The 288,358-nt window shown below is 35.6% G+C and overlaps 2 protein-coding genes across 2 annotated transcripts in view; both read right to left on the minus strand.

The window, feature by feature from the left end:
* Positions 1–80,672: 80,672 nt before the first annotated feature.
* LOC131050391 (MLO-like protein 13) lies at positions 80,673–232,607 on the minus strand. The gene is made up of 8 exons (XM_059211996.1): positions 232,373–232,607; positions 221,829–221,886; positions 184,494–184,666; positions 87,011–87,127; positions 86,800–86,860; positions 86,436–86,549; positions 80,827–80,936; positions 80,673–80,696 (listed from the first exon to the last, which is right to left on the minus strand). The coding sequence occupies exons 1-8, from the start codon at positions 232,493–232,495 to the stop codon at positions 80,673–80,675; spliced, it is 780 nt and encodes a 259-aa protein (XP_059067979.1). The 5' UTR covers positions 232,496–232,607.
* A 25,267-nt stretch (positions 232,608–257,874) lies between these two features.
* Positions 257,875–288,358, minus strand: part of LOC131050378 (MLO-like protein 1) — a 77,685-nt gene continuing 47,201 nt past the window's right edge. The window contains exons 4-15 of the mRNA XM_057984539.2: positions 279,639–279,755; positions 279,355–279,466; positions 279,017–279,105; positions 267,807–267,881; positions 267,506–267,594; positions 267,338–267,387; positions 261,746–261,786; positions 259,568–259,744; positions 259,433–259,468; positions 259,278–259,345; positions 258,463–258,523; positions 257,875–258,353 (exon numbers count right to left, since the gene is read on the minus strand). Coding sequence (XP_057840522.2) covers positions 258,147–258,353; positions 258,463–258,523; positions 259,278–259,345; positions 259,433–259,468; positions 259,568–259,744; positions 261,746–261,786; positions 267,338–267,387; positions 267,506–267,594; positions 267,807–267,881; positions 279,017–279,105; positions 279,355–279,466; positions 279,639–279,755 — 1,122 coding nt within the window. The 3' untranslated portion in view covers positions 257,875–258,146. The remainder of the gene's footprint in view (positions 258,354–258,462; positions 258,524–259,277; positions 259,346–259,432; positions 259,469–259,567; positions 259,745–261,745; positions 261,787–267,337; positions 267,388–267,505; positions 267,595–267,806; positions 267,882–279,016; positions 279,106–279,354; positions 279,467–279,638; positions 279,756–288,358) is intronic.

Here is a 288,358-nt window from a genome sequence, read left to right on the forward strand (position 1 = left end):
CATCATAACAACTATATTTGAACTAAAACGGGAGAACTCATTCAGTTGTTTATATCTTAATCATAGCAAATGTATTTCTTCATATTAACTTTATTTTAACTAAAATGAGTGAACTCATTAAGTTACCTATATCTTAACCCTAATGGATGATCTTCATTTGACTATTTACATTTTATCCTCTATAAACGAACTATGATTTATTAGTTGGTTATGTTTAAACCCAAATAAAGGAACCTCATTATATTGTTTACATCTTAATCCCTAATGAATGAATTTCATCTTATTAGCCATATTTTAACTATAAAGGGTGTTCTCATTTGGTTGTTTACTTTTAAACCTAAATGAACGAACTTCGATATATTAGTTTCATTGTATCTAAAATGGATGGACTCGCCAAGTTAACCATACTTAAATCTTAATGGGTGAATTCTTAAGTTAACTACATTTTAACTTCATTGGGTAAAATCCCTCTTGTTAGCTGCTTCTACGACCATAAGAGATGAACGCTTCATAATCTTTGTAATGTTAAATTCACTGAACAAATTATATCCATGTTCCAAGTAATAACATGTAATGAAGAGAACCCGCTTAACTGGATCTAATGTCACAAGTTGGGTTAGGTGTTAAGTTGCATAATCACGTTGGGAAACTCCTTAGGTTTCGCTTAGTCTTCCGCTGTGTTATCTAAGCGTTAGATAACTCCAATGTATCTTGATGTTGTGTCTTATTATTAACACTCTTATCATTATTATTAAAATATATATATATATTTACACTCCATTGAGTGTTTTAGCTTAAACCCTTCGGGGTTTCCTGGTGGGGCATTACACTTGGTATCAGAGCCCATGTTGCAACACTGGGATCTCTGGTTTTGCTTGTGCCCTTAGTTGGTGTGAGGTGTATCTACCTTATGTTGTAGGCTTGTCCTCCTTGCTGTGTGTGTGTGATTGAGCAAACCTTAACTTGGGTGTAACATGTGTGTTCACACCATGTTCTCACCTTCTTGATGTGGGTGCTTTGGAGTAATTGTATGTGTTTCATTACTTATTAATGTCTTGGTCTACGACTTCTCTTATTCTGAAAGAGAATTGTATGTACCTTCGTTCTTGATTTGTTTTACTCTTTTGACTAACCCATCTGGGTTGGTTGGTATTGTCTTGAATCTAAAAGTACGAAATGTGCTTGTTATGGTTATGATCTATTGTAGTGTTGTCCACTTGAAGGACGAGTATGGCAAATATTAAATGCTTACTATGTAGTAAAATGAATGATTATCACCCTTCTTCCTCTCTCTCTCTATAAATTTAAAATGTTTGTTATTTGTGTAACTATCCCTTACATGTGAGTTTTCTTATTGCAAGAGAAAGGATGATATTTCTTGATCCCTTGTGTGAGCCTTATAACACTTCTGTGTTTTTAGATTATAAAAGGGGTTTGGTTTGAAAGTTAAATATTGATTATTGAGAGAAAATTGTATGTTACGTTAAGGATTCTTCATGTGCTTTGTAGGAGTAATACAATTAAATTCCATCTTAAGTAAGGTGCATTAATAGGCGCATAGTTGATCTTGTGAAAATTGCCTTGTTGTGAAAGAAGTACCAAAAGAGAACATGTTATAGTAGCTTCAAGAGTGTATTAACCTGTTCCACAAAAGATTGTTTTATGTGCTTATTCAAACTAGTTGATTTAGGACCTATTTTAGCAACGCTCCATTTAACCTACCTTTGGATATAGATAATTGTCTTATTGTGTTTAGAAAGAGAAAATGAAAGACTTGTTAATTTGTATGCATTAATGTGTAGTATTTAGTAGATAGCTCCTCATTTACCTTTTTGTCGTAATTCGACTTTCAATGTTAGGTTGCAGATTTTGATGTATTGTTGTATTGAATTAAGAATAGTGAGTGTTCTCAAGAAGACTGGTATTACCAAAAAATTGTTTGTCTTGATTTCTTGTTCAGAAAAACTAGAATATTATATTGCAACAATAATAATTGGAAATGTCATGTTAGGTTGTTGTTGGCACCCTCCTAAAAGATAGCGAAATGAAAACTGTGCAACTAAAATGATAGACTTATATTTGAGCATATAGTGTGATCTTGTTGATCTTGTGTATTCATAGGAAATAGTTGATTTCCCAACTCTCTTCCTCCTCTTGCCTAAATTATAGGGTTTGTTATTTTTGAAATGCTATTAAGAATGCAGTGATTTAAGAAGAATTTTTATAACGCATATGAAATTGCATGTTTGCTTTGGCTTCTAATTGAATGAGGAAAGTTTTTCGCCTTGGAAAAGAAAATTGCATAGTTAGTAATGTGAATGAAAATGCTTAGTGGAATTTGAGAAAGATATCGGAATGACGTTATTTCCTTGTGTAAAATTAAATTGTTAAAGAATTTCAGTACGTGTATCTAGAGTAAACTTTATTTAGTGATTCATGTGAAAAGCATAATTAAAAATTCTCTTAAGTAGATGATAGCATATTGAGAAGTACTCCCTGTAAATGTGACTGAACCAGTAATGGTGTTGTTCTTTGTGTGTTGTAAGAAACCCGTACTTGCTATGTGTGCCATGGGATGGTGAAGTAATCAACCATGGGGGGATATGTTTGATTATGAGTATGGAAACCATACCTATTTATGCGATGTTGCATATTTGTTCCCTTATTGAGTGCCAACCCACGGGTTGTTGATAAGTCAGTATGTGAAGGGGTAGTATTAGAAGTCACCATTCCTTGAATAGTATGAACAACGTAGGAGTAATGTCGACGCAAAGCGACTTTAGCTTCCCTATCTCAAGGAAAAAAAATATAGTTATATAATGAAACTGTATTATAGGTGTACTCAATACTTTCCCTTGTGATGAACCGATTTATGAGGTTCATGTGTGCCAGCCTAATTCCTATCCCTTATTTTGAGCATATAGATGACAGTTCTTGAGCATATTGATGGATTTTATTGGAGCATCTTTTGCCTTGTCTTCATGAGAGGCATGTTATTTTTCACATGAGCTGCCAATTGACTAGTGTTGGTAGACTTGTGGGTAGACCTTAGCCATGTATATGTAATGCCCTGTAAGGAACCCTAACGATAAATAAAGCATAACCATAACTATTTCATAAGCAAGACAATAAACATGACATATAACAGAGATTGTAAATATTGATGATCGTAAACTAAGAAATTCTTGACCTATTGAAATGTTGATCAATGAGCAAGACCTTAACGCCCTTTCACCGATAAATGCGCCTTGCTTGCGATCCCTTTCACCAATACTTTTCAACTCTATAAAAAAAATAACTCTTTTGATACTATCAAAACGATATCCTCTCTAAAAAAAACAACTCTCTAACTCTCTTCTTCTTTCTACAATCCACCGTCCTTTCTTGGATACCAAAATGACTTCTCTCCCTTTCCTCTCTACTCCCACCCCCTATTTATACTAAAAATCATCCATCACTTCTCCTAAATCTGGGGCTTAGTAATAGTTATCAACTAAACATCTTTTACCTCCAACTCTTCTTGTTTCTCCACGTAAGGAGTCCATCTCTAGTTAACTACAGCTCTCTGCGCTCCTTGATAGAGGTTATAGAAATTATCGGCTGGGTGGAGAGATCGGTATGTTTGCATTCAGCGAAATGTATGTTTAATCTGCCAAGTCTTGAGTCAACTAAGGTTGATGTTTCAGTCTTCACCTTACGTGCCAGTCTAATCCCCTCCTAAATTGGTCAATCTCTAGTTAGATGCCAACGAACTGCAGCTTGTGGAAAAACTGGACGTGGAGAAGTGGTTGTTTATCGCTTTGTAATAGTGAGAGGGCGAGAGATGTCATTGCTGACTATAGTGTTAATGGAGGAAACCTCTAAATGCCCGCTGACTGCAGTGTTTAAGGGAGGAAGAGGGAGTGCGTAGTTAAAGAAGGAGGAGGGTAGTCGGTGGTAATACCGACCCCTCCCTATATTAAGGGGGGTGGTCGATATTACCATCGACCACTGTTTACCTACTACAGACTAAAACCCCCGCCACCTCCTATAAAATCGAATCTGTTTTATTTGTTTTTAATATAATTTCATTATTATATTTTAACAATTAATTAATAACTTTCTTTTTAATATTCAAACATTAGTCTTCCTAGCAATTTTACATTTAAATATATAAATATATACTTGTTTTCAAATGCTTATAACTAATAACCTCTTTTTTTATATAGATTTATATTCGAACAATAGAATTATATATATATATATTACCCGTTCGAAAAGCTTATTTAAATATAATATATTTATAATTTCTAACTTTATACGTGCATAATCCAAAAACACAGTAATCCGCTAGGCGATAACAACTACTGATAATACGATCACCTTATCTTAACTCCAATAACTTCTTATACGTGAATATTGCCCTCCGTGTATATTATGTCCTTACATATATTCAAATGATCGAATTGCAACTATCGAGCTAACAAGCTAATAAAATTCATATCAACTCATACCAAGATATTAACTCGTCCTTTATAAACAATATTAAATCACTAGATCACTTGATTCTTTCTCTTCCAATTATCAAAACTACTCTTTACTCTTATAGATGTAATAAACGTAACAATTACCAATGACATACAAAAATTGGTAACACTGGACACGCAAACTGAGCAAGCATCATGCGACTTTTATAAAGATCAGACATTAAAATATGAAGACCAAACCAATTGACAGAACGACTAACTGAAGGCACTCACCCAAGTGTAACTGACTAAAAATAGGGTTAACTACTATCTCCTTCACTTCCATCAAAAAATATAAGGCACGCTCAGACCTGTGTAGCCAGGTGGAGACGATACCCCATACCTACCCGGTACTTGTACCTGCAACATCCTGCATCACCGACCAAACATGCATACATATATATATAGAAATTTCAACATACACACTGATGAAGGAGAATCGTGACGTTCCCTGTCTCATTGAGATGAGTGAAGGAAAATCGTCCCCTTGCATCCCATACACTCACAGATACACAACATACAATGCATAGATGAAGTAAAGCGTCAATACGTAGCAATGAACCATATAATGCCATAAAACATAAGTACATAATTACTGCAAATAAAACATATATCTCATAATCAGATAAAACATGGAACAATGTTATATAATTCTGAATAACAAATGATAATGTATCCACTGAGAATAACAAGAACAAAATATCAGTTTAGATGAGTAGGGGTACTACATTCTCCCCCCCAAGACTAGGCTTACTCCTGGAAGCCCAAAACAAATATGAATATAACTCTCTCATCTTCACTGCACCCTCCCAAGTTGCCGAGGTCTCATCATTTGGGTCCCATAGGACCCTTACCTGGTCGATGGTGCGACCCCTGAGGATCAAATCTCGACGCTGAAGAATGCGCACGGGATCCATGGAAAGCTGCCCGTCCTCGACCTGTAAAGAGTTCCAATCAAGAACATGTGTCACATCAGGGTGATAAGGTCGAAGAACTGAAACATGAAAGACATCGTGGATGCGGGATAGACTCGGTGGCAAGGCAAGGTGGTAAGCAATAGGACCTATCCTCTCAAGAATCTCAAAAGGGCCAACAAACCGAGGTGCCAACTTAGAACCTTTTCCATAACGGATCGGACTCTTTCATGGACGCACTCTCAGAAACACACGGTCGCCAATAGAAAATTGACAATCTATCCTATGAGCATCTGCATACTTCTTCTGCCTATCCTGTGCAGCTACCAAATGCTCTCGAATTTTCTCAACTTGTTGCTCCATCTCCCGAAGAATATCCGGACCTATAAGCACCCTATCCTCTAACCGATCCCAACTCAAGGGAGTACGACAAGGATGACCATATAATGCCTGAAAGGGGGACATACCTATGGAGCTATGATATCCATTGTTATACACAAACTCTACAAGGTAGATATAATCCTCCCAACGTGACTGTTGGTCCATAACATACATACAAAGCATGTCCTCCAAAACCTGATTCACTCTCTCTGTCTGACCATCCGTTTCTGGGTGATAGGCTGAACTAAAGTTCAACTGAGTCCCCAAAGCATGCTGAAGTGAGGTCCACAAAGCTGAGGTAAAGACAGGATCTCTATCAGAGATGATCCACCTTGGAACCCCATGCAGTTTCACTACTTCCTCCAAGAAGACTCGTGCCACCACTGCTGTTGTATAGGAAGCTCGAATAGGAACAAAATGAGCAATCTTAGTCAACCTATCAACTATGACCATGATGGCATCATGTCGACGCGAAGAGATAGGCAACCCAACAATGAAATCCATGGAAATGATATCCCATTTCCAATCTGGTATCAAATTAGGTTGAAGAAGCCCTGCCGGGTGCTGATGCTCTGCCTTCACCCATTGACATTCTAAACACTTTGACACGAAATCAGCAATGTCACATTTCATGCCTTCTCAATGATAAATTTGTCTAAGATCTACGTGCATCTTCTTGACACCTGGATGTGCCGAATAAGGTGCACAATGGGCCTCAGTCATGATCAAGATGCAAAGACCCTCAAAAGAAGGTACATAGATCTGCCCATGGTGACGAAGAAGTCCATCTGCCTCAAGATTATATCTAGAATATCTTCCCTCTAAAGGCCTTCCAGACTCTATCATGGTTCTAACATCTTGATACCAAGTATGCTGAGGGAGAACTCTGAGAATCCTCTCTCTCAAGTCAACTCCAAGGGACAATACCAAAACTTCATGCCACCTACGGCTCAAAGCATCTGCCACCACGTTCTCTTTCCCTTGAATGTATCGAACATCAAAATCATACTCGCAGAGAAATTCCATCCATCTCCGTTGTCGAGCATTCAAATTTGGTTGTGTGAAAATATACTGTAGACTACAGTGATCACTATGCAGTTCAAAATGATGCCCTAATAGAAAATGACGCCATCTAACCAAAGCATGAGCTACAGCTGCCAAATCCAAATTGTGAACTGGATAGTTCAACTCGTGGTTCTTGAGTTTGCGAGACTCATAAGCAACCACTCGTCCATCTTGCATAAGCACTGCACCTATACCTTCCAAAGAGGCATCTATGCATACTATAAAATCTCTAGATGGATTAGGAACTGCCAAAATCGGAGCACTGACAAGGAGTTCCTTCAAGGTACGAAAAGCTGACTCACATTGTTCTGACCAAACAAACTTCTTCCCTTTCCGCTGTAGAGAAGTAATCGGGTGACCTATCTAGGAAAAGCCTTGAACAAATCGACGGTAGTATCCGGCCAAACCCATAAAACTCCAAACTTTAGAAATGTTGGTTGGCACTGGCCAATCAACAATGGCTTGGATCTTTGAAGGATCCACGGATACACCTTCCCCTGAAACTATATGACCAAGATAGTTTACCTCTGATTGAAAAAAATCACATTTTGCCAAATTAGCATAAAGTTGGTTTTCCCTCAAGCACTGCATTACCTATCGTAAGTGACCTTCATGTTCTTCCATAGTTCTAGAATAGATTAATATGTCATCTAAGAACACAAGGACAAAATGATCAAGGTAGGTGCAAAAAACCCCATTCATGAGGCTCATGAAAACTGAAGGTGCATTCGTCACCCCAAATGGTACTACTGTGAACTCATAGTGACCACAACGAGTGCGAAACGCTGTCTTATGAATATCTACATCCTGGATACGCAACTGGTGATATCCAGATTTCAGGTCAATCTTAGAGAATATCTTGGCTCCCTTTACCTGATCAAAAAGATCATCAATACGAGGCAAAGGATATCGATTCCGGATAGTTACCTTATTCAGTTGTCGGTAATCAATGCATAACCGAAGAGAACCATCCTTCTTCTTAACAAAGATAACAGGCGCACCCCAAGGAGAAACACTAGGACGAATAAATCCCTTGGCTAACAATTATTCTAGTTGTAACTTCAATTCACTCAACTCCTGAGTGGTCATCCGATATGGAGCTCTCGAAATAGGTTCTGTACCAGGAACCAAATCAATGTGAAAGTCTATGTCTCTCTTTGGAGGCATACCAAGAATATCCAATGGGAATACATCAACATACTCTTGAATAATAGGGTGACTATCAAGAGCGATTTCTCGACTCTTTAACTCATCCATGTCCTCAAGAGTAACTGCAAAAAGCTGACACCCTCTACACATGCACCACTTAAGTTGCATAGCAGAGATCATGCGTAAGGATATTGGTCTCTGAACTCCAACAATTTTCACTTCCTTGCCAAGGTCATCTAAACACTCCATTGTCTTCTTGCGACAATCTATGTGAGCATTATGAGAAGATAGCCAATCCATTCCCCAACACAACTCCATAAGAACCCAAAGGAATGACTCGAAGGTCAACTGAAGTAATTATGGTTCCTAGATTCAACTCACAACTGGGAATAAAGGCATCTACAGAAACACGGACACCTGTAGCCAACTCTACTTGCCACCTATTCATCTCCTTAGTAGATGTGAGTCCACACCGCTCCACAATAGATGAAGAAATGAAAGAATCTGAAGCACCAGAATCAAAAAGTACAAAGATAGGGATTCCACGCAACATACCTACTGCTTCTATAACTGTACCCTGATGATCAGCTTGGCGGTTATCCACTGCTGCGAACACTCTATGAGATCTGCCTACATCTCCCACTGTAGGCTCTGACACTACCAACCGTTGACTACCTGTGTTGTGGAAACGCTGAGGACACTGCACAGCTCTGTGACCATACTGCCCACAAGAGAAGCAAGCTCCTCTATTACTTGTCGGACCACTGGATTGCTGATAATTTCCTTGGCTAGGAGCATGAGATGCACTTTGTGAGGATTCCCCTGTAGGGCCCTGTCTGCCCCTCTACCAATTTCTATTTTTCTTAAATTGAGCATTGCCACCCTTCTAGCTCTGGAACTGTTTCAGTTTTGATGGTTGCTGCTGCTGTGGCCCACCTTTAGCAGGTGCCTACGGAGCCTTAAATGGTGCAGCTGACTGAAACTGATTACCACAAGCTCTATTCCCACTGGAAGGAGCACTCCCTATCTGCACACCTTTTTTCCCACCAAGAGCACGACTAAGGTTTAGCTCTACCAAACGGGCCTTTGCCACAGCTGTCTCTACTGAAGTTGGCTCAAACACCCTAACACCTCCACTAATGTGATCATTCAAGCCCCTCAAGAAATGTTGCACAAGCATAGCCTCATTATTACCAATTCCAGCACACTGCTTGAGCTCATAGAATCTATGCTCATATTGGTCTATAGTCATACCATACTATCTCAGTGCATGAAACTCATCTGCCCGAGTCTGTTTCCACTGGGGCGAGAGAAACCATGCCCTGAATCTCTCTAGAAACAGCTCCCATGTCACGGTGTTAATGCACACACCAATCATTTCCTCCTCCAGTCTCCACCAGATTGACACGAAGTTTTCGAGATGCATAATAGCACATCTTTCCTTGGTGTTGCTACTATATGGGAACATAGCAAAACACCTATCCAGACCGATAAGCCAAGTCTCTGCCTCTAGACCGATACCCATACCATTGATGATAGGAGGGTTGGACCTCATCAAGTCCTTTATGTGACCCAAAGAAACTGGATCTTCATTAATTGCAATCCCTCTCCTTCTAGGTGATCTTTCCCTCTCTCTCTCTTCTGGAACTGGCTGAACAACCTCAGGCCTAGGGCCTAACCTAGCAAGAACCTCCTGAAACATTTGTCTTAGCTCTTCCCTTTCGGGAACCTGTTCTTCTGCATGAGGTAAGTCCTGATGAACAAACTGTTCTGGCTTAGCACTAACATGAGTAGGTGGTGGTGAAGGACTATGATGATCAGAACCACGGCCTCATTCTCCACCTCTTCCTCTACCTCTGCCTCTATTGCGACCACCCATACGGCCACCTCCCCTAGCTCTCCTAGCCATGATCGAGTACTACAAAAGAGAAAAGATGCAGATTTATGACAAGGATAAACAAGGAAAACACAAATTTTAGGATCTAAAATAAAAAAAACAATCAAGTTGAATAGGCACACTACAAACCCAGAGTACCCAGTGTTGAAACTTTGCTCTGATACCAAATGTAATGCCCCGTCAGGAACCCTAACGATAAATAAAACATAACCATAACTATTTCATAAGCAAGACAATAAACATGACATATAACAGAGATTGTAAATATTGATGATCGTAAACTAAGAAATTCCTGACCTATTGAAATGTTGATCAATGAGCAAGACCTTAACGCCCTTTCGCTGATAAATGCGCCTTGCTTGCGATCCCTTTCACCAATACTTTTCAACTCTATAAAAAAAAAAACTCTTTTGATACTATCAAAATGATATCCTCTCTAAAAAAAACAACTCTCTAACTCTCTTCTTCTTTCTGCAATCCACCGTCCTTTCTTGGATACCAAAATGACTTCTCTCCCTTTCCTCTCTACTCCCACCCCCTATTTATACTAAAAATCATCCATCACTTCTCCTAAATCTGGGGCTTAGTAATAGTTATCAACTAAACATCTTTTACCTCCAACTCTTCTTGTTTCTCCACGTAAGGAGTCCATCTCTAGTTAACTACAACTCTCTGCACTCCTTGATAGAGGTTATAGCAATTATTGGCTGGGTGGAGAGATCGGTATGTTTGCATTCAGCGAAATGTATGTTTAATCTGCCAAGTCTTGAGTCAACTAAGGTTGATGTTTTAGTCTTCACCCCTCTGGCTTATGGTGGGTATCCTGAGAGGAACATCGCTATGCGGGGTGTGACCTGCGTGTGCCTTATCTACGAGGTAAACTGCCATGTAGGATATGTCCATTGCGTGCCCTTTCCGCTTGGAGTATTGCCATGTCGTGCTGAGACACAATGCGAGATGTAGTAGACTTTGTCATGCGACCTACCGAAAGGTTTAGGGTAGAGCCATGTCGCGTGACAACGTGATGCGGGGTGATGTCGAGGTGCACACTTCCATGCCATGCGGACGTGTGACTAGGCCACACCACATGATGAGCTACTGCGATAGCTAGATGATTGTTCCTTCCTTCCTCATTGGTGGCTAGCTGCTAGTCACATAGTGATGTAACGTGCACTTATGATTTTCTTTTATTATTTATTTCCTTGTGGGCCAACAATTTTTTTATTTTGACCTTGAAGGTTTAGCCACGATCTTGCAATCTTGTTCTTACTTGATTTGATGTTGCAATTCCGAAATTATTTTCTTGCCTTACTGTTGGAATTGACGATTATTATCTTTATACTTCTATACTTTTGTGGCTAAACTGGTTTATCCTTATTGTTTTCGTATGCTAGTCTTGTGTTGCAATGTGAATTCCTCTCCAAGAACGTAGGAGATGGTCTTGGATGAGTGTATATGAGGAAGTAGATGTAGGGAACCTTGAGGATGGAGGTATGTGAGGCTGTGAGATAGCTAGGATCCACTACCTACCTATGAGTGGTGACTATCTCTTGGAGGCTAAACACCTTACACAACAAGGGATGTTCACGAGGGTCTTGTATGGAAGGTAGCACCGCTATGGTGTACCCTAGCACCATCAAGCCCTTGAGTGAGATGTTGGATATTGATGATCATGTTATTTGTTCTGAGATCAGGCATAGAGATGCTAATCGTGCATGTTATCTTTGACCGAGCATTAGACATGCTCACTTGTGGCCTTTTGTGTTGTGCAATTCCAGTTATGTGGATGGTTATTATGTGTATCATGGATTAAATGGTGTTAACTTGTCACTATGTTATGGGACACAGTCATTGGAATAGTTCATATATGCCTGGAAAGTGTAAACAATTGAGTTATATACATTGCTCTTATTTATTGAAAGTTAACTTGGTTGTAGAAATTTATATTTGAAGCTAGTACTATGGGATAAAGTTTTGCTAAAAGGGGTATGGGTGAAAGAATTTGATCTTGATGGCATGTTTTCTTGTCATGTTTGATAGATGAGTATGGTAACTATTGTCTATATCTTTTAATTGCTTTAATTTGGTGTAATGAAAGGAAGGAAAAATTCTCGTTTCTCTACTATGATTGTGTGACGATTCTAGAATATTTTAAGAAGTGTATGATTTTAGATGCATTCTGTTAATGGATAATGACATTCGAAGAGGATTTATAAATAATGTTTTAAATTGTTGACAAAATATTTATTTGTGCAAATTGATAATTTTTAATTGAGTTTCAGGGCTAATACGTGTTGTATGATTTCCGCTTAGCCTTGCGACTTCCAGGAGTAAGTTAGAGCCTAGGGGGGAGAATGTAATGCCCCTACCCTAGTTAGCCTTGTAAAACCCATTTGACCTTGGTTGACTTCCTATGTGGCATTCTTCAATGATTGATTAACTGTGATGTAATGTTGTAGATTAGATAATATAAATAATTGTTCATACCTATTATTGTGCTTTTGCATCGATGCTTGTGTAAATGTAATTGTTCCCTAATTCTTGTTATAAATCTCGAGCTAATGCCTTCATTGAATATGTATATATATGTATGCTTGTGTGACTCATGGTTGCAGGAGATTGCAGGTAAGTTATACCACCTAGGTGCGAGGTTCATCCCCATCAGGATTCGTAGGGTTGAGTATACCTCCTTCATCCTTAGAATTCGGATTAGGTGGTCATAAAACTCTCGTCTTGCCTTAGCCAAGATCAGGTGAGCATCATGTGTGGTCTATAGGGTTCCTTTTTCATTTGGGTTGTGTGTCATGTGATTGGTGGACTTTCTTGGTTTGCATGCCTTGCGTGTGGTGAATGGAGTATTTTAACCTAAGTATTTAATTCAATTTAATGTGTTGATTTACACATTAGTAATTGAGAAATTAAAATAGATAGGTTTCTTTTAGGTGATTAATCATTAATTAAAAAGATCTCTTTATTTATGTTGTAGCGAATTTAATGGTTAATTTTAAATAATGAATTTAGTTAGTTATGCGTTTTTAAAAAAATAAAATAAAATAAAATATTTAAAGTTATTTGAAATATAATTAATTTAACCTCTTGCATTTTGGAAAAAGAAAGGTTAATTTTACTTATTTAAGAAAATCATATTTTATTAGAAAAGCAAGTTTAATTTATAAGTAAATTTGATATAGTGTGAAAGATTGATTTTGGGAATTAATTTAATTAAATATTTACCCTTGACAATATTGTGAAAATATAAATGTTGGCTTAATTAATATTGAGAAATTAAAATTTAATAAGAGAGAAGCATTTTATTTAGAAAATCAAGTTAAATTAATTAAATAGTTGGAAAGAAGTATTATTATTTCCTTTTTGTTTAAAAAAAAAATGCTTAAATTCGAAATTAGAAATTACATGAGGGAGAGAAAATCGTTTTTTGATTTAGTTAAAACAAAATAAAACAAAATGCTTTTTTATTAGATATTTAATTATTGGAAAATATTTTTGGGGGAAAACCTAAAAAAGTTTAGGTTTCATATATATCTTTAAAAAAAATATTTTTTTTGGGGGGGGGGGGGGGGGGGAGTTCACGAGAAGGAGGCGGCAGCCTGTGGAAGGAAGAATTTTTTTTATGCATGTTGAGGAAACAGAAATCTGGAGCTTGGAGATTTGGCTCTGCAACAAAGCTCTTCCAGGATTGCATATGGAGGTAGGGTTTTGATTATTTCCTTGCTTGCCAAAGAATCTTACTGTTTGGCTTTGAAAGAACAGTGCTGGTTAATGAAAAATCTTACAAATTAATTTTAGATTTATGTTGGATTTGGGGATTTTTAAAAACTATGCACTTTGCTTGGAAAAAGTATTGATTATTTGAATGGTTATTTACAATAGATTTGTTAATTTAGTAATCCATGGGGATTCAAGATTTAAAATGGGATTATTTTAGCCTCTGAGTGAGATTGTGGGAATTATACGGATTTAAGTTTTATTTTGTTTTTATATCAGCTTCTCGGTGAGACTCTGGGAAGTATTCAGATTGGCATTTATTTTTGTTTTTATTTTCATCTGGGTGAGACTGGAAAATATTCAGATGGGAGTTTTATGATATACTCCTTTACTAGTAATTAATTTTGTGGGGTTATAGCTTTTATTTGTTTTTAAAAAAAGAAAAAAAAAGAATAATGCGGTGATTTTATTTAACTCTGTTTACTCAGAGTGCTGGAGACGAGATTTTTAATAACCTCTATTTTCTGTTAAGGGATTTCATTCATTTTTATTTTGTTTTAAAAACATAAAATAAAATATAATTTGAAATTTTAAAAAAATAAAAATAAAAAATCATTAAACTGCTACCATGGTAGCGACTGCTACCAGTTGGTAGTAGCGCTACCAATGGTAGCAGACTGCTACCAAATGGTAGCGGCTTGCTACCATTTGGTAGCAGTGCTGCCAATGGTAGTGGACTGCTACCAAATGGTAGCAATGCTACCAAAGGTAGTGGCCTGCTACCAAAGGTAGCGGCCTGCTACCATTTGGTAGCAAAGCTACCAATGGTAGCATGGGCTACCAAGGGGGCCCACGTGGGAGTCCACGTGGGTACCCCCCCCACCTTTTTGGAAATTAATTAATTTTTTTTAATATTGTTCAAAAAAATAATAATTAAATATTAAATTATTAAGTGACTTTGCATGTAGTTTAATTATTTAAATTTAGTTTTTTTTTATATTATTTAATTCTAGTTATTAAATAATATTTGGATTTCAGGTAATTGATATTTAGGTAATCCATACTTTAATACATGTTATTAAATATATATTGATTGTGCCAAACTCTGGATAATATATATTATTAACATATAATAAGTATTAATTGTGGATTAATGTGAATTTTAAATAAAAGTTGATTTAGAAAATCCATAAACTTGATCGACCTTAATAGTTAAATCAATATGGTAAATGAATGCCTCTATCGGTCAAATGCCTATGCAAATTTAAATTTCTATATTCGCTTTTGGTTATGTAATGGTAAGACTTGATATGCTTGTTAGTACCCTGTCGTTTGGTGGGTCTTTGGTTGGCCATAGTGGGTCAAGTCCCTAGTTAGGGAACCGAAAGTCAAGAGACCTCTATATTGTTTTTTTGATGTGTTTGTAGGTCTTGGAGACAACTAAGGGGGGGGGGGGGGGGGGGGTGAATCAGTTGTCTAATAAATTCAAACCAAAAACTTATTAACCAACTTAATGCTTAATATCGGTAAATTAGTTAAGTATGCCGGTAGACAGAGTTAACAGTAAATTGCTATACCGGTAAGAATTAATGCATGAAACATAAGCACAAAGTCATCCACAACACATGACACCAATATTTGTATGTAGAAACCCTGTAAGGGAAAAACCACGGTGGGAAACCTTACCCACAATCAGATGATACTACTACAGACAGTAAGTGTACAAGAGGGGTCTGCACATGCAGAAAGACCAACAGCCTAGAGCTCACTACTCAATCACAAATGGGAGTCACACTGACTACAGTTGGATGGTTAAATCCAATAAGAATGTACTGCACAAAATTGCATCTTCATATGCTGAATTCAGTACCAGTGTAATGCTGATATGCTTCTACAAAAACCTAACTTCACCTTCAAATGATGTCTTCGTGTATGCCTCTTCTTTATCTCTCATATACTTCCACTTGAATCTTTTTCGCATTCCACACTTGATCTTACAAATAAGATCTTACATTTATACCATACCCTAAGACCAATTTTAGTAGGTCGGCTCTACAAGATATTACAATGAAAACATTTTACAAACAATACAATATCCGATGCAATAACCAATTGAACATGTCAGCTTAATGCATTTACAATAATAATAAATCATCTCCATAGCGTGCCATGCTGATCTGGAAAAGATCAACCTGCCGGTGTAACCCTAGATAACCTGGACCTATTTGTCGGTAAAAGCAAATATGCAAATAAGAATATATCAATGATTATTACTTCAAAATAAAGTGTCCATATGATGTCTTCGACATTTCCAAGTGTCTTCCATGTCATTCCAGGTACCGGTGAACATTATATCCTGCCGGTTAATCATATACCAGTAACTGTTGCATAGGTTACTGTTTGCCGGTGAATGTTGCTGGATCTCCAAAGTAGGTGTATTTAGTAGGTGTTGACATCAATGACAAAACCATACCAAAATACCAACAATCGCCCCCTTTGGCATTGATGGCAACACAAGATGGAAAAACCATCAAAGTGCCAAAATAGAAATGCCAAGTGTAAAACCAACAATCTCCTCAAGGTGACAATCTCTCCCCCTGGAAGCAACATGAGTTATTTTATGTTATTCTGTACTAATTTTCACCATAGATATCTCTCCTCAATTGATAATGTGTTTTTCTATATATCTCTCCCCCTTTGACATCAAATGCCAAAGCTACAAAATTTAAGTCCATACAAAAATACCAACTACTCCCCCTGAGAAGTAGCTTGCTCATCAAATATCAGAATAAAAGATTTGTCCATTTAATTCTACCGGTTGATGACAATCATCAACTGTCTAAGTCTCTACCGGTGGAGGTATGACTCCGAGCTGATCTCTGAGATACTCAAAAGTTTCCTTAGGCAAAGGTTTTGTGAAAATATTTGCAAGCTGTTCTTTAGTATTCACATAAACCAGTTTTATCTCCTTTTCTTCAACTTTTTCTCTTAGAAAATTTAGTTTGATAAAAACATGTTTTGTTTTAGAATGTAATACTGGATTCTTAGATATATCTATTGCTGCAGTGTTATCACAATATATAGTAATAGGTTCCTTGCATTTTACCTTTATGTCTTTCAACATTTACTTAAGCCAAAGTACCTGTGTATAGTTTGTTGTTGCTACAACATATTCTGATTCTGTTGTTGATAAAGATGTACAACTCTGTTTCTTACTTAACCAAGAAACTAATCTCTTTCCAAGAAAGAATGCTCCTCCAGTGGTGCTTTTTCTATCATCCACATCTCCTGCCCAATTTGCATCTGTGTATGCATATAGATCAAAATTTTCATCTTTAGGATACCATAATCCAAGATTTGTTGTGCCTTGTAAGTACCGAAAAATCCTTTTTACTACTGATTCATGATTTTCCCTCGGATTACTCTGAAATCTAGAAACTATACATACTACATTCATAATATCAGGTCTAGTTTGTGTCAAATATAGTAAACCTCCTATCATAGATTTGTATCTAGTTGGATTAATAGGTGTAGATTCATCCCTTTGAGATAATTTGTCATTTGTAGTCATAGGTGTGCTTACCGGTTTAGAGTTCTCCATCCCAAATTTCTTAAGTAGTTCTTTCAAGTACTTAGATTGACTCAAAAATATGCCTTTATCAGTCTATAAAATCTGCAATCCTAAAAAGAATTTTATTTCTCCGATCATAGACATTTCAAATTCTTGCTACATTTCAAGAGAAAATTCTTTTCATTATTCATCTTCTCCTCCAAAGATTATATCATCAACAAATACTTCAATAATCAAGATGTCATCATTAGTTACTTTGTAATATAAATTGCTATCTGCATTTCCTTTAGTAAAACCAATCTTTAAAAGATACTTATCCAATCTTGGAGCTTGTTTTAATCCATACAGAGCTTTTCTTAATCTGCAAACCATATCATTGTCATCTGTCAAGGAAAATCAATCAGGTTGTTCAATATAGACTTCCTCTTCAAGATCTACATTCAAAAATGCACATTTAATATCCATTTGATAAACTTTGTAATCCTTGTGAGCTGCAAAAGCCAAGAATAATCTAACTGCCTCAATTTTGGCTACCGGTACAAAGGTTTCATTATAATCAACTCCTTCTTTCTGAGAATATCTCTTACACACTAGTCTTGCTTTATTTCTGACAACCTTACCATCTTCATTGAGTTTGTTTCTAAATACCCATTTGGTTCCAATTACATTTTTATGTTTAGGCCGAGGAACTAATGTCCAAGTATTATTTTTCTCAATTTGTCCTAATTCTTCTTTCATAGCTTTAATCCAAAATTTATCTTCACATGCCTCATTGATAGATAATGGTTCAATTTGAGAAATAAGACATACCTCTTCATTTGCCAATCTTCCTCTTGTCATGACTCCTTTAAATTTGCTTCCAATTATCTAATCTTTAGAATGATTCAGTCTTACATACCAGGGTGTCTTAGTTTGTTGTTGTTCTTCAATTACTGTGGAATCCTCTGATGATACTGGAGTAACTGGATGATCATTCTGTACTGGTAGATTTATTGTAGGTCCATTTGTCATAATTTTTGTTTCCGGTTCAGAGTCTATATACCTTGAAGTTCCTCTGAATTGTTCATCAATCTTTACATTTGTACTCTCAACAATTTTTTGTAATCTTTTATTAAAACATCTATATGCTTTACTCTTAGATGAATAACCAAGAAATATTCCTTCATCACTTCTAGGATCAAACTTGCCAATACACTCATCTCTTCTAATATAACATTTACTTCCAAAAATTCTGAAATACTTAAGAGTAGGAGTATTACCAAACCATAGTTCATGAGGGGTCTTACTGGTTTCACCTTTGATGTGAACTTTGTTGAATGTATAGACAGCAGTGCTTACTGCCTCTCTCCAGTACACATGTGGTAGATTTGCTTCTAATAACATACTTCTTGCTGCATCCAAAATAGTTCTATTTTTTCTTTCAACAACTCCATTCTGTTGTGGTGTCTGAGGTGCTGATAACTATCTTTTGATTCCATTTGCTTCATAGAATGTGTATGGTGGAAAAGTGGGCGAATAAAACTTAATATGCGAAAATATGTTAAAATACTAGTCCACACACACACACAGGACTTCTTGATGCAAGCTATGGAGTAACATAGTGTTACTCAGCTTCCCAAGGAGGGTCCCATGGTTCTCTATCTCATAATGTCCCTCAAACCAACGTTTTTGTTCTCAGATCACTGAGCAAAATGGTTTAGGGATGGCAAATATGAGAACGAGAGATGCTTTTTTTAGATTTTAGTATGAGATGTGTTGTAAGCTATGTATGATGCTAAAATGCAATAAACTAAATGATAAGATGACAAGATTAGTATGAATACTATCCTAGCATACTATATTTAGTCTATGATTGAACTAAAATGATAAAGAAAGTAATCTAAGCATGCATATTTAGACTAATTTCTAATCTAAAAGAGGCTAAATGATCATATATGAAATGAAAGCTTGAATATATTTGAGCATAAGTGTGATGCTACAAATTTGAAGGATGATTGTTAAAAATGGAGGAATGAGAGCTCTATTTATAGCACAAACAGGGCAATGGATGGTCAGGATTGAAGGGTTTAATCAAGGGCCAAGTTTGAAAGTTGGGGATCCATGTGCACAATTGGCACCAATGAAATGATGACAAATGTCCACATAGGGTTGGGTTGAAAGAAGAGGTTGGAGGCATTAAAGGCCTGAGAAGACCTCATGGTTATCTAAAGGCTAAGGGTCAAGTCTAAATTAAGTTTACCCACTGGATTAAGATTTAATCCAAGAATAAACCTTTGTGCAAATGGTTAAGAGATAATCATGGTCAAAGCATTAATGGCCTGATGAGACCTTTGGGTTGGGTAGAGGTTGAGTCAAAACAAATGTTTTAACCATGTGGGAGAGTTTGAATTAACCATTAATGGTTATTGGAGACTTTGGGGATTAAGTGGTTGAAGGTTGGAAGCCTTCAATGGTTTTCAAAGACTTTAAGGGTTTTGGTGGTTGAAGGTTGAAAACCTTTAATGGTTATCCAAGACTTTGGGCCATTTGAGAAGTGACCTCCCTTTGCTTAGGGATGTGACAAAGTTTAGAGGAGGGTTAGGTTAATTAGAAGTGATTAGAAGATTCTAGAAGGGATTAGAAATGGGTTTGGGATTTTGCAAGTGGATGGGGGGATAATAGGATTTAATTGAATTAAATGATTTTCATTCAATTTGGTTGTAATTTGGAGAAATTAAATAAATTTGATTTATTCAATTTAGGATAACTATTTAATTAAATTTGAATTTATTTAAAAGTGGCTAGGGGGATTTAATTGAATAAAATGATTTATTCATTAAATGGTATGGTGAATTTTATTTAAATAAATTGAGTAATTTACTTAATAAAATAGAAGAAAGTGGATAATTTAATTAAATTGGATTTAATTAAATAGAGAAATGAACATAAAATATTCATTTAGGAATATGGTCATTTTTATACGTCTACAGAATGTATTAAAATCTTTAGATGTGAATTCTCCTCCTTGATCTGATCTTAAACATTTAATTTTCTTACCGGTTTCATTTTCAACCATTTCTTTGAATAGTTTGAACTTCCCAAGTGCTTCTGATTTTTCTCTGAGAAAAGTAACCCAACACATTCTAGAATAATCATCAATAATTAGCATGAAATATCTATCACCTTGTAAGCTTTTAGTTCTAGCTGGACCACATAAATCAGTGTGAATTAAATCAAGGGCATTATTGGATTTTTCTGGAATACTTTTGAAACTAGCTCTAACTTGTTTTCCAAATTGACATTCCTTGCAAATTGTATTCTAAGGTTTCACAATTTTAGGTAGATCTCTAACTGCCTTAGAAGTACTAATTTTTACCATTCAATCAAAATTTACATGACATGGTCTTTTATGCCATAGCCAATTTTCATCTATATGTGCAATTAAGCATGCCTTTTCACTATTATTCAAATGAAAGATATTACCTCTAATCTGATTACCAGTTGCAATTTCCAAACCAGTTCTATTCATGATTTTGAATTTTCCATTTTTAAATTGTAACTGAAAACCTTTTTCAACTAATTGACCAACACTTAAAAGATTATGTTTTAATCCTTCAACATAGTAGACATTGTTAGTGTTATGTTTACCATCAAGAGATATTGAACCCTTACCTTTGATTGAACAGGCTTTGTCATCTCTGAATCTTACTAAACCTCCATTGTATTCTTGAAAGTTCAAGAATTTACCTTTGTCTCCAGTCATGTGATGTGAGCATCCTGAGTTAATAATCCATTCATCCTTTGATTCAACTTTAGCTGCTAGGGCTTGTTCTACCGGTTGAGAAATAGGTACCGGTTGATCTTCTGTTATAGCAACAAAGACCCATCCATTGTTTGCTGGATCCTCATTAGAATCATCAGTCACACCTTCATCAGCAATGTAACAAGATTTATCTTTGTTTTTCTTAAATCTGTATCTCTGATATTCAGGATTAGGTTTGTATGTTCTTCTAGCTTCTTCTCTTAGTCTAACATGTCTATCAGGGCATCTTGAAGCCATATGACCAATCTTATTGTAGTTAAAACATTTAAAAGGTGCTTTACCTTCATACTTACTTCCAATTGGGCCTTTTGGCATTTTTCTTGTAAATAGTGCTTCAAGTTCTTCAAGCTCTTCATTCTCCTTCCTGGTTTCTTCAAGTTCCCTTGCATAAAAGGCTCTCCAGTCTGATTTATCAAAGGATGGAGCAGATGATGTTGATGCTTTGAAGGCCAAATCAGTTTTTATAGTAGTAACAAGACCAAATTCCTCAATTTCAAAAGATGAAAGTTTTCCAATCAATGTATCCCTAGTTACTGATGTATTAGGCATTGTTCTCAACTCGTTTATAGTAGTAACCTTCATTTTATATGCCGGTGGCAAACCTCTTAAGATTTTTGAAACAATCTCATCTTCACTCAAGGTTCCTCCACAACATTTGATACCCAAAACAATTTCATTTACTCTTTCCATAAAAGCAGAAATCCTTTCATCTTCTTCCATTTTTAGATCTTCATACCTGACTCGGAAGCTTTCAAGTTGTGCAATTTTGATTGTGGAATCCCCTTCATTCAATGTTTCCAAATGATCCCAAATAGCTTTTGTAGTGGACCTATATGATAATCCCATGATTTGTTGATCTGATAATGTGCTCAAGAGTGCTTCTCTTGGTTTGCAATCATTTTCTTCATCTTTAGCTAAAGTAGTGGGAGCAGTCTGACTAGCTACAACAGCAGTATAACCATTCTTAGTAACTTCCCAGATGTCTTTACCAATGCAATTCAGATGTGTCTCCATTCTAATTTTCCATATCCCATAGTTGGTTCCATCAAGTTTAGGACTATCCTTTTTGAAATAATTAGTAGACATTGGATCTCCTCAAGTTGTTAAACTTCTACAAAAAGAGGACTAGGCTCTAATATCAATTGTAGGTCTCGGAGACAACTGAGAGGGGGGGGGGGTGAATCAGTTGTCTAATAAATTCAAACCAAAAACTTATTAACCAACTTAATGCTTAATACCGGTAAATCAGTTAAGTATGCTGGTAGATAGAGTTAACAGTAAATTGCTATATCGGTAAGAATTAATGCATGAAACATAAGCACAAAGTCATCCACAACACATGACACCAATATTTGTATGTGGAAACCCTATAAGGGAAAAACCATGATGGGAAACCTTACCCACAATCAGATGATACTACTGCAGATAGTAAGTGTACAAGAGGGGTCTGCACATGCAGACAGGCCAACAACCTAGAGCTCACTGCTCAATCACAAATGGGAGTCACACTGACTATAGTTGGATGGTTAAATCCAATAAGAATGTACTGCACAAAATTGCATCTTCATATGCTGAATTCAGTACTGGTGTAATGCTGATATGCTTCTACAAAAACCTAACTTCACCTTCAAATGATGTCTTCGTGTATGCCTCTGCTTTATCTCGCATATACTTCCACTTGAATCTTTTTCACATTCCACACTTGATCTTACAATTAAGATCTTACATTTATACCATACCCTAAGACCAATTTTAGTAGGTCAGCTCTACAAGATATTACAATAAAAACATTTTACAAACAATACAATATCCGATGCAATAATCGATTGAACATGTCAGCTTAATGCATTTACAACAATAATAAGTCATCTCCATAGCGTGCCATGCTGATCTGGAAAAGATAAACCTACCGGTGTAACCCTAGATAACCTGGACCTATTTGCCGGTAAAAGAAAATATGCAAATAAGAATATATCAATCATTATTACTTCAAAATAAAGTGTCCATATGATGTCTTCGACATTGCCAAGTGTCTTCAATGTCATTCTAGGTACCGGTGAACATTATATCCTGTTGGTTAATCATATACCGGTAACTGTTGCACAGTTTACTATTTGCCGGTGAATGTTGTTGGATCTCCAAAGTAGGTGTATTTAGTAGGTGTTGACATCAATGAAAAAACCATACCAAAATACCAACAGTGTTCAATTGGATCCGCTTCTAAAAAGGGATCATTTATGTAATTATTGACCGAAGTGGTCGCTGTATAGTGGTTGTGTTCGCCTAAATGGCAGAGATGTAAATAACATGAACCTTATGTAATCTTAACTTAAATAATTGCCAAAGGGGTCTTGCAGTTAAGCAGACCCAGAGATGTAGCCCTCTAGGGGTGAACTCTGAGATCATACTTGTGTTATGTGATGTTTTGTCTCTCATGTTTCATACTTAGTGCTAGCATGTATGGATGCATTTTGTAAGTGTATAATGGGGATTTAATGAAGTTAATTTTTGAATGCATGAATATAGTCATCTTGTTAAATGTAGTAATTAGGGTCATAAAAGGATTGTAAAATATGATTATGGAAAGTAATTTGTTAATTTTAATGAAAAGAAGTAAGCATGGAAAGAAACTCGCTAGGTTACAATTAATGGATTAGCTTGTCATAAAGCTTGTAATTTGAATGTAATGAATGGATAACAAATATTGGATTAACTGTCATAATACCTAAATTGAAATCTAATGGAAGAACCTTATTTGGGTATTTACCTTTTTATCTTAGTAAATGAACATCGTCATGTTAGCTATTGTTAGATTTTGCCAAGATCAAGAGCTCAATGAAATGTACAAAATAGAGACACAATATAGGACAAGAATAAACTGTATTCTCATCGATAGAAAATGATCAATAATATGGATCAATAGTTCAATAGTTACATACAATGAATAGAGGCTTGCTTATATAGGCAAGGCCATATGGATGTATGAGCACACAAACATGACATGTGGCTCAATAAGAAACAAGGGTAGGTAGGAAATAGGTGTGGGTAGGTAGGAGAAATAATATAATATTCCACATGAGGTGGATCACCCACCGAAGGTGTAATTATCACTCCACAATAAGTGGATATGATAGTGTAATAACAAGATCAACACCATAAGACGTGGAATTTCTCCTACACACACTATCCCAATGTGGCACAAACACCCAAGTGTCTCATATCCAAACTTCTATGAAATGCATTATCCTAAGTAAACATAAGTAAGTGTAATAATATCCATGATGAATAATTATTTACACCAACACCCCCCCTTAAGTGCAACTCAGGGGAATGCACTTAAGTCTACAATGCAACTAAGCAATGCAAGATGGGTCCTGGCTACGAGGCCATGTTAGGTACCCATGAACAAATGCAAATGCATGCAAACCAATGCAATGAAATCTCTCACAAAGTGGGGAAAGAGAGAAAAACCCAATGGGAAAAAACCCTCCCCCAAAAGAGAGATTATAACATACAAGAGAACTCTCATAGAAGAATGTGAGAACAAAACCCCATGTGAGGAAAAAGTCCCCCCCATATGAGAGAAGAAGAGAAGTCAAATTGTGACCCCCCCTCAATGGAAAATTTGCACCAATGATAGAAGCTCGATGTATGAAGAAACTGCTCCACGAACGTCGAACAACATTCCTCCCCTTAGGAAGAAACAAAACCAAAGGTGTATCCATGAAGTCTCCCCAATCATGAAGGGAAGATGTATGAAGAAAACTCATGATGAAAGGAATCTCTGAAAACTGATCAAGTGTCCCCATGTCGATGCTGAAAGATACTGATGAGGAGGTAGATAGGACTTAGTCTTTTCAAGTTTTAGTGGGCTTTGTTCAATTATCTTTCCATTCAATCTCTAGGAGCAAATGGCATTCTCCTAAACCTTTCTCCTGTCTCCTCCTCTTTGTTCAACAAAGCTTGCACCCTATTATACTGCACATCACTCCCCCTTACCTTCCAAGCTAGAGCATTCAAGTCTGAAATGAGGTCCTCTTGTGTGTCACTAAAAACAAACAAGTTTGGCTGTCCAACTGGCTGGATCTCCTCTCTTCCAGGAATGGGCAACTATTGAAGAACCATGATTTATGAATCTTTGCTTGCATCTATCAATGTTTCAGGCATGTTGATGTGTTTGATGGTCTACTAAACAGGTTGGCAAGTCTGATTGACTGTCCTTCACTTGCAAGCGTGTTGAGTAACTCAAAGCATTACTAGGTTCTAAAAGTCAATTTTGATCAAATGTTGAAATGTATTGCTAATGAGCCCATAGAAGGTTGTCTCTGATCATCACTTGTCAACTTTGATGGTTTCAAACAAACTACAACTCTTCCCTCCTTACCGATTTCACCAATTTGCCAAATCAACCTTAAAAAGGCTACTAGAATTAGCCCTAGTTGCTAGTGAAATTTGCTCACCCTGTTAAATCTGCTCAATTTCATGACAAACCCTTTTAGGAATGGTCTAATTATAATGCAAGCTCAAAGATTTTTGCCATGGCAAGTACTGTACGGACTGTTTTAGTGCTGTCCCACAAAATGTGCAATTTTCAAGGGTTTTTGAGGTTTCTAGTGAGGGTTTGCAATTTACAAGTCTTCCTCATGATAATAGACCAATTTAAATGTTTCAAACCTTGCTTCCACATATACCAAACACTCCCAAGGACTTAAACCTCATCTTCTAATATTGACACTTTATCAAATAGTTATCATACTGCTGCATTTTCTCAGAAATAATAGTCCAAAAACAGGGACAGCGATGTTTTCAAGGTTTTATATGCTTTGTTTAACGTTAATAATGTAAGTACAATGAAAATATATCACATATGAATGCAATAATGCCTTGAAAACAGTTGGAGTAACCTGCAAGCAAGTATGAAAGGGTTTTTTTTATGACTGTTGGTCTCTTATCTGCCTTACTGCACTTTCACAGTCTTAGAAACTGTGACAACTTTAATCTCTCTGTTTGACCTGTTTATTCATGCTGTCCTTGGCCTGCAAGAAGGTATAAATGGCATGATAAAATAGTGCACATAACCTCTTCAAAGATCTTAATGAGTTGAGTACTTAAAGGATGACATAAATCATAAAAACATTATGTGACTGTGACAAAGAATACACTTTTTTTAGGATCCTTATTTAGGTCCATTACAACAATAACCATAGAACATTAGTTACTTGAGAATCAAATACTTTCAAAACACTTCTCAAGATTACAAAATAAATTTCCAATCATTCCATTTGTTCCAAATGAATGTTGGCAATGGAATTTCTACAAACAGTTAGCAGGAAAACAGTGACTCACTGTTTTGAATCAGATTTTCATATGGATCTTCACATCCACCCAGGTCATGAAAGGACAAGAATGGTAAGTTCACTTTGTCATTTTCAACTTAAACACTTTTCAATATATCAATGTACAATGCTATGAGAGCAAGGTACAATACAAAACTTTTAAAGAGAACCCAAGCCAAGTTGTTGCCTTCACACACTTGCCATGGGCTTACCAACTCTTATGCATTGCTAGAAAAAGAAAATAGAAGTATGGTACAGAATGTACAGGTGATCCAACAAGTTCCCTCGAAGCCATGGATGAATAAACTTCAAGGAAACTGATTGGACCATAGAGGAACCTCCATTGAGAACTCAAACCAATGCCTTAACACAACCACTCCAAGCAAAAAGTATTCAAATACCAATGAAACTCAAATACAACTACTTAAAGCATTAAATGATGTTCATACACAAAGAGAAACAGTACCAGTACAGCCTGTTTATGGCATGGTACGGACTGTACTTCACAAAGTGCAGAAAACTAATTGAAACTTCACAAAAACAAGAGCAAAAGAGTGTTTTTTTTCACTTTTTCCAATAAGACCAACCCATAAAATGATGGGAACATGGTTTTTATACATGTGCCATCTCATTAAAGCCCTTGTACGGATAGGTACAGGCTGGAACTACCAAAACCACCAAAAACCCCTTTTTTTACAACTTTTGACAAACTTTTTGACAACTTTTGTTGCTCAAAAATTGCATTTTGACTTCCGGTGACTTGGAACTCAATCTAATGACTCAAAATCATTTGGAAACACTAAATAAACATGCTCCAATTCCTTTCAAGGCTTTAAAACAACAAAAATGCAAAAATGCTCATTTTGACCCAAATTTGACAATTTTTGGCCTAGTGAGCAAAAATCAAAAATCTTGGAAACTCTTCAACAAAATGAGTTCCAAACCTTATTAAACCACTAGAAAAACCTATTAAACCTACTAGAAGCATAAAATAAACACACATTCTTAATATGCAACAAAATTTTATACCTGATGGGTTTTGAGCACTCAGGTGCTCAGGTGCTCCTGCACCATACTCCCCTAAGGACAAAAAAGTCATGTGACTCCTTTGGGCAGTAAAGAAAGAGGAATTCCTGCTTTGAGAAAGTCACTTTCAGGTATCCATGTGGCTTCAGAAACTGGTTTATCCTTCCACTTGATGAGATGCTCCATGTAGGTGTGGTTTCTTGTCTTTTTGAAGATTCTTGAATCAAGTACCTGCTGAGGAATGGGAGTAGAAGAAGAGGGGAGAGAAAGATCAGAAAGGGAATGAGAAAGATCTGAAACTCTTTGTGATTCTGTTGGTAGCTCCCCTTTGAATGGCACCAAATCTGCAACATTGAAAATAGGAGACATAGAAACTTCATTAGGCAAATCAACTTTGTAAGCATTATGGCCATACTTAGCCAAGATTTTGCATGGTCCGACTCTTCTCATTTGCAACTTGGTAGGCATGCCTTTCTGTAACCTTGACTTATTGAGATGGACCATCACATAATCACCCACTGAAAATTGAACATCTCTTTTTGAAGCATCAACTCTCTCCTTCACCTTTTGAGTAGTCTCCTGTAAAGTCTTCTGTACCTGTTCATGAATTTCTTTCATAGACTGTGCCATATCTTCTACTGTACCACTCACATGCTGCAAATTAGTCACATCATTTAACTCAAAAACACCTCTAGGATGCATGCCATAAACAATCTGAAATGGGCTCTTATCAGTGGATCTATTTACACTGTCATTGTATGCAAACTCTGCCTGATGGATGAGTTGATCCCAACTTTGCCCATATTCTTTTGTAAGACATCTGAGTAGATTATCCAATGTTCTGTTCACCACTTCTGTTTGGCCATCTGTCTGGGGATGATAAGCTGAGCCAAAAGACAAGTTAGTACCCAATTTCTTCCACAAAGTTTTCCAAAAATGACCCAAAAACTTAGCATCTCTATCTGATACAATACTGGATGGCAAGCCATGAATTCTTACAACTTCTTTAAAGAAAAGAAAAGCAATATGACTAGCATCATTAGTAGTTTTGCAAGGTATGAAATGTGCCATTTTACTGAATCTGTCAACAACCACAAAAATACTATCACACCCTGCTTTAGTTCTGGGCAATCCTACCACAAAATCCATACTGATGCAATCCCAAGGCCTAGAAGGTATGGGAAGAGGCTGATACAAACCAGCATTAGTGCTAGTTCCCTTGGCTTTCTGACATACTATGCATTGCTCAACATATTTCCTGACATCTGCCTGCATCTTAGGCCAAAAATAGTGCCTCTGAACCAATTCCAAAGTCTTATTAAGACCAAAGTGACCACTCAAGCAACCATTGTGCTTTTCCTGTATCAGGTTCTCCCTCATTGAACCTTTTGGCACACACAGCTGTCCACCCCTGAATAACAATCCATTCTGCAAAGTATAGTCAGCATATTCACTATGAAAAGTATTCTAAAAATCTTGACAAACTTTGTAAATATCAGCAAAATCAGAATCATGGGCATATAAATCCTTAAAACATTCTATACCAATACTCTTAATCTGAATTTCCTGAACAGTAAGCAACCTCCTACTCAATGCATCAGCTACTTTGTTACACTGTCCTTTCTTATGCTTCAAAGTAAAGGTATATGCTTGCAAAGACTCTACCCATTTAACATGTCTGTGACTAAGCTTATCCTGTGAATTGAGAAAACTAAGTGCCTGGTTGTCAGTGTAAACCACAAATTCTTTAGGAAGAAGGTAATGCCTCCATTTCCTAAGTGCCTGAACCAAAGCATACATTTCAAGATCATATGAAGAATATTTCTTCTTAGCATCATTAAGCTTTTCGCTGAAAAATGCAACAAGTCTATTATCCTGACTCAAAACAGCACCAATAGCAATATTACTTGCATCACACTCTAAGGTAAACAATTTATCAAAGCTAGGTAGAATCAACACTGGTTGAGTAGCAACTCTGACTTTCAGTAACTCAAATCCCTTATTGGTTGCTTCTGTCCACTGAAATTTCACTTTCACACCACCCTTAATGGTTTCCAACATAGGTGCACATATTTCACTGAAACCTCTAATAAATTTCCTATAAAATTGAGCAAGTCCATGAAAACTCCTGACATCACTAGCATTCTTAGGGGTTGGCCAATTAACTATGGCTTCTACCTTATCTGGATCCATCTTCAAATCACCCCCTGACACAACAAAACCCAAATAGACCAGCTCTTGCTTGAGGAAATCACATTTTTCTAGGTTGATAGTAAGTTGTTCATCATTCAATCTTTGTAAGACAATCTACAAATGTTGGAGGTGTTCTTCCTTAGTTTTACTGAAGATCAAGATGTCATCAAGGTACACAACTACAAATCTGCCTATAAAGTCATGTAACACCTCATTCATCAATCTCATAAATGTACTGGGTGCATTTGTTAACCCAAATGGCATGACTAGCCATTCATATAACCCCTCATTTGTCTTGAAAGCTGTTTTCCACTCATCTCCCTCTTTGATACGGATTTGATGATAACCACTTTTTAGGTCTATCTTACTGAAATATTTTGCTCCCCCTAAACAATCCATAAGATCTTCTATCCTAGGAATGGGGAATCTATACCTGATTGTGATCCTGTTTATTGCTCTTGAATCTGTACAAAGTCTCCAAGCCCCACCTTTCTTAGGTGCTAACACTGTGGGTACTGCACAAGGACTAATACTTTTTCTAATCAATCCTTGGTCTAAGAGCTCTTGAATTTGTCTTGCCACTTCCTGATTTTGTTCAGGTGTCATTTTGTAAGCAGCTTTGTTTGGCAAGGATGCACCTGGGATGAAATCTATCTGGTGGCTAATGGCTCTCTGAGGAGGTAGAGAGGTTGGTTGACCATCATTAACAATTGACTTAAACTGATCTAGAAGTTGCTGCACCTCATATGGGATTTCTACCTTCTTTTCTTTCTTTTCATCAACTGGTTTAGTTACTAATGCAAAACCTATGCCATCACCTTCTTTTAAGGTATGAATGAACTCCTTTTCACCAACTAACAAGGTTTTGGGAACTTGTGGTTTGCTGCCCTCACTGTCTTCATTAAGGGACTGAATTTTATAGTTGATACCATTCTTGAAAAATGAGTATGAGTTATTTTCTCCATCATATTGTGCTTTCCTGTCAAATTGCCAAGGTCTTCCTAAAAGCAAATGACAAGCATCCATAGGTAGTATATCACACAAAATCTTATCTTGGTACTCACCTATGTTAAACTCTACCCATGTTTGTTCACTCACTAATACATGCTGCCCTTTTTCCAACCATGTGACCTTGTAGGGCTCATTGTGCTGTATTCTAGGTAGTTTGAGTTTTGTAGCAGCTTCTTCTGATATAATGTTATCAGTTGATCCTGAGTCAATGATAACTTTACACACCTTTCCTTGGATCTTACATTTGATCCTAAAAAGAGCTTTCCTTTGAGACATATCTTTTTGAGGTGGTTCTTTCATGAGGATCCTCCTGATCATGAGGTTTTCCCCTTCTTCTGATGGTAGACACCTTTGATTTGGTGTGGTTTCCTCTTGCACAAAATGGACTCTCTTATCACCTCCTTGAGATGAGCTTGGCTTTTCTGGGCATCTATATGCTGGATGGCCTAGTTTCTGACAGTTGTAACACTTCATTGTGGAGAAGTATGAACCTCTTCCAGGTCCATTAGATCTACCCCTTCCTGGGTTGCCTGATCCCCTACCCCTATAGTTGGGTCTGCTCTGAGAATCCCCGCTTTTCTCAATAAGCTTAGACTCTCCTTGGGACCTATGATCTGTGTATCTTCCCCCAAAACTGCCTCTATGACTGCCTCTGTTTCCTCTGCCTCTGCCTCTACCATTATGTTCTTGTTTCTTCTTGTTTCTCTCTTCTACCTTCAATGCTAATTGATAACACTTTTGTAATGTGTTGGGACACCATAGGCTTAACTCTTCTTGAATATTCCATCTTAACCCATTGAGATACCTAGCTACTCTGACATTTTCATCTTCTTGTACCTTAGATCTAAGGCTTAGTTTTTGGAATTCTTCAGTGTAACTACTGACATCTAGGTCTTTCTGCCTCAAGTTTTGTCTCTTCCTATGCAACTGGATTTCATAATCTTCAGGCATGTAGGTGTCTTTGATCTTAGTCACCATTGTCTTCCAGGTGGTTATGGGTTTCTTTCCCTCTTTCACCCTTTCCTCTTGGATGAATTTCCACCAGGTCAAGGCTGCCCCTCTCATTCTAGATTTGGCTACCTTCACTTTCTGTGCTTCAGTAATGCCATCACATTCAAAGTGATTCTCTAGACCCTCTATCCACTCCATTAGTGCTTCTGGTTCCATCTTACCACTAAAAAGGGACACTCCATCTAGGGCCTTTCCAGTCAAAGCTTTCAAAGCTTGTAAAAAGGTTTCTTGTTCTTTATCCAAGATTGGATCTGGTTCTGGGATTTCTTCCTCTAAGGTTTCCTTCTTATCTTCAGCATTTTCTACTCTCTCACTGACTTCTTCGGTCTTGACTTCTACTTGGTTCAACTTTCTTTCAAGTTGTTGTAATCTTTCCCTAAGGAGTCTATTTTCTTCACCCTGATCCTCCATCCTTTTTGCTAACTCTGCATTGGTCACCATGTTGTCGGTGTTGTCTCCCACTGACTCACTACCAGACATATGCTAATCTCTCAACCCAAATCTGAATTGGCTCTGATACCACTATGATGAGGAGGTAGATAGGACTTAGTCTTTTCAAGTTTTAGTGGGCTTTGTTCAATTATCTTTCCATTCAATCTCTAGGAGCAAACGGCATTCTCCTAAACCTTTCTCCTGTCTCCTCCTCTTTGTTCAACACAGCTTGCACCCTATTATACTGCACATCACTCCCCCTTACCTTCCAAGCTAGAGCATTCAAGTCTGAAATGAGGTCCTCTTGTGTGTCACTAGAAACAAACAAGTTTGGCTGTCCAACTGGCTGGATCTCCTCTCTTCCAGGAATGGGCAACTGTTGAAGAACCATGATTTATGAATCTTTGCTTGCATCTATCAATTTTTCAGGCATGTTGATGTGTTTGATGGTCTACTAAACAGGTTGGCAAGTCTGATTGACTGTCCTTCACTTGCAAGAGTGAGACTACCCAATTTTGGATACAAGAGTGTTGAGTAACTCAAAGCATTACTAGGTTCTAAAAGTCAATTTTGATCAAATGTTGAAATGTATTGCTGATGAGCCCATAGAAGGTTGTCTCTGATCATCACTTGTCAACTTTGATGGTTTGAAACTGTAGTCACATAAATCTGTCCACTTAATTAAATGAATACTTAGTATTTATTTGATTATTTAACCATCAATTAATAATTAATTAAATTAATATTTAATTAATTCATCTTAACGCTCTTCTCCTATTAATTAAATAAATTATTCAATTTATTTGATTTAATTCACTTAACCAAATTCATACCATTAATTAAATAAATAAATCATATTTGTTTAATTAAATCTTCTCTCACATTTAAATAAATTAATATTTATTTAAATCCCCCAAAATCCCACCTCTCACATTTAAATAAATTAATATTTATTTAAATCCCCCAAAATCCCACCTCTCACATTTAAATAAATAAATCATTTATTTAAATCACCTTTATCCTCCACCCACTTGTATTTTCCTACAAAAGCAAGTTGCACAATTATTTTAAATAAATAATTTATTTAAATCCCCTTTATCCTCCACCCACTTGTATTTTCCTACAAAAGCAAGTTGCACAACTATTTTAAATAAATTATTTATTTAAAATCCTATTTATCCTCACCCACTTGAAACCTTTAATGGTTTCCCTTAAAGTATTCAAACTTGATGGCTTTAAAGTCTTCAAACTTGATGGCTTCCTTCTATAGTCTTCTTAAAGACTTTAATGGTTTTCCTTAAAGTCTTCAAGCCTTTAATGGTTTCCCTCAAAGTCTTCAAGCATTTTAAATGCTTTATCTTCTTTTTCTCATTTAAATAAATTAATATTTATTTAAATATTTATCCAAATTCAACTTACACCATTTAATTGAAATAAATGATTTTATTTTAATTGAAAATACCAAAATTTCTCCCACTTGCATTTTCCTACAAAATCCACTTGTATGCCTAAACCCCTTCTAGATTCTTCTAAACCCTTCCTAATTAGCCTAATCCATCCCCTAAATATTGTCACATTCCTAAGCAAATTGGAGTCACTTCTCAAAGACTCCAAAGTCTTTGAAAAGCAATTAATGCTTTGTGTGTTCAACAAATTAACCCTCAAAGTCTTGGATAACCTTTGAAAGCTTCCAACCTTCAACCACTTAATCCCCAAAGTCTCCAATAACCATTAATGGTTAATTCAACCCTCCCACATGGTTAAAACATTTGTTTTGACTCAACCTCTACCCAACCCAAAGGTCTCATCAGGCCATTAATGCTTTGACCATGATTATCTCTTAAACATTTGCACAAAGGTTTATCCTTGGATTACCTCTTAATCCAGTGGGTAATCTTAATTTAGACTTGACCCTTACCTTCTAGATAACCATGAGGTCTTCTCAGGCCTTTAATGCCTCCAACCTCTTCTCTCAACCCAATCCTATGTTGAAACTTGTCACCATTTTATTGGTGCCAATTGTGCACATGGATCCCCAACTTTCAATCCTAACCCTTGTTAAGATTGCTCAATCTTAACCCTTCATTTCCCTATTTCTTTTATAAATAGAACCCTTCTCCTCAAGCAAAAAAAGAAGCATTTTAGAGTATTGTTGTTATACTGGCATTAGCATAGATCTTTTTCATAGCATCACTATCTACTCTTGCATAGTATTTGCTTATCATATTCAACTATCTTGAATCTCCATATGGCATCCATGGCTAGTGCTAAAAGCTGAGAGCTACACTCATTTGGGACTTGGAGAGGAGAGAAACAAGGGAGGAGCAACTATGAGCATCTTGATTAGCTATTTCATTCTATGTTTATATGCTTTCTATTTCATGTTTAATATCTCTCTTGATATGCCTGTTTAGGATAATCTTTTGTTGCTAACACTAACGTTTGTTTCTTGTGCTCTTGTGTGTGTTGCCATCAAACAGATTTTCTAATCCTTTTTGCAGAGCATCATTTGGTGAACCCGACGTGAATCCAAACACCAAAAAGATCAACTTTTTTTTTTAACCAATAACATGTTTGAATGTTGAAAATGTCACACAGGTTGCGATTTTGACACTGTTTTGGTGCGTTTGGCATTATTTTGGCGCTATTCCCCCTGTTTCAGTGCTTTTCCCTTCTTTGTCTTTCCCTTTCTTTTAATACGTTTGTGTTAAATAGTGCCTCTGTTCAAATGCAGACTAGCGCTATTGTAACAAAACGTTGTACAAATCACCTTGTAACCAAAAAAAAAATAAAAAATTTAGGCTTGTAGAAGCCCACCAAATAGGCAGATTTTACTAACTATTTTTCTCTTTTGTGCAGATTTAAATTAGATTAAAGAGTAGATTTATATTTTTTTACTAACTTGTTTTTGAAGTTGGTTTTAAAAAATGAATTCACTTTTTATTTTGGTTTAAAATTAACTTCACATTTCAAATTTGGGCTTTTAAAAAAGAATCACACATTTGTTTGGGGCTCTTAAAAAGAATTTCATTGTTCAAAGGTAAAAAGAACCACAAACTTATACAAAAACAACTTTATTTTTTTTTTGCAAGTTAGGAAACAAACTTCGTTTTGGTGCTTAAAATCAACAAGGCAAATTTTATTTCTTGCATCAAGATAAAACTCACAATCCACACTTCCATTTTTGGTGCAAATAAAATTCACAATCAACTTGTCTCATTTTTAAAGCAATCTTACTTCATGCAAACGTGTTTTTCATTAAGTTGACCAGGATTTTCAAATTCTAGTTTACTCAAACAATTGCCTTTGAAAATTAAAAAGAACACCATGATTGTTGGAGCAACATCTCCAAATAGTTAGATCACATTGCAATGATAGATTAAAAAGAACAGGTGTTTTTCGTGCTTGGCACACTTGTGCAAAGAGTTGGTCGAGTGGTCCTACTTCTAACACACACTATCCTCTCCCTTGGCTTTCGTGGTCCTAGGTGCAAGAGAAAAGTGTTAGTAACACTCACATTTTATCTTTTTAAGAGAGGCCTGCCAAGGGATCGATACTCTTGGGAACGACCTCGAGCGGTAAATCCTTCGAGCCGCTATAGAAATCAGGTGAGAGCGAAAGCTGTAGCCTTGGGTATAGCTGTTCCTACAGTGTAACTGGCCGAAAGGACAAATGGGCCCCACCACCAGTTACAAGGCTCTTAAGTGAGTCACTGCAGAATGAACTTATGTCCAAAGCCATCGAACATGACTAAACACCTTTAAGTAGTAGCCCACCTGTTCTATTGATTGAGGATATTTGAGGTATAATTTAGTGCAAGAGCATAGATGGTTTTGCTCCCAAGATACTCACCATACATATTTCCTTGAGTAGAAACATAGCTTTTTGAAAAGTCACTTGTGGCTTGATAAAAGTGGTGACTCCCCCATCATAGGGATCATCTATTTGTTATGCTCGTGCAAGACTTAGTATATCACATCCTTACCTGCCATGGCGGGATTCATAAGGTATGTAGTACCAAAGTCGAAGAAATATCAAGATGTGGGCTAAATTTATCACAACTGGCCATTTGACCTTAGGGATAAAAAGTGTTTGAAGTGTGTTCATTTTACAGACCTAGTGCGAATTGAGCCGACTTCAGGCTTTGGAAATACACCTTAAAATAAATCTAAAGGAAGGGTCAAAAACAAGTCCAAGGATTGGGTTGATCTAGACCCATACTCATTTGTGCCTTTGAGGCTACAATCTTGTGTTTGTGTGCTTGCTTTGTTTTCTTGTCAAAGAAAAATCAGAAAATCAATCCCAAAAACAAAGTATTCATCCAACATCTGTCAACACAACCAAAAATACCAAAAACAAAGTGCAAACAAACAAAGAGTCAAAAATTTATGACCATTCTTCACATCTTGCGAAAGAAGAAGTGTCATCAGAATATTACCTTGAAAAGAAGACCATTAAGCTCAAAGGCTTTGATCAAAAGGAGGAAATTCTTCTATCTCAATAGACAAATCTTTGTCTCACATAGAGTCTTTCTACATCGCATGCGTCTCTATCTTCAAGGTAAAACAAACGAGTTTGATTCCGAATCATTGAACCGCAGAGCTTTTATGCAATATAGAGCTCTGAGTTATCACAAAAATCAAGGAGGAAAGATTAATCCCAACTTCTTCCCAAACATCTGTATCACCTACAACACAGCTCGAGAAATGCCACCAACGCCTGAAAGGGAAGAAGTAGAGTTTGTTCCATTTGTAACACAAAGTTTTTATTAAAGTTGAAAACAAAACATCCATCATCTCATTCATACATCATTTTTCCATCATCAATTCATCCCAAAACTCTCAAAACATTAAGAGGTTCTTGTCCCAAGATTCCTTTTTTAGATATTGCTTGAAATCAAACACATCACATCACTTTTAGATTGTTTCTACATCTAGGATAAGCTCATCCTAAGAGACACATCTACGCAGGTTAAAACTAGTTCATGAGTGAATCCTCTCATTGCTAGGTAGTCAAAATCTGTAACACATCTCAGATTTCTCTACACCTTATCACATCCAAACTCATCAAAACAAACAAGCAATTCAAAGAAAGAATTCTGGTTACATTTACCTTTAGAGTGCTAGAGATCTACAATCCACTAATCATCCATCTTTCATCGAACAACTCATCATCATCTTCAATCAACTTCAACACAAACTTGCAAACAAAATGGCTCAAACCCGATCGCGATCAAGGCAACGAGAAATAGAAATTGAGGAAGAAGAGGACAACCTCAATGAATTTCAAGAAGCACTTGGAGGAAATGTAAATGATGAAAACCCAAGTAGTCCCACTCCTTCAACAATCGAAAGGGTTCAGCATAACCCTCACTTTAACAGATTATTTGATGAAATTCTCAGGAGCAATGCGGATGCTCACTTCTTAAGACTTGCTCAAGAAGGAGCCAAACTCCCCTCAGACTTTGATCTTGCCCAATTAAGACAAGCATCAGAAAGACAAAGTCGCCATGAGGAGGAAAGACGTAGAGATCCCATCAGATATAACATCCCTCGAGGTAACCCACCACCTCCTCCTCCAAATGAAATGGAGATGTTGCGGCAACAAGTCGCGAATCTCGCCCAACAACTTCATAGTGGTGTTAAGACCAATCAATTTTCACTTAACGACATCTGTCCCTATCCGTTTGATAGGAATCTTTATATGCCACCCTTTCCACGCGGGTTTGAAACACCCAAATTTGAAAAATATAGAGGAAAGGGGGATCCCCGTGATCATGTCCGAGAATTTCATTCTGCTTGTCTTGAAGTAGCTTATGAGGACACATACCTAATGCGCCTTTTTCCCCAAAGCCTGGGAGGAACAACCACATCATGGTTTTCCCGACTTCCAGGTGGCATTAGAACATTTGAGGAACTCATCCAGAAGTTCCTATCTCATTACTCTTATAATATTGAACGCGACATCACCATGGCTGATCTATGCAACACCAAACAAAAACCAGGTGAATTATTCTCAGTATTCCTGCAACGATGGCGCCAAATGTCTAGCAGACGTTCTCTTCAGTTACCTGAACGAGAACTAGTGGAAATTTTCATTTCCAACTTAAACGAAGAAATGGAATTTCACCTGGATGTCAAAGATACAGATTCTTTTAACGATATGATCACCAAAGGTATAAAATGTGAAAGGGCACTCATCAAAAAAGGACTCATCAAAATCTTTAATGAACCAAAAGATGGTCCTCACCCGCGCTTCAATAGCGATAAACCGAACTTCTGGAACAAGAATAAGAATATCATCAACGATGGAGTTGTGGATGCTCGGACTATCCAAAATGCACAACCTGTGGTTCGATTTGCAGGACAAAATCCTCCACCTCAAAATAACACAAATGTTCCTCTTAATCAAGGTCGCATCACATCTCATGATGAACCAAGACCCCATCCACAAAAACAAAAACGCACATACACTCCCTTAGGGGAACCCATTGAAACAGTGATGCGACAACTCATTTCTCAGAATTTGATCACTCTACCTAAGTTATCAAATTATGAGCCTCAGGTCAAACCGGCATGGTGGAGAGATACTGAACATTGTGAATTCCATCAAGGAAGAGGACACAAGACAAGTAATTATCATCGATTGAAAGATCTCATTCAGGATCTTATTGACCGAGGAGAAATTGAAATTGAAGGACATGACCCAAAAACAACCAATAATGATCATCAGATGTTCAAGAATCCACTTCCATCGCAAGATCAAAGGGGTCCTTCCACTTCCAGACGAGGTCCTGATACCACTGATTATACGCAGGCTGCGTATAATTACACTGTCAATCACCTGTATGATGCCAGTGAACAAATTGCAACTATCACCTTCAAAAATCCCACCTCAAATTGCAATGTTGTTACGCGTCGCGGCAAAATCACCATCAAGGCAGCTCCACAGGGCACCACCTCCATCCCAAAGCAGTACAATCTTGTGGAACAATTAGACAAAACCCCTACGCTTATATCCATTTTGGATCTTTTGCGTCTGTCACCCTCTCATAAAACTATCTTGGATCAAGCACTCCAAGAGGCGTCAGTCCCTACAAACCTTAATACGGACCAGTTTCAAGCCATGGTTGGAAACCTAAAGTTATCACCTTGTCTCACTTTTTCCGAAAGTGACAACTCTTCTTTCCAACAACCTCATAATGCTTCGCTCCACATTGAAGGCTTTGTCAACCAACACAGAATCAAGCGAGTCTTGATAGATAATGGAGCAGGCCTAAACATTTGCACACTACAGTTGGTCACAGCATTGGGATATGCAATAGAATCAGTGGATCCTCGTAAGAAGATCACCATCAAGGCCTATGATGATGCAGAGCGTTCATCCAAAGGAGCCGTGGTACTACCAATCCGAGTAGGCCCTGTGGTAAAGCACATCATCTGTCAGGTTCTGGACCTTCCTCTGCCATATAATCTATTATTAGGGAGACCTTGGATACATGCCATGCAAGCCGTTCCATCTACCTACCATCAATGTATCAAGTTCCCACATAATGGTGCAGAGATCACAATCCTGGGCGATGCAAATCCCTTTGCATTTTGCCATAATATCAGCCATCAACCAGAAATTACTGTTCCTAATAATAGGGAAGCCATTTCCTCCACATCATATGTAAGTCCCGCCTCTCTTGCCAGTTCAAACACCCCTATACCCAAGCAAGAAAAGCTTAAGATGAAAGTAGCAGAGGAAGGTCCCGGGGAATATAACTTGAGTCAGCTCTTTTGTGTGGGACAAATGCCCACTTCTCCTAGAACACATGGTAAACCACAACAATTACTCCAGCAACCACTAATCACGCCAGCATGTGCCTTAACGCCTTTCATCCTTGGAAAGAGTCAAGAGGAAGAAACACAAGATGAGGACCTAGCGGACTGGATCTATAAGGATCCCATCACCACTGACACACCGCAAGTTACACTTCCTACGGCACAGTATGGCAAAGGCCTCCTCATTATGCAAAGAATGGGATATGATGGTCAGAGTGCTTTAGGATACTGCAAACAAGGATGACACGAACCACTATTGCCAGAGTTCAAGCCCAAAGGTAATACAGGCCTAGGTTTTGAAAAAGAAGTCCTTCCTAAACTCAGATTCAAAGGAAAACCTAGCAAACCATTTTGCCCACCTACTGCAAAGAGGACACCTTTCATAATCAAAGCACCATCAAACACTATCCCCATTGCCCCATCGAGGCTCACAACCCCACCGCAACCATCATCAGTACCAATCATCCCACCAAACGAACCAGTAATTACATCAATAACACCAATAACAGTAGCAACTATATCAGAACCCGCAGCAGCATCTATGGCACCAACCATTCCAACAGAAGCCACTGAGGCAACACTGCCGATACTTCCTGTACCAGATCCTTTAATCCCCATCACGGTTCCTGCAGCACCGATCACCACAAAGGTACATAAACCAATCACGCCTGCCGTGTTTAACTCCAAAGACATCCCAGTATGGTATAGCAATCGGATGCTGGAAAGTGATTCAGAGACCGACTCACGTGAGTGGGAATTTGATTCTGTACAGCTTAACACTTCAGATGAGGAAGACACATCACCACCTCCGCCACGCAAAGACATCCCTGTTTACGAAGAAGCACAGATAAAGACCACTTGGGTACCTGAGCTGGAAACATCTTCCACAGACCCTACGTCTCATCCTACGCCGGATTCTGATAGGGAGAGTACCATCAACGACCTTCACCACACTGTCTTAACCCTCACTGATACATCTCCCGCACTTAACTTAATCGATGAAGTAATGCCCATTATCCACCCTGAACTCATCGAATGGAACCAACCAAATCCCCCATGTCTTGACCTCTTCCAAAATGATGAGGCTATCATTGACTTTTTGGAATTAAGGGATAATCTACCAAGCGGGGATCACAAAGCTGGATTCGCCATTGAACTTAATAGCGCAGCATACTTCGGGGCGGATGCCAAACCCTTCAGCTGCAAAAATATAACATTAAAACATGGATCTTCCAGTGAAAACCACACTGTGGCACTGTTTGATCCAACAAAAGTAAAAAGAAAGAGCGTATCCAACGGTGAAAACCTCTCTGAGGCACTTGAGGATGAAGGGTTTGACATTCTCCCTTCTAGTACACAACAGGAACGATCGACGATTCTCATTGAGGAGACTAAAGAATACAATGTGGGGACTCCTGAAAACCCTCATATCATACATCTGGCATCTCTTCTCACTCCAGAGGAACAGCCTCAATTTATAGAGTTCTTCCAACAGCGTCAGATCAACTTTGCATGGTCATATGCAGACATGCCTGGGCTTGATCCTGATTTAGTCATGCATCATCTCACAGTAGCAAAAGGAGCCAAACCTGTCAAGCAGAAGCTTCGTAAGATGCATCCTCAAATTGCAGTGCTAGTCAAAACAGAACTCAAGAAACTCCTGGATGTTGGTTTCATTAGACCAATTGATTATGCAGAATGGATCTCCAACATTGTACCAGTCGGCAAACCAAAAGGGGGCATCCGAATTTGTACTGACTTCAGAGATCTGAATAAGGCATGTCCTAAGGATGACTTCCCTCTACCAAATATTGACATCATAGTGGATCTAACAGCAGGACATGCCATGCTTTCACTCATGGATGGCTTTTCAGGATACAATCAAATAAAGATCGCACCAGAGGACCAACATAAGACAGCCTTCACATGTCCATGGGGCACATACTGCTGGAATGTAATGCCTTTTGGTCTAAAGAATGCAGGAGCGACCTATCAAAGAGCAATGACCACCATCTTCCATGACATGATGCATACTATAATGGAAGATTATGTGGATGATTTACTAGCAAAATCACTTACTAGAGAAGGACATCTTCACATCTTAGATAAAATCTTTGATAGACTGGAACAATACCATGTTCGACTCAACCCAAAGAAATGTGTCTTCGGAGTGACCTCCGGGAAGCTTCTAGGATACATTGTCTCAAGCAAAGGCATTGAGGTCGATCCAGCAAAGGTTAAAGCAATCATGGACATGCCACCTCCAAAGAATATCAGTCAGCTAAGAACACTACAAGGACGGCTTCAATCTATCCGAAGATTCATTGCACAATTGGCTGATAAGTGTCACCCATTTACACATCTGCTACACAAGAACATACGCTTTCAGTGGGATGACAAATGCCAACAAGCATTTCAGACGCTTAAAGACTATCTCATGAATCCACCATTGCTGATGCCACCAGATCCAAGAAGACCATTATTACTCTATATCTCGGCAACAAGTACAGCATTGGGTGTACTACTGGCACAACATAATGCAGAAGGAAAAGAGTGTGCTGTATACTACATCTCTCGCACACTGGTTGGCTATGAACTCAATTACACACCTATTGAGCGAGCTTGCCTAGCAGTAATCTTGGCAGCCACTAAATTGCGGAACTATCTATTAACACACAAGGTGCAACTTATTGCAAAGATTGATCCACTCAAGTACTTACTTAGCAAAGAAGCATTGACGGGTCGCTTGGCCAAATGGGTAATGATTCTAAGTGAATTTGACATCGAGTATGTGGACCGTAAAGCTATCAAAGGGCAGGTCATTGCAGATCAGTTGGCCGATGCACCACTCATAGGCGATCATCCTCTCATTTCCAATTTTCCAGATGAAGAGATATTCATGATCACAACAGCACAACCATGGAAGCTATATTTTGATGGGTCATACACTAGGCACGGCTCGGGGGCAGGCATTCTGTTTATCACACCTCAAGGTGATAGCATCCCGAAGTCTTACAGGCTCACATTTCCATGCACAAACAACATAGCAGAGTATGAGGCCTTGATCACGGGACTCAGGTTAGCCGTACAATGGAAATTACAAGAACTACAAGTATATGGCGATTCCCAACTAGTCATTCGACAAGCAACAGATGAGTATCAGACCAAAGATGATAAACTCATGCCATACAAGCAAATGGTGGACAAACTAAAGACATCATTTACTACTATGACTTTTGAGCAGATACCAAGAGATCAGAATCGAGCTGCTGACGCTATGGCTACCATCGCATCTCTACTAGATCTTCCACAGAATTCAACACGCTACGAGTTCTTGGTAGAACAACTTTGGATCCCCGCTTATGATATCCCCGAATCTGAAATGATATGTTGCCTTGTTGGTTCTGAATCCCCATGGTACGGTGAGTTCTACACCTATCTCCGCGATCACACCCTTCCTCCCAACCAATCAAATAACCAACGTAAAACCTTCATTCGCCAAACTGCTCGATATACCATTATTGCCGAAACCCTATACCGACGTGGTCTTGATGGTACTCTCCTTCGATGTCTGGAACAAGATGAGATAACAAAGGCTTTGGAAGAGGTACATGAAGGAATTTGCGGGACTCACTCAAGTGGTCCGTCACTAGCCAAGAAACTCATGCGAGCTGGATACTATTGGCCATCTATGGAAAAGGATTCCTACTACTTTGTCAGGAAATGCAAGAAATGTCAAGTTCATGGCGACCTGATACATGCACCAGCACAGGAACTACAACCAATCACAACACCATGGCCTTTTTATCAATGGGGCCTTGACCTTGTGGGTAAAATCCATCCATCTTCATCCAATGGCCATAAATTCATTATTACCGCCACCGAATATTTCACCAAGTGGATCGAAGCTGTTCCACTTACCCAAGTCACCGGCAAGCAGATCGCCTCATTCATCCTCAACTACATCATCTACCGGTATGGTGTACCCAGGTCCATCGTCACAGATAACGGTCTTCCTTTTAAAAATCAGGATGTCCGTGAACTTTGTGAGAAATTTCATATCCAACACCGCTTTTCCACTCCCTATTACCCACAAGGCAATGGTCAGGCTGAAGCATCCAATAAAAACATATTGAGAATCCTAAAGAAGACAGTCAATGATGCCGGTCGTGATTGGCATGTTCAATTGAATCCAGCATTATGGGCATATCGAACTAGCATTCGAACCCCTACAGGTGCAACTCCTTATTCATTGGTCTATGGTGCTGAAGCTATCTTACCTATTGAGGTCGAGATACCATCCTTACGAGTTTCATTGCACAATCTCATCGATGATGAAGCATACAGAGTATCTCGTCTTCAGGACTTAGAGTTACTAGATGAGAAGCGACAAGCTGCATACAATCACCTCAAAGCCTATCAGCAGCGCATGAGTAGAAGCTACAATCACCGAGTTAGATCTCGTACATTTGAGGTAGGTGATCTTGTTCTTCGAGAAAATCCTCGCAACCAACCAAATAGAGAACATCAAGGCAAGTTTGAATCAAATTGGCTCGGCCCATATGTTGTCACTGCTGTATTCGGGTCCGGGGCATATCAGTTGGCTACATCAGAAGGAGAACCGCTTGCAGATCCAATCAATAGCATGCACCTCAAAAGGTTTTATACCTAAGGTGTACAAGGCATCAGGCTCCATTGCATATCAGAAAATACCAAAAACATTCAGAAAATGTCCTGAAGAAAATACAAAAACATTCAAAAAAGTAAAGAAAAATCATGCATCCAAACGGTGAACAACCACTCCGGTGGCACCTTGGGTAAGTGCGATGGTGAAAACCTGGCAAACAGGTGCCACTCGTAAGGGCAATGGCTCCAGTATCTTTCAGGCTCGTTGCGATCACATTCATGCACACATACATCCATCCATCCCAACCATGGCTTGTTATTTGATCTGCAATTAAGAAAGTACTCCATGCATCTAGCATCCCACCTTTTCATAGTCAGGTCTAAAAACTGAGGGCAATACCCTTACCCTAGTGATGGAAGTGGATTCTACATTGTCTTATATATCATTACGCTCTTCATTCAGGCGATCATCAGAAAATACAAAAACATTCAAAAATGTCTCAGAAAATATCAAAAACATTCACAAACAATACAAAATCCAAAAACATTCAAAAATGACTCTCAAAATACCAAAAACATTCACAATTGTTTCACAAAATCCAAAAAACATCGGAAAACCCATCAAAAATCACACAAAAACATGGCAACACCTTGTACATATTTTATCCGATCCGATACAAAATAAACATTGACAACTACTCACACACTGACCATTTATCAAATCAAACCAAAACAATCGACATTAACAATCCAAACCTGTCTTTACACAAGGATGCATCCTTCCTTATCAAAACAAAGACAAGATGACATTTTCTTTGACAAGAAAATTATGTTAAGCTATCAAATACTTGGTTGATTTATGAGTACAATCATTTGTTTATCTGTATCGGGATCTTTCAGCATTGTTTTGTATCGTTTGCGCATTACTTCCGATGAAGTTCTGGGGCATGTACTAATGGTGTCTATGTGGGAAGTTCACCAAGCTATGTGATCTTATGCCAAATGCATTCATAGATCATTATGGCTTGCTGACTATAGCGTATACCTCGACCATATGAGCATGAACCATTACCAAGGATCTATATTCTTTATTCTTTATGTATATACTGTTTGTTTGCAGGTACAATGCTTTTTCTTTGGTTCCTCCTACCTCATCCAAATTGGATAAAGGTTTTATCTCTTATTACGGTATGTACTTGTCTCAGGATATGATCAGCCTAAGATCAAGGAGGACGATCCAAGTCATGCATGAAAGGAGATAATCCTTGTCTGTTCTGCAAGCAATACTCAGGTCAACTTGATCCATTATATCAAGTTGCTTGTATTAACTTGCTATATCAAAATCCATGTAAGAAATACTTTGGTCATCTTGAATCTTTATGTCAAGATGATTGTATTCTCTTCCAACATTTTAAAGCTCAATGATGAAAATAGAGCACCATGGATCATCATTCCATCTCATCTGTATATATTGCATTTCGTTGCATTCCATCCATCCATACATTCATAATAGCTGCATATCATGCATACGTAGTCATAATAATGCATACTCTATTTTACTCATCTTCTTCCATAGGACTCGGTCCTAGTCCTCCATATCTTCTATCTAACATCAAATCCCCCCTCACCCTCCCTATCTTGATCATCAACATCATCCTAATCCCTTCATCGCTTTCCATCCTCACTCATCCAAAAAAATTAAGCCAGTTACTCTGTCTACACAGATACATCAACTCACGCACACCTAGACTATCAACAGATACTCTGATCAAGTATCTTCGGGTCTCAATAGGTAATCGATTATGGCAATCCTAGACTACATCAGGCATTTATCATAATGACCTAGTCTCAACGGGGCTGCCATGATTCCCCACAACCATCCATCACATGCACACACTATCAATTGATCCACCAATCAAACACAATCCAACAGACAATTACATCAATTGTCTACGTCTCAACGAGTATTTTGCTTTATATACCTTGACTTCATCGGATAATTACATCAATTGTCTAAGTCACCATCAGGTCACTTTGATTCACTTACTCAGACTTTATCATGTTCAAGCGACCAACTGACATCAACTGTCACGCTTTGACTTGACCGGGGCAATTCAACCGATTGCACCAGATTGTCCAACCAATTTTGATCAATTGTATAGCATCAATCAAAACCCCACACTACATCTGCTATGTATCTCTTGCATGACCTCAGGGTACTCGCTGGCTTGTTGTTTCTTCATATTCACTCCATTTTCTCCCATTCTTTCATCATTAGTTCTAATTTCTTCTATTCTACCTCCCCTCCGCTTTTCATTCTTTTTCGAGAGATCGCCCGATTTTTCAAAAAATTTCGGCCCATCTCTCGAGGGGGCATACCACCCATTAAATTTACATTTTATGGGGCATTTCTTCACACCTATTTTTCTTTCTTTGAAACGATGTGATAAACTGCACCGTCTCAAAGAGGGGCAAATGTAGTCACATAAATCTGTCCACTTAATTAAATGAATACTTAGTATTTATTTGATTATTTAACCATCAATTAATAATTAATTAAATTAATATTTAATTAATTCATCTTAACGCTCTTCTCCTATTAATTAAATAAATTATTCAATTTATTTGATTTAATTCACTTAACCAAATTCATACCATTAATTAAATAAATAAATCATATTTGTTTAATTAAATCTTCTCTCACATTTAAATAAATTAATATTTATTTAAATCCCCCAAAATCCCACCTCTCACATTTAAATAAATTAATATTTATTTAAATCCCCCAAAATCCCACCTCTCACATTTAAATAAATAAATCATTTATTTAAATCACCTTTATCCTCCACCCACTTGTATTTTCCTACAAAAGCAAGTTGCACAATTATTTTAAATAAATAATTTATTTAAATCCCCTTTATCCTCCACCCACTTGTATTTTCCTACAAAAGCAAGTTGCACAACTATTTTAAATAAATTATTTATTTAAAATCCTATTTATCCTCACCCACTTGAAACCTTTAATGGTTTCCCTTAAAGTATTCAAACTTGATGGCTTTAAAGTCTTCAAACTTGATGGCTTCCTTCTATAGTCTTCTTAAAGACTTTAATGGTTTTCCTTAAAGTCTTCAAGCCTTTAATGGTTTCCCTCAAAGTCTTCAAGCATTTTAAATGCTTTATCTTCTTTTTCTCATTTAAATAAATTAATATTTATTTAAATATTTATCCAAATTCAACTTACACCATTTAATTGAAATAAATGATTTTATTTTAATTGAAAATACCAAAATTTCTCCCACTTGCATTTTCCTACAAAATCCACTTGTATGCCTAAACCCCTTCTAGATTCTTCTAAACCCTTCCTAATTAGCCTAATCCATCCCCTAAATATTGTCACATTCCTAAGCAAATTGGAGTCACTTCTCAAAGACTCCAAAGTCTTTGAAAAGCAATTAATGCTTTGTGTGTTCAACAAATTAACCCTCAAAGTCTTGGATAACCTTTGAAAGCTTCCAACCTTCAACCACTTAATCCCCAAAGTCTCCAATAACCATTAATGGTTAATTCAACCCTCCCACATGGTTAAAACATTTGTTTTGACTCAACCTCTACCCAACCCAAAGGTCTCATCAGGCCATTAATGCTTTGACCATGATTATCTCTTAAACATTTGCACAAAGGTTTATCCTTGGATTACCTCTTAATCCAGTGGGTAATCTTAATTTAGACTTGACCCTTACCTTCTAGATAACCATGAGGTCTTCTCAGGCCTTTAATGCCTCCAACCTCTTCTCTCAACCCAATCCTATGTTGAAACTTGTCACCATTTTATTGGTGCCAATTGTGCACATGGATCCCCAACTTTCAATCCTAACCCTTGTTAAGATTGCTCAATCTTAACCCTTCATTTCCCTATTTCTTCTATAAATAGAACCCTTCTCCTCAAGCAAAAAAAGAAGCATTTTAGAGTATTGTTGTTATACTGGCATTAGCATAGATCTTTTTCATAGCATCACTATCTACTCTTGCATAGTATTTGCTTATCATATTCAACTATCTTGAATCTCCATATGGCATCCATGGCTAGTGCTAAAAGCTGAGAGCTACACTCATTTGGGACTTGGAGAGGAGAGAAACAAGGGAGGAGCAACTATGAGCATCTTGATTAGCTATTTCATTCTATGTTTATATGCTTTCTATTTCATGTTTAATATCTCTCTTGATATGCCTGTTTAGGATAATCTTTTGTTGCTAACACTAACGTTTGTTTCTTGTTCTCTTGTGTGTGTTGCCATCAAACAGATTTTCTAATCCTTTTTGCAGAGCATCAGAAACAAACTACAACTCTTCCCTCCTTACCGATTTCACCAATTTGCCAAATCAACCTTAAAAAGGCTACTAGAATTAGCCCTAGTTGCTAGTGAAATTTGCTCACCCTGTTAAATCTGCTCAATTTCATGACAAACCCTTTTAGGAATGGTCTAATTATAATGCAAGCTCAAAGATTTTTGCCATGGCAAGTACTGTACGGACTGTTTTAGTGCTGTCCCACAAAATGTGCAATTTTCAAGGTTTTTTGAGGTTTCTAGTGAGGGTTTGCAATTTACAAGTCTTCCTCATGATAATAGACCAATTTAAATGTTTCAAACCTTGCTTCCACATATACCAAACACTCCCAAGGACTTAAAACTCATCTTCTAATATTGACACTTTATCAAATAGTTATCATACTGCTGCATTTTCTCAGAAATAACAGTCCAAAAACAGGGACAGCGATGTTTTCAAGGTTTTATATGCTTTGTTTAACGTTAATAACGTAAGTACAATGAAAATATATCACATATGAATGCAATAATGCCTTGACAACAGTTGGAGTAACCTGCAAGCAAGTATGAAAGGGTTTTTTTTATGACTGTTGGTCTCTTATCTGCCTTACTGCACTTTCACAGTCTTAGAAACTGTGACAACTTTAATCTCTCTGTTTGACCTGTTTATTCATGCTGTCCTTGGCCTGCAAGAAGGTATAAATGGCATGATAAAATAGTGCACATAACCTCTTCAAAGATCTTAATGAGTTGAGTACTTAAAGGATGACATAAATCATAAAAACATTATGTGACTGTGACAAAGAATACACTTTTTTTAGGATCCTTATTTAGGTCCATTACAACAATAACCATAGAACATTAGTTACTTGAGAATCAAATACTTTCAAAACACTTCTCAAGATTACAAAATAAATTTCCAATCATTCCATTTGTTCCAAATGAATGTTGGCAATGGAATTTCTACAAACAGTTAGCAGGAAAACAGTGACTCACTGTTTTGAATCAGATTTTCATATGGATCTTCACATCCACCCAGGTCATGAAAGGACAAGAATGGTAAGTTCACTTTGTCATTTTCAACTTAAACACTTTTCAATATATCAATGTACAATGCTATGAGAGCAAGGTACAATACAAAACTTTTAAAGAGAACCCAAGCCAAGTTGTTGCCTTCACACACTTGCCATGGGCTTACCAACTCTTATGCATTGCTAGAAAAAGAAAATAGAAGTATGGTACAGAATGTACAGGTGATCCAACAAGTTCCCTCGAAGCCATGGATGAATAAACTTCAAGGAAACTGATTGGACCATAGAGGAACCTCCATTGAGAACTCAAACCAATGCCTTAACACAACCACTCCAAGCAAAAAGTATTCAAATACCAATGAAACTCAAATACAACTACTTAAAGCATTAAATGATGTTCATACACAAAGAGAAACAATACCAGTACAGCCTGTTTATGGCATGGTACGAACTGTACTTCACAAAGTGCAGAAAACTAATTGAAACTTCAAAAAAACAAGAGCAAAAGAGTGTTTTTTTTCACTTTTTCCAATAAGACCAACCCATAAAATGATGGGAACATGGTTTTTATACATGTGCCATCTCATTAAAGCCCTTGTATGGATAGGTACAGGCTGGAACTACCAAAACCACCAAAAACCCCTTTTTTTACAACTTTTGACAACTTTTTGACAACTTTTGTTGCTCAAAAATTGCATTTTGACTTCCGGTGACTTGGCACTCAATCTAATGACTCAAAATCATTTGGAAACACTAAATAAACATGCTCCAATGCCTTTCAAGGCTTTAAAACAACAAAAATGCAAAAATGCTCATTTTGACCCAAATTTGACAATTTTTGGCCTAGTGAGCAAAAATCAAAAATCTTGGAAACTCTTCAACAAAATGAGTTCCAAACCTTATTAAACCACTAGAAAAACCTATTAAACCTACTAGAAGCATAAAATAAACACACATGCTTAATATGCAACAAAATTTTATACCTGATGGGTTTTGAGCACTCAGGTGCTCAGGTGCTCCTGCACCAGATACCCCCTCCAAAGGTGGTAAACTGTGCCACACTGCTGAAAAAGGCACTCAAGGATCTAGTGGAGATGGATGTAGAACATGTCCCAAAGACTCACATGTCTCCTCAAAAAATAAAGAGACCTCCTCCAACTGCTATACATAAGTATCCACAATCATGTCAACCTCGAAAGGATGATCTTGTAGAGAATGAACAAGAGGGTCAGACTGTTCCCTCGCAACAATCGAAGAAGGATCACCTTCATCAAAGAGAAGATGAATGTCATCAATGATGTCTCCCAAATCTGCAATGTAGGATTCCACAAAAAAACCTACAATGTCTGTCAAGTAATCATCCCATGAATCTGAAGCTGGACGACAATGAATATCCTGCTGCACTGAATCACATGAAGGCAAAATTGTCGCACTATCTGCATCATCAGGTGCAATAGGTGATGTGATATCAATATGAGGAGATGAAATACAAGACTCAAGAATGGGTTGACATGTGAGAATCCCCATGTTCAAGTGTCCAAAGTTCTCCCCAAAAACTAAACCATCACAAGAAGTGTGAACATCATGTGTAGAATCATCAAATGTGAAATCATCATCATCAACAAAATCTAAAAAGGAGTATAACCGAGATGCATGATCAACCACCCCAGTTGCAATGATAGCTCTAGTCTCCAAGTCTCTAATGAAAACTGAGTCAGGTGTGAACTCCACAACTCTCTTAGTTGCGCCATGTGTGATTTGATAGATAGAAAGGAGATTGTTTGTCAAGTGGGGTACACACAACACATCATTGAAGGAGTTATCCCCAATGTCAATAGATCCTTTCCCAATCACATCCATGTATGTATGATTGCCCATCAAAATCTGAGGCATGGTGCAAGGCTCAAATGTAGAGAACATGGACTACGAAGATGCCATATGATGAGAAGCCCCTGAATCTAGAAGCCATCTCTCTGAATCATGACTGGTAGTAGCACATAGAGCTTTTCCTTTTCTTGTTCCAAAAGAGTGAGTCTTCCCACTTGTAGAAGCCATGAATGCTTTCCCTTTTCCTTTTGAATGTGAGGAAGTGGAAGTTGATGAATCATCCTTCTTGTAGACTTTAGGCAAATCAATGTTATGCTTTTTGATGATATGTGTAAGTTCATCAATCTTCTTAGAATGGCAACGATGTTCCTCATGACCAATCTTTTTACAATAAGCACAAGTAGGTCTCTCTCTCTTTGGTGAATTATCTCTCTTGGAAGAGGATGAATCTCCTTGTTGTGGAGAAGATGGTGCTTTTTCCTTAGGCTTTGATTGCCATTTCTTCTTGTTTGAGTTGTCCTTTCCTTGATTTCCTTTGTTCCCTTGATTTGCTACTAATGCTTGAGACTTAGAAGCCTTAAGAATGCCCATGCTTATCAACTTATTTTGTTCCATCATCAAAATTTCATTGAAGGCATCAAATGTAGGCATTTTTTAGCTTGAACCCATTGTCATCCTATGATTTTGGAAACTAGAAACAAATGCTGCATATTTTTGTGGAAGTTTGCCTATCAAGTTGAATATCAATTGAGTGTCCTTTTTATCAATGCCACAATCTTTGAGTTGTGCCCTCAACTCATTTGCCTTAGTGACATAATCTTGTATAGTATCAAAGTTTTTTGGATCCAACATGGTGAGATCACTATCAATTTGATATCCCCTAATCTCATCAACTTGACCATACAAGTCTTGAAACTTTTGCCAAGCATCCTTGATTAGAGTACATTTCTCAATATGAAAAATGAGATCCTTTGATACATACTTTCTTAAGGTACCAATTGCCATGATATTTTTAGTGAGCCAATCCAAGTGACCAACTAGATCAACCTTAGGATTAGCTGGAGCAACAATAGTTCCATCAATGTAATGAGTGAGTCCTTTTTCCATAAGTTTACTCCATGCATCAATTTTCCAAGTAGCATAATTATGTGGAGTTAAGAGAGGAAACTTAGAAGAACCCATAGCAGCAAAAAGGAAGGAACACAAGAGCACAAAAGAACAAGAGACACCCCACCAAATTCAATCAATCAAAGTACCCCCCCAAAAGTGATGATTTTGGCACTTTATACTTAGTGCGATTACAATGAGCCACTTGCAAAACAAGGCAAAGTGGACTTATGATATTTACACCAACAACTATATTTCACTAAATTGGAGGAATTCATGTAGTTATTTATGTTTTATCCTAAACAAATAATCCTCACCAAATTAGTTTTATAATTGGATGAACTCAATTGGTTATCCACATTTTAACCTTAATAAATGAACATCATCATAACAGCTATATTTGAACTAAAACGGGAGAACTCATTCAGTTGTTTATATCTTAATCATAGCAAATGTATTTCTTCATATTAACTTTATTTTAACTAAAATGAGTGAACTCATTAAGTTACCTATATCTTAACCCTAATGGATGATCTTCATTTGACTATTTACATTTTATCCTCTATAAACGAACTACAATTTATTAGTTGGTTATGTTTAAACCCAAATAAAGGAACCTCATTATATTGTTTACATCTTAATCCCTAATGAATTAATTTCATCTTATTAGCCATATTTTAACTATAAAGGGTGTTCTCATTTGGTTGTTTACTTTTAAACCTAAATGAACGAACTTCGATATATTAGTTTCATTGTATCTAAAATGGATGGACTCACCAAGTTAACCATACTTAAATCTTAATGGGTGAATTCTTAAGTTAACTACGTTTTAACTTCATTGGGTAGAATCCCTCTTGTTAGCCGCTTCTGCGACCATAATAGATGAACGCTTCATAATATTTGTAATGTTAAATTCACTAAACAAATTATATCCATGTTCCAAGTAATAACATGTAATGAAGAGAACCCTCTTAACTGGATCTAATGTTGCAAGTTGGGTTAGGTGTTAAGTTGCGTAATCACGTTGGGAAACTCCTTAGGTTTCGCTTAGTCTTCCACTGTGTTATCTAAGCATTAGATAACTCCAATGTATCTTGATGTTGTGTCTTATTATTAACACTCTTATCATTAATATTAAAAAATATATATATTTACACTCCATTGAGTGTTTTAGCTTAAACCCTTCAGGGTTTCCTGGCAGGGCATTACATAATTCATTCAATTATGCATTTCCTCCATTATATCCTTGTGTTTACTCTTGTTGACCAGCCTAGACAGATCTCTTTAAGGTCTCTTCTAACTGGTGACTGCACCAAGTGGTATAAGAGTGAGCTTTCATTCCAGAGATTGTATTGTCCTGAAAATTTTTGTTGTAGGGTGGCAGACTGTGGATCCAACCTGCAACTACAAAGGACTGGCGTGAAAATGGAGTGAAGAGGAAATAGGAATGGTGGAGCGCGTGGGAATGTAGACCCTGCTGTGATGGAAATGTTGAGAGGAATTGTAGGCCAGTTAGAAGCCGTCGAGACAGCCCAGAGAAGAGGTCGACATATTGAAGATGTAAGTGAAGATGAAGGAGAAGAAGCCCCGACAAAACAAGTAAACCCACCAATGACTGATCCTAATGAAGAAAGGTTTTTGAGGGTTTTGAGTAGGGCAAATACCAAACCTCATTTTACCCAACCTGAATATCATAGAAAGTTGCATTCAGATGAATTGATGGATTGGATCTCAGAGATGGAGAAATAATTTTATTTTGAAAACACTGCACAAGAAAGGAAGGTGAAATATGCCTGTACTCAGTTGAAAGGTCATGCATCTCTTTGGTGGGAGCATTTGAAGGTTGATAGAAAAAGAAGAGGTAAAGAGAAGATCAAAACATAGGATCAGATGGTTGCTAAGTTGAAATCAAAATTTATGCCAACTTATTATCAAGTGAACTTGTTCTGAAAGTTGTAGAATTTGAGACAAAAGGAATCTAGTGTGAAGGAGTACACCGAAGCATTTTACGAGTTGACTATTAGATCCAGACATGTTGATGATGAAGTTGAACAAGTTGCAAGATATTTTAATGGATTGTGAATGTCTATACAAGATGAACTCAATTTGATCAAATTGCAGAGTGTTGAAGAAGCTTACCAGTATGCCTTGAAAGCATAAGAGAAGCTGAACAACAAACATGAGTAGAGGCAAAGAGGCAGAGGCAGAGGTGGAAGGTTTTTCGGAGGAATATTTCAAGGAGAAATAGAAACCTATATAGATTAGAACAAAGACAAGGAAGTGAGAAAAGAAGGTAATTTATACCAGAAAGATGATAGAAATTTCTATCAGAGGAGAGAGCCAGATGGCTACCAGAATGAGAATTTTGGAAAAGATGACAAAAGACAAGACAAGAGAGTGTTTAGAGGAAATTTCTATAAGTGTGGACGAGAAGGACATCATGCTTTCAAGTGTAACAAGAAAAAGAATACTAGAAGAATAATAGTGGTGGAAGAAAACCCCACCAGATCAACTAATAAACCAGAAGATGGAGAACTCTTGATGATGAGGAAAGATTTATGTCATATCGAGAGAGATGAAGAGCCCTTGCAGAGGAAGAATTTGTTCATGACCAAATGTAAGGTATCTAGTAAGTGTTGTAAAGTTATCATTGATAGTGGTAGTTCATATAATCTTGTTTTAGAAGAGATGGTGAATAAATTGAATTTGGAAAGATGGAAACACCCTAAGCCTTATTAGATAGCATGGATTCATGATGATCTTAAGTTGTTAGTAAGTGAGCAATGTTTGGTGAAATTAAAAATTGGGAATTATCATGATGAACTCTTGTGTGATATTATGCCTATGGATATTTGTTACCTTTTGATGGGTAGACCTTGGCAGTTTGATAGACATGAAGCAATACATACACTATTGTGGCCAATGGGATGAAGAAAACCTTGTTTCCCTTGGAGGAACCTTTGAAGAGTGAAGTCTGTACAAATGTTAGAATCTGTTTGGTGGATGGAAAGAAATTATTGGAAGGAATGAGACACGAGAATGTGTGTTTTGCCTTAGTTCCTAAGAAGACTAAGAACCCAGAGAATGAAGAAGAACAACCGGACCTAGTTCTCAGAGCTAGTTTGCCTAACAAAGCTAGTGAGAAGTATCAGTCATTGCATGGACCTGGTTCCCAGAGCTAGTTTGCCTAACGAAGCTGCACACCGGATGACACTAGCAGAGAATGAAGAGTTGAATAGACAAGTGTAGGAGCTATTGAAGAAAGGTTTGATTAGAGAAGGTCTGAGTCCTTGTGTAGTACCAACAGGTATTAGAACCTAAGAAGAATGTGTAAGGAAAGCAAAAAGTTGAAAACACTCTCCTATCATCAATTCTAAGGGGATTAGCAAGCAAGGAAGTATTTCAATTTCAATTTGTAGTACATTAAAATAAACACAGACATAAGATTAAGATGAACCAAACAGAATAGCACCAGAGAATGATACCAGATATATGTGGGAAAACCCTTATGGGTAAAAAACCCACCACCAAAGAGAGATCACTTTATTCAGTAAACAACACGATTACAATAAAGTTATCAGATCCTCTTTTTTGGACTCTTATCTCACAACTCTATTCTTGCCCCATGAAGACACATCAACTTGGCTACTTATAAAACCATCACCTCCACACAACCTTAATGCACACCCTTCTTCACTCTACTCATCAGTTACATCTCTAGCAACCACCATCTATCCAACCAAACATTCCTCTGTCAGTTTGTATAACGACCTTGGAATGTAATTGTCGAGTAACAGCCTATCCATTCATGAACTCGTGGAAAACATGCTATCCCACATTCATCTAAAAGTCAAGTCAATTCATATTCAAATACACTGACACAAACATTCCAAGTGTCCACCTACTAGTCTTTTGGACTTCGGTCCAGGCGACCATCCGCAGTCGGATACTTCCCCATCAGCCATCAGAACTAGCACTGAAAAGTTACCCTAATATCCGATCAACAGTAAACAACTTCATCGGACTTCAGAGTAACTTTCATCTAGTCAACCCGATCGTCGAAGGCGACCTCATCAGGTATCGGTGTAGCAAAAAACCAATTCTCCCAATCTCTGATGATACCCTGATCACCGAAGGCAATTCCATCGAGTCATTGGGAAGACAACCAAACAGCTATCCTGATTGTCCGATCTTCCTTGATTTCTTTCTGTGCTCCGCCACGTGGTACCCCCTGATTGGCTCCGGGGTCCCTGCCCTTCCACCTTAGCATGACCTCACTAATCACATGGAATGAAGCTCTTCTTTGTCGTTGGGTCCCACCATGGTCGCTAAGTCACGAGGAATAAACTTCGTGTATCTCACCATAGCGGTATAGCGACAATCATTCGATCGTTCCGGACTTGCTCACCTGTTAATCAATCACAGGAAGAGGGTTCCATCGGCCATTGACATAACTATGAACAAGAAATCCTGATCCTCGATAAACTAGTAGATGACTTTAACAAAGCAGTTCCAGACAGATCAGGCCTGTTGACCATCGACAACAGTACTGCAAAGTTACCCTGATCACCTAAAGCAACTTCATCAGGTCATCGACACATACCCTGAACTGTTTCCCTGATGAGTGATGCACTCCAAGTCAGAAGAAGTTGAACAAATCAGACATCGGTGTAGCTTCCAGCTTGTTCCACTGATAGCTGATGACAACCCGATCGCCAAAGGTGACTTCATCGGGTCATCAACTAGACTCCAACAATGCTCCTCCGATAGATGAAGCACGTGAAGGTGACTTCATCGGGTGATCGGGATAACATCCAATAGGCTACATCGGGACATCGATAGGACTTCAATATGGCTAACCCGATAGGTGATGTTAACCTGATGACTACTAAAGCGAATCTGAACACTGCTTCTCGATAACCAAACAAGGAGGATACATCGGGTAGACCTAACTCGATACTTGTCTGCAACATGTTCATCGGCCAGAGTTACACCAATAGGAAAAGTCCACAACCCGATACCTTCCCACAAGCTATTCCATTGGGGTAAGTTACACTGATCGACCTGAACACTGGTCAGGAGAATTCGAGGTATATTTCCAATAGAATGGAGAATGGAGAATGGAGAATGTGTACTGATTCTAGAGCAATAAACAAGATCGCAGTGAAATACAGGTTTCCTTTGCCTAGGATGGATGACATAATGGGCTATTTGAGTGGAGCCAAATACTTTACAAAGATAGAATTGAAGAGTGGATATCATCATATCAGGATCAAAGAAGGAGATGAGTGGAAGACAACATTCAAGACAAATGAAGGATTGTATGAGTGGTTGGTGATGCCTTTTGGGTTAACTAATGCACTGAGTACTTTCATGAGGTTGATGAATGAGGTATTGAAGAAATTCTTGGGTAAGTTTGTTATTGTATATTTGGATGACATTATGATTTTCAGTAAGACAAAAGAGGAGCATTTGTTGCATTTGAGACAAGTTTTATAGAGGTTGAGAGAAGAAAAGTTGCTGATAAATCTTAAGAAGTGTACTTTCATGAAGGATGAGTTAGTCTATTTGGGATTTATGATATCTGAGGATGGTTTAAAGATGGATGCTGAGAAAGTAAAAGCAATTGTTGAATGACCTACACTGGAAAACATTAGAGAGGTAAGATCATTTCATGGATTGGCTAGTTTCTACCATAAGTTCATTAGAAATTTCAATTTAGTTTGTAACCCTATGACTGAGACAATGAGGGGAGATAGGAAGGAGTTCAAGTGGACCACCGGAGAAAACAAAAGTTTTGAACTGTTGAAGCAGAAAGTGACTGAGCAACTTGTGTTAGCTTTACCAGATTTCAATAAAGTATTTCAAGTGGATTGTGATGTAAGTGGAATAAAAATTGGAGCAGTCTTGAGTCAAGAAGGGAGAGCAGTATCTTATTTTAGTGAGAAATTGAATGATGCCTAGAGGAGATATTCAGTGTATGATCAATAATTTTTTGCCATAGTTCAAGTTTTGAAGAAGTGGAGACATTACCTGTTGCCTAAGGAGTTTATGTTGTACACAAATCATCAAGCTTTGCAGTATTTGAATGGTCAAAGTAAGTTGAATCAGAAACATATGAGATGGGTAGAATTTTTGCAGAGTTACACCTTTATGTTGAAGCATAGAAGTAGGAAATCTAACAAAGTTGTTGATGCATTAAGTAGAAGGAGGAATTTGCTGACAGAGATGAGAGTGACAGTATTAGGATTTGAGGAGTTGAAGAACCTTGGAGAGCATGTAGAGAACCGGTTACGGTAGATAGAAGCAAGTGGTTGGATTACTTCATTCAAGATGGGATGCTATTCAGAGGAGTTCAGTTGTGCATACCTAAGAGTTCTATGAGGGAGAATCTGATAAAGGAGAAACATAGTGGAGGATTAGTCGGATACTTTGGTGTTGATAAAATAGTAGCAGTGGTGAGTGAGCATTAATTTTGGCCCCAAATTCATAAGGATGTTAGGAAATATGTGCAAAGTTGTAGAGTTTGTCAAGTTGCAAAGGGTAGTAGTCAAAATGTGGGATTGTATAAACCCTTGAAAGTACCGGAGAGACCTTGGGAGGATATAAGCATGAATTTCATACTTGGATTGCCTAAAACATAGAAAGGGACTAATTTTATATTTGTGGTAGTAGATAGATTCTCAAAGATGGCTCATTTCATATCTTGTAAAAAGACATCATATGCAATACATATAAAGGACCTATTTTTCAAGGAAGTGGTGAGATTGCATAGATTACCTAAAAGTATAGTTTCAGACAAAGACACTAAGTTTGTTGGTTATTTTTGGAGAACACTTTGGAAGAAGATGAAGATAGATTTGAAGTTCAGTTCTACTTTTCACCCACAAACTAATGCATAGACAGAAGTAGTTAACTAGAGCTTGGGAAATTTGTTAAGATTCTTAGTTGAGACAAAACTAGAAGTTGGGATTTGATTCTTGTACAAGAAGAGTTTGTAGACCCTAAAATTGTCATGTCTAATTAAATAAATATTTTATTTATTTAATTATCTAAGCCTAATTCTTCTATTAATTAAATAAATCTTTATTTATTTAATTAATTCATTTATCCTCTTCTAGCCTTATTTCTTATTTAAATAAATACATTTATTTATTTAAATTACCCTTTCCTAAATTAAATAAATATTTTATTTATTTAATTGTCCTATTTCTTCTATTAATTAAATAAATCTTTATTTATTTAATTAATTCATTATCTTTTTCTACACATGACACATGTCATTCATCTCTTAATTTCTACACTACCTACCTCTTTCATTATTTTGGTATTTCTTTTACCTACCCTCTAATCCTAGCCGACCTCTCTTTTTACACCTCTCAATCTTAACCCTCCATTTCATATTGTGTCTTCTATTTAAGAAGATGCTTTCTTCATTGTCAAACGCTAATCACTCATGCTAATGATCTTTCATGCAACTTGATACATTTCGATCCTACTTGCAACCACATTCCGTTCTTTGTTGAGCTCTTGTGCATACAAAAAAATCTGAGAGCAAAAATACATCAAGCAAGATCAATGGAGATAGGAAAAATGGAGATCAAAAACCCTATTGGACATGTGATGGTATAATCTTTGTGATTTTGAGTTATTTACATTGTCTTAGGTAATCTTCATATGTTATGGTGGATCTTTGTTCATTGTTAGGCTAGGGTTTAGTGGTTGGATTCATTTAGCCTTTCAATATTGTTGTTATTGTTATCCATTTTCACCATATACATTTTGGCACGCCCGGTGGGACCCTTGTCCCTTTGCATTTAACATTTTTGTTGCAGATTTTGTGTTTTTGAAGTTGCAGATCGGACAATTTTTGACGGCATTTTAGGTATTTCCGCGTCTGCGAGCATTCGGATCGCGTCTTTGAGTTTTAGAAGCGTCTGCGGGATCGGGAATCGCGTCTGTGTTTTTGTCAAAATTTATTTTGCAGGTTTCTGGAACCGCGTTTGTGAATTAAAAACGCGTCTGTGTTGAATCTGATCGTGTCTGCGTCCCAGAAGAGCGTCTGTGTTCTCTGAGCGCGTCTGTGCATCACAGAACAACGTCTGTGTCATACAGACGCGTCTGTGTCTGGTATAACTGCGTCTGTGTTTTCTTTTTTGAAAATTTTCAATTTCTCTTTAATTCAATCTTTCAGATTTCGCGCTTAGGGTTTTAGATCTGGTTTATTTTCGGCTAACCCTTGCAGATCTAGCTAACTAAGTTTGTGCAGCTTGCTTTGGAGGCAAAAACATTTTTTGTTGAAGGCCCCTTTTTCACAAAGTCTTTTGGGTTTTTCTAAAATTTGCCTAACTTGTGTGCTTGCAGGAAGGGGTTATCATTTGAAACAACCCAAACTACTAACAATCTTGTTGCAGGGCCTTAGCTAGGGTTTTGTAATTTTGTTGTGTGCCTTGTTTTCATAGATTAGCAAACACTTCCATTGGTGCACTAAAATTGAATCATTGTCTTTTGTGTCTTGAGCAATAGGCTCTTTTTGTTTAATCTTTAGAGGGCTTGTCTTCCCGTGTGGTCATTAGGACTACTAGTGAGAAGAGAACAACCCAAGTGGTAGCAAAAGAAAAGCCATCTTCTTCCAAGCCACTATAATCAAATGTATTCATGGTGAAAACTATGAATAACGTGTGCTGATTAGTTCATACCGACACTATGTCTCCCCATAAACCCGTTTGATCAAATTTATTTGATCATTTGTAGGGTGTAACCCCTACCGGCTGGGAGCCTTCTGTATTTACAGAGCTGAAAGTGCCGCATGTATGGCCACATGAGCGGATGCCCTTACTAGCACCTTTTTGTTTTAGAAGCCCAAATCCTTCTAGTTGTTGAGGCAGGAGGTCGGACCTCTGGTAGCGGCCCACACACATACGGTTCTTAGTAGAGATACAAAGTTCGCCATGGGGAGTTTTTATGGGGATTGATGCTTGGCTGACCCGAGAAGTGAGTGCCGAGGGTGGAGCCAGTGAGGTCAAGCATCTAAGTATCCGCTCTGAATAGCGTAGCCTCGGGGGTAAAACCCTATGTGGGATCAACAACTATTGTCTTGGCCAACCATAAGATTTGTGCTTGTCTTATGCTAAACACTCAAACATTCAAGACCAAACAACAAAACATTGGGTCTTTTGTGTCTTCAAGTGTATGCAAAACATTTTACATCTAACAACACACTTTTGGAGTCTAAACACTTGTAAACATTGAGTCCTCATCAGCATTGTGTCCTCTTGTCACGAAAAACAGTCAAATAGTCGGATTTGGTCACAACAAAACAACTTCATAGATTGGAAATATTGCACTAAGTTTACAGAAACGCGTCTGTGTCAGTTTTTACCGCGTCTGGGTCATCTAAGCGCGTCTGTGAAGGGTATAATAGCGTCTGTGTTTTTATTCGCGTCTGTGTCAAACAGAGAAGCGTCTGTGTCGGGGAATCGCGTCTGTGAAGTATACAGAGGCGTCTGTGTCAGGAATTGAAAACTTTTACAGTCCAGCAAACAAAGGAAATCAGTTTCGGAATACTTGAGCTTCCTAGGTTGTCTCTTCAGGTTTCATCTAGCATTCAACCTGTTCAAAGGTCTCATACAGTCCATCATTGCTTTACATCTCATTTTACATTCATACTTGTCTAAACTTGGGTCAAAAAGGTCACTTGCTTGTCCTCCCTATACTTTTTCAACACACTACATACAACAACACTTTGCTAAGTGGTCCCTCATCAAGGTTTCTTACCTTTGGGTCTCATTTGGTCTTACTTAGAGTCAAGGTCAACTTTCCTCATCAAGAGAAACAATCATCTCTCTTTGGAAGTCACACCTACTCTACTACTTACCTACTTGGTCTTACACTTTGGACATTGCAAGTACACCTCAAGATTCATTTACACTCCATACAACTCTTGGTCTTCCATACCTTTTCCATTTTTCATCTAGTCTCTCACATCTTGGTCAAACACCTAGTTCATGGTTGAAACTCGCCTTCAAAAATCTAGGAGAATAGCTAAAGAAGCTCAAGAATCCGCAAACATGAGTTCTTATGAGTATGACAATGATTTATTCTTCAATCCTGAGCACACTACATTACCAGACATGGATGTTTATAGAAACAATCCAAATGTGGAAAACGCAAACACTATAAACAACAATACTACACACAATGACAATGTGGACAACTCTTCAATACTATCAGCAGACATAGAAGAATCCATAATGAATCCTCATTTCAATAGATTGGTTGAAGAGATAATGAGGAGAGATCGACAATACTTTTTACACATGATGGCACAAAGTGGAGTTAAAATACCTCATGACTTTGACATGTCTCAACTTATGGAAAGTCGACCCTCACAACAAACTCAATCCAACATGGATCAAAGGAGACCAAATAGTGGAGGAAATAGAGGACCGAATGTGATGCCTGAGTCACCATCAGTTTTGCTTCAAAAACCAGAAATCCCACATACACAAGCTCAAACATATGATACTCACACTCGAAGACCATTATGGAGGCCTTATGTAGACAGATATGCTCAATCACATGCTCTAGGATCACCCTGCCTGTCTGGTGGTGGTGGAGGACCCATGACCCCACCACTAGATGCCTGCCTCCTCCGACTCCATCCAATCTCTCGAGGGGGCATATCATTCCCATACTGGGGCAACTCTGTATCAGTTCATCTTATCTTCTTTGAAACAACGTGACAAGCCGCATTGTCTCAAAGAGGGGCAAAATGTAGACACCTAAAATTGTCATGTCTAATTAAATAAATATTTTATTTATTTAATTATCTAAGCCTAATTCTTCTATTAATTAAATAAATCTTTATTTATTTAATTAATTCATTTATCCTCTTCTAGCCTTATTTCTTATTTAAATAAATACATTTATTTATTTAAATTACCCTTTCCTAAATTAAATAAATAAAATATTTATTTAATTGTCCTATTTCTTCTATTAATTAAATAAATCTTTATTTATTTAATTAATTCATTATCTTTTTCTACACATGACACATGTCATTCATCTCTTAATTTCTACACTACCTACCTCTTTCATTATTTTGGTATTTCTTTTACCTACCCTCTAATCCTAGCCGACCTCTCTTTTTACACCTCTCAATCTTTACCCTCCATTTCATATTGTGTCTTCTATTTAAGAAGATGCTTTCTTCATTGTCAAACGCTAATCACTCATGCTAATGATCTTTCATGCAACTTGATACATTTCGATCCTACTTGCAACCACATTCCATTCTTTGTTGAGCTCTTGTGCATACAAAAAAATCTGAGAGCAAAAATACATCAAGCAAGATCAATGGAGATAGGAAGAATGGAGATCAAAAACCCTATTAGACATGTGATGGTATAATCTTTGTGATTTTGAGTTATTTACATTGTCTTAGGTAATCTTCATATGTTATGGTGGATCTTTGTTCATTGTTAGGCTAGGGTTTAGTGGTTGGATTCATTTAGCCTTTCAATATTGTTGTTATTGTTATCCATTTTCACCATATATAGAGTTTGCCTACAATAATTCAGTAAACAGGAGTACCGGAAGGACACCTTTTGAGATTATTACTGAAGCACACCCTAGAGGTATATCAAAATTAAGAGATATTAGCAATGAAGATCGAAGAAGTGTAGAAGCAAAAGAATTTTCATATAAAGGACTTACATATTCAAGTTAAGCAAAATTTGGAGGATATAAACAAAAAGTATAAGGAGAAAGTAGATGAGAAGAGGAGACATATGAAATTAGAATTTGGCAATGAAGTTATGGTGTATCTGAGAAAAGAAAGATTCCCGATTGGAACTTATAACAAGTTGCAGATGAGGAAGTTTGGACCTTGCAAGATTTTGAGAAAGTTTAGTTCTGCAAATGCATATGAAGTGGAGTTACTAGATAGTCTGAGTATTTCACCTATATTTAACATTGCAGACCTACATAAATATCATGAACCATAACTCAGTGAGGACAATACTGCAGACTTGGAGAAACAATTGCCCCAAAAGGAACCGGATTAGATTAAAGACATTTTGGATAGTAGGATTGGGCATAGTACCTGGAGTAGTCAATATAAGGAGTATCTTGTGAAGTGGAAGGACATACCAGTTGAAGATTTATCTTGGATTTCTCAGGAAGAGGTAGACCGCCTTGGTTTTCCTCTAACAACAAAGTGAGAGACTCACTTTTTCAACAAACCCGGATGTCTAATGCAGGAGCATCCCCGGTTCATGATAATATTGCATCAACCAAAAATATTTCCTTTCTATTTTGCATTTCATTTTGAATTTTATGGATTTGGCTCACCGGATCTCGAGGAGTTGGATTTTTCTTGAGGACTTGATTGTCTACCTTATTCCCAAACCGTGGATCATTTGGATCATTTTTCAGCAAGTTATCGTTACTGGTTTCCAAGATAGTTTTCTAGTATTGGTTGCCTGATCTACCAAAATCTACTGGATCCCTATTGTTACTTGTGTAGCCCTGAGTGTTAATTCCAATGTTCCTTGGCATGTGGCCAACCTTTCCTATCATCTACACTTCATCCTTTTGATTTTCCAGAGGAATTTATTTGGCAGAGGTTGACCTTGTTGTTTTTACATGTTAGGTCTTGTTCTTCGGCATTTGATCATTTTTGGGCCGACTGGATCCCTTTGGATGGTATAAATCATTGTAATTGAGCATTAAAATGTAAGAGAAGTAGAGATAAGCTAAGAGATAAGACATAGAAGATAGATCTAAAAATTTGAGGTCTTGGTTTTGACCTATTCTATAATTAAGCATGTTTTAGCAGGTCGGTGAACCAGTTTCAGTAACTCGATTGCTACTAGTTATTTGCAAATAGTTTTCATGATATAATTCATTTAATTTTGCATTGCCTCCATCATATCCTTATGTTTACATTGTGTTTACTCTTGTTGATTGGCCCAGATAGATCTCCTTGAGGTCTCTCCCAACCGACGATTGCACCAGAATCAGTCAGTGATTGATGGTATGCGATTTGGTCATTGAGTGGAGGCTTTTGTATGCAATCCCAACCAATAGTAATCCCAATGGGTAGTGCAAAACATAGAAAAATAGAGTATCAGTAAACCGGTTCAAAGGAGGTTGATAGAGCTAAACCGAAACTTATCCAGCATGGTCAAATGTACTTTATAAGTTCATTTCTACAAGAAATAATTGTCTAATGTTGTGTAAGTCAGTGATACTTCTGTTTGAGTAGTGAACTCTAGGCGGTGAGCCTAATTGCATGTGAAATCCCCTCTATGTAATATTTATATACGTTGATCAAGTATATAGATATTATGGGTATCAACCCCACTGTGGTTTTTCTCTTTACAAGGTTTTCCATGTATAAATACTAGTGTTATGGTATTGATGCTATATGTTCTATTTGATTTATGCACTTTTATTTTATTTTATGTTAACTGTTCATAAGCAATAAGTTTAGAAATTCATTTACTGGTAAAGCACTGATTCACCCCCCCTCTCAGTATTCTTGGATTCCAACAATTGGTATCATGGCCTAGTTCCTCGGAAGAAGTTTAACAACTTGAGGAAGATATAGAACTTGGAATCAATGGAAACTGGTTTGTAGCAATAGCTTCAACTTTCTCTTGAGGATCTTGATAATGAGCAGGTGGAAAATAATAAATTGAAGAATGAATTGAGGCAAGCCAGAGAACACATCATTTCATTACAAGTAAAACTATCAGTTGTTCAAGCTAAGAGGAAGGAAAGTTTTGTGATCAACTACAAAATCAGAGTAGTGATGAGGAAGATGCCTTAAGAGATCAATGTCAGAAACTCACTCAGGAGAATAATACCTTGTAGAATGAAATGCAAGCCCTAACTATGAGAATGTGAAAGGACATTGAAGACAAGAAGAAGAATGAAGAAAACATAGCTCAAGCATTGAAGGAAATATCAGATGAATGCAATAGACTGATAAATGAGAATGACATGTTGAAACTTGAGTTGATTCAGTCCCAAGATAATGAACAGGAACTTGAGAGATGGATCATAATCATGAGAGATGATTTGACCACTGCAAATGAGTACAAAGAGAAGTTCAAAGCCAACTCTACAAGACTTGATGAGCTGCTGAAGAGTCGGAGAGATGTTAATGACAAGAGAGGTCTTGGATATGAAGTAGGAAAAAGATCTAGTATTGCACAACAAGATCAATCATCCGGTCAGAAGTAGAATCATGGCAACAACCGGAACCAAAAATCATCGGTAAGATAGCCTAATGCTCACAAATTCAATGGTACATGCTTTGTTTGCAATAAATATGGCCATATAGCAAGTCAGTGCAAAAATAGGAATAATCATAACAATGCATCATCCACCGGTCTTGGAAATGTCAGATGTCATGCATGTAGTAGATTTGGACATATGGATAACCAATGCAAATCAAAAGGAAATCAATAAAATCAAGGGTACAACAAAGAAATTCAGAAGACAAATATTGTCTGTTATGCATGCAACAAGATTGGACATATTGCTAAGTATTGCAGAAGTAAGAATCCACTGGTAGCTAATGAAAATGCAGATGAGAAGGGAAAGACAAACATTGAAGATATCAGAAAGCAACATGAGAAAAGATGGGTTAGGAAGTCAGATACTCCAATGACAGATCAACTGATAGAGTCATCAAGTCCTGCATCGGAAGCAATAACTACAACCAGTGACTAAGGTACTCTTCCTTAGGGGTAGGCAAATCATTGAAGATAATGCAAACACCCAAGATTAGGTCTCTAGTCAGAGAATTATGATTGCGGATGGATACTTAGGCAATTTCAAGTGTTTACCAGAACCTACATGTAGACTATGTGATCTGGTTAGATTCTCCGGTAGCAATTATGATAGTGGAAAATTAGGGTTAATGATGATAAAAAGGTATAAAGTTAAACCATTTCTTCACACAATGATCAAGCATTCTGGAGAGTGATTTCTAAAGCATTTCAAGAGTCCAAAGGTGATTTGTGTGAGCATCTACATTCAAAGAGCATTTCATCATCTAAAATATCTTGAGGTATTTACCGTTTGCAGAAACTCTCGGTATTTATCATGGCTTCATCATTGAATGTTGATACTCCTTTGCTGGTGGAAATTAAGAACCACCCTCGTCCGAAATTTAAGAAGCATCCTTTTAAATCTCTTTTGGATGAATCGTTGGGAGCATTCTTGAGTGTTTGCAATGGTGTTCTTCACACTAAAGACATTAGGGCATATATCCATTATGAAATTGAGGAGATTGGGAGCTACAAGATGTCCTGTGTTTTCACTAAAAATCTAATCATCGACAATCAGTTGAAGCCGAAATATGCACATTTGTAGAGGAAGGGTTTTACCCAATTTATGAATTTTTTGACTTTCAACGAAGATGAATGGGGTAGGTATATTCTTAGTCGCATTCATGGTGAATTCATATGGTTGGACCGGCCATAAAAAAATACCGAAGAAGTCATCAAGAATATCACATACCTTCATAAGATCAGAGGTTTGCTAGAGCCTAGCTCAAAACTCTTTAACACTAAACTCTGCAAACTCACCAATGCCACCTTTGATGGCAGATCAATGAGAGTTGATGATATTAGAGATATTGATGTAAAATTTGCAGCAATGGTGATTGGTTATTAAGTTTATCAATCAAACTGGTTGAACTTTGTCTCTGGGAACAACATCCTCATTGCACATCAGATGGTGAAGGAGGATGCACATTATGACCTGTGCAGTGTAATGTTGAAGGAGTTAATGACCAATCTCCAGAAGATAAAGAAAGACAAGAAAAATACATTTTGGTATGGATATTTCATCATATGCTTGACATTTTATTTTCTCAATATGATACCGGGATATGGGAAGATTAAATGGGCTTTTGATTGACCGGTAGCCACCTAAACAACTCAAATATTAGATGATCAAGGTGATAAACAATAGAAGGCCAATCTATGGGCATTTTTCAAAACTTTCCAAGAAGAAATGAAAAATAGAGCTATAATTCCTAAGGAAATTGTTGAAAAATATAAAGATACTATATTTTATGGTTAATAAATATGAATGTATGATGGAGGAAGTCCAGCCTAGAATGGTCTAGATCATGTTGATGGGTTATGAAGTGGATGAAACCACACTGGATGCTTATGCACAACATTTATTGAAAGCTCTAGTTGATGAAAAAGAAGAAAAATTTGGCACAACTCAAGAAAAAGGTTTAAAAGTTCACCAGGAAAAAGTTGCACCCGCCATAAGAAAGAAGATGACAAGGGTTGCAATTGAGACACTAATTAGTGAAGGTCATGACAAGGCCAAAATTGAACAAAAAGTTAAAATCCTTGAAGCTCAGAGAAAGGAAGAGATGAAGAAGAAGAGGAAGGAGGAGAGAGAAGTGAAGAAGGCAACTCAGGCCACTCCTAATGTGATCTTAGTTACAATAGAGTCATCAAAATAACCAGAAGCAACATCCGGTGAGCTTGCCAACCCCAAACCGAAGGAATAAGTGAAGGGAAAATAGAAAGCGGCTAGGCAATACATGATAGTATCATCTAAGGAGACTGAATCTGATGAAGAAATCAAACAAGCTCCAAAGAAGAAAGGTGTTTTTGCAAGGGTTGTGAGAGAAAAGAAGAACAAAAGAAACAACCTGAGAAGGAGCCTCCCTGGAAGACTCCCAAAATCACAATTGTACATAAGAAAAAACCTAAGTTAGATGAGCAATCTAAACCGGAAACAAAGAGAAGAACCAATAAGAAGAAGTTAGATGCTTAAGACATTATTGATCAAATCATTAATAATGGTATTTTGGATAATATTTTTGCATTCTATGATGATTTTGATGATAAAGATAAGAAGCAGGTAGACGAGGCAATTGTTTTATATCTTGATTCTTTTAGTAGGACTTTGATTAAGTTGGAGAAAATTTTGCCCAAGGAATTGTATGATAAGTTAGAGGTCATAAAATTACATGCACAAAATTTGGACTGACAAATAAAGGAAACAAAATTAGTTAATCTTTGTCCATCAATAACTCCGCCAGAGATTGCAGATTTAATTGATAAGACAGGTTCAACTGAATTCAATCCTAAACACCAGATTAATAACTTGATGTTTGAAAAACTTGAAGAGATCTGGAAAGAGACCATTGACATATGGGTTAGAATTCTTTTGAATCTTGGATATGAGTTAAGTCCTAGTTTTGTTCAATAACAGAATATACAATTACTAGGGGACAAGGAACAAGTAAAAATAGATGAACAAAATGTAAATAAAGATCCATTGGTTAGCACTCCACCAGTTACTAGTCAACCGGCTGGTGAGTCCAATTTTGAAACTGAGGATACTTAGAATCCTCCGACAAATAATGTATAGGATGTAGAGGCAAATATTGCAAATAACATAGGTACCGAGGATAAGGTCTCAGATGATGAACCAAAAGTGTGTGAGACACCAAGTGGTGAAGTCACCGGTGCATAGAAGGTAGAGGCTATAAAGGATAAGTCACCGGCTGACACAGGCAAACAAACAGTGACAAACTTCCCTTCCAATTTGGCAATTGACACATCATCCTTAGCCAAAGGGAAAACACCACAATTTTCTATCAGTCTTGACAAGCCCTATCATGTGATGTCATTGACAAATAAATTTTTGGCTGCTGTAGCACTCCAGGCACAAGCAACACAGGAATTGGCTCAGGAAGAGTCTAAAGATAGAGAATTGATACATAACGCTTTTGAATTTTTGAACTAGTTAGTACTAGAATTCCAGGCTAAAGATAGCGCAAGCTCATCCAGTAAATTGTAGTAGATTACTGAATTCATTCCTAAGTATTATGATTCTTTGGTTAATATTTCTATAACCGAGGCTAAAGACAAATTTGTTGAGGCCCGAAAGAAAACATTTTTGGTGATGATTGCATCAGAGAAGGAAAAGCTTCAAAATTGTTTACAGTCCATTGATGCAGCATTTGTAGAATGTGGAAAGGTTTATAAGACTTGTTTAGATTTTTTAAAGATCACAGCTTCTATAGACAAGCAAATTTTGGTCTGTAAAGATAACTTGATTTAGATCTTTAATTCTTATAATTCGACAATAAATTTAACTAGTTCTTTAGGTGGTCCAGTTTTGGCGGTCATGGATCAAATTTTGAGGTTAGATAAGGAAAGGGACAACATAATAAAGAGAGCTACATTGCTCAAGAATTTTATTGGTCCCCAGCTTGATAACCTGCTATTTCACAAAATAGAGTGTATATCCAACATGCAATAGAATGATCCCACTGAATCCTAGACAATTGAGTATTATGCAAGTCTCTTGAATGGATTCATCTCCATTCTTGATTTTCTCAAGTAGGAATGGGATACATATTTTTCATTTTTGAAAACTTTATATGCTGACATTATGAAGCATGTATAGGAGCCGGTATGTATATATTTGTACAACATTCTTGGTTGACACCCACTTTGTCATTGGTGTCAAAGGGGGAGGAGTGTAGTGAAAAATGGATGTATATCACATGGGGAGTACACTAGATGTATATAACTGCATGGAAGTACAAGTAAGGGGGAGCAGATTTAGAGATGATATTATTTTTCACATGAGTGTTGCCATCAATGCCAAAGGGGGAGATTGTTGGCAATTGACACTCATTTGGTAAGGTGAATTACATTTAGGGTTGTCATTGATGGCAACTCATCTTCAAGTGTTGGTATTTCTCATCCAGATTCATTATCTTATCATTTTGCATAGATTGGGTCAATCGATATTCACACACTTTGCTTTATTCTTGGTATCTTGTTAGTCTTGGTATTGGTAACGTATATTTGGGACCTGGTTAAGTATAGAACCCGGTTAAGGTATTTTGGGACCTTGGTAAAACAACTTGTGGATTTTATGGTAATGTGTGGGTTGACATCAATTATGATCATTGAGATAATGCATATCAAGCTTCGTGATCCGATAGTCGATAGATTTATTTTCCTATAAAGGCCGACACGTTGAACAAGTTACAAGGCTATTTAATGGAGATCATTTAGTGATGGATTTCATGATAGTCGTTATGTGATTTGTGATGTGAATCAATCAGTGATTGATGGTATGTGATTTGGTCAACGAGTGGAAGCTTTCATGTGCAATCCCAGCTGACAACAATCCCAATCGGTAGTGTAGAACAAAGCATAATAGAGTATCAGTAAACCGGTTCAGAAGAGGTTGACAGAGCTAAACCAAAACTTATCTAGCATGGTCAGATGCACTTTATAAGTTCATTTCTATAAGAAATCATTGTGTAATGTTGTGTAAGTCAGTGAGACTTATATTTGAGCAGTGAGCTCTAGGCGGTGAGCTTGATTGCATGTGCAATCCCCTCTATGTAATATTTGTATACCTTGATCAAGTATATAGATATTGTGGGTATTAGCCCCACCGTGGTTTTTCCCTTTACAGGGTTTTCCACGTATAAATACTGGTGTTATGGCATTGCTGCTATATGTGTTATTTGGTTTATGCACTTTAATTTAATTTTTTGTTAACCAGTTCATAAGCAATAAGTTTAGAAATTCATTTATCGGTAGAACACTAATTCACACCCCCCCCATCTCAGTGTTCTTGGATTCCAATGGTTTGGTGGGTAGATATCATGCTATTCTTAAGAAATCACATGATCAAGAAATGAAGAGGATATTAAAATATTTTAAAGGGACTCCAGATTATGGGTTATGGTGTAAGAAAGGTGCCGATTTCACATTTAAAGGCATATATAGATGTTGATTGGACTAGATGTACAGATGAAAAGAGAAGTACAAGTGGTGGATCATTTCTCTTGGGAGACAGATTGGTCTCTTGGTTGAGTAAGAAATAGGATTCAATATCATTATCTACTATAGAGGTTGCATACATTGTAGTAACATATTGTTGAAATCAAGTCATGTGGAAGAAACAAACTCTTAAAGATATCAAGGTAGTGTATGATGAATTGATTCTTATTTTGTGTGATAAAACAAGTGTCATTAACATTTCAAAGAATCTGGTAATTTATTTAAGGACTAAATATATTGCAATCTAGTATCATTTCTTAAGAGAGAAGTTTGTAGAGAAGGAAGTCATATTGGAGTATGCACCTACTAAAGAACAAATTGCAAATATCTTTACTAAGGCATTGGCAAATGATACCTTTGAGTATCTCCAACAAAAATTGGGGGTAATTTTCCCTCCTATTTTAAACTAGATGCATCCAGGTGGTGCATCCGTGTAGGGGGAATTCTAGAGTTCATATTTTTCTCCTAGATTGGTGTGGTGGCTACTCTTAAGGCAAGCAATGAGTATTGTAGTTATCAAAGCTTATCAGTAAGGGAGAGAAAAAGTTTAGCAGCTCGTGCCCTTTGTCTTTGATGTCAAAGTGGGAGAGAGATACAAATTAGGAGAGAGATAGTTGTATATGCTCTTTGTTGTTGGTGGTGTTCTAATCAATGACAAAGGGGGAGATTATTGGAGACTTGAGTTGTTGTGTTGTGTTTTCATTGATGCCAACCTATCTTGTATTGTCATTGATGTCCTCATGCATTGCCGATGGTCCAGAAGTGAGTGTTGTGATATTGTTGGGTGGTCTAGTGAAGATGTTGAGGTATTTTTAGAAGGTTGGTGTAGTGATAGTTTCAATATACAAGAAATAATATTTATGTAGGAAATAGTTTTTAATGTCATAGTAGAAGAATACTTTGCATTCCTCTGGTATGTGAAGATTATGTGTTGTGGCTCTAGATATAAGGTTTGTTAATTATGTTCATTGCACTAACAAGTTTGTAGGTCCTCTATTACTCAAATGGTAGAGATGGTTGTTGATATTACTAATATTAGTTGTCCATCATAACTGGTCCAGAGAATGTTTGGTGGCTTCTAGATAAGTGGATTGAAGTGTTGTAGTTTGGAGGACATGTTTATATGGTTTGTGTAGTATTCCAATTAGATTTTCTGATGATGGTTTGATTGGAATGCAAAGTTATAATATTTAGAGTTCAATGTTGATTGATAGTCTAGTTTTTGATTAACTATGGAGGTGTATCCTAATTGGACCATATTGTTTTGGTTTTGGTTTTCTTTGGAGAATGAGTTTGGTTTGTGTTTTGGGTCTCACCATGGTGTGTGGAGATCCACATTGTGAAATTTTCATTAGAGGATAGTTTTGGGCCAACTAGTTAACATTCTTTAATGCTTACCTACACGTTTCCTTTAAAGTCAAATTTGAAGGATGTGTTAGCATGTGCATTTCATCGAAATCACTTGGAAATGATGTGTTGTGGTGTATTTGGGTCCTTTATATCTCTCAGAGTGGAGTGAAATGGATATTTTAGGTCTAGGTGGCCAAATTTATCTAATATTGTTTATTTTGTCTATGGTAGACCTTGTCATGGCTTTTGATGAATAATCTTATATATAAAGGAGTGTATATGTGTGAGTGATGATATGGGATGTGTGCGAATTGACAAGTAGTGGACGTGAATTATTTGTAAGTAGATTTGATTTTAGAGAAGTATGAAATTCAATTGTGAAGATCTTTGGTTATGATATCTTCATTATGATAATATTCTGAGACAATATTTGAAGTCAGATGTGTTTTCCATGATCTTGATCACTTGAAATAATGGCTCAAGGACAATTTCATGATTAGGAGATATTTTTGTTTTCAATTCAACTATTCATTTCTTTGTCGAAAGATAGTGTGTCTCTTGACAACTTTCTATATCTTTCCCGGTCTTGTAAGCCATTTGTATCTTGCCCTAAGGTTGTGCGCCTTAGATTTGCAAGTCCTCTTAGGAGTGATTGGGTCAGAACCTTCTTCGAGACTTGTGACATGTGCTTCCTCTCTCCTCCAGTGGATTCTTGTCTTTGGTCACTTGCTCGTTCGTTGATAGCTTGAGATTTTGGCATAACGACAATGATGTCTGGTCCTAAATTGGTATCAGAGCGTTGGGTTATGGGTTTGAATCCTAGGATGCCTCCTTTATTCCGTTGGTGTGGAACCCTCAGTCGGTGCTGAGGGGGAGATTATTGACTGGGTCAACACCTTCTTTGGGATTCACGACATGTGCTTCCTCCCACCTCTCATGGATCCTTGTCTTTGGCCTCTCTCCTGTTTATTGATAGCTTGATATTTTGGCATAACGACAATGATGTCTAGTCCGAAATAATTAGATTGTCATTGGCATCAATAGTAGTGGGTTCCAGAGGTAACTTTGTAATCAATTATATTCATATTATGATTGTGATTTTCACCATGGTTTTTTCCTACTTAGGGTTTTCCATGTAAATATGGTGTTCATGTGTTTGTTGTGCATTGTGCTTTCATAATTTATTACTACTATAATTATATAGTTGTGGTTTGAAGTTGAAAGATTAGAAATTAAGTATTTTGAGGTTTGGACTAATTCCTGACCCCCTATTAATCATATGGCGTGTTCAACATGTGGAGAGTATGTAAGGAAGGATAAATCATTTGTGAAAGGGTGTGTGTGAGGTATGGTATTATGCAAAGTATTTTGGTGATGAATCCATTGAGAATGAAGTGTGTGAAATCAATATGATAGAGTAATTGTGCTACAAAAGGAGCACTACAACTTTAGCATATGTCAGATGCCTATTCTACAATGGTTCATATTATGTTATCCATAATAATCTTCACGTATCTTGGTCAGAGATAGTGTGTCTCTTCATTGTCTTTTGTATCTTGGTTTGGGGTAGTGAACCTTAGCATGCAAGTCCTTATGGGAGTAGTGAGCTTCTTTGGGCAGTGAGACCTAGAAAAAGAAATATAATATTTGTTTCATATAGTGCGAGTTAACTCTCAACATGGTTTTTCTCTCCTTGGGTTTTCCATATAAAAATATTGGTGTTCTTGTGTGAATGTTTTGCTTCTATTCTTTTCTTCAGGATATTTGATTTAATTTTTAAATTCTTAATGAATGCAAAAAAAATAGTTAATTATAATTCATCCCCCCTCCTAGCATTCGAGTGTGTTCAACAAATTGTACCATTATTTACTTCAATAATACCAATTTATCGCCCACAAATTCATTCATCTCTTTTACACAAAACTCAACATACAGTTCATCTTTATAAAATAAAAAAATAAAACCTTTGTGATCTCTATTGCTGCAATTCCTTATTCCATTTGTATATCTTCAAATAATATTTCAATTATCTTCATTTATTTTTTAGGAGATACCTTCCTCATATTCATCAATTTTCTTGTCAAATATAGAACTCTTAGAGCCCATTTTTTGAACTTCTTAATCTTCAACTTCTCTCTCATTTCCTACAATTAAAACAATATTAGATAAAAGAAGCTCTTCAATGTAACCATACCTCCTTACTTTCTCTTCTATCTTCTCTTTTGTAGACATCTCAAGTACAATCTCTATAACATTCTCTTCATCCTCTTTTGCACTTAGTTGGATCACTTCTAATAGTACTTATATGTTTTCTTATCTTTTTTATTTCCCCATATTTTCATTGTCTCCAACCCGTCCAATCTCAAATGCATATCCATAATCATTTCAAGTATTCTATCTTTTTTGTGACTATTCCATAACATCCCACACAACTGGCCTCTTCAAGATAATGCTTCTTCTCTTTTTCAAAGACATCTTTTTCACTGCTGCAAAGCTCTACAATTTCTTGTAGAGACTCGCACATCATTTTTCAGTCATGCAACAATATTTTAACTTCTAGTTTGTTAGCCTTTTACAATTATAGGATGGTCTGCAAATAATTATCCACACTCACAACCACAATGGTTTCCTACGAGTTTAATATCCTCCTCAACCCTCTATAATTGTAAGAATTATCTTCACACTTGTAGCAAATCTTCATAGCCTTTGAGACATCCCTCACCACTACAAACCCTCACAACACAACTTCTACCTCAACACATTTCATTGAGCAAACTCTATTTTAACATTTCCTACATTTCATTAATATTTTTTTTCCTAACTTCTTTTCTTCTCCATACTCTTGTTATGATATCAATTGATGCAAACATGACCAAGGGGTCTAATTAAACCACCCAGCCATGCAACTAAAATAACACTATGAAACACATATTCATAAAACTAAGAACACCATTAAAATTTATTCTCGTTATCTTAAATCACAATAGGAACAAAAATTTATGTATTAACTTTGTAGCTTCTAAGAGTACAAAAACTTACATACTTGACAATATGAAATTTGGTTTTTAAATTAAATAAATAAATCTCTTTTAAAAAATTTCATCCTCCTCATTGAAAGTGAACACTATACACAAAGAGTTTTTTATAATCATATGGCTTTACATTTTATCTCGTTTTGCCATTTTTTTTGGTGTCTCTATCACTATCAAATGTTTTTAGAAATATATCATTTGAATCTACCTACTAATTGCCAAGTTTGGATACTGTATAAAGTCATATTTTATATCCATTAAACATCTATTTTAACTTGATGAAATATTCCCCATCATTTAAAATTGAGTACTAAAAATAAAAGCTTCCTAAATAGCAAGATGGTGCTACAAAACCTCTCCAAAAACTTGTTATATTTTCTATTTTAAATCTAGCAACTAAACACTTGTTAAGGCACCACCAAAATACATGTAGGTGGAATTTTATTTCTTTATTTAACAATTCTCAACACCTCTTTAAAAAAATGTAAATATTTAATTATTTTGTCATTTTATTCCTACATAGATGTTGTGACTTTGACAATCTCTATTAAAGATTAAAATTTTGCTTTATGCATATCTTTTTAATTGATTTTATTTTTTTCCTAAAATCTGGTCAATAGAGGTAGATTCACATCACAAAGCTCCCCATTAAATGATTTTTCTCTAGCATATATAAATATTCATAGTTAATTGTTTTAATAAATAAGATGATTAGAATAGAGAAAATTAAATTCTTCTAATCAATGAAGAGTCTAGTTATGAAAACTTCTCACATAAGGTAGACAGTAATCATAATTACCTCTAAAAAAGAATTTGGCTCCAAACTTCATGGATTCTCCAAAACAATTTTTTTCAAAGAACTGGCAAAATTGAAATTAAAGCTACAAATATTTTTGGGGGATACATGATTGACTATGAACTCAAATCCTCCTACCTTGAAATTAATGTCTATAAGAAAAAATAGCTCCCTATAAGAAAATAAAAGAGAGGCCACTGCCATTTTGATAGCAAAATGGGTGGCGCCACTCCTTGAGCAGCAAGCTTGTTTGGTGGGTTAGGACACACAACTTGGGTGGACTGTAGTAGTATGGTTGGGTTTCCTAGCTAGTAGAGGAAACATTTCCATTATATAATTCCAGTTGAGTGAGCAATAAACATAATGGTTGGTTGTGAATAGTTTTGCACACTACTTCCAAGGTGTCTTTCTAAGAGAATCAAGGGCTTTGGGCCCACACAAAGTCTTATATATTATACACATTAGATTATGCAAATATTATCCCAACTGTGTATGCTTTATGCAAATTGCTAACAAATATTGTGTAGACCTAATGAAAATCTCTAATGGCCAAATATGGTACATAATTCATACAATGAAAATTTATGCTATAAATAATATTTTTTTAGTTTTTTTAACATCTCAAAACTGGTAAAAATTTTTTACTCCAAAATACATAGTTTTTATGTGAAAATAGGTTTCTAAACTTTTCAGACTCAATTTTTCTGAAAAAACATCCAACAAGAACTCCTATTTGAGCAATTCCTATATTTGATAAGGGTTTTATAGTTTTGAAGCTTTAATATCATGTAAGAGTCATACACCAAATCAAACAATCAAGATCACTTGCAAAACTAAAAATAGCCTTCCACGAGTAAGTAGCAAGCAATTCATAGTAAATTATAGGATGGAAAATGATACAATGATGCATAATGTACGAGAGAGGCTTTTTTTATATAGGGAAGGTGACATGATAGGATAACACAATATCATGACAATTATCACAATCATATGTGTTAGAATATTTAATCTTTACTTAGCTTAGGTTTATTTGTATTTAGTTTAGGATATTCCTTTGGAATTCCTACATGTAATTTGTCCTCTAGTACATGTGTGAGGACAAGTCATTTCTTTTATTTTCCTTTATTAAGGAATATTAGATTTCCTCCATAAGAGGATGTGGACACATGGCACACACATTTTATGAATGGTGGCATTCATAGATTTGGGAGTTACTTTGTAACTCCTCTCCTCATCTCTATTTAAGAGATGTCTCCTCTCTCATTTCTTCTTAATGACAATATTGTAAAGAGCTTCTTGCTCTCTCTCTCTCTCTCTCATTTTAGGCATTGCCTCATTCATAATATCACAAGGGGTTTTTCTTTGCTTTTCCCCTTTCAAAAGTTCTTGTGCCTCCTTCTTCACATTTGGGTGATGCTCCAAGGTTTTTGCTTTTCTCTTGGTAACAATTACTTCATCATAAACTTTCTTGGATTTTATTTTCCTTTCCTTGCTCTTGTATTTCCTTTCATGGTATCAGAGGAGGTTTCTAATCCTTGTTTTAAGTTGACATTGATGAAGGTTACCATTCTGTGGAGTTCACCTTGTTGGAGGCATTCTTGAGAGGAGAAGAAGTTCTTTTTCTAATATTTTTTATTGTGCAGGTTTTGGTTTCAAATTTTAACTTTTTTTCAAACTTGTTAACAAGTTTGCCTGCAGGTTTAATCTTCTATTCTAGTTTTTTTAATTAAAAAAGGGCTTTGGAAGGCTTGCCGCCACAGTTCCTCCTTTCTAGTTTAAATTTGTGTCTTTGGAAGGCTTGCCGCCAAAGTTTCTTTCTTTTTTTTAGTGTGCATAGTTTGGAAGGTTTACTGCCAAACTTAGTCTCCTTAATCTATTTGGTCGGCTTGCTGCCAAAACTAATTTATTATTAAATTTCATTTCTGATTCACTTGCAGATTTTAACTTTTTTCTTGCTTACAACTATTCTGATTCAATTTGTTTGAATCTGCCATTCAGTCCTAACATCTTTATTTGCAGGTGTTATTGATAAATAAAAAGGATAATCTTTATTTAAACTTAAATTTGTTGAGGATTAAACTCAAACTTAAATTTGTTCTTCTTGTATGATTGTATCTATTTTTTTTTCAGTCATTGGACTGTGACTCTATTGCCCAATAGATAGGCACTGGTCTGGGACCATTCACCAATCTCAAACGTTTGAAACAAAACATAAGGCAATGTTCTCTAATCAAACTCTCTAACACAAACAGATTTCCGAATGATTAAAGTAATAATAAGTTCGACTTAAACAACAAAACTAACCCTAATCAAAATCGCTCCATTTTAATCAATCTTCCGGAATTTCCACCTCTCCTTCATCGATCTCCGCTTGCAAGTCCTTTGGGTCCTTGCCATCAACAGTGCAGCCAACCGACACACATGTCCCCAAAATCTCCTTAACAGTACCCGCGAGAGATTTTGCCATAGATTGGGGCTTCATTACCTTAGCAATTTCTATAACATCGTCCAGCGAGATGTTCCCGCTGTGTTTGTTGTAGTTTGCGTGAGTTTTCATTCTTAATCTGTTTTGTGTATAGGCTTTGTATCTCCTTCTCACATTCAATATAACAAGTTTGTATTCAGATCATTGAGTTTCTCACGAAGGCAACAGTTCTTCTGGTGATGAAGGCTTCCATTACTTCTAACACCCCTAATTCCTAAACCATGACCTTTTTCGAAACTTATAAACCAATAAATACTAAAACGAAAAGACTTTTTCAATATCTATTACAGATTACTTCAACCGTTCTTGTTGGGATGAAGCAAAATTTCCCCTGAAATTAAAATGCCCATATAAGGATTATACCAGAAACGTGATCATCCACGTTAACGGGAAAGGAATGCAATTTTCTGCACATATAGAATAGCTGGCAAATTAAATCTATTTAGATCATTGAGTTCCTCTGAAGTCATAATTTATTTGTAGTTTATAATGCGTTTGCACTAAGCATAACGCCTCTGTGGATTCTGTTTTGTTTACCTTACATGGTCTGTGTCTCTGTAACTCTCCCTGACCATTCATGTTTAACGTCACCTGTGCAAAGTATCTTAGTTGATCATCGTGGTGCAGTCTCTGCAAATCATTATAATCTGCAAATCATTATGTAACGTCATATTCCCTGCAAATCATTATAATCTGCATCAAGATTTCTGCACCGTATTATTGTGTAACGTCTCTGTAGTCTGTGCCATTTGCTCTTGTATTTAATATATACAAAAAGTTTTAGAAAGTTTATTAACTTTTTTTAAAAAAAAGTTTAAATAGTTTATATTAAAAGATTAATAACGTTAAAAAAATTAGTTATAAAGTTTTTTTTAAATTTAAAATAAATTAAAGTTTTTTGAATAAAGTTTTTCTAATAAAGCTTTTAATATAAAATAGTTTTATTTTGTTATTAAGATTTACAATTTGTTCAAATAAAATTTAAAAAAAAATCAATTTAAATTTGTTATTAAAGTTAGAATATAATTTTTCTTTGGTAAATATTTTTTTGTTTAAAAATTTGTTATTTAAGATTTGAATATAACATTTTTTTTACATAAATTTTGTTATAATTATTACTCAAATCTGGTTTATTTTTAAATCAAGGAGGTTAATTTTTATTTTTATTTTTTAATCAAAGGGGTAATTTTTTTTACAAACTATTATTTTGCTATCATGTCTACATTAATTCTGGAAATTAAATTAAATAGTTCCAATTATCATTCTTGGAAAACACATATCTCGTTTATTTTTCGTTTCAAACACCTTTTGGATGTTGCGACTGATAAAACCTTTGAACCCGCTACATCTGCTCCTCAAGCCGACCTAGATAGATGGAAGGCTCAAAATGAGGAAGCACTTGGTTTAATTGGTATTTCAATGGTTCCTGATTTGTATGTTTTAATTGGAAATTGTACAAAAGCGCATGAAGCTTGGGAAATTTTAAAAACAACTTATGATAGCTCAAATGAATCCCGAAAAATTCAACTTCAAGATCAACTTGAAGATCTAAGGTATACCGATTTTAAAACTATGGATGAATTCTTATTAAAGTTTGATTCTGTTAATAGTCAATTAATTGGTTTAGGAGTTACTCTTGCTGATTTACGTTTAATTCATCTTATTCTTAAAAAATGTCTTCCTCGTCAATTTCAACAATTTATTACGAATATTCATGCTCAACTTGCTATTCCTAGCTTAGCTGCTCAATTAACATATGATATTTTTCATAATTTATTGCGTCAAGAGGAAGCTAAATTAATTCAATTTGGTACTCTTAAAAGTAGTGAACATGCTTTTATGTCTAAAAATCAAAATCATAATAATTTTAGATCCAATAATAATAAACATAATCATAATCATAATAATAATCATAATAATAATCACAAATCTTCTAATTATCAATCTCATTCTAAATCCTATCATAACAATTCTCATAATAATAATCATAATAATACGTACAATAATCAAAGGAATAATTCTCAAACAAGACCCCATTGCACATATTGTGGGAAAGATGGACATATTACTAATAATTGTTTTAAGAAACAAAATGGTAAAAAGCCCATGAATCAAAATAATCAAAATAATCAACATAAACCTCATTATAAGAAAGGTAATAATAATGGTAATTCATCTCGTCGTGCATTTACATGTACTTATAATGTTTCTCAACCACTTGAGTGGATTATTGATTCTGGTGCATCTCAACATGTTACTTCTCATAAAGAATGTTTTGAATCTTTGCATCCCGATACTTCTAATATTCCTGTTCAATTAGCTAATAATCATAGTTGTAAAGTTGAAGCTATTGGTGATGTGAATGTTCCTAATGGGAAATTACATGATGTTCTTTATGTTCCTGAATTAAAATCAAATTTGATTTCAGTTCCTAAACTTTGTCAAGATTATAAGATTAACTTTTATAGGGGCATATGTTATATCATTGATCCAAACACTAATCATGTTATTGCTACTGCTAAAATGGATAGTGATAACTTATTCAAGTTCTATGAATTTGCTCCTCCAAAGTATTCTTTGCTTACTACTGTTGATTTTACTATATGGCATGAAAGACTTGGCCATCTCAATTCTGATTATATTTCATTGATGCAAAAAGCAAATATGGTTGATGGATTGCCTAGTATTGTTCCTTCTCAAATTGTTTGCAATGGTTGCATGAGTGGTAAGATGCATAGGGAACCCTTTCCTCATGGTCAATCTTGGAGGGCATATACTAAATTGCATCTAGTTCATAGTGATCTCTTGGGTCCCATGGAGAATCCCTCCATCCAAGGTTCAAGGTATGCACTTACCTTTGTTGATGATTTTTCAAGGAGAACATGGATATATTTCCTTCATAGTAAGGATCAAGTGCTTGATGTGTTTACTGAATTTCATATGTTTGTAGAAAGGCAATCTGGTTCTAAAATTAAGATTCTTCGTACTGACAATGGAAGAGAATATGTCAATAATGCATTTAATGCTTATTTGAAATCTTTTGGAATTAAACATGAGCTTACCGTTCCTTATACACCACAACAAAATGGTGTGGCAGAACGGAAGCATAGGACAATTGTTGAAATGGCTAGATGTTTATTGCATGCTAAAAATATGGATTACAAGTTTTGGGCTGAAGCTATGGCTTGTGCAACTTATTTAATTAATAGAACACCTACCAAAGCCTTAAAGGATAAAACTCCTGAAGAAGCTTGGTCTGGTAGAAAGCCTAATTTGCAAAATCTAAGAATTTTTGGTTCCATAGCTTATGTTCACAAACCTAAGGAGAAAAGAAAAAAATTAGATGCTAAATCTTCTCCTTTTATTTTTGTTGGTTATGATGAAAATACTAAAGGTTATAGAGTTTACAATCCTATTACTAACAAGGTAAAAGTTGCAAGAGATGTTTGTATTGTAGAAAAAGGCATTCATGATTGTTCTAAAGTGGAGGATGATGAACTTGGTCAAACCAAAGTTGTGCTTGTGGAGGACCAACCTCCTTCTCTTAACCCTACTCCTAATGCATCTCTTTCTATTCCTTCTAGTGATAGTGATGATGATAATAATAACTCTACTCCTCATGACTCTTCTTCTAGTGATGAATCCATTACTTCTAAAAGAAGACCTAAATGGTTTAAATCTTTAATTCAAGATAGTGATGAATACTTAGCTAGAATGGATAAACTTCAAGCTAGAAGAGTTAATTATTGTAATTATGCTTTAATGACTACTATTATGAATTCTAATGATCCTAAAACATTTGATCAAGCTAAAAATCAACCGCATTGGCAAAAAGCAATGAAGGAAGAATATGATACTCTAATTTCTAACAAAACTTGGGATTTAGTTCCCTTGCCTCATGGTAAAAATCTTGTTTCTTGCAAGTGGCTTTATAAAACTAAATTGAATGCTAATAATCAAGTTAGTAAATTTAAAGCTAGATTAGTTGCTAGAGGTTTTTCTCAAATTGAAGGCTTAGATTATACAGAAACTTTTGCTCCTGTTGCTAAAATGCCTACAATTAAACTTGTGCTTGCTTTAGCTTCTAGAATGAATTGGCCTATTCACCAAATGGATGTGAAAAGTTCTTTTCTTAATGGTGATTTACATGAGGAAATTTATATGTCTCAACCTCCTGGTTTTATTAAAGAAGGTAATGCACACTTAGTTTGTAAATTAAAGAAATCAATTTATGGATTAAAGCAATCTCCTAGGGAGTGGTATTCCAAGATTAATGAATTCTTTCTTTCTCAAGGCTTTATTAGAAGTAAAAATGACCCTAAATTGTATATTAAACATAGTGAAGATGATATTATAATTATTATCTTGTATGTAGATGATTTGATTCTTACTTCAAGTTCCAATACTTTGATTTTTGATATTAAGTTTCAACTTAATCAACAATTTCAAATGACTGATTTAGGTCTTTTACATTATTTCTTAGGAATGCAAATTTGGCAAACCTCTAAAGGAATTTTCTTATCTCAAAGTAAATATGCTCAAGATCTCATAGATAAGTTTAAAATGAATGATGCTCATCATGTTTCAATTCCTATTGAATTAGGCACTAAGTTAATGCTTGATATGCAAACTCCTCTTGTTGATCCTACTTTGTATAGACAATTAGTTGGAAGTTTAAATTATTTAACTCTTACTAGGCCAGATATTGCTTATAGTGTTGGTTTGGTTTCTAGATTCATGTCTAAACCTCAACAAACACACTTTAAAGTTGCTAAAAGAATTTTAAGATATATTAAAGCAACTATTAATGTAGGTTTGTTTTATGATGCAAATTCTGACTTTACTTTAAAAGGTTTTACTGATTCCGATCTAGGTGGAGATCCCAATGATGGGAAATCTACTTGTGGTTATTGTTTTTTTGTTGGTTCAGGAGCAATTTCTTGGAATATTAAAAAGCAACAATCTACCTCTCTTGGATCCACTGAAGCTGAGTACAAAGGATGCACTAATGCTTCCAAAGAAGTCTTGTGGCTTAGAAGACTACTTGAAGATTTGGGTCTACCTCAACACGAACCAACTCCATTGTGTTGTGACAACCAAAGTGCCATTGCCTTGGCTAAAAATCCAGTTTTCCATGCAAGGACAAAACATATTGCTCTCCAACACCACTTTATTAGAGAACAAATTGAGACAAGCAAGTTTCACTCCTCTATTGCAAGGGGGAAGACCAAGTTGCAGATATTTTGACCAAGCCACTTTGTAAAGAAAAATTCCAATTTCATTGTAAAAATCTTGGATTACAACCCATTGAAGGGTTTGATGTAAGCTCCCCAAGTAAAGCTTAAGGGGGGGTGTTAGAATATTTAATCTTTACTTAGCTTAGGTTTATTTGTATTTAGTTTAGGATATTCCTTTGGAATTCCTACATGTAATTTGTCCTCTAGTACATGTGTGAGGACAAGTCATTTCTTTTATTTTCCTTTATTAAGGAATATTAGATTTCCTCCATAAGAGGATGTGGACACATGGCACACACATTTTATGAATGGTGGCATTCATAGATTTGGGAGTTACTTTGTAACTCCTCTCCTCATCTCTATTTAAGAGATGTCTCCTCTCTCATTTCTTCTTAATGACAATATTGTAAAGAGCTTCTTGCTCTCTCTCTCTCTCTCTCATTTTAGGCATTGCCTCATTCATAATATCACAAGGGGTTTTTCTTTGCTTTTCCCCTTTCAAAAGTTCTTGTGCCTCCTTCTTCACATTTGGGTGATGCTCCAAGGTTTTTGCTTTTCTCTTGGTAACAATTACTTCATCATAAACTTTCTTGGATTTTATTTTCCTTTCCTTGCTCTTGTATTTCCTTTCAATATGAAATGTTTAAGTTTCTTAAGTAAACTTAATAAATATGAATATAACCTAAATAAAAACTAATTAGGTAATATACCCATTCATACCAACTATAAGAATATATTGTAGAATGACGAGAGAACATTCATTCTAGTTGTAACATATTTTATGTGATTAAAATATAACTATGGAAGCTTACTAGCATATTAGATATAATTTAATTTTTTTTAAATATATAATTTTTTATTTGAAAACTATAAATGTGTTCAAAATAGGGTATATAGAAAAATTTATACAATGAATGTAGAGGAGCATACATACCAACCAACCCCTGATGGGAGACATTGTGTATGGAGAATGCATCTTGATAAAAGAATGATGAATAACATGAATATATTTTTTTTTCTCAACTGCATTGAAAAATAATAAATAGTTCACTTTGTTGGAATTTTACATAATACAAATTTTAGTTATCATTAAATATTATTCTAATATTGAGTACTAATAATAATGTTTGATGGAAAAAAAATTTATGAAAAGAGAGTAATTTTGATTTATTTTTCTAAAAAGTAATAACTTAGGATTAGAACAAACATAGCTACATTTAAATTTGTATGTTATGTGTATTAAGGATAAAAAGGAATGTAAAATCCAACTCACACTTTTGTGGGGTTTTGGGAGGATTCTTGAATTCGTCTTCCCAATGCTTCCAAAAATGGATCTATAATTAACAATAATTTTCAAAATATATTATATTAGTTAGTATGAACATGTAAGAACATACATATAGTGCAATAATTATATCTATAGATAAACATATTTTTTATAATCTTGTCGACAAACATTTTGTAACTAAGGTATATCAACTAACCTTTATACTTCCTAAAAACATTGTTGAAATAGAAAGTATTATGTGGGTTATGGCCAACACGAAAACAAAAATATCCAGTTGATGCATGCCTTCTATGGATAAGAAAGGTTCCATTCCCTGCAATGTAGTTCACATTTACATGTTAAATTTATGTGTATATATTTACAAATAAATTCCATTTAATAGATCCATTTTTACTAAACTTTATAAATAACCATTTCTAAACACTAGATGTTAATTCTTCATTTCCCAAATCTATTATTTTTTCCTTTTGTCAATATCATTATTTTACATAAATAAACATCAATCACATAGATAGACTTAAATTATGTTGTATATATTGGGCATTTCATAAATAGTGTTCTCATGTGTTGAATAGCTAGAGTTATTCTTATGTTGACTACCACTTCAAATTATTTGGGATAAGATGTATTTTATGTATGTATTTATTTTTAAATATGATAGTAATTTTGAACTATCTTCATCATGGAGTTAACATACTCTTGTGGACTCTTTTCAAATTTGTTAAAATATTAATAAAATATATCTACATATTGAACTAGCATCTAAAATCAAGATAAAGATTAAATATTAAATGAAATGAAATATAAATATAAGTTTCATATTATTTCTATAAGGAGAGAGTTGCAAATTATCTAATCTAAAAAAAATTAGTAGCATTTCGATATGTAAACAAACTCTTCAAAAATAACAAAAATGTGAGATGAACAAAAGAGTAACCACGTGATAAAAATGAGTGAATTAGATACACCTTAAGAATTTATTTTGATAAAAACATAGTCTCTAAAGAACACACCCAATGTATCATTCAACTAAAATGTGTTACAATACAATATAAATAATTTGTTCTTTAATGTGATCAACACTCTTCAATCCTTAGGAAAAAATTGGTATAATAACCCTACATAAACTAAATACATCAACCTCCCTTAATACACAGGCTTAGGAGATCTAGAAAACCAACATAAGACAATATCATGGGCCCAAAAAATCACACCCAAATACTATGGTAAAAACTATTACAACCCACTACAAGAGAGTAGAATCTAAAATAAAATTAACTCCATTTCAAGCCAACTTTTGATATGTTGGAAGTCAAATTTATGTTGTCATTGATGTCAAACTTGTTGGTGGTCCGGATGTCTCTTTGGTTTAGATGTGGTCTAGTATTTTATCTTGTCTTTGATGTAAAACTTGTTGGTTCAGATATGGTCTGTTCAAGATACGATTTGTGCTATACAAACTACAATTGGTGATAGGTGAGCTATTATTATGTCATACAAGTATATGATGGTTTCTTTGTTTTGTTTTGTTGATTAAGAATGTTAGATATTGGTGTTGTTGTTGAGTTTGATTTGTGCCTTAGTTGAATTTTGTTATGGAACATGATCAAAGATGTATGATACTAATGTTGTTGTTGAGTTTGATTGGTGCCTCAATTAAATTTTGTTGTGGAAGATGATCAAAAGATGTACAATATCAATATATGCTACTTGGTGTTACTATTGAGTTTGATTGGTATCTTAGTTAAGGTTGTGCTATCATTTATGCTACAATAAGTTGGTGACTTATGTTTAGTGATATATTTGGCCTGGTGTTGAATTTTTTAGATGTTGTCTTTGTTTGGTAAAGATGATATTCTTCTTTAAGGACGTTTTCGAAAAGTCTATGTAGTAGAAGTTTCAATATGCAAGAAAGAGTACTTAATGCCCTAGTGAAAGATTTAGATTGTGAAGAGTATGGTGTGCACAATTGGATGTAATGTTAATGTTCTGTAAACAATGTACTATCAAGTTTGCAAGTCTTCCGGTTTCTTAGATGATGAGACTAGTTGTTGTTGTTGTTCTATGATAGCGAGTTTGCTTGTTATACTAGTCTAAAATCTGCTTGGTGGCTTCTAGATATGTGAATTTAGGTATTGCAATTTGGAGGAAATTCTTATTTGGTTCATGTAGTGTTCTAGTTCTAATATTTGGTGTTGCTTTCATTTCATATGTGAGTTATGTTGGTTTGTGCTTGGATTAGTCAGTTTTGTTGGGTCTCAGTGTGCCCTGATGATTTATCATGTCTCGATCATGCTTCCTAGTTTGGATATGCATTGGAGGTTAAGTTGGAATATAATTTTGGGTCTCACCATGGTGTGAGAAGATCCGCTTTAGGTAATTTGTATTGGAAGATATTTTTGGGCTGATTGATTGCTGAGTTTTCTTGTTTATCTACATGTTTTATGTGGGACCATCTTTGGAAGATGTTTTAGGGTATACAGAAAAACTGGATTCAACTTAAAAGGATGCATGGTGCTATTTTTTGGTCCCCTCTTTCTTCTAGAGTGGACCAAATTGGATTTTATGGGTTTAGATGGCTTTAGCTATGTAATTTTATGTACTTAGCTTTGGGATGACTTAGTTGAGATATTTAATGAATATCTTTGTATATAGAGATGAGAAAAGTTGTGTGTTGAATAGATAGATGTTTGGGAGGTATTAGCTTGATGCAAAGATGCAAACAAATTTGATTAGAAAACTATGTGACAGTTCATTGAGAAGAGCCTTAACAGTGTTTGGTAATAGAAATTAAGGTTAGATATATTAGCCATGATATTGGATGCTTGACACAAAGGTTCAAGGTCTACTTCATGATTACGAGATCCTCTTCATCTACAGTTCAGTTAGTCCTACTAGAGGAGAGTGTGTCTCTCTTGGCAAATTTTTGTATCTTGCCTTGAAGAAGTGATCTTTAGTTGTGCAATTCTTTTGTATATTTCCCTAAGGTTGTGCATCTTAGCTTGCAATTATAGAGTAGTGGGTTCCCTAGCATGTGGAATATTTATCAAAATCATTCATATCTATAATGTGAGTGTGATTCTCACTATGGTTTTTCCTTTCTTGGATTTTTTCACATAAATGTGGTATTCATGAGTTGATTGTGTTTTTTGCTTTTATGATCTCATTAAAGTAATATGTTAATTATGGATTGAAGTTTAATAGATAAAAAATAAAGTTGTGATAGAGATCCAAAATGATTCACCCCCCTCTCAATCCTGTTGTGTGTTCAACAACTAGTATAAGAGATTGACCCCTTCTTAAGAAGCTTAACCACTTAAGGGAAAACCAAAATGGTGTAAGATTTGAATTTCAAACCATCGAGGTTTGAAGGTACAAATTACTCTTATTGGAAAGGAATTTCACTTCGAGTCTCTATTAAAGGGAATATGGGAAATTATCAAGAATGACTATGTTTCCCCACATAATGGTCCTCTATAGACTTCAGATGACATCAAAGATTTTGAGAATAATACCAAGGCTAAAGTTGCTATTGTTTTGGATTAAGGCAAAAATAGGTTTTGAAGGGGCCTTGAAACCCTTTACATAGAAGATTCTAAAATGCTTAGAATCAAAGCATTAGAAGATCCAAAACAACACATGTTGCAAAAGATAGGACAAAACATAGAGCAGCCAAGAAACCAGCAAACGCCCAAATGGGTAGACAAAAAACCAACAAAAAACCAAAACACAAAACATAAAAACACAGAAAAAACAACACAATCACATGAGGCTCTTAAGGATCTCAGTGACCTAGGCCTCCAGCAGGCTCATATTGTCAGCAACCATACCCATCTCTTTGTAATCCACGCTCCGAGTCACAACTTTTTTCTTCATGTTGCCCCGGGTCCGCTTACAAGGGCCTTTATCATCCCAAGTCTTCTTATTATCATCACCAATGTTAATTAGAATTTTCTCCTATTGCACATTGTTAAGATTATTCATCATTGCTTTCATGGCATCTGTCATTTGTTTGACAATCTTGTGACTATTGGTCATAATTGTGATGAGAGTGGCTTGAATTCTCTTCCACATGGATGCGCCTATCCTCAAATATTTTTTTGCATCTAATCAATGCCCTCAATTTCTCTATTAATGTAGTCCACCATAGATTTATTTTCATCTTCCATCCATTGCTCATTACCTTTCTGATTATGTTGACTAGTGACCACATGAATAGCTTCCATCTTGCTACCCAAGGCCCTTTGGTTGAGTTTGACCTATTTAAGATCATGAAAGAGCCATTTAAATATGCTGAAAGTATCAATGGCATGGTCCCTAGCCATACCTAGAACATCGTTGTAGTCATCCCTCTTATCACTCAACTTTGTACTCTTTGCATGAAGGTCCTTGATGGCATTCTATAGAGACGGTGAAGGGAGCGATGAAGGGGGATTCTCAAGGTTTTGGTTGTCAGGCTTCATGCAATCCCTATTACCACCCATGGAGCCCTCATAAATCAACTTATTACCACTAGAAATAGGGTAATCTTCACCAATTGAGGTGGACGAAGAAGAAACAACCAAATTCTTTAACGCATTCTTACCCTTACCCAAAGAATATTTGCCCTTCAAGGAAATCTCATATTTGGCTTTTTTATGAGGGGGAGGAGAATCAACCTCAGAGTTTGATTTGGACTCCTCACTTCCCGACTCCCCAGTGCTAGTGTCATCCTTAGAAGATGTAGGGATATAATCAGACAAGGCAGGGAGGGCATGAAAATGGGAGTCAATAATCACAAGAAGCCTTCATGGAGATAGGGAACTTAACCAGTTTCTTTTTATGGTCCCTAAAATTATCCCTCAAGGAAGACACCAGATAAAAAGGAAGGGACACCTTGAAACCATGATGGAAGTGATTTAGAATCACAAAGTAATGTCCATAAACCCTAGTGAAATGACTATCAAGAGTGAAATATTCCATAATTACCTTGAGGAGTTCCACCTAGAATTCCTTGATGATAGAGATGTCATAGTAGCTCACCATTTTCTTCACCATCTTGGCCCTCTCCTCTTCATTTTTAGGGAAGTTTTGCATCACCATATCCATGTAGTTTTTGTCCCTATAATATTTCATCCCATCAGCTGAAAGGCTAGCTATCTGTGCAATCAAACTCTCATCAATAAGCACCTTGCACCCATGTAGAGTGATAGTGCCATCTTTCCAATGCTTCTCAAAATAGGCCATCATATCCTTATTTATCCCCTTTAACCTCTTAATATAGATGGTGACACCCCTTTTCTCTAGGAGCCTTCATAATTTTGTATCCTTCTTGAGCTATACACAGCTTGGAGGTACAATTATCTTCCTAGCCCCACCTATTCTTCTCTTCACTTTATGATTGAAGAAACTCACGACTTTTAGATTGAGAAAGAAAGCCCAAATGAGGCCAATATCGACCCACAAAGCATGCAAATTAAATCTCTAATAATGACACTGACCTCTAGAAACACATGCCATATGCAAGAAGGGGCCGATCTTTCAAGATACATATCTAGTAATGATGGCAAGAGTAATCTTAAATTTAGTTGTCTCGACTTATATCATGAAGAGAAAGCATATAGAGTCCAATGTTAAACTTATCCTCATTGGTCCAACTCACTTGACCAGTACTTCTCACTCCCTTATTAGATAAGTAGTCAGCGACATAGTTGGACTACCTAAAAATATGGGATATGAAGCATTGATCAAAAGAGTTAATGATTGACCTAGCCTTATTAATCTAGACTTCAATATTCCAAGGGGCTTCAATATACCATTAAGATAGTTAATAATATTTTTAGAATCACCCTCCACCCACACAAGCTTATAGTTATATTTTCTAGCTAAGTTGAGTCCTTGGTATGCTACTATGGCTTCAACAAGGTAGTTAGTCTGAATTCCCAAGGGAAGCACCACCACTGAAACAAGCTTGCCATTATGATCTAACAACATTCCCCCATATCCTGTTGGCCCTGGGTTACCTTTGGTCGCCCCATCAAAATTAATTTTGGCCCAACCCTGAGATGGTATTATCCAACCCTAGCTAGTTCTATTTTTAGAATTGGGCTTTAAATTCAAGGCCACATCAACATGAATTTCCCAAGCCCTTGCAACCCTAGACTCATAGTCACTGCAAACCACATTGCTATGGGAGCTCGGTCTGGGACATAGAATAGAAAGATTATCATTAATGACCCTATTAATTTTTCTGAAGACAATGTCCAGCTGGAAATATACTTCCCTGAAAATATGATTATTTTGCTCCTTCCATATACCCCATGCCACATGGGGAAATACAAAGGACCCCAAATTTTGTAATGTGTGGTTCTTAGTAGGCTCCTTCTGATAAAAAATGAGCTCTTTAACCAAACTAGGAAAAACCCAATATAGATCCCATCGTTGGAGCACTCGATTCCATATATCAACCACAAAGGAGAAATGCAAGAAGAGATGATAAAAAAACTCAACTTCCTTCAAGAAAAGATAGCATCTGTTAGGTATAGAAAAACCCCTTTTACAGAGATTATCTATGGTTAGGATTTTGTTCAGGAAAAGGAGCCAAAAAAACATATTGATTTTAGGAATCAAATTTTTAATCCAGACTTTGGACCAATAGGAAACAAGAGGATTCAAATGATAAGCAACCGAAGCAACTGAAAATTTACCATTTGATGAAGACCTCCAAATCAACTCATCTTCAAAGTTAAAATTCTTCAAAGTAAAAGAGTTCAAATTAGATTGCAACAATCCTAGGGTAGGACTAATAATAGAGAGATCTACCCAATTACTGCCAACCCAGTAGTCAACCACCTTCAACCCAAAGGAAGAAACATAAGCATCTCTAAAAGCTCCAATCACAAGGTCAGAGGCCAATGATTTTTTACCAATCCAACAACCATCCCAAAAGAGGATGCTCCGGCCATTCCCTAGCTTCCAACAGGTCCTGCTGAGAGCAACATCCCTGACCTTAATGATATTATTCCAAAGATAAGAACCCATAGGGAGATGAGGAGAATTAAGGAAATCCTAAAAAATTCTGAATATTAGAAAGATACTTATTGTACCACAGGGTGTTCCATTCCCACCTGCATCCATAAGTTCTCCAAACTTGTTTAGCAAGGAGAGCAGAGCTAAAAGATTTGATGCTCCTAAGCCCCAATCCACCTTGTTTCCTTGGTCTACAAACATTATCCCACGCCACCAGAGGGATTCTATTCTGATCCTCCACACCCAACCACATCAATCTTTTTTGAATTTTCTTAATCACCTCAGCATACTTTGAAGGAATATTGAATATACTAAGGGCATACACAAGTAGATTCTGAAGAGTGGACTTTAAAAGTTGGACTTTCCCCCTGACTTAAAAGTGCACCCTTCCACCCAGCCAACTTCCTATTGAAATGATCAATCAGAGAAAGCCAGAAAGAATCAGGCAGTTTAGACCCCAGAGGAAGACCTAGATATGTGGAGAGGAGAACACCAACTGAGCATCTGAGAATTTCAGCAATCTTCTTATGTCTTGCATCATAAGTGTTGAAGAAAAAATAAAACTTTTAGCTCTATTAACCTTCTGCCCTAAAGCTCTTTCATAAAGATTTAAAATTGACTTTGAACCTTTGGCTTCTCCAACAAATGAACTCCCCATCAGAATAGTATCATCAACAAATTGTTGATGAGAGCATATCAAGCTAGCCGAAGAAGGTTTCAATCCTCTCAAAATACCATCCACAACTTGTTTCTAGATAAACCTGCCCAAGATCTCTACCATAATAGTGAAAAAAATAGGAGAAATAGGATCTCCCTGCCTTAAGCCCTGAGAGGTTTTGAAGAAGTGGGAAGGAAAACCATTGACAATGACCACTATAGAAACAATGGAGATAAGTTTCCAAATATGACAAATAACCCTATCAGAAAAGCCAAAAGCAACAAGGATTTTCTTTGGGAAATCCCAATCCACCCTATCATAAGCCTTAGTAATGTTCAACTTAAGAAAGAATCCTTGAGCATTAGACATGGTCAAGGAGTGAGAGATCTCATGAATAGTGATGATGGAATCCAAGATTCGTCTCCCCAAAATGAAACCATTATGTTGAGGCGCAATCAAAAAGGGTAGGATCCTTAACAACCTAGAAGTCAAGACCTTAGAGATGATTTTATAAAAGGAATTGCATAGACTAATAGGCCTAAAAGAATCCAATGAGTTATCCCCCTACTTTTTTGAAATGAGGACAATAAAGGTGGCATTAAGTTCCTTAAGTAAAGATCTGGCTCCAAAGAATTCTTTGACAACACTAGAAACATCACCCTCAATAATATCCCAAAAGGTCTATAAGAAAAACATTGGGAAAGCTTTGTTACCATCAAAGGAGAAGATGACTTTCTTAATTTCCTCATTAGGGGGGATAGCAGCCAACATCCTATTCTGATCAGCAAACAAAACCCTCAGAATGGACTCCACTAAAGAATTAAGGGCTTCCAGATCCAGCATAGAATCAGCCATGAGAAGCCTCTCAAAAAAGTCAACAACACCTTCGATAATCTTGTCTTCACGCTCCAATTTAATACCATTACTAAGAATATGATCAATTCTATTAGCTGCTCTATGTTTAAGAGTGGTGATATGAAAGAATATAGTATTTATGTCTCTAGCATTGAGCCATAATGATCTCGATCTCTGCCTCTTGAAAATTCCTCTATTGAAATAATACTATTATATTTCGAAAGAATGTCACTCTCTCTAGAAAAATTATCACCAAAATAGCCTTCTTTTTGGATTTTTTCTTGGATAATGTTGAGATCCGCCTGAAGGGCAGATTTTATCATGAAAATGTCTCCAAACATCTCCTTATTCCATTTTCTAACCCTCTCCTTCATAATTCTAATCTTTTTGGCCACACAAAATAGTGTTGTACCATGAACTTTAACATCCCACCAATCCTTCACACAACTATGAAAACTAGAATGAGAAAGCCACATCTTTTTAAACCTAAATGAGAACCTTCTTCTACCTCCTTTAAGTTCAGTAGTAAAACTTATAGGAAAATTGTCAAATCCAACTCTGGACATATATTTTAAAGAACAATAATAGAGATGCAACCAATCTATAGAAAGAAGGGTATGATCCAATCTGACTTGAATAAGCTCATCCCCCACCCTTCTATTTGTCCAAGTATATGTAGCTCTTGAAAGATCTAGATCAATGAGACGCTGGTCATTAATGAAGTTAGCCAGATCCTATTTGCTATCCATCTGGATTTGGGATCCTCCAAACTTTTCATATTCTTGAAGAGGAGTATTAAAATCCCCCATGATAAGCCAAGAAGTATTAGAGTGGTTTCTTTAGAAAGAAGAAAGACTCGCCCAAAATCTCCTTGTAGAAACCTTATTATTTGGCACACAGATATTAGATAAAATCCAAGAAAAACCATCTCTAGTGTGCTTAAACAAAGTGGCAACATGGTTATCGTCATCACAAAGAGGGATACCTTGAATAAAATGAGACTTTCATAGGGTAACAACACCCCCAAAGGCACCATCAGAATTACTACCTTGAGATTCACAAAACTTGAAAAACTTAAGTTTTTCAACCCTTTCCTTTGGGATATTGTTTCCTAAATAAGAAGAATATCCGACCTGTGATCCCTAGCAAAATTCTACATTATATCTTGTTTAAGGCAAATATTAAGCCCCCTTATATTCCATGAAAGCATTTTCATTTCTTACTAGGAGAGTTAAATAGACTTTCATGGATTGTCTTCTGCGGCCCATCAAGAATGTTATGCAATCATTTCATTTCTCTTTGCCACCTGTTAGCTCTTCGACCCACAATACACTTTTAGCCTATTGCAAGTAGAAACACCAGATCCAGTCTTTTGTTGCATTCTCTTCTTCTTATTTTCCACTTTTGTGTAGGACATGTCTTCATCAAACTCAATCTCATCAAGGCTAATATTCTCTTTCACGTCTCTACCCATCTCATCCTTGGAAGATTGCACAGTTTCCAGAATGATAATGTTCTGGTCCAAGGCTAAAATAGTACCATTAGAGATCTGGGAGGGAGAGAGCTCAAGAGTAGATGTATTCAGGAACCCTAAATTCAAGCATCCAAAAGAAGAACCTAGAACAAGAGAGGATTGACAATCCTTAAAGGTGCTAAAGGGGCCATTTTATGCAGCCTCAAAGTCTAGCCTTCTATTGCTTGGTGAGATATATCGAGAACCAACATCATGGGATATGATTAGCTCTCCATCCTCAATATCATCCCTCTTTTCCTTTGCATCATTATCAACCATATTAGAACTTCTGACCCTAATACTATTATCATCCTTTTTCTACTCAGGAACATCCTCTTCGGGAGTGATCACAACTTGGTCCTTCTCTTTAGATTTACCCCTCAAACTATTGTCAACTATTTCCTGCTCGAGAACCTCCTCTTGAGGTTCAATCACATCCTAGTCCTTCTCTTTGGAACCACCCTTCTTCCCTTCTTGTTATTCCTTAGCATAAATAGAGGAAACCTCTAACACCTTGTTCACATCCTGATTTCCCTATCCCTCAGCTACTTTCAGCTTAGGCTTCCATACCCGAGGGCCATTAGTTCTGGTGACATAATTCTTGTTGTTCTGAGGGCATTTCTTCACCCAATGTCCTACCTTTTTGCACACAAAGTAGACAAATGATAGCGATTCATATTCAATGGCCTAGAAAAATGACCCCAACTTGAAAACAAGCTCAACCAAGGTGGGAAGGTCCTTGGATCGAATGATCCCCACACATATGCGAGCATAAACCATTCTTTTCCTAACTGCAATCATAGGATCAATTGAGAAGAGATCACCAAAACCTTCAGCAATACCCTTAATGATATCCTCATGCCAATATTATAGAGAAAGCCCTGGAAGCCTAACCCACATCGGCACAACTTAGAAGAAAGCATCAGACATATCCATATTTGGAGTCCACTTTTTTAGGGTGAGAGAAGACCTCCCAAGGACCCATAGGACCCCATAGATAATTGTTGGGATATCCTTAGCACAAGATAAATCAAAGGAGAAAAACCCCTCAAGAGAGCAGAAACTTCAACTTGTCCTTTCAATTTCCATCTCTTACTAACAAAAACCCTAACCGAGTCGATGTTAGGTCTCGGTCCAAAAAACATACCAACAAGGGATAGCTCCATAAAATCAATGTTATGGTTAATCACTTGATCCAGAATCGAAAGAGCTAACTTCTTGCTATCCCTATTAGATATTACAGATATAGGAGGGAAGGAAGACTTTCCAGTCAGTTTGACCGCAAACAAGGAATTCCATTGATTACCTGTGACACTCGTAAGAAAAGCATGCTCCATAACACCCATGATCGGTTGATCAGACCAAGGAACTCATGAATTAACTTTGTCACATGGATGATTTACAAAAGAAACCGCCTTAGGGGCCCCATCACTTGGGTCCACCTAAAACCCCATTTTCGGGTCCCCACCATCTTCAGAATCAGCCTCCCCCAACTTGTCTACATTGCTAGCTAGTTTAGGGGTGTTTGCTCCTAGTTGACCCTAGGGAGAACTAGTACCAGTTGAGAATCCTGTTGAAACCCTCCTGCCACCATCATGAAGCCCTTGCTCCATCGCTTCCCAATTTTTTTTTGCTAAAGTCACTATTGTTAGTTGCTTAAGTGATGAAGTATTTAGCAGGTTTGTGGGATTGAAGATAGCTAAAGAAATCTAGGACAAGCTAAGAAGTGTATATGAACGTGATTTGAAGTCATAGAAAGCTAAATTGACAAATCTAAATCAAAAATTTGAGAACCTAAGTACGTCTAATGATGAGCTCATTTAAAACTATAGGGTTGTAAATTCTATCAAAGGTGCTGGTGAAAAAAATAGAAGAAAGTGATGTTGTGAGAAAAGTGTTGCGGACACTGCCTAAATCCTATGAGCTCAAGAGGTTCTCTATTGAGAAAAATAATTATCTGGATGAGTACACTTTGGATGAACTTCTTGGTTTACTACCTGCTTTTGAGATTTTTGAACTAGATGATATAAAAAAGGAGAGGATAAAAGATTGGTCTTCAATGTTTCAAAGAAGCCCGTAGATGAACCACTAGATGAGCTTGAAGAAAACTTTGTAAGAAGACTAAGAAGAGGAAATAAAAAGTATAAAGGTATGTTACCTATGAAATTATTTAATTGTGGTAGAATTGGTAATTATGATTCTAGATGTATGTATAAGAAATACTACAAAACATCTGTTGATGATGAAAGGGAGGATAGATACAAAAGTAGTGACATACATAAGAAGATAGATGACAAAGAAAGGGGAAAACAATGTTTTTGTTCAGTAGAGACACATTTATTTGAAGATGAAGATGGTGATGATTCAAACGAATGATTCATGTTCCTTGAAATAAAAGAGGAGTATAAAGAATGGTTCGAAAGACTAAAAACTATGAAGAATGGTGGAAACCTTGTGAAAGAAATGACTATTTGCATGCTAAAGTTAAACCAAAAGCCTGGATTATTCACATTAGTTGCTCAAATCATATGAAAGGTGATAAAGAGAAGTTCATTAAAATTGAGAAGTATGTTGGTGGATTGGTGAAATTTGGAGGAGAGGAAGTTGTCCCCATTTGTGGAAAAGAATGTATTACAATTGATGGTAATCATAATACTGATGATGTTTACTATGTCAAAGGTCCGAGACATGATTTGTTAAGTGTAAGTTTGATGTGCAATAAAGTTTATGAGGACACATTTAAAGAGTCTAGATGTGAAATCAGAAAAGGAGGTACATGGAAGTTAGTTATAGAAGATATGAGAACATATGAAAATGTCTATTATGTGAAAGATAATAGTGGAAGCAACTGTTTGATATATTAAGTTAGAGAGAGTGGAATCGGACTAAAACTACACCTAAATTTGTAAATGAAGTCATTCTTGTTGCTTCAGAAAGAAAGAAATCTCCAAAGGTTAAAAGTTGGTTGAAGAGGATTTGAATCAGATACAGGAAAGTACTTAACATTAAAACATGCATATGAAGCGGTAAATAAGAGGGAGATAGAAATATTGAGCAGGATGAGTAAAGATGATAAAGAAAAAGAAAAGATAAAGAATAAATAAAATCAAGATGAACTTACTATGATCTGATACAAAAATAATTTTAGGAGGTATTCTATTCAAACCAGGTACTCATCATCTTTCAATGGTAACTGTTTTGCATGCAATAAATTTGGAAATAAAATAAGTGAGTGCGAAAATCAGAAGGTATTACATTCTTCAATATAAGATGTTATTCTTGTAAAATGTTTTCTCGTAAAGCTAATGTATACTGAAATAGAATAATAAGGAAGGAAAACATGAATGCAAGGTATGGTAGGAATGTTCAGTTTTTAAGGGATATTGCTATACTTGTAGCATGTATGAGCACAAGGCCGTTGAGTGTTTAATAGAAGATTCAAAATGACTGGTAATGGCAAGATGAATGGAAGTAAACCACAACAAGGTTCAATATTCTATAACTACAACAAGATTGGACATATTATAAATTATTACAGAGAAATGAATGAGAAGTCTAGTGATTTGGAAAACAAGATTGATCTTGAAGAGAAGTTGAAGATACCGTGGATGAAGAAATTAGATGAAGATATGATTATGAATGGATCCACGCCCTTAGTTAGTGTTGTTTCTTTAGGGAACTAAAATCAACATTGTCTCTGGAGGGAGATCTACTTGAAAATCTCATGAAACCCCCTCAAGGATTTGGATGCTAAATTATCTTCAACATAAGATGACTGATAAAGAATGCTTAATGTGAGTTGTAGATGGTACGTAATTTAGTGTCATTATCTACTGTTGAAGTAGAATTTAGTGGCAGTTTCTTATAGTACTTGTATCATGAGATGAAGAATTATGCAGGAGACTCAAAGCTTATTATTTTTCTCCTAGATTGGTGTGTTGCTTGATCTCAACGGGAGTAGTATAGTATATGTCTTTATTAGTTTCAATAAAGTGGTTGCAAATGAGAGTTTTCCCTATCAGGGGGAGTATTACATGTATAAAAGAAAAAGAATGTGCCAAGATAAAAAGGTTGAAGGGAATATTACAAAGGGGGAGAGAATTCTTAAGGAATGTGGCTATTTTAAGACATGTGCCCTTTGTCCTTGATGTCAAAGGGGGAGATATTTTTGTAGAAGATGATACAAGTGTTGCCATCAATGACAAAGTGGGAGATTGTTGGAATTTCAAGTTATGTTGTCATTGATGTCAAACTTGTCAGTGGTTTGGATGTCTCTTTGGTTTGGATATGGTATGGTCTTTTATCTTGTATTTGATGTCAAACTTGTTGATCTAGATATGGTCTATTCTATATACAATCTTGTATTGGGCAAACTACAGTTGGTGACAAGTGAGCTATTTTTTTTTATACAAGTATATGAAGGTTTCTATTTTTTATAATGTTTCAGCATTATAATCTTCAAGTGCTACCTCAAGTTGCTTCTCCATACTCATTTCCATGGATTCCAGATTTAGGATCTCCCTCAAGCTGTTAGGCTTCCTCCGAGGCACATTTATCTGATACCAATTGTTGGAATCCAAGAACACTGAGAGGGGGGGGATCAGTGTTCTACCAGAATGTTTAGTTTTAACCTTATTATAGCATGCATTCACCAACCAATAAAATACTACATCTATAATTGAAAGAAGTAAAGCAATCAATGAACCAATCACACAAATGAATACCACAACACAAAGAGTTTATACATGGAAAAACTCAAAGAGGAAAAACCATGGTAGGATTTGTGACCCACAATATCAATCCACTGGCCATATGAATAGATATTACATAATATGGGGGCCTGCACATGTAGGAAGACTTATAGCTTAGAGCACACTGCTCAACACAATGGAGTCTCATTGACTACAGTCACTTTGAATAATGAAACATAAGATTGAACTCATTTAATGTATTTTCTATGCCTGATTGAGTTTTGATTTAAGCTCTGACTGTTTCAGTTCTGAAACCTTAAACCCTTACTAGAACAACCTTCGCTCTATGAGGGCATCCAAAATCATCTATAGATCATTACAAAATATTGATCTCATACATAAATTACCTCATATACATGATCTTCGCATTATGATATAATCTCACAACATCATCATATCTACCATTACACAAAATGATCTAATAATTGACTTATATACCCTTACAGTCCTTCATGACTCATGTCGGCTTACATAGATAGTACAGAAATGATTATACATGTCATCTCATTACATATATGCATAAATAAATAAAATGAATTTATGATTGCTGGATCTCCCAATGATGTCGACCTCCTATACCGGTACCCATAGAATCCTTCCTACGAGTGTTGGTGAAGTGTCTGTTGGTGAAGTACCAAACTAGAGAATGAAGCCGAACATGTTGCCATCAATGACAACATATGAAACCAACCAAATGAGTGTCAATTGCCAACAAATTCATCATGGATGCCTAAAGACAAGGTTGAACATCTTGGTTTTGCTCTGAACACTTGAGATGTGACAAGGTCACTTCTCAAATTACCTTGGGTATCTGATGTAAGAGCATCCAAGGGTGTAAGAGAAATCTTACATCAACCAAAAATATTGTTTATTTGTTAATAAGGGCTATTTTTGGTAAATTGGAGCCAACGGTGAATGAATCATCCCAATATCTTGTGGCATTTGGGAGTTATTCAATTTTTCTAGGAAATTTCTCCAATAAAACTTCAAATGCATTTTTGAGGGTCTTAGAAGCCCTAGATTATGATGAAAAGTGTAAATCTTATAGATTTGGCAAAAGTAGGGTGTATCTCTTTGCAAGATTTCTAATGATGTATGATAATGAAAAATCAAACGATTGGATTAAAAGATATAGCCTTGAAAAGTTGTACTACTTAAAAAATAAATAAATCTCAAAATATTCCTATGAATGCCAAAACCAACTTTGGGCATATTCTTGGCATAATTCAAGATAGGGGAATTTGGTACAAAAGTGGTTGGCTTAAAAGGGGGGAGTTACACTTTCTAGAATATTCTAGGCGGTTAAACTTCACAATATAAAGAGGGGAAATGGGGGTTACAAAGGGGCACAATTCCTGTAGTGTAGATTGTGTATTTGGCTTGCAAATTATTATAATGAGAATGCCCATGTGGCTAGTACATGTTATTTTTCTAGAATATTGCAATTTTCTTTCATTGAGATAATAGACAGTATTTCTTTCCTACATTTTCCTATCTATTTTCTATGTTTCTATTGTGTGTTTGGTTTTATAAGTAGAGTACCCTTGTAGGGACACCTCAAAGATTAAAGAATTTGTGTGAAATCGACGGAAGGAAATGACTAGTGAGAAGATATTGTAGAATGCTAGTTGATGTAATTCGAAGGTTGAATAAGCATCCAAACCCTAGAAAATGGCTTTTTCTTGATAGACTGTATAGGTGAATATCTAAAAAAAGAATTTCTATATGGGAAACCTATTTATTTTTAAGGATTCTACTACTATTAGATGAATTGGGAGCCCAATTTTGATTCAATTTATCATAAACCTAAAATATTTCCAAGATAGATTAAATTGTAAAAATTGCCAACTGAATACTAGAGTTCAAAGGCCCTAACAATGATTAGAGATGCGATGGGTTCCTTTATAGGGAAAAAAGAAGGATTTTTTGTTGGAAACTAGGGGTGGAAGTCAAAATCCTTATTGATTTGGATAATGAACTAAAATATCTAGATAATTTGGAGATCATACAGAAAAATAAAAATGGAGACAAAGGATAGAAGTAGATCTGAATGAGAAGGGTGTCAGGTGTATCCTCAGACATGAATTTCATGCTAGTCATTCAAAAGAATTTGAGGATGATAAGGAAATTAGGATGAAGTTATCATTCCCTGATCCATTAGAAAGAACAAGGACAAAAGAACAGAACCCACAATTGGATCCAACAATGTCAAAGTTGGAGGAAGGAGAATGGATAAATTTTGATCCAATAATTCTAAATTTTGGGTAGGAAATGATGTTTGATACTCCATTGAATCATCATACAAAACTAAATAATGATGGTGAAAAATTAAGTGAAGAAGAAAAATTATTCATCAAGAGTGAAGTTGAAGCCATCCAAGGAAAAATTGATCGGAGATTGGCTGCTATATGTAATGAGTCTAGTCAATAGACTCCAATTAATGAGGATGTAGTTCTCATGCTTGAAGATAAAAAAGAAAAGTTAGATGGGAGGAAATATGAAGGAGATAATGGAAGTGCTGGAAATTGACACTCATCCAGTGGTCTCTCATAGTTTTTGGTGGATGATTATTGGTTTAGGGTTGTCATTGATGGAAACTCTTCATAGGGATTCAATTCGGTGGTCAAGATTCTTCTTATCTAGAAGCGTGTGTTAACCGGTATTTCAAGATGGATAGAGCATTTTTGGGTCTGGAAGCTTTCTGATGATTGCAGCACATTGAAGCATGTTTGGGATGATTGGGCTGACTTAGACATATCATTTCCTTATTGTTTTGGTGATCCACATTTATTCTTTTAGATCTGGTCAAGCCGACATGTGACTACATGTTACATCTTAAGGATGACATGGTGAATGACCTATTTTGTGGTTGCCAGTATATAAGTTTGGTGTGGGTGATCTTTTTGGTGTATTGTGTGATTGTATGTGAGCGAGAGGTGATTGAGAATCCATTTTGGCACAATTTCATGTGCACATTCTTGATCCGGTAGCTAACTAAGATATAATACAGGGCAGAACAAAGCAGATCAGAGAAGGTGATCCAATCAATGCATTCAGTACTTAATCGGAACTCATCTAGGCATTGTTGATGTTATTTCAGAGTTTATTTATTGTAATTCATCACTGTACCAGCTTTGTAAGTCATTAGACTTCCCTGAGGGTTGTAGCATTCTGGGTTATTGTAATTGAGCAGTGAGCTCTAGGTAGTGTGCCTAAATGCCTATGCATTCTCATTTTGTAATATTGTTTTACTATTGGCCATAGTGGAATAATATTGTGGGTTCAAATCCCATCGTGGTTTTTCCCATTTGGGTTTCCATGTAAAATTATCAATGTTATGATCTTGTGGTTGTTTGCTTCATGTTTTTGCATTTCAATTTTAAGTGTTTTCTTCCAATGGTTTAAAGTTAATTTTAAAAAATATGCTAACTAGTAGATCTCTGATTCACCCCCCCCACCCCCTCTCTATGATCCCCGATTCCAACAATTGGTATCAGAGCCTAGTTCCTCTGAGGAAGATTAACCACTTGAAGAAGGTCCAGGAGATTGGTTCAGTGGATTCCGATTTTCAGAGACAACTCAGTGTGGCACTTGAGGATCTTGATACAACTAGAAAAGAGATTTGTACCTTGAAGAAGAACCTGAATGCTACTGATGATTTTATTAATGACTTGAAGGATCAAGTGAACACTTATAGAGACAAGAGGAAATAATTGATGGACAAGCTAAAGGAGAAAGAAGATCAGATCATGGAATACCAGGGAAAAGCTAATGAATTTAACAAGCTTGAGAGACAGAATACTGCTTTGAAGAATGAGATACAATCGATTGTGATGAGGCTGACTAAGGAAATTGAGGAATGAAAGAAGAATGAAGAGAATCTGGTACAATCATTGAAGGAAAGAGTTGATGAATGCTTCAGGCTTACCTATGAGAATGATTAGTTGAAGCTTGAGTTGACATAGTCAAGGAATAAATGTCAAGAACTTGAAAGACAGATTGTGATTTTAAGGGATGAACTTGCTACTACTAATGAATACAAAGACAAATTCAAAGCTAGCTCAGCTAGGCTTGATGAGATGCTGGAAAGTCAGAGACATGGAAAGTACATGTGAGGTCTTGTATTTGAGAAAGGTGAATCCTCTGGATCTAGACAAGGCAATGCTAAACCTGATCAAAAGAAGAGAAAGAATACTCCGATAAGACAACATAATGCTCATAAATTTAATGGTATATGCTTTACTTGCAATAAGTTTGGTCATATGGAGAATCAATGTAGAAGTAGGATGAATAATGGAATGAACAACATGAAGAATGTTCCTACCTTTACCGGTCAGTGTTTCATATGCAATAATTTGGGACACAAGTCAAACATGTGTAGAGCAATTTTGAATAAATTTTGGAATAAGAGATGCTATGCATGTGGGATGTTTGGACGTATCTCTAATCAATGCAGGACAAGACCAAATCAAATGAACTTCAGACCTATGTAGAATAATATTGTTTGTCATGCATGTAACAAAATTGGTCCTATTGAAAATTACTACAAAAGAAAGAACAATGCTCCAATAGACAAGAAGAAATCAGATGAGAAGGGAAAAGTGAAAGTAGAAGATATCAAGGAGAAGCATGAGAAGATGTAGGTTAGAAAAGATGAATCTAAAGTTGACAATAGGTCTGCACCCAAATCTGGTGCAGGATATTCATCTGGTAACTAGGGCTTTATGCCTTAGGGGGAGCTTTTATGCAGATTCTAAGAACCCCCTCTTCGGTGGTCTGCAATCGATTTTGGAAGGTTACAGAAGGCTTAAATCAAATGTGCAGATGCTATCCGAAAGTTTCAAATAATATTTTATGCTCTGGTATGTGACTGTGAAAATCTTGATAACCAGTTGCTGCATTTATTACAGTGGAGAATTAGGTTTTCGAAGGATAAAAGTACATTTCAGAGTTTCATTCATCACAATGCGATCAAGAAAATAGAGTAGAGAAGAGAGAAAAGCGATTTGGCTATTTCTATAATGATTTCAGTGACTCCTTGTTACTCCTATATTTTGTATTTGTTTCCCCTATGTAAGTTTTATTCCCTTGTGGAATTTTTATTGCTTTTAAAGTCTCTCGCAGTTGTACTCAAAATCATCTTTGTCTTTCGGCCCCATTTTGTAAGTCATGTAATTGAAAGTCAAACCTTTTCTTCATTGAACCAATTTGTTAAGTTCAGAGGTTCAAAAGTACATTGGTTCAATGAGGTCATTAGTCAGTCAAGTTTGTTTGGGGTCTAAATGTCTTAGTCCTTTGTGCTATCCTAGTGAACCTCTATGGTTCAACGGTTTAGCGGTTCCATGGTTTGATGTTTTCAGCTACTAGGCTCAAAGATCGAGCAAGACGTGATATAAGAAGATGGGCATCATTGTTCTAAGAAGGAATAGTCTGAGCACGTGAAGCGCTTTTCTAAGCAGGCCATAACTTTTGAAAATGGAAATTAATCATTACTTTGATAGGTAATTTCATGAAGTGATGTGTAATTAATGCATGCATCAGGAATTGTCTTTTCACGCACACATAAGTAGTATGGGGATTGTGTCACCTAATTTCATGCTAATCAGATCAAAGTACTTTAAAACTTGTTTGCAAAGCCAAATTAGAAAACAAAAAATTTAGTGAAGGAAAGGTAATTCTCCACTTATCAAGCTCGGAAGTGGCGTAATTTATGACAGGTGATTCACAGGTTAAGCTAGAAGTTGGTAGTGCCAAGGTCTCATTGGAAGAGAGGCCATCACCAAGGATTACTAGCTCAAAAAAAAGAGGGAAAGACAACAAGGAACCTATGTTGATTATAGACTTAGCCTCATCCCCTGGATTTGAGAACACAATGGCAGAGAGGGAGCTCAAAATGACTGATGTGAAAGTAGGTAATACAGAAGGCCTAAAAGAAGAGGAGACTAATATGTCAAACTACATGATGGTACCCAATTCTAGTCTAGCGAAAGATCAAACTAAAAAAGAAACAGGTAGTGAACATCCTCATTGGCTAGACGCTACCTTGATTAGCAAGAAGATGAACATAGTTTCTGTCTTGATACCAATAGATGATATGGTCAGCAAAATTCTGGGAAGGACTCCAAAGACTAAGAGATTAAAGACCATGTCAAAAATAGACTTTGATGAAGATACTAAGAATTGGACAAAAAAATTTGCTCATCCTAATGTAGATGTAGCAACAAGAAGTCCTTCATCAAAATAATTTTCCATCAAAAAAGTAAACCTTGGAGCGGGAATGAGGGCAACAGATGTCTATCATCTGGAGGCATTGACCAAAAGAATTATCTCTTAGACCTGGAAGGATGAGAAAGATAAGCAAGAATTGAAAGAGACATTGAGACATATGGTAGAGTACATAGAAGCAATCAATGGTTCATATCCACAACCCCTATCTCAAATACCGTCTTCCTTCGACCCTAAATCATTGGCAAATAAGAAGGCCCTTGAGTAGATTCAAAAATGCAGAATGATTAACAAAGTTTTCATGGATTGGCTTGAGGGAATTTGTAAGTCAGGAATAAAATATTTCATTAACCTAAGTAAGGTACAGGAAAACTCTCAGTTGGTTATGAAGGAATTGGAGACAGAAATCACAAGATGGAAAAAGGAGGAATCTAAATGGGCAGTGGTAGCAAGGCATGTTGGCATTTGGCATAACTGATGCAGATCATGTCATGCAGTTGAAGTTGGATGACAACATCGGTAAAGGATAGAAGTCTCTTTGTGATGAAGAGATTGAGATTCTAAGAATAGATGACATGATAAGTTATTTGTGTTGTCATTGCTGGAAACTGATGTTCTTGATGTTCCTGATGTTTTGTTTTATCATCTAAGTATTTTGGTTTACCGAAAGATAGGGTTTACCGATAGTGAACTAAAGCCTATGAATTAGGACTTTAACCAGTAAAGCAGAATTGTTTTGGTTGGATCAGTCGATTAGAAATGATTGGTGATTTGTGATTTGGATGGTGAACTTGTATCATGGAAATATGTATGTGACCGGAATTGGAACTTGTGATGATTACCAGAAGGCATGTTTCAATTTTTGATGAAGTTTTGCTAAGGTTTTAGTAGGGTTTAAGGACTGGTGATGAAATCATCAAACCGGTAATGATTTATGTTGTGACAGTGATCAACAATGAGTCTACTTAAATTTGGCAACAGGACACAACCCGTGTGAAATATTTAATAATTGTTTTAGCGTGATTCAAGGACGATTTTCTTGGAAACCAACAAAATGCTTTGGAGAGTGTTTTGAGGATATAGATTGGATTTTAGTGATGAGTTATGATCAATCAATGATTGATATTTCATTTTAATTTGTTGTTATGATATGGATAGCGATCTACGATGATATTTTGTGATCTTATTGTAAATTCATGATGTAATTAGGTTTTATGGTCGACCTAGTTGAGATGGCTATTTATGTTGACACAATTGATGTTTATTGAGTCAGTGGTCTTAGAGAATGTATCAAGCAGTCCAAGTGAAGTGAGTAATCTTCCTAAGAGTTGTAGAGTGTTGTGTATAAATGGATCTGATAAAGCAAGCAGAGAAGTGCAAGAAAACAAATCATTTTCTTACTGTTGTTCCTTAATATTTGTAGCAGGTTAAATCCCTTGACTGAGTAGGTTCTAACAGGCCTTAATCATTTAAGTCCCCTAATAGGACAACTCTCAAAAGAGTGTTAAATCCTCTCACAATGTTGATCCTAACAGATCATCAAGCTCCTAATCGAGTTGCAAGGCAAATCCCCTAATCGGGTGACTCCTGACAGGGTATGCTCTTAACCAAGCGTATTGTAAGCTTCTAACAAGGGTAAGCTCCTAATAGGGTGTACTTTGAAAGAGTACAAATATTTGTGGGTGCCAACTCCCAGTGTGGTTTTTCCCCTATTTGGGTTTCCATGTCAAAAACTTATGGTGTTCATGTGTGGAATGTTTTTCATGTGATGTTCTTGTTTATATTTCATTTCATGCATTATTTTTGAGAAACCGGTTATGATATTTTATCAAAATTTATCAGAGGTGACCGGTACTGATAAGAAGTTGTTTGAGAAAGTTTTTGATCTTATTGATAAGGTTAATGAGTTGGTAATTAATCAAGTTTATATGATTACTTTGGTGGTGAAAGTATTGGTAAATAATTTGATTAATGTGTTAAGAAAATCTGGTAAAGAGGTTATTATATCTTATTATAGAAGTTGAGATATTTGTTATATAGTTTTAGATCTGAGATAAGCTAAAATAAGTTTGATTTTGAGTTAAAGTTTGAATTGGTCTTAATATTGATTCACCCCCCTCTTAGTATTAACTGGATCCTCATAGGATTAACAATTGGTATCAGAGATTTAATCCTCTGTGTGCAGAAAGCCTAACCGCTTGAGGAAAAGATTCTAAGGAATTCAAGATGATGAAGAAAGAGGGTCCCAAGTTCAACAAGGATAACTACGAGATCTAGAAGGAAAAAATGAAGATCTACATGAAAGGTCTTGGTGCACAATACTGGAAGCAAGTTGAAACAACATATGTTGCTCCTGCCACTACTCCCTTGACACCAGATGAACTTAGAGAACAACAAGATACATGCAAGCCCTAGAAGCTATTGTAAGTACTTTATTTGATTTAGAATATATTGATGTTCAAGGATTGGAAACTATAGGTGAGGTTTGAGAAAAGTTAGAGACAATCTATGGAGGAGATGAGCATGTTCAAAGAGATAAAGAGGAAAGCTTGAGAGGAAAGTTCGATGACATGAGAATGCTTGAAGGATAGAATATTGGATAGTATGGTCAAAGAATCAAAGAGTTGTTGGCGGCATTAAGAGTGTTGGAGGCAAAATAGAAGATGATACAATAGTAAGTAAAATGCTCAGAACTCTTCAACCTTAGTATGCTATTAGAGTATCTAAAATCCAAGAACTTAGATCTATTTCAAAGGATAAGGTAATTGTTGATTCATTGATTGGTAAGCTTACAACTTTTGAATTAAATAGTTTTGACAATAGTGTGACAAAATCTACTAAATTTGTCTTCAAAGTTTCTGTTACCGGTTCATCTACTAGAAAAGGAAAAGATATATATCAAAATCATGAGTGCAGGACAAGTCATGGAAGTAACCGGGGAGATGAAGACAATGAAGATCAAGTGATGGAACTTGGAGCATTGTTAGCAAAGAGATTTCCAAGAGGGACTGGTAAGTATAGAGGAAAGCTACCTTTGAAGTGTTTCTCTTGTAATAAAATTCGTCATATTGTTGCTAACTTACCTAACACCAATAAGAAAGAAACTTTTAGAAGATTCAAAGGAAAGGGAAAGAAACATTGTTATGTTGCAGTAGATGAAGGTGTGACTGATGAGGACTCAGAAGAAGAAGATGACAATGAAGAAATTGTGTTTGTAGTTGTGAAGGAGGAATTGTCTGATAAAAAGGCACTAGTATCTCATAAGGAGAATAGTTATGAGTGGATTATAGACAATGGCTGCTCACACCACATGACCAAAGACAAAAGTAAGTTCATAATACTTAATGAATTTTATGGACGTGTTGTTATATTTGGAAACAACTCTCCTTGCATGGTGAAAGGTAAAGGTTCTATCTCTTTAAATGGAAAGAGTAATGCTGATAGTGTATTTTGGGTTGATGGTCTTAAGCATAATCTTTTAAGTGTTGGCCAACTCAATGATAAAGGTTATTTGCTTGAATTTAAGAATGGATTCTATAGAATTCTTGGAATTAATGGTGAACTGATTGCTACCGGGAAGCAAACTAGAGGTAACTTATTCCATTTGAATAGTAATGTTAATAATTGTCTGTGTTGGTGTAAATAAATATTCATTTTGGATATTATTACACTTACTTAAGGTAACTTAGGATAATGCATCTCTTCGTAGTTTGGATTTGAGACACTTAGGGAAGTGTGCACTTAGGGATAGAGCTTGTAGGAGAAATTCCACCTTTGGTGGTCTTATTTTGCTGTTACACTCCACATTCGGTGGGTCATCCACCTCTTGTGGAATATTATATTATTTCTCCTACCTACCCTTGTTTCTCATTGAGCCACATGTCATATTTGTGTGTTCATACATCCATATGGCCTTGCCTATATAAGCAGGCCTCTATTCATTGTATTGGTTAATCCAGTTGATCATTTTGTATATTGATGAGAATACAGTTTGTTCTTGTCATTCTATTGTCTCTTTTATACTTTTCATTGTGCCCTTGATCTTGGCAAAATCCTACATGGTATCAGAGCTATTGGGGCTTCGTTGATCAGTTTTTGGAGACATCGTGGAAGGCTTCTATTTTCAGATTTGGGGATCTTCATTTTTTGGAGGCATCATACAGCAATTTGGACATCACCATTGAATCCGGGAGGCCATTTCCATAAATTTTGACTATAAAGTCGACCTATTTTGGTGAGAAATTTTTTTTCCCCATTTTGCCTATTTTTGTACGGATTTCGAAATTTTTTTACAGAAAAATTTATTTTTTCGAAAAAAAAAAGAGGAATTTCAGAAAAATTTCAAAAAAAAAATTATTAAAAAAAAAAAATTAAAAAAAAAAGGTTTGTTTGGGGGTTCGCAGACCCCCCCCCGTACCTATATCCTTCTGCGCGCAGGTACCATCTATCGTACCCGCAGACTGTCACCGAATGTCGTCGCCGCAGGCTGCCCATACCTGCCGACCACCACCGAACGCCGTCGCCTCCGGCCACTCACTCTATCGGTCTCCGCCCTCTGTGCCACTGCGCCCACCAGCTCCGACAACTCCCGGCCGCCACCAATCTACCGCTTCGGCGCCGCTCGCCTCTGCACGCCGTCGCCGACTTCCGTCGGCTCCGGCCGCCTTCTCCCACCGGAAACCAACAAACCGAAGGACCCGCACCCGCCACGTGGTAGGCAGCCACTGACCCGTGGGTAAAACCCATTAGTACGGCCGCCGAGTCATCCGCCACGTCGGATTTTCGTACACTACACACAGAGCTGCCTAGTCAGCAGATCCGTACGGTACGGCCTGCACAGTCAGCAGGGAGGCGAAGTTTTTGTGACGATCATACGGTGGTCAAATTTAACATAGTGACTTATTGACATCAGTGCCACATCAGCACTTTTTGAAAAAAAATTTGACCCCTCTCCATTGAGCTTTTCAGTTTTGCAGTCCAACTTTGAAAGGCCATATCTTGCTCATTTTTGCTCCTTTTTTGGTGCAATTTTTTTTGAAATGGGCTAAAATTTCATGATCTTCGTAGTGGTATGGTTATTTTCTAATTTTGGTGCATAGGTTTTTTGGAATTTTTGGATTCTCTCAGTTGTACCTGTCCAATCCTCAATTCTGCAACTTCAAAGGCCTCATTTGAGCTCATACGACCTCCTTTTCAGGTGTCATTTTTTTTTAAAGTGCTTATTTTTTCATCTACTTTTAGAATCTATGATCAAATTTTAGAGATTTTGAGTGGAAATTGTACTTTCAGATATTGGTCTTATTTGGCCTATTAGGTACTTGTAAATTGCTTGGATCTTAGTAAGATCTCTTGCATTATCAGTTTGAGACTCTTTTGGCCTTATTGAGGCAGTTGTAAAATTGTAAATCAGAAGTCCACTTTGCCATTTTTTGCAAGTGGCCCATTGTATACGCACTACTTATAAAGTGCCAAAATCATCACATTTGGGGTGGTTCTTTGATTGAGTGAATTTGGGGGGGTGTCTTGTGTGATTGTGCCTCTCTTTGTGCTCTTTCCATTCTTGTTGCAATGAGTCCTAACAAATTTCCACCTTTAACTCCACATAATTATGCATCATGGACAATTAAAGTATGGAGTAAACTAATGGAAAAGGGTCTCACACACTACATAGATGGAACAATAACAGCACCACTTGATCCTAAGGCTGATCCAAATGCTCAATTAGAATGGCTCACAAAGAATTGCATGGCTCTTGGAACCTTATGCAAGTATGTATCAGATGACCTCATTTTCTTCATTGAGAAGTGTAAAACAATCAAAGAGGCTTGGGATATGTTTCAAAAATTGTATGGACAAGTTGATGAAATCAGAGGCTATCAGATTGACAATGAGCTCACCAACTTAGATCCCAAGAATTTTGATACAATCCAAGATTATGTCACCAAAGCAAATGAGCTAAGAGCAAAGCTAAAGGATTGTGGAATTGACAAAAAGGATGCTCAATTGATATTCAACTTGTTGGATAAGCTTGCACTAGAATATGCAGCATTTGTGTCTAGCTTCCAAATTCATCGTTTGACAGTGGGGAGTTCTTATGTTATGCCTTCATTTGATGCTTTCACAGAAATGTTGATATTGGAACAAACTAAGTTGTTGAACATGGGGTTTCTCAAGTCTTCAAAGTCCAAGGATTTGGTAGCAAATCAAGGAAATCAAGGAAGTCAAGGCAAAGATTCCAACAAGAAGAAGAAGCAATCTAAGTCTAAACCACACCAAGAAAAGGGACAATCATCCTCTCCATCACAAGGCGATTATACATCCTCTTCCAAGAAGGGGACACCACCTAAGAAGGATAAACCAACTTGTGCATATTGCCAAAAGTATGGTCATGATGAGCATCGATGCCATGCAAAACAAGTTGATGAGTTAACCAATCTTATCAAGAAAAACAAAGAAGGATTCATCTCCTTCCTCTTCCTCACAGTCTAAGGGAAAAGGGCAAGCATTTGTGGCTAAAGCAGGTTCTTCACAGTAATGGATACTTGACTCGGGTGCCTCATATCACATGGGTTCTACAAAGGAGCGGTTTTCTTCATTGGAGCCATCTAAGGTACCTCACATTTACATAGGTGATGACACAAAAGTAGAGGTTGAAGGGAAAGGTTCAGTTGACATGGATGATGGAACATTTGAGAATGTTCTCTATGTTCCTAACTTGTCTACCAATCTTCTCTCCATCTACCAAATCACTCACTATGGGAATGGGAAAAAGGTTGAGTTTACACCAGATTCAATTGTGGTAAAGGAACTTGATGATGATGCTTTGGTAGCAGTGGGACAAGTCAATGACAACTCAAGGCTTTATTCATTCTCCCACTTTGTACCAAGTTCACCTTCTAGGGCCTTGCTTACTCATTCAAATTCAGAAAGTAAGCTATGGCATGAGCGGTTTGGTCACCTCAACTACCGCTATCTTCAGCAGCTAAGCACTAAAGATATGGTCACAGGTCTACCTCGAATCAGTTTTTCAAAGGGTGTATGTTCAGGTTGTTCCATGGGCAAGCATCCTGAAGAGAAGTTTGATAAAGGGAAAACTTGGAGAGCTTTGGAATTTCTTCAACTTGCTCATAGTGATGTAGCAGGTCCCTTTCCAGCACCTTCATTTAGTAAGGCCCGCTATGTTCTTACCTTCATTGATGACTACTCCTGCTTCACTTGGGTCTACTTTCTCATTCATAAGAGTGAAGTATTTGACAGATTTTAGGACTTCAAGACTTGTGTGGAGAAACAATCAGGGAAAGTGGTCAAAATTCTTCGCACAGATAATGGCAGGGAATATGTGAACAAGAGACTTGAGGATTTTTGTACATTTGAGGGTATTGATCTTCAGCATTCTATTGCATAATCTCCACAGCAGAATGGGGTTGCAGAATGCAAGAATAGAACTCTCAAAGAAATGGCTAGTTGTATGATACATGCATGTTCTCTTGATCCCGCTTTTTTGGCAGAGGCTATCAGTTGTGCCACACACATCCAAAATCGGGTTCCTCACAAAACTTTGCAAGGTATTACTCCTTTTGAAGCTTGGGCTGGTAGGAAACCGATTGTGAGACATTTCAGAGTCTTTGGGTGTCCAGCATGGGCTCGCATACCTCCACAGAAACGCAAGGCATTGGAACCACAGAGTCGGCCTTGCATATTTGTTGGATATCCTGAGGGTGTTAAGGCATACAGATTAATGGATCCAAAGACACATGAGGTATTCATTGAGAGGAGTGTACACTTTGAGGAAAGCTCTCCTAGCTTAGCCTCTCTACCTCCTCCACCTTCCTCCATTGTGGATAGTGATGTTAGTGATTCAGATGATGAGACTCCCTCAACTCTGACTCGTAGGGTTACACCTCCGCAGGGTCCACTTGCAGTTGAGGCGCCTCGTTCTCCACCTCCACCTAGACCTCGTTGGGCTTGACAGACACTTGAGTCCGCGAGTTCTCTTGTTGGGGATCCTTCGGATACATGGAGAACTCGATCACAACATCAAGATCTTCCACATGCATTCATTGCTACCGCTTTTGATCCATAGACATTTAGGGAAGCATCAGGGGTTCCTGAGTGGGACCAAGCTATGGAGGAAGAGTATAGTTCCTTGATGAGGAACAACACATGGGATCTAGTCCATCTCCCTAAGGGGAGAAAAATGGTTCAATGTAAGTGGATCTATCGGACCAAGTTTGCAGCGGATGGTAGTGTGGATAAGTATAAGGCTCGGCTTGTTGCAAAAGGTTTCTCACAGGTTGCAGGTGTTGACTATACTGAGACCTTTGCACCCATAGCCAAGATGAACTCCATTCATTTGACACTTGCTATTGCTGCAACTCATGGTTGGGCTATACATCAGATGGATGTGAAGAGTGCTTTTCTTCATGGTGATCTTGATGTGGAGATTTATATGGAGCAGCCACAGAGTTTCATCCAAGATACTTCCTTGGTTTGTAGACTAAGGAAATCTCTCTATGGCCTTAAGCAGGCCCCCAGGGCTTGGTATGCCAAGATGGATTCCTTTCTTCTCTCCGCAGGTTTCACCAGGTGTCATTCTGATCCGAATGTCTACATTTTGTGACAGGATGACTCTCACTTGATACTTGTGCTCTATGTTGATGACTTGATCATTACAGGGAGTACTTCATCCATCATTAGCAGGGTCAAATCTACTTTGCATGACAGATTTTCTATGACTGACTTGGGTCTTTTGCACTACTTTCTCGGGATAGAGATTTCACAGTCACCTTCTGGGATTACTCTATCGCAGCCCAAGTATGCTCTTGATCTACTTGCATGCTTTCATATGGCTGATTGTAAGCCTGCCCCGACTCCCTTTCTTTTAGGAGTCAAGCTTGAGGCTCAGTGTTCTTCTCCACTAGTCGATGCCACTTTGTATCGTCAGCTTGTGGGTAGTCTCATCTACTTGACTCATACACACCCTGATATTTCATTTGCAGTTGGCATGGTTTCCCACTTCATGCAAGATCCACATGAGCTTCATTGGAAAGCCGCCAAATGCATCCTTCATTACATCTAGGGTACACATCACTATGGGATTCACTATGCAGCAGGCACAGGACTTCGCTTGGTTGGTTACATAGACTCCGATTGGGCTGGCGATCTAGTTGATCGTAAGTCTACTTCTAGTTATAGTTTTCACCTTGGTTCGGGCCCCATTTGTTGGCAAAGCAAGAAGCAACATGCTATTGCTCTCTCTTCGACTGAGGCTGAGTATCGAGGCGTTGTTAATGCAGCGACTGAGACCATTTGGCTCTAGCAGATCCTCATAGAGTTTGGATTCACTACTCCACAGCCGACAGTCCTACATTGCGACAATCAGAGTGCTATTGCCATCTTGAAGAACCTGGTCCAACACCAGCGGACCAAACACATTGAGATTCATATGCACTATATCCGAGAGCTCATCCAGGAGTAGGTCATTGATTTGCAGTATTGTCCTACAACAGAGCAGTTTGCTGACATATTCACCAAACCTTTCACCGAGAGTAAGTTCGAGTAGTTGCGAGCTCTCTTGGGGGTGCGGGATGTGTCATTAGGGGGGGTCAGCTGAATTCTCCTTCCTCTCTTATGGGGGGGTCTTTTTCCTCTTTGAGGTTTTGTCCTTCCTCTTTGAGATTCTTTTGTACATCCATCTCTCTTTTGGGGGGGAGTTTTTTCCCACTGGGTTTTCTCCCTTTCTCCGTTTGTGAGAGATTGCATTGCATAGTTTTGCTTGCATTTGCATATTGTACATGGGTACCTATCATGGCCTAGTAGCCGGGACCCATCTTGCATTGTTGACTTGAGTCTTCATTCCCCTAAGTTGCACTTAAGGGGGGGTGTTGGTGTAAATAAATATTCATTTTGGATATTATTACACTTACTTAAGTTAACTTAGGATAATGCATCTCTTCGTAGTTTGGATTTGAGACACTTAGGGAAGTGTGCACTTAGGGATAGAACTTGTAGGAGAAATTCCACCTTTTGTGGTCTTATTTTGCTGTTACACTCCACATTCGGTGGGTCATCCACCTCTTGTGGAATATTATATTATTTCTCCTACCTACCCTTAGTATTTCTTACCTATCCTTGTTTCTCATTGAGCCACATGTCATATTTGTGTGCTCATACATCCATATGGCCTTGCCTATATAAGAAAGCCTCTATTCATTGTATTGGTTAATCTAGTTGATCATTTTGTATATTGATGAGAATACAGTTTGTTCTTGTCATTCTATTGTCTCTTTTATACTTTTCATTGTGCCCTTGATCTTGGCAAAATCCTACAGTCTGGTTGCAAGAATGGATGGCAGTTGGTTATGGAATAAAAGATGTTGTCATATTAATTTTGATAATCTGATTAAGATAAACAAGTCAAGTGTTGTATGAGGATTACCCCAACTTGTCAAACTGGATAGTGTGATATGCAAAGATTGTCAAATTGATAAGATGACCTCTATTTCTTTCAAGAGCAAGAATGGTATTTTTGAGAATGTTTTAGATTTGGTACATACTGATCTCTGTGGCCCTATGAGAACAAAGAGTTATTATGGTGATAGGTATTTCATGATTTTCATCGATAGCTATTCTAAAATGATGTGGGTAACATTTCTTAGAGAGAAACTCATCGACAGCAAAATGGAGGGAATAGTGCAGCTAGAAGGAAATTTGAATTCTGCTAATAGAGGGAACAATGTGGTTGGTTCCTCTAGTTCTGCTACCTCTGCAGCCCAAGGACAAGTGGCGGATGATGAGGATGGGAGACCCACAACATCGAGACCCTCCTCCTGACTATAAAAATATGGAAGATTCTTCAAAATCGGGTCCCGAGTGCGTTAAAGCGGACTTGAAAAAGACGACAGAGGTGAAGGCTCTCAAACCTTGGAATCGTCTTTTTGCAAACAAACCCAATAGTAAATCATCCTTCCCCTCTATGGAAGACATTTTTGATTAAAAAAATAGGCAAATTCGCTATTGCAGTTCCAGATATGGTTATCGATCATAGTATATCTCTAATGGCATTTTCTCTAGTGGGAAAATTTGTTGGACCATGACCCAATATTGAGGATGTTAGATCTTTTATTAAGAGAAAATGGAGGCTAAAAGGTCAGGTTGATGTTTTCGCCCTGTCAAGGGGCTTCTTTGTTTTTTCCTTCTCTTGTGGGGAAGATCTGGAAATGACCTTGAGCGGAGGACCATGGATGTTTGGTAAATCTTCATTATCCCTAAGGAAATGGTCTCCAAATATGGAACTTAATGACTCCTTTGAATATGCTCTGGTCTGGGTAAGGTTGTCCAGCTTGCCACTTGAGTTCTAGGTGGAAGATGTTTTTTCAGGTATCACTAATTCTTTTGGGGAGCTTGTTATGATAGATCCTATGATAGCAACTCAAAAGAGACTGGTATATGCGAGAATCTGTGTCAATATCTCTCAGAATATGGATCTTCCTAGCTCTATTGATATAAGCTCCAAACTTGGGTTATGGGAATAGACTATAGAGTTTGAGCCCCTCCCCTTTGTGTGCTTCTCCTATAAGAAAGTTGGACACTGAGCTAAGGCTTGCCCTAGTAACCCCAAAAAACCTTTGAAGGCTAACAATCCTCATAAACAAGTATGGAGAGAGAAGATTAACATTAAGGAGAATAGCAGAGTGGAAGGAGGAAGTGGAATTCCTAGTAACCTAAAACATGTAACAGAAGATGATAGGAAAGCTAGTCCTCTTAAGGTTACACTTCTGAAGGAAGATAAAAAGAATGAAAATAATGGAGGTGAGATCAAAACAGTCAATGTTTTTGAAGTTTTACATACTCAGTAGGAAGAGAATGTAACCATAGAAGAAATTATTGAAGAAGGTGAGATTGATTATATGAATGAATCCCAACATGAGGCCCTTCAAGTTTCATTAATGAAAAGTAACAAAGCTTGTCCAAAAGACTCTGAAGGACCTGAAGTTATTTTTGGAAGGAAGAATAAGTTCGGATCGCCTCAAGTTAACCTAAAGTCTTTATTTCAGAATGTTGGAATTGAAACGCCCACTTCATCCCAGAAAGGAGAAGAACCGTGGAATAATATGCAATCTAACCACAAAGATGAACATGAGGAAGAGATAATAGGGATTGGAAAAAAGAAAAATAAGAAGATAGGATGATCTAATGGGGTTAAAACTAGGACCAGGTCTAAGGTAGATATTGGTCTTTCCAAATCTTTGCAGGGTCATAAACCAATGAAGTGGTATAGTGACTAAGAGAGTAAACAAAACATAGTTGATGGAAGGCAGTGAACTATTCAAGAATCCTGCTCCTAGGGTTCCAAATGAAGGTAATCTCCTGGAACATTCGAGGCCTAAATGGTCTCAATAAACAAGATGTTTTACGAAATTTTATTAGAGATCATAAGCCGAATATCATCCCAGTTCAGGAAACCAAAATGAGTGAGGAAAAAGTTGAAAATTTAAAATTCTTTAAACATGGAGGAGTTTGTGGTAGTAGCTCGAATGGGGCATCAAGTGGGGTGGCTATATTCTAGAACAAGAAAACTATTTTAGGAGATCTGATAGATGAAGATAGTAATATTATATCAATGAAAATCAAAAGTATCACTGAAGGAAAGGAATGGGTGGTTACTAACATTTATGCCCCTAATTCCAAAGCTGGTAGGAGTAAATTTTAGGATAAAATCCAACAAAAAAGAAGTGTTTTCTCTCAAGATAGCTAGTTGTTGATGGGAGACTTCAACACTCTGTTGCAAGGAATTGACAAATTTGGAGGAACTCAAGCCCAACTGGATAGCAGGAATGACTTGATGTATTTCATCAATGCCAATGCCTTGATTGATAGTGATATTATTGGAGCTTCTTACACCTGGTCTAATCGAAGGGATGGAGAAGACCTCATTCAGGTAAGGCTTGGTAGATCCCTTATCACTCATGATTGGATCCTTTCACATAGATGTTCTTTGTTTGTTATCAATAGAATTGGCTCGGATCATTATCCCATTTCTTTTGTTGTTGAGTCTATTAAGAGAAAACAGTGTTTTCCTTTCCAGTTTGAGAAAATGTGGATATCTCACCCATCTTTGGAAAAATCCATTACCAATTGGTGGAATATTGATGTGGATGGATCAACCATGTACAAAGTTGCTAAAAAACTTAGAAAAATCATAGATAACATTAAGATCTAGAATAAGAAGGTTTTTGGTGATATTTTTGAATCTAAAAAAAAGTTGAAGGAGGAATTAGAATAGATCCAAAACTCTATTCAGAAAGATGGTTATAATAAGCATCCCAAGGCTAAGGAAGATGATATTTTAGTCAAACTTCACAACATTATATCTAGGGAGGAAATCTACTGGAGACAGAGATCCAAGGCTATTTGGTTGGAAGATGGGGATATAAACACTAAATTATTTCACATGACCTCCATGACACATAAAGATGCTAATAGAATATCAAGATTAATTGTTGATGATTAAATTCTTCTTAAAGATGATGACATTAGGGATGAAGTTGTTAGGTTTTTCTCTCAGCTCCTCACTGGTAGTAGGGAGATTGACATTGCTAAGCAACAAGACCTAGTTGATAACATTCCCAAGATAATCCAACCTCACCAGAATAAGGCTCTATCTGCTATCCCTTCTACTGAGGAAATTAAAAAAGTTGTATTCTCTTTTCAAGGGGATAAGGCTCCGGGACCGGATGGATTTCCCATGTTCTTCTTTCAGGAATACTGGCATATTGTGGGGAAAGACACGGTCAATGCTGTTAAATAATTCTTTGGATCCAGAAGAATACTTAAGGAAATCAATTCTACTTTTATTTCTTTTATTCCTAAGGTGGCTGGGGCGGATTCCATGGGAAAATTCAATCCAATAAGTCTTTGTAATTCCTTTTATAAGATTATCTCTAAAGTTATGACTTCCAGACTTTTGGTTGTCCTCCCATTTATCATCTTTGAGGAGAAAAAAGGATTTGTCCTTGGTACGCAGATTTTGGATTCTATCATTCTTGTGCATGAGAATATTCATTCTCTTAATGCTGCTAACAAAGAAGGTTTTCTGAAAAAATTGGATTTGGCAAAAGCCTATGAAAGAGTGGAATGGCAGGTTCTTTTTAGAATTATGGAGGCCTTTGGATTTGATGAGAAGATAACTAAAGTAATCAGAGAACTGATTTCCACCCCAATTTTTTCTATACTTATTAATGGGACTCCGTCTATATTTTTTTAATCTTGTAGGGGGCTTAGGAAAGGAGATCCTATTTCTCCTATTCTCTTTACTATCTTGGCAAAGAGCATGAGCAGACTGATTCAAAAAATGAAAGTGAATAAAATCATCAAAGGTCTTCAACCTTCCTCTACTAATGTGTCTTGTACTAATCAATAGTTTGTTGATGACACTATTTTAATGGGATACTCCTCTATTGGGGAGGTTGTTTCCTTCAAAGGTGCTCTTAGTTCATATTCTTTGGCGATAGGTCAGCAAGTTAATTGGGAGAATTCCGCTATCTATTTCATGAATACCCCTATTATAAGGCAACAAAGAATTGCTAACATTAGAGGGTGCAAGGTGGAAATGCTTCCCTCCACTTATTTGGGTCTCCCTTTGGGTTTGGTCCCCCCAAACTCCTTCTAGAACTTGTTAATTGATAAACTCAATAAGAAATTGTCTGGCTTGAAAGGATTTATGTTATCTCAAGGAGGAAAGCTTTGGCTTCTTCAAGCAACCCTTCAGAATCTCCCTGTCTATGCTCTTAGTCTATTTGGTATTCTGACTAAATTTGCTGAAGCTTTAGAGAGGATTCAGAAAAGTTTTCTTTGGTTAAGGGTTGAAGAAAAAAAAGGATTTCCTTGGTCACCTGGGACAAAGTGTGTAAGCCTAAGTGCAAGGGGGGATTAGGTATTAAAGCTCTTAAAACTTTTAACAAAGCTCTGCTTGCTAAATAGATATGGAGGGCTTATGACATTAAGAAAGATTGGAATCAGGTGTGGTTTGATAAGTGTATTCATGGCCAACCTCTTCATTCTCTTCTCTACTCTGAAGACATCCCTACTAGGTCTTTCATATGGAATAGTATAAACAAATCCATAAAAGTTGCCAAAGCTAGAGCTAGATGGGTCCTTGGCAAAGGTGACAAAATCGGATTCTAGGAGGATGTTTCGATTAAAAATGAACCTCTCTTTAATCAGGACTACAGTCAATTCATTTATGAATGCAAAAGAATGTATGGGCCTATGGTTTGTAATTACTGGAAGGAGAATAAATGGGTGAGGCTTGATGCTACTTATGCTGGGTTTTCATTGCTCCAGCAGGATCTGCTGTCCTTTTCTGTTAATAGAGATTTTAATGATATTTTTCTTTGGAAGAGTAACCCCAGGGGTAACTTCACTGTTGCTTCTGCCTATAAAAATACTTTTACTTAGATCAGCAACCCAATATGGACTAAAATTTGGAATAGATTTCTTATTCCTAAAGTTAACATGTTTTTTTGACTTGTAGTTCACAACAGGATTCTTACTATTGATAACTTGGCTTGTAGAGGTTTCATGCTTCCTAACAGGTATGAGCTATGTCAGAAAGAGGAAGAATCAGTGGATCATTTTTTTATCCATTGCTCCTTTACCTGGGAAGTCTGGAGTAAATTTAAGGGGCAATGGAAAGTTGAATGGGTTATGCATAACAATCTCAAGGAAGTTATTTGGCAATGGATCTTTCCCACCAAATATCCTCTCATCAAGACTCTCTAGTCCCTGATTCTTCCTATGACTTGTTGGTATATTTGGAAGGAGAGAAATAACAATTTTTTTAGGGAGGTTAAGTGCATATCTCAGATGGTTTTTGAAAAAAATTATAGAGCTATGAAAGTAAACATAAATATTCCTCATAGAAACAACAAGCAATGGGTTTTTTCTAACATGAATGACATTGAGAAAGGTATCCTTATCGATTGGAATTTGATTCACAAGGCTTGCAAATATGACATTAAGATTAGGAGAGAAAATGTTCTTTGGAGATTTCCATGTTATGAATGGGTCAAGGTGAATTTTGATGGGGCTTCCAAAGGCAATCCTAGGAAGTCAGGAGGGGGAGGAGTCATCAGAAATACTCATGGTGTTTGTATTATTGCTATTGATTCTCCCTTTGGAGTTCAAAAAAATCATGTTGCTGAAGCTCAGGCCATGTTGAAAAGCCTCCAGCTTGCTCAAGGTTTTAAATTTCAAAAAATATGGCTGGAAGGGGACTCCCTCAATATTATTTAGGCTATCAAAGGTACTAGCTCTCCCTCTTGGAACATATTCAATATTATTGAAAGTGCCAAAAAACTGTTAAATGACTATGATAGTGTTTTCATCTCCCATACTCTAAGGGAAGGTAATAAGGTTGCTGACCTTTTAGCTAATGAGGGGGTTTATTTAGAGGAGGATGATAAATATGTCGGAGAAGCCTATTGTAAGAAGGATGTCTAGGCACAATTATTATTTGATCGTGTCAATGGTTCAAGTTAATTTTATCATCACTTCTTTGGGTTCGGATATCAAAGATAGAGATTGGGGTTATGTGAACTGTCAGTTGATGATTTTTTTTAGGCATTGTTATTATGATCACTGGTGTGATGGGGCTAATCATAATAAGTGTTGGCTCCTCATGACCATTATTAATTACTTCTTCAAATCCAAGGAAAGTACCCTGTTTTTTGAACCCAACATTTTGTTCAAAAGCCTGCGCTTAAGTCTTGGTCTTTAGTTTGTGAGTAATTTGTGCACTATTGAAAACCTCGACCTGCATTTCAACATGGGAGGTAACCTTAACTAGAATGAGCCCTCTAGCTGTGATAATTGGAAAAGTGAGCGGAAAGTCTGGAGGAGGCTCCATAGACATGGTTTCATAGACTACATGGAAAAATTGCATGGCAGCAAAAAGTCGATGTCTCAAGGCTTTGCTAAGGGATGGAACAACAACAAATTCACTCTATTTGGAGAGACCTAGAAGCTTGATGAGGATTTGGTGGTAGAGGTAATGGGATTACAGAAGGAAGGCACCAATTTTTACAAAGATCGAAAGTTTGCTGTAGAAGCGATTAAAAATTTCCCTAAAACTGATGATGAGAAGGTTCGGCTCGACAAGAAAGACAATGTTTCTTACTACCTCCCTCATCAGGTAAAGTCCTTCTAGAAGAAGATGTTAAGGGTTTTGATGAAATTCCTAACTGTTGATGGTAGATTTACGAAGGTTTATAACTATCATTTTGCTATTCTTAATCGTTTCCACCATGGGGTTAAGATCTCTTTACCGTTCTATTTAGCTTCTTCACTGAATGAGAGCTTGGTTGACCATGACAAAAAACCCAAATCCTATTCCATAGCTCATCAAGGTCTCATTCTTCTCATTTATGAACACTTGAAGAAAAAAGCTAAGGTCAGTAAGGATGATCATTTGGTGGCAAATGGGCATATTTCAAATAGTTGTGATGGTTTTGAGTTTGACGATGATTCATCTAATGTTCCTCTCCATAAAAAAGGGAGGTTTGATGATGTAGATAAAGAGGACATGGATGTCGAAGCTGGTATGGAGGAGGAACGGGGGAAGGCTACTAATTATGAAGCAGAGAGAGAAGAAAGAGGATGTAGGAGAAGAGGAAGAGGTGAAGAGAAAAGGTTATGTTGAAAAGCTTGATTCAAACCCTATTGTCTCGGATAGCAGGAATGTTGTCCAGAATACCACAGAGGAAGCTAACCCTAAATCTGTGAGCTCTGAGCAGGGTAGGGAAATGACGAACTCCATTTTGATTACTGCCAAAAATAGTACTCTAGAATTTTTTAATTTCCAGAAATGGGTAATTGAAAATATTACCAGTATTTAAAATAAATAGAGAGACTTGGAGTATAAGATTCAAGATTTTATTAAGGATACCAATACTAGGAAAATGGATGCAGAGGTGGAAACCAGTGAGGCAAAGGATGAAATTGAAATGCAGGAGTGGTCGAAAAAAGATATGATTAAGGGAGACTTGAAGCATCTAGAAGATGTGATCAGAATTGTCAAAGATAAGGCCGAGGTTGAAAATGGAATCATCATCAATCGGGTTGCTAAAACTAAGAAGGCTTTGAAGAATTTTTTGAATCATAATCTTGAGGTTTTGAGAGTTTCATCTCAAAATATGAATGACCTGGTGGATTGTCTAGAGAGGAACCAACATAACAAAGATATGGTGATCATTGATGATGTGCCGACCTCCAGCTCTACTCCCCAAAAGTCCAGACAAAGAACTAGGCAAACGACCTATGATTTGGAGATAAAGACTAAAGAAATTCATTTGAAGTAGGAGAACAAAGACCTAAGAGAAGCTACAAAGGCTATGATGATGTTGGTTAAGGACGTGGAAGAGTCCATAAAATTTTTTATTTGATATGTAATTTTGGTCCTTGCTTGCCAGTCTCTCGCTATCTTTGTGTTGTCTTTTTCCCTAGCTGTTGTTTTTTATGTTGGTATTTTGCAGCTTTTCTGTCTAAGTTTTGTTCTCTCTAGTTTCTTTCATGCTTATCTTTTCGTATTGTAAGCGGGTTTTGGGTCCCTTAAAACATGATTTTCCTTAATCAAAAACATTTCTTAGAGAGAAATCAGAAGCATTTAATAAATTTAAATCATTTAAATATTTGGTTGAGAAGGAAACAGGTACGAACTTGAAGTGTTTAAGATCAAACCGAGAAGCTGAATTCACATCTCATGAATTTGTTAGGTATTGTGATGAACAGGGTATAAAGAGACATATGTCAGCTCCAAGGACACCACAACATAATGGTATTGCAAAAAGAATGAACAAAGCAATAGTTGAAGCTACAAGAACTATGTTATTACAAAGTAATGTATCCAAAATGTTTTGGAGAGAAGCGGTCAGTACTGTTGTATACACTCTTAACCGGGTACTAGTAAAAAGAGGTAACAATAAGACACCCTATGAGCTATGGTATGGAAAAACTCCTTGTGTTATTTATTTTAAAATCTTTGGAAGTCAATGTTTTATCAAGAGAGATAACTACACTGAGAAATTTGATGCAAAATATGATGAGGGAATTTTTCTTGGTGTCTCTTCTAAGAATAAAGCATATAAATGTTACAATAAGAGGACTAAGAAAATTATTAAAAGTGCTAATGTAAAAGTTGATGATTTATCTGATAAGTTTGAAGGTACAAGCAAATCTGAACTTGAAAAGGATGATAATGAGGAAAAGTTTGTGATCGTTGAACCAGAAGCAAAGAATAATGAACAACTGGCAAATGCAAAACTAGGTGCTCAATCGGTGAGCGAAGACATTGAAGATGAAGAACCTGATGAAGAAGATGCAAAACCGACATAGGAAATACCTAGATATGTCAAATTGAATCATTCACAAGAACAGATAATTGGTGATAAGAATGCAGGTGTGCAAACCAAGAGAAAGATCAGAGAGAATTCATGTTTGATGTTTACAATTGAACCCAAGAAAATTAAGGAAGCACTAAAGGACGATGATAGAGTTAAGGCAATGAATGAATAATTAGATCAAATTGAGAAGAATCGGACATGCTCACTTGTTCCTAGACTGGAGGATAAGAATGTAATTCGAAAAAAATGGGTTTTTAGGAATAAACTAGATGAAGAAGAAAGGATTGTAAGAAACAAGGAAAGGTTAGTCTGCAAAGGGTATGCTCAAGAGGAAGGTGAGGACTATGGTGAAACATTTGCACCTGTTGCTAGATTGGAATAAGAATGCTACTGGCATTTGTTGCATATAAAGGATTTAAAGTCTACCAAATGGATGTCAAGTCAACCTTTCTTAATGGGATTCTAGAAGAAGAAGTATACATTGAACAACCTAATGGATTTTCCTTGACCAATGATAAAGACATGGTGTGTAAATTGCATAAAGCTTTGTATGGTCTTAAGTAGGCACAAAGAGCATGGTATGCAAGATTACATGCATGTTTGATCAAGATTGGATTCCAACGTACCAATGAGGACAACAATATTTATTTGAGGATTGATGGAGACAAGATGCTGATACCAGAAGTGTTTGTTGATGATATAATTTTGGGTGGCAATGATGATATGTGTATGGACTTCGGTGATATAATGAAAAAGGAATTTGAAATGTCTCTAATCAATGAAATTAAGTTCTTTATCGGCTTACAGGTCCAGAAACTGGATGGTGGTATCTTTATTTGTTAGACCAAGTATATCAAAAAGGTGTTGAATACTTTTGACATAGAAGAATGCAAAGTGGTAGGTACACCGATGGTGACTAGTTGCAAGTTGTCAAAAGAAGATGATTCCCCTGCTATTAGTGAAAAAGAGTACTAATCTATGATTGGCAAGCTACAATATGTTTTCCATAGTAGACCAGACAGTGCTCATGATGTTGGATTAGTTTCAAGATTTCAAAAAGAGCCTAAAGAAAGTCACATGGTGGCTGTGAAGAGAATTTTTTGGTATCTCAAAGGCATAGTACACTATGGTTTATGGTATCCCTATAAATGTGTTTTTACTTTGAATGTCTTTACTAGTGCTAATTGGGTAGGTAATGTTGATGATCAGAAAAGCACAACCAGTGGAGCTTTTCTACTTGGAGGAAGATTAGTCGCATGGACAAGCAAGAAACAAACTTGTGTTTCTCAATCTACAGTTGAAGTTGTGTATGTTGTTCCATCCATGAATTGCATGCAGGAAATATGGATGAGACATCTGCTAGAAGGCTTCAAGATAGATATGTCAGAACCCATGACTATCTATTGTGATAATACAAGTGCAATCAACATTTCTAAAAATCCTATGTTACATGATAGAACCAAGCACATTGAATTGAAGTATCATTTAATAAGGGAAAGAGTTCAAGATAAGGAGGTGAAGATGGAATATGTGAAGAGTAAAGATCAGTTGGCTGATATCTTTACTAAGCCCTTAGCGAAAGCTACTTTTGAGTTTCTTAGAGGAAAACTAGGGGTTAGACCCCTACACTGGAAGAACTAGAATGATGGAGATCCATCAATCCTATGGATTTCATGTTTATTTTACACTAAGGATTGATGAAGGTACAGGCTACTTATTTGGGGAGAAAGTCTGATGTAAAATTATGATTGAATGCTCTATTATAATTTTTTGATTTATGTACTAGAGATGATGAAAGAGGCAACAACAAAATTAAAGACAAGTGATACATTTACATCTTTGGCATTGTTGTTAAAGGGGGAGAAGAAATGAATAGAAATAAGATTTGGCAGACATGTGAGAAGTTCAAGATCGGATTGAGTGAAGCATTGTGTAGGGAGAGTTGTAAAAGAGAACCAGTAGAGATGTGACCAGAGATGTGATATCGACAAGCAAGTTGTTGTTGATGATGATGATGGTATTCCGATTGTGTATCTGATTAGTGTTGCCATCAATGTCAAAGGGGGAGATTGTTGGCATTTGGCATAACTGATGTAGATTAGGTCATGCAGTTGAAGTTTGATGATTGCACCGATAAAGGATAGAAGTCTATTTATGATGAAGAGATTGAGATTCTATGAATATATGACATGATTAGCTATTTGTGTTGTCATTGCTGGAAATTGATGTTCTTGATGTTTTTTTTATCATCTAAGTGTTTTGGTTTACCGGAAGACAGGGTTTGCCAGCAGTGAACTAAAGTCTATGAATTAGGACTTTAACCGATAAAGCAGAATTGTTTTCATTGGATTGGTTGATTGGAAATGATTGGTGATTTGCGGTTTGGATGGTGAACTTATATCATGGAAATATGTATGTGACCGGAATTGGAACTTGTGATGATTATCGAAATGCGTGTTTCAATTTTTTTATGAAGTTTTGATAAGGTTTTAGTAGGGTTTAAGGATCGGTGAAGAAATCATCAAACTAATAATGATTTATGTTATGGTGGTGATCAAAAGTAAGTCTACTCAAATTTGGTAACACGACACAACCCGCACGAAAGATTTAATAGTTGTTTTAGCACGATTCAAGGAAGAATTTCTTGGAAACCAATGAAATGCTTTGGAGAGTGTTTTGAGGATACAGATCGGATTTCAAAAATGATTTATGATCAATCAACGATTGATATTGCATTGTAATTTTTTGTTATGATCTGGATAGCGATCTACGATGATCTTTTGTGATCTTATTGTGAATTCATGATTTAATTAGGTTTTATGGCCAACCTAGTTGAGATGGCTATTTATGTTGACACAATTGATGTTTATTGCCTCGGTGGTCTCAGAGAATGTGTTAAGCCATCCAAGTTAAGTAAGTAATCTACCTAAGAGCTGCAGAGTGTTGTGTATAAATGGATCTGATCAAGCAAGCAGAGAAGTGCAAGAAAATAAATCATTTTCTTACTGTTGTTCCCTAACAGTTGCAGCAGGTTAAATCCCTTGATCGGGTAGGTTCTAACAGGCCTTAATCATTTAAGTCCCCTAACAGGGAATCTCTCAAAAGAGTGTTAAATCCTCTCATAAGGTTGATCCTAAAAAATCATCAAGCTCCTAATCAAGTTGCAAGGCAAATCCCCTAACTGGGTGACTCCTGACAGGGTCTTCTCTTAACCGAGCATATTGTAAGCTTCTAACAAGGCTAAGCTCCTAATAGGGCGTACTTCGAAAGAGTACAAATATTTGTGGGTGCCAACTCCCATGATGGTTTTTCCCTATTTTGGTTTCCACATAAAAAACTTATGGTGTTCATGTGTGAAATTTTTTTCATGTGATGTTCTTTTTTATATTTCATTTCATGCATTATTTTTGAGAAACCGGTTATGATATTTTATCAGAATTTTTTCAAAGGTTACCAGTACTGATAAGAAGTTGTTTGAGAAAGTTTTTGATCTTATTGATAAGGTTAATGAGTTGGTAATTGATCAAGTTTATATGATTACTTTGGTGGTGAAAGTATTGGTAAATGATTTGATTAATGTGTTAAGCAAATATGGTAAAGAGGTTATTAGATCTAATTACAGAAGTTGAGATATTTGTTATATAGTTTCAGATCTGAGATAAGCTTAAATAAGTTTGATTTTGAGTTAAATTTTGAATTGGTCTTAATACTGGTTCACCCCCCTCTCAGTATTAACCGGATCCTCATAGGATTAATAGGTCAAATGCAGGAGGTACATATATATGGAGTGATGAAATTATTGAATGAAAAACTTGTGCCAAGTCTTGATGATAATATTCTTTATGTCTGCAAAAATAATATAGAATGAAGAAATTATGTAATAGAACATGCATAAGGTGAATTGGATAAATTGATGAATTGCCTTGCTGAATTGATCACATCAATGCAAAATGAACTCAAATGCATAGGGATTAAGTGCTTAAAAGAAGATGGAAAGACCATCGAAAGTCTTGAAGTAATAATAGAATCATTTGAGGGTAAGATCAATTATATGAAGGAGGTGAAAGCATTGGTTTCAATTTATTTATCAACCACAACAAAAATTGAATCCTTGTTATTCCTCTGCATCAAACACTTGGGCAACCATGCTAATCAGGTGGAGTAGGTCCGCAAAGAAAAATAAGTGTGGAAATAAAGGATCTCCCATATCAACCTCCCACACTCTGTGCTTATCTAGAAGTTCTTTGCAACTTATGTAGATTGGAAGAAAGTGTTAGGACCCAGAAGGAAACTAAGAGTGGGGGGTGAATCAGTTGACTATGAATTTCAACCCAAATACAACTTAATCAAACTTGATACTTAATATCAGTAAATCAAACTTAATGTCGGTTGACATATTAATAGTTAATATCAATACTGGTGAAACTTAATGCATGAAAAAAAAAGAGAAACAACATCCACAACACATAACATAGAGATTTTAATGTGGAAACCCTGTAAGGGGAAAATACATGGTGGGAAACCTTACCCACAATCAGATGATACTACTGCAAATAGTATGTGTATACAAATGGGGTCTGCACATGCAGAAAGGCCAAACGCCTGGAGAACACTTCTCAAATGGGAGTCGCAATGACTACAATAGGATAGTTAAACCCTAGAATAATGTATTGCTCAAAATAACATCTCCAATGATGGATTTAGTACCGGTTAAGCTCTGATAATCACCTTCAAACCTTCCTTGAACCTTCTCTATGGTTTTCTCATATGATCTTCAATATTCGCACATACCATGTTACAATACCATAACCTTACATACCATGTCCCATATTCTGTATCTCATCAATTGAGATCTTACATATATACAAAACCTAAGACCAAATGTGTAGGTCAGCTCACTAAGAATAATACAATAAAATCAGTTACAAACAAGTTAAGATGTGATGCATCAGGTCAGCTCAATACATTTACAACAATATCCAATCAATAAATCATCTCCATAATGTGTCGTGCTGATTTGGAATAGAAAATGCATACTGGTCCATAACCTAGACCAATTTTCTGGTAACAACAAATATGTCATCCCAATTAGACCATTAACCAAAATACCAAAACCAAGTATCCAAACCATGTCTTCGACATAACCAAGTGATCTCTAGAAGGATAAGTGTTGACATCAATGACAAAACTAATGCAACACATCCATAATACCAACAATCTCCCCCTTTCACATTGATGGCAACATGAGATGAAAAAACATCGAAGTGCCAAAATAGAATGCCAAAAATAAAAACCAACAATCTTCAGAATAGATCAATACCAGAAATCAAAATCAAAATGGAGAGAGTATATATCTCTCCCTCAATGAATAATCTCTTCCCCAGGGATAATGTTTCCTAAATACAAAGTTTTTCCATAGATATCTCTCCCCCTTTGACATCAAATGCCAAAGTATTAGAAATATCAAAACACATAACCAACTAATATGACCAATTAATATAACCAACTACTCCCCCTGAGAAGTAGCTCTCCTCCATCAAAGCCAAAAAAAGGTTTCTCTATTATTTTCTGTCAGTTTGATGCCAATCTTCAATTGTCTAAGTCTCTATCGGTGAGGGTATTACCCCAAGCTTCTCTCTAAGATATTCAAAAGTTTCCTTAGGAAAATGCTTAGTAAAGATATCTGCAATCTTCTCTTTAGTATTCACATAAACCAATCTTACTTATTTTGCTTCAACATTCTCTTTCAGAAAATTATATTTGATAGAAACATGTTTAGTCTTAGAGTGGAAAACCGGATTCTTTGATATATCATTTGCTGCTGAATTATCACAGTAAATGATTATAGGTTCTTTGCATTTTACCTTGACGTCCTTCAACATTTTCTTAATCCATAATACCTGAGTACAATTAGTTGTTGTTGCAGCATATTCTGATTCCATTGTTGATAATGATGTACAACCCTGCTTCTTGCTCAACCATGAAATCAATCTACTACCGAGAAAAAATGCTCCACCAGTGGTGTTTTTTTCTATCATCTACATCTCCTACCCAATTTGCATTGGTGTGTGCACATAAATCAAAATTTTCATCTTTAGGATACCATAAACCAAGATTTGTTGTGCCTTGTAGATACAGGAAAATCCTTTTTACTGTTGATTCATGATTTTCTTTAGGATTACTCTGAAATATTGAAACATTACATACTGCATTCATTATATCAGGTCTTTTTTGTGTCAAATATAGTAAATCTCTAATCATAGATTTGTATCTTGTCGGATTAACAAGAGCTGAATGATCCTTCAATGTCAATTTGTCAGTTGTAGTCATAGGAGTACTTACCAGTTTGGAGTTTTCCATACCAAATTTCTTCAATAGTTCCTTCAAGTATTTTTTTTGACATATGAATATACCTTTATCAGTTTGTGAAATTTGCAAATGAATTTTATCTCCCCAATCATAGACATTTCAAATTCTTCCTGCATCTTATTAGCAAAGTCTTTACATATTCCATCTTCTCCTCCAAAAATGATATCATGAACAAAAACTTCAATAACCAAGATGTCATCATTAGTCACTTTGAAATATAAGTTGTTGTCAGCATTACCTTTAGTGTATCCAAGCTTCAAAAGATATTTGTCTAATCTATCATACCAAGCTCTAGGAGTTTTCTTCAATCCATACAAAGATTTCCTTAATCTACAAACCATATCTTTATCATTTGTCAATGAAAATCCATTAGGTTGTTCAATGTAAACTTCCTCTTCAAGATCACCATTCAAAAATGCACATTTTACATCCATCTGATATAATTTATAGTTCTTGTGAGCTGCAAATGCAAGAAATAATCTGACTACCTCAATTCTAGCTATCGGTGCAAAGGTTTCATTATAATCAATTCCCTATTTCTGTGAATATCCTTTACACACTAATCTTGCTTTGTTCCTGACTACCTTACCATCTTCATTAAGTTTATTTCTGAATACCCATTTAGTTGCAATTACATTTTTGTCTTTAGGCCGAAGAACTAATGTCCATGTATTGTTCTTTTCAATTTGTTCTAGTTCATCTTCCATTTCTTTAATCCAATGTTAATCTTCACAAGCTTCAATAACAGATGCCAGTTCAATTTAAGAAATTAAACATACCTCTTCATTTGTCAGTCTTCCTCTTGTCATAACACCTTGATACTTATTTCCAATTATCTTATTTTCTAAGTGATTTAGTCTTACATGCCTGGGTTTATTCACATGATGTTGTTCTTCAGTCACTGTGGAATTCTCTGATGATGCCAGTGTGACTGGATCCACATTTTGTATCGGTGCACTTTGTATGCGGGAAAAGCGGGTCAATGAAACTTAAAAAGTGAAAAATGTGGTCTCAAAGAGGCTAGCTCACACACCCATAGGACTTCTTGGTGCAAGTTATAGAGTCAAGAAGAATGACTCAACTTCCCAAGGTTGGTTCCATGGTTCTCTATCTCACAAGGTCCCTCAAGCCAATGCCTTTGCTCTCAGATCATTGAGCAAAGTGACTTAGGGATGACTAATGCAAGAACAAGGGATGCTTTTGATTGATTTTAACATGAATGCATCCTATTTATGCATGATTCTACAAATGAATTAAACTAGATTATAAGATGACAAGGTTAGTATAAATACTATCCTAACATGATATACTAGTTAATGATTTAAGCTAATGATAAAGGAAATAGTCTAAAATGCTTATTATATTAATTCCTATTACAAAGAGAAGCTAGATGTGTTAATAAAATTGAGCATAAATGAGATAATAAAAGCTTGCATGGATATTTAAAATGGAGGAATGGGAGCTCTATTTATAGTGAAAATAGGGCAATGGATGGTCAGGATTGAAAGAGTTAATCAAGGGTCAAGATTGAAAGTTGTCAATCCATGTTTTCAATTTTCACCAATGAAATGGTGACAATTGTCAACATAAGGTTGGTTGAGAAGAGAGGTAAGAAGCATTAAATGCTTGAGAAGACCTCATGGTTACCCTATGAGGTAAGGGTTAAGGTTAGGTTAGGGTTATCCAATGGATAAAGCTTTTACCCAAGGGGTAAACTCTTTTGCAAAGGTTAAAGGAATAACCATGGTCAAAGCAATAAATGCTTGATGAGACCCTTGGGTTCGATGGAGGTTAAGTTAGTCAAAAAGTCTCTAAGCATGCCACTAAGGGTTAGTTAACCATTAATGGTTTGAAGACTTTAGGGACAAATTTGTAAGAGTCCTTCCAAATTTGGGGGTATTCAACAAGTTAGCTTGTTGAATGGATAAAGGCTTTAATGCCTTTTGAAGACTTTACTCCAATTTTGAGAAGTGACCTCCTCAAATTTAGGGAAAGGGGATAATGAATAGGTTTGGGCTAATTGATTAGGATTAGATGGATTCTAGAAGAAATTAGGAATAGGGTTTAGGATGCAAGTGGGAGATGTAGGAAAATGCAAGTGGGTGAGGGAAAATAGAATTAATTAAAATAAATTACTTTATTTTAATTTGGTTGCAATTTGGGAAATTGAATAAATTAGATTTAATCATTTTGGGGTGGACTATTAATTAAATGTAAAATTAATTAAAATTAGAAAGAAAAGGTTTAATTAAATAAAATGATTTATTTAATTAAATGATATAGAAGGCTCTAGTGAATTTAACTAAATAAATTGAAAAATTTACTTAATTAAATAGATGAATGTGGGTGATTTAGTTAAATTAGTTTTAACTAAAATAGAGTAATGAACATAAAATATTCATTTAGGAATATGGTCATTTTTATACGTCTACATTTTGCCCCTCTTTGAAGTGACGTGTGTGCACATGTTGATTCAAAGAAAATGATGTGTCATTTTAATTTTTCATGTCGTGCCCCAGATTTGATTAAATGATGTTGATAATGCCCCCTCGGGAGATGAATCAAAAATTTTGAAAATTTGATTTTGATTTGGATAAATTTAATGATATTTTAAATTTTGGTCTATGTTGAATGCGATAAATTGATTCATCTCCTGATAATGATGTTTGGTAGAGTTGTATGAGACACCATGAGCAATTTTCGCATTTCGCCACGTAACCCTAATTTTGATTTACCCTATAAAAGGGAAAAAGTGATTCCTTTTTGTCTCATTTGTGCTTGTTGATGACTTCAAACGACCAGCCTAGAGGAGGAGATCTAATGTATTACCTCCACTAGCACCGAGGACAAGTAGAGGGATAGGGGTACCCCTTCAGAGGTACCCCTGCAGATGCAGATTCTAACGCATGCAGAGGATGCATAGATTAGATTGCTACAGTTGTCAGTGCAACATTTGCAGACACAGATGTTGGCGCATCAGCGTTAGATTATTCAACTGACCACAGAGTGTGATACAGAGATAGAGCAACAGGGTCGAGTGGAGGAGCTTGCAGTGAGTGTGCAGAGAGCAGTACTAGGTGGCCCGATGAAGACACCTTGAGAGAGCTGACTTGGAGAGCCAAGGAGGCAAAATATTACCAGCACCATTATGAGGATGCAGTTCCTAGGGAGATTCGAGTGCAGAGTTTTACACAGTCGAGATCTACTCGATCCCATGAGACTGGGTCGAGGACGGAGAGCAGAGGCATGATAGGGCCTCCTAGACATGATCCACCTAGAGATATAGGTGCTGGGACATCTGCAGGGAGACCATCTCCTTCAAGAGATAGTCATGCCTGAGAGACGTTGTCTTCATTGTGTTTTGATCATTTTGTTGTAGTTGGCACATATATATATATATATATATATATATATATATATATATATGACACCATTTTCTTTGATCCTCATGTGATGTGCTATGGATGATGTTTTCTATATGCTTTTGATTTTTCTATGATGATGCAATGCTTAGATAAATGTATGTGATGTGAAATTTGATGAATATGATGTGAGGATGCATGATGTTGTGAGATGTATCTTGAAAATGAGATTTTATGATATGATATGCTGTGAGATGTATCTTGAAAATGAGATATATGATATGATATGTTGTGAGATGTATCTAATTATGAAATGATATGCAACTAATTGTAAAATGATATGCAACTAATTGTTTTTGATCATCCTCATTCTGCATTTGTCATCCCTATATAGCCACATGTTGTTTGCTTTCTTTGTATGTATCATCATTGAGCATCGATTTGTTTTGGGATATGTTGAAAATTTATACAAGCATAATGGTATAATTGAACCATAATGACCTAAGAAAAATTTACATGATTTTTGATTTTGCAAGATAGTACAAGCGTCAAGGTATAATTGAACTTGGATGACCTGAGTGTGGATTGCGTAGAAACAGACAAGATTAAACCATTTGTATGTGTAAAGTGGAATCATGTCTTCCGTGATGTGAATCACGTCTTGAGACAAGTATTTACATAGTACAGATGATCTCCTCATAGACAAAAAACTAAGAAAATATTGGAGTCCCCACGACGTTCTCTAGCTTTGAAGCATTGTTGAGAAAATATAGAGGATCCAACAATTCAAAAATTTGAAGTGCAAACATAGTCAAAAATTTATGCAAGATGCAACATTTGATACTTCAAAAAATTATCCATCGTATTTTGTGAATCCTGTTAAGCAATCAATGTTTTGTTTTTGTGATTGTGTTGTTTTGTTGGATATGACGTTCTGAGTTTGCGACTAGTTTTGATAGCATGAATGTGCTGCAAGTTTTGATTATTGCCCCTAGCCAAGTGTACTTCTTGATGTGGATATGTACAGTGAGTACCAAACCATGGTGGGATGCGATGAAAGGATATGCACATAAACCAGGATAGTGACTACGCTAAGTATGTCCTGGATGGATAGTGTGATAAAAATGTTGGGCGATGGCCAATAGTGCTTGACTATGGATATAATGGTATGGATATAGATAGAGGAGTTGTCCTCTCACAAATAGCGCTCGTTGCCTAGTTTTCACTAGTTGCTTTTATTGTACCTTTTTATTTGTTTTTTCTTGATTTTTTGATATTTTTTATTTTTTGACTTTTCTATGCATTTAGACTACTCAAGTGTAGTATTTCTTCATATGGATTTTGTTAGTTGGTTCATCGAGCACATCTCCTTCTGAAGTTGTTAGCTGATAGGCGCCTGATCCATAAGCTGATATAATGACATAGGGACCTAACCAGTTAGGTTCAAATTTCCCTTTCTTTTCCCGATCTTGTTGATTTCTAGGATTTTCTTTGAGTACTAGGTCTCCAATTTTAAAAATTCTAGGAATGACCTTGTGGTTGTAGCTCCTACACATGCATTGCTGATATGCTTTGAGATGAGTGTAGGCACATTCACATCGTTCATCTAGAAGTTCAAGCTCTTGTAGTTGATTAACTCGATATTCTTCATTTGGGATTAAGCCTTTTAAAGAGACTCTGAGAGATGGAATTTCTACCTCCAAGGGTAAGATTGCTTCTGATCCATATACCAATGAATATGGTGTAGCTCCTATAGGTGTGTGGATGCTAGTTCTATATGCCCAAAGTGCTGGATTGAGTTGTATATGCCAATCTTTGCCTACATCATTCACTGTTTTCTTTAGGATTTTCAATATTGTTTTGTTGGATGCTTCTACCTGACCATTCCCCTGTGGGTAGTAAGGTGTAGAAAAATGATGTTGGATTTTGAAATTTTCACATAGTTCTCGTACGTCTTGGTTTTTAAAAGGTCGTCCATTATCTGTGATGATGGAACTGGGAATGTCATATCTGCAGATTAAATAATTAAGGATAAAAGAGGCAATTTGTTTCCCAGTCACTGTGGTCATGGGGACTGCTTCAATCCATTTGGTAAAGTATTCTGTTGTAGTTATAATGAACTTGTGTCCATTTGAAGATGAAGGATGAATTTTACCGACTAAGTCTAGTTCCCATTGACAAAAGGGCCATGATGTTGTGAATGGCTGCAGTTCCTGTGCTAGTGCATGTATAAGATTGCCATGGATTTGGCATTTAGGACACTTCTTGGCAAAGTGGTAAGAGTCTTTTTCCATTGTCGGCCAATAATATCCCATTCTTAGAATCTTTTTAGCAAGAGTAGTACCCCTTGAATGTGTGCCACAGATACCTTCGTGAAGCTCATGTAAAGTGGAGTCAGATTCATTATGATCAAGGCAACGAAGAAGAGTACCATCTAGACCTCGATGGTACAAAGTATCAATAGTAAGAGTATAACAGGCGACTTGTCGGATAAAGTTATGTTTTTGGTTTCGGGATAGGTCAATGGGTAGGATGTTGTTCTTAAGATAGTCATATATTGGTCCATATAACAGAGTGTCGGAACTGGTCAAGGCATAGATAACATGGGAATCAGAGTGGTCATAGGCTGGGGAGAATAATTGTTGTACCAGAAACTCGTAATGACTTTGTTGCTCTAGGATTTGCAGTAGTGAAGTGATTGTAGCCATTGCATCAGCTTCTTTGTTATCCAACCTTGGTATTTGTTCGAAGGTGATGTGTACAAAATATTGCTTGAAATCATCCACCATTTTCTTGTATGGTAGCAGCTTGTCCTTTGTCTGATAGTTATTATTGATTTGATTGATGACCAGTTGTGAATCTCCATAGACTTTTAACTCAGTGATTCTCCATTCTACAGCCATTTTGATGCCTATAACCAATGCCTCATATTCAACAACATTATTTGTGCATGGAAACATAAGCCTATATGATCTTGGTATAGTGTGTCCTTCAGGGGTGATGAACATAATGCCAACACCTGAGCCATATTGCGTGTAGGATCCATCAAAATATAAGGTCCATTGTTTTGTGGAAATAGTAAGAACATCCCTGTCTAGAAATTTGATCTCTATTGATTGTTTTCTAGTTAGTGGTGCTTCTACCAATTGATCTACAATTGCTTGTCCTTTGATAGCTCGTCGCTCTATGTAGTGAATATCAAATTCACTGAGGATCATGACCCATTTATCCAATTTGCCTATAAGAGCTACTTTACTGAGTAAATATTTGAGAGGATCAATTTTTGCAACTAGCTTTATTATGTGAGCTAGCATGTAGTGCCAAAATTTTTGAGAGGCAAATACCACTGTTAGACAAGCTTTCTCAATGAATGTATAGTTTAATTCATATCCATTCAATGTCCTACTAATGTAGTATATTGCTCATTCCTTGCCGTGTTGATCTTCTTGTGCTAACAATGCCCCCAGTGATATGTCTGTTGTTGAAATGTAGAGAATGAGTGGCTTCCCTGCTATTGGTGGTATGAGAACTGGTGGGTTTATCAGGTATTACTTGATTTGATAAAATGTTTCTGCACATTTGGCTTCCCATCTGAACGGTACATTTTTATGTAACAAATGATTGAATGGGAGGATTTTATCTGCTAATTGAGTGATGAATTGCCTGATTGATTAGAGTCATCCTTGTAGAGATCTAAGTTGGTTGATGTTCTTTGGTGGTGGCATCTCCATAATGGCTTGTACCTTTGCTGGATCCACTTCAATACCTTTAGCTGAAACTATGTAGCCTAGTAACTTGTCTGATGTAACCCCTAAGACACACTTCTTAGGGTTGAGCTTGACTTGGAATTTCTCTAATCTATCAAAAATATTTTCTAAGATGCTCAAATGTTATGCTCTGGTGAAGGATTTAGCTAGTAAATCATCCACATAGTCTTCCATGAAGGTATGCATCATGTCATGAAAAATTGTCATCATTGCTCGTTGATAAGTTGCTCCTGCATTCTTTAAGCCAAAAGGCATGACATTCCAACAATACATTCCCCATGGACAAAGAAACTCTGTTCTATCTTAATCCTCTGGGGCTATCTTGATTTGATTATAGCCTGAAAAACCGTCCATTAGTGATAGCATTGCATGGCCTGCTATGAGGTCTACAATTATGTCGATACTGGGCAAAGGAAAGTCATCCTTTGGATAGGCTTTGTTGACATCTCTAAAGTTAGTTCATATTCTGATACTACCATCTAGTTTTGAGACAGGTACAATGTTGGAGATCCATGCAACATAGTCGATGGGTCGGATAAATTCGACATCTAATAGTTTCTTCAATTCAGCTTTCACCATGAGTGCTACATGTGGATTCATCTTTCTCAGTTTTTGCCTGACTGGTTTAGCTCCTTGAGCAATGGATAAATGATGCATGATTAATTTTGGATCAATCCTGGGCATATTTGCATATGACCAAGCAAAGTTGATTTGCTTTTCTTCAAAAAATTTAATAAATTCTGATCTTTCTTCCTTTGTCAGAGATTCGACAAGGTGTATAGTTTTGGTTGCTTCTTTAGTACCAATGTTGATTGATTGAGTGGGCTCAATCAACATGGGTGATTGCTCATGATAATGCTCAGGAAGAGTGTCAAGTCTCTCATCTTTAGGTGCCTTAAAAAGGTTTTCACCCTTAGATGCGTCCTTTATTTTTACTTTTGTGTGATCTATTGCTGCCATTGACTAGTTTTGAGTAGTAGATCCTTTATTTTGTTCATTTTTGTGACTAAGAGACTTGGCACTCCCTTGATTCTAGACATCGTTACTTTGTTCACTGGTAGAGTCTATTTCTGGTTTAATGGTACATAAGTAATGGATAATGGATTCATCATTTGGGAAAATTGGTATATCTTGAGTTTCAGGTTTGTCCCAGTCTATTAGGTCTAGAAAGACAAGTGGTACAGAGTCGTTAGGTGGATCAAGTTTGACTATTGTAAGTGTCAGGATGGAGGTTTCATTGTAATCGGCTAGGGTGTTAAAGGAGTTAAGTATTTTTTTGAGGTCTTTGATGGTATCCTTTTCCTTATAGACTTTCTCCTAATGTCACTGCTCATTTTCCTTGGTGTCATAGATATTTTGTGGACCAAATTCAAGCGGTCTAGATTATGTGTTGTGTTCTTCTTGAGAGATGGGTGTATGACTATCCGTTGGACAAATTTCTTCAGTAATGTTAGGACAGTTGCCCCGTTCATATTCATTGGAATCAATCTCAGAGGTATCATCCCAGATTCTATCAATGTTGTGAACTAGTATGTTGTAGGGTGAGAACATGTCTTTGATGATTGATACAAGTTTGATATTTTTCTCTGATTCTGTATCATATCCTGCTCCCACTTTTTGTATTTGTTCATATACCGTCTCTACTCAAGGAGGAATAATATATTCAGGAGGTGATTTCTCTTTGTCGGATATTAGTTCTTGAATATGATGTACTTTTGTAGACGCTGCCTTCTTTTGAATTATGGACTTCTCTTGATGTTGTTTCCTTTCTTGATATTCATGTTCCTTATGTATTGTCTCTGCTAACTCAAATAGTGCCTCCTACCAGGAGTCTTCCTTGTATTTCTTCTTTTCTTTCCACTAAGGTTTTTGATATTTGCTTGGTGTCCTCTTTGGTAGTAGAGTGAGTTCAAAGCCCAATCCCTTTTTGTCTTTACTGAATTGTGAAGGAGGATCTAATGGTTCTATGATGCCTTCCTAGCGCTTACCAATAGGCCCTTTTCCATTGTATCCCATTTTCTGCATGATTAAGTATCCTTTTCCATACAAGTGTGTTGGTATAGCTACTTCCACAGTAGCTACTCTGTCGTCTTCCTCATATTTGTATAACCAACTAAGGATGTCCTTTTCCTCGGATTCATGTGCTAGAGTGCCGAGTTGGATAAATGTGTCATCAAACTTGGTGATGGGTTGAGTTGCTTGATGTGTTGATATTGTAGGTAATCTATGAGATCTAGGTGATGTTGGCAAGTTGGCCAAACACATGGATTCCAAAGAGTATTCTCCCATGCCTTGTTCTTTGATTTTCATTTTCTGCTTGAAATCCATAGACAGTGATGTAGAGTTTTCTTGTTGAAGATCGGGTGTTGAGGAATTTTGTTTCTCTCTATTATGTGGAACCAAGTTGTCTTGGGCTGTCCCCATAGCATTACAATGTTGAAACAGATTATGATCAACTGATATAGAAACCTCCTACCCATTGTAGGGGAATTTAACACACTGGTGATAAGTGGAGGGTACTGCTTGCATTTCATGTATCTAGGGTTGACCCAATAAGATATTGTATGTGAGGTCTATGTCTAAGACCTGACACATAGTGTCCTTTTGTATCGGTCCCACCTGAATTGGCAACACCACTATTCCTTTAGATGATCTTTCTTCATCATCATATGCCTTTATAGCAATCTTTTTACGTGGATCAATAGACTCCTCAGAGAAGCCTAATGCATGGATAAGTTTTAAGGTACAAATAAGGCCAGCTCCTCCATCTATTAATACTTGTTTAACTTGGTGTTTATAGACCATGACTTCAATATGGAGTGGAGTATTGTGTGGATGGCTCAATGAGATATTATCATGCTTAGAAAAAGTGAGGTTATGAGGCCCTATCATATGAGCCACCATGGTTTGGAATTTGTCAGCATCTAGATCTTGAGGTACATTTGTTTCTAGTAACGCTTTTTCTAATATGTCTTTGTGTTTTGGTGAAAGTTTTAGCAAATCAAGTATAGATATTTGAGCAAGAGTTTTGCATAGTTGATTGACTAGGTCATATTGAATTTTGGGTATGGTGTTTGTTGTTGACATATATCCCTTCAAGACATATTTTTGAGCTCTAGTTGTTACATTGACGGATTCATGTTCATGTCTATCTTTGATTGTGATAACATTGACCTGATTGTCCTCAGCTGATATGTGATTGATGGTATTATTGTAGATGTGATTGATACGAGCTCCACGTGTATCGTTTGAGGTGGAAGCTCCATCCTTGTTATAGTTTGGAAGAGGATTTTTGAAAGCTCTGTGGTCACCATTTGTCTTGAGACCATCGACCGTTAAATCACCTCTATTGATCATGTCTTGAACAATTTTTTTCAGCCTCATGCAATCATTTGTTTGATGACCTTTGTTGTGATGAAAATCACAAAAGTGTGAGTCATTCCACCAGGGTGGTTTGATTTTGTGGTTCAAAGTTGTTGATTGTGGGTAAAGAGATAATTTTGTTTGCCAAAAGTTCTTTGAATGCTGACTCTAGTGATTGCCCCAATGGTGTGTAAATACATATTGGAAAGTTGTTTGTGTTACCCTATGAGTTTGGATTAGGTCCTCGATTGTTGTTATTGTTTTGGGTATTGATGGTGTTGTTGGTGTTTGGGTGATCTTGATTGGTATTCGGTGTATAAGTGTTAGGGCCTGGGTTAGCACTTTTGAGATTCTTTGTAGCTTGAGGATTACCTGATAACGCGAGCACAAGTTGTTTTGATTTTGGATCATTTGATTCATTTCCTCCTTAATTTCCATTGTTTTTGTTTCTAGTCCAGAATCTGGATTTGTCCAAGTTGTTGTTTTGGTTGTTGTAATTGGATGAACTTGTTCCTTCTTTGAAAAATTTCAACGTTCCTTTCTTGACACATGCTTCTTCTACTTGGATGCCATTCTCAATCAATTTAGCAAAAGATGGTATGCATTGGAGTTTGAGTCTGTAACTCATCTCACTGTTTAAGTTATCGATGAAAATTTCCATCTTTTCCTTTTCAGGCACATCTCAAGGATATCTTGAAACCATATGTCACCAACATTGAAGGAATACCATCAATGTTTCATTGTTTTTCTGTTTGGTGTTACAAATGGCTAACATGGTGATAGCATGTTGAATGTTATAGGAATATTTTGTTATGAATTTGTTGACTAGTTCATCGAATGATCTGATGGGAGGTGTGATTTTGGATAACCATTCCATTGTTTGTCCTCCCAAGCTTCTTAGGAATAACCTCATCAAATAGGTATCATCATGAGAAAAATCAAGACTCATCGTACAGAATTCTCAAACATGATCACGGGGATCACTTTTTCCATCATACTTGTCAAATTTGGGAACTTCTGAGTTTGGAGGAAAAGGCACCATGTTCAATCTTCTGTCAAACAAATAAGGAAAATTTTTATTTAATGAATACCGTACTGTTGTCCCTTGTTATTGTCTTTGTAACATTTGCATTTGTTGAGTAAGAGCAATCAAAGGTGTATTATCTTGTCGAGGGAAGAATTCTTCCCTTGCATTAATTCTAGGCTGAAATGGTGTATGGAACGATATGTTTTGCTCAGGGATGTTTTTCTCAGGGATACCTTGCTCAGGCAAGTCCTGTTCTAGTATATTTTGTTCAGGTATGTTTTTCTCAGGGTCACGGGCTTCTTCTTCTCTTTGTCTTTCTTGATATTCGTAATGTCGAGATCCAGTTCTAAAAATGTCTGTGTCTAAGTCCTCTGGAAGTTTAACTCCTTTGCTTGTGAGCATGAGTAAGTATTTTTCCTTGTCATTTTCCATAAGTCTTTCCACAAGTCTTTGAAACGAAGTGCTCTCTTGACATTCTTGAAGGTGTTCTTCAGAAATTTTGGTGTCCTCTAGATTTGGATGCTCAAAAGGATTCAATAATCTTTGATTCATGCTAGATTCTGATTGCATTTCACTTTGTTTGTTTTGTTGAGAGCGAGTGATAGTGGGCATCTAGTAGAAGCTCTCTATGACAAAAGGAATGAACTCTTCTTCAATGTTTTGTTCAGGGGTTGGTGGTTCGAATTGAGGTATGTTGTAAGTGATGCACTCATCTAGAAAGAATGCCGGATTGATCTTTCCTCCGCGATTTTTTTGTTGGCTGAATGTGGACTTCTAACAGAATGCTCTACTCCTTAATGGTTCCTTGTCAAATTTGTTTGTTTTGTTTTGAAGATATAATCATATATGACGAAGGAATGTTCAATGGGATTTGAAGAGTTGACGATTGATGTATAAAAATTTATTTCTTTGGGCAAGTTTCGAAGAGCTCGATTGTTGTTTCTTCAACTTAGTGTTATGATAAATATTCTTTCTTCTCAGTATATGAGGATTAGTCATGCACAAGCGATCAATGGTTTCCTTTGATTTGTTTTGGATTTAGTTTAGCTTGTTTTGGAAACTCAAGTTCTACTTTATCAAAGTGAAGCTTTAGATGCCCCCTCACGACAAAGTGTGTCAAATGATATGGAATACGAGCTTTCCCGATATGGAAACTCGATTTGACAACATGGAGTCATAAACAAGTATATTTTGGGATAGAAATCCATTTGATTTAAAGGACTCGTTTGCCACTTGTGATGATGTTTCCCGATTTTGATAGGACAGATATGTTTATCTTGCGACTAGTTTCAGATTTCAGACAACTTTGTTAGATGGCAATTTGCTTTTTAGAAATAGCTTTTGATACTCTATTTTTGGTTTTTTGATTGATGAAGTTCAGGTGGATGAAGGAAAGTTTCCGAAATTGTTCTCAAAATTTTCAAAATTTACCTCTATTTTGCCCTCTATTTTTCTGGTTTTGGCTATGCGCTAAAACAAAGACGCGATGCGCTACAAAAAGATCTCAATGCGCTATCAAAAAGACTCTATGCACTATGCTGCCCCCTGCTACGCACTAACTGGTTAATATGGTTTAATTTTATTTCAGCCTTGGTTCGAAAGGTTACACGCTAATATGGGTTGCCTATGCACTATTGGTTAAACTCTACGGGCTAAAGTTTGACTTCTACACGCTAAGCTGATGCTTCAATGTGCTAAACTGTTTTCAAAACGTGCCAATTGCAACTGTTTGTTTTTTAGATCCGAGTGAAGTGCTACTATTAAGACTTTACATGCTAAAGATAAGGTTTAATGCACTAGAATATGTTCGCTACACGCTAAGATGTTTCTCTTATGTGCTAAATTGTCCTGAAAAATATTAACTTGGTTGTTTTTCTGCAATTTTGGAATTTTTACCTTGAGTTTCTAGTGTTGATAGATGACTTTCTGAAGTAACAAATGAAAGCACGACACCAAAGAGACAACCATTTTGCTTAATCTAAACAATAAGTGTATGTTCTGTGAGGATGTGTTCAAATCCCCAATGTTTTAACAAGTTTAGATACAACATGCATTTCAATCAGACTCTTTATTCAAGGGTCATAAGTAATATCATATCCCACTAGTCTCGATACTCCATCAGCTCAAATAACCATGTCACCCCCTAGGGGGCACCCGGTTTTTTGCCTTTTGCCAGAAATTAACCCAAAGTGAATTGCTTCACAATTGAGTAGTTATCTTGGGAGATATATGGTGAGCAATCTTGGGGGCGGATTCTTCCCCACCCTTACACTATGATATTACAAATGTCTGGTTACTGACTCAGCTCAAAGTTTCTATGCTAAGGTTTGTAATCAAGCTTTCTGTTCGGCCATCAGTGTTAAACTCCCTCAAGAGGCTTCCCAACCTTTAGAACAAAGGCTTTACGTATCTCAAGGATACTAGGGGAAGGCTAATCGCTGCGCGCAACTATTGAAAAGGACTTTCGTCACTTTCCACTTTTGATTATAGTGGGTTGGAACACTTGGCATCAAAGTCGTTCCCCACTTAGGTTGTTCCCTTCACACTGGCCAAAAATGGCTTTAAGAGTTTTTCAACCCCTCGGGAAGGTAGGCCTGCTAAAGGATTTATTACTTTAATTAAAGAAAGCTTTAAGAGTGGTTTGGCTTTTTGATCACCCAATTAAGGGGAGAGCATATACCTTCCACTTTTGAGAAAAAGCACACAAATTCCTTTTAGCCCTTCAAAGCAATGATTTGTTAATCTTATATGAAGATGTTGCTTCATGAAAACATGATGTTCTTTTTAACTTTTCAAGGCAATGATTTTCTAATTTGAAAAGAAGAACTTGGTCAACAAAATGAACACGATGTTTTGTCAACAAAAGAAATCAATTGAAAGGGGAAGATCTTCCCTCTTTAATTGCAAAACAAAAGACCTTTTGGGACTATGTGATTCTTTTCCTTGCTAAAACTTAAAATGGATCCTTTTATACACCAAAGGATGGTGAAGTTCTTTTTAATCCATTTGTTTGCACACTTTTGAAAACAACTTTGATTTGTTCTTTTTAAAACCCAATTTAAAAAATTTCTCTTCTAGAAAAGCAAGGAAAAATTTGTTTTGTGGTTCTTTTTCAAAGCCCAAATAAAAGTGAGTTCAGTTTTAAGAAGAATCAAAAGAAGTTTTACATCTTTAACTAACTTAATTAAGTTAGTAAAAAAATTAAACTATTTAATAATCCTAAAACTAAGCTCCCACCTATAAGAAATTTGTTAAAAACCCTACAAAATTCCAAGTGAAATTGTTAAAAAATGTGTGGACTTCAACAAGTCTAATTTTTGTCTTTTTTAAATTTTTGGTTACAGTTTTTGGATTTTGCTTATGTTTGTGATGCACTACAAAACAAACTGTATGTGCTACAAGGTAATCCAGATGCGCTATCGAACAGGTCCGACATGCTGAATTGTGTTTCAGATGCGCTACCCTATTTTTCTCCTGCGCTGAGACCTACAGGAAAGTATCAGTGGGGATGATGAGCTAAGGTAAAGATTGCATGCACTAGAGAATAGACCCCATGCACTGAACAGTTCATTGGATGTGCTAAAAGGTTCACCAAATATGCTAAGGGATGTTCCCTATGCACTGATTCCCGTTTCCCGCGTACATGCAAAAGTGTTTATTTTTAAAAACCAATTTGATTAATGGGGTAGAGCCCCACAGTGGGTGCCATAAATGTATGCAGAAAAAGTGGGTCAATGAAACTTTAAAAGTGAAAAATGTGGTCTCAAAGAGGCTTTCTCACACACCCACAAGACTTCTTGGTGCAAGTTATGGAGTCAGGAATAATGACTCAACTTCCCAAGGTTGGTTCCATGGTTCTCTATCTCACAAGGTCCCTCAAGCCAATGCCTTTACTCTCAGATCATTGAGCAAAGTGACTTAGGGATGACTAATGCAAGAACGAGGGATGCTTTTGATTTATTTTAACATGAATGCATCCTATTTATGCATGATTCTATAAATGAGTTAAACTAGATTATAAGATGACAAGGTTAGTATAAATACTATCCTAACATGATATACTAGTTAATGATTTAAGCTAATGATAAAGGAAATAGTCTAAAATCCTTATTAGATTAATTCCTATTACAAAGAGAAGCTAGATGTGTTAATAAAATTGAGCATAAATGAGATACTAAAAGCTTGCATGGATCTTTAAAATGGAGGAATGGGAGCTCTATTTATAGTGAAAATAGGGCAATGGATGGTCAGGATTGAAAGAGTTAATCAAGGGTCAAGATTGAAAGTTGTCAATCCATGTTTTCAATTTTCACCAATGAAATGGTGACAATTGTCAACATAAGGTTGGTTGAGAGGAGAGGTAAGAAGCATTAAATGCTTGAGAAGACCTCATGGTTACCCTATGAGGTAAGGGTTAAGGTTAGGTTAGGGTTATCCAATGGATAAATCTTTTACCCAAGGGGTAAACTCTTTTGCAAAGGTTAAAGGAATAACCATGGTCAAAGCAATAAATGATTGATGAGACCCTTGGGTTAGATGAAGGTTAAGTTAGTCAAAAAGTCTCTAACCATGCCACTAAGGTTTAGTTAACCATTAATGGTTTGAAGACTTTGGGGACAAATTTGTAAGAGTCCTTCCAAATTTGGGGGTATTCAACAAGTTAGCTTGTTGAATGGATAAAGGCTTTAATGCCTTTTGAAGACTTTACTCCAATTTTGAGAAGTGACCTCCTCAAATTTAGGGAAAGGGGATAATGAATAGGTTTGGGCTAATTGATTAGGATTAGATGAATTCTAGAAGAAATTAGGAATAGGGTTTAGGATGCAAGTGGGAGATGTAGGAAAATGCAAGTGGTGAGGGAAAATAGAATTAATTAAAATAAATTACTTTATTTTAATTTGGTTGCAATTTGGGAAATTGAATAAATTAGATTTATTCATTTTGGGGTGGACTATTAATTAAATGTAAATTTAATTAGAAGTAGAAAGAAGGGGTTTAATTAAATAAAATGATTTATTTAATTAAATGATGTAAAAGGCTCTAGTGAATTTAACTAAATAAATTGAATAATTTACTTAATTAAATAGATGAATGTGGGTGATTTAGTTAAATTAGTTTTAATTAAAATAGAGTAATGAACATAAAATATTCATTTAGGAATATGGTAATTTTTATACTTCTACACACTCTATATAGGTTCATTTATGATCATCTCAACTGTCGGTTCAGAATCTATAGACCTTGAATTTCCTCTAAATTGTTCATCTATCTTCACATTAGCACTCTCAATGATTTTCTGCAATCTTTTATTAAAACATCTATATGCCTTGCTCTTAGATGAATAACCAAGAAGTATTCATTCATCACTTATAGGATCAAATTTACCAATATACTCATCTCTCCTAATATAACATTTTCTTCCAAAAATTTTGAAGTATTTAAGAGTAGGAGTATTACCAAACCATAGTTCATAAGGGGTCTTACCAGTTTCACCTTTTATGTGAACTCTATTAAAAGTATAAACAATTGTATTCACTGCTTCTCTCCAATACACATGAGGTAGATTTGCTTCCAATATCATGCTTCTATCTACTTCCAGAATAGTTATGTTCTTCCTTTCCACAATTCTATTTTGCCGAGATGTCCGAGGTGCTGATAGTTGTCTTCTGATTCCATTCAGTTCACAAAATGTATTAATATCCTTAGATGTAAATTGTCCTCCTTGATCAGATCTCAAACATTTGATTTTCTTACGGGTTTCATTCTTTGCCATTGCCTTGAACAATTTAAATTTTCCAAAAGCTTCTGATTTCTCCCTGAGAAAAGTAACCCAACACATTCTAGAATAATATCAATTATTAGCATAAAGTATCTATCTCCTTGTAGACTTCTTGTTCTTACCTGACCACACAAGTCAATATGGATTAAATCAAGAACATTATTGGATTTCTCAGAAATACTCTTAAAAGTTGTTCTAACTTGCTTTCCCATTTGACATTCCTTACATACCAGATTATGAGGTTTCACAATCTTAGGTAAATCCTTTACTACCTTAGTTGAACTGATCTTTGCAATGCAATCAAAATTTACATGACAAAGTCTCTTATGACATAACCAACTTTCATCAATATGTGCAATCAAACATGTCTTATCATTGTTGTTGAAATGAAATATATTACCTTTAGTTTGATTATCGGTTGCAATCTCCAATCCATTTATGTTCATGATTTTGCATTTACCATTCTTGAACTAAAACTAAAAACCCTTTTCAACTAATTGACCAACACTCAAGAGATTATGCTTCAAACCTTAAACATAATAAACATTGTCAGTATTGTGCTTATCATCCAAAGATATAGTGTCTTTTCCTTTGATCAAACAAGATTTATCATCCCCAAATCTTACTAGACCTCTACTATATTCCTGAAAAAATAAGAATTTACTTTTATCACCAGTCATATGATGTGAACATCCAGAATCTATGATCCATTCACCCTTTTCTTCAATTTTAGCTGGCAGGGCCTGCTCTACTGGTGGAATAGTAGGTGTCGGTTGATCTTCTTTTATTGCAACAAAAGCTCATTCATTGTCTATTGGTTCTTCATCAAAATCATCAGTAACTCCTTCATCAGCATAGTAACAAGATTTGTCTCTATTCTTCTTCAATCTGTATCTCTGATATTTAGGGTTAGGCTTATATGTTCTTTTAGCTTCTTCTCTCAATCTTGCATGTCTGTCAGGACATCTAGATGCCATATGACCAACTTTATTGCAATTAAAACATTTAAATGGTGCTTTACCTTCATACTTACTTCCAACTAGATCTTTAGGCATTTTCCTTGCAAATAGTGCTTCAAGTTCTTCCAGTTCTTCATTTTCCCTTCTGATATCTTCAAGTTCTCTTGCATAAAGTGCTTTCCAATCAGATTTGTCAGATGATGATGCTTTGAAGGCCAAGTTTGTTTTAATTGTATCAACAAGACCAAATTCCTCAAGGTCAAATACTGAAAGTTTTCCAACCAAGGTATCTCTAGATACTGATGTATTAGGCATTGTTCTCAATTCATTACTAGCAGGTACTTTCATTTTGTATGCCGGTGGCAATGCTCTTAAAAATTTAGAAATAATTTCATCTTCACTTAAGGATCCTCCACAACATTATATTCCTAAAACAATTTCATTAACTCTTTCCATAAAAACATAAAATTTTTCATCTTCTTCCATTTTCAAATTTTCATACCTGACCTGGAAACATTCCAATTTTGCAATTTTGAAAAAGGTATCTCCTTCATTCAATGTCTCCAATTTATCCCAAATAGATTTAGTAGTAGATCAGTCTGATAATCCCATAATTTTCTGATTTGATAATGTGCTCAAAAGTGCTTCTCTTGCGTTGCAACTATTTTCATGATCTTTACCCAATGTTGGTGGATTAGGTTGATTCGGTGTAGGACCAACATAGCCATTCTTTGTAACTTCCCATATGTCTCTTCCAATTCAATTAAGATGTGTCTCCATTCTAATCTTCCATATACCATAGTTGGTTCCATCAAGTTTCAAATTGTCCTTCCTAAAAATGTTAGTCGTCATAAGATCTCCTCAAGTTGTTAGGCTTCTACAAAAAGAGGACTATGCTCTGATACCAATTTTTAGGACCTAGAAGGCAACGAGGAGGGGGGGGTGAATCAGTTGACTATTAATGTCGATTGACATATTAACTTAATGTCGATTGACATATTAACAGTTAATATCAATACCGGTGAAACTTAATGCATGAAACAGAAAGAGAAACAACATCCACAACACATAACACAAAGATTTTAATGTCAAAACCATGTAAGGGGAAAAACCATGATGGAAAACCTTACCCACAATCAGATGATACTACTAAAAATAGTATGTGTATACAAATGGGGTCTGCACATGAAGAAAGGCCAACCGCCTAGAGCACACTACTCAAATGGGAGTCGCAATGACTACAGTAGGATAGTTAAATCCTAGAATAATGTACTACTCAAAATAGCATCTCCAATGCTAGATTCAATACTAGTTAAGCTCTGATAATCACCTTCAAACCTTCCTTGAACCTTCTCTATGGTCTTCTCATACGATCTTCAATATTTGCACATACCATATTGTTACAATACCATAACCTTACATACCATGTCCCATATCTTGAATCTCATCAATTGAGATCTTACATATATACAAAACCTAAGACCAAATGTGTAGGTCAGCTCACTAAGAATATTACAATAAAATCAATTAAAAATAAGTTAAGATGTGATACATCATGTCGGCTCAATACATTTACAATAATATCCAATCAATAAATCATCTCCATAACATGTCATGCTAATCTGGAATAGATAATGCATATCGGTCCATAACCTAGACCAATTTGTCGGTAACAACAAATATGTCATCCCAATTAGACCATTAACCAAAATACCAAAACCAAGTATCCAAACCATGTCTTCGACATAACCAAGTGATCTCCAGAAGGATAAGTGTTGACATCAATGACAAAACTAATGCAACGCATCCATAATACCAACAGAAAGACATTGCTGCCATGTCTCCTGAAGCTGATAAAAGTGCCTCTCAGCTCAGCCACATGTCTTCTTAATATTTATTCTTGGCTTTTACCCGTTGGGAAGAATAGGCTTAGTTTTTTTGTTTTAACAACTACTTTGAAAGTATGGGGCGGAAAGTAAAAAAAAAACTGCTTTTCCCTTATTAACTATTGGCCAAGTTGTGGCTATATATGAATTTTCATAAGACTTTGGAAGGGTCCAAAAATTTTTTAGATAAATTAGCAGACCATTTTTTTTTTTGGGCATGTGATGGATTCTCAATGAAGACATTTTTATATGTGAATGAAATGATACAATTTTTGGCTTTTGCAAAATCTATGTGTTTGAATTTGGAAAGTGAATCTCTGTTGGGATTCATGTTTCTGTACATAATTTGTTACCTTCTTGATTATCTATTTATATGTATGAATGAATAAGTCTGTGAATGAATCTAATGAATAGAATCCATTGTTAGCTCTTTTCTTGGATATTTTGATCCCCCTTGTCCTTTGAGGTATGAGAGAGACTCGATCAGAGTCCATGATATTTTAATTTCATTAATAAGGGTAGTTCTATGAAGTGGAATTGATTTGATTGTAATTTTGTGGGCTTTGCATGTATATTATTTATCTTTACATCATTCATATGGTGTTGACAAATTAATGTGGAATGCCTTTTTTTCTTTCTAGTTAAAAGTGAAGTTAATGTTAGTTTATGTTTAAAAATTCATTAAATATCATACGGGAAGTTGCACCCTTATGCAGAGGGTAAACCAATAATTAGTTCACCCAGCTATTGGTTTCATTTTCCGTTAAATAAGGGCATACATGAGTCATTCACTGCAAAATTAAGAAAGGGCAAAATCTATTAACCAACACTCCTAAGCAAATTTCAGTGTCCGATTGTGAAGTAGGGTATTTATCCGTTTAGGATTTTTGTTTTCACAAACCCTAACATTTGAGATGGCTACAATTTCTGGTGTTGCTATCCCATTGGTGGTTGAGATTAAGGACAGAGCCTGACCTGTTCTCAAGAAACACCCTTTTAAGTCAATTGAGGATGATCCAGAAGGTTCATTTTCATTTGTGCCCTATGGTGTGCTTCATAATGAAGATATCAAGGCTTATATCCATTGTGATCTTGAGGAGCTTGGAAATGCGGACATGCTGGACCTATACAATAAACATTTGGCTAACAGTTTGGGAAATCTCAAACTCGAGTACAAGGTGCTTCAAGACAAGGGTTTCTCGCAGTTCATTCACTTTTTGTTGTTTGATGAAGCAGAGTGGATCCGATATATTCTTAGTTATGTTCACGATGAGTTCATATGGATTGATAGGCCACACAAAATCACCAAGCAGGTGATCTGAGCTATGAAAGGCTTAGCTAAAATCGGTGAGGTGCCCAGCTTGAAGAAAGTGTCAAATGATAGGATGATAGCTACCACGGGTTCAAATTTTGGGAGCAGGTCAATGACAATAAATGGCATTCCAGAGAATGACATGAAATTTGCATTGATGGTAGTAAGTTACAAAGTTTACCAATCAAGTAGGTATAACTCTATTTTTCGGTACTACTATTTACTCTACATATCAGATGCTGAATGAAGACAAAAGGTATGATATGTGTTTAACCATCCTGAATGAATTGTTGAGTAATTTGAAGAAGATCAAGTAGGATAAAAAGCACACATTTAAATATGGTACACTTCTTATTTGCTCGGATTTATACTTCCTAAATGAGATACCCAGTGTAAAAGGAAAGGTCCAATGGGCCTATGACAAACTAGTGGCCATGTAGATCAAAGAAGGATTGTGGGGAGTTGGTGATGCAACAATGAGGATATCTTCTCTTTGGGGATACTTTAAATCCTTTCAATTAGCAATGAAAAGTAGAGAGAAGTTCCCTAAGGAAATTGTGGAGAAGTATAAGTGAAACATATGCTTCATGGTTGATAAGGATCAGTGTCTGATGGAAGCAGTTGAACCCAGGATAGTATGGATCATGCCCATAGGGTATGAGGTTGACTCTGTTACTCTTGAGGCATATGCCCAATATCTTTTGAGTCAACCGGTGGATCCTAAGGAAGGAAGATTTGGAACATTCAAGGAGAAAGACCTTAGCCTACACATGCAATTCACTGCACCTACCTGAAAGAGGAAGGTTACTAAGATGGTTGAGGAGGTGGCAGTTTAGATGGGTTTCACTGAGGAGGTGGTGAGGAAAGCAAGGGAAAGTCATGTGCAAAAAGAGGCCAAAGAGGAAACCAAGAAACCCAAGGTTGATTTGGTTCCCTCCAAGATCAAACCTAAGGAGACTAAGTCTACTCATACTCTAGTGGCACAATCTACAAAACCTAGCCCATCCGAGAAAGGTGCATTGAAGTAGAAGGAGAAGCCTAAAAGAAATTATGTTGTAGTATCTTTGGTGGCTTCAAAAATTGAATCTGAAGAAGAAACAAGAAAGGCAAAGAAGAAAGGATAATTTGTCAGAGTGGTGAGGAAGTCGCAGTCTGATGGAGCTCAAAAAAGAAAGAAGGCAAAATCTGATCCTGCTCCTATCAGAAGATCCAGAAGAGGTAGACAGGTCAAAAGTCAACTTGACAAAGATCTTGAGTCTGGTGATGTGAAAGGTAAGTATACAATTGTTCCTCCACTAATAACAGATCAGATGATAGATGAAATAATTGTAGATAGAAACTTGAAGAATATTGGAGCTTATTATGAGAATTTAGATGAGGGTGATCAAAGAAATATTGAAGAAGCAGTTGTATTATATTTACACAATTTTAGTAAGACATTAATTGAGTTAGAGAAGACCATTCCAAAATATTTATACAACCTTATAGATGCAAGGAAAATGACTGCCAATAAGATTGACAGGGAAATGAAGGAGAGAGAGGTAGTAAATGTCTATACTTGTGTTAGTCATGACAAAGTCAAGAGGTTGATTGAAGAGGCTAACAAGAAGAAATTTTGAAGCAAGAACATGATTAAAAGGTTGATGGTTGGAAATGTGGAAGAGGTGAGGAAAGAGATAGAAGAGATATGGAAAAATATATTTCAACATGACCCTTTGTACAAGGATGCATTCAAACCATCTCAGTCGAAGAGAAGCAAGGTGTTCTCGAAAGTCAGAAGGTTGAAACTCAGACTGAGGATTATCCAGAAGATCATGTAACACTTCAGTTGATGCTGAGACAAATGATGTTCCTCCGGTGGTGGATAGCTATTTAGCCCCTAAGAACCAACAAGTTGATACTGCACCCAGTGGCAACATTGGTGCGACAGATAAAGGGGATGAGGGAGTGAAGAAGGATGCTGGGAGTGCTAAGGTTGATAAAGGTAAAGGTGTAGTTGAATCAGCAATTGTCACTCCTTCTATTATAGGGACCCCACCTCAGATCCCTATTAATCTTGATAGTTCTATAAATCTTGGAAAGATGTCTCCTGCTAAGAAGCTCATGTTCATAGCTGTTGTGCAAGCCCAAGCCAGTCAAGATCTGTTGAAGTCAGAATCTGAAGATAAAAGGCTAATTTTGATCTCAGTTGATGTTTTACAAAAGGTGGCTCCAAATGTATAGATAGATTCAAATAACAGCCTCTCCGGTAAATTGTTGTAGTTTATTAACAATGTAAATATAAGTCTTGATTCTTTGGAGAAGACGGCTACTCGGAAAGTTTTGGATAAGTTTAAGGATGTAAGACTACAAAAATTTTGAAAGTTTATTAAGGATGATAGAGTGAGATTGAATAAGAGATTGCAGATTATTTCTAACACATTATCATGGTAAACTGTATAAATCTTGCCTCACTTTGCCTAAATTCACTGTAGATATTGACAAGTAGATAGGTCTTTTCCAGGGCAAGCTTGCTGGTATTTTACAATCCTTTGATCCTACTGTAACATTAACTAGAAGTGTTGAAGGGAATATCATAGCTCTAAATGATCAGATCTCAAGCCTCCAAGCAAACAAGGATAAAATTTTGAGAAGAGAAGGTGAACTTCGAAACCTGATTGGCACTCAAGTGGACAGCCTATTAAGTATTAAGGTGGATTGTATGAAGGAGGTGGCCCAACTTGTGTCATCTGATATGAGGGAGATAGAAATTCATGCTACTATATTTAGTGCATTCATCATAATTTTGGATAGCCTGACAAGTAGGTGGGATACTCACCTGGTATTTTTTATGACTGTTTATGTTGACCTTTTCAAATATTTGTAAATTCTTAGTATTGGACAACACCCTATCTTTGGAATTGTTGTCAAAAGGGGAGAGAAACGGTGAAAAATGTACATCATTGAAGAGTGGAATTCTTTTTCTAAGGGGGAGCCTTAGAAATCCTTTTGATTCTTCTGAACCAGTGTATAGTGCTCAACACTTAGCCATTTTTCACGAGTGTTGTCATCAATTCCAAAGGGGGAGATTGTTGGCAATTGACACTCATTGGGTGGTTTCTGGTGGTTGATTATTGGTTCAAGGTTTTCATTGATGGCAACTCTTCATATAGATTTGATCTGGTGGTCATGATTCTTCTTATCCAGAAGCGTGTGTTAACCAGTAGTTGATTAATCAGTATTTCAAGATGGACAAAGCATTTTTGGGTCTGAAAGATTTCTGATGATTATGGTGCATTTAAGAATGTTTGGTATGATTGGGATGACTTAGAAATATCATTTCCTTAGAGTGTTCTGGTGATCCACATTTATTCTTTTGGATCCGGTCAAGTTGACATGTGACTACACATTACATCTTAAGGCTGACATGGAGAATGACCTATTTTGTGGCTGTCAGTATATAAGTTTGGTGTGGGTGATCTTTTTGGTGTATGGTGCAATTGTATGCAAGTGAGAGGTGATCTGATTGCTGACTGAGACAAAGTATAGGGCAGAACAAAGCAGAACATAGAAGGAGATCTAGTCAGTGCATTCAGTACCTAACTGGAACTCATCCAGGCATTTTTTATGCTATTTCAGAGTTCATTAATTGTAATTCATCACTATAGAATCTTTGTAAGTCAGTGATACTTCCTTGAGGTTTGTATCCTTTTAGGTTATTGTAATTGAGCAATGAGCTCTAGGCAGTGTGCCTGAATGCCTATGCATTCCCATTTTGTAATATTGTTTTACTACTGGCCATAGTGGAATAATATTGTGGTTTCAAATCCCACCATGGTTTTTCCCATTTGGGTTTCCATGTAAAAATATTGGTGTTATGATCTTGTGGTTGTTTGTTTCATGTTTCTGCATTTCAGTTTTAAGTGTTTGCTTCTAGTAGTTTAAAGTTAAGTTTGAAAATCTACTAACTGGGAGATCACTAATTCACCCCCCCTCTCAATGATCCCCAATTCCTACAAGAAGCCTCCAAATAAATGAATAATATGATAAAAATTCTATGGGATTTGAATTAGAAGTAGTCAATGAATTCCTTGTAATAACTCATACTCTAAAATATGAGGATGAGGATACTGTTAGAGAAAAACAAAAGGTGATAAGGCATACTTTAGAGTTGGATGACTTGGAAAAGGAAGAGTAGGATTCTCTATTAGGGAGTGAGGAGATTCCATGAAGCATCAATGATGCTTGATGGAGAGAATGTAGGAGAAGGTGGTCTTCGACTAGACTATGGCATGTCTTCAAGAAAAAGGAAGGGTAGGAAATCTCTATCAGAAGTGAGATCCAAAGATGGAGAGGCATAGGATCAGGCAAAAAACACATCACTTCTAAAATTAAGGAAGGAAAATACCCTTCCCCAAGGGCCATGATGCTCCTAACAAGTAGTGCATGGTTAGGTGTCGGATTGTTCCTTCTATAGAAGATCTAATTTTATTACAAGAGACAAAGCTAACCAATGAGGAGATGGCTTTGTTTCTTAGGAAACTAGGTAACTAGAATTTAGAATGGGTGCAAGCAGAAGGAGCATCTGGGGGCATTGCTATTTTGTCGAAGTTTGGAGGGAATTGGACATTTTCCTATCTCCATTTCCTCATCAACATAAAATCATAGGTGGAGACTTCAATGCTATTCAATGTTCGACTAATAAAATGTTGGGAAATAAGGTGTTGTATACCTTGCATAATAATGTTATAATTATATTATTAATTTATTATGTATTGTTGCACATGGACATGTAACATATAGAGATTCCTTTGGAATATTCATGGGGCCACTTGATGAGTTGTATTGTAACATTGAGATTATTATATTGTATTTATTTAATATTGGGGAAATATATTTAAAAAGAGAAAACTTAGTACCCAATATTAAATGTGGGGTCAAGGGTAGTTAGCACATTCTTTTGTCACATGGTTTTGTGGCACATGGTTCTAATTTACCACTAGTTGTTTCTGCGTGAGATTTTGTCTATGAAAGAAAACACATGTTTAGTGGTTAAGGTTGGTTGGTAGTTTTGGGTTGTCATTGTATTAAGTCCTTTGGAGGTTTGCATTTGTGAAACATTGCATGGAATGTGTGATTCATGCTTGGACACATCAAAATGCATTAGAGGGCTTGATGGTTCGAAGGTATTTTTTGTAACTCTATGTTGCTTTATGGATAAATAATATGATATAGTATGGATGCTTTTGGTGGCTGGGTTTTTCCCTCATGAGATTTTTTCTAGGATATATCTTGTGTTATATTGTGGCCTGCCTATTTGATCTTTGCATTATGGTGATTTTGTAAGCTTGTATGCATGCTTTTCTCTCACAGGTTATGTAGAAAATGGATTGCTTACATGTGGGTTTATAGTATTATTTCCTAACGTAAAAGAGGGGGTGTTTAGAGGATTAGTCAATCCTAATGAGATTTTAAGGATTGGGTATACAAAAATAAACTAATGGATATTGAGTCTAGGACAAGGGTCTTCACTTAGAATAATTAGAGAATGGGATTCAGTAAGATAGCTAAAAAGATAGATAGATTTTTATTTCAAGGAGGCATTTCCACCTTCCCTTTTGAGATCAAGGAACCCATTCAACCTTTCTCTTGATCAGATCATTTTTCGGTTCAACTCAAGATCATAGGAGATAAACTGGTTGGCTGTCCATTTAAATTTGAGAACATGTGGATGTAAGAAATTAAACTTTTCAATTTTTTGGAAGGATGGTGAGTATAATAATAGCTCTCTGGTTCTAAGCTATTCTATTTTGGGGCAAAAATCAAAGCTATCAAACAAAGCCTTCTAAAATGGAATAGAGAAAACTTCAAAGATATGTTTGCAACTAATAAAGATTTAGAAGAATAATTGGATTCCTTGAATTGTCAAGTGATGGATTTAGTTATGGGTTAGGAAAAATACCCCAAGGAGATAATTGTTATCAACATATGAGAATGCCTTGGCTAAAGAGGAAGTATTTTGGAGGCAAAAATCTAGGGAAACTTGGTTGGCAAAAGGGGATAAAAACTCAAAATTTTCCCATAATTCAACTAAGCAAAGGAGAAATGTCAATAGAATTAGAAGCTTGAAAAAAGAAGATGGAATCATCATAGAGGATCTAGAGGAGATAGTTAAGTAATCAGTCCACTTTTTCACACAAATTCTAAAAAATTGGGAAGGAACTAATTCGAAGAATCAACAATCCTTCATTGATATTATTCCCAAACTTGTAACTAAGGAACAAAATTGTATGTTAACAAATAAATTCATAAAAAAGGGAATTGAGGTAGCCTTATTCCAACTTCATCCAGATAAGGCACCTAGACTAGATGGTTTCCCTACAGACTTCTTTGAAAAATGTTGGCATATCTTTGGGGAGGAGTTAATTGAGGCCATTGTGGCTGCTAGGAATTCAAGCAAATTTTTGAAGGAGATCAATAATACTTTTATTGCACCTATTCCCAAAAAGGAGATGGCTTCAAGTTTGGATGACTTTAGACCTATATCCATTTGCAATGCCATCTATAAAATCATGTCCAAGGCTATGACTAACAAATTAAATACCATACTTCCTCACATCATATAGGAGGAGCAGACAGAGTTTATTCCATGAAGATCAATTATGGATGGATTTATGATTGCTCAAAAATCCATCCATTCCATTCAATACAATAAGTTTCCAAGTGTGCTTATCAAGTTAGATATTAAGAAGGCATACAATAAGTTGGATTCAAGGTTTTTATGCAAATTCTTAGATGCTTTTGGTTTCAACAAATAGTACATGAACTTGATATTCTACTGTATCTCAAGTCCTAGATTATTAATCTTATCAATGGGGCACCTATTAGATTCTTTGAAAGATCTAGGGGGATTAGGCAAGGAGATCCTTTATCTCTATTTCTCTTCATTATAATGGCTAAATCTTTTGGGGAGAGATCTGAGGTCTATTGAAGAGAGAGGGCTCATTAAAGGAGTCAAAATTACTAGTAGCGACTCATCAACAATTTATCGATGACACCATGTTATTTGGTGAAGGGAGGAAGAGAGAAGCATTTCAGTTGAGAAAATTCTATGATAATATGCATTAGCATTAGGCTAAGAGATTAACCAGTCGAAATCAAAGGTCTTTTTCTTTTCAATGTAATCTAGGAAATAGACCAAAATTTTACAGTCTCTTGGCTTCAAAGGGGGCAAGCTTCCATGCATATATCTAGGGTTACCCTTGGATAAAGGAGTAAGATCCACTTAGATTTATAATGCACTAAAAGAAAGGATGGAAAGTGGGATATATTCATGGAAAGACAAATGGTTATCTTGGGTTGGGAGACTCACTATGTTGAGATATGTTATATCTTCCCTTCCCATTTATCTTCTTTCCTACCTCCCACTTTTAGTAGGGATGAATTCAAAACTGATACATCTTATGAGAAAGTTATTTTGGCAAGTTAGTGAGAAAAATAAGAAAATGGCAATGACCCCTCGGAAAAAAATTGTAATCAAAAGGAGTTTGGAGGAGTTAGGTTATGAAATCAACTCTAGTATAACAAGGCACTTGGGGCTAAAATAGCATGGAGGATGTATAACGAGACTCATTTGAAATAGGTCCAAATTTTGCAACACAAATGTTTTCAAAATGATGAGGCTTGTGGGAATTTTAGAACTCCAAACCCTCCCAAGGGTTCTAGGGTCTGGAACTTCATTCTTAGTTGCATATTGGTTATTTGGAAACAAATATCTTGGGATATCCTAGATGGTAGGTCTACATTTTTTGGGGAAGACTCCTAGCTTGGTCTTCCTTTCATAGATGATTCGATGGACACAAGTAGAATCAAGGATTAGTTAAAGCAATATTGGTGAGGAACTATGAGTGATTATGTTGCTATGATAGAGTAGCATCATTGTTTGGGTTGGAAATGGAGAAGTATAGATGAACTACCTTTACCTACTAGAGATTTGGTCAAACTCAAATAGATTCTAATGGATAGGAGAGTGTCATTCAAACATGGTCAGGATAGATTAATTTGGTTGGGTTCTAAAATAGGTCAGTATAATGCTAAGAAAGGATACAGGGGCATCATACAAAATTGGAATTGGTTAAAGATAGAACTTCCTGTGGAATTTTGTTGGAGTAAACTTTGTCTTCCTAAGGTTGTAATATTCTCATGGGTTGCTCTTTAGGGAAGAATCCTAACCATTGAGAGGTTCAGGGAAAATGGATTTGAAGGTTCTTCTAGATTCATTTTTGATGTAGAGACAATTAGGATAAATACAACATCACAAGGAGGTTTTACAAATATGATAAAACATTGAGGTTACAAGGTACTTCAATGACCATCCTACTGGGTCAAATAGGAGCATTCCAATTGGATCACAAAAGGCAGAAAAAAGGGAAGGCCTTCCAAGGCATGAAATTTTTATCCTTGACATGTTTTGATAATTGGGAACCATTAAACTATTCATTCCAACCCTTAACATTAAGTAGTTTCCACATAGTAACTCACTTCCTTCACCACTGGGTGAAATAGGAGCATTCCAATTGGATCACAAAGGGCAGAAAAAGGGAAGGCCTTCGAAGGCATGAAATTTTTGTTTGTGACATGTTCTGAGAATTGGGAACCATTAAACTATTCATTCCAACCCTTAACATTAAGTAGTTTCCACATACTAACTCACTTCCTTCACCAATGCCTACTAGGTCTCCTAGACCAAAACTAAACTTTGGATTGAAAATACTTGACCATGGACATGAAATGAGACTTTTTTTCAGACCTCAAACATGGAGCATGATTACATATGTGACTCCCAAGTGAGGTTTATTCATACTAATACGGCCAAAAGTATGACTATCCTAGTTTTAGGACTCCAATTAGGGCTCATTTACAAAGCAAGTGCATCGAAAACAACTCCTCCACTCAACACACCACTTTCAACATTAGTTAAATGGCCCAAATAGATATATTTCACATATTTTATCATCATACAACTTTTTTGGTCACCATACTCTAAGACCCTAGCCTTAATAATGCTAATTCAACCTAACACATGAAGATGTTAGGCAATCAACGCCTCAAAAGTGCCTCAAAAATTGATCCCTACAAAAATAAACAAAAAACCATCTGGATTATCTCCCTATCTACCATTCCACCAATTATTATTATTTTTCAATGGTGGAATGTGTAGATTTTATCAAAACCCTCATTCAGCCCTTGAATTTCAGAACAGTTTTTAGAAAAAACACCCACCAAATACACAAAAATCAACCAAATCTCACACAATCGGTCTTGAATGAAATTTAGTTTGTATATATTTCTAAAAATTCCAGCCTTACATTCTAATTTATTTGTACAAGAAAGTTATGACCAAAATAGCAGCAAATTGTTCAGGAAAATTGTAGAGAAAACCTTCAAATTCTATTGATTTCTTTCTCTAGTCACCACATACAATGGAAAAATACCCACCTCGATCAAAATGGAAATATTTAAAATCCTCAAGACCCAAACCAACATCTCCCAATTGGTTTTGGAAAAGGGGTGACCGTTGGAAAACAACTTTCATTAAAAGATGTAAAAGTTGCTTAAGCAACTTTTCCATTTTTTTGCCAATTTTTTTGATCTACTCAACATATGAACCTAAAACTTTATAAATTCCTTAAAAAAACATTAAAATAGACCCTATAACACTTATTTAATAATTTCCACTCATGTGGATACATTTGAGGGAGTTGACCAACTTTGACCCAACTAGAGCCTTATAGGCTTACATGACTCCAATGGCACCAATGGCCTTACAAATTGATATGAAAAGATTACAAATGATTGGAAATGACATAAAATGGTCCATAGGACCTTATTAAAATATTGACTCAAAAAATATCAAAACATCATGAAAAAATCCTTTGCGAGGCATCATTGTAGCCCATGTACTCCTACACCATACACCCGGCCTGGAAAAGACCTCAAGTCCCTTGGACAACTATGTTGCACCAAACCATATTCGATTTCACCTTTCTCTAACTTCTAAATGTTGCCTCTGATTGGTATAACTTTCTACTGGATCAAATACTTTACCCTTTCATCATTCTTGGCATCCTTGGACCGGGTGCCTCCTTGACATGGTTCTTCCTTTTCAAACCAATTGGTTGATTGTCTCTTCACCTTTTCCTTATTCCAAACTAGTGTAGGACTAATATTCATTTCTGCAAATATACTCTTCCCATCCTTGTCTCAAATTATCTTCTTGGGTACACACTTGAACCCACTTACTTGGTGTTTCCATACACCTTCAAGAACTTGACCTCTTGCCTTTGTTTCTTGATTCAGGTCTCCTACTTCAAATGTCCCTGTCTGATCAGATTTAATGTGATTGCAGTTAATGAAGTAAGAATCAAAACAACACCAAATTAGAGATTGGGCTCTTTATTGGAAAGGGTATTGGAAATCCTGAATTTATTTGAAGACTATTGTATCAATCACATGTATAGAGAAGGAAATTTGATAGCAGACAAAATGGCCAATGTAGTGGTCAATGGTATTCAATTTTTCAAATTGGGCCCTATTTCTCTATAAGGACTGTCAAGATTGGGGAGATTAATCATTGAAAGGTTGAAGGGCCTTCTCGATTCTCTCTAGCACAATTGGTAGATTTTTTGGGTTGTGTTTTTGGTTAGGGTGCTATCATTATTCGATGGTCAGCTTTTAGTTGAGACTTGGATGATGAGATGGACATCTTGAGTCAAGTCAGGAACAACTTAGTGGGCAATATTTGAAACAAAATCTTCTTTTTATTCAAAATGAATATTTACATTTATTGAGGAAAATTGATGACAAGGTGGCTTACTCGTTTCTCACAAGTTTGTAGTCACATTAGATCAAATTTTAGGTTGATATGCATATTTTGAAGCATTTTCAAGTGAAGGAAAAGACGACATGGTTCTATATAATTATGAAGCATTCAATTATTTATTATTTAAGAAGATAAAAAAGATCGGAAATCTTTCTAGAAATTCCTCCCTTGGCTTTTTGGATCCATACATTGTCCTATTTGGGTAGTTCTCAAAGATAGATTCACCCATTAGATTGGTCCCTGAGAAGAGGTAGATGACTTTTCTAGGAATAGTGACTAATAAATGATTGTTAGAAGTGACAAATCATTCCCATCCTTTATTAATTCATGTAGTCAAAAGGATTTTGGGGGGTGAATTCATAAGAGTAGACCACAGATACAAAGTAAACACAAATTTTCCAACTTTCTTTCTAGCTACTATATTGTGGATTGGAGAGAGAGTAAGCTTGTGGTGATGGAGCTTCATAGAAGGGTTTTCAAAAATTTTGTTCTAGGTGATCTTGGACAAGTACTTCATAATGTGGATGTTAACTTGACCATCCCATACCCTAAGCATTACTTCCATAAATTTTTGGGGGAATTGGTTTAGAGATTCCCAATGATTATCAAGGGATATATGTCATCGCATATCAGGAGACCCGTTGTCTAAACAAGTCTAAAATTTTTAAAGAGACCCATGGGCTTCACTCCAAAGGGATTATTGGAGATGTTATGGATGAAGAAGCAGATTGGGTTATGAAGTTCAAGAAGGATGAAGATATTGATGGAATGAGCAGTGATGACTCCATCGATTCTGAACAAGACTTGGAGCTAGAGGCATTGATTGTTAGAATGATTATGATAGAAGGAGCTCCTCAAGCTCATACCTTGACTACAGATGAGGCAGGTGTTGTAAATTGACACTCAATTGGTTGGTTTCAATATGATGTCATTGATGGCAACATGGTAATTTATTCTGGCTTCATATTTTGGGCTAGTTATGTACTAGCAAGTACATCACAGACACTTCACCGGCACTTGCACTAGCAGGTTGGAAGGAATTCTTTGGTTATCGACAATGAAAGATGACATGGTTTAGAATCAATTTATCAGTATTTGAGGCCAACATCTTTTGGATCTGACATCGACAATTGTTTTTGATATTCATGTATTTATGTTATCTAACCGACAAGTATATTGATATTGTAATTATTTTTGTAAGCCGACATAAGGCATCATAAATTGGAAAGGGTATATAGGTTTATTGGTTAGATCATTTTGATAGAGATATCATGAGAATATGCATAAGGAAGGAAATAATGAAGGAGATGCAAAATATATGAGAGAGATTGTGTATGTGAGGATATTTTTTTAAAGGGTTATTCCGGTATAGGGTTAAGGGTTTCCAACTAGAACAAACAAAGCTTAACCGAAACTGTATTCAGGCATAGAAGATGCTATCTTTGCAGTTCAATCATTTCTCTGGATTGTAGTCTGGATTTGTATGTAGTCAGTGAGGGTCCTTTTGTGATTGAGCAGTGTGCTCTAGGTTGTAAGTCTTCTTGCAAGTCCAGGCCCCTATATTTTGTAATATCTCTTCATATGGACAGTGGATTGATATTGTGGGTCACAAATGCCACTGTGGGTTTTCATTTTTGAGGTTTTCCACGTATAATTTTGTGTGTTATGGTATTCATTTATGTGATTGGCTTATTGGTTGCTTTACTTCTTTCAATTCTATATGTACCGGTATACTAGTTGGTGTATGCATATTTTAGTAAGGTTAAAATTGATTATTTTGGTAAAAAACTGATTGACCCCCCCTCTCAGTGTTCTTGGATTCCAACAATTGGTATCAAATCCTTATGCCTCGGAGGAAGTTTAATAGCTTGAGGAAGATCCTAAATCTGAAATCCATGGATATGAGTTTGGAGAAGCAACTTGAGGTGGCACTTGAAGATTATGATGTTGAAAGGATGAAGAATTTAAAGCTACAAGATGAATTGAATTTTGTACAGGAATTCATTCTTGTCTTATAGGAGAGATTGTCATTTGTTCAGGCTAGGAGGAAGGAACTTTTGCAAAATGAGGATAAAGATGAGAAAGATGCACTTAATGAGAGATGTCTGAAGCTGAGTCAGGATAACATGGTTATGAGGAATGAAATGCAAGCTATAACTATGAGGATGTCTAAAGGGATTGAGGAACGAAAGAAAAAGGAAGAAAATCTTGTTGTATCTTTGAAGAAAAAATTTGAAGAATGTGGAAGGTTGGTTCATGAGAATGACATGTTGAGAACTGATTTAGTATAATCCCAGAGTAATGAACAAGATCTTGAGAGACAAATGATAATTATGAGAGATGATCTGACTATTGCAAATGAGTATAAAGAAAAATTCAAGATTAGTTCAACACAGCTAGATGAGTTATTGAAAAATTCAAATGCAGAATGGAGATTCCAGTGGAATTCGATTTGAACAAGGACAAAGTTCTGGTATTGCAAATGAAGATCAAAACCTTAAGGCACCAGTAAGGCAATTTAATGCTTATAAATTTAATGGTAGATTTTTTGTTTTGTATTAAATTTGGTCACATGACTAGGCAATGTAGAAATAAAGAAAATCAAAACCCTGATTCTGCTCCCAGTCAATGTTCTAAATGTAATAAGTATGGTAATAAGATAGAAGATTGCAGAATGAATGTTAAGTGTTATGCATGTGGAAAATTTGGACATATGGCTAATCAGTGCAGGTCAAGCAATTAAAAAGAACAATGTCACATGTTATGCATGTATTGAGGTTGGACATATTGCTAAGTTCTGTAGAAGCAGAAATCCATAGGTTAGTAATGGAGGATCAAATGAGAAAGGAAAATAGAAGGTTAATGAAATCCAACAAGATTATACCCAGAGATGGGTCAGGAAGACTGAAGAACAATCAACAGATGGTAATGCACCGATTACTCAACCAACAGAGGAGGTTTCTCCTGCACCAGTAGGAAGCTCATCCTGTAACTAAGGCAGTTGCCTTAGGGGTAGGCAAAATTCATGAAGATGCTACATATTCCCTGGGAAGAGGTTCTAGAAGATGTTCTAGACATTAGAGATGCTTATCCGACATGGAAATGTTTGATCGAGATCTGATATCTTCCACCAGAAGTCATTGATGTCAATGAAAGATTAGGGTTTTTTCGAGGACAAAAAAGGTTGAATTCACTTCATTTCTGATCACTTTTCATTCAGAGAAATTCAGAGGAAGTCTAAGGTGAATCAGAGCGATCAATATCATCTTGAGTGATTTCACTAGCGATTGGAAGAGGTCTTTAGGATTTTTCACTGACACTGATTCATAGGTATTTATTTTCAATCATGGAAGCGAGATCATCATCTATACCTATCTTTGTCGCAAATTTGACTGTTGTTGAGGTCAAGGACCATCCCAGGCCGATTTTCAATTGATATTCGCATGTTGCTACCCTGGACGATTCAGTTGGAGCTTTTTCCTGTGTCTCAAAAGGAGTTCTGTATGTCAAAGATGTAAGAGATTACATTCATTGTCACATTGAGGATTTGGGAATGACTGATAGTAAGAGAATGTACATGAATGAGCTAATGGGTGATTCTGGAAAGATTAAGCCCGAATACCAGCATATTGTGGATTTAGGGTTTACCGGCATTCTGGATATTCCAGAATTCAAAGATGAAATCATTAGGTATGTTTTGAGCAGGGTGCATGGAGAGTTTATTTAGTTAGATAGACCATATAAGATTACAAAGGAGGCCATCAGGGCAATCACTGGTTTACCACAAGTTGGACAACTTGCAGAGAAGAAAGTTTCAAATGCTCAAGTCAACAAGATTACCAGCACAACATTAGATAAGCGGTCGATGAGGATCAGTACTATCACTGACACAGATATCATATTCGAAAGCATGGTCATCGTTTACAAGGTAACACAATCAAATCGACTAAACTCTGTTTCTAGCTCCTACATTTATGCAACTCATAAAATGATGAGAGATAATGAGAAGTTGGATCTATGTGGTTGGATGTTGGATGAACTACTGATTAACCTAGGAAAGATTAAAGGAGAAAAGAAAGGAACTTTCCGGTATGGTAACCTAATTGTCTATTTAATGTTATTTTTCATCAATGAGACTCCTGGTTTTCAGAAGAGAAAATGGGCATTCGATATCCTGGTAGGGAGGCAACTAAAATAGTCAATTTCTACATTGGGCAGTCAGAGAGATGAAAAAGTGCGGGGTTATTTTAAAGCATTTCAAAGGGATATGAGTTCTAGGATGAGGGTTCCTAAGCACATTGTTGAGAAGTATTCAACTGACATATGCTTCATGGTCAAGAAAGATGAAACTTTGATGGAAGTTGTTAGGCCCCGAAAGATTTGGATTGAGGAAATGGGTTATGAAGTTGATGCACAGATTCTTGATGCTTATGCACAATTGTTAATTGATGCACCTATAGATGAAACTGTAAAAAACTTTGGCACTACTAAGAAGAAGAAACAAGAGGTTGAAACTAAGTTCAACCGGAAGAAGAGAGAGAATCCGGAAGGTAAGGCAAGTAATTTGTTGAAAAGGTTTCATAGGACATCAAAGAATTGATTGATGTTGTCCCAAAGAAAGGTGGGAAGAGAAAAGATCCATAAATATTCATTGAACCTATTGCAGCTAAATCTACATTTGAAGATGACACACCCTTGGTATTTAAAAGGGTATTGAGGAAGAAAATTGAAGAAACTAAGGTAGAGGCTAAAAAGCAACTAGTTAGGAAAGTTACTATCAGGGTACCAGCACAAAGAAGAGTACCAAAAGAGACACCTTCAGCCCCATTTGATACTAGAAGGAGAAAGAAGAAGGATGACATTGAATCTGGTAATGTAACTATCTTTCTACCAAAGACTTGTGCAAAGTTAGTTGATGAGATTACTAAAGATGGTATAATAAAGAATGTAAAGTTTTACTATGAATATTTAGATAATGATGAACAAAGAGAGGTAGAGGAATCAGTATTGTTGTATTTGGATATCTATAAGAAATCCTTGATAGAAATTCAAAACCAAATACCGGCATAGTTGTATGATATTTTAGATGCTAGAAGACTATCAACAATGCAAGAAGAGAGGCATATAAAGATACAAGAGTTGTTATATGTTTGTGTTTCTATTGCTCTAGAGGAGATGAATAAGTTCTTTGAAGAGAACCATGGTTTTTATACTTCATCAGAACCAAAGACAGATATCCCAGACATCCTGGTTGAAGCAAAAGGAAAGGGTATTATGGGTACTTCACCCTCAATTTTGAAAAACATTAAGATAGTGGATATTGAGCCCCCGGTAGATACAAATGTACAAGAAAATGTTGAGATACCAGTAGATACAAAGAGTATAAAGGTTGATAATGTACAAGATACTAATGTTGAGGATCACAATCCTCTAGATACAGATGTATAGGATGAGCTTATAGTTCCTAGGGAGGAACCAACAGTTACTGAGACTGCACCAAGTGGCGAAGCCACCAGTGCAAGTGAGGAAGCTATAAAGGTTAAAACATCTGAGGAGAAGAAAGGGGAATTCGATAGGGAACCTATAGTGAGTCCATCATTGTTGTCACTTGACAATTCACAGGTTGAAAATAAAAGCATAACTGAGATGAGTTCTACTGAACTCATGATGATGGTTGCACAGAAAATGTTGAAGGAGGGATCTATGGATAAAGGGGTTATTGATTAGTCTATCACTGTTGTGCATAGACTATTCCTAGAGTATAGGTTTAATAGATAAGTGAGCCCATCCAAAAATCTTAAGACAATCACATAGCACATTTCAAAGGATTTTCAATCCTTGCAGCAGATATCAAACTGACAAGCTGGTGTAGGAGCACCTAGTTTTGAGTCCAGTTTCTACATTTTGGTGTGTTTGTTCATAGTTTGGTTTGGAGTGTTGAATAAGAGTCTTCTCTTAGGTCTTAATATGTTTTTATAGTGCTTTGGTAGGTTGAATGTCCTTAGGACAATGCATTTTCTCAATTTTGGCTTATAAGCCCTTGTAAGCCTAAAATGGCAAAATCTTGCATTTTAATGAAAAATGACTTGAATAGACATGTTTGTAATTGGGACATGTAAATGTAATGGTTTTTAGTCATCTTAGATGGTTTAGAGGAGAGAATCAAGCATGTAAGGCAAAAATACACTTTTTGGCAAAAGTTGCCAAAGTTGCTTGACAACTTTTTGCAACGTTGAGCAACTTTTTGCATTTTTGTGCAAAGGGTTGGTTAGGGAACCAATGAAGAGTTAGTTAGGCCAAAAATTGCATATAAAATCTTTGAGAATTAATGTAATTAGGTTGTTCAATGCCCGGAGTAGATTGGAATACATTTCGAGACCATTTTTGAAGTTTTACATTGCAATTGTCAAGAATTAGAGCAACAATCCGTACTTAATAGATTGATTGCATTGTTGTACCTTGCTTTTTTTTTTGTACATGTTCTTGTAGTGCTCAGGAAGCAATTTGATTAGTTTATTTGTAGGTTTGAATTGAGTTTCCAATTTTGTAACCTCTCGGCCTGAGCAAGGGTTTGAGAGGCCCAGACATGGTTCCAACTTGAAGTCCTTTGAGTTCTACTCATTAACCCTTGGGACTCAAGCCATGGAACATTTGTATAGTGTATATAGCTTTTATTTTACTTTGGAGGTCATTGAAAGGCCAATGAGCATCATTTCCTAGGTGAACTCAGTCATAGCTTAGTTAGTAAATGAATAAGATTATGCAAGTGTTTGCAGGAATGAGCAGGGTTGGAGTTGCAGAGTGTTTGGGATTAACAAGTGATGTGTGGCAAAACATATTTGTGAATTTCGAGGTGTGGAAGATAAAGGGAGACACTTAACCCTTGGAAAAAGACCAAAACAAGCCCAAAACCACCTAAAATAAGCATTTCTCAGGTTCCGTACTTGTATGGTCAGACTGAGTTTCCTAAATTCAGAATTTGGAAAGTACTTCCAAAAGGGTATCCTGATCAGTAAAGAGTTTGTGTGGGTCTTTGGAGAAATTAGGAGAAAATTCACAAAAACCGGTTAGGAAGGGCTAATTAGGGCTCTAGGGCTACTAGGCCTAGAAAATAGGAAAAGGAAGGAGCGATGGGGAAAATAATGAAACCCTCACACAAAACCAATTGATTGACCTTGAAAAACATCCCAAGTACCTACTACACCCTCTGCAAACACTTGTTAAGAGTTTTAGAGAGTAAGGTTGGATTTACCTTGGTGAGTCTCAACCATGCTTGAGCAACAAATGAGGACACCTAGATTGGGAGCACTCCTAGAGAGCTTAGGTGTCTAAATTGACTATAAGACAATATGAAAAAAGTATGAATCCCACAAGGATAACCTCTGACTTCCCTTAAGAAAGGAAATAGCTCTCTTTGAGTAACCTCCCCATCATAGTGGTATCAGAGCTTTAAAGATTTGGGGAGAAGCCAACATATGACAGACACTAATCACTAGGAGAGAATAGTTTAATGATGGTGAACAATGAAGATTTATCAAATATTGTAGAAGACCAAGAAGAATAAAATAGGCTCCTCAAAGAAAGATTACTACAGCTGGAGAGAAAACTAGACGTAGTTGAAGACAAAACTGAGAAAGTGACAATTAAGGTCAATGAAGGGAAGGGCAAAGAAGTGGTAGAAGAGGATAGGACTCCTGAACTAGACCCTATTCTACTTGAAAAACCTTTCCTTAAAGCAATTAAAGCCTTAGGAGGGAAATCCCTAGAAGGATTGCCACTTTTTTGTGGAAAAATGAAACTAGAGGTAGTCCTGGAATGGATAGAGGGATTGGAGAATCACTTTGAATGTGATGGAATCAGTGAGGCACAAAAGGTGAAGGTGGCCAAGTCTAGATTGAGAGGGGCAGAATTGACTTGGTGGAAATTTATCCAAGAAGAGAGGCAAAAAGAGGGCAAGAAGCACATAGCTACTTGGAAGGGTGTGTTAGCCAAGGTGAAAGAGGCATACATCCCTGAGGAATATGATAACCAGCTGCACAAGAGGAGACAAAATTTGAGACAAAGAGACTTGGATGTGAGCAGCTAAACTGAGGAATTCCAGAAGTTGTGTCTAAGATCCAAGGTAGTAGATGATGAGAACATCAAGGTAGCCATATACTTAAATGGCTTGAGATGGAATATCCAAGAGGAATTAAGCTTGTTATGCCCCAACACCATGCACAAGTGCTATCAGTTGGCACTAAGAGTGGAAGAAAAGAGCAAGAAGAAACAAGAACAAAGAAACAGAGGTAGAGGTAGGGGAAGAGATGGTAGAGGTTAGAGAGGTAGTTTTGGTGGAAGAAGTGTAGACCAAATATCCCAAGGGGAATCCAAGTTGGTTGAGAAAAGTGGGGATTCCAATAGCAAGAGCAGCTATAGAGGAAGGGGATCTAGCAACTCTAGTAGAGGAAGGTCTAGTGGATCAGGAAGAGGGTCCTATTTTACCACCATGAAGTGCTACAACTACCATCAACTTGGACACCCGGCCTATAGATGCCTGGACAAGTCTTCTTCATCCCAAGGAGGTGAGAAGAGAGTAAATTATGCTCAAGAGGATGTAGCAAACATGAAAGTATCAGAAATAAGTTTGGATTCAGAGGTTGGAGAGAACCTCATGATAATGAGAGTATTGATTAAAGAATCAATTAAGGAGGAACCTAGCCAAAGGAGATCCTTGTTCATAATAAAATGTAAGTTCATGGGAAAGGTATGTAGAATGGTATTGGACTCAGGATCCACAGACAACATAGTGTCAGAGGAAGCGGTGAGTAAACTCAATTTGCCAAGAATCCCACATAGTGATCTCTATATAGTTACATGGCTCAACAAGGGGCAACATGTTCTTGTAAATGAAAAAACTTGGGTTGAGTTCACCATTGGAGGTTAAAAAGACATAATTGTATGTGATATCTTACCCATGGATGCTTGCCACCTACTCCTGGGTAGGCCATGGCAGTTTAACAGAAAGGAAATACATCATGGAGAGAAGAATGCTTATACCTTCCAAAAAGATGGAACCACCTACAAAATCCAGTCCGTAGGAGACCAAGTAGAGGGCAGATCCAAAGGTCCTAATGTGCTTCTGGTTGGTGAGAAGGAGTTCATCAACACACTCAAAGAGGGAGAAGGAGTGGGGTTATCCATTGTTGTGAAGCCAAAAGAGGACAACAAGGAGAAGAAGGTGAGCATTCCTAAAGAAGTGCAACAGGTTCTAAATTAGTTTGAGGAAATCATTAGTGATGGAACACCAACTACATTGCCTCCTCAATGCGCTATAAGTCATCAAATAGACTTTGTACCCAGAGCTCCTTTACCCAATAAGGTAGCTTATGAGATGACACCGGATTAGAACAAGGAGATAGCCTAGAAAATACAAGAACTTCTAGATAATGGTCTAATCAGGAAGAGCATCAGCCCATGTGTACTACCCACCATTTTGGCTCCAAAAAAAGGAGGTACTTGGAGACATTGCACTGACTCTAGAGCTATAAACCAGATTACTATCAGATATAGATTTCCCATCCCAAGAATTGAAGACTTGATGGGTTGTTTTGGAGGTGCTGAATACTTCACTAAGATAGATCTTGAGAGTGGTTACCACCAAATCAAAATAAAGGAGGGTGATGAATGGAAGACAACCTTCAAGACTACAAAAGGACTTTATGAATGACTTGTTATGTCATCTAGACTCACAAATGCCCCTAGCACATGAGACTCATGAATGAAGTACTCAAGGATTACATTAGTAAATTTGTTGTTGTTTACTTAGATGACATCTTAATTTTTAGGAATTTTAAAGATGAGCATCTTAAGCATATAGAAATTTTCTTGAGTAAACTATGTGATGAACAACTAACCATCAATTTGGAGAAATGTGAGTTTATGAAACAGGAATTGGTGTATCTTGGGTTTGTAGTCTCAAGAGGTGATTTGAAGATGGATACCTCTAAGGTGGAAGCCATAATCAGTTGGCCTACACCTAGGAAAGCAAGTGAAGTGAGAAGTTTCCATGGCTTGGCTCAGTTTTATAGAAAGTTCATCAGAGGGTTCAATGAAATATGTGCACCCATGCTTGAGACAATCAAGGGAGGTGTGAGAACCAAGATTGTATGGCCAAAGGAAGAACAAAGAGTTTTTAAACTCTTGAAGACAAAGGTGGCTAATCAACCGGTACTTATCCTACCAAGTTTTGACAAACTCTTCACAATTGAATGTGATGCAAGCAACATAGCGGTTGGAGCAGTTTTAAGTCAAGACAATAGACTCATTGCCTTCTTTAGTGAGAAACTCAATGATACAAAGAAAAGGTATTCCTCCTATGATTTTGAATTGTATGCACTTGTCCAATCACTTAGGAAGTGGAGGCATTATTTGTTACCTAAGGAATTTGTGGTTTACACTAATAATCAAGCTCTTAACTTTCTTAATTCACAAGAAAAGTTAAACCATAGGCATATTAAGTGGGTAGAGTATTTGCAGTCATATAACTTTACCATCAAACACAAGAAAGGATATTGTAACAAGGTAGCTGATGCATTGAGTAGGAGATTACTAACAATGCAAGAAGTGCAGCTCAAAAGCATTGGAGTGGATAGCTTCAAGAAGTTGTATGAGGAAGATGAATATTTTTCTTCTGCCTACAAGGTTTGCCAAGGATTTGGAAACCATTTCCATAGTGAGTATGTAGACTACACCTTGTAAGATGGCCTTTTGTTCAAAGGAGGGAAGCTATGTGTGCCTAGAGGGTCTATGAGGGAAAACTTGATGCAAGAAAAACATAATGGATGCTTGAGTGGACACTTTGGTTTGAACAAGACTTTGGAACTTGTCCAAAGATTCTAATTTTGTCCTAAGATGCAAAGAGATATCAGAAGATATATGGATAAATATGTGGTTTGTCAAAGAGCTAAGGGTACATCTTCCAATGTTGGTCTTTATCAGCCTTTACCTATTCCCAACCGGTCATGGGAGTGTGTAAGTATGGACTTTGTGGTTGGTTTGCCAAAAACCAAATCAAGTTTTGATAACATCTATGTTGTGCTAGATAGATTTAGTAAGATGGCACATTTTATTCCATGCAAGGTCACTCATGATCCCAGTCACATTGCTCACTTGTTTTTCAAAGAAGTTATTAGGATTCATGGTTTACCTATCAATATTGTGTCAGATAGGGATGCAAAATTTATTGGTCATTTTTGGAAGACTTTGTGGCAAAGATTAGGTACTAATTTGGCTTTCAGTTCAACCTATCATCCACAAACAGATGGTCAAACTGAGGTGGTCAATAGAACACTTGGGAACCTACTTAGATGCCTAACAAAAGAGTATGGTCAAGCTTGGGACTAGATCATCCATCAAGATGAGTCTGCTTACAATGATAGTGTGAATAGGTCCACTGGTAAAAGTCCTTTTGAAGTAGTGTATGGCATTCATCCTAGAGGATTTTTGGAACTCAGAGATGTGGGAAAGATGGGACAGTAGAGTGGACATGCCTTGGACATGGCCCAAACAATGCAAGAGGTTCATGAGTAGGTTAAGACAACCCTATTGGATACTACTCAAAAGATCAAAGACAAGGTGGATGAGAAAAGGAAATATATCCAATTTGTTGTTGGTGATATGGTGATGGTTCATTTGAACAAAGCAAGACTTCAGAAAGGTGTCCCTAGTAAGCTTCAGATGAGGAGGATAGGTCCTTGCAAAGTTTTGTCTAAGCATGGCAGCAATGCATACAAGGTAGACTTACCCAATGATATGGTTATCACCCATTTTCAATGTGGCAGATTTGGTGCAGTATAAGGGCACACTTCTAGTAGAATATAATAGAGTTTCAAAGGTCTCTCAAGCACTTTCAGACCTGCCCTTACCAATTGCACCCATTCCCCAAGTCGAGAAAGTGTTAGATTCTAAAATTTTGAAGAAAACAAGGCATACCACCTACATGGAGCACTTGGTCAAGTGACAACACCTTCTAGAATCAGAGGTTACTTGGATGCCCGAGGAAGACTTCTCTAAGCATGGAAATCCATTTTCTTTGTTGCCTCAAGGAGTCACTTGACTTCTTTTCTTAGGGGGAGTATGGTGCAGGAGCACCTAGTTTTGAGTCCAGTTTCTACATTTTGGTGTGTTTGTTCATATTTTGGTTTGGAGTTGTGAATAAGAGTCTTCTCTTAGGTCTTAATATGTTTTTTTAGTGCTTTGATAGGTTGAATGTCCTTAGGACAATGCATTTTCTCAATTTTGGCTTGTAAGCCCTTGTAAGCCTAAAATGGCAAAATCTTGCATTTTGATGAAAAATGCCTTGAATAGATGTGTTTGGAATTGGAACATGTCAATTTAATGGTTTTTATTCATCTTAGATGGTTTGGAGGAGAGAATCAAGCATGTAAGGCAAAAATGCACTTTTTGGCAAAAGTTGTCAAAGTTGCTTGACACCTTTTTGCAATGTTGAGCAACTTTTTGCATTTTTGTGCAAAGGGTTGGTTAGGGAACCGATGGAGAGTTAGTTAGGAAAAGAATAGAATATAAAATCTTTGAGACTCAATTTAATCAGGTTTTTCAACACCTGGAGTAGATTGGAATACATTTTGAGACCATTTTTGAAGTTTTACATTGCAATTGTCAAGAATTAGAGCAACAATCCATACTTAATGGATTGATTGCATTGTTGTACCTTGCTTGTTGTTTTGTAAATTTTATTTTAGTTCTCAAGAAGAAATTTGATTAGTTTATTTACAGGTTTGAATTGAGTTTCCAATTTTGTAATCTATCGGCCTGAGCAAGGGTTTGAGAGGCCCAGACATGGTTCCAACTTGAAGTCCTTTGAGTTATACTCAATAAACCTTGTGACTTGATCCATGGAACATTTTTACAATTTATATAGTTTTTGTTTTCCTTTGGAGGTCATTGAAAGGCCAATGAGTATCATTTCCTAAGCGAGCTCAGTCATTGCCCTATTAGGAAATGAATGAGATTATGCAAGTGTTTGCATGAATGAATAGGGTTGGAGTTGCAGAGTGTTTGGGATAAACAAGTGATGTGTGGAAGAACATATTTGTGAATTTGGAGGTGTGGAAGATCAAGGAAGACAATTAACCCTTGGAAAAAGACCAAAACAAGCCCAAAACCACCTAAAACAAGCATTTCTCGGGTTCCGTACCTGTATGATCAGACTGAGTTTCCTAAATTCAGAAGTTGGAAATTAATTCCATAAGGGTATCTTGATCAGTAAAGAGTTTGTGTGGGTCTTTGGAGAAATTGGGAGAAAAACCACAAAAACCAATTAGGAAGGGCTAATTAGGGCTCTAGGGCTACTAGGCCTAGAAAATAGGAAAAGGAAGGAGAGATGAGGAAAAGAATGAAAAACTCACACAAAACCAATTGATTGACCTTTAAAAACATCCCAAGTACCTACTACACCCTTTGCAAGCACTTGTTAAGAGTTTTAGAGAGTAAGGTTGGATTTACCTTGTCGAGTCTTAACCATGCTTGAGCAACAAGTGAGGACACCTAGATTGGGAGCACTCCTAGAGAGCGTAGGTGTCAAAATTGACTAGAAGACAATATGAACAAAGTATGAAGCCCACAAGGATAACCTTTGACTGCCCTTAAGCAAGGAAATAGCTCTCTTTGAGTAACCTCCCCATCACAAGCACTAGAGAGGTTCATAGAGGCAAAAAGAGCTACATTTGATCAAGTGATTGAGTCTAAAAGGAAGAAGATTAATGATAAGTTGAAATTGATAGATAATGCATTGAGTCAGTGTACTAATATCTATAGAGTATGTTGTAATACAGGTTTTCTCACAACTGAGATAGATAAAAATATTAAGGATATTCAGGAGGAGATTGTAGGTATAGCCAATTCTTTTGATGGATTGAATTCATTAACTACATCTATAGATGGTCAAATTTTGGTTTTGGAAGCCCAAGTTTTTGCTCTTGAAAAGGAAAAGGATAAAATCATAAGGAGAGCCAAAAGTCTTAGAGGATTGGTGAGTCCCAAGTTGGATTCACTTAGTGTACATAAGAAGGACTGTATAGATCTGTTTGGCAAACCCACACTGGTAGAGCTTAATGAGAAAGAGTCACTTGGCCATATGCTAAGTGGACTTGTATCTATTTTCAGTGCTTTAAAATCTGGTTGGGATACCTATCTTGAGCTATTGGAGAAGGCCTACTCCAGATATTTTCAAATACATCCAGCTCCAATAAAGTATTTTGGGACATATTCATTGTACAATCTTTCATTCTTCATCCCGGTTTTTGGTTTTGGGTACTTTTTTGGGTATCTTTTATGGCATTGATTTCAAAGGGGGGGTGATATTGATGTGAAAAAGAAAAAGGGATTTGTATACATTAGGGGGAGTATAGCTGGAAAACTATGGAAGTATGGAGTATTTTGTATTGATGCATATTCAACTCAGGGGGAGCATGTTCAAGATGAAACCAAAAATTGAAAATCATGATCATTTTTCACATGAGTGTTTCCATCAATGCCAAAGGGGGAGATTGTTGGCAATTGACACTCAATTGGTTGGTTTCAATATGTTGTCATTGATGGCAACATGGTAATTTATTTTGGCTTCATATTTTAAGTTAGTTGTGTACCAGTAGGCACTTCACAGACACTTCACCGACACCAGCAGGTTGGAAGGAATTCTTTGGTTACCAGAAATGCAGGCCAACATGTTTTAGAATCAGGTTATCGATGTTGGAGGTCGAAATCTTTTGGATCTAGCATCGACAATTGTTTTTGATATTCATGTATTTATGTTATCTAGCCAACATGTATATTGATATTGTAATTATCTTTGTAAGCCGACATAAGGCATGATAAATTGTAAAGGGTATATAGGTCAGTTAGTTAGATCATTTTGATAGAGATATTATGAGAATGTGCATAAGGAAGGAAATAATGAAGGAGATGCGAAATATATGAGAGAGATTATGTATGTGAGGATATTTTTGTAAAGGGTTATTTCGGTATATGGTTAAGGGTTTTTGACCGGAATAGACATAGCTTAACCGGAACTATATTCAGGCATAGAAGATGTTATCTTTGCAATTCAATCATTTCTTCGGATTGTAGTATGGATTTGTATGTAGTCAATGAGGCTCCTTTTGTGATTGAGCAGTGTGCTCTAGGTTGTAAGCCTTCCTACAAGTGCAGGCCCCTATATTTTGCAATATCTCTTCATATGGCCAGTGGATTGATATTGTGGGTCACAAATCCCACTGTGGTTTTTCCTCTTTGAGGTTTTCCACGTATAATTTTGTGTATTATGGTATTCATTTATGTGATTGGGTTATTGGTTTCTTTACTTCTTTCAATTCTATATGTACCGGCATACTAGTTCGTGTATGCATGTTTTAATAAGGTTAAAATTGATTATTCTAGTAGAACACTGATTCACCCCCCCCTCCTCTCAGTGTTCTTGGATTCCAACAGCGGGTCCCTCTAATGTCCCTACTCCTTGGGTTTAATTTTACTTTGGTCAAATGGTCAAATATGTCTAGTTTTGTTTTGATCTTCTTTGTTCTCTTGCGAGATGCTATTTCCAGTATTTTCATCTATCTCAGCTGTTATGGCCAAAATTTTGTTTTATTAGAAAGGGATCTATATATTTTGAGTCTTCTCTAGTTTAGGTAACCCATAGTTTTTGGACAAATACAGGGAATTTCCCTATGCTATGTGAGTTTTTGTTAAATATCAATATAAACTTTTAGCCTAGGAATTTTATTGAGCAAAAAAAAAAAGATTTGAAGTTTTATTCAACATATCACCGACAGATTGGTGGACAAAAAATAGTGGTGAATAGGAGTTCGGGAAATTTTTTGAGAAGATTGGTTGGAGACAAGACAAAAGGATGGGATCTGATTCTACCACAAACTATACAAAAATTTAGTCAATAGGACCATAGGTAAATCACCATTCCAAATTATTTATGGAGCAACCCATGAAATGTTTCAAAATTGAGAAAGGTGGACAAAAAAGACAATAAAACTATAGATGCTAAATATTTTGTTAAAAAATTGAAGAGCATACATGAAGAGGTAAGAAAGCATATCAATAGAATGAATTTTCAATATAAGACTAAGTCTAATTTGAAGAGGAGACATAAGGAATTTCAGATTGGGAATGAAGTTATGGTTGAATTGAGAAATGATAGATTTTTTAGTTGGAACATATAACAAACTAAAAATGAAGTTTGGACCATGTAAATTTGTATGCATGATTCTGAAAATGCATATGAAGTAGAGTTTCCTAATGATCTTAACATTTCACCCATGTTCAACATTTCAAATTTGATAGAGTATCATGAAGGAAACATTAATGAATAATTAACATGAGCATTGTTGAACATTCCAACACCTATTTTAGAGAAGGAAGATATAGAAGAAACTTTGGACAACTAGGTGAGTAAAAGTACAAGAAACAAGAAATATGTGGAGTACTTAGTAAAATGGCATGAAAGACCTATATAAGACTCATCCCAGTTATTTGAAACTAAGGTAAATCACATTGGTTTTCCTCTAACTCATGAGAAGTCATAGGGTCACTTTTGTTTCTAGCTTGTATGTTTGATGCAAGAGCATCCATCATGAACAAGCTATTTGGCATCAACCAAAAGAGTTTTTATTTTATTTATTTTAATTTAAAATGTTGTAGGATGAATAAATTTAATAATAAGGGCATCATTTAATAAATATATATGACCTAGCTTACAAGAAACCTAGTATTGGAGTTTAATTCTTGATATTGGCAATTCAAAGTATATGTTTGGGATATTCCTTCTTTGGCATTGGAATGGGATTTTATAAATTGCAATGTTAAAATCAATTTTTTTCAGTTTCCCAAGTTCTTTATGTGATAGGATGGTTCCCAGGTACAAGTGGCAGTGTATGATTGATAGTAGATTCCTAGAGGTGGAGAATATTACATAGTTGATTTCTATTGATAAAGGTGGGTGACTAAAGGTCGTGATGGGAAATCATATATAATTTAATGCCTTTTCATACTCTCACAATCTTGGTGTTGGAATTATGAAGATCAATTTTTAACTTCTTTTCATTAACTTTGCCATTTTCCAAGAATGGAGAAGTTGATAAGTTAATGATATTACATAACATACTCATTGTACACATGTATTCTTACCTTAGTAGGCATAGTCCAAGCACCATATGAATGTACATATAATTCTTTTTATTAAATTTTGTATGCAATCATGTCTTGTGTATATATTTATGAGTATTTACATAATTGATTAGATTATTATTAATAATATGCATGTTAAAACTATGGTTTTGTGACTTGAGCATGCCTTAAGTGATTAAAATTTGACTTATATGTAAATGTGTAGAGGTTACAAAATTTTCTATCGCAAATTCAATTATATGTGTTGAGAAAAAGATAACATAAAATATCTAATGGATAAAAAAGAATGGAATAGATAAAGTATTATAAAATAAACCACTTGGTTTGCATGATCAAGAACTAGTAAAACTAAATGTAATAGTAGTTCCACCTACAAACCAATTCAAGTAGAGAAAACTAGAGCATCAACCTCTTAGGGACCACCAAGACATTTGACTTCATGAATGATCTACATATATCTCTAGAAACCCCATGTTTTCTATAATAGGATACTAATAAACACTAAAAATATCTAAGGTACCCTTCTTCATAATCACCCGAGACATTGTAAACAAAATCAATTCTCAACTCTATAAAGCTACATTTATATTATTTTTATAATAAAATGTAATAAATATTTATGATGAACCAACAATATTTTTAATCACAAAGAAAGATTTAATAAGAATTTATTACATTTCTGCTCAATCCAATGATAATTTTCTAATTTTTAGATGAAATATAATGTAATAAATATCCTCATTTAAAAAAACTCAATTGAAAATCCATGTTTATCCAACACCTCTTTTATAAAAAAAAAAATCTAATTTGAAAGATCAATACAAGAAAAATATATGACTAAAAACCCATTACCTAATGGATTAACCAAATACTCCACGTACAATATAAGAAAAATAAAATTTAAAATATATGGATCAATAGTATTGTTTCTTTTCACCTTTATTTTAGAATTTACTTCTCTTTGAGTATCCTAAATGCTATCTAGAATTTCATGAATAATATAAGTTAATGATCAAAATGAAGCACTATTTTTGTGTAATAATTATTTCTCATTCCCTCATTTTTTATAATGTCATTTTAATTTGATCACATCATAACCTAGGTTAAATTTATCTAATTTATTTCTAACCTAGGATAAATTTATCTAATTTATTTTCTTTTAGTAAAATAATTTAATGTAGAATTGTAAATCATATTATGATTTTATAATATATGAGATCAATACAAATTTTCTTTTTTTCTTAAGTTTTGATAAAGTTTAGTATTAAAGTCTTTTAATTAACTCATATCGAATTTTAATATATATGTTATTAGATATAATTCTTTTTTTTTTTTGTAAAAATGAATTTATATTGTAAAAGTATGTGTAAGGAAAATAAATGTTTTACCTTTCTCTCACAGTGTCCAACTTTTGGAGCAAGTCTCTCTATAGAAAAATCCTCTTCCACGTTCTTTTTACATGGTAATAATATTTTCGTACTATGTCTGGGAATACAAATATGAGTGATGGGTCCTTGAAAAGCAGTGATGAATAGAGAAATAAATCCTATAAGCATCAACTCTGCAAAAATCCAAATACTATGAATACTAATAATAAAATAATCCTAAATATTCTCATAATAAAAGCTTAATATAAAGTGACAAACATAAAGATATTCTTATAATTAACTTAAGAAAAATAAGGGCATATTTTTTCTGCTGATATGCTCGCCCGAACCAAGTTTTTGTAAAATTTTATATATAAAAAAAGAGGACACGTTTGTATAACTTGAATTATTTTCCAACCTAAAAATCAAATTTAAAAATTTAAATTTAAATGATACCATAGTAATTAAATAAACATATGAATAACACCAAATCTTACTTCTCATAACCAAAACTATTTTAAAAGAAAATAAAAAAAAAAGTTTTGGAATTCAAAAGAACGCCATTAAATCTACACTTGATTTGTATGCAATGCTATAATAAGATTCTACAAAGTTATTAATGAAGATGGAGATAATACAAATCATAATTAACTAAAATTATGATTAAATATATAATCATTTTAAAAATTCATTTAAAATGTTAAGTTTTGACTTGGATTTAATTTCATCACACAATCACTTTTATTTACTAATTATTAAAAATATAATACTTTTTACATGACTCATAAGAACGTATCTTCACTATTAAAATTCTTCCTTCACAACCTAATTTCTAAAAGAGGATGTCTCCCACTAACTATTGACTATAGGATCTAGGGATTCATCATTCTCTAATAAAAAAATATTGGAATTAAATGATAATTGTTCACAATCACATTTTTTAAGAATTAAAAGGTTCTTCACAATGGCACTCATTTGGAGAGAAGCTTTTATGAAAACTTCTCAAATGAGTGCTATGGTGACACATGGCGATATTTTGGAGTTATCTTTTGGCGTGGATTTGGAAAGATTCTTTGTGGCTATAGATTTGGATTTAAATAGAAAGTTCTAATTTAATAGTTGGCTAGATTTTCTCAATTGTGATGCCTAGCATGTAAGACATAAATATTGGTTGCATTGAATAATATTTTGGAGCCTTGCATGTTGTTGCGTGCTGCTATAGGATTGGAAGGTTGCCTTATGGGTTGGTTTGGACCTATGACAATTGTTGGCTAGCAATTGGCATGCATTCAAAGACTGTGGAGATGACATGTGGAATAGTTGGGTGCCTAGAAAGGAGATGTATAAAATGTTTATGACTTAGTCGTTTTGTAGGATTCATGTTGCATTATTATGTGAAGTCATTATGCTACCAGATTTACTCTAGATTTATGTATCATAGTTGAAGACACATGCAAGAGCATATACTTTGTGCATTTTATTGTAATATTTTTTTACTATAATACAAATAGATATGTGCTTTAGTGTGATTTATTTTTTCCTGAAAGGGTTTTCCAACATAAATTCTATGTTATAGTTTTATGTGCTAAATCTAAATTTTTAATGTATGTGCATCTTTAATCTCTAAGTTGCTTGAGGTTTGCAAAGAAATTTTTATATTCTCTTTGTGGGATTTAAATTAGGAAGGTTGTTTCTACACTCTACTTTCCTTTTAGTTGGTGTTAGAGCTTGGCCAACTTTGTTACCCTTGGTGGGGTGTAGGTTCTTTTTATGTAGATCTTATTTCAATGGAAGTTTTGCAAGGAAAAGTTTCATAAACTTGTTGCAAGTTCAAGTTGGAGAACACATCCATAAGAATAGAGATGGATAAATTCAATAGTGGCAATTTTGAGTTTTGGAAACTCAAAATGGAGGACATGCTTGTAGCTAGAGACCTATGGGATGTGATGTTAGGATTTCAAATAGATCCAAAGCAAATATAAACTAACAATTATATGCAGATTTAAATACAAAAGATAAAGAAATAAAACAGGACATAGAACACAGAGATTTAACGTGGTTCACCCAGAATGGGTTACGTCCACCATACACAGTCGTCTAATCTTTCTTATTATCCAGCCAAAAATAGTACATCAACCTTACAATGCCTTAAGCATCTTTGCCACTTATAACATGCGTTTTTAGAACAAAAACAAAGTCGGCCTTTTTAGGGTTTTATAACAATGTTGGTTTTCATCAAAAAAATACCAAAAAAAAAATTTCTTGGGGGCTCCCGCCCCCGAACCCCTACCCGGGGCCCGGCCCGGCCCTGGACCCCAGCGAGGATACATGCTGAGTGTACAGTACTTTGCTAATCAGTCACCACATTTCAACAATCTCCCGCTTGGAGACTGATCAGGCTCCACATCGAACAATCTCCCACTTGGAGACTGATACTACACAACACCACTATACATGCAGCATCTGCTGGATAAAACACTAGGACTCGACTGGTATAAATTCCACAATTATCAATCAAGAAGACCAACAAAAATTGATGAAGAAATCAGCTTCTCCTATGGAATTGCCTTCGTGAACATATCGACAGGATTCTCACTTGTGTGAATCTTCTCAAGCCATAACTGACCCTCCTCCAAAACAGTCTGGATGAAGTGGTACTTGAGCTGAATGTGCTTTGTCCTTGAATGAAAAGAAGAGTTCTTCGCAAGATGAATGGCACTCTGGCTATCAGTATACAATGGGCGATCCTCCTGTGTCTGACCCAATTCCTCCAGAAAACATTGTAACCAAATCATCTCCTTGCTGGCTTCTGTAGCAGCAACATACTCAACTTCAGTGGTTGAAAGTGCAACAAACTTTTGTAGCCTAGAAATCCAACTGACTGCAGTTCTCCCTAGAGTAAAAACATACCCTGTAGTGCTTCTCTGTGAATCAATATCACCTGCCAAATCAGAGTCAACAAATCCACTCAGAGCAGCATTAGATCCTTTGAAACATAATGCCTTTGTAGTGGTTCCTTTCAAATACCGAAGGATCCATTTCACAGCATTCCAATGTTCCATACCCGGATTACTCATAAACCTGCTCACAACTCCCACTACATGTGCAATATCTGGCCTTGTGCATACAATTGCATACATCAGACTGCCAATAGCTGATGAATACGGGATGTTAGACATTTTCTTTACTTCATCTTGTGCCTTTGGGCACATCTCCTTAGTCAATTTGAAATGACTAGCCAAAGGTGTACTAACTGCTTTTGCATCCTGCATGTTAAATCTTTTCAACACCTTCTTTATAAATTCACTTTGGGACAAATTCAAGGTTCTATTTTTCCTGTCCTATGTAATCCTTATACCCAGAATTTGCTTAGTTGCACCCAAATCCTTCATAGCAAATGACCTGGCTAATTTCTGTTTAAGATCATTTATGTGTTCCATGTTAGAACTAGCAACAAGCATGTCATCAACATAAAGCAACAGGATAATATAACTGCCATTATCCAATCTCTTAAAATATACACAATGATCAGAATGACATCTATGATAACCGTGTTCAGCCATGAAACTATCAAATTTTAAATACCATTGTCGGGGTGCTTGCTTTAGGCCATACAAACTTTTCTTCAACCTGCACACCAAGTTCTCCTTACCTTTGACCTCATATCCCTATGGTTGCAACATGTAAATTTCCTCCAAAACTCCATGGAGAAAAGTTGTTTTCACATCTAATTGTTCAAGATGTAAATCATCTGCAGCCACAAGACTAAGTACAATTCTAATTGAAGTCATTTTTACAACTAGAGAAAATATTTCATCATAATCTATACCCTTTTTCTGTGCAAAACCTTTTACCACAAGTCTGGCCTTATATCTTTTATGACCTCCTTCCTCCTCTTTCAGTCGATAAACCCATTTGTTAGGCAAGGCTCTTTTTTCTACAGGTAAAGGGACTAAGTCCCAAGTCTTATTTTTCATCAAGGAGTCCATCTCCTCTTTCATGCCTAGATCCCACTGTTGTTTGGCATCCACCTGCATTGCTTCTTCATAGTCTTTTGGTTCACCAAAATCAGTTAATAATATAGAATACAAAGAAGGAGAAAATCTTTCAGGGGCTCTACTTGACCTCATAGAATGTCTAACACTTGCAGGAGTTTGTGGGACATTCTGTTGTTGCTAAGCATCAGGTACCTGTGGCATTTAATTTTCAGGAATCTCATCCAACACCACATATTCTTGCTTGTCTTGTTCATGCTTCTTTTCCTGCATCTGTTCTTTATACATAACCTTCTCATTGAATATAACATCTCTACTTCTAGTTATTTTCTTATTTTCAAAATCCCATAACTGATAGCCATATTCATCTATCCCATATCCAATGAAGGTACATTTTTGAGATTTAGCATCAAGCTTGGTTCTGTTTTCTTTATCAACATGGACAAAAGCTTTGACACACCATTTTCTTGTGGAGTTCCTGGAACTATCTTCTGCTTTCTAATCCCATTTAAGGAGCAGTAATCTTCAAATGTTTTGCTGCAATACTCACCTCCATTATCCGATCTGAGACACTTCAACTTTTTTCCTGTCTCATTCTCAACCAAAGCTTTCCATTTCTTAAAAGTTTCAAAAAACATCTGATTTTTGTTTTAGGAAATATACCCATGTTTTTCTGGTTGAGTCATCAATAAAAATAATATAATAACAAGAGCCACCAAGAGATGATACCTAAACTGGTCCCCGTACATCTAAATGCACAAGCTCTAACTTCTCACTCTTCTTCTCTTTCCCAACCTTGAGAAATCTGACTCTTTTTTGTTTGCCATAAACACAGTTTTCACATAACTCTAAATCAATCTTCTTTAGTCCTGGCAATAGATTTTTGGAGTGAAGGATTTTCATCCCTTTCTCACTCATGTGCCCAAGCCTATGGTGCCACATTATCGAATCTGTTCTTGCAACATCTATTGTTGCTATCCCTGCAGTAACTTTAATTGTAGCAACTAAGGTAGAGTAAGTGTTACCAGTACACAGATATAATGTGCCTACCTTCGCACCTTTAGCTACTACTAATGACCCTTTACTAACCTTCCAGATATTGTCTGAGAAGGTAACTATGCAACCTTCACTACCTAGTTGCCCTGCAGAAATTAAATTTCTTCTTAAGTTAGGAACATGTCTTACCTCCTGCAAAAAGCAGTCATTTCCATTCTGCAACTTGATCTTTATCTTTCCTTTTCCAACAATTTGACAGGGCTCATCATCACCCAAATATACCTATCCAAAATCACCTTGAACATAATCTAGAAAATATTTTCTATGGGGTGTGGCATGAAATGAAGCCCCAAAATCTATTACCCAGGAATCATTAACATTATCCAAACATAAGATTAAAGTATCTTGTAAAGTATTACTTGCAATATTAGCTTCCTTACTGTCATTTTCATTTTTGTCTCCTTCTTTGTTTTTCTGAGACTAATAGTCTTTCTTTAGATGACCAGGGTTTCCGCAGTACCAGCAATCTTTCTTTCCTCTAGATTGAGAGCGTCCTTTCTTTGACTTCCCTTGTGACTTCTCATTCCCAGGGCCTTTTCCTCTTTCCTTTGATCTTCCTCCGTTCTCCACATTCAAAACACTACCCGATGATGTTGGAGTCTCACCTGTGCTTTTCCTTCGCATTTCCTCACTTAGGATAACACCAACAATATCATCAAATACCAAAGTATTTTTACCAGAGACAGAGTTGCTTACAGCCATAACCAAGCTATTCCAGCTTTCTGGCAAAGAACATAAAATCAAGAGAGCCCTAACCTCTTCTGCAAAGGTAATTTTTATCAAAGACAGTTGACTGGTAATTGTATTAAATTCATTTAAGTGCTCTGCTACAGATCCTCCCTCACTCATTTTCAAATTAAACAAACGCTTCATAAGAAATACCTTATTCGAAGCCAAGGGTTTCTCATACAACTTTGCCAATGTCGCCATCAAATCTACAGTCATTTTTGCTTCTATTATATTGAATGCTACAGACAGTGCAAGGCACAATCGAATGGATCCCAGTGCCTTTCTATCTAAAATGTCCCACTCTTCATCTGACATTGTGGTCGCTTTCTTTGCCTTTCCTTCCAATGGCCGCCACAAATCCTTTTGATACAAGTAATCCTCCATTTGCATTTTCCATAACTGATAGTTTTGGCCATTAAACTTTTCGACCTTGAATTTGGAATCCTCCATTGCTCCCACTCAAATCTAAGAGTCCTACCAATTGTTAGGATTTCAAATAGATCTGAAGCAAATATGAACTAACAATTATATGCAGATTTAAATACAAAAGATAAAAAAATAAAACAGGACACAGATAACACAGAGATTTAACGTGGTTCACCCAGAATGGGTTACGTCCACCATACACAGCCGTCTAATCTTTCTTATTATCCAACAAAAAATATTACATCAACCTTACAATGCCTTAAGCATCCCTACCGCTTATAACATGTGTTTTTAGGGCAAAAACAAAGTCGGCCTTTTTAGGGTTTTATAACAATGTCGGTTTTCATCAAAAAAATACCCCAAAAAAAAATTTCTTGGGGGCTCCTACCCCCGAACCCCTACCTGGGGCCTGGCCCGGCCCCAGACCTCGGCGAGGATACATGCTGAGTATACAGTACTTTGTTGATCAGTCGCCACATTTCAACATGTGATAGCTGGATCAAAGCCTCAAACCATAGCTCAAGATGTTTGGGATACAATGGATTGGAAAGCCAAGGGCCTGATAAGATTATGTTTGGCTAACTCTATTCTCTTAAATGTTCATGAAGAGAGGACTACAACTGAGCTTTGGAAAAATCTTGTTGACATTTATCAAGACAAATCCTTGGTAAATAATCTTTTTTTGACGAAGAAGTTGTATTCTCTCAGGATTGAGGAAGGAGGATTCATTGCAGATTATATGAATGCATACAATATGTTGGTTTCCCAACTAAACTTTGTTGGTATCAAGATTGATGATCAAGAAAAATCAATTCTCTTGGTATGTTCTTTGCCAAACTCATAGGATCACCTTGTGATGGCTATTGGAATCACAACAACTACTTTCAAGATGGAGGATGTGGTTGCTTTGGTGTTGTTTGAAGAGATGTAGAGGAAATCTTCTTATATGCCTAAGGAGGCTCTAGTTTCTCATGGTAGATCAATGAATAAAGCAAAAAACAAGGTCAAGAAAGGAAAATCAAAGGCACTAGGGAGATCTAAGTTACCTGGTAAAAAATATAAGTTAAAATGCTAGAATTGTGGTAAATCTGACAATTTTCAAAAAGATTGTAAAGAGGAGAAGAAAGAGAAAAATAAGAAACCCTTTGATTTTGATTTTGATAGATCCTCTCAATATGATGTGGTTGCTTTTTTTGTAGCTTTGGCAACACATGCATCAAAAGATATGTGGTTAATTGACTCAAGCACTTCTATCCACATGACCTCTGATAGGGGTTGGATCTCAAATTATTAAGAATATGATGGTGGGAAGGCGTATCTAGGCGATGACTCTCACCTAATGGTTGTTGTCCATGGAAGAGTCAAGATATGATTCCTTGATATTAGAGTGAATGGGATTGATGGTGTATTGCATATTCCCAATTTGGTACAAAACCTTCTTTCAAATAGAAAGCTAAGCAGTGTGTGAGTGTAGATTAGTTTATTGAAAGGTGGATTCAAGATGACTAGAGGTTCTATGGTGCTTGCTAAGGGTTTTTGGATAGGCACTTTGTATAAAGTTAGATGCATGCACAACTTAGTGCAATAGTGCTTCTATGGAGTCCAAGAAAAGGGATTTGGATTCTTCATCCTCATTATCAGATCAAACAAAGAAGAAGACTATTGTATCTACATCTGATGGTCATGCTTTCTAAGTACCTAAAGGTTCTAATGCTTTGGAGATGAATCTCCCAACTGAGAAGACAATGTTGTGGCAACATAGACTTGGCTAAATTGGTGAAAAGTGTCTACAATCCCTAAAAAATAAGAGACTTGTTCAATACCTTGATGATTGTAATATTGAGTTTGACTTTTGCAAATATTTTATACATGGAAAATAACACTATGTTTCTTTTTATTCTAGTTCTCATAAGTATTATGGGGTTTTGGACTATATTTATTTTGATGTGTTTGGTGCTATTAATGTGTCATCTTTATTTAGGTTTACGTACTTTGTCTTTTTCATAGATGATTATAATAGGACATTTTTGTAATTCCTCAAAATTAAATCTAAAGTTTTCATTTAGTCTAATGAATAGTGGCATAAACAGCGTGTTAGTACTTGATGCAGGAGCATCCTCGGTCGATGAGAAATCTTGCATCAACCAAAAACATTTCCTTTCTTATTTAATTCTTTGTGTAGTTTCAGTATTCTTACCGGTATGTACCAATAGTTGTTTGTTCGTCGTGGTAGATATTGTTTGTAGTTTCCTGGCAGTTTCATGTGGTTGATTCCAGATTTCTAGTTCATTTGGGTTCTTCTCCGGTCAGTTATCGCTCTCGGTTGGCTGTTTCTGGGTTCTTGAGATAATTCTTGTGCTTACCAGTTGGTTTGCCTTCATTACCAGCATGATTCTTGGCATGGAGATCCATCTTGGGTCTTTTCTAATGTTCTTTGGTGTGTGGCCGACCTTCCTGCTAAACCGCATCACTTGGTTGTGATTTTCTGGAAAGATTTCTTAAATCTTAGGGTTGACCTAATTACACATTTCATTTTCCTACATTGGTGAATGTAATCTTTTGAGGCCAACCCAGATATGTTTTGGTGGGTATAAATATGATGTTATGTAATCATTTGAAAAGGGCAGAGGAAGTAGAATTGAGAATAAGGATTGAGATTTGCATGTTCAAATCCAATTGATTCTTAAAGTCCTAGTGGATTGTATCTAGCTTGAAGCCTAAATGAAAATGGATAACTATTGGATGTTCTTTGATGACAATCTAATGATTATTGAATGATTTCTGGAAGTTCTATGGCTTGAATATGGTCCGTTTATATGAATTTGTCATGTTTTTTTACTGCTTTTGTTGTGTCACTTGTGTTGCATAAGTCGGTTGACTCTTCTGAGGGTTTTTACCAGTTATGGTTGCATCAATTGGTATCAGAGTTGGTTATGGACCGGCTGGTGGAAGAACCATTTGTGAGCATTGTGGCATTCCTTGAGGTGGACAGATCACCGATTGGAGGAAGGTTGCATGGGTGTTCAATAGATCATTGAGGGGAGGCAATTCAAACTAATAGTCAGATCACTGAGTTGAGGCAGTTCGCTGGAGTGGAAGGAGAGATGCCACCAAGGAGAACAAAGCCTCGAAGGGTAGAGTAGACGATGGAAGACTTCAAGAATGAAATCTGAAATGCTTTGGCTGGTTTGCAAAGAAACCCTGATTCTAAGGATGAATATGAGGAAACCAATGAAGAGCTCGAGGAAGCTGAAGGACCAGAAAGATTCCTAAGAGAAGTGGCACAAGCAAGTAAAATGCATAAAGTTGAGGTTTCTAACTTTTCTGGAATGCTGGACCCGAAGGATATGATCGATTGGATTAAGAGTTGGAGGACTACTTTGAGTTTGAGGATGTCAAGGACCCGCAGAGAGTCTGGTTGGCACAGACTAAGTTGAAAGGGCATGTTGCCTTGTGGTGGAAAGAGTTGCAGAAAGATAGAGTGGAGAATGGTGAATTGAAGATCACTCGGTGGAGACAGATGGTTGCAAGGTTGAAGGCCAAGTTCATACAGAGAGACTATGAACTAGAGTTGTTCAAGAAGTTGCAGAGCCTGAAACAAAGAAACATGACGGTGAAGGAATATACTAAGGAATTGTACAAGGTAGTAATCAAATCAGGACATAGAGAGATGGACAAAGAAAAATTGGTGAGGTACATCAATGGACTTGCTTTTAACATTCAAGATGAGATGAGTATGTTGAAGGTTTCAATAGTTGAAGAAGCTTACCAATATGCTTTGAAGGCTGAGGAGAAGGTGAGAAGAAGACAACTGAATAAGGGAAAGGAGAAATTCAAGATGAATGATAGTATGAAGAAACTAGTTGAAGAAGAGGATGCAAAACCTAAGTGGAGTAAAGAACTAGAGAAGAAGATACCGAGGAAAGGTAGTAGTAGTACTAGTGGAGAATTTCTTGGCAAATGTTTCAAGTGTGGAGAAATAGGACATAGATCCTATGAATGTAAGCAAGGAATGATAAGAAGTTGTGTGGAAAGTGAAGAACCAGATGGTATTGGATCTAATTGTGCACTGGAGCAAGGAGAATCCCTTATGTTCAGAAGAAAGGATACCGGATCTACTCAAAGGAGGAGTCTTTTCTGAACAGTATGCAAATCAAGTGGTAAGTGTTGCAAGGTCATTGTAGATAGTGGAAATACTGATAATTTAGTATCTAAGGAGATGGTTGAGAAGCTTGGGTTGAAGAGGCTTGAGCATCCTTGTCCTTATGAGATAAGTTGGTTACAAGATGATCAGAAGGTAGAGAAAAAGGAGCAGTGTTGGGTGAGTTTCAATATTGGACCTTTTAGAGATGGAGTTTTATGTGATATTGTGTCAATTATGAATGTTTTTCATGTCTTGTTAGGAAGACCTTGGCAGTATGATAGAGGAGCTATTTATGACTGTAGAAGAAACCTAGTTACTATTGAAAAGGATGGGCAAAATTTCACATTGATTTCTTTGAAGGAGAAAGAGAAGGAGGTGAAGAATTTGAGTCCTAAGAAAAGTTGCGGGAAACTGATAGTAGAGATTATACCAGAAGGTTTGACAGAACTGGTTGCAGAGGTTATACCAGAGGTTTTGAAGAAAGCTCTGATAGAATCAGTTGCAGAGGTTAGGCTGGAGGTTTTGAAGAAATATTTGATAGAACTAGTTGCATAGATTATACCGGAGGGTGACATGAGTTGGCAGAAGGATCTGACAGATGAGTCTGATGGATAGATGGAATCGGATGACAAAGAGTTGATGGTAACAAACTGGATAAGATCTTGTGGCAGAACTAAATTAGAACTGTAGAAATAAAGCCAATGTACATATCTGAAGCAAAGAAAGTGAAACAAAGAGATTCATAGGTTAGAGAAGTCGGTTGAAGCACCGAGAGAGATAGAACAAATATTGGCACACAAAGAAGATGTCTGCATCATAAATGAGCATGGTATATTCATCCCAAATCCTTTTAGATGTTCATGAGTTGCCTCTCATGGAATATCTTTTTCCTCCTGGGTTTTCTAATGGAGGAGCATCCTCGGTCGATGAGCAATCTTGCATCAACCAAAAACATTTCCTTTCTTGTTTAGTTCTTTGTGTAGTTTCAGTATTCTTACCGATTTGTACCGGTAATTATTTGTTCATCGTGGCAAATCTTGTTTGTAGTTTCCTGGTGGTTTCATGTGGTTGATTCCACATTTCTAGTTCATTTGGGTTCTTCTTCGTTTAGTTATCGCTCCCGGTTGGCTATTTTTGGGTTCTTGGGATAGTTCTTGTGCTTACCGGTTGCTTTTCCTTCATTACCGGTGCAATTCTTGGCATGGGGATCCATCTTGGGTCTTGTCTGATGTTCTTTGGCATGTAGTCGACCTTCCTGCTAAACCACATCACTTGGTTGTAATTTTTCGAAAAGATTTCTTAAATCTTAGGGTCGACCTAATTACACATTTCATTTTCCTACATTGGTGAATGTAATCTTTCGAGGTGGACCCGAATATGTTTCGGTGGGTATAAATATGACGTTATGTAATCATTTGAAAAGGGCAGAGGAAGTAGAACTGAGAATAAGGATTGAGATTCACATGTTGTGATCCGGTTGATTCTTAGAGTCCCAATGGATTGTATCTGGCTTGAAGCCTGCATGTAATTGGTTAACTACCAAACATTCTTTGATGATAATCTGATGATTACCGGATGATAGCCGGAAGTTCTATGGCTTGAATATGATCTATTTATATGGATTTGTCATGTTTTCTTACTGCCTTCGTTATTTCACTTTTGCTGCATAAGTCGGTTGACTCTTCTGAGGGTTTTTACGAGTTATGGTTGCATTAGTACTTTTATAGTGGTTGCTAAGTTTTTTATGAGTCAACAAATGATTTGAAATACTTATTATTATAGATGTTAATTTAGGATAAACTTACAAAATGGTTCAAACTTTTAAAAGTACTAAAAAGTATATCACATGGGAAAGCTATCACATCATAAGGCTAAATGCTTAGGTTTATTATCTTTTATTTTTTAAGTTTCTATTCATGATTTATATGTTACCCTAATTGTTTTTGTCATCCTTTTTTTTTAAATATTAAACTGAATTTTTTGCTTGTTCTATTTCTAGTATTACATTTTGACTTCAAAATAAAATTATTAAATTTCATCTCCTTTTTATAGACCATGTGGATATCTTTGTATACAAGTAGATTATATTTATTTAGCCCAAACATTTAACTTTCCACTATTGACTCAATACTAAAAATAACATTAATTACCTAAATGGGACACTTGTTTATGATACTATCTTATATTATTATTATTTGGTATTAGATCATACCCCACAATATCCCGAAATTCCTAGAAGAAAGTTGGGGGAAAGACATCCGGTCTTTGTGCTTTGAATACACCCATTGAGAAGGTAGTAGTCTTAACCTCCTCCTTGGTAACAAGTTCCATAAATTGAGCATTGTCATCTTTACTCGAGATTGTAGGCAAGCTATTTAATAGCTAACATCTAGAATAGGGTCAAAGTTGAGTCCTCCATCTTTGTATGCATTAAAAAATACTTTGAAGCCATATTACCCAATTGGAGGTCATAATTAATAGTGTGGTTCATCTCATCCATTAGGGATTGGATGGTATTCCTCTTCCTATGTTTAAGAGCATATCTGTGGAAGAAGGCAAAAATCTTGTCACCTTCTTTCAGCCATTGGACCTAGGAATTTTTCTTCTAGTAAACTTCCTCCCTTTTCAAATTCTCTTCCCATTTTCCTCTTAAATTCTCCTCCTCCATCTGTGAAGTTTTAGACCGGTCTCCATTAGCAATTTGCATATGTATTGTTGTTAACTAGGTATTTATGTCTTTCTTCTTTGTAAAAATATCTTCAAAGGTGAACCTATTCCATCCTTTGACTTTATTCCTTCTGATGTTCATTCTTTAGGATGTCCTATACATGACATTACCCTAGATAGGGGTTGTGTTAGGTGAAAAATGATGATGACAAACTATTGCAAAACCACAAAGATCCAACCACAACAAACCCTAGTTCTACAATAAAACATTCACCATGCACCAATGAAGAAACCTAAGAACATGTGAATTAACAAATTGAAACAATAATACCATTCACATGCCAAGTAGGGTTTGATCTCCATTGTCTCCTATCTCCATTGATCTTGTTTGATATATTTTCTCTGAGATTTTGTATGTGCACAAGAGCTCAACAAAGAATGGATTGTGGTTGTGAAGTCTCTTGATCGCAAGAAGGCTTGATAGACGCATTAGGTAGCTAGGGTTGTGAAAGAATGAAAGTATCCTCTTATATAGAAGACACTTTGGAAAATAGAGGGATAAGATTAAGATGTGAAAAGATAAATGGTCGGCTAGGATTAAAGGGTAGGTATAAGAAATAATAAAATATGAAGAGGGTAGGTAAACAAAAATTAAGAGATAAATGACATGTGTCATGAAGAGAAAAAGCTAATGAATTAACTATATAAATAAATAAAGATTTATTTAATTAATAGAAGAAGTGGGACTAATTAAATAAATTAAATATTTATTTAATTTAGGGCAAGATAATTTAAATAAATAAAAATATTTAATTAATTAAGCTAGGACAATTTTAGGTGTCTACATGGGTATTCCACTAGTTCTAGATATAACTCGTGAAGTCTAGGTGTGAAACCCACATGATTTCATATCGAAAGGGGATGGATCCCCCTGTAGTTTTGTTCGCCAAATCTAGAAGTAGAGGGTTGTGATTTGAGACCATTCTAAGAAGAGCACTGAGGGTGGATTTATAGTGTAAATCCCAGTTGGAGGAGACCATAAATCTATCTAGCTTAACTTGAAGGAGGTTTTATCCCTTCCTATGATTGGACTAGGTGAATAGTTGACATATTCATGCTTATAAATAGACAAATTGGCAATGAGTATGTGCACCATTTCAACTAATGTATGTACTTGTTTAGTATTGCATCATTCATGTTAGCAATTAATAGAGTGGGGAAGCATAGTTAGTGATAATATTGATAAGAAAATAATCCTATTCCAACTTAATAAATATTTTATATCTTCATATGTGTTTCATGTAATTAATGACATGAGGACCTAGACTGGCATAGTTGTTAGGGATAGACTTCATGAGCTAACTCATATTAATGATCACTATCCACAACTCTAATTGGAGAATAGTTATAAAAGTTTCAAGAGTGAAAAATGCATTCACAATTTATGTGGTCCGATAACTTTAGGGCTATATGAGTATGAAAACATCTCTAAAAGCTACTAATCATAGGATCTATTTAACCTAGTTCCAAAGATTCACCTACATTATAATTAGAGGTTTTAATGGGTTCCAATGCAAATTACCTAGGTATTTGAGTGATATTTTTTTTCAATTGAATTAAGAAAAATATGTAGATAAATAGGAAGGAAGTAGTTCCTTTTTCTTATTAGATTATCTCACTACTATTGTAGATCATTATCTAATGCAGATATTCAGTAAAACTATCATGCATTTCATTGAGATGATATTTTCATTTGATAGTAAAGAATATGTTAAAAATAACTTGCAACTATTTTGTAGTTTCTGCAATCTCTCTAGGATAGAAGACTATTGGGTTGATTGTGACAATGAATGTGAGGTTAGGAGATAATATTGTTATTATAGTAAAGTAAAACTTTCAAGTTAAATTGGGATATCCAAGGATTAGAGAAGGGGATTCAAATTTCGTGGATCCTATACATTTCAATTACATCTAGACATAACATATATTTCCCATTAATTACAATATTAGGAGGTGAGTAATTTAAACTTGTATACACCTAAAATTGTCCCATTTGATTAAATAAATTTTTTTTTTAATTTAATTACTTGATCTCAATTCTTCTATTAATTAAATAAATTTTTATTTATTTAATTATTTCATTAATCCTCTTCTAAGCCTTTCCTCATTTAACTAAATTTTATTATTTATTTAAATTAAATCTTCCTTTCCTAATTAAATAAATATTTTTATTTATTTAATTGACCCCACTTCATCTATTAATTAAATAAATCTTTATTTATTTAATTAATTCATTAGCCTTTTCTAAATCCTGGACACTTATAATTTATCTCTTAATTCCTACACCACCTACCCTCTCATTATTTTCCAATTTCCTCTACCTACCCTTTTATCCTAGCCGACCATTTACCTTTACACCTCTCAATCTTATCCATAAATTTCCTACAATGACTTCTATATAAGAGGATACTCTCCTTCATTATCAACCCTAATGACCTAATCAATCTTATGCAACCAAGCCTTCTTGTGATCAATCTATCAACCACAATCCATTCTTTGTTGAGCTCTTGTGCACATATAAAACTTGAGAGCAATAATATCAAACAAGATCAATGGAGATAGGAGAAAATGGATAATAAAACCCTACTTGACATGTGAATGGTATATCTTATTTTGTTATTGTTCATTTTCATGATCTTAGGTATCTTCATTTGTGTATGGTGGATATTTTTCATTGTTAGGCTAGGGTTTTTGTGGTTGGATCTTTGTTAGCCTTTCAATATTGTTATTTTCATCATCCATTTTCACCATATGCAAAACTAAATAATAGTAGAGGTACTTAGAAGAATATAGGAATGGTTGTTGAATAATACTACTAAAAATTAAGTACAAATCCTCCTAAAATAAAATAAAATACATAAAAAAGAGAATGACAAGAAAAATCCTTCTCCCATTTTGCACCATCAACTAGCTCTCAATCTATAGTGGGAGATGGAGGAGATGATGATGAAGACCCTCAAAGTAGGAGAAACCTTGATAGAATATGTAGAGATAAAGAGAGAGAAATTAGAGGCTATTTAAGAAGAGATGGGTGAAGAAGATGAGCCATCAATATTGCCTCCTCTCCTTCATTTCATTCATCACCAGATTTATCACCACCACATTCATCTAAAAACCCCTTTTTTCAACCCAATCCTTCACCTCCATCATCATCTTGTTAGCCCCCTTTCATTTTTTAACTTTAAAATGCCCACTTCTATTTAACTAGCGGTTTCTCTCTATCAGTCACACCTTACCAGTGAGTGTTGGCAATATTACAAGGATATTGAGAAGGTTGTTGATGATTATGGACATAACTGATTAAAGATGTTTTACTATCTTGATATTATTATTTTGTCATTGATGTCAAGAAATTGATTTTCTAATTCAGTATGATGTTGCCATATCTTAAGAAATATGATATGAAGATTATAAAGAAGTCGGTAAAGACACAGGAAAGAATATGATGAATCAAGGGATAAGTTATTCAATGGGCAACTCTACTGAGTCAAACAATGATGAGATCTTGATGTTTTAGATTGTTTTAACATCATACATATGTTGTAAAATGTAAAGGTTAATACTATACTATGTTATCAAACAAAGAACCTAGTTGGTAAACCCTAAGGTTATCGCAGTCAGTTAATGAAGATAGAATGTCTACCAAGTGAAGTTTAGTATTCACCAAGTTGTAATCGAGCTAAAACATAATGCATTAAATGTTTACATGTGATATTTAATGAAAGATGCTGATGAGCTGGAGCGGATCAATGATTGGCAAGCCGTAAAAGAAGTTTGTTAAATGAATCTAAGGCAATGGAAAGTCGGCAAGAAGATCTACAGCTCAGATTGAACCGCATTACCCTAACACAAGTTCCAAGGTGATTGTGCAAGTTCCAAGGTGGGGTAAAACATTTTCAAATCGAAAGATACAATGAACCTGGACAAGATTGAAGATCTGATGGCTATGATTGATTATGGGAAATGTGATCAAGGAGATTACGCGGTTAGAAGATTGTTTATAAATAAGGAACTGTTGATAAACAATGTATGCGGGCAAGTGTATGCACAGGGATGCTACATAGTGATTACCAAGCACAAAAGCTTGAAGACCTATTAGAATAATAGAGTATTGATGCCCAACAGATAGACAAGATTAGTTCTATGTCTAGATTGTATTGAACAAATAGGAATCTGCTTTAGCATTTCAGATGTGAAGTTGTAGATAGATTGTATTACTATTATTTTGTGAAAGTGACAGGAAATGTCTTAATCGAGTGGACTTAACAGTCTTATATGTAAATCCTCTAACAAGGTGACATTCTGATTGAGTGTTTGAAATCCTTTGACAAGGTCACTTCTAACAAAGTGAAGATCCTAGGGAAATCCCTTAACCAGGTCACATCTAGCAATGTGTTTGTAATCTTTAACAGGATTTGCTTTTAACCGAGCATACTCTAGAAGAGTATATTTCTTAGTGGGTCCAAAATCCCACAGTGGTTTTTCCCTATTTGGGTTTCCACGTTAAATCTGGTGTTATGAGGTTTATATTGTTCATATGCTTTTGACTTTGCATGTTTGATAGTTTTTTATTATATGACTGATATATGTTACCGAGGTTGAATCTGATGTTTTTATGGATAATTAAGTTTGTAGCTTGCACCCCCCCCCCTCTCATCTTGTTGGCTATTGGATTTGTACTTATATTAAGTATCAGAACTATCAATTGGTATCAAAGCTTTGGACTCCGAAAGGAAAGTTTAAAGGAAATTGAGTTAAAGATCCAAAGATGTATAAGAGGGATGCACCTAAGCTGAATATATAGGAGTTGAGAAAATACAACACCACAGGAGCCTGAAGATCTTCTGCAAGCCGAATAACCTGTTACAAGGAGAAGCAATGAAGCAAAATCTGAAGAACATACAAAACACAGAGAATATGCTCAAAAAGAGAGAGCTCAATATTCACAAAAATATGTAATGTGATTCTTACAATGAAAAGAAAGAACTCAACCTTTAATAGGTCAAGAAACCCTAAAAAGGGAAAACCTAGGTTTGCACATAATAATTAATTAAAACAATTAATTATATGCACCTAAAGTTAGCTTAAGTGTAATAGAGATAAAGGGAACTTAAATAATTAAACAAAGAATGTTTAATTAATCAAGTAAATACCCGAATACTCTAACAGAATAAGTCAAGTTTCTCTACATGGCAGAAAAGGATGAAGCTACATCTGTCAAGAGTTGGAGAATATGCTATATACTATCTAGAGAATGATTTTGCTGCACCGAGCACCTATCCATTGACTATGGAAGAGATAAAGGCGAAGCAAGAACATATTCAAGCAATGATTGAAATAACATCTGCATTGATCGATTCTGAGTTTAATGATCTAGAAGGCTGCAATGATGCAAAGGCAATGTGGACTAAGCTCATATCTGTATATGGAGGAGATGAACATGTTCAAAGAGCAAAAGTTGATAGTCTAAGAGGACAACTTGAATCTATGAGGATGAATGAAGGTGAGAACATAACCCAGTACAGTACAAGACTAAAGGAGATTGTAAATCAAATCAAAGGAGCAGGAGGAACTATTGAAGAAAAGGATGTGACAAGTAAGTTGTTAAGAACCCTTTTACTTGCCTATGCAATCCGAGTCTCTGCAATCACTGAATTGAGGTCTGTACCTAATATGCCAATTTCCTTGGATGCTACTATTGGTAAGCTACATGCATTTGAGGTAAGTAATTTTGATAATAGTGGGTCATCGGTAAATAAAGTTGAATCTGCATTTAGTTCTTTTCATCTGACTGAATCTAATGATTACAATGAAAGAAAGTATAAGTACTTTGAAGGAGATCACAGTGGAGCAAGTGAAAGATTTCGAAAGAACATGGAGGAGGTACACAAACTATATGAAGAAATCAGAAAGCAAGAAGAGTTTGAAGCACTATTGGCCAAAAGGTTACCGAGAGGCAAAGGTAAGTATAAAGGAAAACTACCTTTGAAATGTTTCAATTGTGATAAGATTGGACATATGGCTTCTAACTGTCCTGACAAAGATTTCACTGAAAAGAGACATTACCGAGATGACAGACAGAAAGATAATCATTACAGAGGACACCGAGACTTCAGAAGAAGAAAGACATGCTTAATTGCTGATGAGGAATCTGAAGATGATAAATCAGATGAGATTGATATAGAGGAAGTTGTTTATGTGGCTATCAAGGATGGATCAGATGAAGAAAGGTATGAAGAAAAAGCCCTAATATCTCACATAAACACTAATGATTCTTGGATTATAGATAGTGGATGTTCACATCATATGACACAAGATAAACACACATTTGTTATGTTAGAAGATTATGATGGAGGCTATGTTAGATTTGGTAATGATGCACCATGTCTGGTAAGAGATAAAGGATCCATAACACTTCTTGATAAAGCAAGATGCAATGATGTTTATTGGGTTGAAGGTTTGAAATACAACTTGTTGAGTGTAGCACAGCTAAACAACACAGGTTGCCGAATAGAATTTCAGAAAGGAATTGTCAAAGTTCATGACAAGAATGGAAAGTTAGCTGCTACCGGGACACAAACAAAAGGTAATACATTTCACCTTGACTCAACTCACAATAAGTGTTTGCATGCAAAGATTGATAATACCTGGTTATGACATAAAAGGTTTTGTCATGTTAATTTTGATAATCTGATCAAGATAAGCAAGAAGCATAGAGTAAGAGGTCTACCGAGTCTTGAAAAACCTAAGAATGCTATGTGTCGAGGATGCCAGATGGGTAAGATGACAAGATCCAGCTTTACAAGTAAGTCCTACACTTCTAAGGAAATTTTAGATCTTGTGCACACTAATCTTTGTGGTCCTATGAAAGTTCAAATTTATTATGGTGATAAGTATTTTATATTATTTGTGGATGACTATTCAAGGATGATGTCAGTAATGTTTTTAAAAGAAAAATCAGAAGCTTTTAAAATGTTTAAGTGGTACAAGGCTAGAATTGAAAATGAAACAGGAAGACAACTGAAATGTCTTAGATCAGATAGAGGAGGAGAGTTCACATCTGATGAGTTCAACCTATTTTGCAATGATCATGGTATTAAAAGACAAGTCTCTGCACCGAGAACTCCATAGTAGAATGGAATAGCTGAAAGAAGAAATAGATATATTGTGGATTGTGCTAGAACACTGATGATTGAGAAGAAGGTTCCACAAACATTTTGGAGAGAAGCAATAAGCACAACTGTTTACACCTTGAACCGAGTTCAATTGAAGAAACGTTGAAGACACCTTATGAAATCTGGTATGGCAAGAAACCTAATGTAAGTTATTTTAAAATCTTTGGAAGTAAATGCTATGTTCATAAAGATGATAGAAATGGCAAGTTTGATCAGAAAAGTGAAGAAGGAACATTTATAGGATATTCTTCTAGAAGCAAAGCATTTAAATGTCTGATCAAATCATCTAACAAAATAGTAGAAAGTGCAAATGTGAAAATTGATGAATTTGCAGAAAGAACTGATGAAAGGAATTCCAAAGAACCGAAAGACTATGATGAATTTGTCTATGTGCAACTAAGAAGTCCTACCGAGATAACTGTTGAAGAAACTGAAGAAAATATCCAGTTACTGAGTGATGAAGAAGATCATACAGAGCCTACCAAGCCTGTATTAGCCAAGTATGTTAGAAGACACCATGCACCAAGTCAGATTATAGGAGATAAGGATGATCCAGTGATGACAAGGAACAAACTGAGACAAAACACATGTTTGATATCTGAATTTCAACCGAGAATAGTGAAAGAGGCATTTAACAGTGAAGATTGGATAAATGCTATGACTGAAGAGATTGATCAAATCAAGAAGAATGACACATGGACACTAGTCCCAAGACCGAAGGACAAAAATGTAATCGATACAAAGTGGATCTTCAGAAATAAGATAAATGAGAAAGGTGAGGTCATTCGAAACAAAGCAAGATTGGTTTGCAAAGGTTATGCCCAAGAAGAAGGAATTGATTATGGTGAGACTTTTGCACCTATTGCTAGACTTGAAGGAGTTAGAACATTGTTGGCATATGTTGCTTTCAAGAACTTCAAGGTCTATCAAATGGATGTCAAATCTGCATTTCTGAATGGAATATTAGAAGAAGAAGTTTTCATTGAACAACTTGAAGGATTTGTTGATGACAATAATAAAGACCAGGTATGTAAATTGAACAAAGCTTTATATGGTCTGAAACAAGCATCTAGAGCATGGAATGAAAGATTGCACTCTTATTTGATTAAGATTGGTTTTATAAGGACAAGTGAGAACAACAACATGTACATGAAGAATGATGAAAATGGAATACTAATCTTAGCCATATTTGTTGATGATATTATATTTTCTGGAAATGACTCTTTATGCAAGAACTTTGGAAATGAAATGAGCAAAGAATTTGAGATGTCATTAATCGGTGAGATAAAGTATTTTATAGGCTTACAGATACTGCAAATGAAAAATGAGATTTTCATTACTCAATCCAAATACATAAAAGAAATATTGAAGAAATTTGGAATGGAGGATTCAAAGCCAGTAAGTACTCCCATGACTACCAACTATAAACTATCAAAGAATGATGAATCTGCATCTATTGATGAGACACTCTACCGATCCATGATTGGAAAACTACAATATGTTGTTCACAGCAGGCCAGATATAGCACATGCAATAGGTATTGTTGCAAGATTCTCTGCAGATCCCAAGGAAATACACATGACAACAATCAAAAGAATTTTCAGATACTTGAAAGGCACTGAAGTTTATGGCTTAGTATATCAGAAAGGAAATGATTTTGATCTAAAAGTTTATACTGATGCTGATTGGGCAGGCAACATTAATGACAGAAAAAGCACAAGTGGAGGAGCTTTCTTCTTAGGAGAAAGACTAGTGAGTTGGCTTAGCAAGAAACAAGGATGTGTTTCTCAGTCAACAGTCGAAGCTGAATATGTTGCAGTAGCACTGAATTGTACCAAAATTGCATGGATCAAGCAACTATTGGAAGGTATAAATGAGAAAGTTACCGAGCCAGTAACTATATTTTGTGACAATACTAGTGCCATTAATATTTCAAAGAACCCTATTATGCACTCTAAGACAAAGCACATCTCTATCAAATATCATTATCTTAGAGAAGAAGCTCAAGAGAAGAAAGTGGTGTTGGAATATGTCAACACAAAGGAGCAAATAGCTGATATCTTCACCAAGCCACTACCAAAGACACTTTTGAATATCTCAGAAGTAAGTTAGGGGTCCTACCCCTATCTTTTACTCACTGACCGAGTTCGGTGAAAGCATCACTTCGATGACTCTATTGAATATCTTTTGGGGAGCTGATGCTGGAGTGATACACTTTAGAATGTTTTTCTGAAAGTGTAGTGGAAATAATACTGGGATAATATAGAAAATGATACAGGGAACAGGAATTGTAAACAAATGCTCTGACCAAGACTCAGTTGATACACAACAGCAGGAAATAACTTCTTATAGAAAGAAATTATGTTTTAGTTCTATTCTTTTTGGCATTGTTGTCAAAGGAGGAGAAGACCAAGAAGGAGAAGACCCAGGGGGAGAAGACCAAGAAGGAGAAGATCTACCAAAAGGGGAGAAGACCTGAAGAAGACTGAGAGAAGACTACAAATTGAAATAAAGACTAAAAACAAAAGAGAAGTCTGATGTACGGGGGAGAGCATTTCAACATTTTAGAATCACAGCAATCCGAATTTTTAAAGGTCAAATCAATTGGTTTTGCCATCAATGCCAAAGGGGGAGATTGCTGGCAATATTACACGGATATTGAGAAGGTTGTTGATGATTATGGACATAACTAATTAAAGATGTTTTACTATCTTGATATTATTATTTTGTCATTGATGTCAAGAAATTGATTTTCTAATTCAGTATGATGTTGCCATATCTTAAGAAATATGATATGAAGATTATAAAGAAGTCGGTAAAGACATAGGAAAGAATATGATGAATCAAGGGATAAGTTATTCAATGGGCAACTCTACTGAGTCAAACAATGATGAGATCTTGATGTTTTAGATTGTTTTAACATCATACATATGTTGTAAAATGTAAAGGTTAATACTATACTATGTTATCAAGCAAAGAACCTAGTCGGTAAACCCTAAGGTTATCACAGTCGGTTAATGAAGATAGAATGTCTACCGAGTGAAGTTTAGTATTCACCAAGTTGTAACCGAGCTAAAACATAATGCATTAAATGTTTACATGTGATATTTAATGAAAGATGCTGATGAGCTAGAGTGGATCAATGATTGGAAAGCCGTAAAAGAAGTTTGTTAAATGAATCTAAGGCAATGGAAAGTCGGCAAGAAGATCTACAGCTCAGATTGAACAACATTACCCTAACACAAGTTCCAAGGTGATTGTGCAAGTTCCAAGGTGGGGTAAAACATTTTCAGATCGAAAGATACAATGAACCTAGACCAGATTGAAGATCTGATGGCTATGATTGATCATGGGAAATGTGATCAAGAAGATTAAGCGGTTAGAAGATTGTTTATAAATAAGGAATTGTTGATAAACAATGTATGCGGGCAACTGTATGCATAGGGATGCTACATAGTGATTACCGAGCACAGAAGCTTGAAGACCTGTTAGAATAACAGAGTATTGATGCCTAGCAGATAGACAAGATTAGTTCTATGTCTAGATTGTATTGAACAAATAGGAATCTGCTTTAGCATTTCAGATGTGAAGTTGCAGATAGATTGTGTTACTATTATTTTGTGAAAGTGACAGGAAATCTCTTAACCAAGTGGACTTAACAGTCTTATATGTAAATCCTCTAACAAGGTGACATTCTAATTGAGTGTTTGAAATCCTTTGACAAGGTCACTTCTAACAAAGTGAAGATCCTAACAGATCTGAGGGAAATCCCTTAACCAGGTCACATCTAGCAATGTGTTTGTAATCTTTAACAGGATTTGCTTTTAACCGAGCATACTCTAGAAGAGTATATTTCTTAGTGGGTCCGAAATCCCATAGTGGTTTTTCCCTATTTGGGTTTCCACGTTAAATCTGGTGTTATATGTGTTTATGAGTTTGCATGTTTAGCAATTTTTTATTATATTGCTGAAGTATAAGTTACCGAGGTTGAATCTATTGATTTTATGGAAGATTAAGTTTGTATGATTCACCCCCCCCCCCCTCTCATCTTGTTAGCTAATTGCATCAGAAATTTACAATTGGTATCAGAGCTTTGGACTCCAGAAGAAAAAGTTTAAAGGTACTTGAGGCAAAGATCCAAAGATGTATAAAAGGGATGCACCAAAGCTAAAAAAGTCAAGTTTCTCCACATGGCAGAAAAGGATGAAGCTGCATTTATCAAGAACTGGAGAATATGCAACATATTATTTGGAGAATGATTACATACCACCAAGCACCAACCCAATGACCTTAGAAGAGATAAAGGCAAAGCAATAACATATTCAAGCTATGATTGAAATAACATCAGCATTGATCGGCTCAGAGTTTAATGATCTAGAAGGCTGCAATGATGCAAAAGCAATGTGGACCAAGCTCATATCTGTGTATGGCGGTGATGAACATGTTCAAAGAGAAAAAGTAGATAGTCTAAGAGGACAACTTGAATCCATGAGAATGAATGAAGGTGAGAACATAACCCAATACAGTACAAGGTTAAAGGAGATTATCAATCAAATTAAAGGAGCAGGAGGAACTATTGAAGAAAAGGATATAACAAGTAAGTTGTTGAGAACCCTTCTACCTGCTTATGCCATTCGAGTCTCTGCAATCAATGGACTAAGGTCTATACCTAACATGTCAGTTTCTTTGGATGCTACTATTGGTAAGCTACATGCATTTGAGTTAAGTAATTTTGATAACAGTGGGTCTTTAGTAAATAAAGTAGAATCTGCATTCAGTTCTTTTCATAGTGGTGAATCTGATAATTACAATGATAGAATGAGTAAGTACTCCGAAGGGAATCACAGTGGAGCTAGTGAAATATTTCGCAAGAACATGGAAAAAGTGCACAAACTGTATGAGGAAATCAAGAAGAAAGAAGAGTTTGAAGTATTATTAGCCAGAAGGTTACCAAGAGGAAAAGGTAAGTATAAAGGAAAGCTACCTTTAAAATGTTTCAATTGTGATAAAATAGGACATATGGCTTCTAACTGCCCTGACAAAGAATCTAGTGAAAAGAGAGAATACTGAGATAACGGGCAGAAAGACAACCAATATAGAGGACATCAAGACTTCAGAAGGAGAGACAGAAAGACATGCCTAGTAGCTGATGAGAAATCCAACGATGATAAATCTGATGAAATGGATACAAAGGAAGTTGTTTATGTGGCTATTAAAGATGGATCAGATGAAGAAAGGTATGAAGAAAAAGCCCTAATATCTCACATAAATAATAATTATTCTTGGATCATAGACAGTGGATGCTCACATCACATGACAGGTGATAAACACAAGTTTGTTAAATTAGAAGACTATGATGGAGGCTATGTAAGATTTGGTAATGATGCACCATGTCTGGAGAAAGGTAAAGGATTTATAACACTTCTTGACAATGCTAAATGTGATGATGTATACTGGGTTGAAGGTTTGAAATACAATTTGTTGAGTGTAGCACAGCTAAACAATACAGGATACTAAATAGAATTTCCGAAAGGAAGTGTCAAAGTTCATGACAAGCATGGAAAATTAGCTGCTACCGGGACACAAACAAAAGGTAATACATTTCATCTTGACTCAACTCGGAACAAGTGTCTTTATGCAAAGATAGATGATACCTGGTTATGGCATAAAAGGTTTTGTCATGTAAATTTTGATAATCTGATCAAAATAAGAAAGAAGCACCGAGTAAGAGGTCTACCGAGTTTGGAAAAATGTGAGAATGCTATATGTCGAGGATGCCAGATGGGTAAGATGACAAGATCAAGCTTTATAAGTAAGTCCTACACTTCTAAAGGAATTTTTGATCTAGTTCACACTGATCTTTGTGGTCCCATGAAAGTTCAAAGTTATTATGGTGATAAGTATTTCATATTATTTGTGGACGATTACTCAAGGATGATGTCAGTTATGTTTTTAAAAGAAAAATTAGAAGCTTTTCAAATGTTTAAATGGTACAAGGAAAGAGTTGAAAATGAAACAAGAAGACAGCTGAAATGTCTTAGATCTGATAGAGGAGGAGAGTTCACTTTTGATGAATTTAACTTATTCTACAATGATCATGGTATAAAAAGGCAAGTATTTGCACCAAGAACACCTGATGATAGAAAAGAGGGTACCTCAAACATTTTGGAGAGAAGCAATTAGCACTGCAGTTTACACCTTGAATCGAGTACAACTGAAGAAAGGAACTATGAAGACACCATATGAGATCTGGTATGACAAGAAACTTAATGTAAGTTATTTTAAAATCTTTGGAAGTAGATGCTATGTTCACAAAGATGGCAGAATTGGAAAGTTTGATCAGAAAAGTGAAGAAGCAACATTTCTTGGTTATTCTTCTAGAAGTAAAGCATTTAAATGTCTGATCAAATCATCATACAAAATAGTAGAAAGTGCAAATGTGAAAATTGATGAATTTGCAGAAAGAAATGATGAAGGAAATTCCAAAGAACCAGAAGATTATGAAGAATTCGTTTATGTTCAACCGAGAAGTCCTATCGAGAAAGCTGCTGAAGAAAATGTAGAGAATGTCCAGTTACTGAGTGATGAAGAAGATCATACAGAACCTACCGAGCCTATATCAGCCAAATATGTCAGAAGACCTCATGCATCAAGTCAGATTATAGGAGATAAGAACGATCTAGTGATGACAAGGAACAAACTGAGACAGAACACATGTCTGATATCTGAATTTGAACCGAGAATAGTAAAAGAGTCATTTAAAAGTGAAGATTGGGTAAATGCTATGACAGAAGAGATTGATCAAATCAAGAAGAATGACACATGGACACTGATCCCAAGACCGAAGGACAAAAATGTAATCGGTACAAAGTGGATTTTCAGAAACAAGCTAAATGAAAAAGGTGAGGTCATTCGAAACAAAGCAAGACTAGTTTGTAAAGGTTATGCTCAAGAAGAAGGAATAGATTATGGTGGGACTTTTGCACCTATGGCTAGACTTGAGGGAGTAAGAACATTGTTGGCATATGCTGCTTTCAAAAATTTCAAGGTATATCAAATGGATGTTAAATCTACATTTTTGAATGGTATACTAGAAGAAGAAGTCTACATTGAACAGCCTAAAGGATTTGTTGAAGACAAGAGTAAAGATCAGGTATGTAAACTAAACAAAGCTTTATATGGTCTGAAACAAGCACCTAGAGCATGGTATGAGAGATTGCACTCTTATTTGATTAAGATTGGTTTTATAAGGACAAGTGAAAATAGCAACATGTACATGAAGAGTGATGAGGACAATGGAATACTGATCTCAGCCATATTTGTTGATGATATTATTTTTTGTGGTAATGACTCCTTATACCAGAACTTTGGAAATGAAATGTGCAAAGAATTTGAGATGTCATTAATCGGTGAGATAAAGTATTTTATAGGTTTACAGATACTGCAAATGAAAGATGAGATTTTCATTACTCAATCCAAGTACATAAAGGAAATCTTGAAGAAATTTGGAATGGAGGACTCTAAACCAGTAAGTACTCTAATGACTACTAACTGTAAACTATCAAAGAATGATGAATCTGCATCTGTTGATGAGACACTTTATCGATCTATGATTGGGAAGTTGCAATATGTTGTGCACAGTAGACCAGATATAGCACATGCAGTAGGTATTGTTGCAAGATTCTCTGCAGATCCCAAGGAAACCCATATGACAGCAATCAAGAGAATTTTCAGATACCTGAGAGGCACTGAAGATTATAGCTTAGTATATGAAAAGAGAAATGATTTTGATTTAAAAGTTTATACTGATGTTGATTGGGCAGGCAACATAGATGACAGGAAAAGCACAAGTGCTGGAGCTTTCTTTTTAGGAGAAAGACTAGTGAGTTGGCTTAGTAAGAAATAAGGATGTATCTCACAGTCAACAACAGAAGCTGAATATGTTGCTGCAGCATTGAATTGTACCAATATAGCATGGATCAAACAACTGTTGGAAGGTATAAATGAGAAAGTTACCAAGCCAGTAACTATATTATGTGATAATGCGAGTGCCATTAACATTTCAAAGAATCCGGTAATGCACTCTAAGACAAAACATATCTATATAAAGTATCATTATCTCAGAGAAGAAGTTCAAGAGAAGAAAGTTGTGCTGGAATATATCAGTTAAAAGGAGCAATTAGCAGACATCTTCACAAAGCCACTACCAAGGGACACTTTTGAATATCTCAAAAGCAAGTTAGGGGTTCTACCCCTATCTTCTACTCACTAATAGAGTTCGATGAAAGCATCAATTTGATGAATCTACAAAAGATTATGTGTGGATTGATGTTGATTTACGCACTTTAGAAGGTTTTCTAAAGGTGTGCAGGAAATAGTGAATAGAGTCAAGTTGCTCTGACCGAGACTGAGATGATACACAACAAGGCAAATCACTCCACAGAGGAAGAAATCATGATTTAGTTCTTTTACTTTTTGGCATTGTTGTCAAAGGGGGAGAAGACTAAATGGTAAAATCCTAAATGAAGAAGACAACAGAAGACTAATGACAGGGGGAGAAGATTACAAAAGGGAGTAGACTAAATGCAAGACAACAACTTAGAAGCCTAATGAAAAAGGGAGAAGACTTCAGGAGATTTTAACAACTCAAGGATAATAGGAGAAGTGTAAAAGCAATCTAAATCCGAATCAATTTGAATATCTTGTTGGTATTACCATTTAAAAGTTGGTTTTGCCATCAATGCCAAAGGGGGAGATTGTTGGCATTTCAATAGAAGGAGATTGTTGATATTCATTAAGGATATTGAGAAGGTTGTTGGAGATTATTGATATAACTGAAAAAGGATGATAACTATCTTTATAACATTATTTTGTCATTGATGTCAAGAAATTGATTTTCTAATTCTGTATGATGTTGCCATATCTTAAGAAGTATGTTTTGATGAGTATTAGGTGGTCGGTAAAAGACACAGAAAGAATGTGATGAGAAAGGGGAGAAATAAGTTATTCAATGGGAAACTATTACCAAGTTAGACAATGATGAGATCATGATGTTTAGATTGTTTTGATATCCTACAAATGTTGTTGATTGTAAGGTTAATACTATACTATGTCACCGAGCAAAGAACCTAGTTGGTAAACCCTAAGGAACCTAGTCGGTAAACCCCAAGGTTATCGATATCGGTTAATGAAGGTGGAATGTCTACCGAGTTAAGTTTAGTATTTACTGAGTTGCAACCGAGTTATGACAGATCACATTGGATGGATAAAAGCATTATTTAATGAAGGACAATGATGAGCTGGAGATGATTAAATGATTGGTATGTCGTGCATGAAGTTTGTTAAGGATCTATGGCAATGGGAGATCGGCAGGAAGATCTACAGCGCAGATTGAACCACAATAACCTTGTGCAAGTTCCAAGAAAGGAATGCAAGTCCCAAGGCAAGGTAAAACATTTTCAGATTGAAAGATGCATTGAACCTAGTCAAGATTGAAGATCTGATGGCTAAGATTGATCATGGGAAATGTGATCTAGGAGATTCAGTGGTTAGCAAATTGTTTATAAATAAGAAATTGTTGATGAACAATGTATGCAGGCATGTGTAAGCACAGGGATGCTACATAGTGATTACCGAGCATAGAAGCTTGAAGACCTGTTTGAATAGCAGAGTAGGGAGCCCAGCAGAGGGACAAGATAAATCCTATGACAAGATTGTTTTGAGCAAATAAGAATCTGCTTTAGCATTTTAGATGTGAAGTTGCAGATATATTTTATTACTGTTATTGTGTAAGTGACAAAAAATCTCTTAACTGAGTGAACTTAACAGTCTTATTTGTAAACCCTCTAGCAAGGTAACATTCTAAATGTGTGTTTGAAATCCTTTGACAAGGTCACTTCTAACAAAGTGAAGATCCTAATAGGTCTGAGGGAAATCCCTTAACCGGGTCACATCTAGCAATGTGTTTGTAGTCTTTAACATGATTTTCTTTTAACTAAGCATACGCTAGAAGAGTATATTTCTTAGTGGGTCTGAAATCCCACAGTGGTTTTTCCCTATTTGGGTTTCCATGTTAAATCTGGTGTTATATGTGTTATGATGATTATGTGTTTATGATTTTGCATGTTTATCAATTTTTTATTATATTGTTGAAGTGTAAGTTACCGAGGTTGAATCTGTTGATTTTATGGAAGATTAAGTTTGTATGATTTGCGCGCCCCCCCCCCTCTCATCTTGTTAGCTATTGGCATCAAAACTTTACACATAGCAGATTCCATATACTAAAAGATCTTGTAGGTAAAACTCATTAGTTGCAAAGGAGATTTGAAAAATTATGTTTTCTTAAAGAAGAACTTGAATGTGGAAATCAGGTCTCTTATAAATTTTTTGTTCTTGGTGAGCAATATTTTTCACAAGCATGGATTGAGGCCAGCGAGCCATTGATATAACAGAGTAATAACCAAGTTGGGAATAATAGATCAAGACCCTTCTTGACATGCATGCATGCCAGTGAAGTTAGATCATCATTCATTTCTACTAAAGAAGAAGCATTGCCAGCCGAACACAATGATGTCTTTATTCCAAATTGGTACCTGAAGGATTCATATGATGACTTCAAGTGTGGAGCTATAGATGAAAATGGTCACATTACTAAAGAAAGAATAAATACATTCACCCATGACCTCAGTAACCTAGAAAATGGTAAGGATGACACAATATCAAAACTTTCTTTTCTTCCTAAATTTGAAGATTTTACCTTTGATGTTAATGAAGTGGGTTAGAAAGTAGAAAATGCTTTTGAAGAAGTTGAAAAGGAGTTTTTGAATCATGATTTAGACATGTAAGTTTTTTTTATTTTTGATGATTCAATAATTAATGACATTAATTTAGAATACAAGAAAGTTGAGGAAAATTTAGGAAATCCAATAAGTGTAGGGGAAGTGGAGTAATCAAATCTATGCACATTGGCATATATGCAACCTGAATACTCATCTTTTAGGTTCCCTGATGAGGAACATGAGAAGTTACCAAAAGGTAAATTATTTTTCTAGAAGAGATACCATACGATCCTACACATTTTCTTTCCAGACTCTTGTTATCTATGATGTCAATTCAACAAATAAGGCACGCATGTGTGAGGATGAAATGGAACGGATTGATAGCTTAATGGTTGGACCTAATGAAGCTATTAGTGAATTGCTTTCTCTTTGTGTTAACATTCCCAGGGATGATTTTATTTGTACAATGGAAGAAGAAGACATTGTTATAAAATTCAACCCTATGCTTACAGAATGCAACATTCCAAAACCACAATCAGCAGTCATATGGTCAAAATTTGTTTTAGCCTACCATCTGAAGAAAAGGTGCTTGATTTTAGATGTTTGTTGTACATGTTCGGAGGAAGTTAAGAAAATGGTGATTAGTGATGAACTAGTGTTCTTTGTGGGTCTTGAGGAGGTTAAGAATGATCCAGAGGTCTTCAATGAGGAATGGATTTTTGGGCATCAACGCATATTCTAAAGATTTTTGCATTCTATCAATTTAAAATGTGAAGTCCCAACAGTCATGATGTGGCTCTCATTTTCATACACATCACATGGCCATATCTCATTTTTTCATAGTGGGTCATATTTCTCTTAGCCCGTTAATGGATTTGCAATATTCATCTAGGATTTCCTTGAGGTAAGGGGTTTTGACCCCTGTACATATTTATAAATAACTTCTAGTGTGTTGTAGTGTTAGTTGGCTTTAGTGGGCTTGTTTTTCTCTCGCACCCTATCTTCCTTTTATGCCTTTTGACTATATAGACCAATGGATAATGCATTGGTCTTGCTTGAAATTTTGGGTCCCTTGTCGCATCTTCCTAGTCCTTGTCCTTAGTCAAAGTCAGTTGTTATCCCCCTTTCAATTTTCAAATTTAAAATGACCACTTCTATTTAACTAGCGGATTCTCTTTATCGGTCATACCTTATCGGTGAGACCTTAGCACATTGGAACTATGCTTTAGAATTGTTGAGTTCTAATTTCATCCGATGTCGCATTTCCAAAGGTTGAGCCATTATCTATCGGGTGATCGGGTGACAACTAGAAATCCACATTGTTCTAAATTCCTTTTTTTGCCTGATGATCGATACTCCCTTATAGGCCGATGTCGGGGTATTGGAGAATAAATTTATTTTGCATGCTTCTAGTTCAGCCTATTTCCTACATCACACAACTCCCAAGAAACAAATCAAACGAAGATTCACAAGTACCCTCATTAATGGTTGATTAAACGACTAAAGACACGTTAAGGTGGTGGCATGAGTTGTAGCATTTGATATTATCACCTTTTGCAGATGAAATTTAATGCACCACCTTTTGAAACTGGCCAAAGTAACACACACTATCATGATCCTCCTTTGTCAGAATGGTTTTGTCTTGTGATAACTAGTTGCCACTTGTTAATCCTGACCTAAATTGGCTAGAAAGTGAACAAGGAAATATTATCCAAAGGTTGCATGCTCTTGCATGGAAACAAAAAACTAATTTTATAGAATATAGAAAGACCATCACCTTATTAGGAAAAATTTTGGAACAAGTCAAAAATAACAAACACAAATTGCAAGAAGAGATAATTGTGAGAAGAAACCCTAGTAATTAGTTTTTCAAAAGACAAGGAAGATGGTGCTCAAAGGGAAAGATTTAGTGGTACAACCAAGTGTTGAGTATATGCAGGACAACATCCTCATCGACCTGACTGACTTCACCTGAGAACACATACAAGATGAAGATGAATTTGCAGTGGTCCTCTGGGTATTGATTGAAGAAGAGACTAAAGCTTAGATGATTGAAAACCAAATTGTTGACAGAAACCCCATACCTGATGAAGAAGCATGAAATTAGGGATATTTATAATATGGGTTTAGTGTTAATGATGAATTTTCTAGTTAATTTTGTTTTACCTAGGATAATGTTTAAAATGATCATTTTCAAGACCGTTACTCTTATAGAAACTATTGCTTTGAAATGATAAATAGGGTATTAGTTATAAAATGGGGTTATAAGGAAGATATGGAAGGGGGGTTTGGAAATGCAAACTTTGTGTTGTTTTCTAAAAATTCTGGATTTAGTAAATATCATTGCTTTAATATCAAGTAAGGGAGTTTTTGAACAATTTACCTGATGTGACTATACTTTGTGCTATATTGGATAAATTTGAATTCTTCTTATGTGGATGCTTCTTTGTTCAATATTTTGTGCTCTGGGTAATTAAAGTATTTATTTCTCCCCCTTTGTTCACTATTATATAATGTTTATCTCTGAATGAAAATGGAATAACAATGGTGTTCGTTGATAATTGGTTACAAATTTCTTTCTGTATATGGTTTCTTTCCCTTTTCCTTTTCCTTTAAGGCTTTCGGGTTAAAAGTCTCACCTTTCCTGCTTTTTGGTTAAAAGCACACCCAAAAAACCTAAATTTATATCATAAGAGGGAGTTGTACATCTCAAATTCAGAGGAAAGTTGCAAAAATAATTGCAACTTCTCCAACTATTGCTTATAGTTTGTTCTTTTGTCTAGGCTAAGGGTGAATATTGTTACATTTTGGAGAGAACAAAATCTGTTAACCAACACATCTAATATTACCTCTTCAATAAGATGTGACCTTTATTTACTACTCCTCCCATGAGGCCACTATAATTCTCCTCAAATACCACTAGAACCTCTTCTAACATCCATTTCAATACATCATCCTCTAGATTGCAATAGATCAAGAAAGATGAAAGTATCTCAACTAAACATTATTTAATTTGATGTTATAGTAAATTTTCTTTGAAGATCACCCCAACCTAAGAAAGAAAAGACAACACATAGATTGATGAAATATTTAACTTTAGGTCACATGCATTTATTATTTTTCTCATCCATCAAAAAATAAAGATATCAATGAGGTGGCTAAGAAAGAATTCACTATTATAAGAATTAATCGAGGACCTTCCTCACATGATGAGGATGTCTATAATTTCCAAGTGTTGATTGAAAAAATTATTGAGAACACAAAGAAAGAAAAAAATTCTAAATATGAACTTAAGTAACAAGTAAAGAGCCTTAAGTCAATATTCACTACATCAACTCAACCACCAGATAAAATTGTTGCCTCTTTTGATCCTAGCTTAGGAAGTGGGTTACCAAAAAAAAATTGGTAAATATCTAGAACAAGAAGGAAATTTGGAATTTGAGGAATGTAATCATTCCCAAGCTCAAAAACTTGCTCATGTTGTCAAGGAATTTTGTGTTTACAAAGCCAAGATTACTTCCAAGACACCTCAATCTCTAATGAAGGGAAAAAATTGGTTACATTTTAAAATCTATTTATATGTAACCAATAGGATTTGTAAAGGACTTTTAGTAATTATTTAATTTTTAGTATAGAGTAGTTGACAAGAATGAAATTTCATGATACAAAATATTGTACGTCTATGAGATATGCAATTTTGAGAATTTGTAATGAAGAAATCTATTTTGAGTCTACGTTTTATAAATCGATTTCTTGTTTATTAGTTTTGTGATGTGTGATAGCTATTTTAATTTTTTAATATTTCATATTGATTCATGTTCTAGATTATCTCTAAAGCAAGTAGAATATATTTTGTTTGAAAGGTTCAATTTATCGATCTATGAGTTTGGTCTCACCTAAAAAACTATTTTTAGTTACATGCTATATATTTGTGGCTTTAGAAAAAATAATATTTTGATTTTATTTCCATTCTATGAAAAATAAAACTTCTCCTTTATATTGAGTAGTCTTTTATATTGAGGACTTATTTTATTCTTTCTTTTTCTCCTTTCCTACTTTTTGGTCAAAAGAAAACTTCAAAAACACATATTTATCATGAGAGAGTTGTACCTCTAAAATTTATAGGAAAGTTGTTACATTAAAATAACTTCTCCAAGTGTTGGTTAAATTTTTCATCACAATTGAACATTATAACATCCTTTGAATATGATGATAAATCTGTTGACCAACATTATTTTGATCCACCAAGAAGATACCTTATATTTGGCATATAATATAACCTAAAATTATATGGACTACCTCTATTGTTAATGATAAGAAACATTATACCCTTATATTCATTAAAAAGTGTTGTTGAAAATTGACTAAACATGGAATTGAATAATATCTAAATTTCACATCTTCATGTATTAGTAATATATTGACAGTTCCTATGTATTTTTCTTTATATAGTACTTTTTTATGTTTGTCTTAGATCATATGCCAGATTTTATATGTTACTTAATATAATTCAATAGAATTTGTATAATGGTAATCCTTAAGATAATTGGGTTATGATAGAAAATAAATTTTATATTAGAAAATTTACATACTTAAATATATTTAAATCACTGATAAATTCTAATAGAGATAAATTATAGTAACATAGTCTTTTGAAAAAGATAATTTTATATTTTTTAAAATGCCTAAACCCTTTTATAATAGCAATACTAGTAGGTAGAAGAGATGGACCCCATGAAATATGGGGCTAACAAGAAAATCCGTAAGACCAATAAGAACAACAATCAAAAGAAGAAACAATAGAAAATATATAATTTTGCTACATTCAAGGGCCTCTCATCTTAAAAGGCCTCTCATCTTAAAAGAATACCTTTTTTCCACTCTCAATAACTACAACTTATTCAAAGACTATGGATCACTTATGAGAGGTATGTTCAAGCTCTCATACATCCATTCATCTCTTGTTATCAACTACACTTACTCTATAATAAAACATGATCTCCAACTATCTAAATAAATATAGATGCGAGATTAGGGTGAACATAATGGAAAATTTTGAAAAAACTTGTCAAACCCTTCTTTTTTTTTGGTAAGACACCACCCTAAACCACTTTCTCCACAAGCATATTAACTCTAGACACCATAAAAGAAGGTAATGATGAAAATATTGTTCTACACATTCTTAAAAATCTAAGTGAGTCCCTTAATTAGTTCTATTTTTATCTATAATTTTACTTTAGCTCTACAATGGATTGTTGTCCTTTTTTCCTTGTTGTCAATGTTTCTTTTATATTATTAGCACTTATATATCTCTCATGTGGAATTGCATTTCTACTCAAATCATGCTTCACATGATAGTTCAATATATGTCTCCCATAATGTTGTATTAGGTTAGGATAGGGCCATATTTTGTAATTACTATACATTTCTATTATAAATATATATGCATTTTTGGTGCCCTACACCTTTTGTCTTAAAAAAATTAGAATACAAGCCTAGTTTAGATCCTAAAGCTTTCTAAAGGATAATTATTTTATTGTATATATATGATTATTTTATTTTGAATATTTTAAGCATTAATTTTTTTATTGAGAGTAATTTTTTAAAATAAGCTCTTAAACTATTTTTTTAGATATTTATTCTATTGTATATTAGAAATAAATAATTTGACCAAAGTAAAATAGTGTGAAAAATTATACAAATTTTAGGCACTAAATGATTTGGAAGACATAATATAATTGAGGTCATATCTAGATAATAATTCATATTAAATTTTTCTTTAATTTATCTAATATATCAATGGATATTATCGAATTTATTGTTTTCAACTTTTTTTTTTAATTTTATTTTATCTAATATCTTCAACATATTCATCATCTTTTATTATTAGATAGGACATATATCTTGAGTTGGTATATATATAGCTTGAGTTGGCTTAGTGGTGGAGAACTTGTGCTCTTTAAAAATAGGTCACTAGTTCAAATCTCATAAGAATTAAAATATGTATGCCTACAATTTCAAATGTGAAATTAAAAAATAGATACTCTTCAAAAAATAAAAAATAAAGACATAATAAATAACATAATAAAATTATAACAATCTAAATGATATCTAACAAATTAATTCTAAACAATATAACATATAAATAAATAATATTATTAACAAATCCTTTAATTTTTTTTAAATCTTAATTGTGTTATTCATAACATAAAATTAAATTTCCAAATTTAATACAAAATATTATTAAATGGAATGTAAAATAAGCTAAACAATTTGTCATTTAAAAATGATTATTTTTCATATTTTCTTAGTTTGAATTTACATACCTTGTTTCATCTTCTCTAAAGATACATGCAATGGTTTTGATTTCTTCCTTTCCAAATACTGGAAAAATAAATACCAAATGTGAATCAACTAATCTATCCATATTGAAATACCTTAAATATTCAAGTTTGAACATGAAACAAAACAGCCACTCATTATCAAAATAAAATTTAAAAAGAATAATAATGTGAAGAGGGCTTAAAAAAATATTCAAGAGAATTATATTCAATATTTTATATAAATTAAATAAAAATGTATAAAGAATAGAATCTACAAATCTAATAAAGAGTAAACATTTACAACTTAAAAAAATCATAATTCTCTATTTTGTAGATTCAAACATATGAAATTTAATTGACATATAATTAAGTCATTTAAAATTATTATGTCAACTCATAAATGATGCTGATAATATTTATTTATTTATTAATTAATTTATATAATTATGTTAGCACACTTATGAAACTCTATAACTTTAAATTGACATTTAAATAATCTTTAAATTACATTTATATATGACAGTAGATAAAATGATTTTATGTTTAGTTTAGAATATTAAGATTGATGTTTATATTTTTCACCTTTGTTTTAGAAAATATTTGTCCTTGAATTGTTGATGGGGGGTTTTATCGAGTTGGAGGCGCTCTGCAACTTGTGTGGTGAAGTTTCAGACGTGGTTCTCGGTGAAGGGGTCGACCCCTGTCTGTGGAGGAAGTGGTAAGGTCTCCTCCGTGAGGGTAAGCCCTTGCCTTTTCCCTACCTTTTATCCTTTTTTTTGCATTTACTCCCTTTTTTGTTTGTGTGTGTCATTCATCTAGGACCACATGAGGATAGGCATTTAATGTTGAGCTTTCAAATGCCTTGATGGATACGCCTGAGGTCAGTAATGTGAAATCATTTAAAGATGCCCTAATCGACTTGGCCTTCTCTGTTCTTGGAGAAGCCAAATTCAATCTAGTGAGTCTTTTAGATTCAGAATGTGATGGAGACGGAAGAGGAACAGGTAAGTACCCTAATTTTCCCTTGCCCACTTTATCTATCACTCCAAATGATTATATGGCAAAAGCTATTGAAATGGAAATCTAGGTTAAAAGACTGCAATTTTTCTAGTGGTTGTGGATGTAACTAAACGCCCAGCTAGGAAGTTTTTGGATGATTGGATTAAAAATGTTTGGGTTAAGAAATTAGGTTACTATACCTCTTTTTGTCATATGATTCAAAAAGGCTTATTCATTATTTTTTTTAAAGATGTCAAATCTCAAGCAACGGTAGTGCATAAAACAATTTTGGGTTGTAGGTAAATGCACCTTCAGAGCCCTGAATTGGACTCATGATGTGATGAATGATGAAATTCTCGTGCTCTCTTGCCCTAGATGGATTGTCATTAAGCACTTTTTGCTTGTTTTGTGGAATTTCATTCAGCAAATTCTTGAACCCATTGGTCAGGTTATTAGGGTTGATAACACTCCTCTTGTGCCCCATCTTGATGCTTGGGTTCTGGTGTTGGTTAACCCTGGCCACGAGTTTCCTAGGTTTATTGATATTAAGCTAGATAATGACCCCATTTCATGCCTTATTGAAACCCTCGGAAGGGTTAATGTGTGTTTCTGTGTAGATGTGAAGGGCATATCAGAAGGAATTGCCCTATTCTTTCTTCATGAAGAAAGTCTAATGATATTCATAAGTCTGGGAATCCCTCCTCAGAAAATTATGCTCCACCCGAGACTAATCAGTCTGATCAATCCTCCTTACAAGAGAAGTTGGATTCTCTCAAGTTGGTTGTTAATATGGCTACCTATAGCCCACCTAAATATTTACTAGAGCTTGATCAAATTGTTGATTTCAAGGCATTTACATCTGAAGCCCCTCCTCAATCGGCTAATTTTGAGGCAATTGCGCAAATCAGAGAGTCTAAGAAAGACTCTAATCAGTTTGTTGTTCCTAAATCCTAGAAGATTTGGAAGAAAAATGCTCAGCAATTGGTTTTAGATAGAATTAAAGAACCTATTAAAAGTAATCGTAACAATTCTCAGATCACTCTCTCTTGTAAAGACTCATGCTCGAGGCCCATGGAGGATGATTCCAATGATACCCTACCTAAGATTAGGTTTTCTAACATTAATAGAAATTCACTGGTTAAATCTATTGTAAAACGATTTGAGGATAAAGGTAGAGTCAGCAATGAGGTGGAAGAGCTAGGGGGAAAAATTCTTGTGGAATGCTCCCTCCCGGAAACTCAGAGACCATTGAGGTTTCTAATAAATTTAACATTCTCACAGAAGCTCATTTAGAGAACTTTGGTCCTATCAAAGACCCCAAGGATTTGGATTCCCGAGGGGTTGATTCTTCTCCTCTAACTCCCTAAGTCATTATTGGCCCTAGGCTTGATTCCTCTATGACTAATGATTTGGTTGATAAGGATAGTGCATTCTTTGATATTATTACTGCTGACCTAACAATTACTACTCCTAACCCTAATGTTCCCATCAACCTTGCCAATCTTGGGGAGGCTGATAGTAATATTGGTAAAGGCTCCCTTGAGGATCCCAACTATGAGTCTGAGATGGAAACAAAGATAAATTCCAACAACTCGGTCACCAACGAGGATTTTGAGTTGGAGGTTGATAACTTAGAAGAAGGTGACCTTGGCGGAGGGGATCCCAACATGGCTGATATTAAAAAGAAACCCACCCGACCTAGAAGAAAGAGAGGGAGGCCTAAAGGCTCCAAAGGAAAAATATCCCCCCTCCCTAAGAAGATTGGTGCTAAGGCAAATTTTCCAAGGTGCTTTAGCAGTTTTAGGACTGCCAAGAATACTGATCAAGCAACTTTGTCGTGATGATGAAATGCATCTCTTGGAATATCAGGGGCCTTGAATCCCCTGACAGAAAGCATATTGTTAAAATATTCCTTAATCAACATATGAATGCGGATTTTGTTATGCTACAAGAACTCAAAGCTGTTAATTTTCTTTAGAAGTAAAAGTAAAGTTTATTTGAAAAGACACATATCAAGACATGCCAAACATGAGAAAAGAAAATGTGGTACAACTCTACTTATTAATCCTAAATGGAAGGATGCAATCTTAGAGTCTGCCCACTCTCTATGCAATAGAATTGCATGGGCTATTCTCAATATTTGTAACACTTTGATTGGAGTTTGTTCAGTCTATGCCTTTAATGACTATAGAGAGAGAGAGAGATCAAAGATGTGGTAATGGATGAGCTCCCTTCCATACATCCCTTTGGTTATTGGAGGAGACTTCAATATGATAGAGCACCCCGAGGATAAGGTGGGAGACGTTAGCATGGAGTGGAAAGGGGGGGAAAGGTTGCATTAGGATAAAATGAAGAATAAGAAGAATCTCTTTGATCCATTAGAAGGACTAAGGAAGGAATACAAAGGGATATGGTTCACTTGGTGTAATTATCAGAAGGGAAATAAAAGAGTCTATTGCGGACTTGATAGGTTCCATGCCAATAAGGACTCCTTTTCTTTTGTTCAGGGTGACAAAGGGTGTTGCAGTCTATGTATGCCCTTGCTCTCTTTTATACTACCACCTGATTGTCTCCTAGATCTGCTTGGCTAACAGGGAACTTCTAAGAATTATCAAGCAAGATAAGTTTCTTATTAATTTTATAATTCTAGAGGACCAGGATGTAATGACTTATGTGTGCATGATTAGGCAATTTAACAAATGGCATAATGACCCTATGTCAAATATTTATCGATGGAATAGGAACATTAGTAGTTGGCAACGTTTTCTCAGTACGGTTGGGAGGAAGAAGGCTAAGGATAGCAGGTACATGGAAATGATTCTAACAGATGAGTTTCAAAAGGTAGAATGCCTGACCCAAAGAGACACCCATAATGTTTTTTGCTCTCAAACTATGGCTCAAGATAAGGATAGACTAAGGAAATTACAACAAATCAAGATTGCAGGAGCCAGAACCAGGGCAAGACTGTATTAGTTGCAACAAGGGGACAAAGGCTCTAAATTTTTCTTCAACATGTTGAAGAAAAAGGAGGGTAGGGAGAAGATTGATAAACTGTGGGTTGATGGAAGGGAGTTCATGGATGATGAAGAGATTAAGAATGAATTTCTCTTATTCTATCAAGGTCTTTTTGCCTTTGAAGATAACCCTCCTCAGCCTTTGCTAGGTAATTCTGCAAGAGATTTATTCTGAACCTTATTACTGATGAGGATACTTTAGTTCTCGAGAAGCCAATCTCGGTTGGGGAGATTAAAAATGTCATTGGTGACTTAAATAATGGTAAGGCTCCAGGGCCTGATGGACTCCCTATTGAATTTTACAAGGCCAACATAGATTGGATTAGTGATGATTTTCTAGCAATATACAAGGAAGCTATTGAGGAAGGGTCTCTTATTCCAAATAATAATAGAGGCACTATCAAGCTCCTTCCAAAAGATGGGGACAAATCCCCGATCAGGAATTGGAGGCCTATTACCTTGCTAAATGTCTCATACAAAATATTAGCCAAGGTGTTGGCCAATAGACTCATGGATATTCTTCCAAGATTCATATGCTTATTACTGCAAGAGATTTATTCTAAACCTTATTATTGATGAGGATGCTTTAGTTCTCGAGAAGCCAATCTCAGTTGGGGAGATTAAAAATGTCATTGGTGACTTAAATAATGGTAAGGCTCCAGGGCCTGATGGACTCCCTATTGAATTTTACAAGGCCAAAATAGATTGGATTAGTGATGATTTTCTAGCAATATACAAGGAAGCTATTGAGGAAGGGTCTCTTATTCTAAACAATAATAGAGGCACTATCAAGCTCCTTCCAAAAGATGGGGACAAATCCCCGATCAGGAATTGGAGGCCTATTACCTTGCTAAATGTCTCATACAAAATATTAGCCAAGGTGATGGCCAATAGACTCATGGATATTCTTCCAAGATTCATATGCTTCACCCAGACTAGATTCATCAAAGGGAGATACATCCTAGAGAATCTTATTACCAGTTGGGAGGCTATAGAATGGGCTAAAAACACTAACCAAAATGTTGCTATGTTCCTTATGGATTTCAAAAAGGCCTATGATTGGGTGGAATGGGGTTTCCTTGTTATGATGTTGGAAGCTTTTGGTTTCCTTAAGGAATTTCATCACCTTGTACAGGTTCTCCTGAAAGATGCCTCTGCCCAACTAGATATCAATGGTTCCATCACTAAATATTTTAAGTTAGGTAGACCACCAGACAAGGATGCCCTATAGCTCTTGCCTTGTTTGTCATGGCCTCAGATATGATTTCCTACTTATTAAAAGATGATGTTCTCTCACCTAAGGTTAGAGGTATTAGTCTCCCAAATAAGACTAACCTATTAAATATTCAATTTATAGATGATATGACTTTATTCCTTGAGTTAAATGAAATAAACATGGAAGCTCTTATTACTAAGCTCAAGGTTTTTGGTGAGGCTTATGGGGCAAGAATATCCCAATCCAAATCTATATTATTGGGATGGTTGGAAAACCCCCCTGATTGGCTTAACAAATTTGGATATCAATGGGGAGGGCCATATAAACAGGTCATATATCTAGGCATATCCTTCTCTATTTCTCCCTACTTAAAAGATGCGTGGCTTTGGGTTATGAGAAAGTTAGATAATAAATTAAACAAGTGGAATAGACACTACTTGTCTCTAGTAGGAAGATCCAAGTCTCTCAGAAAATTCTATCTTCATACAACATTTACTATGCTTCGGTATGGTTGTTTAGTACCTATCAAGTAAATGACATTCAGAAATTCATTTGGCAATTCTTGTGGTTGGATGGTAGAGGCAATAGGAAGAGACACTCTATCAAATAAGAATGGTATTGTAAGGAGAAAAAGGAAGGAGGACTGTGCTTAAAGGACCTTAAGCTGCAAGGTGTTTCCTTTGCTGCTAAATGGATTTTGCATGCGCTTGAAGGAGAAGATATTTGGAAGGTGCTTGTCAGAAATAATATAAGGCTGGCGGTTCTCAAATGAGCAAAGGCTTGGAAGCATCTCCCCTTTTGTGACCTAGTTGTTGGGAATTTCGCGCCTTGTCTCTACTGCAGTCTCCCTTATGTTTAAGGCTATTTTGAAAGCTTGGGAGGCTATTAGGATTTGGATTTCTAATTGCAGGATCAACAACAATGATTTTATATGTGGGGAAAGGTCTATATGGTGGAATCTTTTCCACAAAGACAAACCCCTTTCTCTTATTTAAGGATGCTCGGCTAAGAGTTGGGCTAAGAAAGGTATTTGTGGTTTTAAAGATATTATATTGAATGACCATCTTATTTCTTGGAATGAGTTATCTCAAAGAAATGACCTACCAACCTCTAATTGGAGAACTTACTCTATTCTTAGAGAGGCATGTAACACTTTGCAACTTCCTAAAAGATGCTTGGTAGATGATAATAAATTCCTTACATATACCTAGACGGATGACACTGTTCTTATGATATGATCAAAGCTAAATTTGTGTACAAATATCTTACTTACAATAATGATGTTATTACTCATATCAATGATGTGTGATATACTGATATGAAAGATTCTCAATGGCATACTACTCTGGATAGATTATGGAGAAGTCACTTAGCTCCAAAAATTAAATGTTTTAAATGGCTACTATTGCTTAATAAACTGCCTTCAGGAATGACAAACATGATGTTGATATATGTACTATTTTTAAAGTAGCTTAAACATCTAAGCATTTGTTCTTTGAATGTATTGTTGCTGAAGAGAAATGGATCCTGTCTGGTATATATATTCCTAATTTTGTAATATATTGAATTTTGTCACTGGTTTTGTGCTTGGTATTAATAAATGAAGGCAGGAGGGCGTACATGGACCAGCTGGCTGCCCATGGTGCACTCCCAATAAGAAATGGCAAGAAAGTGGTCGATGGAGGGTCCTCTCGGATGGACAACCTGGGTGGACTAGCAATTTTTAGTCTTATGTTTTCATTTTTGATGTATATATAACTTGTGCCGCATCACAAAGCATATTTTGTATATTGTCCACGGTGAGGGAGATGCAATTAATTTAGTATTTTGCTGGTCTAGGAAGGATTATCAGTTGATACATATGGACATTTCGATTTGACTGGATGATTTGTATATATATTTTTCTTCTTTTGTATATTTAAAGGAAACATTCTTTTTAGTTAAATATTAAGACGTCAATATTTGCATTTTTTATCTTTTATAATGTTGTTTGCAAATGAAAAAAGTGTTGGTTATTTCTCTTCATGTAAGATGAATTTGTAGATTTTCTATTGAATAATTGATGACGACTAGAAAGAGTCCATGTAACCTTCAATTTGATATTTTTATTCATATATATTTTTTAATCATACTCTTCTTTTTTTGTTTTAAATAGCATATATAACGATTTATATTCATATTTATAAATCTTAATTTTTAAAAAATTTGATATCTCTCCACAAGTCTTTTACATGATTTTTTGAAATATAGGTATGCTACTTCATAGATGTTTTAGTGAAGAGATACATGCATGAAGAGAAGATATTCTACTTTCTTTTAACAGTAACTAAAATTATAATATCTTGTTTTTAGGTTTTTTAATCAAGGTCTTAAGATAGGAAGGATGGTTATTATAAAAGCATAGATGAATTTTCTTTTAGGGTTCAACTTTTGTATTTTATAAGAAAAGTGCACACAATTTTAGTACTTGAGTATTGAAAGTATTTTTTTATAATTCAAATATATTTATTTATAAATAGATTCTATTTCAATTATCAAGCTATCAATTGGATGAGATTCGATTCTAAATTATAGAATATTATAAAAGATATTTTGGTTTTGGTTAATAATGAAATTAGGATTCTATATTTGAAAGAGGTGTGTTTGTTTTTTTAAAAGATTATGCGACTTCTTATCAAAGAAGAAATTATAATGTACATTGTAAAATTTATTCACACTATTAGTTATATCGATTCCTAATAAACATTAGAGATTATTTTTGTTAAGATGAAATTTTGGTGTAGGGCAACACCACCCATAAACACAAACACAATAACAACACAAAATTTGCAAGAAGAAAATACTTTCTTTCTATTACTTCAATGAAATGAAAATGCAATATTCAAAACTTACAAAACCTTAGCTACATGGGCTTTACTAAATATACAAGTTGGAGCTACAAGCTACACTTCTCAATTTCTTAAATGAAGGATTCAACTTCAAATGATAAAACAACTAGCCCAAGCCCCATAATTTATAAAAATTTTGTGGGAGTAAAACCATTGTGATAATCCAAATCCAAGAGCTAAAACCACTTGGAAAATCTATGGTCCCTATAGTGGGCAACAAATGGCCACCTAGTGAGGCAACACATAGCCAATAGGAGACTCCTCATCTTCCCAAAGTGGGTGCCTAAGAAATATACTCCTCAATTTCCTAAAGTGGGCACCTAAGAAAGAGACTCTTCCATTACTCTTTGTAACCACCATAGACATGTGTAAACAAGACTCTTCCACTTCCCAAAGTGGATGCCTAGGTGAAAAATTACTCCATTATGCCTTATAATTATCACTGACATTTGTCTACCCTTATGAATTACTTTTACCATTTGACATTGGTCATAAATAATAAATTATTTTATCCCTTATGCACCCTCTTGAACACTTTCCAAGGAACATGGAGATGCATAATAGCTTGTGTTTAGCCTTTATTTATAATTATTCACCTAATCTTAACAAAATTAAAATAAACAATATTTTTGGGTGATGCAAGACTATTCGATACCCATGGATGCTCCTACATTAGACCATATTCAGGAGTGGGCTCATGAAAATTTGAAAACCATATTCTTTGTTATCTGCTTGAATATTATCCTCCACCTTCCATTGCACCTTCATATCTCTAAACTCTCATCCTTCGTCCCTTTCTTTCTCTTTTAACATATTCTAACTCCCACCAATATGCATTATCATGTTCTGAGAAGTCATAGGTGTCCACTTTCTCTTCTTCAACATAAGCATAATAAATGTCGAGCATTGCCTCTTTCTCTATCAAAACTGCAACATCTTCATCATCAATTTTGGTTAGAACATAGTGTTCCACTTCTTCCATACCTTCAAGAGGACATGCTTCAGCTGCTAACTCATTATTCTACACATTTAAAATAATGTTATCATAATAATTAGTGGATTCATTTTTTCCAATGTGCAACAAACTATCAATCTTTTCCATCTCCTCTCTCAATAGGAGATCTTCATCTTCACCAATTTCTTTATCAAATATGGTACCATCAAGGAACCCCATTTTTAATCGTCCATTTATTTCCTCACTTTCAACTACAATTTTGTCTTCCAAAAGATTCACTACTATATTGTCTCTCTCTATTCCCATGTTATTAATTTCATGTAAATCAACTTGATCAAAATATTCAAAGAAAATAAATTTACCTCATCATTTTCTACTAGAACTTTTACTCTACTTGTTGCTAATGCAATCCAATTGCTACAACTTGCAATAGTATATCTTCTTCTTCACTCTTATCCTCTTTCACTATTTTTTTCATGCCATTAACCAAACAATTTATACTATTACTACATAACTTTTCTTCTACCTCCTTCAAGAGTTTCAAATTATGGTGAACTCCATCCTTTTTTAAGAAATGGGTGTTCATATACCCATCATGTATTCTACTCCAATCAAATTGTCATGGCCTTGTTAGTGCATTATACATTTAGGAGGCATACTTTTTAGCTTAAGTTCACTTAGTTGAGTTAATTTTTAGTTCTTTGAGCTAATTTTAGTTTCGTAATTTTATATTAAGTTTTTCTTTCTTTCTATAAAGAAACTCTTTATGCATTATTTCATTCATTCTATACCCTTTTGCAAAACGCACTTAACTGCTCTTGTCACATCAACACCTTTCACGCCCTCTATTTTCAATTAGACTTGCCTTCAATAAATCAGCCATAACTTTTGCAACACAAAATCATGTAAACTTACTTAAACTTACTTTGTCAATAAATTCTCTCTTTTTGGTTTTTCAAGAATTTTGGGGGTGTTGTGGTGTCGTCTAATTACTCCAACAGATAAAATATTTACCAGTAAAACTAACCCTTAATCTAAAATTATTTGTATCAATCCTTTCCACTATGTAACATATCAAGTTTTTATGATTCATAGTATTGAAATTCATAAAACTTCTAGATTCGACTGCATAAACATTGGATCAACCAAATCCAGAAGCTTTCATAAATTTCAATTCTGTTTTATGAATGGTAAAATCTCTTAAAAGATTCACTACTGAACGAGTTCTTTGGAAGGGCTCTTTATCATTCCGCCACAAAACTATGCACAACTGGACTTAAAAGAAGTCTCTATGGTTAGATTTCACTGCTTTACAAAAATATATTTAGAATCATGAAATTTCCACAGTTCATAATATTATAGCTGAATATTTTTCTAAATATGACTGCGAAACTTTTTCATCCCAATCTATTCAGAATCCTTAACCATACACTTCATCTATGAAACTGAAACATACAATCTGTTATAGAACATACCTTTCCAAGTCTATGAATTCCTGAGGCAAGTAACACTGATATGATCACCAACATCAAACACACAGTTGCAAGCAGCCATGTTGATGTAAACTCCAGTGACTCCTCCTCATTTTCTTCTGCCATTACACAAGATATCCTCTCCAAATTGCCTGAAACTCTGATATTTTTCTTGAAAATTCAGTATGGAAATTGAGCCCCTCTCAAAGTTTCCTGAAACTCTGATATTTTGCTTGAAATTTCAGTATGGAAATTGAGGCCATGACAGGAAAAGAGACCAAGTGTCTGTATATGTCAAGATTTGTGGGTACAAAAACAGAATAACCTCTCGACCAAGATGTTCTTCACTCAAGTGGACCATGTTAGCACTTTTGAACCAGATGTTTTCTTCATTGGTTGTAATTTTCTAAAGCTAAAGTGAAAGAGAATTCCATTGTTATGACAGAATTTTGTTTAGCATTTAAACTGTGATTACTTTCCAAAAAATAATCGTTTCCAAAGTGTGATTATTCTGAAAGTTTATTTTGCTTTTGAAATGTGACTTTAGTTCTGAAGATATCGAAATGTTTGGTCCGTGTATGTTACAAGCCATCTGCAGAATAACGGATAAACTTTGTAATCTATTATTAATGCAGGGGAAGAGCATCAACTCTTCTTTATCTTCCAATAACTTTTAATTTCCGACATTCCCAACCTTTCAATTATAATTTAAAAACAAAAAAACAAAAACAAAATTAAAAGTTCATTAATAAATTTCACATGTATCAATAGACAATTCATTTTTTAGTATTTTGGATCATAATTGACCTATTTGTGCACCTCTATTGGTACCCATAGTGCATGACTATTAGGACATTTGTACATAAAGATTGACAATTTTAAGTGCACGGTTATTAGGGCATCTTTAAGCAGGTATCAAACTACACTTTGAAATGTGTACTTTTTGACCCTTGTGCCCATAACAGATCCCACTATGTGCATCGTTACTACCCAGAAGCCAAAACAATAGCTATAAGCAGTTGAGTGGCATGTGGAGACAAAAAAAAAAAAAAAACCCGTCAAAGTCTGGTGTATTGTTTAGAATCTGTGAGCTATAATGGCTACTGGTACACTTCCCCTAGGGTCATTGCAATGAAGAAGACTTAGGTGTGATACCAAAAGACTAACTTTGGCCCCCTGTAACCATTGGGTAAGGTTATCTCTTTTGATAAATAGACTCGATTGAAACATTTGGGCTTTCACTATTTATTCACTTTGTGGGTGATTTGAGAGATTGGATGTTTAGGAATGTACATCTATTTTTTTATGTTTATATGAGTAATGATTATATTATTATAGAAACTATCATATTTCAAATTGTTAATTGTCTGATTAATTTGTGTACCTGCTAATTAATGAAATAATTGAATTTTTTTATTTTTTTTTTAAAAGCAAAAGGTCGAAGCTTATAATAGCATATATTAATAATATAGTAAAATATTTACAATATAAGAAGGTAGAAGAGGGCCAAATTAGAGTCTATTAATCTACCCTTGTACCCCCTAGCCCTATTTGAAGAGTCTCACTGAGATACTCTTGAGATACAATAAGGCGGCAATTTCAAAGATATTGAGATCACAACTTTTTCTCAATTTCATAACACTATCAAAAGACATATTTGTATTATTGTCTTCCCATGACAAAATTTGTGGACCAAAAACAGAGCCATCTCCCAGCTTATGTTTGCTTGATTATCTTCGCACTGACCCAAAACTCTATGTGCAAAAAGTCTCCATTGATATCTTGATCGAATTCAATGAGAAGTCCCCATTGTCGATAATTTCGAAAAGGATCATTGCCAACTGCTACGACTAAAAAACTGACTATTCCACTCCATTTGTGGATTCTGTGGATGAAGAGATATCTACAAGGGCAGGAAAAGATGCAGGAAAACCATGGGGGTCCATTGTCGTGTGTGTGGATAGCTCCCACAATACATCAAACTTAGTCATAGCTACCAAGAACAAAGGCTCTTCAATGAAGTTTCAATGAACTTGCATCCAGGAGAAGAAATGCATATATGACTGGTATCTGAGACCATTCATTAGAGACACCCAAGCTGATCTGGAGACTAAATCATGAAGTAAATCAAGCTTGTAGAGGAAACCACCCATCCACATATTACCAACAAAGAAATTGTAGTCTGCTAATTGAGTGTTTACTTCCTCCCATGAGAATAAAACTGGGTGCACAAAAGCCCCAATGAGAAACTTGGAGAAATCTACTGACCAAGATAAATACATGACATTTGATGCAAATTTGGAGACAACTATGGAAGGAGGAGCCATTGTTCACCTAAGATTACCTTCAATGCTCTTTCCACTTCCAAACAAGGAACAACAAACACCATTGGAAGAGAGAAGTGGAGATTGTTTCCCATTGGTAGATGATTAACATAATTTCCCTGTAAGACAATCCTAGCCACCATCCAAACAGAGCATGTAGAAAAGCATAAACCCAAATTGCTTAATTATGACAGAGCATACAAAGTATATTACAATAAGCTTAGCTTGCAAGGAATTTAAGGACATTTAGACACATGTGAATGGCAAGGATTAATGGTTGCAAGTGCTCGCAGTAGAGAAGTACGAGGTGCTCCAAGTATCCCAAGTCGTAGGAGGCAAGGATTAATGGTTGAATCTTGCAAATTGTGAAGGATTAAACCAAAGAAGCATGCGAAGAGGGTTGTGAATGACCTTATAAGCAGTTCCTTGAATTCAGGTTCTTATGAATGAGTTCACTTCCGTACAAAGTGACATCACCCATGTTGCCATTTAATCCTTCTAATCATTTCACCTAGGTATGCGCCAACTAAAAGCTACATAGGACACACACATAGTTAAAATTCATTCATTTGTCTGTATGACCAAGTTTCTTTCCCAATTCCAATTGCGGCTGTGCAACTCATACTCCATCTATTCCTTAGCATTGTGGTCTGCTCTGCATCACATAACTTCTGCTATAACAATGAACTAATTTTAGCAAACTTATTCACAACATAGACCCCAAGTCAGAGCTCTATAGGGGACATGTCACAGTCATTTTTAATTTTTGTGATTAACTCCATATCCATAAGCATGCCATCATAAGAGAGAATTTTCTCTCCATGTTGTAATATGCATGCCTAATTTTCCAAATGATCCGCAACATGATTTGCTTCTCTATAGCAGTGGTTGATTGTATATTCCTCATATTGTAGCAGCGAAGTTTAAATAACATCTTGCAATATGTATTGTACTCTCCAATTCATCACCTCTGAGCTTCTGCAAGCTAAGATTATGTTCATAGAATCCCCTTCTATTGTTATTTTTTTCAAGTTGAGAGAAAGTGTCAATCGAATACCAAAAAGAAGGGCTTGAGCTTCTACTACATTGTTTGTTCCATCGATTATCCTTGCAAAACCACCTTTGATGACTATCCCCTTGTGATCTCTTATCACATATACAATTCCAAATACTCCCGGGTTTCCTTTTGATGCCCCATCAAAATTAACCTTATTGAAATCTTGATAAGGAGCTTTCCATCTATTTTTTTTCTATTTATGGACTTAATTGTGTTTACCATTAAACTTCCTTTAAAAGGAAGTGACAAATTATTTCATTGAGTCATCACAGTGCTATCCCATGAAGAAAATGATGAGTTCAGATTTTTTATATTTTGTCACATGAGCCTTCGCTGTTTCGACTATTGAAGATTTCATCTTTGAAATAACCTGTTTGAGATCATTTGACTCGTTTCTGAAGATTCTTCTATTTCTCTCCCACCATATATTCCATACTAGTATAACTAGAGCAATGCTCCATATACATGCAAAGAAAGAATTAGGAAATCATGTAGGCCATGAGTCAAAAACTAGCTTAAGAGTGAAATAAAGAGGTGTTGACCAATTCAACTTTAATTTAAGTCATTCCCAACATTGACTTGTAAATGTGTAGTTGAGAAGCAGATGATCCGTAGACTCGATGGGTTCCTTACAAAAAACACAGTGAAATGGTTGAGCTATGCCTAATGTATTCTTCCTCTCACTAGTAAATATCCTCCCTCTGAGAGAAAGCCGTAAGAAGGCTCTTGCTTTTTGAAGACCTGCACTCATCCAACAGAAGGAAAATATTCTCAAGGGCGTGTTGTCCTCCTTGTGATCAAGATATTTGTATCCTTTCTTTACCAATTAGATACTTGTTGTAGACTACAACCAAATGAGTTTATCTTCTTCATTCTTGTAATGAATCACTCTTCTTGATTTTGATGTTAGGATTTGTTGTTGAGTAAAAGGAGCAAATACACTTAGAAAGTCTTTCCAAACTGTTTGAAGAACTCCTCCTTGCCAGATAATTAAATAATCTCTCACTTTATCTCCACAATCCCTTTTTAGCATTGTTTTGATTTCTTCAAGGCCATTAATATTTTCAACTGGGGGAAAACCATTCCAAGAGTCTTCCCAAAAACAAGCTTTAAGTTTCCATCATAAACTATCCAAGATAGATTAGTGTTGGTGTAATTAATTATTCACCTTGGATATTATTACACCTTACTTAAGTTCACTTAGGATAATGCATTTCATAGTAGTTTGGGTATGAGACACTTGGGTGTTTGTGCCACATTGGGATAGTGTGTGTAGGAGAGTTTCCACCTTTTGTGGTCTTGTTGTTACATTCCACCTTCGGTGGGTGATCCACCTCATGTGGAATATTATATTGTTTCTCCTACCTACCACACCTATTTCCTACCTACCCTTGTTTTTTATTGAGCCACATGTCATACCTGTGTGCTCACATATCCATATAGCCTTGCCTATATAAGCAAACTCATATTCTTTGTATGTAACAACTATTGAACAATTGATCATTTTATCTATTGATGAGAATACGGTTTATTCTTGTCCTATATTTTGTCTCTCTATTTTGTACTTTTCATTGAGCTCTTTATCTTGGCAAAATCTCACATGGTATCAGAGCCATTAGAGTGTCATTGATTCGTTTTTGGAGAGATTTTGAAGGACATCAAGAGGCATATCTAAGGAGCAACATCTTTTAGAGGCGTTCTAGACCAGATCCGACCTCACCATTGAGTCCGGGTGGCCGTTTCCATGAATTTTTCACTATAAATTCGCCTATATTGGGTGAAAGTCAAATTTGGGGCTTGGAGGAAAAATTTAAGCCAATTTGACTATATGGTAAAAAAAATTAATTTTCTGCAGAAAAATGATTTTAATTATTTTTTAAATTTTTCACAGTTTTTTAAAATATTGTAAAATTTTATTGAAAATAAAAATAAAAAATCAAAATATATATATTTTCGGGGGGATTGATCCCTTGCGCCACCAAACTGTACCTGCGTATTCGGTAGGGTCTGCAGTGTTTTGCAGTGGCCATTGTACTTCCCGCTACTGTCGTGTACTTCTCGTCATCGACAACTTGCTCCCATCCAATGACCTTTCTCCCTACTAGACTTCTTCCCAGCTCCTGACGCTGACCATCATCTCTGCCACCGGCTATACATCTGTCGCCTCTACCACCGACTATTAGTCCACCTTCCGATGAACTGCCCCCACGCTCACCTCCCGCCACCGACAGTCCATCGCGGACGATGCCGCCTATAGCTCCCACCCGGTTATTACTTTACAGTGGCAACATCTGCTAGAATTTACTCCCGGTGGCAGCCACTGGTCCTACCATTGCCTAGTTCCCGACTGTCGTCACTCTGGGCACCGGTCCTCCCATCACTCACCCACGCGAACACACCTCCGCCACACAAGCAACCATTTGCTGCATATTCAAAACCACGTCACTGTAAAACACACAGAGTCAATAGTACGTAGTGCCAACGAAGCAGACACAGTCAACTAAGACACATCATCAACTAACTCACTTGCCATGTCATCTTGCCCTGTCAGCCTACCACATCATCTGCTAGCGTCATCATTCGTACGACTGGGCAGGGGAGTGAAGTTTTGGCAACGACCATACAGTTGTCAAATTTAACCTCGCAAATTTCTGATGTCATCATTTTTGAAAATTTGGTAGGCCCCTCCCGTTGAGCTATTTGATTTTGCAGTTCAACTTCAAATGGCCATATCTTGCTCATTTTTGCTCCTTTTTGGGTGCAATTTTTTTTTAAATGGGATAATTTTTTGTGTAATTTCTTTTGGTGGCATAATTATATGATTTTTATGGACAAATATTTCATAAATCTCAGTTTTTGGTGACTGTACCTGTCTAATCCCCATTTTTGCAACTTCTGAGACTCCATTTGGGCTCATACGAACTCCTTTTCAGGTGCCATTTTTTTTAAGTGTATAATTTTTTGTCTAATTTCATAATATTCTATTAGTTTGCAGTGATTTTGAGTATAAATTATACTTTTAGCATATGGTCTTTTTTGGCCAATTTGGCACTTGGATTGCATAGATCTATTTTTCAGGTCTTTTGCATTGTAGTTCTTATCCTATTGGGGCAGTTGTAAATAAAATTAGAAGTACACATTTTCATTGTTTTCAAGTGGCCTATTATACACACACAACATATAAAGTGCCAAAATCATCATTTTATTTATTTATTTATTTATTTATTTATTTTGGGGGGGGGGTACTTTGATTGAGTGAATTTGGGGGGCTGTCTCTTGTGATTTTGTTCTCTTGTGTTGCTTCCTTTTTCTGTTATGGCTTCTCCTAAGTTTCCTCTCTTAAATCCTCATAATTATGCTACTTGGAAAATTGATGGATGAAGTATACTTATGGAAAAATGACTAACTCATTATATTGATGGATGAAGTATACTTATGGAAAAATGACTAACTCATTATATTGATGGAACTATTGTTGCTCCCACTGATCCTAAGGCTAATCTTGTTGCTCAATTGGATTGTCTCACTAGAACATCATGGCAATTGGTACCTTAAGAAAGTATATATCAAATGATCTTATTTTTCATATTGAGAAATGTACCTTAATTAAGGATGCTTGGCAAAAGTTTCAAGACTTGTATGGTCAAGTTGATGAGATTAGAGGATATCATATTGATAGTGATCTCACCATGTTAGATCCCAATAACTTTGATACATCCCAATAACTTTGATACTATAAAAAATTATGTCACTAAGGTAAAAGAGTTGAGGGCACAACTCAAAGATTGTGGCATTGATAAAAAGGATACTCAATTGATCTTCAATTTGATGGGCAAGCTTCCACAAGAATATGCAGCATTTGTTTCTAGTTTCCAAATCCATAGGATGCCAATGGGTTCAAGCTAGACAATACCTACATTTGATGCCTTAATCGAAATATTGATGATGGAGCAAACTAAGTTGATAAGCATGGGCATTCTTAAGACTTCTAAGCCTCAATCATTTGTGGCAAATCAAGGGAACAAAGGAAATCAAGGAAAGGACAACTCAAACAAGAAGAAATGGCAATCAAAGCCTAAAGACAAGGCATAACCTTCTCCACACCAAGGAGATTCATCCTCTTCCAAGAAGGAGAGACCTACTTGTGCCTATTGTAAAAAGGTTGGTCATGAGGAGCATCATTGCCATTCCAAGAAGATTGATGAGATCACACAAATCCTCAAAAAGAACAACATTGATTTTCCTAATGCCTACAAGAAGGAGGATTCATCACCTTCTACTTCCTCACATTCAAAAGGAAAAGGGAAAGCATTCATGGCTTCAACAAGTGGGAAGACTCAATCTTTTGGGACAAGAAAAGGAAAATCTCTTTGTGCTACTACAAGTCATGATTCAGGGAGATGGCTTCTAGATTCAGGGCCTTCTCATCATATGGCATCTTTGCAGTCTATGTTTTCTACATTTGAGCCTTGCACCATGCCGCAGATTTTGATGGGTAATCATACATACATGGATGTGATTGGGAAAGGAACTATTGCCATTGGGGATAACTCCTTCAATATTGTGTTGTGTGTACCCCACTTGACAAACAATCTTCTTTCCATCTATCAAATTACACATGGGGCAACAAAGAAAATTGTGGAGTTCAAACCTGAGTCAATTTTCATTAGAGACTTGGAGACTAGAGCTATCATTGCGACTGGGGTGGTTGATCATGCATCTCAATTATACTCCTTTTTAGATTTTGTTGATGAGGATAATTTCACATATGATAGTCACACTTCTTGTGATGATTCAGATTTTGAGAGCTTTGGGTACTTGAACTTAGGGATTCTCACATGTGACCATGTTCTTGAGCCTTGCATTTCGTCTCCTCCTATTGATATCACATCACCTATTGTACCTGATGATTCAGATAGTGTGACAACTTTTCCTTCTTGTGATTCAGTGCAACATGATATATTTTGTCTTCCAGCTTCAGTTTCATGGGATGATTACTTGACAGACATTACAGGTTTGTTTGTGGAGTCCTACATTGCAGATTTGGGAGACATCATTGATGATATTCATCTTCTCTTTGATGAAGATGATCCTTCTTCGATTGTTGCAAGGGAACACTCTGACCCTCTTGTTTATTCTCTACATGATCATTCTTTAGAGGTTGATATGATTGTGGATTGTTATGTACAACAGTTGGAGGAGGTCTCTTTATCCTTTGAGGAGACATGTGAGTCTTTGGGACTTGTTCTACATTCATCTCCACTAGATCTTGGAGTACCTTTTTCAGCAGTGTGGAGTAGTTCACCACCTTTGGAGGGAGTATTTTTCATCATCGACATGGGGACACTTGAGCAGTTTTCAAAGACTTCATTCATCATGAGTTTTTTTCCTACATCTTCCCTTCATGATTGGGGAGACTTCATGGATACACCTTTGGTTTTTTTCTTCCTAAGGGGAGGAATGTTGTTCGACGTTCATGGAGTAGTTTCTTCATTCATTCTAAAGCTTCCACCATTAGTGCAGATTCTACATTGAGGGGGGGCTACCTAGCTTCTCTTCTTCTCTCATATGGGGGGGACTTTTTCTTCACATGGGGTTTTGTTCCTCATATGCTTCTATGAGAGTTCTCTTTGTATAGTTTTCATCTCTCTTTTGGGGGAGGGTTTTTTCCCATTGGGTTTTTCTCTCTTTCCCCACTTTATGAGAGATTTCATTGAATTGGTTTGCTTTGCATTTGCATTTTTACATGGGTACCTAACATGGCCTTGTAGGCGGGACCCATCTTGCATTGCTTAGTTGCATTGCAGACTTAAGTGCATTCCCCTAAGTTGCACTTAAGGGGGGGTTGTTGGTGTAATTAATTATTCATCTTGGATATTATTACACCTTACTTAAATTTACTTAGGATAATGCATTTTATATTAGTTTGGGTATGAGACACTTGGGTGTTTGTGCCACATTGGGATAGTGTGTGTAAGAGAATTTCCACCTTTTGTGGTCTTGTTGTTACATTCCACCTTCAGTGGGTGTATTGTTTCTCCTACCTACCACACCTATTTCCCACCTACCCTTGTTTCTTATTGAGCCACATGCCATACTTATGTGCTCACATATCCATATAGTCTTGCCTATATAAGCAGGCTCATATTCTTTGTATGTAACAACTATTGAACAATGGATCATTTTATGTATTGATGAGAATACAGTTTATTCTTGTCCTATATTTTGTCTCTCTATTTTGTAATTTTCATTGAGCTCTTGATCTTGGCAAAATCTCACAATTAGGAAGAAAAAGTTGTCTACATGTTAAGATGAAATTCCACATTTGAGAACCCTTTGGACGATCCTCCATTGTAAAAATCCTTTCTGGCTCCTCGGGATCTAGATACTTTGCTTTTAAGATGGAAGCCCATAAAGAGGTATTGTTCTTGTAGTATTTAACTTGGCCCCCAAAGCTTTGTTCCTCTTATCCATATTATGAATCCCAGCACCTCCAAAACATTTGGCAGTACATACTTTTTCCCAGGATAACAAGTGTATTTTATTTTGTGAATTCTTGTTACCTTTCCATAGGAAGTTTTTGATAATAGTTTCAATTTTTGCCTTAACCATTCTTGGCATTGGTAAGACTCCCATGATATAATTGGGAATTGTTACAAGCACCACTTGAATCAACAGGATCCTCCCTGCTAATGAAAGCCAATAATTTTTCCAGGATCCAATTCTTCTTTGGATTGAGGTAATTATATTCAACCAGAAGCTCTTTTTATTACCTCTAGTAAAGAGAGATATCCCTTGGTATTTGCAACTTGGAAGAGATTCTTATTTGAACCCCATGATAATCTAGTAGACAAAGAGGAAGCACAATTTAGAAAGAACACTTTAGACTTTGAGGGATTTACCTTTTGTCCAAATACTTGGCAATAAAGATCTAAGACCTCCTTGATGACTTTTTCTTCCCTCATGGATGGTTTCCCAAATAAAATTATATCATCAACAAACAAAATCTGAGTGACAATAATATTTGAACCCAAGATATTAATACCCTTCCAAATTCCTAGAGAGTGTTGATCTGAAATCATTCTGCTTAGGGCCTCGTCCATGATGATAAATAAGGAAGGAGATAAGGGATCACCTTGTCTAACACCTTGGGATGGAGAAAAGAAACCTGTTGGACTGCCATTAATTAGTACTGAAAATTTTGCTCCCAACAAACATGAAAAAATCCACTTACACCATTTTGAATTAAAACCAAATCTGATAAGAACTTGTTGAAGAAAAAGTCCACCTAACCCTATCATATGCCTTCATCATGTCCATTTTAACTGCCACAACCTCCTTGATGTGCTTTGCTACTGAATGAATTACTTCCCGTGCTATTAGTGCACCTTCTAAAGTTTTCTTACCCAAGACAAAACCTCCTTTTTGTTGTGAAATTATTTTTGTAATAAGTCTTGCTAGCCTTATTGAAATTGATTTATTAATAATTTTATAGATCATATTGCATAGTGATATGGGTCTAAAATCAGAAAAAAGACAATGGAGAAGCCACTGTTGGAATCAGAGCAATGTGTGTGGTGTTAAACTATTTCAGCATGATGCTATTTTTCCTTGACTCCTCAACTAACCTCCAAATATTTTCTCCCATGAAATTCTAACATTTTTGAAAAAAAAGAGCAATATATCCATCAGGGTCTGAAGATTTATCTGGATGCATGGAGAAAACCTCTTGTCTAACTCCTTCTAAGGAAAATGACTTTATGAGATATTCATTGTCTTGTTCACTTAATAATTTAGGAATGTGTTGAAGAACCTGAGAAAATTTGTTAAGAATATCCTCGTTTGCACTAGGGATAGTATTAAATAAGTTTAAAAAGAACTGTACACCTTCTTTTTGTATATTATCTTTGTCAAATATAACATTCCCTGAAGAATCTTTAATCTGAAAGATTAGATTGTTTGCTCTCCTCATTTTAGCTGAAGCATGAACGTATTTTGTATTTCAATCACCTTCCTGTAACCATAGTTAACGAGATTCCTGTCTCCAATATATCTCTTCCTTAAGAAGGATTTCTTCTAATTGTTTATTCAACTATTTCTTCCTCAAAAAGGATTGCTCATTAATTCCATTTTGAATGATCTCATTTAGGTCTATGATTTTCTTTTCCACCTCTAATTTTTGTCTGAAAATATTCTTAAAAACTGTGATGTTCCAATATTTTATCTTTGAATTTAGCCATTGTAGCTTTTTAGAAAATTGATACATCCTAGAGCCAAGAAAAAAAGGTGAGCTTATCCACCATTCTCTAAGCAATGGGAGGAATGTGACATCCTAGAACCACATTTGTTCAACCTTGAATGAGCCCACCAACTTTGACACCCATGGAGCAAGAGTAGTGATTTGAATTGCAAAATGGTATGATCTAGTAAGAGGTAGAATTTGTGTCAATGTGGGGTGATGCAAGAGCATCCCCGGTTCACAACAATCTTGAATCAACCAAAAACATTTTCCTTTCTATATTATTTGCAATTTTAGTTTTCCTTTCTATGTGTCTCGGTTTTTGGCTCATGGGATCATGTGGAGTTGGATTTTACTTGAAGACTTGATCATCTTTCTTGCTTTCAGACCGCATCTCATTTGGATCACTTTCCGGCAAGATATCGCCATCGATTTTCATGACAATTTCTTATTACCGGTTGTTCCTTTGTTACTGGTTGCCTGAGACCTATTCTGGTGATTTATCGGAACCCATATCAAAGCTTGTGGAGCCTTGAGCGTTGATTTTGATGTTCCTTGGTGTGTGGCTGACCTTCTACATTTCATCCTTTAGATTTTTCGAATGAATCCCTTGGCGGAGGCCGACCTTGTTCATTTTGAACGTTAGGACTTGTTCTTCAGGTTTTGATCCCTTTTGGGTCAACTGGATCCTTTGGATCGATATATATATTTATAATCATGCTTTAGAATGTAATCAAGTTAGAATCAATAAGAGTCTCAAATAGATAAACTATGCCTAGAAGATAGATCTTTCGATTCAAGGTCCCAGTTGTGATCTATTCTACCAGGCTTGTGTGCTGGTATGTTGTAACCCAGTTGTTACCTATTCGATGTAATCAAATTTCATGCAATAAAACTATATGTTCTATGTTGCCTCCATCATATTTGTGTATTTCCATTGTGTTTACTCTTGCTGACCGGTCCGGATTGATCTCCTTGAGATCCCTCCTTACCGGTGACTGCTTCAAGAGGTATCAAAGTGAAGTTTTGTTACAGAGGTTGCGTGTCCTAAATTTTGTTGTAGGGTGGCGGATTGTGGATCCGACCTGCAATTGTAGAGGACTAGCATGATTCGATAGCACGGGGAGGAACTAGGAATGGTGGAGCGTGTGGGAATGTAGACCCTTGTGTGATGGAGATGTTACGAAGAATAGCAGCCCAGTTAGAAGCCATGGAGACAACTCAGAGAAGAGGCCAACATATTGAATATGTAAGTGAAGATGAAGGAGAAGAAGCACCGACAGAACAAGTAAACCTACCGACAGTTGATCTAGATGAAGAAAGGTTCTTAAGGGTTTTGAGTAGGGCGAACACTAAAACTCATTTTACCCCACCAGAATATGATGGGAAGTTAGATTCGGAAGAATTGATGGATTGGATCTCGGAGATGGAGAAATATTTTAATTTTGAAAACACTATAGAAGAGAGGAAGGTGAAATATGCCTATACCCGGTTGAAAGGTTGTGCATCTCTTTGGTGGGAGAATTTGCAAGTTGATAGACTAAAAAGACGTAAAGAAAAGATTAAGATATGGGATTAGATGATTGCTAAGTTGAAAACAAAGTTTGTACCGACTAATTATCAAGTAGATTTGTTCCAGAAGTTGCAGAATCTGAGACAGAAGAAAACTAGTGTGAAGGAGTACACCGAAGCATTTTACAAGTTGAACATCAGATCTGGACATGTTGATGATGAAGTTGAACAAATTGCAAGATATTTGAATGGATTGTGGATGTCTATACAAGATGAACTCTGTATGATCAAATTGGAGAGTGTTGAAGAGGCTTACCAGTATGCACTAAAGGCTAAAGAGAAATTGAATAAAAGACATGAGTAGAGATGAAGAGATAGAGGTGGAAGGTTTACTCGAGGAAAATTTCAAGGAGGAAGAGGATATACCGGAGGAAGAGGAACCAGTACAGACCAAAACAAGGACAAGGAAGTGAGCAAAGAAGGTAATTCATACCGAAAGGATGATAGAAATATTTACCTAAGGAGAGAACCATATGGTTACCAAAGTGAGAACTTTGGTAGACAAGACAAGAGGACATTTAGAGGAACTTGCTTTAAGTATGGAGGAGAAGGATATGGTGCATTTGAATTTAAGAATAACAGGCTACCAAAAGAGGAGCAATGGTGGAAGAAAACCCCACCGAATTAGACAATAAATTGGAAGATGGAGAACTATTGATGATGAGGAGAACTTTGTGTCATACTGGAGGAGATGAAGAACCCTTGTAGAGGAAGAATATGTTCAAGACCAGATGTAAGGTATCTAGTAAGTGTTGTAAAATTGTTATTGATAGTGGTAGTTCAGATAATCTTGTTTCAGAAGAGATGGTGAATAAATTGAAGTTGGAGAGATTGAAACACCCTAAGCCTTATCAAATAGCATGGATTCAGGATGAACATAAGTTGTTAGTAAGTGAACAGTGTTTGGTAAAATTGAAAATTGGGAATTATCATGATGAAGTTTTGTGTGATATTATGCCTATGGATATTTGTCATCTTTTGTTGGGTAGACCTTGGCAGTTTGATAGAAAGGCAATACATGATGGGAGAAATAATATATACACTATTGTGGACAATGGGATGGAGCAAACCTTGTTACCTTTGGAGGAACCTTTGAAAAATGAAGTCTCCACAAATGCTAGAATCTGTTTAGTAGATGGAAGGAAATTCATGGATGGACTCAGACATGAGAATGTGTGTTTTGCCTTAATTCCTAAGAAGAGAGAGAGTGGAACTAGAAGGAGAGCACCCGAAAGAGATAAGATATTTGTTGATAGAATATGAGGACATCATTTCAAATAATGTACCTGATGGATTGCCACCTGTTAGAAGTATTAGTCATTGCATGGACTTGGTCCCTGAAGCTAGTTTTCCTAACAAAGCTGCACACTAGTTGACATCGGCAAAGAATGAAGAACTGAATAGACAAGTGCAGGAGCTGTTGAAGAAAGGTTTGATCAGGGAGAGTCTGAGCCCTTGTGCAGTACCAACAGTATTAGCACCTAAGAAGAAAGGAGAATAGAGGATGTGTACCGATTCAAGAAAAATAAACAAGATCACAGTGAAACACCAGTTTCCTTTGCCTAGGATGGATGACATAATGGACTGTTTGAGTGGAGAAAAATACTTTACAAAGATAGATTTGAAGAGTAAAAATCATCATATCAGGATCAGAGAAGGTGATGAGTGGAAGACAACATTTAAGAAAAATGAAGGACTATATGAATGGTTGGTGATGCCTTTTGGATTGACTAATACACCGAGTACTTTCATGAGGCTGATGGATGAGGTATTGAATAAATTCTTGGGTAAGTTTGTTATTGTGTATTTGGATGGCATTCTGATTTTCAGTAAAATAAAAGAGGAGCATTTGTTGTAGTTAAGACAAGTTTTGCAAAGGTTGAGAGAAGAAAAGTTGTTGATCAATATCAAGAAGTGTACTTTCATGAAGGATGAGTTAGTCTATTTAGGATTTGTGATATCTGAGGATGGTTTGAAGATAGACCCTGAGAAAGTGAAAGCCATTGTTGAGTGGCCTACACCGGAAAGCATTGGAGAGGTAAGATCATTTCATGGATTGGCTAGTTTTTACCAGAAGTTTATTAGAATTTTCGGTTCAGTTTGTAACCCTATGACTGAGACCATGAGAGGAGATCAGAAAGAATTCAAGTGGACGATCGGAGCAAACAAAAGTTTTGAATTGTTGAAGAAGAAAGTGACTAAGCAACCCGTGTTAGCTTTACTGGATTTCAATAAGGTATTTCAAGTGGATTGTGATGCAAGTGGAACATCAATAGGAGCAGTTTTGAGTCAAGAAGGGAGAGCAGTAGCCTATTTTAGTGAGAATTTGAATGATGCCCAGAAGAGATATTCAGTATATGATCAGGAATTTTATGCCATAATTCAAGCCTTGAAGAAATGGAGACACTACTTGTTGCCTAAGGATTTTGTGTTGTATACAGATTATCAAGCTTTGCAGTATTTGAACAGTCAGAGTAAGTTGAATAAGAGACATATGAGATAGGTAGAATTCTTTCATAGTTACACCTTTCTGTTGAAGCATAGAAGTGGCAAATATAACAAAGTTGTTGATGCATTGAGTAGGAGAAGAAATTTGTTGACAGAGATGAGAGTGACAGTATTAGGTTTTGAAGATTTGAAGACCTTGTATGATGAAGACCTGGATTTTGCATAACCTTGGAAAGCATGTAGAGAACCAGCTATGGTTGATAGGAGAAAAAGGTTGGATTATTTCATTTAGGATGGGATGTTATTTAGGGGAGTTCAGTTGTGCATACCTAAGAGTCCCATTAGAGAGAACCTAATAAAAGAGAAACATAGTGAAGGTTTAGCCGAACATTTTGGCATTGACAAAATAGTTGCATTGGTGAGTGAACAGTAATTTTGGCCCCGGGTTCATAAGGATGTTAAGAGATATGTGCAGAGTTGTAGATTTTTTCAAGTTGCAAAAGGTAGTAGTCAGAATGTGGGATTGTATAAACCTTTGACAGTACTGGTAAGACCTTGGGAGGATATAAGCACGGATTTTATACTTGGATTGCCCAAGACAATGAGAGGGAATGATTCTATATTTGTGGTAGTGGATAGATTTTCGAAGATGGCTCATTTCATACCTTGTAAGAAGACATCAGATGCGTTACATGTAGCAGACCTATTTTTCAAGGAAGTGGCGAGATTGCATGGATTACCTAAGAGCATAGCTTCAGACAGAGACACTAAGTTTGTTGGCTATTTTTGGAGAACACTTTGGAAGAAGATGAAGAAAAATTTGAAGTTCAGTTCTACTTTTCATCCACAAACTGATGGACAAACATAAGTTGTTAACTAGAGTTTGGGAAACTTGTTGAGATGTTTAGTGGGAGATAAAACCGAAATTTGGGATTTGATCCTTGCAACACCTTTTGAGATTGTTTTTGATTAAGTAAAAATAGGTTTTAAGGGACTCGAAACCCGAATACATTCAAAAGATATTCAAGAAGGAAACAAAACAAGACAGCTGCAAAAGACCAGCAAAAAAACCAGCAACAGAGCAAAGGACAACAAGAGGCCAGCAAGAAATTGACCCCAAGCCCAGCATTACAAGAAAATTAAAAACTCTTCATAGTTTCCTTAGCATTCTGTACTAAGAGCATCATCGCCTTGGCCACTTCCCTCAGGTCATTGTTTTCCTGTCCAATCTGACTCTCTTTCATTTTGGTGTCCTTCTCAGCAGTAGTCTGCCTAGTTCTACGCCTAGGGTTCGGATGGGTAGGGCTGGAAGTTGGAGCATCTTCTATAATTACCAGGTTCTTCTCCTGATTTTTCTTTTCCAAATGATCCACCAGTGCATTCATATTCTGGGAAGAAACTTTAAGGACCTAGAGGCTGTGGTTCATAAGGCTTTTCAATGCCTTCTCATTATGGGCAATCCGGGTGTTGACGTTGTCTTTGTCCTCCTCCACCTGCTCTTTCATAGTTCTAATAACATCCTCCAAATGTTTCAGGTCCCCTTTTATCAGATCTTTCTCCAGCCAGTCCTCCATCTCCATTTCCTCCTCCACTTCACTATTTTTTGTATCCTCATTCTATTTCCCAGAGTCAGACATCTTAATCAGCTTATTGATCTTATCTTCCAGCTCCCTTTGCTTACCCTGCATACCGATGATGTTTTCAACAACCCATTTCTGGAAATTGAAGAATTCAAGAGTGCAGTTGCGGGCGGTGTCCAAGATGGTATCTGCAGAGTCCTTGCTCTGTTCAGTCTCCTCAACATTAGGGTTGTCATACTCCTTAGGATTCAGAGCCTCATTCTCGCTTTCCGAACCCTTAGGGTTAGAGTGAGGGTTCTCAGAATTACCCCCTTCCTCCCCTTCACCATAGTTCTCATCCTTGTTTAGCTTCATTTCAGTATCAGTGTCCTTATCCTTTTCCTCTTCTTTATCACAATGCACCTCCTTTTCTTCATGCTCTGTTTCAACTTTCCTTTTTTTATGGGTAGGGGTGTTGGGCTGATCCCCATTCGAGTCAGAGTCTTTGCATCTCTCAGATATATGAGCATTAATGATCAAATGTTCATCCTTGGTTGCCCTAGCCTTATCCTTAGTATGTTCATATATTAGCAGAATAAGTCCCTGGTGAGCTAAAGGATAGGAATTAGGCTTTTTAGCATAGTCGGCAAGGCTCTTGTTTAGAGAGGATGCTAAATAGAAGGGAAACGATATTTTAGCCCCATGACAGAAATGGTTCAGGATAGAAAAATGATAGTTATAATTTTTTGTAAATCTGCCATCCACAGTCAAATATTCCATTAAAGCCCTAAGAACTTTTGCCAGAAAGGCTTTACCTACTGGGGAGTGTAGTAGGAGATGTTGTCCTTCTTCGCAAGCTTGCCCTTCTCATCCTCCGTCTTCGAGAAATTTTTGAAAGCCTCAGCTGCATACTTCCGATCCTTGTAGAATTTAGTCCCCTCCATCTTGAGCTCCGTGACCTCTACAATCAAGTTTTCATCGATTTGCCAAAGCTCCCCAAATAGGGTGGCTCTGTTGTTACTCCAGCTTTTAGCAAAACCGTAAGACACAGAGTTTCTTCTTCCATGAAGCTTTTCCATATAGTCGATGAAGCCATGTCTGTGGAGCCTTCTCTAGACCTTTCTTTCACTCTTCCAATTCTCGCATCCTAGAGGCTCGTTCCTATTTAGGTTACCGCCCATTCTGAGCTCCAAGTAAAGATACCCACTGCTGCAGTTCTCAATCCACAGATAAAACTCTGAAGACTTGTTATTTCTGGAATCCCCGTGTAAAGACTCTTTCGTAGTTTTGAAGTTGTTGTTTATGTCCGCACAAACCTAGCTATTATTACTATAATCTTTCGCACACATATGATCTTGGATATGATGCTGAGAAACACTCATAATCTAACAGTTAATCCGCCCCCAAAATCTATCTTTGGAACTCGTTCCCCAAAAATTAATCATGAGATTAACTTGACCCATTGATGCGATCAAAGTATAGTTGCTCTTTAACCTCCCATTTGATGTGAGTTTCTCCAATGTATTTGAAATCCTTCTCCAAATTGACCCCTTCATTGGCTAGGATATCCGCAACCTTATTGCCCTCTCTAAAAGGTATGAGTTATACTAATGCTAACATAGTTATTTAGAATATCTTTAGCATTTTTAATTAAATTGGTAATATTCTAGGAAACAGAACTAGTACCTTTGAGGGTTTGTATGATGTTTGAAGAGTCCCCTTCGAGCCAATTTTTTTTGAATTTGAATTCCTGAGCTAGCTGAAGGCTCTTTAGCATTGCCAGAGCTTCAGCCACATGGTTATTTTGGATCCCAAAAGGAGAAGCAAAAGCAGCAATGCAAATTCCTTAAGCATTTCTAATAACTCCTCCTCCACCAGCCTTTCCAGGGTTCCCTTTAGCCACCCCATCAAAATTAACCTTTATCCAGTCATATTCAGGAAACTGCCATACAATGTTATCTCTCTTATTCTTATTTTCCGTTCTGTAGACCTTATGCATTAGGTTCCATTCGGTAAGGATGTCTTTTTCCATATCATTCATATCAGTAATTGACCATTGCTAATTATTCTTGTGAGGAATGTTGATATTCTCCTTTATAGCCCTGCATATTTTTTCAAAGACCACCTGAGTATTACACTTTACTTCCCTAAATATCCTATTATTCATTTCTTTCCAAATGCCCTAGCATATTATGGGGAGGGTCAAAGAAAAAAGGTTCTTGATGATTTGGCATTTGGTTGGAAAATTCCATTGCCAGATAATATCCTTGATGCTCTTGTTCATGACCCAATTAAATTTCCATTTTTCCCACATTTTGCACCAAATATCCCAGGTAAAGGAGCAATGAAAAAAGAGATGATCAACTGAATCCCCCTCCTTCTCGCATAGCTCACATCTATTAGGGAATTTGAAACCCCTTCGGATTAAATTGTCAAGAGTAAGGGTGCTATTATGAGAAGCAAGACAAAAGAAAATGTTGACTTTAGGGATCAGAATGTTGTTCCAAACTTTATTCCAGATGGGATTGCTAGTTTGAGAAAAGGTGTTTTTATAGGCGGAGGCAATCGTAAATTCACCTTTAGGATCACTTTTCCAGAGGAAAACATCATCATAGCCTTTGTTAGGGGAAAAGGACAACAACTCCTTCTGGAGAGAGGATAATCCAGAATGGATGTCATCAAGCCTAACCCACTTGTCCTCCTTCCAATAGTCACATACCATAAGCCCAAACCTCCTTTTACACTCCTCAATAATTTGAATGTTGTTTTGATCATAAAGGGCTTCATTCTTCATCCAGGGGTCTTCCCAAAACCTTATTCTGTCACCTTTTCCAAGGACCCATCCAGCCCCAACTTTTGCCACTTTATGGATTTGGTAATACTATTCCAAATGAAGGATCCAGCAGGGATATCTTCAGAGTAAAGGATCCCTTGGATAGTCTGATTCTGAATGTATTTGTCAAACCAAATTTGATTCCAATCTTTCTTAGTATCATAGGCTCTCCATAATTGTTTAGCAAGAAGAGCTTTGTTAAAGGTTTTTAGAGCTTTAATCCCCAGCCCTCCTTTGTTCTTTGGTCTACACACTTTGTCCTAGGAAACCAAGGGTATTCTCTTTTTTTCTTCCACTCCTGACCATAAAAATCTCTTCTGGATTCTTTCCATAGCTTCAGCAAATTTAACCGGGATACCAAAAAGGTTGAGTGCATAAATAGGGAGATTTTGAAGAGTAGCTTGAAGGAGCCACATTTTCCCAACCTAAGATAACATTGAGCCTTTCCATCCAGCAAGTCTTTTATTAATTTTATCAATAAGCATATTCCAGAAGGAATTTGGGGGAGTTAACCCCAAAGAAAGGCCCAGATAGGTAGAAGGGAGCATTTCCACTTTGCACCCAATAATGTTAGCAATTTTTTGTTGTCTTATGATCGAAGTATTGAGGAAGTACATAGCCGATTTGTCCCAATTGACTTGCTGACCAGTAGCCAAAGCATAGGAGTTAAGAGTTATTTTGAAGGCATCAACCTCCTTGACCGAAGAATATCCCATGAGGATAGTGTCATCAACAAACTGTTGATGAGTGCAAAAAACATTAGCAGAGGAGGGTTGAAGACCTTTGATAGTTTTGTTTTGTTTCAACTTATGAATCAATCTGCTCATACTTTCAGCCAATATGGTAAAAAGGATAGAAGATATGGGATCTCCTTGTCTGAGCCCTCTTGAAGTTTTAAATAAATTTGTAGGAGATCCATTAATCAGGATAGAAATTATAGGAGTAGTGATCAGTTCTTTGATTATTTTGATTACCTTATCATCAAAACCAAAAGCCCCCATGATTTTGAAGAGAACATCCCACTCAACTCTATCATAAGCCTTTGCCAGATCCAGCTTTATCAGGAAACCTTCTTTTTTAGCAGCACTGAGGGAATGAATGTTCTCATGAACAAGAATAATTGAGTCCAGGATCTGCCTACCAGGAACAAAACCTTTCTGCTCCTCAGATATGATGAAAGGAAGCACCGCCAAAATTCTAGTGGTCAAAACTTTGGATATAATTTTGTAGAAAGAGTTGCATAGGCTAATTGGCCTAAAGTTTCCCATAGAGTCCGCCCCAACAACTTTGGGGATTAAGGCTATAAAAGTGGAATTAAGTTCCTTAAGGATTCTTCTAGATCCAAAGAATTCTTTGACCGCATTAACCGTGTCTTCCCCCACAATATGCCAGAACTCTTGGAAGAAAAACATAGGGAAACCGTCAGGGCCCGGAGCTTTATCCCCTTGAAATGAAAAGACAACTTTTTTGATTTCTCTAGCAGATGGGATGGCAGTAAGGGCTTTATTCTGAATAGGGTTAATGACATTAGGAATAATATTAACCAAATTGAGTTGATGGGTCTGATCAATGTCCTTGTTACTAGAAAGGAGCTGCTTGAAGAATTTGACAGCTTCATCCCTGATTTCATCCTTATTAAGCAGAGTGTTGTTTTCAACAATCAGTCTTGTGATTCTATTTGCTACCTTATATTTTAGAGAAGTCATGTGGAAAAATTTAGTGTTTTTGTCCCCTGCCTTCAACCATATAGCCCTAGATCTCTGCCTCCAATAGATTTCTTCCCTAGAAATAATCATCATCTTCCATGGCTTTGGAATACTTTTTGTAGCCTTCTTTCTGGATTGAATTTTGTATCTGGTCCAGTTCCTCCTTTAATTTTTTCTTTGAATCAAAGATATCACCAAAGACCTTCTTGTTCCAGGTCTTAATGTTGGTTTTGATGTTTTTAAGTTTTTTGGCAACTTTATACATGGCAGTTCCATTAACATCAAGATTCCACCAATTAGCAATAGTTTTTTCAAGATTAGGGTGGGAGGTCCACATCTTCTCGAAATGAAAAGGGAATCTCAGATTATTCTTAAAATTATCAGCCACAAAAGAGATGGGATAATGATCTGACCCAATTCTATTGATAACAGAAAGGGAGCATCTATGAGAAAGAATCCAATCATTAGAGAGAAGGGATCTATCAAGTCTTACCTGGATGAGATCTTCACCATCCCTTTGGTTAGACCAAGTGTAGGAAGCCCCGTTGAGATCCATATCAATGAGAGAATTGTCATTAATAAAGTCCATCAGGTCAGATCTGCTGTCTGGTTGAGCTTGACTACCTCCAAATTTTTCAATGTCTTGCAGAGGAGTATTGAAATCTCCCATCACAACCCAGCTGTACAGAGGGAATTTTTTTCTTTTATGCTGAAACACCTTTTGAGATTGTTACTGGAGTGCATCCTAGAGGAATAACAGAATTGAGAGACATTAGCAGTGAAGACTGAAAGAGTTCAGAAGCATAAGATTTTGCATATCACATGGCAGCATTGCATATTCAGGTTAAATAACATTTGGAAGACATGAACAAAAAGTATAAGAAGACAAATGAGAAGAGGAGACATAAGGAATTTGAAGTTGGCGATGAAGTGATGGTATATTTGAGAAAAGAGAGATTTCCGGTTGGAACTTATAATAAGTTGAAGATGAAGAAGTTTGGACCCTATAAGATTTTGAGGAAGTTCAGTTCTGGAAATGCATATGAAGTGGAGCTACCGAATAGTCTAAGTATTTCACCTATATTCAACATTGCAGATCTTCATGAGTACCATGAACCAGAATTTAGTGAGGACAATGTTGCAAACCTTGAGAAACAATTGCCCTGGAAGGAACTGGATCAGATTGAAGAGATTTTGGACAGTAGGATTGGGTGTAGTACCCGAAACAGTCAGTACAAAGAATATCTTGTGAAGTGGAAGAGTAGACCAATTGAAGATTCATCTTGGATTTCTCAAGTAGAGGTAGACCGACTTGGTTTCCCTCTGACCCCAGCAAAGTGAGAGGCTCACTTTTTCATTAACTTCGGATGTCTGATGTAGGAGCATCCTCGGTTCACAACAATCTTGCATCAACCAAAAACATTTTCCTTTCTGTTTTGTTTGCAGTTTCAGTTTTCCTTTCTACGTGTCTTGGTTTTTGGCTCACCAAATCCTATGGAGTTGGATTCTACTTGAAGACTTGATCATCTTTCTTGCTTTCAGATCGCATCTCATTTGGATCACTTTCTAGCAAGATATCGCCATCACTTTTCATGACAATTTCTTGTTACCAATTGTTCCTTTGTTATCGATTTCCTGAGACCTATTCTGGTGATCTACCAGAACCCATCCAAAAGCTTACGGAGCCTTGTGCGTTCATTTCAATGTTCCTTGGCATGTGGCTGACCTTATTCATTTTGCACATGTTACGTCTTGTTCTTTGGGTTTTGATCCCTTTTGGGCCGACTGGATCCTTTGGATCGATATTTATATTTGTAATCATGCTTTAGAATGTATTCAAGTTAGAATCAATCAAAGTATCAGATAGATAGACTGTGCCTAGAAGATAGATCTTTCGATTCAAGGTCCCAGTTGTGACCTATTCTACCAGGCCTGTGTGCTGGTATGTTGTAACTCTGTTGTTACCGGTTGGATGTAATCAAATTTCATGCAATAAACCTATCTTTTTTGCATTGCCTCCATCATATATGTGTGTTTCCATTGTGTTTACTCTTGCTGACCAGTTCAGATTGATCTCCTTGAGGTCCCTCCTCACCGGTGACTGCTTCATGGGGCCAAAACTTGCAATCCACATTGGGTTTACAAAGAACCTATCCAATCTCTTAGCTATATTCAGGATAGTTTGCAAGAGATGATGAAATTGTATCTCATACATGTTTTTTCCCCAATGTGGAATTTGGACCATATACTACAAATAAATGAAAAGAAGCATTTGAAGATGAAACCTCCACTTGAATAGATTTTGCTTGAATGAGAAGTGAGGTAATATGAAAAATGTTTAAAGAATGGTTATCTGCAATTTGATTGGCTAAGAAGGTTTGACTCATTTCTTGGGCTTTCGTGTTCAAGGAAAGCAAGTATTTTTCAAATTAAAAAATGGTTTTTTTAGATATTATGTAATGAGAAGTGCTTTGAAAGTAATATAATATTGGATGTTTAAATTTTTTATGTACTATTCCATGTAATAAGTAGATGCAATAAATGAGTGATTAATGTATATTAATGATAAGCGATTTTCACAATCCATGATATAGATAGTGTTGTTTTTTACTTAAATTGTGTTAAGCTTTTTGGATCAAGTTTCAGAGCACACCCCATAATCCATCATCGGAATGATAAAGAGTGAAAGCATGATACTAATTGTTTAGATTTTAAACATGCTTCCCTCCCATGACACATAACATATATTGTTTAAAATGCAAATTTATGTGTACCTTTCACCAAATTAGAAGTTCAAAATTCTCAATGTTAGAGAAAATTTGTTTGATTTCAAATGTATAGAAAGTAGTAAGATCCAACTATTATGGTTTTATTCATTAAATAAAATAATCTCATGCATTTCAATTAGAAATATACCATCTATCTTCCACCTATCAATTTGATACATAAATGCATTTGTCAACATGACATAAATGAATTCAGCATATAATTTATCAAGGAATCAAAGAACAAGAGGTATGGAAATTGTTTGTAGTTTCTAGATTAGATTGTAATCGAGAAACTACAAACAATTTTTATATGAATTGTAGAAATCTAATAGCATTAAAGAGATATGAAATTGACATGCCAAATAATATAATATTTATATTTATAATATTGTAAGATACTGAATATTATTTATATATTTATATTATATAAAATATTATACTACTTATCTTTGTGCACAACTCCATTGACTATTATTTTAATCTTTTTTATTTAATAAACAAATATTATTTATTTTTATCAAATTTAAAAGATACTAATATATAATTCTGCAAGAAAAAGATAGTAAAAGACACATTGTCAATATAATATATTAAAAAGATGCAGTCTTAATTTTTTATTTTATTTTTTCAATAAAAGTGGATATTCCACTAAACTTTGTTTTTATTAAAATATTTTTTATTTTAAACAGGATTCAAAGAGCATACAGAGGAAAGAACCCTGGCAAGAAAATCTCTGGTCATGACCCATAAAATAAACCTATAATATCCCACATATCAGTTTATACCAAAGTCCCCAACCCAAAATCCGCTAGCAAGGTGTGGTCATAGCACAATTCATCAGTTACATAGAGCCCATATGGCTGAGTTCATCAGTTACATATATAAATCAGTCTTAATTTTTTATTAATATAATATATTAAAATATTAAAAAAGTTGAAACAAATTATAATATTGGAAAGTACATTGATTCCTTAAAAATGCCATGTTACACATACACAGTTGAATATCAAACTACAAGAAGATTTATTGTCATCCAATTTTGGATTCTCTCAAAATATTTCATTCCAAAATATGCATATAGTTGAAAGCCCTTCTTCACAAATAAATGTTCATAAAGCTTGAACAAATTATTTGATATTATTTGTTCTACCAAACTAATCAAAGTTGAAAAATACAATATTGTCATTTATATAAACTTTTCAACACATTAAATTAAGATATCTCAGACCCAATACATTAATTTTTTCATCAAAGTATTGTGTTATTTTATTTTATGATGCCATTTGATTAGATGGTGCATTGATCTCTGGCATCTCTATGTCTCTGGCTGGATTACCCACCTCATGCTTTCTCTCATCTTTGTTTGAATTACCAAGTTTATTCCTTTTCTTCACTCTCTTTTGGCTTCTCTTATACCATGCCATAATGTCTTCTCCAATTCTCTCACTAAATAATGTCATTTTGTGTTTGGTTACCATCTGAGTTCAACAAACAAAGTGGTATGTGAATCCCTCAATGTTCAGAGATTAGTAACATAAATTCTAATATTATGTAATAATAATACATTCAAAGTAGTCTGTTTATCACCTGAGTAACAAGGGCATAAAGTGGTAAGGTACTATAGCTACATAGCACTTGGACAATCAACCTGAATAAAATCATAAGTAGATGATTAATTTTATGATGACATCATGATAAGAAATTTAGAGTACATGTAATTTAGAAGGAGAATTTATGAATCAAAAGTTCAAAATATTAATGAAAATTAGAAAGTTTGTTCATAACCTTCGGTTCTATGAGATGGCGCCTTGATCTCTATTGATGAGCAGAAAACTTCCAATTCATTTCAGAATTGGGTTTCATCCATCTCTGATCAATTGGGTTTCATCCAACCCAATTCTGAAATGAGAGATGGATGAAACCCAATTCTAAAATGAATTGGAAGTTTTCTGCTCATCAATAGAGATCAAGGCGCCATCTCATAGAACCAATTTGTAATATAAATAAAATTATATCTTAATAATAGATAATAAATGTTATTCGAGATGGATGAAACCAAATTCTGAGATGAATTGGAAGTTTCCTGTTCATCAATAGAGATCAAGGCGCCATCTCATAGAACCGATTTGTAATATAAAAAAATTTATATCTTAATAATAGATAATAAATGTTATTCGAGATGGATGAAACCCAATTCTGAGATGAATTGGAAGTTTTCTGCTCATCAATAGAGATCAAGGTGCCATCTCATAGAACGGATTTGTAATATAAAAAAGTTCATATCTTAATAATAGATAATAAATGTTATTCAAATATTGATGAAGAAAAAGATTTACATAATCTAACTTTCAAATAACTGTGTATAGAATGACAATATACTCAAGAGATTATGTGAAACATACCCGACTACAAGTCTAGGAATAACGTAAACAACCCTTCCCATTATACAGGATCGGAAACCAAAAGTTATCTGCATATTAAATCCTTTACATTAGAAATTAAAAATCAAAATTCTATAGAAAAATCAAATTTAATTTCTTGTGTTATAGATACTTACCAATACCCAGACGAAATATGCTATTTCAAATGCATTCTGTCAACAGCCAATATAGTTATTTCAATTTATGCACATTATAAAAAAGCAAAAAATCATGAGAAACAAAATGAAGTGTAAGGGTTTGTACTTATATACCTGAAACAAAATGAAGTGAATTAAATAAACTAGCAGTTGAGGTCGGTTAAACCAAAAGTGCTCATTTGAAGGACGAAGTTCTATTTCAGAACTTTGCCATACAGTGTTCTTCTGTCTAAATTCTTGGGCTAACTGAATCATAATATGCTCTAGTTTTGCACCTAATATAAATAGAAGCTGTTCATAAAAAATAATATCAGTTGGGCAGGTTGATATAAATATAGGAGAATTGATAGCTAAAAAAAGTACGTATCTAATTTGGTATTTCAAAATCGTGCTATTGTACAATCAATAACTTTTGTGTTATGTGGATTCAAAAACTGCAGAACAGACATAGAATGGCTACGGGGTTGGACAGAAGGGCAGCTGACACTGAAAGTGGTAAATCTTTTTTGATTAATATTTGTGTTAGTTACTATCTATAATATGTATATTCACAAAAAATATAGAGGGACACGAGAAAACCCTTCAGAGTCATACTAGGTGAGTTTTGAAAGCTAAATCAGAGTCACTTGGACAAAACTCAAAAAGAAGAAAACCAGATAAACAAAATAACCGAGAAAAATAATAAGTTAGAGCACATAAAAATTATAAATTGCATTTAAACAAAATAATTTTTAGAATATTGGTGAAGTTGAATGCTTTAGAAACAGATTAAATTTAGCAAATGAGATAGGTCTCACATAAAAGACACCGACAACATAGTTTGAAGACCACCTTTTATCAAGTTATATATATTTTTGTTTATTGGACATGCCACATTATGATTAATTGTTTTATGTTATTTTTTATATTATTAACTAAAAAATAAAAGTAATAGTTCTTTGTTGTTCAATTATGCAATGACATTTTTTAAATTCAATTGAATCCTCTCTCCTATGTAGATTCAAGATTGGTTTCTTGTTTTATTTGAGAGGAGGGGGGTGTTTTCATGGAGATGGTGGGCACCCAAGTTGCGTTATGATAGGCTATAAGAAGACCAACTATTAATAGTCTTTTTAATAGCTATCAGTGCTATCAATTATGGCAGTTGTTGGGTGTGTAAGAACACCTCCCATACCTCATTACAACAAATTTTGGGTGCCCAAGTCTCAAGGTATGTGTAAAGGAACATAAAATGGTGTGCAAGTGTCATTTGTATGCTTGCAGGTGGTTAGGAAATGTGCCACTTGGCTTTGGATGATTTGTCTATTTTGGGCTTGTCGCCTTGTTTGGTTTCTCTATAAATTGGAGATCTTGGAGAGCATAATGTATCAAGTTTTGTAAGAGGTTTTTTGTAGGTGAAGTTGAGCTTCCAAAATGTGTAGGATTGACTGTAGTATACTCCTATTTAAGAAGCCTAGTGTTGTCATTGTCTTGTAACTACTTTGTTTATTGATGATACAAAGTGTCATGCTTTTGGAGTGTGGGCTTTTTTCTACGAAAAGGTTTTTCCCACATATATCATGTGTTCATTGTGGTAATCATATGTATGTTTAATATCTCTTTTTGTATGTGTTTCTTTTATTACAACATTTAAGATTTGTAGGAAAAAATTGCCTAAACTCCTCACTAGGTTAGTGTTTGGAAACATTTTCTGCACTTTTCTTCCTTTCATGGTGTTCTTGCATTGTCTTGCGTGTGTTGTGTTAACATCAAGAATGACTTGTTTTTCATATTTGTAGAATAAACTATGGAGGAAAAAATGCATCATATCATGTCACATTATAATTTGTGAATGAATGGAACTATAGACAAATAATGTTATAGATTTATGTTGATAAGTGTTTGTCGCCCATCATTTTTTATCCATCATAGGTTAGAGGATAATGGATGAATTTGTGTCTCAAAGTTGAATTAGTAAAAAAATTCTTTTAAAAGTGATTTTAACACCTATCCTATCTTGTCAATGATACAATCAATCAAACTATTATCAAAAAGATATTTTCAATCTAATTATTCTAAATTTTTCATTAACCTTGATTTTACTTAGACATTAATTCTTAAATATCTCATCAAATAAAATATGATGCATTTTTCACATATGTTAGTTTATATCTGATAGCACGCGAGAATCAATGACCTATGTATGTATAAAAAAGAAATAAAATATCTATTTAAAAAAATTATATTAATAAATCTAAGAATATTTTTAATGTGAAATAGATGATATAATTTCAAAGATACCATGCAACTTACAATTAAAGGAATGAAGCATATATAAAAATACACATGCCAACCTGCATTCAAACCAAAAGTATTAGATTAGACTTAGAATTAAATTTGTATATGTATATGAATACGAAAAAATAAAGAGTTAGACATATTCAAATAAATTTATAAAATATATAATTTATTTTAGTATACTTTATATTTTAAATTTATAAAATTTAAAATTTATTTTATAGAAAATGAGTTTTATTATATAGAAAACACTTCCATCAATTATTATACAACTAACATTTATATTTATTTTCAAATTGAAAGAAATTATTTTTGAAAAATGAGAGATCATATTTATATATAGTTATATAGAAAAATGTATAATAAGTAATATCTTCCATTTCAATACACTTTCTTAAAAAAAGTTACAACTCAAGTTTTACATAAGACGGATTTCTTGTACAAAAGATAAGATGCATGTACTAATATACGATCTTTTATAAAATTTTAATTGAAAAATTAGATACAATTATGATGGATATATTAAGATATTCTTCTTTGAGTTATTATAATTAACAACATGCATTACAAACTACTTTTATCACCTTCTATCTTGTATGGGTGGGGAATTACAAAAAGGTAAGAAAACTTTTCTATCACATCATTATCTAATTCAATTACTAGTAAAAGAAGTTTAAATAATTAGTCTTTTTGGTATGGCATGGGAAGAATTTCTAGCAAAAAAGAAAGAAAAAAGGGTAGATGTCAGACCCCATGGTCAAACATCGATATTTAAATAGATTTCCAAGATGAGTGTTTATGGAGTTAAGAGAAGAGGGGTACCTAGAACATATTAATCGCATGCATCCTTTTCCTTACAAGATTTTTTTTTTTACAATTCAATTTTTTTAAAACACAAAAAATTTGTGAATGAGGAAGAGTCTTCTAAAAACCCTAGCTCAAATATTAGATCAACAAATCCTTTTCCATCTCCTAAGACTATCCACATAGCCAAAATGATAGGCCAGAAACTTGCCTAAAACACATCTCAAAAAGGAAAGAAAATTAAATAATCAGAAACCCTTGCTAAAACCTTAAAGAAATAAAATTTTACTCTGTCTACCACCTTAAGTAAGGGAAAGAAGATAGTTTCCTTAAACAAATTCAACTGGTCATGTAACTGAAAGAAAGGAAAGACCACCATGATAAACCATTGAGGGAAAGTAAGCACATTATTTATTGAATCTGATGCTCTGCAAAAAGGATTAGAAAATTTGTTTGATGACAACACACACAAGAGCACAAGAAACAAACGTTAGTGTTAGCAACAAAGGATTATCCTAAACAGACATATCAAGAGAGATATTAAGCATGAAATAGAAAGCATACAAACATAGAATAGATAAACTGTGCTCCTCCAAATGCTAAGCAAGATGCTCATAGTTGCTCCTCCATTGTTCCTCTCCTCTCCAAGTTGCACATGAGTGTAGCTCTCAACTTTTAGCACTAGCCATGGATGCCATATGGAGATTCAAGATGGTTGAATATGATAAGAAAATGCTATGCAAGTGTAGATAGTGATGCTATGAAAAAGCTCTATGCTAATACCAGTATAACAACAATACTCTAATGCTTCCTTCTTTGCTTGAGGAGAAGGGTTCTATTTATAGAACAAATGGGGAAATGAAGGGTTAAGATTGAGAAATCTTAGCAAGGGTTAGGATTGAAAGATATTCAATCCATGTGAGACTTTCAACCCAATCCCATGTTGACAAGTGTCACCATGAGGAGGCTTGAGAGGAGAGATAAGGAGCATTAAATGCTTGAGGGGACATGATGGTTACCCTACGGGGTTGGGTTAGGGTTAGGTTAATGGATATTCCTTTTATCCAAGGGATAAATGAATGTGCAAGGGTTAAATGGTTACCTTAGTCAAAGAAATAAATGCTTTGAAGAGACCCACGAGTCAAAAGGATGGTTAAGTTAGAGGAAAGTCTCTAACCAAAGGTAAAAGGTGAGTTAACCATAAATGGTTATGTAAGAGCCTTTAATGGTTTGGAAGACTTTAGAGGTTAACTATTTGAAGACATAAAGCCTTTAATGGTTATTGAAGACTTTGGAGGTTTTTGAGAAGTGACTCCCTTTTATTTAGGAATGTGACAATGATTAGGATAGGATTAGGCTAATTAGAAGGAGTTAGAAGAATCTAGAAGGGATTTAGGCATGAAGGTGGATTTTGTAGGAGAATGCAAGTGGGAGGAATTTTAGGATTTTCAATTAAAATAAAATCATTTATTTCAATTAAATGGTGTAATTTGCATTTGGGTAGATATTCAAATAAATATATTTAAATGTGAATGTGAATTTTTGAATTTTATTTAAATAAATCTAATTTATTTAAATGAGAAAAAGGAAGATAAAGCATTAAATGCTTGAAGACTTTGAGGGAAACCATTAAAAGTTTAAGAAGACTCTAGAAGGAAGCCATTCAGTTTGAAGACTTTAAGGGAAACCATTAAAGGTTTCAAGTGGGTGAGGATAAATAGGATTTTAAATAAATAATTTATTTATTTAAAATAATTGTGCAACTTGCATTTGTAGGAAAATGCAAGTGGGTGGAGGATAAAGGTGATTTAAATAAATGTAAATGTTAATTTATTTAAATGTGAAAGATGGGATTTTGGGGGATTTAAATAAATATTAGTTTATTTAAATGTGAAAGAAGATTTAATTAAACAAATATGATTTATTTATTTAATTAATGGTCTGAATTTGGTTAGGTGAATTAAATCAAATAAATTGAACAATTTATTTAATTAATAGGAGAAGAGGGTTAAGATGAATTAATTAAATATTAATTTAATTAATTATTGATTGATGGTTAAATAATCAAATAAATACTAAATATTCATTTAATTAAGTGGACAGATTTATGTGTCTACATATACAATAGGTTAGGAAATAGGAAATAGAGATGTCATATAATAGATATGACGTTTCCATGCAACAAGAAATAAGACTTGAAGAATTAGACTGAATGGATGCAAAGGAGTCAACATAAGATGTTAGGTAGGAGGAAATGAGAGTTACTTATCATAGGGCTCAATTCTCTTGTCCAATCACTGCCTTGAACATGTTGAGGCAAGTACAATGATTTAAGTTGTAGGAAGAAAAGTAGAAAAGGTACAAAAGTATTTTAGAGTAAATAAATTAAAAGGAAGTGTAGTGTCCTAAATTGTACTCACTTACAATTTTTTCCTCACTCAGGCCTCACTTTGGTGTTCTGACTTCCAAGACCAAATTGCAATACTAATTCTGCTCACACGATCCATCTAACTCACATTTTCATTAATTTTCCAACTTAGCCCCAATCTAGAGTCCTGATTTATAGGACCAGGGAATACCACACCCTAGGCCTAAATCAAGACCGAGGTGTATACACCTTGGTCCTCTTAAATAGGTCCCAAATTGGCCCCCTCTAATAGTCATCTTTGGTGAGTGGGAAAACTAGCCCTGTGTTTGCTGGTTGCAGAAATTTAACTTGATTTTTGATAAGTATAAAAGGAGGTCTACCCCTCTCATTTTAACCCTTATTAAATTTTCTAATCTCATTCAAGATCTCAATTATACTTCAGCAAATTCAAATGAGAAAGCAATCAGTCTTTCATCAAGCATTGGAGCAAAAGTGAAGTTAAGATTCAAGCATTAACATGACATTCATGATCTATGTTTTACAAAGACAACCTACATGAAACCCTAATTCCTTTGTGGAGATAAACAAAGCTTCATTGAGGTCTTTTAGAATCTTCATTGTAAAAGGTTTCAGGGTCCCTTCAAAACCTGTTTTTGCCTTAATCCAAAACAAAGCTTCATTGAGGTATATCATTAGTGTTTCAACCATTTTTGGCTTTTCCCTCAAAAGGAAAACATTCTACTGTAGTCCTTCATTTATATTTATCGATTTGATTTCATGGTTAATTCAATCCAAGGTTTGACCTAAGATAAACCCCTATTCCCAACAATTTTCCCTTTCTCTCTATGTGTTGGAACAAGTACAGAGCTATAATAAGGAGGATTGACAAAATTCCCAGAGACAAACAGGTTCATCTTTCAACAATAATAAATTCAAAGGACCATGGCGAATTGATACTACCTAGTCTCAAAAAAATAGCCCAAACTTTTGGGAACAATCCAAAACATATTCTTTTGCTCAGATCCAAGTTGGTGGCTTTGTACGACATATGTAGCTTACTATTTCTATTAGATTGCTTCATTTATCACCTATTTTGGGCCCTAATCTTCAACAATTCAATTCAATTTAGGAAGGAGAAAGCCCTATCAAAAGGAGCTAGAATCTGATCAAAATCTTAATCTTCTAAGGCTAGATCTATTAGATTCCTCTCCTCCCCAATGTGAAGGTTAATTAGGTAACTTAGTTGTTTTATCATTTGAATTTAACCCTAACCCTTTTTTTCACCATTAAATGAAGAATTGATCACATGGCTCTCATGGTGCCAAATATTATGCAATATAGGTCATCCGTGAGGGCATATTCTTTAATTTAAGAGAAAAAAATTTAAGCTTTCAATTTAGGCAACTATAATGTGATTTGCAATTTTCACTAATCACCCAAAGGAAGATTTTTTATATCTTTCAATCATCAGCACCAAAAATGCAAAACTCATTATGAGAGTTCTATTTGCATAAATATACAGTTTTGTATTATACTCAATGGAACCCACTACTCTATGTAGAGGATTTGTTAATAAGAGCCTTATGTTTATTCATTCAAAATGAAATATATAGAGGGAAAAAATGTAGAGATATAAGAAAGTGGAAAATATAAATCCTTGATCCTTAGGCTTGAATCAAGAAAACCAAATAAAATATTAAACACATGGTTTGCCATTTTTGGTTGATCTGTTATGCAGGAACACATAGTGGCAACCATATTGTCAAGTCATGGATCATCTTTGAAGAGTTAGTGCAATGTAGCTACATGTTTCCCCTTAAAATTTACACCTTGAAATTGTGATAAAATGTAGTTACATTTTTTCCCTAAGTGACAATTCATAGGTTGTCATCCTTGTACACTTGCATTCACTGACATAAAAAATCAACGATGATCATGTCTTTTTATCATTCTCTAGTATTTTTATTAATAATACATTTATTTGGTGGTTTACCTAATTTATAATAATTATATACCAATTATAAATACTTTAACAAAGTATTACACATTGTTCATTTCAATAAAATGATGAATAAATATATTTTTTAATAATATAAATTATACCTATCAATATAATGAAATGTATTAGTATCTTAACTCTTATTTATCTCAATACATATCTAATGACATCTTTGAATTTTCATATATGCTTATTAATATTAGACGTAGTCTTGTCATAAATATTGTCTTTATGTTGTATATGTAGTCTTTTCATTATGTATTTTTTATTTAATAAATAATACTCTTTTTTCACAATATTTATTAATTAAACAATTAATTTTAAAAGTGAAAAATAATTCTTGAGAATATTTTTTTCTACCTTTCATTACAAGTTTATTGACAGAATTTTCATAAAAAGATAAAAAATGCTATTTATGTGCATGCATTTAACTCACCGTGATTATTTAATAACAAAAAGATGATGACATATATCCAGAGGTACCACCTGCAATCATTTGCATAAATTTAAAGGTAAAATAAAATAAAATTATTAGACAATTTTCCTTCTATATTAGTAAAAGAATGAAGATAATCTAATGTCAAAAATAGCAAGCAATACAAACCTTATGCCAACAACTTTTTCGAAATCTTCTTCAAGGTTCCGTATCATGTACTTGTAAAAATTATAAGATATTGTTCCACTCGATATATACTACATACAATGAAGCACATATATTAAGATGGTTGAGATATCCCACTAAAATAGAAAGCACAATTATCTCCTACAAGGAATTTAGGCATTATATTTAGACAAGAGGTAAATTAGACATTGAAGAAATGAAGAAAATTTAAGAGAGACAAAACACACGCTTTAAAAAGAGAGGATTTAAATTTGTAAAAGTTATAATTATAGTCTATGTATACCTTAATGAATCCCAATCGCATTGTGGTATAATCTGACTCATTCACTGATCCCCAAAATTGCTTGAGAAAGGAAATCTACAGATGAAGATAACATTGTTAGTAGTAACTCTCATAAATTTGTGGTATGAATTTTTAAATAAAACATTAATATACTTATATTTAAATTTATATACAAAATATTATTTAGATTGAATTATAAATGAAACAAAGATGATTTGATTATCTTTGATTTTGTTGTATAAATTTTTTAAAATTAAATATTATTCTTGTTATTTATTAGTCCAATTTTATTTTTTCTAGGTATTGCTTAATGTATTTAAACATAAGTATAAGTATAAGTATAACGAGATCATCTTATAATTAATGTTTTCCACCATAGAATATACATTAGAATCATTTCTTCTTGAGAATGAAGTGAAATATAATTTAATTATATTTTAAAGATGTTTATTAAGGGTTGGTAACAAGTCCCTCAATAGTTAAATTAGTAGGGATACCACTTTTTAATAGTAATTCACTATTAGGGATACCACCTTTCTTATAACTCTATCAATATGAATTTTCTTTCTTACAAATCAATATATGGGGATAATACTATCATTTCTTACTTTCCTTTTTTAGCATTTCCACTCGCTTCTCCTTGTATGAGACTACTACTCCATAACTCCTTATGGGAATATCTTATATAGGACTACTATTCTCCCTTACTCCATTGTACTTATTCCAATTTAATCAAATATTCTTTTTAATTTTATCTTAATAAATCTAACCCTTATTGTATTCAAAATATTATTCTAGATCATTTATTTTATCTATCAATTTTTTGGATTCCAATTTCTAAAATACTATAAATAGCAATTATATATCTCTTACCAATTATTGAAGTGGATTTCAACATATTTTATATATTTTTTTTCTAAAAAGGTTAAATGGTTTGATCTGAAGCTATGTATTTGTGAGGTATCAAATGGGAGACCTCATTTTATTTTTGTTCTCCTAGAACTATTTCAATATCTAGTGTGTTTCTTATTCTTTTATGACCCCTTCTTCTATCCTCTTCAATAACATCAATTTGTTAGAAATGTAAATTTAGTGTTGTCATTGATGTCAACCTGATATGTGTGGACTTTTGCATGATATGCAAAGGGCCAAAAATTAATGTTCAAAAGATGTTATGATGTTTGGTGGTGATATTGAGTGAGTATGTGATGTTTCTAGAAGGTAACATTATTGGAACCTAAAATATGTTTGAAAGAGTATTTAAAGTCTTTATGAGAGAATGCTTTGTATTCCTCCACTTTTGAAGATGATGTCTTGTGGTTCTAGATTTAATGTCTATGTTTTGTGGATATTGCACTATTATATTTTTAGGTCCTCAACAATTCAGGTGTTGAAGTTAGTTGTTGCATTTTATCGATAGTAAGATTGTCTATTAGGAATAGTCTAAAGAATGCTCCACATTGACCCACAATGTTGTTTCAGATGTTGTAGCTTAAAGGATTTGTTCATATTGATCATGTAGTGTTCTAGTTTAGAATTTAAGTGTTGGTTTGCTCCACAAGTGAAGTTATGTTGTTATGTTATTCAATCTTATCGTTTGTGTTGGTCTCTAGTCGACTCAGTTGGTTCATCTTATTTGGATCATACCCATTTGGTATAAATGTGCATTGGATGTTGTGTTAAGGTGTTTTTTATGTGTCTTACCATGGTGTGTGAAGATCCACATTAAACAATTTGCATTGCATAATATTTTTTGGCTGACTGGTTAACATACTTTACTGTTTATCTACACATTATGTTTGATAACAACCTTGGAAGATGTGTTTTTGTGTGTGGATCATTGGAATCAACATAGGGAGATATACTGTGATGTATTTGGGTCCTCTTTATCTCCTGGAGTGGACCACATTTAGCATAGTTTCTTAGGGTGGCCAACTTTGTGTAAATTATGTTTATTCTATTTGTGGTCACCCTAGTTGAGAGTTTCATTGATTAATATGATATAAATAGATGTGAAAATGTGTGAACTTGAGTGTGGATTGATTGAAAGTGATGTGTAAGTATATGTGGGAAGCATAAGTGTGAATATTAGTTTGGGATGAACCTATATGATCATATCTTTGAATATGATAGAGTTTTGAGGCAACAAATATGTGTGTTGTGTTTGCCATGATATTTTTTACTTTTATCAAAGGTTTGAGGATATTTCACGATTAGGAGATCTTATTCATTTCAATTCATCAGTCTTTTTTGCTTGCCAAAAGATGGTGATTCTTTTTGGCAAATTGTACAAATTTATATCTTACCCTTGGATCGTGTGTCTAAGCTTGCAAATTCATTGTATCTTGCCCTATGGTTGTGTACCTTAGCCTACAAGCCAAAATTAGGAGAAACAATCTTCCTTGGCATCATGACTAAAAAATTGTATTCATTTATTCATATAGAGAGTGTAATTCTCACCATGTTTTTTCCCAAATTGGGTTTTTCATGTAAACATGTAGTATTCTTGTGTTTGGTGTTTATTTATTCATCTTTCATTAGTGTAACATGACTAAAGATTATTGATAAGCATTTGTGATTCAAAAATTTTAAGGATTTCCTAAAGAGTAATTTGTCACCCTTCCCCCTAGTCTTGTGGTGTGTTCAACACAATCAAATCTACACATATCTTATCATCCTAAACATCTCTTCTATTCTTTTAAAAAAGTTAAAGATGCATTAGAATATATGCACTCTTCATAAAGGAATCTCGACTAATCTAATATAATATACTTCAAGTAATATGTAATTCATTCACACTAAGAATACATTGATAATCTCTAACTAAGACATAGCACTAGAAGATATCTGATGTCACTTCCTTGATGCACCCAATGAATCATCTAGCTAGCCAAAGTGTTCCTCAATAATTATGATTTGTACATTTCAGCATTTATTTCTATGTGTCCCGATTTCGGTTCATCGGATCTTGTGGAGTTGAATTATACTTGAAGACTTGATCATCTTCTTTATTCCCAAGCTACAGAGCATTTGGATCATTTTCCGGCAAGTTATTTTCATGTTAGCAATTGACAGTTTCTTGTTACCGGTTGCCTAGACCTATTTGTATTTCTGATCTATCGGATCCCTTCCGTAGCTTATAGAGCCTTGAGTGTTGATTTTGATGTTCCTTGAAATGTGGCCGACCTTTTCCCATGATTTACACTTCATCCTTTGTATTTTCCAGAGGAATATCTTGGTGGAGGCTGACCTTGTTGGTTTTACACTTTAGGTCTTGTTCTTCAGGTTTTGATCCCTTTTTGGGCCGACCGGATCCCCTTGGATCGTATAAATCATTGTAATTGCACATTAAAATGTAATCAAGTAGTCAGACTAAGCATAGAAGTTAGATCTTGAGATTTGAGGTCCCGGTTGTGACCTATTATGTACTTTGAGCATGTTTTAGCATGCCTATGAGCCGGATTCTGTAACCTGGTTGATATCAGTTGGTTGTAATTAGTTTTCATAAAATAATTCAATTTGTTATACATTGCCTCCATCATATCTTTGTGTTTTTGTTGTGTTTACTCTTGCTGACCGACCCAAATTGATCTCTTTGAGGTCCCTCCTAACCGATGACTGCTTCAAGTGGTATCAGAGAAAGCTTCATTCCAGAGATTGCGTATCCTGAGAATTTTTGTTGTAGGGTGGTAGACTGTGGATCTGACCTGCAACTACAGAGGACTGGTGTAAAAGATGGTGTGAAGAGGAACTAGGAATGGTGGAGCACGTGGGAATGCAAACCCTATTGTGATGGAAATGTTGTGAGGTATAGCAACCCGGTTGGAAGTCATGGAGACAACCCAGAGGAGAGGCCGATACATTGAAGATGTAAGTGAAGATGAAGGAGAAGAAACCCCGACATAACAAGTAAACCCACCAGTGGTTGATCTGGATGAGGAAAAGTTTTTGACGGTTTTGATTTTGAAAACACTGCAAAAGAAAGGAAGGTGAAATATGCTTGTACCTGGTTGAAAGGTCATGCATCTCTTTGGTGCGAGAATTTGTAGGTTGATAGACAGAGGAGAGGTAAAGATAAGATCAAGACATTGGATCAGATGGTTGCTAAGTTGAAGTCAAAATTTATTCTGGTTGATTATGAAGTCAATCTATTTTAAAAGTTGCATAATTTGAGACAAAAGGAATCTAGTGTGAAGGAATACGTCGAAGCATTTTACAAGTTGAATATCAGATCCAGACATGTTGATGATGAAGTTGAACAAGTTGCAAGATATTTGAATGGATTGCGGATGTCTATACAAGATGAACTCAATTTGATCAAATTACAGAGTGTTGAAGAGGCTTACCAGTATGCCCTAAAGGCTAAAGAGAAGCTAAACAAAAGACATGAGCAAAGGCAGAGAGGCAGAGGTGGAAGGTTTACTAGAGGTAGATTTCAAGGAGGAAGAGGATATACTGGAGGTAGAGGAACCTGTACAGATCAGAACAAGGACAAAGAAGTAAACAAAAAAGGTAATTCATACCAGAAAGATGATAGAAATTTTGACCGGAGGAGAGAACAAGATAGCTACCGGAATGAGAATTTCGGAAGACAAGACAAGAGAGAATTTAGAGGAAATTGCTATAAGTGTGGAGGGGAAGGACATCATGATTTCAAGTGTAAGAAGACAGAGAATACAGAAAGAGCAACAATGGTGGAAGAAAACCCCACCGGATCAGATAATAAACCAGAAGATGGAGAACTGTTGATGGTGAGGAGAGCTTTGTGTCATACCGGGATAGATGAAGAGCCCTTGCAGAGGAAGAGTTTTTTCAAGACTAGATGTAAGGTATCCAATGTGTTGTAAAGTTGTTATTGATAGTGGTAGTTCAAATAATTTTATTTCAGAAGAGATGGTGAATAAGTTGAATTTGGAAAGATTGAAACACCCTAAGCCTTATCAGATAGCATGGATTCAAGATGAACATAAGTTGTTAGTAAGTGAGAAATGTTTGGTGAAGATGAAAATTGGTAATTATCATGATGAAGTCTTGTGTGATATTATGCCTATGGATAATTGTCATCTTTTTTTGGGTAGACCTTGGCAATTTGATAGATAGGCAATATGTGATGGGAGGAAGAATACATACACTATTGTGGCGAATGGGATGAAGCAAACCTCGCTTCCCTTGGAGGAACCTTTGAAGAATGAAGTTTGCACGAATGCTAGAATTTTTTTAGTGGATGGAAGGAAATTCCTGGATGGATTGAGACATGAGAATGTGTGTTTTGCCTTAATTCCTAAGAAGATTGAGAATCTGAAGCATGAAGAGGAACAACCGAAAGAGAAAAGATTTGCTGACAGAATATGAAGATAATATTTTAGATAATGTTCCCAGTGGACTGCCACCTATGAGAAGTATTAGTCATTGCATGGACCTAGTTCCCGAAGCTAGCTTTCCTAACAAATATACACACCAAATGACATCGACGGAGAGTGAAGAACTGAATAGACAAGTGCAGGAGTTGTTGAAGAAAGGTTTGATCAGAGAAAGTTTGAGCCCTTGTGCAGTACCAACAATATTATAACCTAAGAAGTATGTAGAATGGAGAATGTGTACCGATTCCAGAGCAATAAACAAGATCACAGTGAAATACCGATTTTCTTTGCCTAGGATGGAAGACATAATGGACTATTTGAGTGGATCCAAATACTTTACAAAGATAGATTTGAAGAGTCGATAAAATTAGATCAGGATCAGAGAAGGAGATGAGTCGAAGACAACATTCAAGACAAATGAAGGACTGTACAAATGGTTGGTGATGCCTTTTTGGTTAACTAATGCACCGAGTACTTTCATGAGGTTGATGAATGAGGTATTGAAGAAATTCTTGGGTAAGTTTGTTATTATGTATTTGGATGACATTCTGATTTTCAGTAATACAAAAGAGGAACATTTGTTGCATTTGAGACAAGTTTTGCAGAGGTTGAGAGAAGAAAAGTTGTTGATAAATATCAAAAAGTTTACTTTCATGAAGGATAAGTTAGTCTATTTGGGATTTGTGATATTTGAAGATGGTTTGAAGATGGACCCCGAGAACATGAAAGCAATTGTTGAATGGCCTACACCGGAAAGCATTGGAGAGGTAAGATCATTTCATGGATTGGCTAGTTTTTACCGAAAGTTCATCAGAAATTTCAGTTCAATTTGTAACCCTATGACTGAGACAATGAGAGGGGATAAGAAGGAATTCAAGTGGACCACTGGAGCAAACAAAATTTTTGAGCTATTGAAGTAGAAAGTGACTGAGCAACCTGTGTTGGTTTTACTGGATTTCAATAAAGCAATTCAAGTGGATTGTGATGCAAGTGGAACAACAATAGGAGCAGTCTCGAGTCAGGAAGGGAGAGCAGTAACTTATTTTACTGAGAAATTGATTGATGTCCAGAGGAGATATTCAATATATGATTAGGAGTTTTATGCCATAATTCAAGCCTTGAAGAAGTGGAGACATTACTTGTTGCCTAAGGAGTTTGTGTTATATATAGATCATCAAGCTTTGTAGTATTTGAACAATCAGAGCAAGTTGAATCAGAGACATATGAGGTAGGTAGAATTTTTTCAGAGTTACACCTTTGTGTTGAAGCATAGAAGTGGGAATTCGAACAAATTTGTTGATGCATTGAGTAGGAGAAGGAATTTGCTGATAGAGATGAGAGTGATAGTATTAGGATTTGAGAAATTGAAGACCTTGTATGATGATGACCCAGATTTTGCATAACCTTGGAGAGAATGTAGAGAACCAACTATGGTAGATAGAAGTAAGTGGTTGGATTATTTCATTTAGGATGGGATGCTATTCAGAGGAGTTCAGTTGTGCATACCTAAGAGTTCTATGAGGGAGAATCTGATAAAGGAGAAACATAGTTGAGGATTAGCTGAACATTTTGGTATTGACAAAACAGTACCATTGGTGAGTGAGCAATACTTTTGGCCCTAGATTCATAAGGATGTTAATAAATATGTGCAAAGTTGTAGAGTTTGTCAAGTTCCAAAGGGTAGTAGTCAGAATGTGGGATTGTACAAACCTTTGATAGTACCGGTAAGACGTTGGGAGGATATAAGCATGGATTTCATACTTGGATTACCTAAAAGACAAAGAGGGAATGATTCTATATTAGTGGTAGTGGATAGATTCTCAAAGATGGCTCATTTCATACCTTGTAAAAAGACATCAGATGCATTACATGTAGTAGACCAATTTTTCAAGGGAGTAGTGAGATTGCATAGATTACTTAAGAGCGTAGTTTCAGACAGAGACACTAAGTTTGTTGGCTATTTTTGGAGAACACTTTGGAAAAAGATGAAGACATATTTGAAGTTCAATTCTACTTTTCATCCACAGACTGATGGACAGACAAAAGTACTTAACCAGAGCTTGGGAAATTTGTTGAGATGTTTAGTTGGAGATAAAACCTGAAGTTGGGATTTGATTCTTGCACAAGCAGAGTTTGCCTACAATAATTTAGTAAATAGAAGTACTAGAAGAACACCTTTTGAGATTGTTACTGGAGTGCATCCTAGAGGTATACCAAAATTAAGAGATATTAGCAATGAAGACCAGAGAATTTCAGTAGCAGAAGACTTTGTAGATCACATGGCAACCTTGCATATTCAGGTTAAGCAGCATTTGGAGGACATGAACAACAAGTATAAGGAGAAGGCAAATGAGAAGAGGAGACATAAGGAATTTGAAGTTGGCAATGAACTGATGGTATATCTAAGAAAAGAAAGATTCTCAGTTGGAACTTATAACAAGTTGTAGATGAGAAAGTTTGGACCTTGCAAGATTTTGAGGAAGTTCGGTTCTGGAAATACATATGAAGTGGAGTTACCAGATAGTGTGAGTATTTCACCTGTGTTTAACATCACAGATCTCCATGAGCATCATGAACTAGAATTCAGTGAAGACCGTATTGCAAACTTGGAGAAATAATTTCCCCAGAAGGAATCGGATCAGATTGAAGACATTTTGGACAGTAGGATTGGGTGTAGTACCCAAAGCAATTAGTATAAGGAGTATCTTGTGAAGTGGAAGGACAAACCAGTTGAAGATTCATCTTGGATTTCTCAAGTAGAGGTAGACCGCCTTGGTTTTCCTCTAACCCCAGCAAAGTGAGAGACTCACTTTTTCAATAACCTCGGATGTCTGATGGAGGAGCATCCTTGGTTCATGGCAATCTTGCATCAACCAAAAATAATTCCTTTTTGTTTTCCTTTTTGTTTGCAGTTTCAGTATTTCTTTTTGTGTGTCTCGGTTTTGGCTCACTAGATCCTGTGAAGTTGGATTATACTTGAAGACTTGATCATCTTCCTTATTCCCAAAATGCAGAGCATTTGGATCATTTTTTGCCAAGTTATCACTATCGGTTTCCATGATAGTTTACTATTACCAGTTGACAGTTTCTTGTTTCTAGTTGCTTGGACCTATTTGCATTTGTGATCTACTGGATCCCTTCCATAGCTTGCGGAGCCCTGAGCATTGATTTTAATGTTCCTTGGTGTGTGGCTAACCTTTTCCCATGATATACACTTCATGCTTTGGATTTTCCAGAGGAATCTCTTGGAGGAGGCCGACCTTGTTGGTTTTACATGGTAGGTCTTGTTCTTCGAGTTTTGATCCCTTTTTGGGTTGACCGGATCCCCTTGGATCGTATAAATCATTGTAATTATGCATTAGAATGTAATAAAGTAGCTAGACTAAGTGTATAAGTTAGATCTTCAGATTTGAGGTCCAAATTGTGACCTATTATGTACATTGAGCATGTTTTAGCAGGCTTATGAGCCGATTTTTGTAACCCAGTTGATACTGGTTGTTTGTAATTAGTTTTTATGAAATAATTCAATCTGTTCTGCATTGCCTCCATCATATCTTTATGTTTTCATTGTGTTTACTCTTGTTGACCAGTCTGAATTGATCTCTTTGAGGTCCCTCCTAACCGGTGACTACTTCAGTGTGGGAATCCAACCATTAACATCACCTACCCAATCTAAGTCAATGAAAGCATGTTGGTAAACATATTTGTTATGTTTTTGAATGAAAGTGATGATGAGCAAGAAAGGGAGTGTGGGAGGGATTAGGAGAGTGTTGATTTTCGAGGGTGAGAGAATCAGCTCTAAGGATGAAGATGATGATGGCGATGGATTTTTTCTATGTTTTATCGTTTGGCCAACTCTTTTCCCTTTGTTGGAACCTTCTCTGTGGGATTTTTCTTCTACATGAATAGAGAATTGGAGTCTTGGTTGGAGGAGCTATTGTGTTAGGTAGAATCAGGGTTGTGGTCAGTGTTGGTGGTACCTCCTCTTCCCATGGTGTGTTGGCTTTGTCTAATGTGGGTACTTGGTCTCTGACCCCTAATGGGGTATTCTTCAAAACCCTTGTTGGGTCATTTTATTGTGCCCTAAAGATGGTTTGGGTGTCCTTTTTTATGAGGAGTGCAAGTCAACTCCATGTTTGATGTGTTGTCCTCTTTTTTGGGTGTAATAATAAGTTTTAATGAAGATATTGAGCTAGGTAAATATTATAAAATATACTAAGAAATAATTAGGATTAGGTTTCCAATGATTGGTTTGATTAAACAATCAAAATTAATGTTGGGCACGAGTAATTGAAAAAGCTAGTGTCTTGTAGACACTAGGCCACCAAATATCAAGGGAAGGAACAAGATATTTTTTGGGTTGATTATTATAAGATAACAAATTTAAGCTAAGTGACAATTAAAACATAAGTAGAGGGGTGAACACCAAAATAGGTGTAGAAACATAACATAAAGAGTGTAAAGTAGGTAATATTTTGATATATGGTATAAAAGAGACTTTTGAAAGGGTTCCAACCATTGTACGAGAGATAATTGGAAAAAGATATACTATAAAAAAGAAATAAGAACACCAAAACAACACAACTACAACTTAAAAACAAAGAGAAATCGAGATAATAAAGGAACCAAAAATAAGATAGAAAATGAAAGAACTGAAGAGAGTAAAGTATAATTAAGAGAAATGACTACATACCTTCATCTTGTAGGGACTTTAGATGATTCTCCAATGAGTTAGTGTTTTCCAATTTAGTCCCATTTTGGTTTTGTTATCTATCAATTATATACTAGGACCAACCTACTCTAATAAATGATGAGACTACTACTAGAAATTAAGAACCAATACAAAATGGAAAGTGCTTCATATAACCAAAATAAGTTATATTTAAGAGGGAAATAATAGTGTGGAAAGAGAACTAAGTGCCCAATTTTTTACCTATAATCTCCTTGAGATGGAAAAACTATTTTTTATAGTAGATAATTGTTTGAAGCTATATTAAGTATAATGAAGTGTTAAGTAATGTAAAATGTGATCTTCTCCTTGCTCCAATTACATACGCTATTAATAATGTGACATAAAATAGAATGGAATTATAGTCCTTTGTATGCTAAAATAAAACTCAAATATTCATCATTTGATATAATCCAAATCCTTCTTGTCCTTAGATAGATATTGTAATGTACTCATGGAATGCACTGTTGGAATGAGAAATATTTGATTATTTCCTTCAAATTGTGTACTTAATTATTTCCTTCAAATTGTAGAAAGGCAAATACATTAAGGTGGAATATGTGTGTGTTTCCATATGTATAACTAAGAGAAGTATTATTAGAATACTCCCATTGAAATATTAATCTCTTATTAACATAAAAGTAATGGCATATTTAGGGAAGAATCAATATTAGACAAATTCATTCCAATACCTTATAGGTCTCCATAAATCACTTCTATGATCCACAACCTTTTTCACATTCCATCATCCTCATATCTATATTATCACATCATTCCTCTCCTAAGAAAATTCTTATATAATTTGTAAAGAATTCCACACTTATTATTTCTTACCACTTTCATAATTATTGGAAGATAAATTGTCTCATCTTTGCCTTCTTATAATATTCCTTATTTAGATAATTTATACGTAAGTACATGTTATAAAATAAGGAGAGACAACATTCATTCTAATTCTGACATATTGTGTGTGCTCAAAATATAATTATGGTAGTTCTTGCTAGCATCTTAGATATAGTCAAATTGATTTTGCAATTTATAATTTTTATTTAGAAACTAGAAATGCATTTAAATCTGGGTAAAAATAAATTTATACAATACAATAAGATGAGCATACATACCACCCAACTCATAACGAGTGACATTTCGTATGGAGCATGCTTCTTGATAAAAGCGTGATGAATAACATGAATGAATTTTTTTTTCTTAGCTGTATTGACAAACAATAATAACACATTTCACTCTATTTTGAACTTGACATAATATTAATTTTAATTATCATTGAATATTATTCTATTATTGAAAAATGATTATATTATTTGATGGGACAAATATTTCTATCAAACAATGATTTTGATTTATCTATCTTAAAAGTAATAACATAGAACATGAATAAACGTATCTACCCATAAATTAGTATGTTATGTGCATTAAGAATAAGAATAAAAAAATTACTCACTCTTTTCTGAGGTTTCAAGTTGACTTTGGTTCAAATCTCCTTGTTTCATCTTCATCTCATCTTCCTTTCGCTTATTTGTGATCTTAAATTCCCAATGCTTCCAACTACGAATCTATAATTAAAAATAATTTTATAAAATCAAATGAATTAATATGAATATATAGTAACATAGATAGATTGATAATATAATGATTATGGCTATCTATATTTCATTTATAATAGGAAAATGCATCATTTTATCTATCTTACCAAGAAATCCTTTATAATAAGATATATCAACTAACCTTTATATATCCTAGAAGCATCGTTGTAACACAAAATATTATATGAGTAATGGCCAACACACAAATAAAAATATCCAACTGATGTAGACCTTCCATGGATAAGAAAGGTTCCATTCCCTGCAACCAAGTCCACATTTACAAATTAATTTATGTACCTATATTTAATAATAAATTTGATTTGATATATCCATTTTTTTATACTCTAAAAACAACCATTTGTAAACACTAGATGTTAATTTTGCATTTCCTGAATGTTGTTATGTGTCTTTACTAATACCACTAGTTTACTTAAATAAACATCACCCCCCCCCCACACACACACATATATATGATTTGATTTTAAATAATTACATTGAGCACGTATATTATACTCACATATGGATGCAAAAACGTCTATCAATAAAAACTAGGAACATTTAATTTGACTTGTTTATGACACTTGAATGCATGAAAATCAAAAAGCAATCTCTTTTTAATATTTATTTTATTTTTTAATGCTAATTATGTCGTCATTCCCACCTCTCAACTACCACTCTCTCTTAGTTTAATGATCAATCAATTCTCTCTATCTTCAACAATCAGTTAACTTCGTAATAATATCAATCTAATATTATCATTATTAATTAATAAATAAAAAATTAATGATATGATAACATAATAATAATGTAGTCTCAATAGATTGTTTACTTTGGTTAAGAGTTTAATAGAAATATAATAATATAATAATAATTTGGTACTAAAAGCTTTTTTACTTTTGTAAAGAGTTTAATGGTAATATAAAACCACCTCTCGACTACTACTCACTCTTAGTTTAACTAATAATCAGTTCTCGCTATCTTCGTCATGTAAACCATTAACTTCATAATTATCTTTAGCCATCTAATATTTTTTGGGTAAAAGGCCGAAGCCTATATTATATATTAATATTTAATAAAAAAAGAAAATTACAATAGTGAACATAAGTTCATTGGAGGGGAGAAAATACTCCCACCAAATGAGAAGAAGGCCCAGAATAAACAATACACATAAGGAATTTGTACAATATCAAGTATAGCCCTAGAAAAGAGTGACATTGTTAATATCACAAAAAGCCTCGACAAAATAGAGATAGATAGAAAAAGAGAAGCCATAATATCACAATGTCAAAGAGAAGAATATTCTCTGCAAAAACATCTCAACAACATCAAACTCTTCAAATAAAAACTTCAGCTACATGGCAAAACACGAACCAAGTTATCTATGTGATGTTGAGACGAGGTGTATACCCAAATTAAGAATCTCCTAAGAAGAAGGCACACCAATAGGATAGACCAAACACACCAAAATGTTGGAAGGAAGTTTATTGAAATCCACTACAAGATATACCATGTGAACCAAAAATCTAAAAAGATGTAGCTCGAATTCCACAAAACTACTAGAAGATTTCAATCGAGGATACCAAAAGAGTCAAAAAACTAAAAAAAATAGAGCCCAAGAACCAATTAACCACTAGTGGAACTGCCATCTGTAGAGGCAAGATCATTAGGAACAAAAAATGAAGAGGGCAATCTATGATGATCAACAATAGAATGTTGGAATAATTCCCAAATTGCAAACACTTTCAACATATACAATTAAAACAATGGTTCTAGAATGGCAGCATGATGAAAATGTAGCCAAGATAAGAAAGGAATAGGAGATGGGAAGGAAAAACCATTCCTAATAGAGGTAAAAACTGACAATGGCATAGATTCAAAGAGAAGTTCATCCCTATTAATGAAGCCCCCAATCCATTGAGAGCCCATAAACAAATTTTGCTTGAGAAGATCTAGAATTAACTCATCCCATGAATATAGAGAAGGATGAACAAATGCACTAACTAGAAGTTTAGTGAAGTCAACAGAACATCATGTCCATTATGACTGTAGCAAACCATGAGGTGGAATCAACAAGGAGAAGATTGAGATTAGCCAACATCTAATTCAGGCCAAGTACAAAGGATAATTTATACTGAACACTTGTACAAGGGATAGAAAAAGCATATGATAGGGAAAATATGGGAACATTCCCTTGAAATCACATGTCCAAATAGTTGCCCCTGAGGCAAATTCTGAAGCCCGTGACTGGAAAATAGAAGAAGCACCATGTGAAAAAACTACTCCCAAGAGACCATATAAGCAAATCATAACACATGAGAAATGAGATTTAAAATCAAGAAACACATGTGGACATGATAGTTTGAGAAAGAAGCATGAGTGAACTACCCATGTTTTAGATGGATTAAATATGCCCACCCTAAAATTTGTCCCAACAAATTTATGGAGAAGGAATAAAAAGTACTTGGCATGAGCAGTGCAAAAATTGGCAACAAAGGATGAATTGTGAGCTTGCCAACTATCCCAAAATGAAGGAATAAATCCTTAACAAGGACAAAATCCATTTTTTCCTTCTGCAGCTCGACTGAAGAGACGCACTTGGAACCTAGGAGGTGTCAAGATGAGAAAAAAAAGAGTACAACTTTTTTTTAAAAACCCGCTCCTCAAAGTGAGAAATGAAGAGGGTCGCCAAAAACATCACATAAATCCATGAAGTGCATGAAATGAGAATATTATTAAATGAATAATTAAAAATGAGGACAACCACCAACATCATCACACAATCCCAACATGAAGAAAAATAGCTACAAAACAGAAACATGCTTAGTAAAAAACAATTTCAAGGCGTCTAATCCACCTCAACTTTCTTGTTAAGCTCAACATGTTGGTAAAGATCCTTATGAGAAACAATTATCTCCCCTTCCAGAATGCCACATCCCAGATTGGCAAGAAAATCAACAACCAGATTGGTCTCTTTGAAGCAATGCATAATCTGATTATTTTGAATCTGATGAAGAGCAGACCTAATTGTTGGGAAAATGGTGTTGTACACCTTGCATAATAATGTTTCATTATTATATTATTTTATTATTGTGTGAGGTTGACATGGAATTATATTGTAATATCATATTGTATTGTTGCACCTAGGAGCACCTAGATGGGCGTGCAACATTTAGAGATTCCCTTGGAATATTCTTGTAACCAATTAATGAGTTGTATTGACACATTGGTATTATTATATCGTATTTATTTAATATTAGGGTATGTAATTGTGATGAAGTACCCAATATTAAATGTGGGTCAAGGGTAGGAAGGAAAAATATTATATTTTATCATCACATGGTTTTGGGCACATGGTTTTGATGTAATACCACTTGGTAGTTTTGTGGGAGCTTGTGTTTATAAAAGCAACCACAAGGGTAGTTGTTTGGGTTGGTCAGTTAGCCAGGTTAGCATTTATGAAGGAGGAAGCATGGCATGGGATGTGTGGATTCATGCTTGGTCACATGGAGTGCTTGGTTATGGTTGGGTTTTCGAAGGCTTTTCATAGTTGTATTGTAATGGACACATTGTTGATAATACATGGTGGATGATGCTTTTGGAGGCTGAGTTTTCCCAGGATATATCTTGTGTCGCATTTTCATGGGTATGTTGTCTATTCTATGCAAATGGATTCTATGTGTTGATTTGATTGAAATATTAAATGGGTTATGTGGAAATTGTCATAAAGTTGGTTGCAAGTTTCCTTACACCAATTTTGTGAATAATATAATTTATTCTCCAATTCGAGGCATGGAAACCATTGAGCACAAGGATAATATTCATTGAGTCTCCCTCAATTAAAAATTTTTGGATGTGTTCTGAAACTATCAATCTCACACCAACTAAAAGAGTTAGGGCTTCAACAATGTTGTTTGATCCATCCTGGATCCTTACCCACCCTAAAATGATAATATTATTAATTAATAAGGATAAGGAATAAAAAATAAAAATAATGATATGATAATATAATAATAATAGTCTTCGAACATGTAGTGTCGTGGTTAAAACACTTTGTTTGTGAAGCGGCTAAAAGAGTTGAGAAAATACAACACCACAGGAGCCCAAATGATCTCTGCAAGCTGAAAAACCTGTTACAAGGAGAAGCAAGGAAGCAAATCACAGAAGGAACAAAAACACAAGAAAAATATGCTCCAAAAGAGAGAGCTCAATAATCTCCAAAATGTATTGTCAATAATAATCCTTCTTCATACAATGAAAAGAAAGAACTCAACCTTTAATAGGTCAAGAAACCCTAAAAGGGAAAACCTAGGTTTGCACATAATAATTAATTAAAATAATTAATTATATGCACCTAAAGTTAGCTTAAGTGTAAAAGAGATAAAGAGAACTTAAATAATTAAACAAATATTGTTTAATTAATCAAGTAAATACCTGAATACTCTAACAGTGGCCACCAAGGTTCAAACCCCTGTTGAGCCATTGTTCTCATGGGCCTTATGTCTTTGTTGGGTCATTGTGCTCACGGGTTTGGACAAGTGAAGTGTGGGGATGAGGTCCCCTGATTGTGGCCTCACCAGTTCATAGCTCTCGATCAAAAGTGTTTCACGTGGAGCCAGAGGGCATGTCATGCCAACGTTGTCGGTCACGTTAAAATGTTTACCAGGCATTATTAATATATATATATATATATATATATATATATATATATATATATATATATATATATATATATATATATATATATATATAATGTAGTCTTAATAGATTTTTTGCTTTGGTAAGAGTTCAATAGAAATATAAAAATATAATAATAAAATAATAATAATTTAACACTAAAAGTTTTTTTACTTCTATAAAGAGTTTAATGGAAATATAAAAAATATTAAAATAAGAATATATTAAAATATAATAATATAACTATATCTTAATAATAATAATTTAATGTTGATTATAATATCATAATATAATAATAATTTAATACTATTACAATAAAATAATATAATAATTTCTTAAGTGGAATAATGAATAAATACGATACGTGTACTTAACCTATATTCCTCTAAAGATAAGTGTGCTAGTGTTTTATCTTCATCCTTCCAAAATTCCATGGATTCCATGATGAGGTGTCAATTCATTCTAAACACTTTACAATGAGTTCTATTACAAGATATAGCATCATTCAATATCATTACATATTGGCATATTTTAGGAATTTAATAGATTAGTGATCAACAATGTGATGAAATAGGTCTGATTTTGGGAAAACAACTGAGAGATGTGGGGATGGGGAGTGAATCAGTTGTCTCACAAACTCACATAAGTTAAACTAAATCTCAAATCTGATAAGTAACCATGAAAGCATAAATCAACAACACAACATGAACACACATAACACCAAGATTTTTGACGTGGAAAACCCGGTCAAGGGAAAAGCCATGGTGGGAACCTACCCACAATATGATGATACTCTATTAGAAGTATATGAAATATTACATTGGGAAATGCACATGCATTGAGGCACATTGCCTAGAGCTCACTACTCAAAATATATAAAGGGCTACAACCCTGGGAAGACTCACTGGCTTACAAACAAATTCAGATCACGTCTGGAAGATCATGAACTGATAGAATAGCATCTCCTAATGCCTGGTTACAATTCCGGTTAAGCACAAATCAACTTCTTTCTTCACTCTTCACACTTCTTCTCTACCTTTGAAAGATCAATACATTATCCGCACATATACTCATCCACAAAACTTACAATTACAAAGAAGTTACATTTATTTATACATGACATCAATCTTGAAAGGATCAACAAGGTCGGCTCAATACATATCGCCTGATTAAAAAAATATAACCATACATGCTAAAATAGCATATGTGGACCAAGAAATGTTGGCCAAGACATAGCACAGACCCATATCACATGCCACGAATGTGAAACACCTCCAATAATTATGCATCAAACATCAACCACATGCTACAAGCATCTAGTCAGCCAAAACAATTAAGAACACCACCAAACAAAAGAGAATTATCAATTACGCGCACAACAATCAATGCAAACCAGCAACACAAAAGGCACATGATCTAGAAACATCCACAAGCATCATGAATTACCACCGCAATTATTGGCAAGAGACACTGCATTTTTGTTTGGATATTGTCATTGATAGAAACTAGAGTCATATATTCAATCCCTAATTCATGATTCATTCATATCGAAAGAAAGATTGAGGTCTAGTGAGGTTTGGTGAGATAGAACAGTGTATCTGGTAATGTACACTGTTTTGGTTGGAAATTCATTTATGTTGCGTATTTGGTGTTGTGGATCTTAGAGAAGTATTGTGGATGTGTAATCTACCTTATTACAGGTTTGTGGCCTTCAATGTTAAGTTTTGAGTGAGTTGGAAGCTTCGGTATACAAGTTTTTGGTTAGAATAGTGTTCATTAGCAGTAACGTGTGGATATTCATTGTGCAGATCTTGAAAAGTAATTTGGTGATTATTTTGTGTTCAAGGATGTTAATCTGACATGTGGAAAGCATGTGGATAAAAAAATTTGGTCCATGTATGCATTGGAGATCGAATTTAGTCAAATTGGTGTACACGTTTCATTTTGTGTGTTATGCATTTTTGGGCCGACACGAAGAAGATTAAATTGGTGTTGAGGATATATAAGAGTGATTTATATGATCATTTTTGAGATAGGTGATTGTGTGGAAATTTTGTATGAACGATTGTACACAATGTCACGTGCGCAAATGAAAGATTTGTGCTCTGGTATATTGAAGAATAGTAGAACAGAGCAGTATAGTAGAGCAGAGTAAGATAGAATATTTGGTGCTTAACCGAAACAGTTTTTGGCATTTGTAGATGTTGTTTATCAATTCATATATTCCAATTATTATTTGTAATCATTTGTAAGGTAGTGTGCCTTCCAGGGTTGTAGCCCTTATTGTAATTTGAGCAGTGAGCTCTAGGCAGTGTATCTGAATGCATGTGCATTCCCCTTATGTAATTATTTTATACTTCTGCAAAGTATATTGATATTATGGGTCTCGATCCCACCGTGGTTTTTCCCTTAACCGGATTTCCACATAAAAATCTTGGTGTTGTGGTGTTGTGGTTATTTGCTTTATGTTTATGCACTTTACTTTTATTCATTTTCATTAAGTGGTTTAAAGGACATATTAAGAAGGTTAAAAATTGCAAAACACTAATTCACCCCCCCTCTCAATATTCCTTGATTCCAACATGCAACATCCCCAACAACTCAAATTACTAGAATCACGTCATCATTATAGCGAACTTTAGGAACACTAACTACAATGACTGTCACCCTGGAAAAATCAATTGCAAAGCACCATACCACAAAACATTTGAATTGAATACACACATGAACATCCCAAGCACTTCTCCAAATCTGCAAATCAAACTATTACAATGCGAAGAAATGCAAATCAAAATACTGAACACTCAGCCATCACTGAATTATAGGAAAACCAGCCACAACTCAGATAACCATAACTCACTCAAATCATCATGTGGATCCCTGAAAAATTGCACTAAATCATCTACACATAACCATCTCAAAACCCTTTAATCCACAAACACTGATCATCAACATGCTGAACAAACCAACTCACTGAACTCACTGCAACATAGTCATAGATAGAGAAATATGGTGACATCAATGACAACACATCTCTCAAATATCATTAAAGAACATATTTGTAGCATATCAACAACAATCTCCAATACAATGTTGTGTATTTTAGGCATTTGATGAAATAGTGTTGACTACCTAGAGTTACTATTATGTTGTCTACTACTTGATTTATATTGCTTGAGATAACATGTGCATTCACTTGCTACATTAGATATAAATATAAATATTAGATCATTTTAAAACTATTCTGGTATATGTATGTGACCTCATTGAAATTTATTAAATTAATAAAATGTCTACATGTCCTTAACTTATACACTTAAGATGGATTTTGAATATTAAATCAAATAAAATGTAGGTATTTTTCATGTTAATTCTATAAGTAGAGAGTTACAAATCATATAATTGAAGAAAATTTTAATATAAGATTTTAATATGTATTTTTTTATTTTTTTAAGAATAAGAATAATAGAACAACCATATAATACAAGTGACATGGATACACCTTAAGAAAACCTTTTTGATAAAAACCCAACCTCTGAAGTACACACATCAAATGCATTATTCAACAACAATGTGATGCAGTATAATATCAAATCTTTTGTGCATTAATGAGATCAACTCTCTTTAATCCTAGAGGAAAATTAACATAACAATCTTAAACAAATTGAATTCACTAAGCTCCATCCCATTTTTTCAGTATATAGGCTTATTGAGACTTATAAACCATTGAACACCCAACATGAATGAGACGGGGAGGTATATCAGTCTGGAACTTCAAAAATAGTTGTTAATAAAATTCTTCAATATCAACACTTTAACCATCAACACATCAAATAGAAACACATGAACACCAGATATACATGGAAAACCCAAATAGGGAAAAACCACAATGATAATCTAACTCGCTATGAATAACAATGTTTACAACTTTTTAGGCTTACAACAAAGGAACACCAACACCTAAAGGACTTGTAGAACTAAGGTGCACTACCTTAGGAAAGATACAAAGGACCTGTGTAGTTGAAGAACACTTCTTTAGGACAAGATACAAATTGTTGGCGAAGGATCCACTGTCAATTAGCAACAAATGAAATAGCTGAACTAAAATTGAGAAGGATTCTCCTAGTCATGAAATTATCCTTGAACAATAATCAAGTGACCAATAACATGGCAAAACTATTTGACAAT

The sequence above is a fragment of the Cryptomeria japonica genome, chromosome 1 (genome assembly GCF_030272615.1).
Source record: "Cryptomeria japonica chromosome 1, Sugi_1.0, whole genome shotgun sequence".
Lineage (NCBI taxonomy): Eukaryota > Viridiplantae > Streptophyta > Pinopsida > Cupressales > Cupressaceae > Cryptomeria > Cryptomeria japonica.

Bases quoted from the DNA above. Each gene is read 5' to 3' on its own strand.
- LOC131050391 (XM_059211996.1), bottom strand. From the start codon at position 232,495: ATGGCAGAAGAAAATGAGGAGGAGTCACTGGAGTTTACATCAACATGG. The intron at 184,667-221,828 runs GTATGTAAATTC...GGATTTTTGCAG, and splicing joins TTTAGAGAAGATGAAACAAG to AGTTGATGCTTATAGGATTT. The intron at 80,697-80,826 runs GTAAACAAAACA...CTATATGTGCAG, and splicing joins AGAGACACAGACCATGTAAG to AAAATTGCATTCCTTTCCCG.